The 288,358-nt window shown below is 35.4% G+C and overlaps 1 protein-coding gene and 1 long non-coding RNA gene across 17 annotated transcripts; one reads left to right on the plus strand and one right to left on the minus strand.

Annotated features, from left to right (window-relative positions):
* Positions 1-93,799: 93,799 nt before the first annotated feature.
* Positions 93,800-179,700, minus strand: PCDH17 (protocadherin 17). Of its 9 annotated transcripts, none has more exons than XM_085554151.1 (6): positions 179,166-179,700; positions 174,460-177,583; positions 150,942-151,000; positions 150,590-150,762; positions 106,660-106,734; positions 93,800-98,519 (listed from the first exon to the last, which is right to left on the minus strand). In XM_085554151.1, the coding sequence occupies exons 2-6, from the start codon at positions 177,067-177,069 to the stop codon at positions 97,837-97,839; spliced, it is 3,600 nt and encodes a 1,199-aa protein (XP_085410277.1). In that variant the 5' UTR covers positions 177,070-177,583; positions 179,166-179,700; the 3' UTR covers positions 93,800-97,836. The 9 variants fall into 9 exon arrangements, 7 of the variants coding, with proteins under 7 accessions (XP_085410277.1, XP_085410283.1, XP_015707176.2 ...); XM_085554157.1 differs by having other exon boundaries at positions 150,590-150,759; positions 174,460-177,446; positions 179,166-179,544; XM_015851690.3 differs by having other exon boundaries at positions 174,460-177,446; positions 179,166-179,544.
* Positions 179,701-180,001: 301 nt separating this feature from the next.
* LOC107308097 (uncharacterized) lies at positions 180,002-214,910 on the plus strand. 8 transcript variants are annotated; one of them, XR_014948578.1, is made up of 5 exons: positions 180,527-180,648; positions 208,945-209,013; positions 210,405-210,445; positions 210,885-210,950; positions 214,245-214,688. It is a non-coding gene; the product is annotated as an uncharacterized LOC107308097 (long non-coding RNA). The 8 variants fall into 8 exon arrangements; XR_014948573.1 differs by lacking the exon at positions 210,405-210,445 and having other exon boundaries at positions 180,002-180,648; positions 214,245-214,910; XR_014948572.1 differs by lacking the exon at positions 210,405-210,445 and having other exon boundaries at positions 180,440-180,648; positions 208,945-209,076; positions 214,245-214,910.
* Positions 214,911-288,358: the final 73,448 nt, after the last annotated feature.

Below are 288,358 nucleotides of genomic sequence, written 5' to 3' on the forward strand. Positions count from 1 at the left end.
AAAGATTGTGTTGAATGGTCATTTTGCTTTCTACTTTTCCTTTTCAAAATTTACTTTAGCTTTGACTGACTCAGAAGTGAGCAAAGAAAAATAATAGACATAAGTGCCTTAAAGGAACCTGTGGGCTCATAAGTACTCTCAATCAGTTCCTATTAAAGACAAAAACTTAACTGTTTACATTAGTGGACTTTAATATGGACAGGAATGAGTCTGGGTGGAAATATACAGCACAAAAGTACCAGAAAAGGAGCCTAAATTTGCATTCTTATTCCTTTTCATATAATAAAGTTGCTGTCCTGCTGCTGAGCTCACTATCTTCTTTCTGACATTAAAATGACATCCGTACACAGGGTGTACACTGCCTGAACTGGTTTATATTAGGTACAACGGAGAAAAAAGTGCTAAAATGGTACAAGTTGAAGGAAGGAAGGAAGGAAGGAAGGAAGGAAGGAAGGAAGGAAGGAAGGAAGGAAGGAAGGAAGGAAGGAAGGAAGGAAGGAAGGAAGGAAGGAAGGAAGGAAGGAAGGAAGGAAGGAAGGAAGGAAGGAAGGAAGGAAGGAAGGAAGGAAGGAAGGAAGGAAGGAAGGAAGGAAGGAAGGAAGGAAGGAAGGAAGGAAGGAAGGAAGGAAGGAAGGAAGGAAGGAAGGAAGGAAGGAAGGAAGGAAGGAAGGAAGGAAGGAAGGAGGAAGGGAGGGAGGGAGGGAGGGAGGGAAGGGAGGGAGGGAGGGAGGGAGGGAGGGAGGGAGGGAGGGAGGGAGGGAGGGAGGGAGGGAGGGAGGGAGGGAGGGAGGGAGGGAGGGATGAAGGAAGGGAGGGAGGGAGGGAGGGAGGGAGGGAGGGAGAGAGGGAGGGAGGGAGGGAGGGAGGAATATTAAATTAGAGGCCTGTAAGTATTTCTGATTTTCAAGAATAGCAAGAGTTTACCTGTGTCAGAATTCTAAGGGGAAAAATATACAGAGAAAACTACAAGGTTTCCTTATATAATTTTTATATAATTCTTTATATTTCCTGTAAACCTTTCTGAACTCTTTGTTGGTTATATGAAACCTCCAGGTCTAGAGCAGAGAGATAACATGCTATCTGCTTGATATGTATTTTTATATGCTGGTAAAATCAAGGGCTGAATGATTAGAGTACTTTAACACCAAAAATTCCACACCAAGTTTCTAAATTATGTACCTTGATTCGATGGGAGAGAATCTACAGAGGGAAAAGACAATTACTATCATGTTTGTCAAGGATTAAGATTTGAAACAGTAATATTTGAAAATTTCAACCAGCATTTACTTTTTCACATTGTGTCAGAAAGTTTTACTCATGTATCTATGAACAACTTTCATATTTTACTTTAACGTTTACTGTGCATCTCCTATTGAGCTAATTTAGAATCTAGGCAGGATAACCATAAAACCAAAGCATACTTATTTGTTCTCACAGGCAGTCTTTCTCTGTAATTAGAAGTATTGCTATCTACCTGCAGATACATTAGTCAATTTTGGGAATTAGGGTTTAATAATATAAAATTGCATTATTAATTATGTGTAGAAAGCATAGTAAGTGAAATCTGTTACACCTATGACTGTTTCAGAAATACAGTACTCTACAGAAGACAGTTTCTGAGGAAACAGACATCTGGAGATCACAGAGACACCAAAATTATGACAGGAGGAGGTTATGATGTGAAGTACAAACTGAGTAGAAACATACTCCTCCTCCTTAGTAAATACTTCTATATCTTATTTCTGTTTTAGAATGAGAAATGAGAAAGTATGTTTGAGTTTTACTAATTACTTACTGTATAGTTAGAAATGTTACAGAATACAAAAAAGAATAAGAATACAGAATACTTGCAAATTTGTTATTTAAAAAAATAATTATATGTTTGCACAAAAATTATTTGTGAAACAGATAAATTATATCTGGAATGGCAATATAGACATGCCTCAGAGAAAAGCACGTAAAGGAACGTGACATAATTTGCAAACAACATATTCATAGAATCATAGAATCGTTGGGTTGGAAGGGACCTTTAAGATCACCTAGTTCCAACCCCCAGCAATAGGCAGGAACACCTCCCTCTAGATCAGGCTACTCAAAGCCCCATCCAGCCTGACCTTGAATGATTCCAGGGAGGAACCACTCACAGCCTCACTGAGCAACCTGTTTCAGTGTCTCACCACCCTCATAGTAAAGAATTTCTTCCTAATATCTAGTCTCAATCTGTTCTCTTCCAGTTTAAAACCTTTTCACCCCACCCTGTCACTACCTGCCCTTACAAAAAGTACATCTACATCTTTTCTGAAGACCCCTTTCAGGTATTGGAAGGCCACTGTAAGGTCTCCCTGGAGCATTCTATTCTCCAAGCTAAAAAGCCCAACCTCTCTCAGCCTTTCCTCATTTGGGAGTGCTTCAGCCCTCTGATAATCTTGATGGCTCTCTGGACCTGCTCCAACAACTCCATGTCCTTTTTGTACTGGAGGCTCCAGAACTGAGCACAATACTCCAGGTGGGGTCTCACGAGAGCAGAGGGAAAAAATTACCTCCCTCAACCTGCTGGTCACATTTCTCTTGTTGCATCCAAAGATACAGTTGGCCCTTGGGGCTGCAAAGCCACATTGCCAGTTCCTGATGAATCTCTAATCAGTCAAAACTCCCAAAATCTTCTCCTCGAGGCTGCTCTCAAGCCTAGCCTGTATCTGTGTTTCAGATTGCCCCAACTCAGCTGCAGGACCTTGCACTTGGCCCTGTTAAATTTAATGAGGTTGTCATGGGCCCACATCTCAAGCCTGTCCAGGTTACTCTGGATAGCATCTTTTCCCTCTAGGGTATCAACTGCACCGCTCAGCTTGGTGTCAACTGCAAACTTGCTGAGTGTGCTCAGTCACACTGTCCATGTCACCTATGAAGATATTAAATAACATTGGTTGCAACACTGAGCCCTGAGGAATGCCACTCATCACCACCTGAAAACTGAGCCACTGACCACAACTCTCTGAGTGAGACCATCCAGCCAATTTCTTATCCAGTGAGTGGTCCACCCATCAAATCCATTTTTCACCAGTTTGGTGACCGAGATGTTGTATGGGACAGTGACACCCTGTATATGCTAAATGAACACATGAATTCTGATATTCTTGATTTTTTTAATTTAATTTTATTTTATTTTATTTTTTCTTTTGTTTCAGTTCAAGATCTACGCAGTTGATTTAGGAAAACTACAGCTTACCCAAATATGCCGCTGAGCAAAAAGGACTTCCTAACATTTTGACATTGACATCACCCTATTTAATGTTAAGTCTCTGTTTATTTCCCTGTAGTCAAAGGCTTTATAATCCATGATAAATCATTCTTCTGTGCTACATGTGCAGTCTCCTTTAGTTAGGAAGTGTGTTTACTTGCAATCTGCATTGCTGTGTTTCAAAAAAAATTTACAGTTTAATGGTCTTATTTCTATTAGAAAATACATAAATTCATAAATTTTGACATAGAATGATCTATATAAAAGGAAAAATGCTTGTTCCTTGTTCTGTGCAATAGCCTGGGAACATTGCATCTATTAGCCATAGATCCAAAAGACAACATTAAAAATGAATGGTTTGTGCTTATTTTGGGAAGAAAAAAAAGGAAAAGCTTGCTTACCTACTAAATTAAAGGAAGAATTTATCAGACAAAGAAATTTTATATTAATGAAGTTTGTACAGGTTGTGACTATTTTTATTATATTATTATATATTATTATTATTAAATATTATTATTGTGGCTTTTTTTATTACAAGTACTAAGGCACCATCAGTGATCAGCATTTGCTTGTGATATATCTTGCTTGGTTGTTATCCATCCTGTTGATTTTCCTTCTTAGAGGTTTCACCATTATGCATTTTACTGGACAGTAGCTGTGCTTCTCATATATTTCAAATAAGGTATATTTTCTGTTAAATGGAAGTCAAGAGTCCTTTTATTCCAACCAATATTTTGCAAGAAGTTCCACAAGCATATGCATTATTCACATCAGAGATGTGTAGATATTTGTCAGACCAGGGAAAGGGAATATATTTCCAAAGGCTAATTTTAGTCTATAAAAGCTAATTTCCCTAGGGTCTCTTGTAGTCAGTAAAAGAAGATAGTAGGATAGTATCCTCCAGAGAACAGTTCAGAGTAGGAGAATAATTAGTCTCAGAGGAGAAAACTCACCATACTAGACGATAGTTAGTCTTGGTGAATAGTTCCCACTCTGGCCATTCACCTAGGCTACTCCAATTTAACAGAAATAACCACTCCTTTTCCTCATTTATTATTGCACTAAAGCCCGTCATCTGCAAAACTCTCTAATAAATAGTTTACATTTTTATTATTGACACAGCAATGGACTGAGATTTCATCCTGAGAGAATTCTCTCTACTATTCCACTGCATATATCTGTTGCTAAATAGATAATAAATGTCCCATAGATTTAGCTTTGATCTGCAAATAGAATTTTGTAGGGCAGGTAACGTGTTATTCAGGGTTAGCTCAAAGCAAACCTGCCTCATCTAGACAATGTTTTTAGTACCACATGGTGGTTTTTTGAATTGAAGATATTGTTTGTCTATGGTTTGTTTGGTTTGGTTTTCTTTGGTGCTACTGTTTAATTGTCTTTAAGGATGCAAAGGTTTTATTGTGGCTTATCAGAGCTATATTCTTCCAGCTTAAAATGTGCTGCATACCCTAGCATCACAGTATGTCGCGGTTCCTGAGAGTCAAAAGTAAATTCAGAAGGTGTTGGGTAACTGTTCAGAGCATGAAATAACAAACCAACTGATCTCTTATTCCTTTATTCTGTTGGAAACTATCTATCTGTCAGAGGAAATTTTATCAAAACCCATTTCAGATTGTGTTTAAGTGGGAAACTTGTTTCTCATCAAGAGCTTAAACAAATACATATGCAGTGCAATGAGACCAGAACAGTGATGAAATGAACTGAATTATTTGACAGCTCTAATGTATTCATTAAAAATTACATTTAATATTATTTGGAAAGGCAGTTTTCAAATTACATACTGCATTCTCTTAATTCTAAATAGTAATAAATCTTCAATCGAAATATTGTATGGCACTGTGTAAAGTCATTTAGAATTCATGTTTACTAAGACAATAAGTGATCCACTTGGTATGGGTTCTTGAAGAGCTGGCTAGTGCATAAGTCTGACCATTGCCTGATCTCAACAGTATAAAATTAGTAGAAGTTACTAAAGACTGTCTCTTGGAATATTTATTCAGCAGAGAAGTATTTATCAGCGGTCTGCTTAATCAAATTAAACAGGAAGAACAATGTGCTTTATAATCCTGAAAGGAAAGGAGCTGGCCATACAGCAGTTTCTCCCCTTAGAAGGAATCCTTATTAAGAGAAAAGTGCCCTCATTGCTTTAAAATATGGAGGTTTTTGTTTGTTTTCCAACCTTCCCACAAATATTCCATTACATTTTATTGCCGTGTGGCAGATGGCAGCAGAGTCTGAAAAAATGGTGTCTGACGTGGAAGTGCATATGAAGCAAAGGAGTGTCACTGAATTCCTCCATATGAAAAAAATTTCACCCACTGACATTCATCAGTGCTCGTTGAACATTTATGAAAACCAAACAGTGGATGTGAGCACAGCAAGGTAGTGGATGGTCCATTTCAGCAGTAGTAACAGTGACAATGTGTCACTTTCAATGGTGATGATTTTTTATGAGTACAGCATTCAGGCTCTTGTTCATTGCCAGTGAAAATGCATAGCTAATAGTGGTGACTATATTGAAAAATGGTGTTTTGTAGCTGAAGAATTTCTCTATAAAACAGCACTATTGCACTCTTTGTGTCTAACGTAGTTTCCATGGAAATAAATAGAAAGCACTAATTCTGGAGCTACCTATATATAATGATGTTATTTAAATCAGTTCTACATATTTCATTTTATTTGTGCAATGAACAAATCTATATATTAAAACACAGTATTCTAGCCTCATTCTGGATACAGAGCTACATGTGAAGAAAATTTAAATGCAAGTAATCTCAAAGAATAATCTTTTAGATAGTGTTTGAATTGTATCATGCTGAGAGCAAAAGAAAAAATGTATCTCAGAACAAAAGTTTTATTTCAAATCTGAAATTTAAGACAGCTAAACAAGAGCAAACTTTGCTTCTGTAAGGATTTAATGTGACAATGTTATTTCTTGAACTACTTCTGGCTGAAGTACAGATAAAGGCAAAAACATTCTACACAAAGCCTTACATCAAATCATATAATATCAGTGATGTTACATGCACGGAGGTGTGTCACTACAATAATTCTCTCTTCTTTAACAAGATAGAATGCTACTGAAATATGTGCACTTGCGATTTCTGTAGACAGCAGCAACTGTCTCTTACATATTCCAATGACATCAGGAGCATGGATCTCACAAAGGCACCAAGGTTTTCATTACCGAGATGTAAAGGCATGTTACAAGAACCCAATGTTTTTCATTCTAAAGAATAATCTGAATTGTATTTCAGTGAATAAGAATAGGCAATTCAGGGTAAGAAGAAAAATAACAAATGTTTATACAACATTATTTCTTTACATTCCATGGTGTTGAATGCTTTGCTTCTTGTTTGTTTAAAAAAAAAAAAAAAAAAAGCTTAAAGAAACTCATAGCCTGAAAAACTCAAAGTTTCAAAGTTTTGTCATTGAAATTACTTATGAAATTCAAAATACATTTAAACTTGCAAGAAAGTCTCTGGGTCTTTTTGTGTTACCTTCCTGTATTACTTTCATAGAATGTGTGAAATTATAGAACTTACATAGTCAAATAAATAAATAAATGTCTTTAAAACCATGTTCTCCTAGGCAAATTTGAAGTGCAAGACATATATAGCAAAAGATTTTCTCTGTAACAGAATATGTCACCAAGGAGATCAAAGCATAGCATCCAAGGAACACGGAGAAAATATAGTATGAAACTTTCTTAGGTCACCGGCAAAATACCAGTGACTTTTAATTAATGCTTTTGTTTTTTAAAAGAAAGGCACAGCCTAAAAAGTGTCATTATTTCCCTGACATAATGCTTTTGTGACTGAATGACTGTTGTGACTGCTGGAATTAACACACTTTTTGGTCTACAATCCTCAGTAGCATGAAAGAGAAAACACACAAACAAACAAAAAAAACGTAAAAATTTATTTCCATTCAGTGTTTCCTAAGTGAGCTTTAATTTTGCCTGAAACATCAGTTTGGCATTCAAAATTTACAATCTAAATGATTATGAGCTCATTTTTCCTGAGGTGGTACAGAATTGTTTTTTGCTTTTCTAGAAAATATCTGTCCCTTTAATTACAGCTTATCTCACTATTGTCTTGAGTATTTTTAAATGTATGAAAAGTGATCTACTTTGGCCTTGTAAATCCAAAGACTTGGGTGTTGTTTGTAAGTTAGCTTTCTGTTTTTTGTTTTGGGGTGGCTGTTTTTTTCTGGATCTTTACAGCAGTTTAATCACTAGCCTTAAAAAATCCCTTGGAACTCAAAGCAACAAAGCACAGAAACTTTTTAACTTGAATCGGACAAAAAATTTAGCAAATATTAGTCAAGTATTTTGCATTCTGTTGGTCTGTGCCTCCCATCTGTGTTAAGGAAATGAGAATGTTTATACCTTCCTTTTTTTCCTCACAGATGTTGCAAGATTTAATCAGTCTGAAGGGAGATGGGGTTTTAATTGCATTGCAGAAAATTGAATGGCCATGATACATGAGAAAAGATGCAGTCTGACCAGCAGCAAAGCTTACGAAAAAAAGGTAGAGTTGAGGGACTCAAAGTACAATTCTCAAACATTAGTAAAAATAAAACATTAGGGTGTTACTTGCAAGATTTCATTTTAACTACTTTTTATTCATGCAGTGAAAAGTTTTCCTTTTATGTTGGGTATTTGTTTTGAAAATAATTTAAGGGAAAAAAAATGAACTAACTAAATATCAGAATTTCCCTGATATTTTCTTTTTTTTTTTTTTTTGTCTGAAAAATTCCAGATTTGAGAAATGCCATTTCAGCATTCACAAGCATGTGAGATAAAAGATGATGTATGCATAAAATAGATATAGTTACTTTCACCATGAAAATTTCCCGAAATAGCAATAGATCATCTTTTCTTTATTTCTTGGAAATTATAAAATTTAAAATGTGAAAAATAAAAGGAAAACAAAACAAAACAACCAACAGAAAAAAACTTTCCAGCTCCACATTGTAATATCCAACAAACAAACAACAAATGAAGGAAAGTAGCTGTAAGAGTCACTTGGGACTGACAAGGAAGTATTTTGTGACATTTTTTTCATGCTAAACGTTCTGTACATATGTGTAAATAACAATGATGCCTTAGGGAACTCAGCTGTTGGAATAGTTCTTAATGATCTAGTTTGGATACTCACGGAAGCATTCTTCCGTCCTCCTGCTTCCATCTTGCAAGATTTTGCCAAGAGAGGGCATGAGTGTCCTTGCAGATGTGACATCTCAGACTTGACCTTTCAGAAGAACAATAGAATGAAATGTTTGGAACAGATGACAGGAAATATTAAGTTTCTTCTCTGCAATGCAATTAAAATCTCATTTTTCTTCAGACTGAAAAACACCATTGTTTATGATGTATATGTTGATCTTGTTCACAATGCATAAAATATAGCTGGACTCCTGATGCAAATTATCTGTGACCTTTTAATTGAAATATTTATGAAACATGTTTAATAGATATCAGGATATAGGAAAATAGGTTGCCATAAGTCTTTTTAGATTATGAAGTTGACAGTAGAAGATTACATATTTCTAGCTTTAGAAACTAAGATATATAACTGCACAGTGGTCTTAACACTTAGTTCTTAAGGAAACTATGAAAATATTTTAATGCTATCACATTTTAGGTAAGAAAATTGCATTGTCTTTCCATTAACAAGACATTGTGCTATGTGGGAGAACTGGTGTAATTTCCTCCATGTCTTTATATTGCAAGATCACCCTTCTGCTATATTCTAACCTGCTTTTTAAGATAAGCAGAGAGTAGACAAAAAAAAAAAAATAAAAAAAAAATTATATTATTATATTCTTAAGGTAAACTTTGCTTCATGAGTGGCAGCAGTTAGCTCACTCCACTGTTTTTATTAGCCTGGGTGTGCTAGACTGACAGTACAGTACTTTCTACTTTAAGTGTTGCTGAGTTTTGCTGGCATAATCAGCTCCCTCAAAGATAGTAGGACTGGTGCTATGAATGACACCATCCAGCAAAGAGATGAGCAAAAAGTTCATCTGAGGAGAAGTCAAGAGCAGCCTCCCCGTGCAGTGCATCTCTTACAGCTGTGAGTGCTGCATGAACATTGAAGAGGCCTTCCTGTCTCCCAATACTTTGTGCTTGCTTTCTGTTCTCTGCACATGCCCCAGAGCCCAGTTAGCTCTAGGATGCATAGATGACTACCCACACCATAACATGGGGTACAGTTTTTCCGAAACATACTATTCAGCTGTGGGCACCTCTCTGTGGATGTCAGGTCTGGTCTGGCGTTGCTCCTGTGGGGGGGCTCTACATGGGCTGTGCCTCCTCCAGGCCACTGCTGCACCATGGGCTCCCCTTTGGCTGCACATGGAGATCCACTCTGTGTGCTACCCATCAGTTGCAGGGGGACAGACTGCTCTACCCCCAGTCCTGTCCTGGACTGCAGGAAACTGCTGCATGACGGAAGCACTTCTTGCCTGCCTTCTGCATTGACCATGGTGTCTGCAGGGCTGTCTTTCTCTTGTCTTTCCATGGAGAAGTTGTTATTGTAGTTTAGATATAATGTTTTTTTTGGCCATGAGTGAAATCTCCTTATCCATGGAGCCAGGAGAGTTTGTTGTAGCATGGTTTTCAGGCTGTCATTCCCATAGGTGAGCTCCAAACTCTTCTAAGTAAGGTTTTGATTTTGACCTCTTAGTTGAGATTCTGACTACAGAACTCTTTATCAAGTCTGGGCTCTTGGGCTTTCAAGGCTTCTTGGCAAGAAAGTGTTGAAAAGGACATTTGTGACAATTTCACATGGCTAGAAGCAGCAGTCAACCTGTTAAGAATGTTAATACCACACTAACATCTGCTGGAGATCAGTGGTGTGTGATTATGGGCAGCTCCATTGGGCAGATTTCCTTTGGCCAAAGACTCTAAGATGTTCCAATATTAAGCCAACTTCTTCCTTAGCCTCTTGATCCCCTCAAGAATGTGATTTTTGCTTCACTTTTACATATCCCTGTGTATTTATTTTACTTAATAAGAGTAGAATGTAAAGGAGAATGCCTTTATTTTTTCTTCAGAATTTCTGTTCATGGGAAATTTAGTAAATTTGGTTTCTGCATGATTTGGTTCAAAACCAAATATAGAAATATCATTATGTAGGGTTTATTACACAAAACAGAGTATCTGAATTTTTGCCAGTTGCTGAGCCAACTATTCCCATCTGCTCTGAAGCAGACATGTAGCAGAAGTAGATTCTAAGGACAAAAGAGTGTGGCTAGTGTTCAGGTGAATCAGTTGATACAGAAAATTAAATACTAATAATAATAATAATAACAGTAAAGACTTTCAAAACAGTCTTTGAGACAGATTCTATATTCTTTTCATTGCAAGTGATTTTAAGAGATTCTTGATTGAAAGCTATCTTTGGAACAATAGCAAAAAAGCAAGACAGCCATCTGGTCTTTCCAGGGCTCCAGTGGTCAGACTTTGTTAACCCTGATGTATGTGGCTCTTGTATTTAACTTTCCGGTGTTGGTAGAAAGTGCTTACACATGCATATCAAGCCATTTTGTATAAATCTGTACTAATACCGTTAAAACCGCACAGCACTCAGAATCCAGGATTAAGGCTTTAAACCAAATGAAATATATACTGACATTCACAACAAGTTTTCTTTCTTTTTGCAATGTAAATGTGTTAATGCTCTGACCTCAAAACTAAAAAAAAAAAAAAAAAAGCCCACATAGCTATGAAGAATCTAGCAACATTTCATCTAGCAACAATTCATCTAACAATTCATCATCAATCTAGCAAATACTAACAAAGAGCGTTATCAAACACCACAATTTGAGGTCAAAATGCTGCAGTCTCTCAGCTTTCTGCCTGTTAAAAAAAAAAAAAGAAAAAAAGTAAACCTGTAATTTCAGGATATACAGAATTTTCCGGTCTGCAGTTTATAATAAATAAATAATAAATAGTAAATATGAAATATTTCAATTTTATTTTCTATTTTTTTCTAATTTTTTGAAGTATGCATCTGAATATCTTTCACAGTCTTTCACAAACACTTACTTTATTTCATTAAGGTATTACTCCAAATGAAGAAACATATGACAGAATTATTACTAGAGTGCTACTTGCAATTCTATGTTTATCCCAATAAAGCACAGATAATTATATATTACGCATACCAGGTGCTTAGAAGCAACTGGTCTTCAAACAAAGAATAATATCAATTTTGTTAAACTATCCTTCACATTCTCTACTGTTTTCAAAACAATTTCTAGGCTTCCTAAGAAAAACTGTAATAAATAAAATAATCCATTTAGTATAACATAATATATAGCACCTAGTGCACCTAGTGCTATATATATTATAATTTGAAATAAGTAACATGCATTTGTGCATTACCAGGAAAGAATAAGCTGTACTAGGTACTCTTACTCGATGACTGCTTCTTCAGAACAAAGTAGCATGCAAGTGATTTATCAATAGTATAGTACAGTACCATAATGAAAATATGTAAATATTCATTATCACACTCTTTCCTCTTTTAAGGGTTTTCCAAATGGTTGATTAACAAATCAAACAGAATTCCTGTATTTGTTTTATATGTATACAGCTTCTTCCATTTAGCTTCCTATCCACAGGCTGATAAGAAGCAAAGTACCGTGCGGGTCTATCCTTCAGCCCTGCTGTTGAATTTTTTTTATCCATGGTCTGCACAGGGTGAATGAATTTGCAGTTGCCACTAAATTGTGTAGTCCATTCAATATGCTCAAGGGCTGTAATTTTGGGCTGGAGGCCCACTGACCTATTGGCCAACCTTGTGAAATTCAACAAGGACAAATGCAGAGTCCTTCTGCAGACATTCACACAGAGATAATCTAGTTTTGTAGGTAGAAATCAACTTCTCTATTTAGTATTCTAAGTGCCACCAAAGCAGTCAAAAGTTAATTAAGGAAATACCTGAAAATCATTCATTCATCTCCTATGTTGAAAAAAGAATATGATTTTCTTTGAAAAACTAAATTCATTTATTGGTGCTGGCAAAATTAATTTAAAAAACAAACAAACAAGCAACAACAAAAGAAAGAGAAAATCAGGAAATAATAAATTAATATTGATAAATGAGATAGCCAGGTTTTGCCATTCAGCCAGATGCTGAATCATAAAGATCTGGCCAATTGTTTCACTGTAGTCATTCCAGGGAAGGGAGAAAATAAGTTATTAAAATAAAACATGCTGTATAGTTTTGTGAATAACACTTCAGGCAGCCAGTATTGTTGCCAAAAACACTTTGCAATAGTATTAAGCAGCATAGGCATGGATTCAGGTGCTGGGCAATTTGAAACGCATGAGCAATTTGAAGGGAAACAAGTAATCACTCAGAGAGTCTTACTGTTTTCATCCGTAACCCTAACCAGAATCTTAATTCTAAATCTAAACCTAAAAGTAACTTTAAGCCTGCCCTAAGCCTAACCCTAACACTAACCTTAACCCTAACTCTAACTCTTGTCCTAAATCTGATCCTAACAGTAATCAGAACTTTAACCCTAACCCTAGCCCTAACCCTAACCTTAAGCATACCCTAAACTTAACACCACACTAACCCTAAAGCTAACCTTAACCCTAACCGTAAGCTTAACAATAAACCAAATCATAACCCTAACCTGATATAAACCCTACTGCAAACCCTGTCCCTAACCCTAACACTAACATCAACCTTAACACTAACCCAAAACATATCCCTAACTCTACCGTAACCTTAAACCTAACAGTAACCCTAGCTCAAGCCTATCCAAACTCTAACACTATCCACAACCCCAAAGTAAACCTTAACCCCACCTCAACCCCTAACCCTAAACCTAACACAAACGCTAACCCTAACCATAACCCTAACACAAACATAACACTAACCCTAACACTACGCAACCCTAACCCTAATGATAACCCTAATCATAACCCTAACGGTAACTAAACCTAACACCGAACCTAACACAAATTTAACCCTAAATCTAAACTCTAAATCTAAACTGACACAAACCCAAAGACAATCGCAACCCTAACCCTAACCCTAAGCCTAAATCAGATTGTAACCCTACACAAGCCCAACCTCAATCCTAACCCTAAACTTAAACCTAACCCTAACACTAACCCTAACTCTAAGCTGACTCAAACCCAACCGCAACCCTAATGCTAAACCTAACCCTACTCAACCTCAAACTCAGTCTTATCCCTAACCCTAAACATAACCCTAATCTAACACTAAGCCTAACCCTAAATCTAATCCTAACTCTACAAAACCCCAACCCACACCCTAAACCATAACCCTAACAATAACCCTAACCCCTTGCAACCTGAATCCAAACATTAATCCTAACCATAACCCTAACCCTCACCTTATACCTAACCCTAAACCTAATCTAACCTTTACACTAGATCTAACCCAAGACAACACCAACCCCAACCCTAAACCTAACCCTAAACCTATACCTAATCAAACCCTAACATTAAACCAAAACTAACCCTAACGCTAAGCTTAACCCTATACAACCAAAATCCCATACCTAACCCTATCTCAAACCCTAAGACTAACCCTAACTCTATGCAACCCCAACTCCAACCGTAACCCAGACCCTAACCCTAGTCATACACAGCCTCAACGCCAACCCTAACCTTAACCCTAAACTTAATCCAAACAAATCCTAACACTAACCCTTACCCTAAACATAACCCTATGCCTCCCCAGCCCCAAACCCAAATCTAACCTGAACTGTAAACCTAACCCTAACAGCAACCCTAACCCTACACAGCCCAAAGCACAACAGTAACCCCCATACAGAATGTGATCCATTTCATGTACATTCAGTTGTCTGAAGGTCATTTGTCTGGTTATTTGGACCCCTTCATACCAATTATAAAAATAAAAAGTCATTCAAGATGAATCACTTTTCAGGGATGGCTAGTTCTTTCTCTTGAAAGAGAAACTAATATTCAGACACTTTATCTGCAATTTCAGATGTCTTCAGTTGACAATTTGTTGACTTAAACAGTTTCTCAATCCGGATGCTTGGAAGTTTCAATAAACAGAGAGAGAGGTAAGGAGTACAATATAGTTTGGAGCAGAAACAATGTGTGTCTGTGGAGTTATAAATATTTTAAGGCAATTTTGTTAGTAACTAAATAATTTTTCTCTAACTTTTAGATATACATATGAGGTGAGATAAATCCATTCATATTATTCATTTCAGTGAAGCTGAAAAATGTTGCACTTATTTGCTTCAGAATTCTAATTCAATTATCTATTCAAAATGAGTTTTCTATTGTTATGTGGAAATTACCACGTAGTAGGTAATGAGAATGCTTGAACAATCTCAGACAGCATATCTGTGCCAGAAGCATATACTGATCAAGTTGCTCTTGCACTGTGCAGAGTGGTGTTACACCTAGTCCATCCACAAAGCACAGATCATAAAACACTGAGAGAATTGTCCAGAAATGAGATTTCTGTATCCTGCATCCTATACATAAAGACAGAATAAAAATAAAGCAGAGTGAATTAGTACATAACATGTACCAATATGGTGGTTTAAAAACAGAAAACAAGTGTGTTTGTAAGAGGAGAATAATGTTTTGTGGTTTTTTTATTAGACCAATTGGTAGAACTGGTAGAAAATAGGCAAGCTTTTGGTCATGTAAGCACTCTACTTGAGTTCTCTGTTTCTCCAGCTATTTTAGAAAAGCTATAAAAAAACTGAATACGGGTTTTGTAACAGAAAACATAATGAAAATGTAACTAAACAACACTACTATCATTACTATTTAATATGATTTTTTTTACCTATATGCAATATATATTCATTACTGTTAGATTTACTAACATAGTTTCAGAGAAAGAAGAGAATGAATGCTGTACAGACTTCAACCTACAATCTGAAGAAATAGTATAATGACATAAATTGGTAAATTAAAACACACCCAGCTCAAGAAAAGAAAGCTGTGACATGAGTATCATTGCTCAAACTAGACATTAAACAATGCCATTAACCATATATTAATGAAAACCTCAACCTATTACTTGTTTCTAATGCATGTAGGGAAAAAAAAAGAAACAAGCAAAAAAAAAAGGCTTATCATAGAATCACCAAGGTTGGAAAAGACCTAAAAGGTCATCCAGTCCAACCATTCACCTATTACGAAAAAGTTGCTTGAAAACAAATTATCTGTTAATTTTCTCAAGACAACCCTTGGGCATGAAGCATTACTTGCTGATATATGCAGGGCTCCTCTGTGAGTCAAGGCTAGGGCTATCTGATGCCATAGATGGCCTGTTCTTTCTGTCTCCAATGGCCTCACTGCAAGGCAGTGAGCAGTGCCTTGGGAAAACAATGTTTAAGAAAGAAAAAAATACCGTGCAGCTATATGAATGAGGGAAAAAGTATGAGAAGCAAACCTGTAGACTCCAAGGCCAGAAAAGCAGGAAGCTGGAGAAAGTTTCCCCTGCGGCCCATGGAAGAAACAATGACAGAGCATGTTGATGTCTCCTGAAGGATCTATGACCACTGGAGTCTGCCCAGACTAGAATAGTTCCTGAAGGACTGCAAACCAAGGGAAGAATCTACACTAAAGCAGGGGAAAAATGAGAGAAAGAAAGAGAAGCAGAGAGGAGTTGCTATGAATAGATTAGAGGTATTACTGGGGTGGGAAGATGATGAAGTCTTGTACTTTGTCTTTATTTCTCACTAACCAAAACTTATGGTAAATGACAATAAATTAAATAAACTTTCCAATAATTGAGTCTGTTTTACCTGTGATAGTAAGCAGTGATTTCCTTGATTCTATCCTAAGCTTTGCTTTTCCTATTTTCTCCCCTCCATTTTCTCCCCTCCTTGTAGAGTGAATGGCTGTGTGGGACCACATGCCAGGCCAGAACAATCATTCATAGCAAATGGAGGAAATGATGAAAGTTGCATGCATCTTTCTAGATACTGATATGTATGAGGGCTGCCCTGAAAGTAATGCCTTCTATTTTATTATATTGGCTCACGAGGCCAGAGACAGATGTTGGCTAAATGGCAGTAGAAGTTGAATCTTCCTGCCATAAAATTTTGTTGCTGTGCAACAGATGGAAATGAAGAGGCATTCTGACAAAACGGTGTCTCATATGGAAGTGTTTACAAAGCGAAAGTGTTGAATTCCTTCATGTGGAAAATATTGTACTCATTGACATTCATCAATGCTTGTTGTAGGACATTTCTGGAGACCAGACAATGAATGTGAGGTAATGCATGGTGTGTTTCAGCAGGGGCAACAGTGACATGAAAGACAGGTCATGTTCCAGATGGCTATACACAACTGTCACACCACGAAACGAATACCACCTCAATCAGCTCGTCTGTGCAACTTGGTAAATCACAACCAGGGAACTGTGCACAAAGCTGAATACTGGCTTCAGTGTGTTGGAAATAATGGTGGCAACATTGGAACATTGAAAAGCTGGTGCTAGGTGTATCCAACAAATGTTGATGCAGGAACAGAAAGAACACCAACTCCAAATTTTTCAGAACCTACTGAACCAACACGAGGCCAGAGCAGACAGTATCCTGGATTTCATCCTTGTAGGTGCAAAATCACCAGTACAAGCTGGAGCTAAACCAGCAGTCAATTGAGTGGTAATGTGAATTCTCTGTTGAAGAAAAAATAAAACAATACAGTCCTCGGTGGGTAAAATGATGTTCATTGTCTGTTGCGATAGGAAGGGGTGATCCCTGATTCCTCTGGATTTCCTGGAACCTGGAAAAATCATCAGCTCTGACTGGTACATCACAATATTGACTAAGCTGAATGACTGATCCTTCAGAGTCAGGCCAGATAAGAAAACCTTCCTCTTGCAACACCATAACGTTAGTCCCCATGTAAGTTTTAAGGCTGTTGAGCACACTGCCAATCTTGGTTAGACTGTCCTACTAAACTCACTTGAGTGTATATATATATATATACTGATTTCCTCCTATTTGGGCTGGTGGAAGATGGACAGCACGGACAACAGTTTTCTAGCATTTTTGTCATCACAGAAGTTGTGAAACAATGGATCATCTCTGCTAGTGCAGATTTTCACAAGCACAGCATGCAGGCTCCTGGCCAACAGCTGGCAAAAAAGTGCAGATAATGGTGATGAGTACATTGAAAAATAGAGTTCTGTAGCTATGAATTTTCTCAATAAATAATTTTATTATGCTTTTTTCATCTGTGGTAGTTCCATGGAGATAAATAGGAGGCATTACTTTTGGAGCAACCAATGTTTTTGATGCAACAACTGACTTTTCTAAGCTGGTGTTTATACTTTTAACAGTTTATGTAAATCCTTTTCCAAAGCTAGTATTGTTTTAACATACATGTTAACGTTTTAGACTTATTTATTATAGGAAAATGAAAGTTTTGTTGTGTTTGTTTGTTTGTTTTTTAACTACCAGTGTTTGGTCACATTTCAGCATCAGTGATCTATACCAACAGACCTTGAAAAGGGGAACCACGTGTGAGTTGTGCTGTTATGGCATATTGTTGCACAAAAGGATTTTATCTTCTTCATTGCAGTAGTTCAGTTCCTCTGAACCTGTGTTTTACTTTAAGAAGTCTTAGACTTAAAGATTAAATATTGCTAAAAGAAATATTATTTTTGGCATCAAAGTGTGAACTGACTAGTGATTAGACCAATTTGATCAGTCATAATTACCATGTGGCAGATCTAGTGCTAAAAAAAGCTATTGAAAAGGAAAATCCTAACTTTTAGTGAATGTTTTTCAACTCATTTTCCAGGTCTGCAGTCTGAATGCATTTCCAATTGTAATGTCCGTCATAGTATGCTACTAAGGCAGAGATTTCCATGCCCCTGAAAGATGAAAATTTACTACAATACATACTGAGAAACTACACCTACATATATCCATACATACATTAATGCAAAATCTCAAGATAAACAGATCAAACACAAATATTCATATAATGGCAGAAACCACAGAAGGAAATTGTGAAAGGATTGTATCTTGAAGCATTCCAAATATAAATATAAACTATTAATAGAAAAGAAGGAATAAAAAGCAAGTTGTTAGTGAGAGCTAACAAAAGACTAAATACTTTCAGGATGAATGTTCCTTCCAAGCAGTACAGCGGAAACTATGAAATTGTGAACATAATATGACAAAAAGCATCTTTCAGTATAAAAGTTAAGATCTAATCTTGGAAACATAAAAGTAGAAGAATAATAGTTTAAGCTTTTGAAAATAAAAATAAAAAACCTCCTTTCAATCTCAATTGAAAAGTTTTCTTATTGCTTATAGACACTATTCTGTGTTTCTTGAATATGTTCTCCTATAACAGTAGGTTTTCATCAACTCTTAACTCAAAACACAAGCATTTCCCTTTTGGTGTGTCAAGATGAAGGCATATAAAGTTACTGGGCATAATTTTATCTCTCTGTAAAATACAAGCTATAATTCTTTCCCACCTCACAGGTGGTTTTTTGGCACTTGAATATTTATCATTTTTCATAATACCTATAATACGTGTAGATTTCTATTCTGTTCTCAAGATATTGAGTGAATGTCATTACATAACTGAGTCATTCTTTCACATAACAACATTTTATCATTTCATTAATCTGTGGCTTTTTAATTGAAATTTTCAATGTCATTAAGATATTCTTTTTTTATATTGGCAGATTTAAGTTCTGTCTGTATGACTGACTGAATATTTAAAAAAACAAAAATTACTAAAATATTAATATCAAATGCATTAAAAAAATATGTGACAACCAGAGCTGTGTACTGATGATGGATGAAGCATTATAGATAGAATTAGAGTCTACAGTGTTTTTATTACTTTTAGGAAATATCAAGCGTTATTTAATATGCCCTTGTTACAAATAAATATGATCTCTGTGATCTTAACCCTCTTTTCACTAGAGAACTTCTGTAGAGAGCTTTGTGTCGTCATTCTTCATACTTACTATCCTGGTAGGTCCAAAGCCACAGACCATTCTAATCTCATTAATCAATCCTCCTAGCAGAGCTTAGCCTCTTAGGTCATATAAATTTACTAGTGCAGGAGTCAGACTTAGTTACATTTGGATGCCACAGATTCCATTTATATAAATGTCTGTAAACTATATGTGGATCACTTCTTGTCCTTACCTTTTCTGTTGATATTTCCTATAAATTTTTGCATAGACCTGGTATCAAAACTAATAGAACTGGCAACTGACGACTTCTTTGTAAGACCTTGGATTTAAAAGATTCAAATTTTTATGAATTCCATCTTTGCTTTCGGAGATAGTTATTAAAACTATCAGCGTCAATCTGTTTTGATATCACATGAAATTACAAAAGAGCACTTGGAAACAAGGAGAGGGAATCCACATTTCTATGTAACTGCACTTTCCCTATCATGAAGTAATTTATTTTCAAGCATCTAAACAATTCTATTTCACTATGCAAGTGCTTGTGCAGTAGGAAAAAATAAAAATAAAAAATGTGTAGTGTAGTTCTGTATAAGTGTGTTTTCGCATGTTCATACATGCATGTAACTGAATAGGACACATTCTTGGTGCTTTGAAACCTATTGCTTTGAAATTATGTCATTTAGATTTGTGTAAAAAAGTAATTTCATGTAAAAGTAAATAAACTGGACTGACAGGCAGTTTCTCCTCAGAAGTTAAGATTCCTAGATCATTTTTCTAGATGTTTGAAGGCATTCCAAAACACTGCAGTAATGGAACTCACAGTGAATATTGTTCATTGCTTTTTCAAAATTTATTTCCAGTTGTTTCACAATCCACTATGAGCATTTTAAGCAAATAGTGGGTTTCCTGCTAGAAAAAAAATTGTTCTGTTTCTCTATCATGTTTGCTTGTGAAGAAAGTCCTGACAGAGAAATGGTAAGTTATATGTTTTACCATGTTTTCATATGAAAAGCTCTCCTGATGAAATGTTATCTAGATTTATATATATTGGTGGGGAAAAAGAATAGCAAGTGCTGTCAGATAATTCACAATTGCCCATCCCAATGAGTAGCTGTACAACTTTGATGCAGATCCTAGAAGAGAAACGTTATGTATGCCATCAACCTGCTTGAGGTCACTCAGGGTATATATTTACCTTTTCACCATATTCAGATTCCAGAACTTCAGTACATTCATAGTGTGGAAAACAGAGCACTATTCAGTAAAAGCAAATTAGATGCAATTCACTGACAAAGCAGTAGCACTTGATGAGCAAAGAAAATCCTTGCCTGAAGCTGTTGGAATGTGTTTATCTGTAAGAAATATATGTTTACCTTTTGCTATTGGCTACAGAGTTTTTACTGCTACTCTTGAAAGTCTTAGATTTCCAAATAGTACAGAAAACTTACAATGCTTCTTATTTAAAATAACAAGATGTTTGTAGGTGCTCCCTCTCAGGCTACAACTAAAGACTGAAAATTTCCACATAAATATTATGGATTTTCTCAGTGCAAAGGACTGACATTCAAATATTACCAGTGCATAAACCTCTGTGCTTCTTCCATGTCACCTTTCATGCACAGCTCATTGTACTTCTTTATGCCTTGAAGGGCTCAGAGAAGTTAGAATCATAACAGACCTTTGTGAAAAAGACTGGAAAGGGACTGAAGACTTTTTCAAATAGAAGACAAAAATTGAGAAGGTCATATAAATACTTAGGCGACTTTTAATATTCTCAGTTCTTAATACACTAGATTTTAAGTAATTTGGAAGGTGTAGTAAGTAAACATAACAGTACATAGTCACTATATTTTACTCTCCAGGGTTCAACTGGTAATCTCCAATCAATTTCCAAATCACTGCACTGTTTTCTACATCTTATTCATTTGGTCAGGTTTTTGGTCAAACTTTTTGTTTAATATTTTTGTTGAATTTACTGATAATCTACTAATTTTATGGGGAAAAAAAATAAATATAGAGGCTAATTAAGAGGTCTTGACACTTAGGGAGTAATTGTTGATTTTCATTATATCAATTTCATCATGTCAAATGCTGACTACTGTTTGATACTTCTCCAGCACACACATACACACACACAAACACATACACAAAATCCAATTATATCAACCAATTTACATTTCTAAATAAATTTTATCTGATGCACTTTATGAAGAAAGTAGAAGTGATTCTTATATAACACACAGTATAGTGCAATATACTAATAAAGTATTATGCCATTACATATTCTACTTAATATATGACAGAAATTGCTAAACAATATATATAATATATAATTATATGTAATAATTGTACATAATATATAATGTATATATAATTATACATAATATGAGTAATACATAATATGAGTAAAATATAATTATTGCTCAGACATAATGATCATAGGTGCTATTTTCATTTGGATTCATTTTGCAGGAAAAAGATATTTCTAAACTTATTTTATATTTGATATTTTAGTTTGACTGGCTAGACCTTTTTTCCAGACATGCTTCTCAGACTTTGAATCAGTCTGGGTCTTTCTGTATGCTGCGCATTTATATGCTAATTACTGTACATTTTACTGGATCTGAAGTAATATACTGTGCATGAAGGCAATCCATATATTCAACCTTGTACGAAAGCTAGAGTATTGACTCAAGTATACAATTATCACAGCAGCCCACTAGGATGATTATTGAGCCAAAGGGCTTGCTTACAGCTCTATCTCCAGAGGGCAAAAGGTCTAGAAAAGTCTTGCCTACATTATAGGTTTTTTCTACAGATACATATGAATGTAGAGCATATTTAATTGGTTTAAAACAAAATCTCTACCTGTATATCTTACCCTGTTTTTTAACTGGAATGAACATAGCAACAGGGTTTTGCTATTTCACTCAAGAGGTCTTCACTAGGAGACAAAAGCTACTGACAATAGAAAGTCAAAGGAAACAGACTTGTGTCAGGAAAGATGAACTTAAGTACTCTTCCTCCTCTATCGCATAAAATATTATGTGGTAAAAGCAAACATCTAATCTAAATAATAAAACATTTTAAGAAAACAGATAAATGCATTGGGGTCTGAATTTTTCATGTGCTATCCCTCTTAGTTGTGTCTATAGCGACCAGTCTATTGTCACTGCTGTGAGTAGATATGTTGATATCCATGAGAGATTCTTTTCACAGAAACCAAGGAACAGTGATTTATGCCCAGTGTGGGTCCATGTCTCATCAAAAAGTGCTGTTCATACAGCTCCAATCAGATAATAGTTTAAAAAGTTAGGCTTAGGTGTCCACATGCAGCAGGGAAGTTGTTTATACCGAACGTGTTTTACCATTAACTAATCTCAGGTAACTTGTTGCAGTGGAGACAGTAACAGTAACTGGAATCAAACATGCCTTGTTTGTACCTAACCTTACATGAAAGTAATCCCACTCTCAAATTATTAAAAACCCAGATAAGAACAGAGAAGGGGTCAATATCATTTCAGCACACTGCAATCAGCCCAAAGAAGATAAAAGGCACTGCTCTTTCTTACCTTTAAAAATAAGATAAACAACCATTAATTATGTTACAAACTTCTACTGTTATACATCGCTTCCTGTGTTATGTTCATGTGGCAAGGTTTTGGTAGCAAAGGGGACCTCAGGTGCGGCCTCTGTGAGCAGAGCTCCGCAGCCACTCCATGTCAGATAGGAGTCAGTTCCAGCTGCTTCAAAAGGGACCTGTCACTGGACTAAGCTGTTCTAGAGAGCAATACTGGTTTTGCCTCTGCGAGAGCAGATTTTAATAAGAGTAAAAATTGCTGCATAATACTAGGGATGGTGAGCAAGTCTAGAGAAAAACACATCTGCATACAGTAAGATCAGTTTAGAAGGAGGGCAGGAGATGTTCCAGGTATGCAACAGAAGTTCTCTGCAGCCCAGGAAGGGCCTATAAAAGAGCAGGCTGTCCCACTGCAAACCACGTGCACCAACAGGACCTGATTTCCTTGTGCAGTCATGGAAGAACCTGTGGTACAGCAGTGGGTGAACCCTGAAGAAGGTAAAGCCCATGGATATCCCGCAGGAGTTGCTCCAGACTGGAGCTGCAGCCTGTGGGGAGGAACCCACAGTGGGGCAGATGGGCTTGGAGAGCTGCTACCTGTAAGGACTTATACTGGAGTTGTCTGCTCCTGAAGAACGGGTGCTGTGGTGTGGAGCCTTGTTGGAGCAGTTCTTGGAGAGTTGCAGCTTGTGGGAAGCTCATGCAGGATCAGTTCAGAAGGACAGCTTCCCATGGAAGGGACCCCACTCAGGAACAGGGCCATGAACGAGTGGCAAAGACACATTATTAATGGACTGACCATAACCCCCATACTCAGTTCCTCCATGGCAAGATCTAGAAGAGAGTGGATAGCGGGAAAGGTGTTTTTGGTTTGCTTTCAGTTCTTACTGCCCTAATCTGTTTTCAATAGGCAATTAATCTCACTATGCTGAGTCTGTTTTGCCTGTAATGGTAGTTACAGATCTCCCTGTCCTTATCTCAACCCATGAGAGTTTTTTTCATTGTATTTTCATTGTATTTTTTCCCCTTGCTCTGGGAGAGTGAGAGAGTGGCACAGTGGTGAGGAGCCAGCTACCAGTGTTAAACAACCACACTTTATTTTATGTGATTCACCTATATTAGACACTTTCAAATTACTTTAGAGTGACTAAAGGAAAAGAATACAGTTCAAATCATTCTGAAGGAAAGCATCATTATGAAGGTGTTATATCACAAATCAATTTAATGCTTGATATTTTTCCCAGATTGTACAATATAAATGTGTGTTCACATTAGTTTGTACCCATCAAGACCTCTATCTCAAAAGAGTTAAGAAACTGTCTATAATTTTCCTTACTTAGGTTTGGACAATTTTAGTATTAAAGTCCATATTGACCTCTACTTTCAGTCTAGGAGAGAACTGTTTCAATCTTTTTCAAATCAAGTAAGCATCTCCTATTCATACTTATTCCAACTTGCACTATTACTTTGGCACATTTTATATTGTTCACTTTTGATGAGTGCTTACTGTCTCAAATGTTACTAATGAGAAGAGTTTGAAAGATTAATCATTCCAAAGTTTGTGACCATTAGTTTTCAACTACCAAACCTTTAGTTTATATCCTGGAGGCTGTAACTTTAATCTAGGATCAGCCTGAGTAAATTGCCACAGGTTGCAAATTGTGCAACCAGTCATAGGAAGAAAACATAGTTAAGCAGTGTCATATCAGCACTGGTGGTATGTAAGCTTGTCTAGGGTTAGAAATTGAATAGAAAAAGAAAGGGGGAGAGAGGAAAAAGGAGAACAGGAAAGAAGAAAGATGAGAAGAAAAAAAAAGTGAAAGAAAAAGAAAAGAAAAAAAAAGGAAAAGGAATTAATTATTTTGAAGTGTTCTATGTTACATAAAAAATAATATAATAAGAAAAAAGAGTTTTCAGATGTTCTGGAACAACCAAGCAAAATACAGGAAATTCAGAAAGAATAAATTAAAAGTATTTGGTCTTAGCAACATACAGTAACTGATAAGTAGTGTACTTTTGGGAACAGAGAAGTTAAATTTCCTTCATAGCGTTATGGCAAATTTAATGTGTCAGTGACAGCTGCACGGGTTCTAGAGGTAAAAGTTGTAGGTATGCAGACTCTCACGCAATTTAATAGAAAAGATCCTTTTGATTATCCTAAATTAATCATCTGTAGTTGAGTTTAGTAAAAATAAAACAAAACAAAACAAAAAAAAAACACTCAAATTCAATTGTCTTTATTTTACACATAAGGACTGAAATATATTTCATGTGATGTATTTATTAGACAGCTAAGCTAAATTCACCCCAATCATTTTAATTACCTAACTTCTGAATGAACCCCCAAATAATTCTCTGGAGGTACTACTCACAACATTTCATTAACAAAAAATTCAGACAAGAATTTGAAATTAGAAGAACAGCTTTCAGATTGAAGATGAGGCAATTGGAACTCTATACAAAATAAGAAGCATGAGATCATTAAGTGAGAAAGGGTTCAGTTTTTCTTGTTTCTTTTTCACTTTGACATTAGGAGAAATGAAAGACAATGCAAAAAATAAATAAATAAATAAATAAATCATAAAGGTTCTTGAAGCCTGTCAAAGAAAAAGTTAAGTCAGTCTGTAAGGGAAAATTTGAATACCGATTTTTTCCCTTGTGTATGATAATGATTTTCACACCTATAAATAAAATGAAAAGTTCAATGCAGAAAAATCCTTTATTTCCAAAATCTTTATAGAGATTTTTATTATGTATACTTACCCTGTGTGCTTGGATGAGTGCTTTAAAGTCTCCCTCAGTAGGCACTAATAGAGTAGACCACAGCAGTGCTCAAAAAAAAAACCAACAACATTATAGATTATTATTCCAATGGGCTGTGCATTAGAAATTTCTGCAGTAGTATTTTTTTAATTTTAATTTTTAAAATTCACCATGACAACTGTAGAATATATGATTGTGCATTTAATGAAAGAATCATAACAATAACATTAAAATTCCATAGAAATTAAATACCAGTTTCCCTTGCTCTTAGACCAAAATTATAAGAGCTCTAAAAGGTCTCCTAAGATTACCTTGGAAAAAGTGGGAAATAATTATCACTCTATTCACACCAAGTACTTTTAGTAAGAAATTCTACAATTTTTTTCTATATTTCTTACCAATTTTTTTTTAATATATGGAAATAGCCTTGTTAAAGAGTGCAATAAGTTTTTTTTATTTAAACCATCAGAAGGCATAAGACTTACTGTCTTTATTCTCCATCTTTAACTTATTTTGTTGCACCTTGAATTATTATACGAATCTGAAAAGACCGTGTGATATTAATGACCATATGTGCCATAATCTTCCTTAAATACAAAAGCTGTGTAAAAATAATCCAACAAAAGCCAGGAACTAGGCTTAAGACTTCTTATTCCATTCCTAATACAATCCACGTGTCTAGGGATTGCATTTTATGTTCTTTGGTTCTAGGCATGTTGGCTAGAAAAACACTGAGCTGATTCAGGACAAGACATTGTAGTGCTTCTTCTTCCTCTCACCCCTTCATTTGTGAGGAGATGAGGACTTCACGGGTGGTTATCACCAAGCAAATTAGCAAAGCATGAATTCCGCATAGGTTACCAACACAAACTCCTTCATTACAATCAGGCCTTTTATGAATGGTTGAATTCTCAAAGTTCAGTCTCTGCAGAGATGCTTTATACATAATTCCTAAAAATCTAAGGGTAGAAAAATCTTCATACACCTCTGGAGCTTCTAAAATCTACAGTGCTGTAGGCAAAAATCAACAAACTTAAAATGATTTGTATAGCCAGAGCAAGAACCATTGCAGAGATTATTCTTTATAAAAACTATTACCCAAGAGTCTTCCATACCTGACAAAATCCAGAGTTATCTGTTAATATCAGATCAAACTCGGTGAGATAGAGGCTAGGAAAATGAATCACTTACCTAAAAGCCTGAAATTTCTTCAAGCATGACAAAATCTTGTCACACTGGAGTAAACACCAGCAATTTTGTCAAAGTGAAAGATTCCTTTGCCAAAAATGGAGGGAAACAAAACAAAACAAAACAAAACAAAACACAAGACCATTTTCCTTTTATTCCTATAAGGGTTTGTGTGAAATAGTGAGGTAGACTTAATCTTAACCTGGTGTTCTTGTTGATTTTTTATTTTATTTTATTTTTAATTTTCCTCAAAGGAAAGAATATTTTGCAGTGAATTCTATTTTTTTCTCTGTCTTTTGCTACCTAAGGCCATTTACACATCTGCAAAGTGGTGAAAAATGCTTCCTTTGTTTTCTTGGTAATAATTTGTAAGCAGCCTGTGCGTGATTGAACATAATCCAAAATAGTGAAAAATCAGTCAAAATACGTTTAAAGAAGTAAACAAAAACTAACTTCTTGAAAGAATAAAATATATACCAGGAAGCCAGAAAAAACTACAAAGCAGAGAAGTGAATACAAAGTACTTTGTGAAATTCACTGATCCATTCACGTTTGCATAGTTTATTTGGGAATAAATTGAGTCCCAAACTGGTATAACGAGTGACTTTTCCTGTTGATACAATAAAAAGTCTCTGTAAGGCAACTTTTGCTGAAAGCCTGAGTTTATTGACTAGAAGGCAGTGCCTTGTGAAGACGTGTATAGTTTCCATGCTAGAAGTTGGCAGTGTCCTATTACCAGGATAGCAATGGAAGTTCGGCCTCTTTTATAGTGAAGCCTCTTTTTGTGTTTCCCTATTATACGATCCTTTAAAAAAAATACTTTTTTATTTTATTTTATTTTTTTTTTCCAGAAGGAGTAGAAAGTTAATGGAATATGTCTGTCATTTGATAAAATATATATAATTTTTTCTGTTATAATAACAAAACTTCAAAATGAACCTGAACTTTTAAATTGAATTCAAGAAGAATCAAGCTGTATATAATTGATATTGCTAGTCAAAACAGCATCCAGCATTTGAAAAGATTAAACATAATCCAACAACTAAAATAAAAAGTCATTTTTTTTTTCACTGGCAGCCTCCCCTCCATCTTCTTAATTACAGGCCCTAAACAGGCTTTTGAAAGGCTGACCATAATCCTATATAACACCTTTTGTAGAACATTAAATAGGATCCAAATATTATATTAAAGAATGAAAAAGATAAAAGTAGCAATTACAGTTTAATCTCCCTAGTTACAAAGCTTCTACTACATACTGCACTTATTGCCCACTATACCACTGTTCCCTGTAAAACTGAACACACCGCTGAAAAAATAAATACAGAACGTACTTAGTTGGCATATGGACATGGATTTGAAAGACCTACAGCTTTCAAGTCAGTCACAAAAGATATTGCGGAGAAAATGGTTCTGCACTGTTTGAAACAGTCTAAACGGTCCTTGCAAAAAATTTGAACAAAAATTGAAGAAACTTCAATTTTTTCTATTTTTATGTCATATACTGTGCTTACAATAAGATAACAGATTATTGATTTTCAGTGGGGAGAGTATTTAAACACTTATTTTATGCTTTCTAGATCAGTATTAGCCACAAGCTTGGAGAATACACATTTGAAAAACTTAACTTACTGTGTCACAAGAGTTATTTCAAAGTGTAGATACTGTGGTACTACCTTTAATATCAATACCCTAGCCCATACTCCTAAAGAAATTGAAATACATATAAATATGTGTATAAAATAAACATGCATATATATAATTAATTAACATTTTACATTAATGCAACTTAGAATGTCATTAAGTAAATATGGGAAGACAGATGTCTGACTGAAGACAATTTTGAATCAATTTCAAGCATTGTTTTAATTTTCTTGTTTTGATCTGTAGTGATAGATGCATTGCTATGGCAGATTAAAGGTTAACCTCCCACGTTAGCCATAAGTGAGATGAATGTCCCAATTATTTGGCTTTGGCTGTGGGACTCACCACTGCAAGAATTATAATCAATTTCAGAAACACCAACAATTCATTTATTAAAATAAAATCTAAAATTTTTAGCTATAAAGACTGAAAAAAGAATGAGCGGGAAAAAAAGTATAATAAAATCTGTATTTTCTATATTTGATTAGGTCCTTAAAATAGCGTTAATTACTACAATATCAGTTAGATCAATTAGATACAACTTGACTGACATGAATGTCTACTATGCATGCAGATTCATAAAAAATAATGTGTCTTAGAAAATAGTGGCCTAAGCTCCTTCAATCATCTGAACCCTAGAAAGTATTGATTTACAATATATACTCAGACAACCTTACTTCTGTGCCCTGAAGTAGTAAATTAACTGTAAATAATCTTACTGTATTCAGGAGTTAAATTAAGGATTCAATTGCTCTCTAAGAGCTGTGATTAAGTCAAATAGAAAAGATCTTTCGTCTTTCTTTCATATCTCTGTTTGAAATGTTTATTTTTTGAGCAGTACTCAGTTCAGTAAGGAAAGAGTGGAGAAGAAAATTGTAGATCTTTTTATGGAGAAGAGTAAACATTTTGAGATAGATGAGTGTGGCTATAGGCTTAGAAGTGAGTGATAGCACTGTTCACATTATTCTGAATGGAGTAATTGTAAAAGCAAGTTTTATCTTGCAAATATCACCGGATACAATATCTGACATATATTCTATACAAGCACTAGCAACCCTTATCAAGTATGATACAGAAGGAGAATTACATTGTCTTATTCTGGGCAAGTTGGGACATCGTTTGAAGACAGCACAGCTACAGCTGTACAGCCGTACAGATTTTTTCCCCATTTTCCCCCTCTCCATCTCTTCCTTCCTTCCCATTCCCCATTCCCCGCCTTCCCTTCCCCCCTCCTCTCCCCCCCCCCACCTCCACACACACACACACACACAAGAAAAAAAAAAAAAGGAAAAAAAAAAAGCCACTTAAGATATAGGGTATCCTGCCTAGCATCTAAGTGTTTCTCTGATGATAATTGTTACCTACTCTGGGCTGCTGAATCATAAGTTTTAAGGTGTATTCATGTGTATTCATTTCAACACCAGAGAATGAGTCATCTAGACATTTATAAGAATGAGATTCCGTTGTTTACATAGAAAAATGTATCATCCCCACTAATGTGCATTTAGGACTTCTTAGGTACCTTAGTGTATCTCAAGTAGCATCAGGTGCTAATGTCTGGATGATACTCACTCCAGGTTTTCGCTATCAACAGCAATGGCTTAGACATCTAGTTTCATAGTTTCATAGTTTCGTGCAGGTTGGAAGGGACCTTAGAGACAGCTGTTCAGACAGCTACCACTACATATAAGAGCAGAAGTCTTAATCTCCCTTGATAATGAGAAATCATCCTCTTTTCAAACTCTGGGGAATCAGGTGTATAGATGTGCACAATTGATTCTAATTTTTCTCCTACACAAAAAACAACAACAAAAACTGAATTTTTAATTAAACCACATGTGTATGACTGAATGGACCAAAAATCCTTTTGAAGTATACTAAAACAAAGAATCTACAGAAATCTGACAGAAAACATCCCAATACTGAAGACAGTGATAGGACAACTGTGTTATTTATGTCTGTCACCCCAGAGCTAGGCCTAGAGAATCTGTCATATGAACTGATGTTTGTTCATATGTTCTTTGTTCCTACCTCACTCTCATTGAACAGTCTAGAGTTTTACTTTGATAGTGTCCAACCTGGAAAGCAAGAGGAAAGATTCAGATGCTTAAAGACACAGCTACCCATCCTTCCTGTTTCTTCAACAGAAATTTCTCAGTATCTGAAAGTAATCTGATCATTACTACTTTTGGACAAATGACAGCCCTTCTCATCTTACAAGTCCTGCTTTCTCAGAGACAACTATTCAAGTCCAAAAGCCAAATTTCTGTAAGAAAACAGAATGCCTCAGTAAACATGCATGACCCCTGGAAACATGGTAAGAGGAGGATGCAACAAATCAATTCCCCGGATGCCAGTTTGTATGGAAGAGAAGGGACCCATTTATCAAGATAGACAGGCTCTGAATTCTGAGAGCAGGAGGAGGTGATTAACTTACAACCATCTTCTCATTTAGCATTTTATGTTTTTCTATCTAGTCTTTCTGTCACCTTCACAGAAACATACTTTTCCTTCTTCCAGACTCATACTCTCCACTCCAATCCACCTGCACTTCTAACTCTAAATCCTCTTGATAAGTAATATTCTACCAACCCACTAACCCGATTCATGGAGAATTATGGAGCAAATAATCTTGGCTGAGATCACACAGCACATGCGTGGCATCCAGGAGTTGAGGCCCAGCAAGCACCAGTTCACAAAAGGAAAATCGTGCTTGACGAAACTCATCTCCATCTACAACTGAATGACCAGACTAGTAGATGAGGGAAAAGCTGTTGATGTAGTATACCTAGACTTCAGCAAAGCCTTTGGCACTGTCTCTCACAGTATTTTTCTGGGGAAACTGGCTGCCCATGGCATGGACTGGTATACTCTCCCTTGGGTAAGGAACTGGCTTCAGGGCCATGCCCAGAGGGTAGTAGATAATGGATTTAAGGCCAGTTGGTGACCCTATTATAAATATTTTCCCCTAGAGATTGGTATTGGGGCCCGTCTTGTTTACTAACTTTATTGATGACCTAGATGAGGGGATTGAGTGTATCCCTGGTAAGCTTGCAGATGAGACCAAGTTGGGAGGTAGTGTGAATCTGCCTGAGGGTAGGGAGGCCTTTCAGAGTGGTCTAGATAAGTTAGATCGATGGGCTGAAGTATTTGGGATAAGGTTCAACAAGGCCAAGGGCCAGCTCCTGCACTTCAGCCAAAATAACTCCATGCAGCAATATAGACTTGGTGCTGAGTGGTTGAATGACTATGAAGAGGAAAGGGATCTGGGGGTGTTGGTTGATGCTCAGCTGAACATGAGTTGACAGTGTGCCCAGGTGGCCATGATGGCCAATGCCACCCTGGCCTGCATTAGAAATACTGTTTCTAGCAGTAGCAGAGAGGTAATCATCCCCCTGTACTCGGCAATGGTGAGGCCGCATTTCAAGTATTGTGTTCAGTTTGGGACCCCTCAATACAAGAAAGACATTGAGGCCCTGGAATGTGTCCAGAGAAGGGCAACAAAACTGGTGAGGGGTCTGAAGCACAAGTTTTATGAGGAGCAGCTGAGGGAGTTGGAATTGTTTAGTCTGGAGAGGAGGAGACTCAGGGGAGACCTCACTGCACTCTACAACTGCCTGAAGGGAGGTTCTGATGAGGAGGGTTTTGGCCTCTTCTCCTAGGCAATAAACAGGACCGAAGAAATGGCCACAAGTTGTACCAGAGGAGGTTTAGATTAGACATAAGAAAGAACTTTTTCTCTCAGAGAATGGTCAGGCACTGGAATGGCTGCCCAGGGAGGTGGTGGAGTTGCTGTTCCTGGCAGTGTTCAAGAGGCATGTGGATGAGGAGCTGAGAGATATGGTTAAGTAGCTTGTAATAGTAAGGGTAGTCGGAGGACAGCTGTACTAGATGATCTTGTAGGTCCTTTCCAACTTTGTGATTCTATGATTCTATGATTTAAACACTAGTTGCATTTACAGTTAAATGACAGTATGTATTAGTTAAATGCTATGCTAGTGAGAAGACTGCACAACTACTATGAAGCCAAGGATAACCATCATAACAATGGCGTATAATAGTCAGACACAACATGCTGTATCTGCTAAATTAATTCAAGATAAAACTTTTTGTGTCAAGGATGAGGAGCTTTTCTGAGAAATTTGACAAGGTAGTATAACACTGCATAAGTGGGACATTCACTAGTACACTGAAGGCCTACTTGTCATATGAGCGAGGACTGAACACTTTTTCATAGAATCATAGAATCATAGAATCATAGAATCATAGAATCATAGAATCGCAAGATTGGAAAGGACTTACAAGATCCTTTGGTCCAACCACCCTCCCATTACCATTGTTATATTGCTACCATTTCTTCTGATCTTTCCTACAATTTCATGTAGGTGAATACTAATGACTGTCTAGATGTTACAGGGAATCATCTATTGCATGGAAGTTTGTCTTTCTACTTCTTGCTAATAGAAAATTAATGTTAGCAAAGACGATAATTGTTACTTTCGCTCTGCAATAGGTGAGGCCTGCTCTGTTTTTAATGAGTCTGTCCCCACCAAACAAAAATTTCTGTAGATGAAATCAGTTTGAAACTACATCACTGAGAAACTACAGGGGGAAAAAATAAATAAATAAATAATTTTTAAAAAATCACTAAAATTACATTTTCACTTTGTATAAAAACCAAAGTACAACATCACATAATACAGTTCTTTACCCTCTCCAGTTTTTCCTTCCTCCTGTTTCTACTAAGGAACAAATATAAATTAACACATGTGGAGATCATGAGTCATCTATTTAATGTAATTGTATCTGTCAGGAAATAAACCTTTCAGCTAATTCATGCTATGTAAGTGCATGTAATTTGTGCAGTCTGCAACCAGTAAACTTACAGTGATGTCAAGAGTTGACTTTTTCCTATTTTTTTTTTTTTTCCATTTGTCATTTCTATTACCTGCTTTTAATTTGATTAGTTGATATTCTGTGGTAATGAATCAATGACTAAGACTTTCCAAAGACTTTATTGTAACCTTTATGTGATCAACACAAAAATGCTGGTAGAATATTGCAACTTTGCATCTTACAGCTGTATTGTTCAAATGTCACTGAACTACAAATGTTAAAGCTGCACCTAAGCATAACCTGCTGGGATATGCTGCATGTGAGTGTGTGTGAGAGAGAGAGTGACAGACAAAATGAGAGACAGCTCCCTGGTCTCTTTACTGCTCAGAGTACCACGAATCTTTCCTGACTAATGTTATGACATCAAGGCTTGTCCTACATACATACTGGTATCTGGGAAATGTTGAAGTCTCCCACATCTACAAACCTCAGTAGAATTTAATTCATTTTCAGAAAAAAAAAAAAAAAAGGAAAAAAAAAAAAGATAATTAAAAAAATTCAGGAGTTAGCTTTTAGGATTATTTCCACTAAGAACTAACGGCTGCCTTATTTAAAATATTTAGAATTCAATTTACCTTACAACAGTCATGTCTGAAATGCCTCTTGTTCTCTGAAACAACTGCCCAGGACTGACCAATATAAGATAAAAGACAAGATCTAGAAGAGGTCTGTGTTCTTATGGATCAGCAGTTGCCGACCAAGTGAGATTTACTGCATATAAGAGAATATTAGTCAAAAAGAAATAAAAAAATAAAAAAATAAAAAAATAAATCCAAATGGTCCATCCTCAAACCGTCACCTATCAAAACTGACAGCAATCAAATGCTGAAACCTTCAGACACTTTTTGTTTTTCCCAGCAAGTGGCACTAAATGCAACTTTTATAAGTTAACTTTTGAAGACTACCACTGAACAGCCAGAAAATGCAGGTTTTAGTTATCATTAATTGTTTTAACTTATTTCTTTCAGTGTGGTATACTCTTTATTTACAGGAGTAAAAGTAAGGATACAAGTGTTTCTTATACTGAGAATAACAGCTTTGTTCTGTTCTGTTCCCACTGAAAATTTCCCATCTGTTCTTGAGCCAAGCTGGTGTTGTTCCTTTTCTTCTGTTGTTTATTGCTGCTTATTCTTTTAATTATTCTCAATAAAATAGAAATCAGGCAGTGTAATGCATCTACATTTTAAAGTAGATTTTTTGGTTAGTAGGTCTGCCTTAAAAAAAAAAAAAAAAAAAAAAAATTGACAAAACTTACATACCACTACAGTAGTGGATAGTTCACAGTCTGTAATGAAGTAAGCATAATGGAATTTTCCTGAACTTAATAGAATTTTTCCTAATGGTTGAATTATCATTTGTATTTAATGTTTTAAGAAATAATTTTGTTCTTTGTAGAGTGCTCAATGTCATCTTTTCTTTTGTCACAAAGTAAATTAAATAGCTCAAAGGAGCTTTGTGCAGAAGTGTTTGCTCCTTTATTCTGTCCCAGAATGTTGGGAATACAGATAGCCTCCTTTCTTTGTAAAAGCAAGTGTAATAGCTTTGACAAGAACATAAGAAGGATAGTTGGGAGCAAAGACAAAATGCAAATAATATGGCTAAGGGCCCAGTTAGAGAATAACTAGCACAAGTGTGAGCCATTATTACCATGTCAAGCTTTGCTGAAGTCATTTCAAACTCCAAGATATATTTGGATGTATATTAATTTGGAAAAATCTGAAAAATAAAATAAAATAAAATAAAATAAAATAAAATAAAATAAAATAAAATAAAATAAAATAAAATAAAATAAAATAAAGGTGTGTCATTTGGTACTATTTTTCTCATAATGTGATACATAAAACAGCTCCTTTCTGCATTCATCAGAGATGGGTTCAAACTACTCATCAATAGAACTTACAAAAAGAGGTTTTTTTTTTGTTTTTTTTTTTTGTTTTCCTGATGAACAAGACAATAATATAATGTGCAAAAACCAAAATCTTTATGAAAATATTGTTTCTATTTGTTCTCCTTATAAAATGATGTGATAGGAAATAAGCACAAATATCCATGAGAGAGGCACATTAGTTGCCTGACACAAAAACTGTAAGAATTAATCATGAGAGCCCTGTAACAAATGAATGCTCAAAATCCCTCCTTCTTCAGAGCTTTTATGTGAAGCCTAAAAGGACAGTTGTTTTTAATTTTACTGTATACATAACAGTGGATGCTGCTAGAAGCAAAATAATTTACATGAAACTTGCCTTAAAATTTTAATATGAACTTCAGATCAGAGTAACTCAGTAATTTTAGGACTTGGCTAGGTGAACCCACGTAGTCTTAGCTCAAAGTTGGGCCTGCAAGTGAGTGCTATCATTAGCAAGCTTGAGAATAGAGCAATTTGGCTTCCCTGCAGTTATAGGGCCTATAGAGCCATTCTCAGTGCCAAGCCTCAGGTATTTCTTCAGTCAGACAAGGTTAGAACATTCTCCTTAAGAGTGCATTCAAACAGTTTTTAAATTTGCACTGACTTTAATGTTCTATGGAGGAGGTTTTGACAAGTGATTATGGTCAAGAACATTCCAATTATTCAGGTATCTGAATGCCACTGAAATCACTAGCATTCAGGGTGCAGTGTGGCAGAACCACTTCTTAACAATGATGGTGACACCGGAAACCTTCACCTGGGGGGATTCACCAAAAGGATCTGAATACGACAGCTATGTAAATGTGGCCGCACACCTTACTTTTAAATAGATTATTCAAAACTTTAAGAGGAAGCTCATAGGAAATCAAATTTCACACAGCTTTTTCCATTTCAAAGACTCAGTCCTGTTTAGGTGAAAAAGAAAAAAAAGAAAAATGGAAAATAAATAAATAAATAAAAGAAGAGAAGGAAAAAAAAAAAAAAAAAGAAAAAAAGACAAGATCTCTTTACCTTTCCTACTGAATTATCTTGTGGTAGAGATTCTACGTGATGGTTGGCCTGGAACCTATCACAGTGAATAAGTGCAATGGCTAAGATTTCTTTTCACCTCAATCTAACTCACAGTTTTGATGCCAGCCCCTCTGGCCAGTCGTAGGGCTCTGTGTAGTTGCAGAATTTGCATAGGTGGCAGTTTCACTAAAGAGGAAAAAAAAAAAAAAAAAGAAAGAAACAAGAAAAAGAAAGAAACAAAAAAAAAGAAACAAAAACAAAACAAAACAAAAATGTCGATTTGTCTAAAATATGTGTACAAATGACATTTTAGCAGCACTGAAACCTATGTTTTTGTTAACATTGTCAGCACAAAAACAAATAAACATTTTGGGAGATATTACTTAATTTTCCTTTCCTAACCAGCTTCAAAGGACTAAGCAGGGAGAAATAGGCTCGGGTATCTTCTCTCTCCTTATCTCTCATGACAGAAGTCTTTACAGGCATCTACACTGTGCCTACTGGGTCCCACTGACTTTGTCAGTATTGGTGAGACAGTGGAGGTGGAAGGTACACAACAGAGTGTTGACAGCTCTGCTTGGCTGTGTTATTTCTCTTCATGTGTAATACCTGAGATGTCACATTGATAAAACTTTCTTTTCACGAGACTCCTCTATTTCCTGAGTTATCCTGACTGCCTTTCAAAATCATGGCCTAAAGGAAAATTAGAAGTGTGTACTGGGCCTATTCTAAACATAACTATCAGAAAGATGCCTCATGAAAACATTCTGTACGGTATCACTGCCAAAAATGGGCCATCTCGCTCTAGAGACAAACTCAGTAAAGGCTGGATATATTTCAAGTCTATAGAATTATGTTATTACCCTCCTCTATGGTAAATCCTACTTACTTATTACAATCATAGCTTAGTGGAGTGTTCCACATTCTGTGATCCAAGCGCTCAGAACCAATATTGTTTTATATTAAACTGCAATCTAAATTATAACTGTTTCAGAGATTGCTTCAGATTCTGATTACAGGTTGCACTACCAAAAACCAGTGATACAGGTGTTAAATTATCATGATAATGGTCTCCTGGTACAGAAACAGCCCAGAATATATTTCAGCTACCACTATATTTTCATAACACTCCAGAAGATCCTTTAGTATCTAAGTGTGTAAATTCCTCTTATTTCCAGAAGGATAGACAGCTGGTGACCTCCTCTCTCCCTGCATTATTGTATCGTGTTCTAACCTTAGTGGAGATTACAAATAATTGTCATAATAATTATATGTATTATAGTGATGCAGATCTGCTTTGGAACATATCAGGTAATGTGAATTATATTTAAAAATAAAGATTTGGGAATAAGCCAACAGAAAGAAATAAAAAGTAAAAAAAAAGTGTGCAAGCCTTCTAATCAGTGTTTATACAACTGCATTGCGCATCAACTTCTGAACCAGTCACACTTGTTTGTTCAATTTGTCGTTGTTGTTGTTGTTTTTTAGTATATATCATCAGGGTAAAAAATAAATTTCCTGAGAAATACTCTTCTGGTCTATTTCAGAAAATTACAGAGAGATAAACTGCATCCAGGAGTTTATATTTTCTTATAGTGGCTACAAATGATGTTGAAGGTGACAGCTCTGGGTGCAGACATGTTCACTGAGGCAGATGACTCTCATCCACATTGTTGCCCTACCAGAGTTCACAAGTGGTAAGCACCACTGTAAGATCGATTCAGCACAGGATTAGGGAAAGAAGTGCAGTTGTGAAATGCTGTGATGTGCAAAACACTATAGAATCAGGAGTATTTTTTTCTGTGCAGGATGGTTTTAGTGGGATGTGAAGAAAAAAGGTGAAGGCCCTTAGACTGATAAATCCACTTTAGTTAGAATGCTCCACAGTTTTTCATCTGGATTGATTTCAACACCTGAATAAGCACCACTGCCTCTGCAGAGCACTGCCATCACCGGTTCAGATGTGTCCTAAGGCAGCTGTGCTTTATCTACACTGATAAGTTAAATGTCTCTGAATCTGTTCTCTGGCACTGAGGTGACTGGCATGGGACTACTCCACGTTTTTCTTTAAACTGTTATCTGTACTACTACAGTATTGCTTTCTAAACAGGCAGACCACATGCAAACAGCCTATAATCCTTGGCCCACTTTAATTCTCCATCTTGATGAAAATATAGGGGACAGTGTAAACTGGTCAAAGTCATTCTGGAGACTTTCTGTTAAACTGAGAGTAGAACCTTGGTGTCTTGAGGGTGCTGACAGGCCCCCTAATCACAGCCTAGGACCAGATTTAAGCCCCTGTCCCAACAAGGCTACAGCAGGGATAGTCAGTAGCTCTTCACAGACCTGCCTGGCTATTTGATTTCCTGAGCCATGGGCTCACAATGCAGCCTGCTCTCAGCCCACCACCAGGGAGGTGCCTGGTGCACCTGCTGGTGCTGGATGGTGCTGCTCCAGTGCCCCAGGCTGCCTTGCTCCTGGCGGGGGTGGTGGGACAGGCTGCCAGACTCTGCTCTGACAATCCCTGCATTCTGAAGGAGAAGGACACAAAATTGAGTATTTGGCAGTGTTTATCCAATTTAAGCTTATTTTTATGAAGGTAATTTCAGTCTATTGAAATTAATATGTAATATGTAAAGCAAGACAGACTCAAGAAGAGAAAAAAAAAAGATTAGGCAACAGAAAAAGAAAATGATTACATAAAGAGGATGTGCTATGGTGAGAAGAAGGCTCTGACCATAGCACACTGTGAGGTCTGACTTGCAACATGGCACACACCACTCATGTATCGCAAGTGTAGACGTGTAGATATTAGTAGCATTAACTTACTGGCCACTGATATTTCCTGACCTCACTTGACACTCCACAGTAGAACTTCTAAGTTCTACTAAAACTTCTTTTTAGAATGATTACTAAGTAATCAAAGCTTTAATTAAAGAACAAAGTTAATTTTTCTTTCAAATAGGTAGCACCTGCAACACATGAAAATGATTTGGTAGGACTGCTAGATTTTTGTAATTTTATAAACACAACTGGCTGCACCCATATGCCCCCTTAATGAACAAACTCACTGTACAAGCAAGATGATGCATTCACAAGAAAAAAAAAAGAGAGAAAATGAGGTATCCCTTGAAAATTGTTTATAATATTAATAGTGCATTTCTAACATAAGTTAATGATCTCAGAAGAGATCTACAACAGCTCTGGACAAGATAATTAAGATTGCAAATTTAATGGTTTTGGCATTCAGAACATTTAATGTGAAACCATTTGGTAAAAATTACCTCAGTGACTTATCTAGATGATACTTTATCTTGAGCTGAATGGCACAAATTATATTCTTCCATTTCTATAAGTATATGGCTGTGCCACAGAATGCTAAATTATTACAACCAGTTTTTCACACCTGCAGAAATAAAATACAGTGTTCACCATTCTTATTCTGTTATGAAGAAAACTTTTGGTTTTATTCCAGCTTTCTATACCTAAATCTACTCAGTGACATAAAATACAGCTTTTGGGAAAAGAACTGTTATAGTATATTTCCTTATATCGCATCAAACATAAGGACCTGGTTACTGTTAAGTGTACTGCACATTTGTAAGACTTTGTAAGAGAGAAACTCTCATGACAGAGAAGACAAATGGGAACAATAGTGTGTTGCAACTAACACAGCATCTACTGTCCAATGCACCAAAGGGCCATTAAAAACCATAATTAAACCTTCCAAAAAGTTCCTATGAAGTAAATAGTTTTATTATCCCTGTTTTACAAATAAGCAAACTGAGGCACAAAAATAACAATTAATTTGCTTAATGCCACAGACAAATTAGTGCAATAAATCAATACAGACCTATATTTTCAATTCATGAGCTTAAATCCTGTTTCAGCAATAAATCCTACATGATTCCTTTTGTTGAATTGGATTTCATATTACTATATTGTTCATATTACTAAATTACTATTACTATATTGTTGTGTTTGTTATTAAGGGGAAAGGAAAGCTCTCAATTAAAAATAAAAAATTCTCTGGAGAATCAGTAACAATAAAAGAGAATTTTAGAAACAGGACTGAAAACCCTGGAGCTATTTCCAAAGAGAAATTCCAACAAACTGCTTATTCTATCCTGTGATAAATTACCAGCATGACACACTATGATAAGAGCCAGAGTTTATAACCTAATTTCCATTTTTGAAAGTATTTTTGTAGGTCATCCAGCAAATGGATGAAAGTTAAGTTAACAGTTCCTGCAGGTCAGTACAGTTTAGCAAGGAGAGAAAAAGATAGGAATGGAACAAGAAAGCCATTTATGGTTTCTGATTTCTCACCTTCAAGGGAAGAGACTACTGGACAGAAACATTGCTTGGAGAAGTGTTGATCTGCTACACAGTGTTCTGTGAACTCTGGGTCACAGTGAGTAGGAAAGATTAGAAACTGATTCTCTAGATCAACCATGATTCAGCAGCTGCAATAACCATGTGCTCTGCTGTTTTCTAAGATCAATTAGTGCATGCTTTTCCATGGACAGACAATGGACTTTGGCTGAAATGTTAAATGAAGTCCTCTTTTAAAATTCTGCAGAAAAAGCAGTGCAGGCAAACAATGCAAGTAAGCACTTGCTAGCTTCCAGTGGAAGCCTGCCAATATGACTTATTCGCGATTTCTAAGAGACACTATATTCCAGCTGTTCTCTTCAGCACAGATTGTCAGACATTCTTAATTGCACCATAGGAAAATAAAGTATAAAATCTGTATGTGGTTTATTTCCAGCGATTTTTAGATGTTCTCTCAAAGTCTTAGCAGTGATCTTCAACTCACTATTTGTAATGACATAGAGATCTATTGTTTTTAACAAGTGTTTGAAGTTGAGTTTGTAAGACAGATAATAGTGCAACTTTTCTTTTCAAGGCCTTCAGATATCTCAGAGTACAACCAAAGACAAACAAAGACAACATTCCTCAAAATAAGGTGAAAGATATATTTGATTGGACAACGTGTTATGATTACAAGAAGACTAAGAAGTCTGCATGAAAACTTTTAAATTACAAGAAGAAAATGTTTTGGCTTTCATCTTTTCATGGTAAAAATCCTGCTGAGTTTATTGGACAATTTCTGCCATGACTTGCCAAAAAGTTCCAGGAAAATTTCATGGGTTATCTGAGTGTAAGTGAATGCAGAAGTTATCAAAATATAAAGATTTCAATTATTACACGTCAAAGTCAGTGTGACTTCCTTCCTAATGCATTAGTCAGAATTATGTGAAATATTATAAAATGAAGGTGTAACCTCAGAATTTTTTTAACCTGTGACTAGACAGAAGTTGTTACATATGTATAACGTTGCTCTAATTTGGTTGAGAAAGTAATTAGATACTTTTTGCAGTTGTTTCATTCTTCTCTGACATTCATATATGTCTATTTACCTAATTTTTTCCTATTCTTTTCCTAATAAATTTCTTTAGAACAGCCACAGTTTAACTTATGCCATTATTTCTGACCTTTTCTTTTTATAAATGTGTCCATCCCATTCAATGTGTTTTATTTGTGTTATATAACAGTGTATTTATTATGGCAGGATGGTTCTGTTTTATTTTTGTTTAAAATTTTTGTTTGTGGGGGTGGGGTGGGTGGGAGGGTGGGAGAAGGTGGTATATATATATATATATATATATATAGTTTTATTTTATTATACTTTCTTTTGAAAAGCTCTTCTATAATTTCTGTATGAGGATGTACCAGGGTGAGTTACTTCTTTATGACAGCTAGTGGTACCACTGTTGATTATTTAAATTATCATCCCTGTTATATGATTATATGATATCTTGCTACAGTTACCTATTAAAATTGAAGTCATAATATTTGTTGTATATAGCAGTAATTTTTTACATTGATGTATTTTAAAATATTCTGTAATGTTTTAATGTACTTCTGTATTGCACATTTATCAAACAGTTTACAGAATTTTCCTGCATGTGAAAAAATATTAATACTGCATGATTTTTGGCTCACCACCTCCAAGAAGAATGTGTTACACATCAGATACTCTGCAACAATAATGTAGTAGTTTACAATCAATGTCAACAAATAGTTCCTAAATCCAGCACTAATGTATTCCTAAAGACATGAATGTCAGAGCTACAGTGTAAATGCAAAAGCATTTAATCATGGGGTTTTTTTTAACTTAATTAAGATACAAAAAGAAATATGAGATCCTAAATATTATGCAATTCTAATTAGAAATAAAGTAATAGATTAATAATAATAATAATAAAATAAATAATAATAATAATAATGAAATATAATAATGAAATAAATAAAAATCACTCAAGACCTTTGTTGCCTTTCTGACTGGTTGTTGTTTCCCCTTTAATATTGTGTCATGTTTTAGTGCTTCATATACCCACATACTGTGCCAAGCAGTCTTCATTTACTCAACTGCTTCTCCTCAGGTGTTAATAATTTTAGTTTCAGTATTTTTGTTTGTATCCTGAATTCAAAAAGCATTTTGTTCTTGCTTTGAGTAATATACAAACTTCATTTAAGACAAATTAAAAAAAAAAAAAAGATTCTATAATTTTGAGAAACATCTGACAGTACTTGCTAAAACACTGGGCTACATTTATTTGAAAATTATCAAGTGCTACAGTCAGAGACTCTAGTATTTGCAGCTATACATGGTTAATGGACAATAGTGCTTCATCAGCAAGTAAAAGCTGACCTTCCATTTGGACATAAAACCAGTTGTACATAATAGTGTACTCTTTATCTGTCCCTAAAGCTGCATGAGTAGGTAAGTGTTCAAGGTTAGATGTGCTAAATATGAGAAAAGACAATAGTATACAGATACCTAAGAAGCATCACAAGATGGAAGAAATGAGAACTGGAGTAGAGAGATTGCAGAAGCCAATCTGGAACAATGATCATATCATTATACTAACAAATTGAAAGTAAATCTCAGTGTGAAAGCTTCTTAATACAGTTTGCAACAGTAGAGAAAATTCTGATCCTACTATATTTGCACTGAATGAAAAGTATGTTCAGTATAATGTTTTCAGTGTGACAATGCAAAATACTACCCATTCTCAGCTGGGAAACCTCTGTTTAACAGTGATTTTAAAAAGTATGTATTATTTTAGTCAAGCTTCTAAGAATGAATTGTACATATGAATAACTCATCAAGCATATTTGTATATCTGCTTTCTACAGACTATGGTGTTAACCACAAGAACATTCTCAGGTTGTTTCTTACTAACAAAAAACATTTCCTTTCTGTAGGTGCAAGGCATGTGCAAGCACTCAGACATACTCATTACACTTCTGACTGCAGCACTGCCAACTCTTCAGGCTTTTTTGGAAATATTTCAGTGGTTTTGCTTCTGGAAGACTGCATGGTATGATGAGATTGATTCATGAACTGTGGGAGCTGTTATCACTAGCTTGATGCAGTTCCACTCTACTTCATTAGAGCTGTACAGTCCTCAGTGTTACACACCTGGGAATGAGCACAGTCCTGCTTAATTTGAGCTGGTTGAAGGATGGATTTTCACTGGGGAAGAAACTCCTTTGGACATGTTCATTAGTACTGCAAATGGGTAATATATTGTCAGGTTCTCAAAATCTCAGTGCTGTAGTTCTTCCCCCCCAAAAAAAAATTTTAGATTGCTCTGTTGATTTAACAGTGGAAAGGGAGTACATGATATAGCAAGCAATATCAAACTGAGTAACAGCATAGTTTGTCTTGTTGTGCTTTAGAAAGTTCAAGATAAAAGAAAAAAAAAAAAAACAGCTGGAGGAAGGGGACAGGTAGATATACCAGAGGAAGAAAGACAGCTGAGGGGAAAGAGACAGTGGAACAAGGACACCCAGAGGGAGAGTCTGGTCCACACAATTCTAGATATCATACTGATGTGAAATATCAAAGTAGACTTCACTTTATAGGCTATTGCAGCAAGTCTCCCAGTATTCCTGGCTTTTATGGTGGAACTGTCAGGTTTGGAAGAATGCTAGGATGTATTTGTCAATTTACAGTTGTCTTTGTGAGTGCACGTGAATGGGTGCAAGTAGAAATCTCTCCCCACCCACCCCTTTTCCTCTGTCTAAATATATACATATATATCTGTGCATGCATTGTCAGTTTCTCTCACAGTTTCTGCAGAGAATTGTTCCCAATATGAGAGGTGTCTAAGAGATTACAAATGTACCTATCTCACTTTGCTGGCTGTGGTGAAATTATTTAAATAGGTTTAACTCAAAACTTAAACATTTTATAGGTTAGGTTAGATAAACTGAGGTCCTACTCCTAAATAGACAATGATGTAAACCTATATTATTTTTTTCTTAACAGTCATGAAGGAGTCGCTCTGCTCAACAGATAGTAAAAAATTCTACGGATTAATGGAGGTGCACAGGTACAAATATTAAACCAGAATCAGAAGATAGTTTTTCTCCATTCTTATATTGTTGAATAAATAGGATTTTTTTTTTTGCATATTTTCTTTGCATTAAAATAGTTTGTTTGTTTGTTTGTTTTGTTATTTTTGTTGGGTTTTTTTGTTTTGGTTTGGTTTGGGTTTTTTTTTTTTTTGCATTTAAAAAGTTTAAGATCAGTCACCTAATTTTTAGAATTGGTTACTGGGAATGACATTAATTTCTGGGTGTAGCTATTTTTTTCAATTACAAGTCTTTGTGATAATGTTTTCTTTTTCTATTATTGAATACAATGCAGAAGTATAAGTGCATACCCACCATCACCCATATGAAGAGATGAATGTGCAAAGAAATCATTCTATCATTGGAAGAAGTGGAGATTATACTTGAAACTGGACTGTGATCATATTTATGTCAAATTTTCTATATAATACAACTGATTTTCATAGAATCACATATTTTCTGATGATGTCAATTGATATAGATTTTCTAATATGGATATGTATAAATTGCAGTTTAAAAGAAATTTAAAATACAGAAAGTGGGGAGAACAAAGTAAAACTTCCTGCTTGAACTGACCATTGCTACTATCATTCAAAAAGAAAATACCTGATAGCAGGTATTCTGCCTCCTGCTCTTTTTATCAACTCTATTTTAGGCACCTTTATAGAGGAGCTCTGCAGAGAGCAGTGCCCTTTCCTGAACACTTAGAGGGATGAAAGAGAGTGATAGGTTTTTACTAGCTTCACACAGACAACCTCAAAAAACTCAGGAAAGAGAAAAGGAAAAAAAAAAAAAGAAAGAAAGAAAAACAAATAATGCACATAAGATGCCCTTCAAAAAGCATTGAAAATATGAAATGTTCACATAGATTTTAACTTGATGCTTACCAGGCAACAGTCTTTAGCTTCTGACAGTATAACACAGCAGGGAGCTTAGCATATTGCTAAGAATCACAGATCTACATCAGAATTAAAGTTTTGTAATAGTTTGTTGTTGTTTTTTCTTTCTTTTTTTTTTTTTTTTTTTTTTTTTTTTAAATTTGAAGTATGACATAAGGCAATACAGCATATAACAAAGTGTGATGTAGATATTTGCAAACCAGCTTACAGAATGCAGAAAAGTCCACATCCTGCAAAGCTGAAGCAATGCTAGATAACACACCACATAACAGTGCTGCACTTGCAGTGACTAACCTGGTCTGATATGGCTAAGATGCAACACCTTACAGGTGCCAGATCCAATTTGAAGCTGAAAGTATTTACTTCTATTATCCTGAAAGATGAAAATGTTTGAAAAATTGAAGCACTCATTCAAAGATGTCTTAACAATGAGCCAGCCTTCTGCATTGAAATAATTCACATATCAGAAATATGTATTTTTCAGTTGTGGCTTGTTTCTGCTGCCCATTGCATTCCTGTGGCCATTATAGTACAAAGATAAAATAGTGAAAGGTGGAGATGAGATCAAGCAAATCTGATAGGCAATAAAGACAGAAGTGAACAATAGCCTGTGATTCCAGTTCCTTAGCTGGCAGCATCTAGTCAGAAAGAGAAATGTCACATAATCATGGAAGCAATACTTTACTTTTGATATAAGTGTAATGCTTTTACAATTTTTTTAAGGTAGCTCATCATCTTAAAAAAAAAAAAAAAAAAAAAAAAAGTGCATTATGTAAATCCACAGAGAGATCAAAACAAAATAGAAGAATTTGTTTATATAACAACTGCAGCAAAATTGACAATGCATGTTAAGTCAAATGTACCAGAGCAGTGGAAAATTTTTTTACACATGCAAAGAAGCTTGAAAAATTTTTTTAGTCCAGTGTTCAAGCACTTACTAGAAACAAAATGATTCTAGATTTTAGAAACTTAGTGAGCTGTTATTCTCAATTCTGTTCCTCAAGTTACCCCAAGTTTTCTCTGTTCCAGATATGCACATCACTGCCCTGCACACTGATAGGGATAAAAATAGCTTAATTTCGTGCCATTTGCTCTTCCTGTCTTTTTTATTTTTCTTTTTTTTTTTTTTTTTTTTTTTTCTTTTTTCTTTTTTTTCTTTTTATTCTTTCTTTCCTTGGTGCAACACGATGAGGAAAACTGAGAACAGATGTTTTCACAGAAATTGTAATTCTGCTCCTTCACAGAATCATAGCACAGAATCATAGATTAGCTTGGGCTGGAAGGTACTTCAAGGACCAACAGGTTCCAACTCCTCTGCCATGGGCATGGTTGCCCAGGGCCCCATCCAACCTGGCCTTGAACACCTTCAGAGATGGGCATCCATGACCTCTCTGAGAAGCCTGTGCCAGCCACTCACCACTCTCTCAGTAAAAATCCTCCCCCATGAAATGCAATCAAAATCTCCCCTCCTTTAGCTTAAATCCATTCCCCCTTGTCCTATCACTATCTACTTGTGTAAAAATGTGATTTCCCTCCTGTTTACAATCTCCCTTTAAATACTGGAATGTCATAGTGAAGTTTACCCACAACCTTCTCTTTTCCAGGCTGAACAAACCCAGTTCCTTAATCCTATCTTCATAGGAGAGATGCTCTAGCACTCGTGGCCCTCCTCTAGACCCCATCCAAATGCTCCACATCTTTCCTGTGCTGGATGAAGATCACCCAATGGAGACTTAAAAGGGCAGAGTAGAGGGGGACAATCACCTTTCTCAGCCTGTTGGTCACTCCTCTTCTAATGCAACCCAGGATACCATTGGCCTTCCAGGTTGCAAGTGCACAGTGCTGACTCAAGTATTTCTTCAGTAATAACCCTCAAGTCCTTCTTAGCATGGCTACTGTCAAGGAGTAATGCTTATTAAACTCGTGACATCCTGTCAAGTGTTTACAAGCTATAAGATGAGTATAAATCAGTTTTGATATTGGTATATACTTTATAATTTGTCAGAAGCACTGCTAACATCTGTAGTAAATTTCTCAGTATCTAAACATTTTACAGAATGAGCAACATAGTCTAGAAGGACTGATATTGCATTCAAAGTTACAATTACTGCTAAAATTTACTGATGATAGTCATCTTACAAATGGAGATTCACTATACAACATTGCAGAAACGTGTTCTGTTGCAAAGCTCTCCATATTCTTACCTTAAATAGTCAGATTGCCAGGACAGTTTCCTAAAGTGCCATTAAAAATGATTTAACATTGAAAATGCTTTTCTTAAAGATAAAAACAAAACAAAAGAAATAGCAATGTCAATAACAAACAGACAAACAAATAAAACAATAACTGGTCATGTAAAGCTGCTTTTGCCTATAGTTGCATTTGTTGCACAGTTACTACACTCATGGGTAGAAATTTATATCAGCTCCACCAGAAGATTTAAATATACAAGGATAATATACTAGCAATACAAGATCAATCGATATTTTCACAGCAATAAACAATAGAAAAGTAAAGAATAAATAATTATGACAAAGATAAGAATAATACACAGAATCACACAGGACTGCAGAGATTGGAAGGGACCTCTAGAGATTGAGTCCAACCCCCCTGACAAAACGGGTTCCCTACACCACATCGCACAGGTAGGCGTCCAGGCGCGTCTTGAATATCTCCAGAGAAGGAGACTCCACCACCTCCCTGGGCAGCCTGTTCCAGTGCTCCGTCACCCTCACCATAAAGAAGTTCTTGTGCACATATGTGCGGAACTTCCTATGCTGAAGTTTCATCCAATTACTCCTAGTCTTGTCCCCACACTCTACTGAAAAGAGACCAGACTCACCACTATGGCTCCCACACCTCAGGTACTTATAAACCTGGATCAAATCCCCTCTCAGCCTTCTTTTCTCAAGGCTAAACAGACCCAGTTCCCTAAGTCTCTCCTCATAGGGGAGATGCTCCAGGGCCTTCACCATCTTAGTGGCCCTCCGCTGGACTCTTTCCAAGAGATCCCTGTCTTTTTTGTACTGGGGAGCCCAGAACTGGACACAGTATTCCAGATGAGGCCTCACCAGGGCAGAGTAGAGGGGGAGGATCACCTCCCTCGACCTGCTGGACACACTCTTTTTAATGCACCCCAGTATGCCATTGGCCTTTTTGGCTACAAGGGCACTCTGCTGGCTCATGGTCAATCTGTCGTCCACCAGGATGCCCAGCTCCCTCTCAGCAGAGCTCCTCTCCAGCAGGTCTTCCCCCAGCCTGTACTGGTGCATGCAATTATTTCTACCCAGGTGCAAGACTCTATACTTGCTTTTGTTAAACCTCATCTGGTTTCTTACTACCCAGCTCTCCAGCCTGCCCAGGTCTCGCTGAATGGCAGCACAGCCTTCAGGCGTGTCAGCCAATCCTCCCAACTTAGTGTCATCAGCAAACTTGCTGAGGCTGGTCACTATCCCCTCAACAAGGTCATTCATGAAGATGTTGAACAAGACTGGACCCAGTACAGACCCCTGGGGGACGCTGCTAGTTACAGGCCTCCAGCCGGAGACCGCACCACCAACGACAACCCTCTGCACTCTGCTAGTCAGCCAATTCTTGACCCTCTTTACTGTCCACTACATCTTAATGAAAAAACAATCTGCATGAAGAATCAGATCTATCAAAGTGTTCCAGTGCCAAGAACAGCTGATCAGTTATTTCCTTGCTGGTTTTTGTTTGTTTGTTTTGTTTTGTGATGAATACATGTGTGTTCATCGGAAAGGACTGCTTTTCAATCTGGTCTCGCCTGACAATCCATGGCTTATGAATCCTTCCTCAATGTTATGGGGCAGAAAGACATGACTTACAATGTCAGAGCGGTCCTCCCAGTACAAGACTCCTCAGTTATACCACAGTGATACTGGCAGTTACTTTCTTGTTCATGCAACAAGAGTGCCAGAGACAAACAGAATCTGATTTTCTACTAGTGAGAGTTCAAGCACTGTAGAAACTGACATTTAATATAATCTTAATTGCTTTTGAAATACTCAAGAAACTTTTATGGTTTAGAGAGTGTCTTTGATCTTAAACCTAAACTTGTAGAACTTTAAATATACACATATATATACACATTCCTTTTACTCTGGTAAAAGGAATATTTCTTCTTGCTCCAAGGAATGTTTGTAGAATAAGGAAGTCGTAAGTATCTAATTCCAACAAATTCTTTATCATTGAGGTAAGGGCCAGATGATGCATGAAGTGTGGATGACTGCTGAAAGACATGCTTTAGCATGTAGTAGATTTGTTCAAAAAGAGCTTGGTCAATTTTTGCTCTGAAATGATGGGGGTGCTGAGAAAAACATAAAAACTAAACACAACTGGCCCATTGTTATGACAGATTGAATCAGAGGAAACCCTGTGAGGGGAATATTGCAAAGTTCCCCATCTCCAGCACAGCCATCTGTGCTTCTATTTGTTTACATCTATTTTTGTTTTGCATACTGTAGTGCAGTTTCTGAGCTCTTTATTTTACCAATAGCAAAGGTCCACAAAATTTTCCATCATGTGGATTGTATTTTCACAAGGTGATTGTCTCGTGGACACTTTCGTTAGCTGTGATCAACAACATCCTCAGTACAACTGTAAAAATTGTGTATAGGAATAAAGCCTGTAAACTAAGCTAACATACAATTTAGTTAAGATAAGTGTTTTGCCCTGATGGTACAATTTAGTCATACTGCTGATTCTGTCCATTGTTTAATCTCACACTCCAATCTCTATTTCCTTCCCTTTCCTTTTTTCCTATACCCTGAATCTTCACCATCAAATCTCTGTTTCCCCTCTCACTTTTTCAACATTTTAAAACTTTTTTTTGTTATTTATTTATTTTCCTCTATTTCCAGCAGTGGAAGATTTATTATTATATTTTTTCCTGTTAATTATTCTGTTATTTTAGGGCTTCTAAGAAGTAAGCTACCTGAATAAATCAGGGGAAGAATAAAAAGGCTATAAGGCAAAGGCCATGCAGCTCTCTGGATAAATGTGCCTTAGAACACATTTTCTCTGAGTGTTTATTTAAAGATATTTTAGCATGTTATTAGGGAAACAAAGCTGTCAAGCCTGCATTTTCATTACTCTCAGTGATTTCATATCTGCAGGGATTCAGTATGCTTACACTATAGGTAAGAACCGTGGCAATTCTATGTATATGACTAAGTAACTCAAGGTATACACAGTAATGATTCTCTTTCAGTTGAAAATGAGCTTCTCCTGAGGAAAAATCAGAGCAGTAGTCTGGCTCAGTTGCTCTGCAGGAACTAATCTCTCTTTACTGGTACTGTAGGGAGCCTTGTCAGATTAGCTCCCTAAACTAGACAGGAGGTTCATGAAACTGGTTCTGCCCAAGGCATAGTATGATCTCATGGGGCCAAGCCCAAGCTGTGCATTGTATGAGAAAAGAGGTGTGAAAGCACAGGGACACATTGGCATGTCCTTCCATCCTAAGGAAGGGGTTAGTATTTAAACTCACTGATCACTAAAATGAGGTGAGTATATATTATTTCATAAAATAATACAGAGCTATGTTTCAGGAAAGCTGCCCAGTAATTTCTCTATGGATTTGTCAGAGGTTGATCACAGTAAAAGAAATTTAAAATCAGCAGAAAATATGTAATTCAAGCCCACTGCGGAGGATTACTAAGCAACAGGCAGAGCACTGATACGTCTGCGGTGTGAATAATGAAGAATTTTTTGATTCTTAGCCCAGCTATGTTGTACATAGACTTGGCCTGATGCATTTTCGTCATCATATCTTTTTCATGCTGGCTGGGCAAATTCTGTCATCAGAACTTGCCTCCACAAGTACATGCCTTAAGCAACATTCATTCCGTGAAGATGAAGATTTAAATTAAAAAAAGAAGCAAATAAAAAGAAACAAACAACAAAAAAAAGCAAAACAAAAACAAAAACAAGGGATCAAATGTATCTTCGGACAATTAAAGAAACAGATGAAATATATGTTAAAGCTGCAGTTGTATACCTATCAGTTTTGAAGAATCCTTTTATTGAACAGTTAGAAAGGCTGCATTTATGACTTCAGACATGCTCATAACTACAAATTTCTATTTAAAGATTATCTTTCTGCTTGAAAATGCTGAACGATTTCCAGTATTCGTGTGGCTCCCTTCTGTCTGATTTAGTTGTAGGTGAATATCCTATACAGACAAGTGTTTTTCCATAGTAACTGCACACTGGGTCATTCGTAACTATTTGTAACCACATTTTTATCACTGTTACTGTGTTCAGAGTGGGCGTGAATCTGCAGACTTGTCCATCAAATATGTGCTGTGGTATCTAGAACGTATATGGTGAAAACTTATTCATCTGTACATCAAAAAGTATATAGGCATACAAGACATATAAAGGTGTATAGTTTCCTACTACATAAATATTTTTAATAACACCAGAAACTGAAAATTTCTTATAAAAAGAGAAAAAAATGGGGAGGTGAAGAAAGGAGAGGAATGGAGTGGCCAGTGTGATTTCTATCTGAGTTCATAAACTGGGAGAACTTTGTCTAGAGAAACACTCATTTCTGTGCAACACAACTCAATTTACTTGTTTCTGTCTACTCAGTTGTTTGTTTGTTTGTTTGTTTGTTTGTTTTTTGTTTTTTTTTTTTCCAGAAAGGAACAGTTCTTGTTATTATTAGGTTTTGTTTGTTTATTTGTTTGACTGGCTTGTAGATTGATTGATTGGTTGGTTTTATCTAGGACTAAATGATGGAGATCTCATCCTTTGAGTTTATTTTGATGAGAACATAATCAAAAGCTCTACTAAATAAGCCTGAAAGAATTATCTACAAGGAGAGTAGCTCAGAATTCTCTCTGAGAACTCCTAGAGGACAGAAGCATTCCTTGGGAAAAGGGTTCTCTGTCAGCAACTTTTGTCAAGAAAGTAAAGCTACATTATGCTAGATCCTACTTACCTAGCTGTTTATAGTTTGGCATCTTTCCATCAAAACTTCAATCAATTTTGGTTCTGGTGATGAGTAAAGTAGTGTTCCTTCCCAGAATGGTACAACCTATAACACTCATGGCACTGAACTGTAGTAAAGCTAAGAACAAATGCCACCTTTCAGGAATTAAATGGTAATGTCTCAGTGGCTAGGATTTCATTCTGTTCCCATGTGCCAAGATGCCTCTCTGAGGAGCAATTCAGAAACTTATTTCAGATAAATACAGAAACTGAATCAGGGTATATTACGGTGCAGCAGTTATAAGAAATAGCACTGCAAAATATGGTCTATCTTTCTGAGCTATCATTGTGAGTCATTACTGGTGACTGCACAGAGGCAGTAATGATAATGAATTCTTCAGAGCAAACAACAACCTAGCCCAGGCCCAACACCAACAGCATCCATATAGGATGTCAATTCACTTCATACATCCATAGCCATTTGCTTTCCCCAAGCCTCTGGGAACTGTACTCACAGAAAGAATAGATGAGCGCACTCAAGAGATGAACCATGTCCTCACAACCTGTACACTCAACATACAATGATATTTCACCAGCAGGAAAGATCAGCTGATCTAGTTAAAAGTCTTGCTGTCCTCCAGATCCATGCTGTTGCCAGTTAGATCACAAGAGATAATTTTTTCTACTGTCTATTCTATTCAGCTTTTTTGTTTTGTTTTTGTTTTTTATTTTCCAAATTTCCTTTTATTCTACTATATCCCCTTACTTCCTAGAAAAGTTTGTTTTTGGATGCATAACAGCCATCTCTTGAGAATAAAGAAATAGCTTCCCTACTAAAAAACTCAAACAAACACACAAAATGCTACTTTATCTTCTTATTTTCTCATTACAGACTGGGGCTATTATTACTGAGTGGTTTTTTGTTGTTGCTGTTATTGTTGTTGTTGTTGTTGATATTGTTTTCCAGAATAAATTCCTATGAGTGCTTTTTTTAGCATTGAACAACTTACAGAATTGTAGATTTTTTTTTTCCTCTTAATTTCTTTATTGTTACTTGCAAAGTCTGTTTCTTGTTATGAACTTCTCTGCTAGTTTAAAGAATCTCTTGACACTGCATTGTCTAGTTGTGTCGGTATTTGTAAAGAATAATGCTGCTGCTCTTCAAATGGTAATAGACATATTTCACATACAGCATGACCTTTCAGAACAAAGAGTTGAGGGCAGATTTCATGGTCATTTTCAATTTAAATCACAGAGTGTAGTTATGAAGAGTCAATCTGTAATAAGTAGACAAGGGAGCTCGAGGCCACCACAGAGATCATGTTCTTTTTGACATGCATATGCTGTATTATATTTGGTCTTAAGATTTCCCCACTTAAAACAGATTGTTCCTGCATCCTTGCTGCTGTTTACCTTTCAGTGATGTCAATTTTACTTCTTGCGGTACTGCAATGTTTTGAAACAATTTCAGAGCCTAAGTTAAAAAAGAGATGTAACAATTAATTGGAAGGAGACAAATTTCAAATTTCTTAAATTAGTTAACTTCCCAAAGAAATACAGTGTTGGGGTACAAAGGTGCAAATTCCTGTTGTACTGGAATGTTGTTGTATTGTACTCATGATTCCAGAGTCACACTGATGCCTGACACCTGACACCTGCCTAAAAACTTCCCTTCTACTTACAAAAGAAGAAAAAATAAAAAACAAACAAACAAACAACGATAAAAAACACCTCAAAACAAACAAACAAACAAACAAAAACCAACAAAGTACAATATCATGCACTGTATAACAAACTATTGTGTTGAACTGACCTTGGTTGGCAACCAAATATCCATCCAGATTCTTTCTTATACTTCTTACTGTTCTTCAACAAGACAGTTGAGGAAAATTAGGTAAGAAATCTTAAGAGCTGAGATAGAAACAAGATAACTTGCCAACTACCATTGCTAACATTACCACCTACTTGCTTTCCATGGGCTGCAGCTTCCTGCAAGGTATAACCATCTACTTCAGTGTAGAGTCCTCCATGTGCTGCATGTAAAGTTCTGCTCTGACGTGGTCCTCTCTATGGGCTGCAACAGGACAACCTGTTTCACTAGGATCTGTTCCACAGGCTGTAGCCAGGCCCATCTCGGTCTTGTAGTGGGGTGTGAGCCTTGCTTCGCAAAGGAGCCCTGCAGCCCTCTTACCACTACACAGAAGTATACAAAGTATATTTATATGAAGTACAAATAACCATGAGTTAACAAAACTGGGTGGAAAGAATATAAAATGGAAAACTAGATGATAAATATATTTGGTTTGGGGGGATTTCTGCATTACAGCATATTGATGCTTAGCACTATATTGCGAAAAATGCTTAAAAAGGTGAATAGAGAGTAAGTATGTGATAAGTCCAGATGTCTGGACTTGTTTCATATATGTTTCTCAATCATCCTGTCAGTAATGCCAGACATTTTTTTTCTTGTGGACTAGTAATACATCACTCATTTTTCATAAAAAGGGTTACTTTCCTCTCTGCAAATGCTAATGAACTTGCTATCCAATTGTTGTAGTCTCTACCGTTCCTAGTACTGTCTTCTACTAACTTGCAGGTTGGGAACCCATATAGAAACTACATAGCCTGTGCCATAACTATTAATGGTTATTAGTCATTAGTACAATTTAATAAATAAATAAATAAATAAATAAATAAATAAATAAATAAATAAATAAATAAATAAATAAAAGGCTTTGGCAAGTACGTTTTTCTCCCTTATGGCAATAGATGCAATTATTTTATTATTTTAGAACAATCACAAGGCAAGAGAAAGAAGAATTGTGATATTTCCTCCGAAGTTTGCAAGACAAGTAGTGCATCAATTATTAACATTAGTATACATTCAACCTCTTCCCATTATTAAGCTCCAGTGATTGTACTTCTCCAACTTACCTGGGGTAAGCTGAAGACTACGTAGGAGAAAGAAGGAAAATGACTGTGAGGTACCTTTTAGATTTTCCTCAGCTTTGTACAAACAGTCTTCCTCTAGACTTCTAATATTTTGCACTTCTATTTTCTTTTACCATAAAAATATATTGTGATTATGCAGGTTTTATTTATGTCTTTTTGGATAAATTAGGGTGTGTTCTTCCATGTTTCCAGAAGAGTGCTAGTGAAGTAATTTCCAGGTGAATACAGCAATTCACTCAAGTTTGGCAATTTCCCCAAATGTGTCTAAAAAAGAAAAGGCACAGAGAACCTTAGCCATGATAGAGCTGGATTAAATATAATCTGCCTGCAATGAAGTATTTTTAAGATAATGAAGGGAGAAAACTAATGTTAGAAACTTGCTATTGATTATCCCAGTGAATAACTATTTAAGACTCTGAATTAAAAATATAGCATAAAATCAGAAGAACTCTTATGTTGTAAAATAATCAAGTAATAGGGAAAATCTAAGGGGTGAAATAAAGATGATAACATAAAAAATTGGTTCAGGTCCACTCCAATAATCATTGGGATCAACACAAAGATATCCCACTTTGGTCCATATTTGCACTTGAACTCTGAGAGTTTAATGTATCGGGGCTATATATTTTAGCCGGGTGGAATTTGGCAGTGAATTTTCATTGAGCTCTGCATTACCAAAACTGTAGTTTCATTTCAATGATTATTTAATTATCCAGGCAGGAAAGAACAAGCCAGTATAAATGAACATGGGGTACTGACCCCAGAATAGCTTACAAGAATGTGGCTAAGGTATTCATTTGGATATGGAAAAAAATGAAGAAAAAAATGTCTTTGAGTTTCCCACATTGCAGATAAATGCCCAGAGATTATTATGCACTTTAAGCTGAATCTTTATTTCACGATAAAATTCAACCTCCTGACATTTTCAAGTGAAAGCCTTTTTTATCGAGAAACCCATGGTGCATTTTTCTTCAGAACATTATGCGAGAACATGTGACTTGCAGCATTAGGGACTATTCATAAAGAATGTATCAGTTGTTTTGGAATACCTCAGCATTTACAGCACTAGCTCGAGTTTCAGGTTCCCACTCTACTTCATATATTATAGGCAGTGAGTTTCTCAGAAAAGCTCTTAAGAAGTATTTATGTGTCTGACTCCTAAATCCAACATTCCTAGATCCATTTACTATACTATTCAGGGCTTCTCAGGGCAGCTTCAAGACCAAAATAACCTCATGTTTTTACTGTCAGCTCCAGAATGCCCTCTGGGCTGATTTTAGTTAAGTCCCTGTGCAAGGTCTCACTGAGTTGTTGTCCCTAAGAGTAAGCCCCCTATAACTGAATCCCTCTGTTATATAACAGAAGGTGACAAAACTTCCCTTCAGGAATATTTTGGACTCCTTCACTTCTTAGTGAGTATTATAAGCTATCCTTCCTATACTTATTTAATTTTTTTTCATACACAAGAAAGAGAAGTACTATTACAACTATTGGACTTCAGAGGATTGATGGGGAGCAAATGTCCTGACAGCTCTAAGGGAGATAGACTGGGATTGACTGGAGTTACAAGAGCTACTGAAAGTCAGGGTGGTAGGAGAATTGCATCAGATAGATTGTCCTCAAACTGGGGAGTATTGTAAGTCTGCTTGGGGAAAAGCATGTCCTGAAACGATTATGCCTAATGCTAAGTCTAAGAAATCCTCTCTTCACACCACAGAAGCATCCTTAGGGGTTACATTAAGTACTGGCCATGCCTAGGTAATTTATAGATGCAGTTTGGTGTGACCTTAATACCTACTAAGAACTAGAATATGAAATCTAATTTCACTTTGAATCTTTTATCAGACTTCACTGTAGACAAAGTAGAGTAGTATTTAGCCGGCAAATGAAGTCAAACGTGGAAAAATCAAGTCAGTGAATTTCTTAATGATATTTTCCACTTCCCCAGTGACCTTAATCTGATGGTCTAAAAGCACTTTTAAAAAACATGCCTTTGTTACACACAAAACAAGTTGAAAAATTATGTTGTTTTGTTTCATTCCCTAAGGAAAAGTTTTGCTTCTTTGAAAAATTAAAAACTGAAAAATTTTTGTCTGAGAGCTTTTGACTTGAAACTCTCTATTCAAAAATGCTCCTGTAGATTTTGGTGGAAGTCATATCAGCAATTCTTCATTACCTAATTCTGCAAATTGTACTTGGTTCTCATAATGTATGATTATTGTCCAGGTTCCTCTATCCTCAAAAGTTCGAGTTCCATCTCTGTGCAACGCAACAATGGAAACGCTGGACAATGTATGGAGACACTGTTTATACTGAGAGCCATTTTTTTTTCAACTTTTCATAAGCACAACACCCAGATAGGCTTTTAAGACCTTAGGAACATTCCTTGTAGTTATACATTTAGAGACTACATTTGGTGGTCAGCAGGATTATAGTGTCCCACTTTAAAATCTTTTCCAGAAAGCTAAATTTTACAAAATATGCTACCTATGTATCTCTGTAAAATTTTTTCAGCTCTGCACCCCATAACCTGGAGAGAAGAAGGTGCAGTGTCTCCCACAAACTATCATTTGATGTGACCAAGTTCTGCCAGCCCCCTCTGTCACTTCTGACATTTTGTCAACCACAGATGTATAATCAAGCCTTTGTCTACCCTAAAAATGTTGACATTTTGTTTTCTCCAAGATCGATCGCATCAACCCAGTACTGAAGCTGGAAATGGCCTCCTGTGTGCTTAAACTTTACCTCTTATTTCCACTGTGCATGTTTTAAGATTGCTAATTTGTTTTGTGTAATCTAAGGAAATAAAACAACAGAAAAAATACCAATGTGATGTGAAAAGCACTGCTGAATAAATTAATATGTGCTCTATCACTGTCAGAATTATCCAACAAATGAAAATGGCCTCTGAATGAATAAATTGAAGGACTTAGTGCACAGAAGTTATTCAAAGACAACAAAGAGGCTGAAGCAAGATATTAAAAGAATGAGGATAACTGAAGAGGTGACATAACACTAGAAAACACAGCAATCTGCTAGGAATGGCGAAGATGTGAAATGAAAGGAATGTTGCTGAAGAGGTTAAGATAAATAACAAAGTTTTCTTTTATTCGAGATCATATTGAACAAGAGGTCATTGGAAGAGACAATAGAAATTCTAGAAGTTGACCTGGGTAATTTACTGACTAAAGAGACAGACATAACTAAAGTGAAATCAAATGAATTCTTTGCCACTGTGTTCACACAGAAAGCTTGGGGACAGATGTCAGAAACAGACATAAATTTCCCAAGAGAACAAGAAAAAATATTGAAGGAGGTAAGATTCAGCCAGAACAGGTGATCAAGGAATTAGAACATATGAAGCTTAACAACTCAACTCCAAGACCAGAAAATATCCCCCTGTGATTTGGAGGAAAACAAAAACAAAAACCAACAAACAACAACAACTAAAAAAACCAACCAACCAACAACAACAAATACAATTTGAAAAAAGGCATGGGAGAACATTTACAGATGGAGCTGAAATCTCTTTGAAAGCACAGAAAATGTGACTATGAACAAACATAATTTGGACTAAATAAGGACAGAGCCTATTTTATCCTGCTCCAGCATGTGTGTAAAGTGCAACTGAGAGATGAATTTGCATGGCAGTCCACTGAGCTGGAATGGCAGCCTACTGCCATCTTATAGCATGAACTCTGTGAAACCACTACAGAATGATTTTTTTCTACTGGAAGAACAAACATTGTTTGAAACCTGTTTCTTTGGTGTTCTTGCTGCTGTTGTTTTGTTTACTTGTTTGCTTTTAGGAGGAAATATATATTTCAAGAGTCCGGACAGGCCAAGAGTTGAACAGGCCAAATGCAGGTTTCTTCACCTGGAGTAATAAAGGCTAATAGGCCTGTTTTACAAACATGAAGGCAGAGCATTAATCAGACTATTTTATCTGTATGTGTAGATGTCTCTTCAATCAGTAAATCACATCTTAGCTTGCTCCTGCATCTGAAATAGTCTACTCTTACATTCAGTGGAAAAAATAAGGCACTTTTAGGGCTTTAGTTCAGTCAGCCTAAAGTGGGTAGCTAAAATTGACAAATGAAAGCATATCTGTCAAATGTGTATTTATTTTTCTTGGTTGTCACTACAGAAATTTGCAGATAATAGTACATGTACCTATTCACACTGCAGAGATCTTAAGGTGTGTAAAGCAATTCCTACTGCAGACATTTTGAATCTATAACGTGGTTCAAGGCCAAAAACTACCCTTATATGCTCAGGTGTTTCTAATATAGTGCCTCATTTTCTTCTATATCAAATGGAAAAAAAAACCAAAAACAAACAAACAAACAAAAAACCACATAACAAACTTCGTATTTAGAAATGATATTAACTTGTAGGAAAAAATATTTCTAAGCAAGTTATTTCTCATGTCAGTCAGAACTCTTGGAAGAGAAACAAGTGACTATGTCTATCCCAGCCATTTTACGCATATCTGTTAATATATCTCAGTGCTGGTCATTGTCATCTACAATACTAAAATGTAAGGACATGAGTTTGGTTGCCTCCACCTAACACTTATCCTGAACAATTCACAATTTATTTATTGACAGTGTGTGTCAATGTACTAGAAATCAGTTTATGTCTGGTACAGAGAGCCAGGAAAATCAGAGATGGGTGTACATTAAATTAGACTGAAACAAGCAATGACAGTGTCATTTTATTTGGATAGAAACATAAATAAAGATTTTGGCTCTCATTTTAACTGCACTAGCAAGGGCAGTCCCCTTGGAATGCAACAGTGAAACATACCCTTCTATTATGCAACACAAGCTGGTGTCTCTGCTGTGCTTGCATACTCTGGAAGTGTCGCTAATACTGGGTCACTCCAAAGGTCATATTCAATGAGAAGAATAAAGGCAAAATCAGATTACAGTGGACAAAGAATGAAGACAAGTAAATTGGAGTTGGCAGACAATATTTATCTTCTGGATCACCTCCCCCCCCATCTCCTTTCCTTCTGCGCCCCCCGCCCCCCTCCAGTTTTCTTTCTTATATTCTCTGTATTGTGTATGCACCCTGCCGGATCTTTACTTCAGTCACTCTTTAAAATACTCTTCATTGTCCATGTTCTGTATAAAAGTGAGTGGAAAAGATTTCCATGTTCCATAGCTCACACTGCAACCCTTTTGAGTGTGCCTTGAACAAAAAATAGTATACTAGTAAGCATAATGATGTCCTCTTTGATGGTATGTTAGGGAGACAGGCGAAGCAAATTTTCCCTTTCTCAGAAGAGCAGTTTGGATGCACTATACCACAAGGATAGAAATAACTACAGGTTGTGTATGTATTTTTTATGTACAAACGCACTAGATTATGCAAATTTGATTTTACCTGATGTTCCTCCAAAAGAAAGAGAAAAACTTCAGAGTAAAAATAAATAAATAAATAAACTCCACTATCCTGCTTTTCAGAAAGCTATATATTTTTATTCCCTATTCTTTCAAACTTTCACTAAAATAAAACTTAGGTTTTATACTTTCATGAATATTTTTCCCTTTATTTTCCATATTTTAATACTTATTTTTTATTTATTCATTTATTTTTCTGGCTGATAAACTATTAGAAGAGAAAGGGGAAAGACAAAGAAAAAATATCTACCGTTCATCCTCGATACCTTTTTTCACCGATATATAAATAAAGGAAATATCACTCTACATTAATAGTAATAGTAATAGTAATAGTAATAGTAATAGTAATAGTAATAGTAATAGTAATAGTAATAGTAATAGTAATAGTAATAGTAATAGTCTCGTGCGGGTTGGAAGGGACCTTAGAGATCATCGAGTCCAACTCCTGGGATTCGAGCCCCTGTGTTGCAGAGCGGCACTTCTACCACTTGCACCACAGGGGGGATTCGAACCCCGGGCCCTGGTGTTGCAAAGCAGCATTCCTACCACTTGCGCCACCGAGGCACACACATTGTCACATCAAAATACCATGAAAGCTCAAAAACAAGAAATACATGAAATCCATAATGATACCAAGGGCACTAGGGTCAAGAAATACATCTCCATTCAATCTTGAAAGCACCATTTTTAGTAGTTGCTATCAAACCAACAAAATAAGCAAATTTGTTAAATTGCCTTTAAACAGGAACTGAAAGTTAAATACTTGTCCCAAGGATAGTGAAGCTTTTATGACAGAAGAAGAAAGATGTAATAAATGAGTAAATGTTAGATTAAAATACTCAAATTCCTTCCAGATCATTGTTCAAGCACTTGCAATGCGAATTCATCCCATCATCCCTCTCAATTATAGTTAAGTTTCATGTAGAACAGAGCTCCAAGACTGTGACATGGAATCTTTAAATCTCCTAGTTACTCTGCCTGAATGTTGAGAATGCAAAGGAAATTTTAATGAACAGAACTTTTTCATTTAGCTAAAACTCACCATCCTACCAGTCTTCTCTGATAGACTGGATTTAATTTCCTGTCTGAAATAGCATTTTGAGCTGGTCTGTTTAGTTAGAAACTGGCCTTCATCCTCTCTGCCTATGTGAGTAAGCCTTATGGATTATACAAATAAAATGTAATTGTAGACCTCCTCCTCATTCATTACTCTACATTTGTCCTTATGAAGCAAAAGTATTCTAAGCAAAATCCTGCATTTGCCTAAGTCGATAATGAAACTCCTTGTTGACATTACAAGACATTATTGTGCTTTGACTGTATAAGAATATCTGAAAAATACTTGACATTTTGACTATTTCTCTCTCTTCTTTATATATATATATATATATATATATATATAAATAGATACTCTTAAACATTTCTTAGCATTGCCTTAGAGAACAGTTTTATGTCACCTACAGCAAGCTTTAGTTGGTAGCACCAAAGTGTTGATTTTTTTTCCAGCTATTGCAGCTATTCAGAATCCTGAGTACTGGGCATCAAAGAGAAAATGTTTCTGGTAAATGTAATAAATAAAAGTAATGGTGCAAAGCTGTGAGAGGGTCCTAACATTAGTCTTGAGAAATACAAACTAGCAAAAAAAAAAAAAAAATCAATGCAAAGGTCTCTGCTTTCTTCAGACATCTAAGTGAGCAATACTTCGGAGAGAAAGTACATAATTTGAAAAAGTCACTGTGACAGTCATGTAGCTGTTTCAAGTGGGGGAATAAAATAATACGCCTCATTTTGCAGTAGAATTATTTATTTATTTATTTATTTATTTATTTATTTATATTTTAATCCAAAGGACTTTGCCTGTTTTCTGGTGCTTGCAAGTCATGTTTAAGCACTTGGAGCTTGATGGATACTATAGCCAGAGTCTGCCATCAATTGATATATTTTTAATATTGTTCATGCGTGATATCAGACTATGCATACAATATAACAAATGCCTTTGCTGCTTTCACAACTATAGCAAAATGCTTTCTCGCTTCTCAAAGTGTTTGTTTTTGAGGGTTTTATTCAAAGAGTTTAACTAGCAAGTTAGCCTAGAGTAATAACCAATTATGATGAATTTTATCTTCTTATTTCTCTATTTTATCATTCTGTTCAAACTTTTTTTTTTGGTCTTAGAAATGACACTTTTGTTAAAACAGTAATACTTTTCACAATGCTGATGCAGTGAGCAATCAGGTGAAGTGAGATAACTTGCATAATGCATCAGCTTCAGCATGAAATGATTATACAAAACAACTTGAGAGAGCAAGTTCACAACTTCTCAATTCTGAATCTTAGTCACTTATAAGAGAAAGAAATATTGCTTTAAAAGTGATTTAAGCATCTAACACATTAAGTGGAATTGAAATATTAGTACTAAACTATTTTTGAATCTTTGTGCACAAGGAAATCAGAGAAAAGGAGGACCATAAAAAGCTCGAGATTATTCTCATGTTGTCTTATCTCCCAGTTTATCTTTGTTTTTCTTCCCTTCCATTATTTTTTTTTTTTTTTTTTTTTTTTTTTTTAATTCTAAACATCCTATCTCAAATTTTTAGTATTTACTGGAGATTCTGTGAAATAGGTTACAGGAGAAGATGAGGATGCACAGACTTTAAAGAATTTTCTCTGACAGTACCCACAGTATTAGAAAAAAAGATATATTATACATGTAGAAAACTAAAACACTGAAAAACTAATGAACAGGCCAAAAATATAATTCAGGCATCTAAATTTGAATATGTACAGAATTTAGAAATAAAAATCCCAAAATTGTTATCCTTAAGACTCCTATTCATCTTGTCTTAGGATTTCCGAATTTCAAATTCCTTAGTGTCAATTAGAGAACTCCATAGGTAACTGCAGCTGAATAGTACACATTCTTTAGGCACACAATCATGAAGGGGTTTGATCAACAGTACCTAGCCCTTAAATATAGCTATTTACAGGTACAACCATTTCTTTGCTTAAATCTCCTGAGGAATATGACCTTACTATCTCAGAACATGACAGATGTGCATATTATAACCCTATCACTGGTAAAAAACTTGACCAAAAGATAAATTTTTAAACACCAGGGTTAAAATTACAATTGTACACCCGATTGTAATTAAACACCACCTTACATTTTTGATGCCTAATGCAGAAAACAGCACCCAAATCCTGTCAAAGCAGATGAAATCTGGTTAAGTCCAATCATTCTTGTATCTGGTTTATTTAATAAGATGCCACATGAAAATACCCTATGGATAAATGAGAATTGTTGACATTCTATTTGTTACAAGGACCTGATCACATGCTTGTCTACAAGGAACTGTCTCTGAACTGTGAAGGCATGGCCCAGGTTACTCCTTTCTCCATAGATACCAACAACTGTCTTTCATATTCCCTCCTCATTCACTGCTTGATTCATTTATCAAATCAATGTCTCTCTAATTTAGAGACAAGAACATCAAGTGGGACATTGTCAAATGCTTTGCACAAGTCCAGGTAGATAACATCAGTTGTCTTAAATACAATACAATAACTTGTATTACATTGAAGGAATATGACCTAAGGTTGGAGTGAAAGAGAGGACACTCAGTAGTAGTAGGTTAATGACATAAATGCACTTTTTCCTCAGTAAGGTATCCTCTGTGTACTATTTTCCCGATACTTTTTTTCATTTACAATTACATAGGCAATAATAATGTTTCTTAAAATTTCTTCCATATTTTATACATTTCAACAGTCTCTCTGATTTAATAAGGCTACACACACTTATACCTCATAAAATCTGAATCAGTGCTAGAATAAGAGCTTGCTTCTGCTTCACTGAATTTTGCAGTTTTGCCACTGATTTCTACATGAAAATACTTTGAGACCTAACTACAGATAAAAGAGGTCATTCATTAGCCAGTACATCTCAACCAGTCCATAATAACCTGTTGGGGTGGGAAAAGTTCAAGCCAAAAGCTGTTGATTTCCCTAGAGCCAATCAAAATGATAGATGCAGTGGTGAAAGATCACAGCTGACTGGGTTTAGTCCTCTCATCACTAGCTGCAGATGGCATGTAATTTAGGGATGCCCATTTGGTGAAATTTACCAGATTCTCTTGAGATCACACATATGGGTTTGCATTTAAAAAACAATTGTACCAGGAACAGCATTTTAAGCGACAGATGTAAGTATTGAAAGTAAAAGGATGCACAAAAAGCAGAATATCTACATAAACACACACACACATAAACAAACAAACAAAAAACCCAAACAAAAAACACAACCAAACAAAAACAAACAAACAAACAAACAAACAAAAAACGCTAAGATTTTGTGTTACACTTTACAGCAATCCATGTGATGTTTTAACTTTACAAAATAGGACAGAAAATAACTGTAAAGTCAATGTATACAACACTTTCCAAACTTTCTAAATTAAATATGGGATTCTCTCTTTACAGTTTATGGCTTTCAAGCATTCAACATCTTTTTTTTTTCAAACATCATATTTCAAAGCTACAATCTCAAACTCTCACATAACAAAAGAATGTCCTCTAAAGTGTTATGAGTTGGGCTGACCTTTCTCTACTTTGAAATCTAAGTTTAGCTAAAAGGAAATGCACAACCATTTGACTTGTTGACATTTGTCTATGATTCAGAACAGGTTTTTTTTTCTTTTGTTTTTTTTGTTTTTTTTTTTTCTCCACTCTTTAGACATTGGCCAAGTGACTAACACGTTAACATGTAGGTTTTCAGCCAATTGCATTGCTAAAATAAAATCAAATAAAAGATGAATGAATTTTGCCAAATTATATTAGTAAAAGAAGCTCTTAGAATACATATTAACACTGAACTAAGATAGTTAAAGGAACGTGTATGTCCAAATAGAAAATTTACAAAATTCTTTATTTGTATAATACAAAATTACTTCAACAAGGCACGTGCCTGATTTCTGTCTTTCATTTGATGAGTAATTATGGACATTTCCATAATTCTATTCTATTCTACTCCGCTCTGCTCTACTCTAATCTACTCTATTCTTGTTATGTAAAGAAGAGAAAGCAATTTGGCATTCCACATGCAATTATATACATATAAATCAGGCTGTGCTGTACCTTTCTGTGGTGTTCTTATACATATGCTTTACCTAGAGCATTTTTTTACCTGAAGCTGCATACACTGATGAACTGCTTATAAATTTAGAATGCATCATAGATTGACTTTGGGGCAGAGGCTCACACTGAGGGCTCTTTGCAGAGGCAAAAAGAAAAAAAAAAAATGAAACCCCTTATCTCCCTGGAGATAGAATAGCAAAAGCCCTCATAGTGGTGACTCTGACACAGTGTGGTCCAAACCAGGAGTGACAGCAGCCAGCATCCCCATGCTGTTTCCATGGAGAGTAGGGAACAAGATGGACAAACAGGCTGGCAGTTTGTGCGGCAGTTCTTGTGGGCAGAGTGAGCAGGGAGAATGGATTGTTGCTCCTCAGCTGAGGGACAAGCTCAACTATTGGCTGCCTCCCAGGCTACAAATTTAGCTGTGTTCTCCACTAGACAGAAAGCTCTTGCCAAAAACAATGTGTCAACTCGCATGGAATGTGCCTGACCAGAAAAATGGCTCCTCAGATCTCTGGCTGTAGTTAGTGCCTGAGCACCTCACTGCCTCTGGAGGGTGACAGGGACACCACCTTTGTGAGGTGTGAGCAGGTGGAAGATCTGCTCAGTAAGGTGGTAAAGCTCAAGGAGAAGGTGGAGAGATTAAGTAGCACTAGGGAGTGTAAGCAGGAGACAGACTGGTGGAGCAACTTCCTGCCATGCTTGCAAGAAAGGGATTGTGATGATACACCCCAAGTGGTGATGGACTCCCTGCCCTGCATCTGTTGGGTAGAAGAAGGGGATCTAAGAGATGGAAAGGAATGGATACAGCGGTGTCAAGCAGTGTCTCTCTGAGTCCAGTACTGGGTCCAACACTCATGAACATCTTCATAAATGCCATCAACCATCAACAGTGGGGTCAAGTGCATTCTCAGCAAGTTTGTGCATGACACCAAGCTGTAGGGTGCAGTCAGCAAACCCCAGGGACAGGATATCATCCAGACAGACCTAGTCAGGCATGACCAGTATGCCCGGGTGAACATCATGAGGTTCAACAAATCCAAGAACAAGGTCTTGCACCTTGGTTGCAGCACTCCCACCATAAGTACAAGCTAGGGGATGAAAGGATAGAGTACAGCCCTGCCAAAAAAGGATTTGAGGGTACTGGTGGATGAGAAGTTGGTCATGAGCCAGCAATCTGCCTTCACAGCCTTCGCAGCTTAGAAAGCCAACTGTATCCTAGGTTGCATCAAAATAAGTGTGGCAAGCAGGTCAAGAGAGGTGATTCTGCCCCTCTAATATGTCCTAGTGAGACCTCACCTGCAGTACTGCATCCTGATGTAGAGTCCTCAGTAGGTGAATCTGTTGCAGTGTGTCTATAGGAGGACAACAGAAAAGATACAAGGGTTCAAACATCTTCCCTGACAAGCTGAGAAAGCTGGGTCTGGCCTGGGAAAAGAGATGAAACATGACAGTGTCCTTCAGTTTCTGAAAGAGGTTTATAGGGAAGAAAAAGACCAGCTCTTTAGCAGGGTCCATTGTGACAGGGAAAGGGGAAATGGTTTCAAACTAAAAGAGAGGAGATTTAGATTGGATATAAGGAAGAAGTTTTTTACAGTAAAGGGGGGTGAGGCACTGGAACAGGTTGCTCAGAGAGGTGGTGAATGACCTATCCTGATATTCAGGGTCAGGATGGTTGGGTCTCTGAGCAGTTTGATCTAGCTGTAGATGTTCTTGTTCACTGCATAGGAGTTGGACTGGATGATCTTTCATGTTCTCTTCCAACTTGAAATATTCTATAATTCTATGACTATACAAATGCAGAAAAGTCCTCTACATAGTTGTCACGAGCCCATGGTGAGTGAGTAGCTGTTACGTTGCAAAAAAAGAAGTGTGTAAAACCCTAGGGTTACTAAGAAATAATTTTTATTACTATACCTTATTAGCTGGAACAAAACAAAAACAAGTGTTAGGAAGATATGGCTCAAAATTATAAACATTTTAGTCTTCCACAAAACAGATTATTAGGACCAATATAAAATACAGTTTGTATAATCATGGTTAAAAAAGCAAATGTTCTGAGAGAAGATAATAAAATTAGTTTCATCTTTGTTTTTAGTTAGCTACTTATATTGACATTAATTCACTAGGACAAATAAATAATATTATACTATGCTATGCTGCTCCTTTATTTATTTATTTATTTATTTATTTATTTATTTTCCTTCTTTGACACAGTTGGCCAGGTCTGAAGCTAGAAAGAGCTGGAGGATGCAGCCCAACAAATCTTCAGAGCCTGAGGCTAGCTCACTTAATGTTAAGTTGCTCTCAGACCAAAATAAACCCAAATGTTTCAGGCTATGCATAAGTCAGGGCTAAGAAATACAGTGATACACAGTACACTAATTCAAAACTGCCCATAAATATGAACATAAGAACTGAATTTAGACATAATAGTAACATGTAATGAATTCTCTATCTTTTCATAATATTGCTTCTATCATAATTGCTTACATACTGGTGTGTTTTTTAATAAGCTTTTAATAAGCTTCTGATAAATATTGAAATAATTGAAATTTGAATAAATTTCTGAGCTTTTTCTAATTGATAATGATATAATAAAAGAAAACAAATTTATGTTATTTGATGCCCAAAGCATTCTAACCCTTCCATGTAGGTCACATCAAAAGGGGCAAGCTACAGACAAAGTAGGATTCCGAGGCTTTAGAATCCTGCCTTAAAAAAATCACAGAATGGCTTGAGTTTGAAAGGACTTTAAAGATCACCTAATTCCAGACTCTGTGTCACTTACTAGATTAGGTTACTCAGGGTGTCATCAAACCTGGCCTTGAACAATTCCAGAGTGTCACAATTTGAGGGTCTTTTGCCCATGACAGGGTTAGGACCATCACACCATCCTTCCCCTACAGGAAGCTGGCAGAGAAGTGATAAGGAGGATTTACCCTATTGAGACAAGGAGACAAATATTTTACTAAAATGGTATAGGAATGTGATATATATAACACAACATGAATCAAGAGTAATAGATCACACAAATGGGGAAGAGAGAATATCTCCTAAACATGTTTCAAGCTTGGGCAGAGCAGAAAGAGGGGGAATATCCTCTCCTCTTTCCATCCCCAGAGCCTTGCATCTGTTACTCAGAGCCACTTTGGATAGATAGATAGAGATTACTCCTTCTGCTCCCAATGGTAAGGAGGTTTCAGTCTCCTTCATCTTATGTTCTTTTGTTCTTCAGGGTTGGAAGCAAGCTTTGCTTCTTCCCCTTCCAGAGAACTGGTACTGGGATGTCAGACTACCTGTGTCACTGCACACATCAGTTTATCTCTCCAGTTCCTGAATACTGCACTGCCTGTTGATTTACCCTTGCAACTCGGCCAGTTGCTCAACAAGTTTGTTGAGCTGAGCACACTTTGCTCCCATGATTCCACCCACAACCTTCAGACTTCCAGATGCTGGAGTTCCCCACACCCAAAGGTCTGGGCAGCTCTGTCTGCCTATGGGAGGTCTGTTTGGAGGCATGGTTAGCCCAGGAAGGTTGTTGGTCCTTTGCGTGGATTTCTACCTCAGCCTGGCTTTTGCAGCAGATGGTCACCATGTTTGCTAACAGATTGTTACTTCCTGCTGCTCCCAGAAGAGAGAACGTGACCATCTTCTGCACTCTCTTCACACCCTCACACTCTATTAACTGCCACCCAAACAGCAGCACAAACTGCCACACTATATCCTAATTGTCCTCTCTGGTCAGTGCACTCCTAGACACTCACAGTGCTTTGGGCTGCCTTTGTATATGTGGAGCTGTTACGCTGCTGCTCCAGGCCCTGCTGAAGCTTCCTCAGATGGTCTCAAAAATTCTGGGAGCTCTTGGCTGTTCCTGGTAACTCATTCCTTCCCCTGTGTTCAATTTCAAGATTCATTAGAAACTTACTTGTCATGTCTGAAAGGGAGATAGTTCACAAGGTAGTGTTGGAGGGAAACTTTGTAGGATAATTGAAGAAAATGAACAGAATGAAAACAGGAGAGACAATTCCTGCAAATCTCCCTTGCAGCTTCAGGGAGAAGAACTCAGAGAGCATTCCTGTTGAGAAGGACTTGGTGGTTCTGGTGGACAAGAATCTGGACGTGAGTCAGCAGTGCAGCCCAGAAGGCTCCATGAAAAGATAGGTGGCCAGCAGGGCAAGGGAGGTTATTGTCCCCCTTTATGCAGGTTTTGTTTTGCCACATCTGAAGTACTGCATCCAGGCCTGAGTACTGCATCCAGAATGAGAAAGATGTGGAGCATTTGTAATGGGTGCAGAGGAGGGCCACAAAGATTAACAGAGGGCTGGAGCACCAACAAGTGATAGAGGGAGCTGCGCTTGTTTACTGTGGAGAAGAAAAGACTCCAGGGAGACTTCATTGCAGCCTTGGGGAACCTTAGAAACACTACATCTAGTAACTAATATTAAACTAATATTAGTAATATTAGCTAGTGCTATTAGTACATTAGAAATAGGAGTGGAACCAATTTTTGTACAATCTGATAGAGAAAGGACAAAGGTTTAAACTAAAAGAGGGGAGATCTAGGTTAGATGTTAGGGATAATTTTTTTGACACCTAAGGTTTAGATTCCCTGCATGTACAGAACAGACAAATATCAACATGGTTGAAAAAAAAAATCATCACACCCCCGAGCTGGGAATTGGGTAGTAGATGTCCTTCCTGTTTCCTGTGAAGCTTTCTAATGAGCACATGTACATTCAGTCATGATCGACTGCTTCCCAAAACACAGTCTTAGAGCCACAGTTTAGCTCTATGGTGTGTCCTAAATGCTAGCACACCTTTCACAAACAAGCAATATGTGCAGGCTCAAATTCTTTCAAGCCTGGTAGCTTTCTAACACAATTTGGTCATAATCCCATCCAGAGTTCTTAACTAATGGGATGTAGTCCATCAGAAATATTGGTACAGACATTTGTACTGATCAGGAAGAAATTCAAGATTCATTGGCACAGACAGTATTTATTATATGTCACTTACACTTATGCTACATCTTTTCATGCAATTTCTCCAGTGCCAGGCATCAGTAATATGAGGCTACTTAGCATCTTTTCATTGATCAGATCAATATCAACATCTAGACTATTGTAGCTGCTGTTTCTATTGAACCAGATGAAAGATACTTTAAAGTGAAAAGAAGAAAAACTTGGAAAATTACCGATGGTAAGAGAAGCCTGATATATTTTTAATGGTAATGTTAGAATAAGAGAAAAAGCTGACAAAATAGGATCAAAATATAACAAACCTATAAATAAGTAAATAAATAACCTAAAAAAAAAAAAAAAAAAAGTCTCCCTGACATCTAACCTAAAACTCCCATATCTTAGTTTAAAGCCATTCTCCTTTGTCTTATCACCAACAGACTGTGTAATAAGTCAGCCTCCCTCCTGTTGCTAAGCTTCCCTCAAGTACTGGAAAGCTGCAATGAGGTCTCCCTGTAGCCTTCTCTTCTCCTAGCTAAATAAGCCCAAATCCCTCAATCTTTTTTTCAAAGGATACTTCAGCAGTCGGATCATCATCATGAATAAATCTATGTCCAGAGCAGGATCTGAGGGGTGTATACATTTTGAATAATTTGAGTGCTGAATGAAGTCTCTGACTACATTTTGAGTGACACAGCTGATTATGTCAATGGAGACAATTATCACAGGATAAATTCCAGTTGCAGTAAGTGACAGATACAGCTTGTTCTTTAGCATTAGATGTCTGAGTACTCCTGAAATGGGTGCTTTATAAATGGAGAAGAGTGAATATCCTTGACAGTATTCAGGGAAATATTGTTTCCACTTATGTTTAGAAATCTAAATGTGAATCAGTATTGGAATTGGAAACTGAAATACTAGCACATTGTAAGCTGCAGTTTTTGATGTTTTTATCCTTAATTATGTTTGGAGTCATTTTGTTTTCTGACAATATATTCTGTTTGCATTTGAACTACTATCTAGTAGCATACTGAAGTGTATTCCAAAATGTGAAAGGGATTTCATCTTGCTATTCTTGTATAGTAAGGTTGAATACCGGCCATTGCTAGTATCTCTCACATAATGCATTATATATATATAGATGCATATATATATATAGTCTATTCTAGCTTTGTGTTCTTTTCTCTTGAAATGTAACACTTCTTGTAAACATGATCTTCCATCATTTCTTTTTCAAAATTGCTTGTATTTCTAGCAAAACATTAAGGTCATGTGAGGAGCTATAGTGCAGAAAACAATTCATACCTTGTTTGCTCTTGTATTTTTCATTTACTTTCAGTCTAGTTTGTGTGTCTGACTCTCTACCACTTGTTTATTTTGCAGCTCTATTGCATCTTTCACAGCTGTCTCCGTGGAAACCACACTCTTAATTGCAGATTTTAAGGTTAAGTTTCTTCTGTTAAAAGCTGCATCTGTGAGTGATCATTACTGTGCAGAGTGAGTAAAGAATCTCTGGTTTTCACTTTAGTCATCACCAGCCTAGCCATATTCAACTATTTACCCCAGCTTTGCAATGCTGATTGCTACACATTCACTTTTTGACTGAAATTAATTGGGAAAACATCAACAGGACTTTACAGAGGTTACATCTATAAGAAGGGGAAGTATCTTCCTTACAAAAATTGACAGAATAAGCTTATGCTTTAATTTATAGAGGAGGAGGAGTTTATTTCTCATTCAATTTTAATTCTTTCTATGTGAGCAAACAGTTTACATTGCCAAAACTTGAACATGGTTTGTGCAAGATCTTCTAGCAAAATACAGTGGTTTTTTTGTTGTTGTTGTTGTGTTTTTTTTCAGTAATATTTTACTTACTTATTTTATTGCCAATTCTCCAGAATATCCCAAATCAGAACATCTCGAAATACACTACCCATCAGTGACATATCCTCAGATTTGTAAAATGAGAACAACAGTCTAGTAGGCTGAAATGCAGCACTCACAATGTTTCTGATGCTTCCAACTGAAAAGAAGCATGCAAACTGAATCAGTGTTGTATCTTAGGGCTGTGTTGTGGTTTAACAGGCAGGAGAGCCACTCACTTCCACTGATGGGAGAGATTCAGAAAGGTAAAACTATGAAAACTTGTTGCCAATTTAGTAAGTACAGAGGAAGCTGCATAGAGAAGCAAAGCAAAGTCAGGAATTCATTTACTACTTCTCATTGACAAAGAAGGGCATAACACATATACACTTCACACATAACACTTACTTAAGAAGATAAACATCAAACCCCTGAACACCTCTCCCCCCCCCCCCCCCCCTCAGCTGGGATGGCAGAGTGAGAAAGAGAGAAGAGTTTGACACTGTGCAAGTACTGCTTAGCAGCAGCTAAAACACTGATGTGTTATCAATACTGCTTTGGTCACAAATCTGAAACATGGCACCATCCGAACATTAACTCCATTCCAGCCCAAATCACAGCTAAAACACAGAGCCCAAGGTAGACGTTAAATCGTGTCTAGGAGACACTAACTCTGAACAGCCTGAACATGAATCACTGTGCTTGGCTGTAGGGATCAGCAATCACTCCCTTGCAGTATGTTGCTACTGCTGTCTTTTTAAACCAGCTGCAGGCTAAGAAAAAAATTACCTGAAGTCCAATTTATTGCATTATACCAAGCAAAAGTTTTTTTTTTTTAAAAAAAAGAAAAAAGACAATTATTGCTGTATCATGTTCAACTTAGGCCAGAAGATACCTGACTTTTGTGTAGGCAAATATAAGCATTGTGAATATATGTATTATTTATTTTGAATATATAATATTTAAAATTTATTTAAATAAAACCATGAACACACATGAAGCCACAGAATCCAAGGTAGTTTTTCTTCAAATGTCTTACATGGATATTATCAGAACACATGGCTTGTTAGATTATATTTCTTTGAAGAAATTCAAAAAATATCTAGCTCAAGTGGGAGATAATTAAGTTCAGTACAAAATTTAATCTAGAAAGTGGCATTTTGGAAAACCTACAGCTCTCATTAGAATATTAGTGTGTGTGAAAAAAAAACAGAATTCTAATGTAGTCCAGCATCCTGGAGGCTGCATCAAGTGATTGGGAAGAGTACAAGTAGGACAAGAATGAGGTGACACCTGTTCTGGTCTTGCTTTCCTTTTCCAGGCATCAACTTCATCGGGATTTCTGAAGTGTCATTGAGTCTACTGTCTTTGCAACAGTGTCACAGAGTAATAGGACAGCTTTACAAAACAGCTACAGAAAAGCCTTAATTTCCTGAGTACGTTAATACACTTCTGAGACTTTTCAACATACTCAAAAAAAAAAAAAAAAAAAAAAAAAAAAAAGAACCAAACCAAACAAAAAAAAACATTCCAAATACACTGTGTGTGAAAAAAAGTACTTTTTGATCATTACAAAACTACTGCCTGCTCATCTCTTGAGGTGCTCTTTAGATTGTGAGTTCTGGAAAAATCTTACCTACTTTCCTAATCCAGCTTTTCTGGATACACAGCAGTTTACAATTACTGTGAATAACACTGAATGGCATTTTTTCTGTGTTCTTTTAGATCACATTTATAAAACCCATTGAAAACTTTTGTGGGGCACACAACAAAAACAAACAAACAAAAACAAAACAGGTACTATCAGGGAGTTGTCTATTCTCTGATTTGAACTGTTTCTTTTAAGAGCTGTTTGCTTGAAGCAGCATAACTTAACAGTCTATAACAAGCATCTCTTTTCTAACTCTGAGTAGAGTTCTGGCATTGGATCTTTTTTCCTAATTTCAATAGATACTTTCAGGATTGCAACCTTTTCAACACTTTCTTCTGAGATTCAGTAATACAGCTTGCAGAGAATTTTCAATTTCAGTGTTTTTCCTGGTCTTGTGAGTATCTTGGTATTCCAAGTTCTGGGATTCCTATTCTTGTGTATTTCCTGGACTTGTGTTACTTAGAGAAAAATACAGACATTTCACAGAAAGGAACTATTTAAAACAAAACTAGTCATCCATATTTCCTACAATCTTCAAAGGAAAGAAATGATGCCCAGGTTTCTACTGTATCTCTGCCCATCATCGCTAATGAGCACTTATAGCAGACAGATCAAAGACTTCCAAGAGGTAGGGATGGAGAATGCATTCCTTCAAATCTACACAATAGAACTCCTTTGATATGTTTGGTCATAGCTGGTCAGGCAAGGAGAAACATGTGCTGTCAATATTGCATAAGAACCATTACCTGACTGACAACATGACTACTGCAGGTGGCACTAGACATAAGACTAATTATTCACAAGGTGAAATGGAGCATAGTAGTTTGAAAGAATGTAATATAACCCTTAATAAATATGTCTTTCAAGCTCTTACACTGTTCTGCAGACTGTGTGCTTTCTTGTTTCTGTAAAGCATCTCACCCTCCTGATCCTCATACTTCCTATCAGTCTAGACTCAAACATATGTTCTTGGAGTCCTTCCAGTGTAGGATATCCCCCCAAAAATATTATAATATCTCTAAGAATGTTTAAATAGTGATGTATTCATGTTGCATAAGCAAATACAGTTTTCAGATATTAATGAATAGAATAAACAAGAATTATTCCAGTGTCTTCAATAGAAAGAAAGCAGCACCAGGAACACAGTCATGTACCTCCCTGATTATATCAGTCTGTGAACCTAGTGACATTTGGGATCAGACCAGGAGAGTATTTAATGCGGTGTTATGTTCTGACATGTCTAGTGCCAGATATTTCAGTAGAAGTTGCAATAGTTCCCTGGAGTGAAACATCATGGAATAAGCTTCTCGTTAAGGGATTTTCTCTTGACTGTTGTCATTCAGAAATTGTAACATATTCTGAGGTATAAGGATTTCATAGATTCATCACTGCTAAGACTGGAGAGCATTGCTATAAATCATCTGCTTTGACCTTCTGCATAATGCAGAGAACTTCTGTCTCTAATTTCTCTGTAAGGCCAATAAATAACATAACAAAAATGGCAATTTTTGTACTTAAAATTATATTTAACAGAGACGAAAATTTTTCTCACTGCACATAAGTATATTAAAATATTCTATCGGATTTGAATATAGGTTCTTATTTTTAAAGAAGTGATCAATAATACTGAATAATCCTGTCATCATTATTATTTTAAACTATAATATTTTCTGCTTAATGTTCACTGAATGTTCCCACTGAATGCACATTATGGACACAAATTCTGAAAAGTAACTGATGGCTTTGCAATCCTAGAAGGCATTCATTTAGGAATGTCTGTGACATGTGAAAGGGAAGAAATTTTTATTTAATCTAATGTGGAATATTACATTGAATATAGTGCCATATAATGTAGGTTGTGTGATTTTTTTTTTTCTTGAATTCCATATCTGAACCTAATTTTACTCTAGGAATTTAAGAGTTACATATTTAGCCAAATTCTGAACCTAGTTCTAGTCTGAATTGTTTTAATACACAAGAGATGGATGACAAGAAGGAAAAAAATAAACACAGCTTAATAGCTACTCTATCTTATTTGGCCAGGGAGCAAAGCACAAAGGGAATATGGAAGGAAAGGAAGAAAAACACAGTTAAAACATCTGAAAGGCTGAGGAAAAGTTATGGGAGATGTTTCATATTTTGTAGAAGATATATATTAGCTTATAGAAGAAGAAATAAATTTCAAATGAAATTTCCAGTTCCTAATGAGAAAGGCAGACAAGAATCACCAATTTCCTAAGCACTCAAACCCCTTTCTAGGTGATAGCTGGGAATATAACTGTTCCTTCCTTCCTTCCTTCCTTCCTTCCTTCCTTCCTTCCTTCCTTCCTTCCTTCCTTCCTTCCTTCCTTCCTTCCTTCCTTCCTTCCTTCCTTCCTTCCTTCCTTCCTTCCTTCCTTCCTTCCTTCCTTCCTTCCTTCCTTCCTTCCTTCCTTCCTTCCTTCCTTCCTTCCTTCCTTCCTTCCTTCCTTCCTTCCTTCCTTCCTTCCTTCCTTCCTTCCTTCCTTCCTTCCTTCCTTCCTTCCTTCCTTCCTTCCTTCCTTCCTTCCTTCCTTCCTTCCTTCCTTCCTTCCTTCCTTCCTTCCTTCCTTCCTTCCTTCCTTCCTTCCCTCCCTCCTTCCCTCCCTCCCTCCTTCCCTCCTTCCCTCCTTCCCTCCTTCCCTCCTTCCCTCCTTCCCTCCCTCCTTCCCTCCTTCCTTCCCTCCTTCCCTCCTTCCCTCCTTCCCTCCTTCCCTCCTTCCCTCCTTCCTTCCCTCCTTCCCTCCTTCCCTCCTTCCCTCCCTCCTTCCCTCCTTCCCTCCTTCCCTCTTTCTTATTTCTACACTTCTTTTTTTCTCTTTCCTTCTTACTTTCTCTCTCTCTCCCCCCCTTTCATTCTTTTTCTTTTTCATTCTTTTTCTTTCTTTTTCTTTTTCTTCTTTTTCTTTTTCTTTTTCTTTCTTTTTCTTTTTCTTTTTCTTTTTCTTTTTCTTTTTCTTTTTCTTTTTCTTTTTCTTTTTCTTTTTCTTTTTCTTTTTCTTTTTCTTTTTCTTTTTCTTTTTCTTTTTCTTCTCCTATTACTTTTCTTTTTTTTTTTTTTTTTTTTTTTTTTTTTAATAAATAACTTTTTCCAGGGAGAGTCTGTCATTCTGGAGCATCTTTTTCACTATAATGTTAGCACATATTTTTGAAAGTTCATTAAATTTCCATGTAGTCATGCAGATTAACCTAAATATCTTATTTTGCCCTAGCACCAGATTTCTGTTAAAACAGAACAAATCATTACATTCATTCATCATCGTTTGGCTGTGAGGTTCCAGGATGCCAAAAATAGTAAACACTGTGGAATCTACAATAATTGAGAGCAACAGTAAATTGCATTTTAAGTGCTCATCAAGGTGAAAACAAGGCACTTCATGACTCTTCGTTCATCCTTGTTAGGAATTTTGCCAAGCTAAAAGAATGCACATAGAAGTTGCAGGCTTTAACCTCCTCTTGAGTGTATTTGTGCAGTCCAAACCCATTGATTTTTTAAAGATATCTAGCCGAGTTAAGACAAAAATAAAAGAGAAAGCTGAAATTGCCTTGGATGGAGAACTGTAGCAACGCTTCTAAGACACACTGCACTTGTACTCCAATAAGATAATTTAAAATGCAGTGTGGATACCTGCTTTGTTTAATTTAGAGTTCAGGCAGGGTAAGATATTGTGTTTATACATGGTTTGCTACAAGAATAGTTCTCTCTAAGGCACAGCATCAATGTCTTAACATTGAATATTGGCAATATAGCAGCTGTTGCTTAGTTTGTCAACATATGCATATGCTATATAGCTAGTAGAAACACTATCATAGAACAACCAGCTGTGTTAGAAGGTTTCTCCAGTTTTGTACTTAGTTAATGCAACACAATTGGATGAAAAAAGATTGTCTTTGGTGTTAGCTAGGCCCATTAGCAATTTTTGAATTATAACTTGGCTGGAACACTATTACTTGGTCTTGCAAAATTCAGTTACATTTCTAGTTATAAAATATACTTGAACTCCTTGTGCCATAATCAAGATTCCAACTTTTGTACACAACAGATGAAATGTTTCTCCTCGTATATTTCACTTCAAGATTTCAAGTATTCCACTATGTCTGAAAGCAGAGAATTTTGACTGCTTACCTTATATGTCCACAATGAAAATAGGAAGGGTTTGATGCCTCATGACTATTCTCCATTTCATTCTTTAGTATATGGAGAAAGTAACAAATGAAAGGAAGTTGTTTTTTCTTTTTGTTTGTTTGTTTTTTTAATTCTCATTTATTTATTTATTTATTTGTTTTCCTAGAATCTCCTGCTGTTATAGAAGGAAGGATTTTTTTTCTTTTTTTTTTTTTCTTTTTTTTTTTTTTCTTTTTGTACTCTGATTGCTCATCTTTCTATGGCAGGTGGCCCCAAAGCAGCTCAAGCTAAGGAGTAGATGGTAATAATTACTGAAAGGCTTGCTTTATATATGAAACATCCACATATACATTAAGACAGTGATTTGTAAAAATGTGTATAGAATCTGTGTTACACTGAATGCAAATTGCATTTCTTAGTTGTACAGGACCTTGTTGAGTGTGGTCATATATTATCAGGTGACTTAGATAAATCTTCAGAAAACATAATAGACACAGAGATTCACTTTGAGATACTCCGAGTTGAAATTGCTTCCCCTTTCATTTTCTCAGCAAAGGAGACAAACGGCTTTAGAAAAAAATTCTGAAAGGTTTTGTCCTATACAGATAAAAACACAAGGCCTCCCACATATCTTGTTTCTTCTCTTTGCAGTTGTCATGCTCTGGTAAATTACTAAGTTGGTGGATTGTTAAAACTATTGAAGCTAGAAATATCAAGCAGAAATGTTTAAAAAAAAAAAAAGAAAAGAAAAGAAAAAAAAAAGTATAGTTTTGGAGTGAAAATACAGTATTCAGTATTCTCTCCCCTAGTTCTCTCCTCTTTCTCATTATTGGCTTAAATAGAACTTGGGATAAAATACAGAAAAAAGTAACAATGACACAATGGTGTAGGACAACTGAGATAGCACTCTTGCTTATTTAATAAAATACATAGGTATGGAATAAATTTTTATGACTAATTTTTATCTGTTTTTCATCTTGGAGAGAAATAGAAAGGATCAGTTTCTGCTACCAACTTTTCTGTCTTTGTGGTGCCCAGTTTATAAGTACTGTTTTTTGAACATGTTGTCTCCAACAAAGAAAAAACTTTGTTATAAAGATGCGGAACAGCAGAAACCAATGCATTCACTAGTTATTTGTTATGATGAGAAACAAACTGTTAGGGATTTGTGCAAACACTTCCCAAAGAAGTATAGGAGCAGAAAGACAGATACAAAGGCTGTCAAGATGATCTTAACAAGATGTTTTCAGATAGTGAATTTGGTTAAATGTTAGTGGATAGCATATTACACTTTTGAGCCTTTTGACATGTTTCAAAAGGATTCCATGAGTACTGTGGTCCAGTTGGGACATCAGTATCCATGGAAGCTCTCTATGGACCATGGTCATCAGATCATCAGCCAGAATCCATCACATTTCTAACACCAAATGTAAATCTTAGTCTGATCACCAGGATGTAATTTAGTACTTGCACAAGTAGTACTTCTATGACCTCAAATCTCAGCTGTAGCTCAGAAGATTTGCTAGACACTTTACTAGCACTCCCATTTCAGACAGCAGCTCTTTGTAATGCATAGGGAATTTCATAGAGCCATATAAAAGTTGGTTGGAATAGATATCAGATTTACACATAGTCTATGCTACTATAGAACCATAGAATCATAGAATCATTAAGGTTGGAAAGACCACTAAGGTCATATCGTCCAGCCAGCCATCAACACACCACTACCATATTACTAAAACATGTCACTCTTTTTTTCTTGAAAACTTACAGGGATGGTGAATCCACCACTACCCAAGGCAGCCCATTTCAATACCTCACCACTCTTTTTGAGAATAAATTCCTCCTAATACCCAACCTAATATTCCCCTGGCGTAACTTAGAGCTATTGCTAGTCACCTGGGAGAAGAGACCAAATCCCACCTTTACAACATTTCAGGTAATTCTAGAGAGTGATAAGTATTCCACTGAGCCTTCTTGTCTCCAGAATTAATAACTCTCGTTCCCTCAGCTCAAAACTGAATTGGTACTTGAGATGCAGACCCAACAGTGCTGACTACAGAAAGATAATCATGTCCCCAGTCCTGCTGACTATACAGCTTATGATACAATCCAGGATGCCGTTGGCCTTCCTGGCCACCTGGTCCCACTGTTGGCTTGTGTTCAGCCGGCTGTCAACTAAAACTCAGATCCTTTTTCTTTGTGCAGCTTGACAACCACTCTGCCTCAAGTCTACTATTCAGGTTTAACAGGACAGAAAAGGAAGATAAAGTTATTATTGATAGTAATAATTAAATATATAAAAACTGAGTGATGCAGAATGCTTACCACTCACTGTCCAATGCCCAACAAGTCTCTGAGCAGCAGCAGAAGCACCCCTCTGTCAACTCCCCAATTGTATTGTTTCACAGGTCAGCTGTCCTGGTTCTGACCCTTCCCATCTTTTTGTATGCTCTCAGTCTGCTTGCTGGCAGGGCAGCATGAGAAGATGAAAAATCCTCAGCTTACTATAAGCACTGCTCAACGACTAAAATATCAGTGTGCAATCAACATTATTTTTGTCCTTAATCCAAGACTTTCCATCATACTAGCCACTACGAAGAAAATTAACTCTATCCTAGCTGAAACAAGGACAAGTCCCAACAGTTTTTTCAGCACATACTTCCTCAGCTTACTCTGTTGTGCAATAATGACAAAAGCCTTCCTAAAGTGGAGACTTCTCTTGTCATGTACATAGTCATAAAAGTGCACAAAGATTATAGATGTATGAAAAAATTCTTTTAGGAAAATCTATTTTGATTATTCCTGACTACTTTCTTGACCTCCACCTTCTTGAAAGTAGTTTCCAAGAGTATTAATTTAATGCTTTTCCTATAGACTGAGGAGGGACTGAGTAGCTGACAGTTTCCTTTATTATACTTTTTTTCTCTTTTAACAATGAATTGCAACATTTTCTTTTCTTCCAGGTAATATGATAGTCAGCAGCTTCACAAACATACCAATCAACTCATTCAGAATCTGTTAATAAAATATTAACAGTCCAATTATACAGGGTACATCTAATTTTGTTCTGACAATGAGAATCCTTTTTTCCTAACTTTAATGGTATCTACAGAAATAAATTAAGTCTTTCAGCCTTTTCACTATTGTCCATGGTTAGTCTGTCTTCGCCCCCCATCATCTTGCTTTCCTTTTCCCTCTCAAGTATAGCATTTTTACCTGTTTACCTTTTTTTTTTTTTTTTTTTTTTCTCTCCACCATTTTTAGTTACATTTGGAATTTTGCTTTCCATTTTTTTTATTATTTAATTTTTTTTTGTATGCTTCTTTTTTCCTTTGTATGTTTGTTTGTTTGTTATAAGAATTCAAGAGGAGCCCACACAAGTTTCATCAACATCAGTTAGGAAAACACTTGATCAGATCTCTCTTTCAATTGACTGAGAAAAATTTGAAGTGCAGAATTATGAATTGCTTTATTTCTTTCTTCACAAAACTTCTTTTTTTTACTCTTTTATTATAAAAATATTTTAAACATAAATACACTGACAACTCTTCTTCTTTGAAATAAGTGATTTATTTATATATTTTACATACATATATGAACCAAAGTTTTCAAGACGCCATAGTATTTTGATTTTTGGTTATTGGTATTTCCAATATATCATCAAGTTGTGCACTGGGAGTCAAAGAGTTAAGGTTAAAGAGTCTCCAGACTTCTGAATCCTCAGCAGAGGTCTCAGAACAAACCAGCCAGTAAACCACTGACATAAGACCAAAAGCTTTTGCCATAATAATACCATTGTAACTGTTTCAGTGACATCAGTTCATAAGATAAAATTTATGAAAATGCCTGAAAACATGAAGTGTGAGATTAAAATAATCTCATCTCAGATTGTAATGTTTGGCCACCTTTGTGTGTAATATGAATGACCAATGGTAGACAAAGTTATAAACTACTATTATTCTCTGTTGCTTATCAGAGAACTGAGACATACATTTAATGCCCAAATGAAAGGACTTATTTACTTTTTTACTTTATATATATATATATATATATAATTTTTTAATGATAATACAGTTACACAATTTGTGGACTGAGCTTCTGTTTTTCTCAGAAGATATTAAATATTTCCTATAAGGATCTCAACTGAAAACTGATGCAGAAATCCCCACCAGAAAATGTTATTTACCTACAAAAACCACCACTGAGCCATTAACAATCAATGCCATGTTTTTTACCTCATGAAGCTCAGGGAAACACAAGCTTTCTAATCTTCCTCAAAAATCATAGCAATTACACTATCCCATCAGAGAAAACAGTCCTAATATCTGCTGCCTTGACATCCATATCATAGACAATAAGGATCCCAGAATGCAGCAGATGACAGAATATTTGTTGATAGTCTTTATAAATTTTGTACAATTTTTGTTCAATTCAACATAGTATAATAAGGGGGAAAACAAGAAGACAGATCATGCCATGATCTCTGAAAAAGGCACAGAATAAATCAGGTGAAATAATTTAAATTAACATTGATTAGTTAAATTTTGGCTTAGAAATATGGGACAGTATCACCTGTTAAACAGTTCAGTTTACTTAGTAGATCTCACTGTGTTTTCCTTGGAGACATTCCAAAAATTGACTAGAATGAACTCCACATAGTTGATTGGATGTGATACAACCAGATACTACTGCAAAATAGCTGTTGTGTACACTGAAAATAAAAGCTTTTTCTAAGCTACAAAGGTCTCATGTTCATCTGCAGTTTACAAATTTTCAGTGTCTATCACTGAATAAACTACAATGCCTTACAACTTAGTAATCCTGTATGTTAGCTAGAGTGAGAATGACAAGGAAGGAAGTGGTAAGATGTGTAAGAATAATTTCCAAATAAAAATAAATTCATGACATGGAAAAATAAAAAATGGCCTGCAAAAAGAAAGTGCTGATAATAATCCAGTGTTTATTTAGGTTAAAATAAGGTTATTTAATATATTTTGTAAATATTTCTTCGAACTGCAGTTAAAAACAATAAGAGAGGGGAAAACGTCTAGATGCCATTTCAGTATTTTTGACTTAATGGACTGTTCAAAATCAGATTGAAATACGAAAACAGAAAACTCTCAATTACTATTTGTTGGAAGTGAATGTGTCTAGGAAAATATTTGGAACAGAATACAGCTTAGATGAGCCTGTGTGGTTATTTTAAATTTTTCGCTTTCCTGTGATCTTTCCCTTTGTGCCTCTGTGTGTGATGCCAGATTTTAAATTTTAATTTCTATATTCCATTAAAAGACAGCCACTTTTTTATGATGCTATTTTCCTTACTTGCTTAGAAATTCAAATGGGAACATTCCTTATTATTATTTAAAAGAACTAAAACCCTTGGATTCCACAGGGACATCACTGTCTCACCCATTCATGTTCTATTGTTAATGTCAGGTGCTACTTTTAGTGTACAGTATAAAAAAAGAACTCAAGCACATTAAAAAGACTTTTGTACAGTTGTTTTTGCTTTTTTTGTTGTTTTGTTTTGTTTTGTTTTTTGTTGGTTTGTTTTTTTTTGTTTTTTTTGTTTTGTTTTTTGTTTTTGTTTTTTTTTAATTCTGCCAACACATTTATAAATGATTTTGAATATTATACTTGCAGAGGTCAATTCATTTTCTTAAATCAAGACTACTAGTTTCAGTGATACGCCATCTAAATCTCTATTGAAACCATATTCCTTCTACTAGAAAATTTGACTTTGAAAAATCCATAGTTTAGAAACTATCTGAATCATATAACGAGACTGAATTGCACCAGGTGGTATTGACTGATATATTTGATAATGTAATAAAGATGCCAATCATGAAAAAATTTGTTAGTTTGAAAATATGTCAAAGAAACATTTTACTGGAAAGCTGGGTAGTGAAAAATATTGCTTATGGAATGATGAGAACCATCAAGTAGATTTTTAGCATACAACATTTGCCAACTCTCAAATATTTCAGAAAGATTTGAAGAATTACACAACAGACAATAGGACTATTTTCTCTGCAGTACAATTAACACATTAAAAAGAAGAAGGGTAAGCTCTGACAACCAGACCTGAACAGTAAAGGGCTCTCTGTGTAGTAAAACTCTTAAGCAGAGTATGCTGCTTCTTGAGCTTACACAGGCACAGTCATGGCTGGACCACCACCTGGGTGTTTTTGCAAACTCCACAATTCAAAGAGATACTGCTTGGGAGGATTAAAGGCTGTGAGTCAGATTCAGTGAATCCAAATCCCAGCAGAAGTTTGGCAGAGGACTGAATCAGTTCCTGGGATGCCAGCATTAATGGCTGAGAGCCAGACACTAATTCTGGATGCATGGCACGTGTCGCCTCCTATCTCGATTAAGCCACGTCTTTGAATTGCACTCACAGCACTTAACAGCAGATTTTCTAAGGCATATGCTGATCCCAGTGCCATACATCTTAGTTAAAAATCTGGTCCGTAAGGTACGATCATTTCTTTCTTTTTTTCTTCAGTTATTTGATGAAGAAATAAAAACAAAAGCAATGGAAACTGAGAATGAATTAATGGTACTCACCCTGTTTTACTCCTCTGGCTGCTTCTTCATCTCATATTCCCCTCGTTCTAAAGGATTGTTTTTGTACCTCCCCACAGTGAAATCAAGGTAATAGTAAAAGTACCATGGGAAAATTATTTTCCTTTGTGGGACATGACAAGATTCTGAAAATTCACAAGTATTTACTCTTCAGGCAAATTTTGCTGTGTTGTAAAACAACATGCAAGCTGCAGAACAGAGAGAAACAAGAGAGTCAGCATAGAAAAACTCGATTAGAAAGTTTGATTTGATTATCTGTTCCTTATTTGCATCACATTGCTGTTTCACTTGGAGGTACCTGACTGGAATATTTTCACTGCAGTTTGAGCATGGAAACTGAAGCTATCAGTAGAATACCAGGCTGCAGGAAGTGCAGTGTTTTATGTTGGAACACTCTAGCATGAGAATTGTCCCTTTGAAAATTATACTCCAAACACCTCCTGCTTCATTTTGCCTCTTGATTTAGATGGAAAATGTCCAGAAAAAAATGTGGTTCTGCTTGAAGATGAGAAATGGGTGACTGAGGAGCTGAAAGGTAGCACATGAGTGAATTGATGCAGTGTCTTAATGTACTGGCCTTGAACTAGACAAACTTGATGGTGAATTTAGCCAGATTAAGGAGAATAAGAATCAATCAGTTACTGATGACTCTAAAAGTCACCATAAAAGAGAAGATGGTTGGGTATTTATTGTCTAAGAGCTACACAGAAGACCCTCTTGTGCAATAATAATTAAAAAGGCTCAGCTAGAGAGGTTAGCTTGAAAAAGAAGGAACAAAAACAACTGACCTTTCTCTTCTTAGAGGAAAGCCCATTAGGGGAATGATTGATTTTGTGCTTCACTTTTTTCTTTTTATTTTCTCTCTTTTTTTTTTCTCTCCTTTTTTCTTTCCTTTTCTTTTCTTTTCTTTTCTCTTCTTTTCTTTTCTTTTCTTTTCTTTTCTTTTCTTTTCTTTTCTTTTCTTTTCTTTTCTTTTCTTTTCTTTTCTTTTCTTTTCTTTTCTTTTCTTTTCTTTTCTTTTCTCTTCTTTTCTTTTCTCTTCTCTTCTCTTCTTTTCTTTTCTCTTCTTTTCTTTTCTTTTCTTTTCTTTTCTTTTCTTTTCTTTTCTTTTCTTTTCTTTTCTTTTCTTTTCTTTTCTTTTCTTTTCTTTTCTTTTCTTTTCTTTTCTTTTCTTTCCTTTGTCACATGAAACACCTCCGTCTATCTTTAGCCACTTAGTCGAAATTGGGGAGGAGTAATTCTGAGACTAATTTAAAAGTCTTATAGTATTGAATTTCACTTTCAGTGAGCTACTTTTAACCTTCACATTCTAGAAGGACAGGCATCAGAAATTATAGTGCATTTTATTATTTTCTAAATAAGAAGTAGAGTCAAATTTTAAAATTTTTATTTATTAAAATTAAATTTATTTTAAATTTATTTTATTTTAAATTTATTATTTATATTATTTTAAATTTATTTTAATTAAAAAATTAAAAAAACCCTGTTTCTCTGATGCATACTCATTAGATAGGAATTAACAGTTACAAAAAGGCACTCCCCTGCTTCTCAAGTGTTGTAACAAAGAATGCTCTTTACAGTCTTGACTTTGCATAAGCCTCTTTCTTGCACGCTGGAATCATATATAATGTAGATGAGATTGGTAGGGCAAGAAATCTTAATTTATTTATTGTATAAGTGTAATTCCAGCCACCTCCTGTTTTCATTATACCAGTCTAATGCCAGCCATTTCCTGTTTTCATTAGACCATTGTAATGCTAGGCTCCTACTGTTCTCATTAGTGCAGGACTGTGTAATGGCAACCACCTCATGTTTTCATTATAACAAAACTGTATGGTGCCAGCTGCCACTTATTTTACTTTACAGAATAGCATTTGAATAGTAAACCATACTACTTCCAAAAGAATATACACAGAGATTTTAAGGGCCTTTGATGCCTATGCACCCTGAGACAATGATGGGAAACACCCTTCCTATTTTGCCACTAGAAGAATGGAAGAGGAATTACACAGAATATACAGAAAAATCATTAAAGGCTCAGCAAACTGTTAAACTGTTGTGGAAGAAGTTTACATCCTAGTAACTGTATATCTGATCTTTAATCTATCTGGGCTTGCAGAAGATAAAAAGATGGTTGTAGTAGTTTTTGGTCTGGAGTGTGCTTCTAGGAAAATCAAATTCCCAGCTCCAGCACATATTACCTACATAGACTGTAACCTGTACATTTTCAGTCTTCTTAGTACAGCTGTGACTAGTCTGGAGATAATAAGTTTTTCTCTGTCCAAAGCACTGGATTATTTAGAATTGGGTTGTTTCTATCAGCCCTCTGAAAGAGGAATCATTTCACTACTTGCAAGTAGTGATTTAAAAGAATCTGTGACTCCTTCTTCAGATACGATTGTAATGATATTAAACACAGCCTGACTGCGAGAAGATTTTAAATTGGAAGAAAATCATAAAAACATAAATTTGCTAAAAGCTGGAAGTATTCTTTTACAAAAGTTCATTTAAATTGTGGATGTATTGCAAACGAATATGACTATTTTACCTTTTGCAGTAGGTACTAAAATATTAATAATAATTAAAAATAAACAAAAAGCACTATCATACCAAAAGGAATACAACTCTGAGATGCTGTAAAAATATTTTTGATTCACTGAAAGTTTGTAATTTAAAAGCATAGTTTTTTGCTGATATTGTGTTTATATTCATGAATATCCAAAAGAAATCCATTATTGTTGTTCTGCAAAGCTTATGTCACTGCTATGTAGATGTTCTACAATTCCACTGAGATTAAATATCTGGTTTATGTGGGGAGTTCTGGCCTCAAGTCTATAATGTATGAGTTTGCAGTGTTTTAGTCATGAGCAGTACCAACACATCTGCTGGTATGCACACATCTGCTGCTTCTGTTCTAAAGCCCTGGGAGCTTGAAGTACTTGCCATCAGGACCAGAAAAAGCTCCACAACAAGAGCTCGTGTCTGTACCTGACCAAAATGATCAGTTCTGCAGAGTGACTTTGATCTTAATTATTCATGTGATTCGAACTTGTCATGTTTTATCTGTTGTAAGTTTTAAAGATTTATAACTTCTCTATAGTTTGTGAGGAGGTGAAAGCTCTATAGGCAGGTACCATGAAAATAAAATGTCCCTGTTAGTATAAATATTGGTGCTTATATTCACTTATTTGAAAGAAAACAGCATCTCAGAGTTATTTCTTTCCTGCTTCTTTAGTCTTGATGGAAAAGTTGTCGTTTCACAAGAAAAGTGTTCTTTGTCATTCTCAGATTGCTCTATTATTAACATCACTAAATAGAATAATTGACAGATGTGTGTAAGTTTTGTTAAAGTGGTTAAAACCTCTCAAAATCATAACCTGTCAACCTGTGTTCCCTGGAAAACAAAGCCTTTTTCATCTGTTGGGGGACTCTGTAAATGAAAGTAATGAGTCACCTGTAAAATGACAGCTGTCACCCATAGGATGCCTTGAAGGAAGTGCAAAAATACATATAAAAAGTCTATAAAAAAAAAAATCCTTAATTTGTTACTATTTTGATCACCTCATTGTGAGCAGGGTGTAATAGCTTGTAATTTGTCTGTGATCTCTAGTGTCTGAAATGGGTCCAAGTCAATAGGAAGACAGTTATGTTAAGTGATATTGTAGTTTGATAAGGCACTATATGTCTACATATATCTTTTCATGTTCTCTGTCACAGTCTTCACGATGAATAAAATTTTATGAGAATGGTGGTGTTTGATAGCAGCACATTTTTAAATTACTACTACTGAACTGTGAAAGCCCAGTAAAACTGAAGCTAGGGGATGGAACTGAGGGGTGGCAAGGTTTTTCTGTGGCATTGATTTACCTATGAAGACTGTGCATCTACACATTCTATCCCCTCAATACTTGTTTTAAGAAAGCTAACTAACTTTACATTTTTTTTTCCTGTATCATTGCTTTCCCATTCTGACACATTATCTGAGGTAAGGCAGGTGGAATCATACCATTTTCTGTGAAATAAAATGCAAATTTTGCTATGCAAATGGATCGTTAAGAACTGAATTAAATTGAGCAGTGGTGGTAAATCAGCAATTATACTGTTATGGTTTTTTGTTTGTTTGTTTGTTTGTTTTTATAGCACAATTCCAGCTCAAATAAAATCCAACGAGACTACAACACATGTTGTGGATGGTAATGTAAGCCACTACTAGAAGAGAAATCCTAGGGATGATGATGTGCTTTACTGAATTTGGTATGCATTTTACTATCACTTTGATATAGTCTTTAAAGCTGAAGATGCTGAGCGAAGTGCTTTGAGTCAGCTGGTAACACAGTATATTAATTGCATCTCATAATAACTTCAATTTTTATATAATTATTGCATATTTGCGCATATTAAGCAAATAAAATCCTCAGCTTGGACTGGTGATTGTGATTAATATTTATGTTGCAGTTAAAAATGAGCATGCTTTTATCTTCACTGATGTTGAAGACTTTCTGGATTATGTATAAAATGAAACAAAAACAGTAATTAAAGAAATTCCCAAACTGAGCAAACATGGTTCTTCAAATACAATTCTAACTGGCTGTAAAAATGCATTCTGTGCTAGCCAATATGTACACTGAGCAAGAATTGGTCTTCCTCCAGACCACCCTTCAAGGCTTGGAAATGTGGGCTAGCATTTGCTAGTATGCCTTACAAATACCCAGGATGAAGGAAATAAAAGAAAGTGAATGAGGAGAGTTGGCGTGCACTTTCAAGAAGCTATGTTATTCAGGATTTGGCTGCAGCACCTGGTAGCTCACAGTTGAATGTTGTTATTGACCATAGACACTTGAATTTCTTCCAGGCAAAAGGTGATAGAAACAACTCCTTAAAAGCGAGAACTACTGGTTATCAGTAGAGGTGTCTCACTTTTACATTCTTGATCTCACTTTAAATTTGGCAAACCACCTGGAAAGCTCTTCAAAAAGTGTTTGATTCAAATGTCTAACAGTTGTTCTTACTGTTCCCATTGTTGCAATAATATGGCATTTCCCCTGAGTTAAGAACAAATAAGAGTATGTTCAAAATACCTTTCTGCTTTTCCTTCTCTATCTTGATTTCTGCCTTCAGTCACAACTTTTGAATGTGAAGTGGTTTTAAGTTTTAGCAGTCCAGAGTGTATTGATAAGTTTTGGAGAAATCTTTTTTTTTTAAATAGTGGATTGTTTCAGAAATTATTCTACTGGATTTACTTTACATAATGCTACTGTTTATAGATGGATTTCTAGAAGCAGACAGAAATAAAGAAGTCCAGAGATTCTCTGGGCAGGGCATTTATTCTAAAGTCTTTTGCCACCACAGAATTTGAATTGAGGCAAAACCTCAACATTTTTAAGAACTTTATGTTATGGTCAAAGATTAAAGCTTATCAACAGTTAATGATTTCTTTTCTAAATCTCTTATAATGGTATATTAATATTATCAAAATATCTTCACATGTATTATTTTCTGCTATATTTAATATATATTCACTTGATGTTATACAAATTCTTATTAAATAATATAGCAATTCATTTTTTTCTTCATCTAGAATGAGACACAAGGACATAGAAAAACATACCTACGCCTTGAAGTGTAGGAAGTCAAAAGACACTAAGAGTAAATACGATTTGTCATATGTTTTGAGACATGCTAAAAATGAACTGGTAATTAAATACAAATTTATGATCCACATTATAGTTGGAAGATATTAAATGGTTATTCAAAATATATGTCTGCTGCATAATTTCTTCATATTTTCATTTAAAAATGCTAAAATTAACTTTTTTTTTTCCCTAAAAAAAATGCAATAACTGTGTGTTGAATTGTTATGGAAATAGCCTGATTTAGAGCTGGCAAGTTTACTACGTGTGATATTCCTTTTAAAAGGATTTCCCATTGAACTCAAAAGTGTGAATAAAGAACTTGTCCATAAAAAGATAAGAGATTAAACTGGAAAATAAAATTATTGCTTTAATGTTTTAGTAACTATAAGATGATCAAATTTTAAAATAATTTGAATTGTAAGAAATAAATGAAGATTTTATCTGCAAATATTATTATTAGTTTTTAATTATATAGAATTATGTCTGAATTCTTTATTAAGATGAATTTGCAATTTAAGTATTCAAAAGGACATGTCGTATGCTCATAATATATAGCATGTAGCATCAAAAAACATGTTCGTTTTAAAAGGATTAAAAATAAGATGCATAGACCATCTTGTTAGAGCCAGTAATAATATAAATACATAAATGTAATTTTTTGGTGGTCAGACATATATTGTGTTTCCACTTTAATGCCAGCACAATAATCCATTTTTTATCACTTTCAGATCAATTTAATAAAAAGAGTTCTGCATGTGATTTCCCCCAAAATGATAGAAAATTTGCAGCTTTTACAAAATAAAATTGAAGAATTGTTAAGTAGTATTTCTTATTTAGAAACATATTACAAATATGTTTTCTGAACTGCATGAGCAATCAACTGCTTTCTTGCAGAAACTCAAAAGTTGGTTTTAACTTGGAAAAAGTTGAGGATAACTGACTTGCTGATCCCCTAGTTCTCTGACAGCTGTTCAGTAAGTTACATTTATAAGAACATCATGGACTTCAAGGCATTAAATATAAAATGTTTTCAGATATGGAATTTTAATTATTCAGTTTCCCAGCAAGTCAAAATCTAAATCTGCTGTTTAATGGTCTGTGCTTCAAGCCATGTTTACTGTCTCGCATTCTTGCAGAATGGACATTTTGAATTATTGTCCAAATAAAATCTGTAATCCAAAGAACCTAAGGGAAGAATCCGTAATTTAAGGAAAAAGTATTTATTTATTTATTTATTTATTTATTTATTTAATTTATTTATTGTCCGTTTATCCATCCATTCATTCATTTTTAAAGAATCAGTCTCCCAGAGAGTGGAAGAAAAGTACTTCTTCAAAACATGAAGTAAATGTTTTCATGAGCCAGGAATTAACATGAACTATTAACAATAAATAAACAAAGATAGTGCGCTTACTTTCCTGAATCATAACATATGCATTATGAAATATACATCTCTCTCAGAAATGTTTAAGATGGCTTAATTTTTTTTATTTTATTTTTTTTCATTTCTGCATGCACTACTGGTACTTTGGTGACCTCTCACTAATGAAGTTATAACATACAGCAGAGTGCCATCTCTTGTTTCCATTGGAGAAAGATAATTTTTAGGGAAACATTACTAACTGAAGAAATAAGCTTTCAGCTGCTTTTATGGCTTGCACTCAGTAAGGGATAAAGACAGAGCGAACATCCTGAAGCAGCTATATGTGGCTGGCTTAAGGGAGATCTAAGAATCTGTGTTTGACAGGCTGGCTAACTTTCCAAATGAGAAATCAATGACTCTGTATTGTGGATAAAGAAAAGCCAAGATGGTTTATGACTTGTTCTGCATATACTGTGGATATAGCTAAGCCCTGAATTGCACACAGTTGAAGACAGCAAGACAGCAACATCACATGTCCAAGAATGCCTTCAGAACCATAAGGTACATTCTGGCAGGACTCCGCACAGACAGTGGCTTCCTAGATTTTGGAATTCAGCCTGTAGAATGACAAGTATATGTAGCAGGAAAAAAAGGAAGGAAATAATAAGGGTTTTGTGTGCCTGGGATAGCCAGCTAATTAGATGCAGACTGGTTTTGTTTGGGGCAAAGGGGCTTGCAGAAAACAGGCAATGGCTAGAAGGTAATTCTGCCTGAAGGACCAGCACAGATCTTCATAAAGCCCATAGTATTCTGAACAATCTAAAATGCAATTCAGATATCAAAAGAAATGCCTATATACTTAGTTATTAATAACAAAATAAAAATAAAAAATAGTAGATGCTTCACATTATTTGGGATATCACTGTTACATTACACAGGAGCAAAAAACAAGAGCCACACAATCAGAGGAATTCATGAGGCTCAAACATACCATTTCTCTTTTCTTCCAAAAAAAAAAAATTAGAATATAAATGGTTAAATCGCTTGGATGTAGGACTTAGTCAAATTTCTTAGCATTTGTCATGTTGTTCATAGCAAAACAAAATAAATTACTTTCCTCTACTACAGGCCCATAAGAAAGACACACTAAAAAATAATAATAATAATAAAACAAGCTTACATTTTTTGGATTATTTTATCCACTCGTCTACTCAGAAATTATTTTGAACTTTCTTGTTGGGCTGATAGCATTTGAAAACTCCTACTCTCATTTTATAATGTGTTTGGTGAGCTCACACAAGTGTAGTCAACCAAACTATCCTTTATTCAGATCCATATATCTGTGAGCAAATAACAGCCTGTAGGGATTCAGCACATCAGCTGCTTATAAGATAAACCTACCCAGCTTGATGAAAACTCTTCACCACCTTCCTGTTGAGAGAAAACGGTTACACATTTCTAATAAATGAAGCAGGAACTGTCATTTTTTTTTGGCAAACTGATAACTAGCTGTAACAGCCGCAAGGCCACAAGTTGCTTCTCCAAAGTAATTACCATCAGGCTCCCTGTGGTATGCAGTGTTTAACACATTTCTTCTGTGTTAATGAATGCAAAAGCAGGAAACACCACTATTAGTAATTGCTTTTTATTCGTAGTCCTCGTTTTCCAGATAGGTCACATTAAACACAGCCATTGAACAATAGCGGTTGAAATAATTCATACAATGTATGCTGCTTTTGTTTGTGGATGTTTTTTGTTTGTTAGCTTTTATTTGGTGGTTTTTTTTTCCTTTTTCTTTTTTTTTTTTTCCTTTTCTTTTCTGTTTTTAGTGTGTACGTGTCATTCGCTTGTCATTGGTGCAACTTAGAGCCATATGGGGAGACAGGGACTGATAAATGTGAACGCCAACCTGTAGCACTACTGGGCCAGAGAAGTCAAAATCTTAATCAACTTTCATTCAGCTACACTTCAATGAATCTTGATAGCCAAAACTCCCACTTGAATTAATGGAATAATAATCATTGCCTAATCTCAAAATAAAGTAATTAAATAATAATGAATGGTTGCACATTATGCTCGGTTTCCAACTCCTTTTTGACCTTAGCAGTTTCCCTTCCATTAGGCAACAAAGAGTTGAAAGTTTGTTTGAATGATATACCTTGCTCCTCTGTGTGCAATTTTTGACTTCTGGGTATGGCTTAGACTTCAAAGCCTATTACCTCAAGTGGAAAATCATAGTTAAGAAGACTCTCTTTCCTGATAAACATGACAGGAAAGAAGAGGAGGATAGAAGAGATCTTATTTAACGTCATGATTTGATTGGTCAGTCTTTTAAGGAACTCTCAGTTCCTCAATTTCATTAATCTAAAAAATAAAAATAATAAAACAGAATGCCTTATGTTCTATTCACAGTGTACAGTACAATTTTATTAGGTTTTTAACTTGCTTTCCCTTAGCTCAGTCATTCTCTCTATAGTCATGTGACAGATATTTTATTTCAGTTTTATAAGACATGTACATAAGGAATGAGAGAAATAACTTTTCATCTTCCATTGCTGTCTCTTTCTCCAGTGGTGGTTGCAAAGACATCAAAGAGAGAGAGAGAAAAAAAAAAAAAAAGAAAAAAAAAAGTTCTAATTCTTTTGTTTGTGGTACTTCGGATGACACTTCCTTCACACATGATCATGTTAATTTTGACTCAAACAGCAGAACTCACATTGTTTATGCTCTACTTGTTTGTTGATACATTGTGCATCAACCCTAAATTATGAAACATTTTTTAATCTGGGGTATGCTTACTGGAAGCAGTATGCCAAAGATCTACAACACGAGGCATTTGTTGGCCAAATTAAATAAAAGCAAGATTTCCTAAACTCGACTATAAAGCTGTGAGTCATGAATTCTGAATAACCTCAGAGTGGTAAATAAATAATCACTACTAAATACAGATAATGTGTTAAACAACTAAAGCTAGTAAATCACTAGTGACAGAGAGCCTTAAGGTAAATTCCTCTTACATTGGCACAGCCCTTTCTCAGAATATTGTGGTTTTATGTCTTCAGACATACAATGAATTGTAGAATCAGTTACTCAGTGTTAAAATCATTTATAAAATACACAAATCTCCATCACTTGACTGCATTTACATACTGGCTTAGATTTTGCTGAATAATGGATCTCTCTGGCAGAGCTAAAGACTTGGTGCACAGACACTGAAGTGATGAGCACCACAGAAATACGTATAAAAGACTGTTCAAACAATAAGAAATCCTCTCCACTATGGAATTTTAAGCTATCAAGCTATCAAGCAAAATCAATCTTGGGTCTCCTGGCCAAAAAGAAAGAAATATATATAACACAGACAACACCACATTTTAGTTACATAAATTGTCCAAAACATGGAGAGTAGCTTGATAAAACATGTACAAGATCATTTGCTGACATGTATTCATAGACTTTTTTAACAGCAGGAGCTAAGAGCAAACTGGAATGGGCGTTTCCAACTACCAAAGACAATTAATTGTACGACTGACTAAGTGAAATCACCATTTAATGGCAATATCAACATAAAAAGAGAAAGTTGGATGATGTTATTCCTTGAACTGATGAAAAGTATGGCTTTGTGATATTTGAGTTTACCAAACTAAATTAAATAAAATATTTTTATATGTTTTTATAGTAGAGATTATGTTTAATTAAACCCAGACACTGTTTTTAAACAATGTGCTGTACTTTTATGTCCAGCACAGTATCTGAAGCATACAGAGGATATATCCTGAGCTAGACATTTTTTCTTCTACTCATTCTGTGCTAGTTCGTCCTGAACGTGGGTTGATTTTTTAAACATTGATCTGAAGGCAATTTTGAATTTTTCAAATGTAATAGAAATGCCCTTAGAAAACACAGTAAAAAAGTTGAAGCTCTCCCAAATTATTCTGCAAATATTTTTCAGAACAAATGAAAACAAAACCAGAAACAATATCCCCACATAAACAGTATATAATTAGAACTGCAGGAAGCAATTGCACAGTCTAAAGAAACAGGGAAAATACTGCTCAAGCCTTGACAAGTTTTGGCACAGACATATGTTTCAGATCTCCCAGCTAAATATGAAAACTTTGAAAAGGGTGACATTTCTTAAAAAGTCAATCAAATATCCTACACTAAACAAGCTGGCTGCACATATTTGGGGAAAACAAAATAAAACCAATCAAAATAAATAAGAAAGTTTCAGGTATTGGTTCAAGAGTAATTTTTGTTATTAAACATGAGTTTGCAATAGAAAGCTTCTACAAGGACTTGCACAAAACCATGACTGATGGATATATTTGTAGGCCATTCAGTTAGCTCCATCAGCTCACTCAAACACATTTTGAACAGATTATGTACTGCAGAACTTCGTAGACCATACATTAAACAAGAGACTTTGCTCTGAGGCACTGCTTCCCAAAATCCATGGGGAAAAGGAAGCAGGAAAAAACAAAACTCATAGAGTTCGACAGCTACTGAGGCAACACTTGCCATTTACAATATAAGCCCAAATATTTTTGCAACACAACTATATATTAATTTAATAAAATACACAATATAGCTCTTATACACTCAACAATTTGGCTCATATGCACTGAATCTGCAATAAATCAATAAAAATATGTCATTTGATGTAAACACACTGAATCTTCTTACATTTGCACATTTATATGATCGTGTGATTTGTGTGGATGTCTAAGACATTTTCAGTTTCCTGAGCTATTTTAGTGTCCACAAATGAATTAAAAAGTGTTAAGAATGCTAATTTATTTTGTGCATTACCCTGAAAGGTAACTTTTCAAAAGGTATTTTTCTCCTCTTTTTTTCTTTTAAACTTACCACTAACTATTTATAGTTTTGTTGGACACTAAAATGCTAAATAGATACTATCCTTTTTTCTTCTTTTTCAAGTGAATTAGCTGATGTGTGTGCAGGACAAGATGGACTATATCATTTTACATTTAATCTTAATATGATATGTAGTGTTTTACGGATGATCAGGATATGTCTGGTTGAATAATGATCTGGAATGGTGTTGTTTTTGTTTTCTTGTTCTTTTTTTTTTCTTTTTTTTTTTCTTTTTTCTTTTTTGTTTTTTCTTTTTTTTTTTTTTTTCCTTTCCTCCCTTATTTGAATGTTAATGTTTGGCGTCGCTTGGACTACTACAAGAACTCTTTTAGGACTTTCTGTAGAAGCCTGTGGTGATTGCTGGAAATCCACCACAGAACAGAAATATTCAACCCTGTTTTTTCTTGGGGTTTATACGTAAACAGTAAAGTCAGCATCAGCTATTGAGGACAGTCTTAAAGTATCAGACGTATTTCCATTCCACTTTCCTATCAGATTGTCAAAATGGTACCGTCTTTTTTTCATTTGTACAGTTCTTTGTTTACTTGACTCTGTCCTAATGAAAGTTTGGTCAAAATGAAACCAGTGTTATCTGTCAAAAAGAAAGAGCAGTGAAAAGAACATACTCGTGGGCACTTCAGATGTTCACTAAAAGCCTTAAAGCAGCATTGGTCTTCCTTCATTCTTGTAAATCATTCCTGTTACAGCCAGGGGATTTTATTTTTTATTTAGTTAGTTTTAGTCAGCAGAAGAGGAACGTAACTGCCAGCCTGTCCTTATTTTCCCCCTCACTTTCTGATGGCCACAGGGTCATTCCCCCGACAGTCCTGCAAGAGCTTGTCTATTTCTCTCACAACTTCCTCGGCATCCACCGACTCCCTGCCTAGATCCCGGGCTGAACGGTCTAACTGCTCCAGAACAGAGTCCATCTCACTTGAGTCTCGGCTCACTCGGGAATGCACATCTGCAAAGGCCCTAGCCATCTGATCTGATGTAATAAAGGGAGCGTCTTTTGACTGTTTACTAGGTGATAGATACTGACTGTCAGTTGACAAGTACTGGCTGTTTGGTTCAGCCAAGGCTCCTGATTTCACTTCACAACCATCCAGAGGTCCTTTTGTTGAGGTGCAAGGCTCAATGCATGTCTTGGTTGGGCTGCTCGATGCTGAGGGAACCTCCTGAAGTAGAGGACTCAGGGCACGTTTGGCTTTTAAATAAGGTTTAACATTGGCAATGAGAATAGTGTGCTCTCTCTTGTCTTTCCCAAATGTACAAAAAGTCTTTTTCCCAGTGGGATTCACAGTTTCGTAAGTCTCAGTCTCAACATTAGCTTCAACTGTGGGTACAAAGAGATTTGTGCGATAATCTGCATTCTCAGCCTGGCTGGCTGCAGGGAACTGTGGCATCCAACATCTGTCAGAATGACCAAGCACTCTGCATTCATCTGTGCAATTAACACATTCTTCTTGTTCTGCAAAACAAAGGAAAAGAGAAAAACTCTCGTTATAAGTGGATTCCTTTAATGAAGTATCTGTGATCAACTTGATGATGGACTTGACATCTGGTTTCATAATTATGGAGAAAAAGAAAAGCTATAATTAAAGTATTTCAGAAGGATGGCATAGATCTACTAGTTGAGACATTAGATTTATTTAATGCTATTCTCCATGTATTAAAGCATTCTCCCAGCCCAGTGGAAGTAAAAAGGGGTCATTAGAGAATCATTCTCAGTGGAATTGAGCTTCAGCTGTAAACTAATCTGCTGTAGAAATCTGTTAGGCTTTGTTCTGTAAAACTCATCCTAGAAAATAGTGAGCAGTACTTAAAGAACTCAAAAGGCATTATCAGGATTAATTTTTCAAATCAAATAACTGAGCAATGACTGCCTTTCTGGAAATACAAACACTTCACAAGAATCAGCAAGCTGGCTTTTCATTTTTGTCACCTCCGTTTCTTTTGTAATTGTTATGTTGTATGACAGTCACGAAATAAAAAGGTTTTCTTAAAAAGCCTACTTTTCCTGCTGAGAACTGAGAACTAGAATTTTCCATCAGAATGCATTAAATATAAGCTTGTCAAAAATTGCATATTGCAATTTTATTAGACATGAGTATGGATCATATAATCAGCTTTACCATTTTTTGTTATGGTGCAATAACTGAAAATGGATTTGCTCAATACATACAATTTGGAAGAATGACAAACCGTGACATACTATTTGAAATGATAATGATTGTAGGATTTCTATATTCTCATTTCTTTCAAAAAATACAGTTAGTTTTTTAAAATTATTTTTATTTTTTATTCTTTTTAATTCACTACATTTCTAGAACATAAATTTTAATACTTCCCATCCTACAATGCTTTTAAAACCTTATTTGACTGTACTTTTGAACTAACAGAATATGTTTGGGTCACTACTTACTATTTTGAAATTGTATGTATGACTCTAATTCAATTTCAGGGAGCAGGAAAATTCTAGAAATACACTTAAATCATGGATTTTGTGAATGTTGGTATGTATTTTTCTTTTTTCTTTTTTTTCTTTTCAGGAATGCACAACTATGATGCAAATTATCCTCACTTCTTTCTTGAATTTTTCAGTACTCTCCAGTCAATGCTGACCCCAAAAATCCTTTTACTATCTCTGGGTTTTGATCAACCACGTGTTGCTATTAAGTATTTTGATCAACAGAGTGGACATATTGCTTCCGAATTTTATTTGAAGAATTCAGTACATACAAAATGCCTTAAATTCCAGTTGGATTTTAAAAACAAACAAGCAAACAAAATCACCCCCAAATACTATAAATATGCAGGTGTACACGTATATGTCAGGATTAATTATACACATTCACAGAGACATCCACAACAGGTCTTGACGAAAGCTGAGCAAACTTCTTGAACAGATTACAGGACAAATTCTAACTGATCATAATCTTTTTAAATTAGAAAATAACCCACATTATAGACATATTATGATGTCTGTAAGTAACCACTAGATTCATGGAGAGTTGCACTGCAGAAACCTGACATAGAAGAATCACTTCTGAATTATGACTTATGAACATAGGACTGTAAAAAGGAAAGGGACCTGGAGATGTTGGTTCATGCTCAGTTGAACATAAGCTGACAGTGTGCTCAGGTAGCCAAGAGGGCCAATACCATCTTGGCCTGCATTAGAAATAGTGTGGCCAGCAGAAGCAGGAAGGTAATCATCCCATCTCTACTCAGAACTAGTGAGGCCGCACCTAAAGTACTGTGTTGTTTTGGATCTCTCAATACAAGACAGACACTGAGGCCCTGGGATGTGTCTAGAGAAGGGCAGCAAAACTGGTGAGGGGTCTGGAGAACAAGTCCTACAAGGAGCGGCTCAGGGAGCTGGGATTGTTTAGTCTGGAGAAAAGGAAGCTCAGGGGAGACCTCATTGCACTCTACAACTTCCTGACTGAAGGGAGATTGCAATGAGGAGGGGTTTTGATTTTTTATTTTGTGTGTGTCTGTGTTTTGTTATGTTTTGCCTTGGTTTATTTTATGGGCTTGTCTGGTTTTAAATCTAAGTATATTTAGTTACTTATCATGATAAGAAAATAATATATAACTCAAAATTCACTTAGATCTGTGAGTCGTTAATACAGTTTTTTTTAAAAAAAAAAAAAAAAGTCATTTGGCATAAATCCTTCCTTCCTTCCTACTTTCCTTAAATCTAAGAATGGTATATGGTATAAGACTTTCAGAAAAGAAATAGGAAAAGCAAGAGAGAATGAAGTACAGTTAGAGAAGGATACAGAGTGATTTTTGAGGTAGAGAATATAACATACATGCTTTAAAAACAAAATTTATAGGGGATCTCCAAACGTAAGCAAGCTTCATAATTATTTTAGCATACAATACAAGCTGAAGTAGTCACAACAAAAAACAAGATGAAAATATATTCCCAGCCCTAAGACTGCAATGCACTGACAGAACTAGGAAAAATTCTGATTTTGCTTCACTTGAACACGATGGAATTGGCACTCACGCCTGCAGGCACAACATATGTGAGACAATTACTTAATGACAATTGCTTAATTGCTTATTTCATACACGTAAAGGACAATTTAGACACCTCATTCCAACCATTAGTTCACCCCTACTATCCCTACTATGGTTTTTGCATCTAGTTTTCTACAGCTTCCATGGTGTGCAAAAAAAAAAAAAAAAAAAAAAGTAATGTAAACTATTGTATAAAAAGAGAATCTAATTGAAATATTTTAAATGGGACATAGAGCAAGAATACTGGAGAGGAAGGTTTCAAGTTTTAACAGGGAATGGGCAGTAGATAATAAAATCTGAAATCTGGTTAGGTTTTATTATGCATAGAAATCCAACAGAAATAAACAACAAAAACTAAAATAGTGCTCCAAGGGCAATGCAAACCAAGACCTTTCTACAATAATTGTGGAATTTTAGATTTTGTAAATATTTCCTTTGTTTTGTTTCTGATGTTTTTTCTCTTCCTCTGAATTCTACAGAGTGGATTTGTGATAAGCATAGATAGCCTCTGGCTTAAAAAGTGGATCTAGATAGTAACGATAAATAGTAACTCCTTAATTTAGGATTTTCTCTAACCAATCTGAAATTATTTTACTCTTATACGGAATTCATGACAATGCTGAGTAATGCTGAGTTTTTGGTCCTTTTAAAGGATTCTCTAAGATATTAATTTACTTTTGCTAACTGTTTTGTTTTGCAAACTTATCTATCTTTTGCATCTTTTTAAAAAATATATAATTTCTGTTTCTTTAAACAAAATCAAAAATTAAAAAAATATGTATTTCTTAGCTGCTGTTAAATGCTCTGAACTGCATAAACAATGAGCAAATATTTCTCCCTGTCACTTTGCTCTCTTTTAAATTATTTCATGAAAGCAGAAATCATCTTTTTTCCACTATATCTCATAGGAAATAAACAAATAAATAAATAAATAGGATGTAGCACTGTTTGTAAAACATGATAACCATATTTAATGCACTGAGAGATCACACTTTTTACAGCCTTTTGGCCTCTAATTTTATGTGTCTTAAAATTATCTTTCTTAATTTTCTACTTTCTACTTTTCAATATTTACATGTATATAGGCTGCTTCAAAAGTAGTATCTCCTATTTTACTACCTTGGTCCATGACATCAGAGGCCAGTGTCAGTTGATGGTATGGCAATAGAGGTTAAAGCTCCCTGCCAATATTTCACTGCATTTTGTTGCTCTGTGACAGATGGCAGCAGAGAGACACCCTGACAAAATGATGTCTGACACGAATGTGCAGATGAAACAATTGGGTTTTATTGAACTCCATGCAGAGAAAGTTGCTCCCATTGATATTCATCAGTGCTTATGGAATGGCTACTGAAATCAAGGAGTGAGTATGAGCACAGTACGATGACAGGTCTTAGATTTCAGCAGTGGTGACAGTGACATGAAAGACAAATCACATTCTGGATCGTTGTACACATTTTTATGAGCATGGAATGCAGTCTCTTTATCACTGGTGAAAATGCATAGCTAATGGCGGTGTCTGCTTTGAAAAATAGTGTTTTGTAGCTTCAAATTTGCATTTCCAAATAGTGTTACTGTATTCTTTGTATCTGTTACAGTTTCCAAAATAAATAGGAGGTATTACTTTCAGAGTAACCTACAAACATATAAAATGCAGAACTGAACAACTTAAGAAATAGGAGATTCATTTCTCCAATATTATTTTAAATTGTGAATGTACCGTATTAATAAAATTATTCCTTGAACTAAGACTGTAATGAACAAACTTGAGATGCAAGATGAAGATAAGTTCTTAGTCACTTGAAACACATTAACTACTTTAGGTACTTAGTAGTGTGCCAAAAACTTTGCTTTGCGGTTTTCAAGACTGATTTGTTTAATTTTTTCACCGAGTTATTTCCTATGATTTGAATTTATTATTTCATGTATGCACACATATGCTGAATATGAAGATAACTTACCGTATTTGCATGATTCATTGACATCAATAAAAATACAAAGTTTGCTGGCAGTCTCTTTAAGTAGAAGAAATATTTAACATATAGCATGTATTTTATGCATATTGCATGTCACAACTTCCTTCCCCTTCTCATTTCCTGCATTTGCTAAAGCAGGATTGCATTCATACTCATAGTATTGACTAACTTTCCATTTCTGATCCTCAAGCACCTTGACAGTGAGAGAATAAATACTTAGCCAAACAGGAAGGCAGTTTTGTGAAGAAAAATATCCTGATTGACCTTGAAGTGAAAACCACCTATTCAAGCAGGTTCATGAGCTTTTGTACTCTGGTTTTGAAAATCTGTGCCTTTCACTTCATGTTTTTTGTTGTTTTTTTTTTTGTGTGTGTGTGTCACATTGTGGGAAATGGATTTCAGATATTGATTATCATACATTATAAGCCACTCATCTCACTATTAGCTTGTAATTTTGCTTGCTACATAGAACAGACTGAGGAAAATCAAACAGGCCCTTTAGTACTAGCAGTAGAAATTCCAAATATGAAATGAACTATCACCACCAAAGGCCAAATTAGTGTTAGTGAGAAAACTGAAGAAATTTAAAGGTACATATATAAATATATATACATTAAATAGGTCAAACACAGCACTGTACATCAAGATGCGCTGGTAGAGAGATATGCACCACTGGTCTTTATTTCTGTGCTTGTCTCCCTCGTGTTGAAAATAAACCTTTAACAGTGCAAGTGTGTACAATAAACAGAAGCAGCCTAGAGGTTTTCCAAACTCTCTGGAGCTCTAAGGGTAAACAGTCAGAAGTACTTCATGCACTTCAGGGAGAACACACACGAAAATAGAACTGCTAAATTATCTGCCATCAAAAGAAAAAGAAAGAAGCTGTCTGGAAACAACAGTCACCTAGATAGGAAACTTTTACTGGACTGAAATTTAAGATGGTTTAGGAAAAGAAGTATGTTGAAAAAAATGCAAATGTCAATGCAAGGTATGTATTTTGGTGTAACCTATGACATATGTATTTTATTCTGCCTTGCCAGAGAAGTTGGTAATTAACATCTGCATTCTATATTAAGTTTGATGCAAAAGATGCTCTTATTGTGCTACCGTTAATTTCCTATTCTTTCCCCATAAATACAATGAATACCTTTAAATACAAGTACTGACTTCACTGTAAATATACTTTACTAATTAATCAGTTAATGCTTTGGATATCTGGCTTCCTTCAGTGGTTAAAACTGACATATTGCAATTGCATTTATTAATCACATAAAATTTGCATAATGATAACAAAGACATATGTAATTTTTTGCCTTAAGAAAAGGAAAAAGCAACAGTGACTCACAGTAGCCAAACTGACTTCATAAATTGTTTTCCAATTAAATTGGAACCTAATTTTAATTGCACACACACATACATGAAGCTGCAAAGCAAATAAAAAGTAAAAAAAAAAACCCTGTACATAAAAACTCACCACATAAACATTTCCAAGAAATATATCATGAAAGATGAAGAACACTGTGGTCTGTATAGAGGTACACCATATAATGCAATGTGAAGGTTTGAGCATAATGAAAATCAGATTTAAAATGCATGTGTGCATTATGTATATATTACCTACACACAGTCCTGGACATATACATGCATACATATATAAAATCATTTTCCTCCCTAAATCTGTAATTGCTTTTATCAAATTGTGTTTGAAGCAAAGACAGAATAGAGGTCATAATTTATAAGATTTGACTTGGTAAATAGTCATTCATGTGCATTCTTTTCCAAGAGCTCACAAAATGTTCCTCTTTATGAACACAAGCTCATCAGTGAAGATTTAATTAGTATTTGTATAAAAAAATACATAAATAGCAGTGTATATTTATTGTATAAATAAATACATAAATAACAGTGAACATTTTGTTACGTTTGATTGTCCTAGACAATGCCAATTATTTTTCCAGGTGTCTTACTCATTTACTGCTTTTCTCTCAGCAGGTGACACTTAGTTTTTACTATCACATTAAAAGCTTCTTCTAAAAGATGTTTGTTTTATTTTTTCCCCCTCTTCTTTTCTGTCTTTGGTGCATTGGGTCTGTTAATTATTCCTACAAGCTTGTGTAACACCACTGGAATATGGTGCTTTGGAATATAAAGCTGCATCTCTATACCTGAAATAGTCAAGCAAAAAAATAAGCAGTAAATTTCAGGAATGGTTCTCTGGGATGCCTCAGTGAAAACAGCTTCAAATTAAAAATACAATTGAGGACTGATCCCTATAAGTGTATATTCTTTCTGAAGATTGGAGTTGCACACTGCTATCCACCTTCACCCTTGAAATATTCTGTTCTTCACTGCATTACACAGTGGGCAGTGATCCACATATTACATATTACTGACCCTTGCTTTACTCTTCAAAGAAAAAGACTAACATTTGAATACATAGATACAGTTCACACTGAATCCCTATCATTTTACCCTTGATTGTGTGTGTGTTCATTGCTGAAAATATTTCCACTAAAACTCACTCAATAATGAACTAAGGCATATGTTCTGTATTGTATATTTCTCTGGTCTGACCACAAACATATTAGGTAGGGCATTGAGAGGAACAGTATTTCCTTTAGGTTAGTAGAATAATGTGCTTTGTATATTTTAATAACTTGAAATAGACCTGGCCTGTATTTTCTGTACATATGTATAAACAGATGGACAATAAACACCTCATGTCCAAGAGAGAATATAAATAACTTGGCCTTTCAGAACTTCTGTAATTCCTGTAATATACCTGAAAACATCTTGATTTGAGACAGACAATTGCCTTTACTGAGGAACTGGGAGGATGGTATGTAGATATTTATCACAGGAGGAAAATAATGCGCTTCTTTCACATGTCCTAAGGACTGTGGCTATATGACACTTCTGACAAGAACAATCAGCTAAAGTACTTCTTCTGTGGTTGGATTCCTGTTTAATTACAATTGATTTTGACATAAACGAGCAGAGGTAAACAAATACTTCTATACACATGCTTGCTGTTATTAAACAGAGCTGTCGCCATTCTGAGTATTTATATTGGCTTGTCTGTTTCAAGGCTCCTTTCAGTTAGGCAAAGCAATTATGTAGCTCAGATTAGCAGTATGACTGGCAGTAGAATAAGAACAGAATGTCACTTTTAAAAAACTCTTGAATTTTGTGGTCTGATACTAAAACAAAGGATTTGAGACCTATAATCCTTACAAAGTTTTCTCCTGTTGTTTTTTTGTTTGTTTGTTTGTTTGCTTGTTTGCTTTCTTGGTTGCTTACTTGCTTGTCTTTTGGACAGAGGATAAATAGAATATATTTCTGACACTGACATGGGATAAGGCATTTTAAAGTCAAAAAAAAAAAAAAAAAAAAAAAGCTGGTAAGTCTATGGATTTAATTCTAGTTCAGTTTTCCCAGACCATAAATATTGGAGGAACACAGCAATAATACAATAAGCACTACAGAACATTTAACATATATATATATATATTACATAAACATGCTTCATATTTATAATTTAATTGAAATCATATATTTCTATTTAAAGACAGTATAAGAGAAAGAAAACATTTTCATTACCTGAAAATTTTCCATCCTCACAGCGGGCTGGTCCACAGATCCCAACAATGGGTCTTTGGCCTCTGCCTTGCTGTTCTGGAGGCAAATCAGACCTGTGAGTCACAGACAGGAATAGGCTCTGCTTCCAAAATTCCCAACATTGTCAGAACTTCCAAAGCACAAAAACAATTTCTATCATGTTCTGGGCATAGCCCATGGCCTTTCACATTTATCCATATGCTTCTCAGTTGTGACTGTACAAATGCAGCCTTTTATAGCAGACAATGGACACAGCACCATGCACTGAAAAGGCAAAGGACAACTCAACGACCCTCAACAACCTTAACGGGAGGTGAGTTGCCTTAGAAACTCCTGCTTATGTTCTATTGCAGTGCCTTGACAAAATCACTCAGAAAAAGGGGATGAGATTCTTCTGGGTGCTTAATTATCTGCTTTCCTATCTGCTGGGGTAGCTGTGAGGGAAATAAGTGTGTCTCTGAGTAGTAATTTCTTCCTATTGAAGAAGAAAGAGAGGCTGAGAATGGACACCCAGTTTTGGCTACTAAAGTTCACCTATAAGTCAGACTGGTACCCTCTATAATTTGAAGCAAAAGGACCATATGGCAGTCATGAAAAGATATTTTGGCTTTTTCCCCATCTTGACATAAAAACCTTTCCAAATCCAGTGCTGCAGGCAGGAATATACAAGGACTGTCTATGCCAGCTTGGCACTTAGCAGTCTACGGGGCAACTGTAGTGACCTGACATGTTCATGGTTTTAAACAGTTAATCTTGCAGAGCCCAAAAGCAGCTTCCTGGAATATAAAAGTGATGAGACTGCAGTGATTAGCACAAGGAAATAGGTTTGAGGATCTGCTAAAAGGAATATATTTTTTATATATTTTCTTACTCAATCAAAGCAGTTCCACAGCTTTTACAGTGAGATTATATCAGTACTGACACTCTAATATCAATAATTTCCATATCTAATTTTTGATATTTAGTAAAAGCTAGCACTGTATACTGTATTGTGATGTTTAGGAATCCAGAAATTAAGCAACCCTATGTTGCTGCATCCTATACAAATAATGATAGATAGTACATTCAGAGACAAGGTAATATGTGACTGTAAGAAACAAAAGCAATGTATGGGAAAGAAAGACAAAGTTAATGAAAATATAACCATGCTGTTGACATTTCCTGAAAATATCAATGTAAAACCTACATAATTTAAATACAGAATCCCCTTTTGTCACACTGCCAAACCATCACTGATTAGCTATATATTATACTGGTGAGCCTTCCTCACCAGTTGCCAATTATCTCAGCATACAAATCTTTAATTACAAAACGCTAAGTTTTTTGCTTTGTAAGCTTGTCTCAATTTTGGATGTGACAACTTGTTTACAGACATTGACTGATGAGGGTGAAACTGAGGGGAAAAACAGGCTTCTAAAAAAATCTGTTTCTATATGTTTCAGTGGCTCTGTTTACATTCTGAATATAGGTGAATTCTATTGAATTGAAGAATATCAGGTTCTGTATGGGAGCTTGATTTTGTCCAATACTGAATCAACATATGAAAGCTTTCCAAATGCTATTCTCCTTTGCAGAATTCCTCACACACACACACACAAAAAAGGCTATACTCATGCTGAATCATTCAAAATCTGGCTACATTGGTGGGGGGAAATAAATAAATAACCAAACAAACAAACAAATAAATAAACAGATAAAATGAATACAGCTTCCTCCATATTCCTGCCAGCATGCCTGGATTTACAGTTAAAATCTCCTTTACCAAGGCAAAATGAGACCATGTCTGTTTTATACTGATAGATGAAAAAGCCCACTGGGTAATATTCCTTACTTCAAAAGGCTGATATAAATGTCTTACATTTTGGACTTCATGGGAGGTGCAATGCATCTGATGGAGCAAGAGGGAGAACGTTTTTTGTCTCAGAACTAAAAAACAACTTAAGAGGTTCAGTCATCTTCAAGAACTCTTGTTTGGACACAGAGAGACAGAAATGCCTTCCCAGGAAAAGAAAATAAGTAATTGAACAGTTTCATATGGAGTCTCCCTGTGCCATGATAAGTAGCATATTCATTACTGTTTGATTAGATGGTGCCCCAGACTATTGTTTAGCAGATTGCTCGTGTTATGTTTTATCACCACCTTCAAACGAGATCTCAGAATGGGAATACCCTTGTGCTAATTTAAGGAGCACCCGCACTCTTTTAGGAACTGGAGTTTCATAATGCTTTCCCCCTCAGCTTTCTGCCTGCACGGTGCTTTAATTAAATCAATCAGAAGGAATAATAAGGGACATGTTTTAAATTTGTCTCTCTAAATATAAATATTTTGGTAAGGAAAATTGTACATGTAAATAGATAGAATAAAATATTTTCAAGTTCTCCATGAACTGTAAATGAATCTCCAAAAGGTACTGAAGATGATTTCAGGGTATGCATGTCTTCATTTCCCCAGATACTTCATCAAAACCCCTGCTTTCAAGATCACTTTCTTCTATTTCAAGGATCAAGGAGACTCTATATATTAGCAACACTAATACAGAAAATCTCTCCTGGAAGTTACAGTTATTTGCAACAGCTGAGCTGCTCAACTGAGAGTCATAAATTTACTTGTCATCTTTGCATGTGTTACAGCTTCATTGGTTGTACTGATGTTAGAGGACTGTGACACGACCAAACATATCTTTAAGAAAAATGGATAATTTAGGATCTATTTCCAAAGATGTTGGCATCATGTGTTCAATATTTTCACTAATATCTTCACTTTTAAAGTCTTCTGAACATTAGAAGTTATTTTCCTGGTCTCTGGAAATCTTCCACTGGCGCCATATTCCTATAAGAAATGTGTTTCCGTTCTGGAAGTAGACTTAAAAGCTAATTACAAACACCACCACCAAGTCAGATAAGTCAATGTAATTGCTCTTACAAGTGCCCTCAAATTACTTGTACAAAGACCCTTCGAAGGAAACCCAGTAGTGAGGTAATAGATAAATTAAACACTTTCTTCCAAAGCAAGTAGTAGCTGTAGCTGCTACCTTTAAAGCTTCTGAAGAATTCAGAATATGTCATCCAGTGCCTATTTGTTAAATTCCTTTAAAATACTGTTACTGTGCAGAGATGATGGAGATGCTATACCCCTAGAAATAGGACAGACATGCTACAAAATGCTGCAAAATAGGATTAAGTTTTGAGTGTTTTTAAGACCTTTCCCTTTATATGAAGATATCCTCATGATATTTACTTCATTTACAGCTTCATGCATATCTTCCACCATAACTTCATTTAAGTGGTTGCCACTCCTGTCAGCTTTTTTGTTCTCTTGGAAAGAAAACACAAGAGAAAATTCCACAAATTTCTTTAATTTCCAGTATCACTGCTAATGAGAAGGGGAGAAAACTGAATCTCATGATTGCCTTAACTCCCAGAAAGACAAAAAATTGTTATGTGAAGTACTGTATTTGAAATCAAGGCTCAGTGGCTCAGGCTGACCTTGCACAAATTCAGTGAGGAATTAACATATAAAAGAATAGTCTTACGGGAAGCAAAAAATCAAGCTTTTATCATTTTCTTCAGTTCATCTGTTAAAACACGCACATGGTACATTTCCTTCTCAGGTATCTAAGACACAGTTTAGCAGAGCGCTAAACTTATTTGTAAGCTCTCAAGTGACTTCGCAGTTGCAGCTGAAGATGGATACAAGGCAGTTAATTTGCTACCACCAAGGGAAAATGTTCTAACATAAAAACATTCCCTCCCATAGCTTCAAAACTGTTGAGCACCTAGGGAGCCTGACTATTTGTAGAGTTGATACTCTGCATATGCTTCCTCTGTAACTGTTACATGCATACACATCTGGCATCTGTCTCTGTGTTAAACAGACTTAATTGTACCTAATATTAATATGTAATAAACCTCTAACCTATGTGATTAATACAAAGGAAATAAATGATAGGATATTTATAGTGTTTTTGTTTGTTTGTTTTGTTGCTGTTGTTGTTTGTTTGTTAGAAGTATTTTTGAGTTATTGGCAAGATATTCAAAAAGTTCTTCAATACTGCTACCAACAAAATATTTTAGTTGTGCCTTCTAAATTTTTTAAAATAAAAATTGTGCATTTTCATATCAGAATATATGCATTTTGTACAGCCTCTTAATCAAACAGGGTTGTTTCCTCTGTAAATGTTTTAGCTGGAATTCTTTTTTTCTATTTATTCTCTCTCTCCCTCTCTCTCTCTCTCTCTCTCTTTTTTTTTTTTTTTAAAGAAAAGAAAACAAAAAGAAAAAAACAAACAAAAAAACCCCTTTCTTCATTTTTACTCCACATTCTTTTATCCATATTAGATTTCATAGCTCATTTATTTGCCAGACATAGCTAGGTCCATTCAGAAGACATGTCATAATTTCTCAGGTGATGTTAGGGTGACTCTATATCCTAATAAATTATTCAGCTCACTGTTGCCAGTGAAGTCAAACTCAGGCAAAGAACTTGATTTCAGATTTCAATATATTTTGAAGAGATCAAAGAGCATGGCAAATCCTGTTCTTTGGTTAGTCAGACCATGCAGAACAGTAATACTCTAAAAGATACAGGCAGTTGCATAGAATGAACACTAAACAGAAGACTTTTTGAAGTTATTTTAGCCTTTCTGTCTATGTTCACCTCAAACCTTCCAGCAAAGTAATACAAATAAACAAGCAATAACTAATACTGGTAATTTGACATCTGCCATCATCCATGGTAACACAATTTAATATGCTTAACAAGCATCTTTTATAAGAAGTTATTTCTATTAGGAAGGCTACAAAGCATACTCTTTCCTAAAGCAAATATAACTGCCTAAGTCTGATGGAGATTCTCCTTAAAGTTCCAAAATTAAACTATGCAGTTTTCAAATGACCTGGCTGAAGGTCCAGCTCCTACCATGTACATTAAATCCTCCTGAGTGTGAAGGCGAACTATAACTTTATTAGCTCTCTTCTTTAAACTTCACTAGCATGCAATATGGAAAAAAATGAGATTTTTCATCTAATTTAAGAAATTCCGGGAGAGTTATCATCAGTCAAAGGATTAAAAAAATTGTGCACAGAAAGTGGACTGAGGTGCTAAATATCATTTTATTATCTGATGCATAATATCAGCAATAAGAGAAAGAATAATCTTTCTAGAAGCAGAGACAACCATATAATAAAATTTCCAGCAATTAAAATTAGATAGAACTATTATGCTGACTTTAGAGACAATGGAGAAGAGTGGATTGAAAGTTACTTTGCACTTGGTGATAAGCAAGTAAAATACTATCTTCACTAAATGCACAGGCAGTGTGCATCCAGGTAGATCCTGAAGTTGCCTACCTCAGTGTCAGAAACACATACACACAATGGTTTGACTTTTTCAGTTGAGTTTTCAAACTTAACATATTGTCTGCTGTGAGTCTAAGAGCACAATTTTCCTTTATTAAATATAAATGGGACTTAGGTGCATAACTCAGCATTATGATTACTATTTTCCAAGATCTGCTCCTAATGTTTCCCTGTTAGTATGAAAAATGTCCCCCCGTAAAGCAATATTCTAGAAATTACCTGTGTAACTTCTAATATTTTTGCAGAATATTCATTTGCCATCTAGTCAGATAAAAATTCCTTTTCCACCATGATATTTCCTTGCAAAAGTAAAATAATGTATTTTTCTCCTCTAATATTGTGCTACCACGCTGATGGCAAACTACTACATCTTTTACAAAGGTAAAATTGGCTTCAAAGTACTGCAGTTCAAATGCCTGCAGGAACACACAGTAATTTGCTGATCTTCACTGATCTTCCATGAGGCTGCAGATCTGGTACCATCTGACTTCTTGTCAGAGCTGTAGCAGGGAGTGGCTTTGCTGATGATGTACAAGGACTGCCACCTTTATACAAGCAAAATGTTTTACCAGCATGAAGAAGTGATCTTTATAATTTTTTTTTTAATCTTATATTTTTATTGCCAGGAGTTTAGCAAGAGAAATTTAGAGCAGCTGATCAGCTGTACTTTGTGTACAGAGCAAGTTGGGATAGTAGGCAGCACGTCATTCTTCCTCCTGATTGAATTTAGAGCCAAACTCCCCACCAAATCTCCTAGCCACTGTACCCTGATTTTGCTGCCCAGGTTCTGTTGGCTCCCAGTTCTATCTGAATACCAAACATATCATGACATTGAGTAGTATGCAAAAGAGTGCTAAATTCCAATTTGCTCTCATATCTACAGTTCAGACCTACAAATCTTTTGCAAATATTACCAAAGCATGCATCTAAATTATGCATAACTAGGAAATTAAGAGGAAGACAGCTTTATGTGTCAAATTCTTCATGCCTTCCTGCTTGTCCTGAGAATGAAGAATTGATAGCTCTGTAACTCAGAATGAAATTTTAGGCTTTCTGGGATTCTCCAAAATAAAACACAATATCCCAAAATAAGATTTATAGAATAGCATACCCCAAACCCCCACCAATGACTGACCTCATTCCTAAAAATGATTCTGAGCTCAAAATTCCTATTTTAAAGGTTCAGTATACTTATGCTTTCCCATTCATTATATCTATGTCTTTTCAACATCAACCCAAATATTCACCCTTCTTTAAATAAATTATCAGTCTAAATTTGGCATATGCTTTTGATTAAGTGATGGCATTTCTGAGGGAGTCAGGCTGAGATGATAAACAAGGATCCCCATACTGTCAACAACTTTGTTCATAAAACATCAGTCACAGTCCTCTGAAAAGCTGACATGCTTATTTAGCAGATAATTTTTTTTAAAGATAATCAAGTGGAAAATCAATGATGGTAATCCTGTAGAGCACATCCGCATTATCAAATGTTCTTGTGATATATTAACATGGCTACATTTAGCCACTAGAGCCTACTGGTTTACATGATATTTAAATAAATTCAGTTACAGCTGGATATTACAAACTGCCTCCATATTTTCAGCTAACTTATCTTGAAATAGATATTCTCAGTTTCAGAGGGGATTTTTTTGATGGAAAAAAAAAACAAAAACAAACAAATAAACAAACAAGAAATAAGGGCATATTAAGGAAAAACAAACATAAATTTGCATGAAAAAAATATAGAACTAGTTGTTTTTAATAGGTTAACTGCACAGAAAGAAGCTATTATGTTACACCAATTTTCAAGTAAGAAAAATGAAATTGTATACTAATTTTAAATTTCTATGCAAAATGTCTCTCTTGAACTTCCCTAGAATTCAACAAAAATTAATTTGACTCAAACTCTACCTTTGAAAAAAAATCATATCTATAGTAACATTATATTTTGCTTACTGTGAGAATCTCTTTTATAAGACAAAGAACAAATTATCACTGAATATAATTGCCTGTTGAATCTCAAACAGAAACAAGTGGAATAAAAATATAAAATGAAGCATTCTGCAGAGAGAGGGATATGTGTACTTCAGTCACTATTTCTTTTCAGTTTCTGGAAAATACAGCATTTTCTGCATGTGTTGCAGTTGGCCTTCTCTATGATGATAACATGTACCTCTGATGATACGGATGGATACATCTAAAATTCAAGTCTTCCTTCTAGCAAGACTGTAATCCTATACAGAAGGTCAATGACAATCTGCCTATTAATGTCAACCAGTTGCAAGTAGTAAGCAGCATTTTCTTATTTGGGTTTTTCTCTCCCTGCTTTGCTAGCTGATTTCTATGGGGACCTCCATCTATTTACCATACTAAATCCTGTTGTTCATCTAACACATACTCTTTGTTCATTTCCTAGAGGTAGACAATCAGAACTGGCATTATTGTTAGCATTCTCTGAAGACACGGCCAAAGCAGATGTAGCTAATCCCCTCCTACTTGTTATTCAGCAACCAGTGTCTGCCAATAGGATTTGGGAATCCCAAAAGACATTGTTTAAAGGGAAGGGTTAAAATCAGCTTCTGTAATGCCATTCTCAGTTCTTGAGATCATTCATCATATTCACAGAATCTGTTCCATGGAGGAACAAAGGTTGCTGATTAAATTAACTTAAACTAGATGGACAACCATCTGAGTGAATTTGATCACTGTCATGATCTGAAGTAACTTTATTAATAGCAAGAAGCTATGCTGGTACAGATACTTCTTTTAATCTGTTTCCAAGGCCCACGTATTCCTTGCAAAAGTCGCCATTTGGGAGGTATCACCTCTAGAGCTCAACTCCCTGAGAAGCAATCATATTAACTGAAACCTGCTGGGGTACTTGATTTAACATTAAAGTGAATTTATCAGCTACTCCCAACTTTTTGAGAGACTAATTGAATTATCAAAGGCTGCAATGGGGAATGTAAAGCCTTCTGAGATCAGATTTGTAATATAGATAAAATCCTTAACTAGTGCCATGTGATTATCTTAAAATGTAGTAACAGGCTGAGGGCTAGAACACACCTGATGTAAGATTTATTTTGCCTGTAGAAAATGTCTCTCTGCTCATCAGAATTACAGGAAATGTAATGAAGTGTTATACACAGGAAAAGGATAAAAATTACAACATCTTCAGGTATGCTGCATGCCCACATGCGTAAGCTGCATCATTTTTTATATGTGAGTCAAGTTACATATTTTCACTTTTCACATTTTATTCCCTTTTGGAAGGAATATAAAATATTCTTCATATTAAGAAGATGACACATGATCAAAATCAAGCATGAGTACATTATGTTCCTGAATTAGGGCACATAATATTGACACTATTTACAAAGAAAAGCTGCTGAACATGAACTTCATCTGTAAAAATTCAACTTTGCCAAAAATTTGACAAAATAATTATCTAGCAGTTTATTTATTTTAAATTGTTTCTCTTTGATGTGCATATAATTTTGGAATTATAAAATAGTTCTTGGCAAAATAGACCAGTTGGGACAGATGAGTGGCAAAATTACAGGGCAAAAGGCAGATTTGTATCCCACTGACAATTTGTCAGAGAGATCATCTTCATATAGATACATAAACATAGATGCTCACAAGGATATCATTTAACATATATTACAGAAACAAAGCTGTCATCCTCCATATGTATGAAAAAATACATGCTATTAATATACTGTGAATATAAAAGTACAAAAAAGTCAAGCTGTTCTGATTTGCAATGAAGCGTTTTTATGAAATGACCAATGACAAACATGCTAAATATTCAGTTTCACTTTACCCTCTGTATGATAACCTGCTAACAAAACATACAGTTCTATGAGCCATGGAATTAATTAATGATTATTTTCTGCATTTATTTTTTTTTTAAAATTTTTGTGTGAGTGTGTCATTATGGACTAACGCTTTGAAAGGTAAGACATTTTTAAGTTTTCTTGGTAATAGGCATTGATAATGGCTTTCTTCAGTCAAGAGTCTCCAGTTTTTAATAATTCGAGATATCATTTTTTCACTTATATTGGGCAATTATATATTCTATTACATACGTCTATATCTAGATAGTAGGCAGAAACTTATGTCTGAGTCCCGTGTGCTTGGGTAGATACTGTTTCAAAAGTTTCTGGTAACCAAGAAACCAGTCAGATAAACATAGCAATTTCAGGAATTTCTAAAATTGAAAACAAACTGAAACATGAAAATGCGTCCAAAAATCAAACATTTTTATTTTTATTCTTTTCCACAATTGCTTTTGGAAGACTGATCTCTCTAACCAAGTCTTCTTCTTCTTGAGTATGTGCAAAGCACCTAGGAACTCATGAACACTACTGTATATTACGTACTGGCTAAGTTTTTAAAATATCATATTCTGGCCCAATCGATGTAGACAATCTTTAAATTACTTATTGTGGAACAGCTGATAATCCAGAGCCAAGAAATGCAGACTGCTTCTGACACTGAACTAACTCGAATATTTCCACTCAACATCTACTAATGTTATGTGGTGTTCATACAGCTACATACTTTTCTCCACATGGAATGGAAGTGGGACGTAGTCACAGATTCTGACACTCATATGCCCCAAAGGAAGAAAGTTCATACCCCACCTAGGTATCTAAGTTCCTATTATAGTAAATATCAAATTCAGTCTACATCAACAGGATGTTTACTTTAATCTAGACATCTACATTTGAGCTGAATCCCACTGCTAAATAGCTGTAAGAATTAATCCAAGTGTCTAAGTAGAGATGTAGGTTACCATCTTTAAAGAGAAGTATACAAAAAGGCTTGGTTCTCTACCCTAAAAACAAAATTATTTGTCTTCTATGAATGTAGAAATATATTTTGCACTAAATTTTGGCCGAGATTATGAGTAGAGCTACATAAATGATGTCAAACATTTTGTTTCTGTGTTAGGAAAAGTCTATTTTGATTTATCAGTCTTACTACAAGAATGTGCTGTTTCATTGACAGTGTATTCAAAAAGAACTGTTTTGAAATTTCTTGGAAGGCATGCTCCAGCTTGTTGTGCCCAGCTGTTTTACAACACATAGTTAATGAAACTCATGTCCTCCTACACCAGTGAAGAAAGATCTAATTTAAGTTAACTTGTTCATATTCCTACTTCTTCCATACAGAAAAGTAATTTGTGTATAGATCTCCTAGTACTACTTCATAAAACTGCAGAGTAGATTCTGTACTCTCATATTTTGAGGAAAGTTTAAGGAAAGGATAAATTTCAAGAGATTACAGAACAAAGTTTGTCATAAGAGGCCAACATATTTCTATTAGATTATATCAGATCGAAATATACAGACTGGGAAGAGGGGGAAAGGCAAAAGCATCGGGCATAAAATAAGGATTGCAAGTTTAGACTTATTGTTCTGCAGAATGCACTATTTTATAAACCTTCAGGCCACAATAATTTAGATGTCATTTATTGGGATACAATTTTAATAGGCATTCAAGATCAGTGAAGAGAGAGAGAGATATGGTAAAGGGAACTTTAAACCAAGAAAGACTAAGCATGCGATTTTTTACATGAATTAAAAATAAATAAAAGGGAGTATTTTTTCAACAGGTCATTCTGAAAAATACAAAAGAAAAAACAACGTTTTTTAAATATCTAAATAATATGCGTCGGCAAACAGATTAAGAGGAAAAGTCTAGTGTCTTCTCATGATTTGCTCACATTAAAAATAAACCTGCAAACAAAGCAGTGATTACCAAGATCTCCCAAATCACCTCTCAAAACAGTTTCTTCTTCTCAGTAAGAAATAAATGCTTTCAAGCTCAAGCTTTACCTCTGCTAAATGATTGTTCTTAAGCTCAGCTGTGTTGTGTGTGGTTTATTCCAGCTTTTTATTTTTCCTCCTTTAAGTTGATATTAAGCAAAACTGAAAGAAACTGTTATGTAACACAAAAGAAGTTTGTCTCCAGTAAGCCCGATACCAGAATGCGTTTCAGCAGAACATTATTTTTCTGTCAAGGTTTCTTTTCCAGTTTTCACTGTGTTATGAATATATATTTGTTTATACTTATACATTTATGTAACCAAATCAACCATCAAAAGGTAAGAACTAAAGTAGCTTTGTAGGAAGAAAAAAAAAAAAAAAAAAAAAAAAAAAGAGAGATGTCCAAAACACTGAAGTGTAGCTGAACATTAACTTGTTCCACACCTTCCTGAGACTCATTCAAAATAAGACGAACAGGAATTGATGAAGTGGTGCTTTCTTCTGTATGTTGAAAACAATCTGCTTTAAAATTGTACATCTGCAGTTATGAAGATATATTTATGTAAGAAGTATTTTAACTTGCATGAAATTTAAACTGTTGTCAAGTGCATGAAAATTATTTATTCCTTAACAATTATTTTTATTTTCTTCCTTTTCCGTATTCCTCAGTCTTTCTTTCACAATATGAATTTCTGTTTATCTGCTACTGTTCCACTCCCTCTCTTCTCCTCTCAAAATATGTAGCACAGTGCTCTTTGATACTTGACTTACAGTTCTATAATGTTCAGATTTTCATTTTTCCACTGAACAAAAATATCCAGAAATAAGCCAGAGAAAGCTGAACAAAACCTAAATGGTTATCACTTCAGTCTATTTTACTTGGTATATAATCATAATTTCCAGTATATTTATTTATTTATTATCAAATACAGATTTAATTAAGTTGTTGTATATTGACTACAGTTATATAACTGAGACTCTAAATCGGTCACATGCACACACAATGGCAAAAAGCAGAAATAATGTCTCAAGCATGATATGTTTTTTGCAGATATAGAAAATCTCACAATATGAACAGACAGATTTTAATTTAAAATCTTAATTCTTAACTGGTATCTGTGTCTTGCAGTACGGCAGGAAATGACAAGGCAAAGTATTTCATGCACTATAGCAAAAATGCCTTTTTAACAAATTTACACTCAGCAGTAATGAGCTATACTGTGTGGTGCTCAGTCTAAAAAAAAGTGTGAAGAAATTCCTCCACCCAGCTCTCAGGTATTAAGTCTGTACATCTTTTATGTTGTCAGTTCAGCTTCAGGCAATGAAGTAGAAGAACCTGTTCTACACATACTATTTAAAACAAGAGCAGAAAACCTAAACCTCCATCAATCTACTGTCTTTATTTTATGGTTTATCTGTGGCAAAAATAAATCATAAGAAAGATTTGTTCTGATTTCACAGACTGATCCACCAACTTGCCGGTATCTGTGAACCATGCTATCCTACAGAGATTGCTAGTAATGGCACAGTCGCAGTCTTATATACCAAGCTACTGTTATTTGCTTCCAATTACAGTATGTAAAACTAGAACTATAAAACGTGCATGCACACACTACATACTCACAGTCATACAAATTGACGTGGTTGGTTTATTTTTATGCATAAACATTTTCTAAATGATGTATTCTCTTTCAAAATGTCTACCAGGACAAAAGAACTAGAGTACGAGAATGACTTAATTTTGAATAATTTTTTGAGATGAATTTTCCATCTGAATCCTTTGAGTATGAGACACTGCAGGATATGTAGTTCCTTCAGCAAATTACTTGTGAGCTTTTCAGGAAATAATATATCAAGTTCTGAGCTGTGACTTTTTAAGCTCTGACTTTTCAAAAAACAAACCCTACAGAGCTTTACAATCTCACATGTAAAACTTGGATCACAAGAGAAGACCCACAATAGACCAAGCATTTGCCTACCTGAAAGAAATAGTTCAACAGACTGAAGTCTATTTGTGGTGTTATGTAGGGTGAGACAGGAAAGAAAAGGGAAGTTGAGAATGCTTGAAAAATATTTTTCATTAACAAGCAGAAAATTAAAATATTGGGGAAAGAATTCATTCTGCTTCTGAATCCCTACCCCAGAATGATCTCTGTTTTTATGTTAACCTTGTGAAAAAATATCTGTGAAAAAGTGCAGTAGCAGTGCCATTAAGTGCATGACTTCTTTAGTTAAGGGCCACCGGTCAAACCCAGAGGGCCCATTCAGGAGTCACTTTCATTGAAATAAATAATAATCTACTCAGAGCAAAAAAGAGTGGATGGTGGAGGGGTAATGAAAAGGATTTAATGTAGTAACTATGCATGTAATGTACAGACACTTTTTTCAGACAGTTCTATCTAGACCACAATTTTATAATGTATTCAAGCTCAGCAGCATAAAATAGCAACTAAGCAGAGATAAAAAAATAAAAATAAAAAATAAAAAATAAAAAATCTGGGGCATTCTTTAAAAAATGATAGTTCGATTTGCTTTTTTTTTTAAAAAAAAAAAAAAAAAAAAAAGGGGACAGAAAAACACCCAAATAGTGGCACTTATTATTTAGTGGCACTTATTCGATAAACATTGTTAAGAAAATGCATAATCTATGGATTATTTATATATTTTTAAGTATGAAAGAAGTCTCAAAGCATAAGCAATCAAAAAACTTCTGAAGGAATTAGCTTTTAGGGTTTTTGACCTGATATCATATTCATTTAATCTACTTTAGGAAACTGCTTAAGGAAACATTCTGCTGCTTTCTGAAAGACTGACTTGGGGATTATTGGAGCTGTGTAATTGTTCAACTGATCAGACTAAAAAGAAACACTTTGGTTTACACTTATCTTGCAGAAATGGGCAATTAATTCGAGACATAGATTGCTGTCTGAAAGTCTTGCCAAAATAATTTCTATCTGAGAGCAACTATAGCTATGTTAAAATATACATATATTATGTGAATTGCCTCATTTTCTAACGCTCAATCTTTATTTAACATCTGTTCTTTTCCCGTCCCCTGCAATATAATTATGCAGAAATCCAGCATAAAAACAGGTTGATCAGTGAAAAGCAGGTAGCTTATTATTTTTTTTTTTACACAGATATGTTTATTCCTTTCTCCTCCCATCCCCACCTCTCCCCCCTTTTCATTTTTCATTCAGCATTTCATGTAATTTGTATACCATTTTTATTGTGTTCTTGAAATATGTTCTGTCAATATTTGGAAAAACCTGAAAAATAAGTCTGGGAAATGCATGTGATCATATCAGTATATTGCAATATATAGTGCATGTAATGGGAGAGAGCAAAATTCCCAGTTTCTCCAGCTAAAGAAAGAACTTATTACTTCACCATGCTCACTCCAGAAAGGTTTATGGTTCTTTTTAAGACATTCTGTGTAAAAGTTGACAGTGTTTCAGTGTATAACTACATATGTGTTTTCTTATCTCCAAATAGGTTCACTTTGCCTTTCTAATTTTGACATAAACTCAGTGTACGTCACAAAAGTAATCATGGTTTCATGATAAATACTACTCATTTTGCAATACTTCATTTCAACAAGTAGCACTTGACATTTAGCCTAAGAGAGATGTAAAATGTTACCCTGACAGATGTTCAAAAGGTCCACTAAAATGTAAGAGTTCCTCAGTGCAGAAAAAGGTACAAGATGTTGTTTTTCCCACAATTTCCAAGATCACTCATTAAGATAATTAAAAGATCCTAATTCACCCAGAGAGATAAAAAAAGAAAAAGAAAAAAAAAAAAAAAAAAAGTTGCGTGGCTAACTGACAAAGAACTAGTGGACGTCTATTAAATCCTCACTTAATTCATCAAAGATAAAAATAAATAAATAAATAAATAAATAAATAAATAAATAAATAAATAGATAAATAAATAAATAAGAGGAAGTAAAAAATTACAAAAGACAATACTATCTGAAATAGAATGGATTTCATTTTAAATTAAATGTGTAAGTAAGCAAAACAGAAATTAGAATCTATCATAGACAATTCTATCTACTTGAACCAGAAGTATTTAGAAAATGTTAAACTGATTTATAGAAGAAATACGTGAATTGAGTCTTCACTCTCATATTCTCATACTCTTATTTCAATTTAATATTGAAAGTATTTGAGATCTCTATTGTATTTTTTTCTACATTTTTTTCAAGCTTATGCAAAAAAAGTTGATTTTAATAGCATTCCAGCCTGCTTGATGCATAGAGTTTTTTTACATTTATGTGAAGATTCGCTCACATTTATTATTTTACAGTTAGAAGAGATGTTATCCTTTATTAACAAAACACCATGTAATCTGATAGCTCCTGCTGGAGGAAAAACAATAAATGTTTCTATTTTCACATAAAAGGTGACAAACAGCTAAAAATTACCATAGAAGACACACATAAATTCTTTGTGTGTGTGTGTGTATATGTGTGTATATGTAAAAATGTACACATATGCAGCTTCTTTACTGCAGGCTTTAAGGAAAGGGAAATTATACCATCACAGTAGTTTTAACACTGTAGATTAACAGTGATTAATAAAATAATGATCTACATAGGAATTAAAAAAAAAATAATAAAAAAATCAGAAAGATTAATAGCTTTCCTTTGGGCAAAATTACACGTGAGATAGTTAATCAGATTATTTCATTTTCATTTGTCCTTCTGAAAGATGTCTGGGTCTCTCTTCAAGTAGGTTAAACATCATTTTCAAAAGAAAAAACAACAATCAAACAACAACAACAAATGAAAAAAAAACACAAAAAACAAACAACAACAACAAAAAAAACAACGAATAAAAAATGCAAAAAAAAAAAGAAACCCTCAATTTTCAAATTTCCCTTAGTGATAAGCTAAGTAGAACTATTTCATTTTTTTCTTCTAAATAATGTCTAATGCTAGAAATTTCTTTAATAGCAAAAGATCACATGATAGCTGTTGTCAGTGTGCCCAGCAAGGTTAGCCATAAATATGTGCATATGTAACAGAGTAAGAATTCTTTTGTAATGCAAAATGTTACTTTTTGACAAAATAATATATCCGTGCCTAAGGAATTCTTCGGTATATTCTTGAAAGGACTCTCTTTATGGTTTCTCTTTTAAGTTACTGAATCTGCAGTAAACTTTCTGTTTCACATCACCTTCAACTGCTCCCAGCAAGGGAATCAAAGTATAAGAGTCAGTTTAGAAGGAGAGAGGAAAAGCTGAAGAGTGTTAGAAGAAACTGCAAAACATCCTGCTCTTCATGTATATACTGAAATTGCCTTGGAAGACTGCTGATAACTACCTGCTATGTAGTGCATTGCTACTTACTGTGCACTAAAATTTACCTAGAAAATACAGATTATTGAAACTGGTCCAGACAGACTGCAAGTGAAGGGTTTTATTTATTTATTTAATATCATTTTTTAATTTTTATTATTACTGTGTAATAAAATATGTAATAATTCCTATTATAACAAAAACATCAGCATCTTCAGTTTAAATACAAAAAGGGATGTTTAGTTTATGGTAGAGATTTTCTGATTGTCATAGATTGTATGAACAAAACTGCAATTCTGCATTGTTGCACTGCACATTATATCATACTCAATTGTCTTCACAATATCACTTCAGGATTACGCCACAACACACTAGCTGATGGAAGAACCTAGCATCTTCATTGGTACAAAATAGTCTTTGCCTTCCTTGTTTCAACATAGCTTGTCTTACCCTGACCTTTGTCCTTGTGTATTAAGGTTGAGGATACTAATCTGCAAAAGCCTTGTACTAACCACATTTACAATAGGAGTGATCAAATACTTCTCAACTCCCAAACAGTGAAACCAATATATGGAATATATTACCATATATGTAATGTCTGTATAAAAAATCACATACTCCGTGTGAGAAAGAAAACAAACAAACAAACAAAAATTAATATATTTGAAAATCAATTCCAAACTCCAGCCATGGAGCTATGTCTCCAGGCACAGACATGGCAGAACACTGAGGAACATACTCCTGTACCTCTGCATTACTTGATAATGTCAGACACAAGATCTGTCTAGTTTGTTTGACCTAGGCTGAACACACTATATAATTTTTTGTTATAAATGAGAAATGGCAGAACTTTCAGTACTATTCTCCATGACAAAACCCTGCACTGGTGGTGATCTGCGTAACAATCAATTTACTTTCAGGTCCTATATTCATATATATGTGTATTAGGGGATACATGATTTATATTAGGCGATATAATTAACATAACATGGACTCAAAAGTCAACAGTTTATGTACAGCAGACAGCTTGAACCCCCTTTATCCCAGAAGAAAAAACATACTGCCTTCATCAAGAAGTTACTTCTCAGGTCATGAAGTAATCTATTTTACTAGGAATTCAACAAAGTAAATGGTGCTCACAGACCCACAGAAATATTCTAAAGCTCTCACAATTATGTTCTGGGGCTGAATTTGTATCACTATGAAGAATAAGATAATCTATGTTCAGTGAAGGCTATATTACTTAAATATGAAAATTTGAAAGTTATCCTTCCTATGATCCCTACCTCCTCAATGGAAAAAGAGAGAACAATTCAGTATGAATTCTTGATATAAAAGCTAAAATTCTTTCAAAGTAAGTACCTGCACTTGTTTGGCTAGCAAACAAATGAAGAATAGTTATTAAATCACACATCTTAACGTTGTGGTTTTTTTACTAATATAAAGTTCACACAAAAATAGCATTCACAAAAATAATGTTTTCTCTTTTTGCTAGCTACATAACTGTTAAAAAAAACAAACAACAACAACAACAACAAAAGCTCAGATGGAAAGTGATCTGACTTTTCTCAGTTATCGTTTCACTTCTTGATTAAATGCAACTGAATATGATGTTTAAACACAACTGAATATCTTTTTTCTTTTTCCCCCATATTTCAGCCAGAATTTAAAATAAAATAAAATAAAATAAAATAAAATAAAATAAAATAAAATAAAATAAAATAAAATAAAATAAAATAATAAAATAAAAAACTAAACTAAACTAAACTAAACTAAAATAAAATAGCTAGAATTGATGTCCTTTGGGACACAGAATACTAAAAATACATGAATTTAATGTTGAGGCACTCAGTTGTTTTCTCCTCCTGGAGAGAAAATGAGAGATCTTAAGTCAAGAGCTTAACACACCACTGGGAGGTACTCAAAGAACATTGTGATGAGTGTCAACAGAATGAAAAAAAATATATTTAATAGATTGTGAAAATGTGGGAAATGGTTGACTTTCTGTTCTTTTCATGATAACTTAGCAGCATATTTGCAAGGACAGCATGTATATATAATCTCTCTCTCTTTTTTTTTTTCCCCCTACTATGTGGTGCTTATAGCAATCTCCTGTTCTGCTCTGCCCATATCCAATGGAACAGATTTCATCTGCAAGAAACACATGCCTTTCACTTACAAACTGAAAGAATGTCTGAAAGTCTTTGATGCTTTTAAGTTACTGAATTTTGCTTGAATAAACAAGGACACTAATCATAAACATGAGATGATTAATATGAACAAAACTAGCAATAAGCCATTAGTTTGGTTGGTAGCACACAGTAGCAAGTGAGGTAAATCACAAAGTATAGATGCACTGGTACTCTGTTCCTATTGGACTCTTAAGAGTACATTAAATAATAATAATAATCTAAGAAAAAAAAAAGTCTTTAGGTCAAGAAAGATTTGGACTATTACCCTTGACAATGCTCTCTTTGCCCAGAAAATCTTTATGCTTCTATAACATGAGCCACTAATGTTGATTTGGTGACTAAGATGAAAATACAATTTTATTTCACTCGTGAAATAGAAATTATATTTTGCTAAATGTATCCACTTAAACACTGACACAAACTCCTATTCATGATGAACCGTAAGAGAAAAATCTATTATTCAAATTTGAAAGCTTCACATGATATTTCTTTTCTTATTTAAACATTCCAGTATTTTTGGCAACATCCAGAATGATTAAGTAATCACCTTTCAATTACTGCCCTAACTTTTGGAGTGCCAATAGGCTAAAAACTTTAACTTCTAAAAAAATTAAGTTGTTTTCAACTAGAAAAAACAATACACAGAATTCTTAATAGAGACAGAAAATAAGATTAGAAGCAATGTTTGTGATTAGAAGCAGTCACACTAATAGAATGAGGTTAGAGAAAAAAATATATAAGAAATCAAACAGCATGTAAAGGAAAGATTAAAAGAGACACCTTGTGCAAAGTAAGAAAAGGTGATCAAAAGCTAAAAAGCTAATTATAAGATCAGAGAAAGAAGCAAGATAACATAATTAGGAAGTAATAATAAGAAAAATCAAATACAAATGTGAAAACAGTAAGTGACTAGCAGAAATGATCTAAAATTATAAGAAAGACATAAAAAGGTGATAGTGCAAGAAAAAATATGCAAGAATGCTGAAGTGTGTGAAATGGAGGGAATGTTAAAAGTAAAATGCTGGAGGAGAAATATAATGACTGGATGAAAAGAATGTGGTAGAAGGCACATAAGTGTTACCAACAGTGATAAAGAGTAATAATTATGATTTAGAGGATGATCAAACTGAATTGTTTTAAAAGTCAGGAACTAAGAACTATTACTATGGAAAAGAATAAAAATCACAAAAGGAGTAATGTAAGGTACTTGAAAACACCAGTAATATCTGTGCAATCTGACTAATTCTATACTTCCTATTGCATCCATCAACAGCACATAAAATATTACACACAAATGCATACATAATAATAATACAAGGCTAAACCATTCAGCTGTATCACAAATAATAATTATCTGGGACACTAAAAGATCATGGCAAAAGCTAATCTAATAAGTCTTCCATTATCCTTTAATACTTTAAAACTGTGCCGTGAGCTAAAAAGTTGTCAAAATTGAGTTCTGCTTACATTGAGCTGAGTAACAGTGAAATAAACAGAGATCACTGCTGAACTCTAATTACAAAAACAAATTGTTCTCTCTGTAATCGAGCTGAAAAGGTTAGCTTCCTTCCCCTCCTGTCCCCCTTAGACTTTATGCTTATTGGAGGCACAAAGGCAGATGAAAGATCATATGTCAGTCGTTGAGCAGATAGGAATTGTAAGAGAGGGGACATAATGGAAAGACCCCACCAGATAACACTGATTAGCCGCTGCCTTGAAGGGGTGAGGTCATAGAGAGCATGATGACTACTTTATACCAGATATTGTATTTCATTTTAACTCAGTTAATGGCATACTCCCTTCTCTCTAAAGTAGATTGGCTAAAGTGTCGTCTACCAGAAAAATGTAATCTACAACTATCCTCCTTCAGAAGGGAGGTGGAGACAGGAGAGGTTATACAGACAGGCATAAGGGATTTATTCTCTGCTAAAAACTGAAGGTAATATGTAAAATTTACAATTGCATACTCTCTATCTTCTGCAAATTAAATATATTGTAAATATCTGGAGAAAACTGACAACATTTAGGAGCTAAGCTACAAATAACTCTGCATTAGAAGTCTGCGTTCAGATTTCACATTGTGAAGTACTGATGATATGGATACCCAATATAAAAGGAAGCAGAATAGCTCAATACTTACCATGTCCTCTAAAATTTTATTCATTCCTACCAGGGAAAGATTGTGAGCTCTTCATTTTGACACAACGAAGGCTTACATTAGTAGGCACTTTGAGGTCCAGCTCCCCACCTCTCAGTCCCCTTACCAAAATTTTTCTTCAGTTACAATCACACATTAGCTAGTGTCCAGCACAGATATAGATGTTCATGCCTGAATATAAAATACTGAGTGCATATTAACAGCCATGGCTACCTGTACCATCACTTCTCTACAGATATGTAATTCAATTCTTGGGAAAAAAAAAGTCATTACAATACAACTAAAAATAACACAGCTCCTCAGCAGGTACCACTGTGGTGAGAATAACCCATCACAGTACTACTCTAAAAGTCTGTTGTACACAAGCCAGTCTCTGCTTGTTCACTATCAGAAACAATACATTTTGCATCATCACTTACGTGGTTTTCCTCATCTGGCATGATACTTGCAATCTCTATTTCTCAGCTCTGTGCCCCAGGGACTAAAACTATCAAAGTACAAGGAAAGAAAAACACTAATAAAAATGCAGTACCAACCCATCTCATGAACAGAATCATAGTCACCTTTGATTTTGTACGTGCTCACAGCCCTATCCAAGACAGCTTCTAAATTACTACTTTATAACACTGAAAGCCAGCTTGAGAAAGACTCTTGTTTTACGAATAGCTGGTACGTAACACACACAGCCTACCTCAGACAAGAATATTGATTCATTATAACTAGTACACAGTCTTGCATCTAGAATTCAATTCAAAGAATGGACTACTGTGAAACTTTATTACAGTGGCAAAGCATACTGTTCTTTTGAATGGTAAATTACAAGCACAAAAACAATAACTAAAAAAAAAAAGGCAATTAAATCTACTTAATCCCCACTTCCTATAAGAATATATCAGATCTAAAAAATTAAGGCTCCTTTAAAGTGAATGGAGTGGGTCATTAACAGCTTGTTGAAGATGTCAATCAACTGAAGATGTGGGAAGAATTTAAATACATGTTAGTACTGGCAGTCCTCATTTCTTGATTTTCTTTTTGTTTTACTAAGCGGCATATTTCAGTCTTGCACCCCTATTGGAACTAAACACTTCCACACAGTGAAGATTTCCATTTATAAATCTTTCACAAGAAAACTCCTCTAATACCAAATATGTTGCAAAACCTCATGCTCTGTACTACTTTCTTAATCCAAACAAATTGAATAGAAATAATTTTGAAGTTTGGTATTAACATCTTGGAATTTCGTATATATCTAGATGCATTTTATATGTATTTATACTGCTCTGCAAAAACTGATTTTTATATATGTTGAGATGTTCTTTTATTCAACAATATATATGTGATTGTTCTGTACTACAAGTCTGAATTTTCTGGTAAAGAATCATTCACAGTAGCCATTCATAACTTACATGAAAAAAAAAAGTATTTCTTTGATATCCTCTTTATAAGGTTTAAGTTAGGAGAATATAAAGCCAGTGTTCTGAACAGCAATGAAAACTGAAAAATTGAAAAGAAATCTGCATCATTTGCTCAGGTCAGAATGATGAAAGTACACATTTGTTTGGGTATTTATAAGTAAATTGGGATTCGTAATCTGATTAGGTCTTTAATATAAACAGAACATATTAAACAAAGAATAGTAGTGGAACTACTATGCTCTTATCTGTAAATATTATTTATAGTTAAAATATCTCATTTGAAATCCTCAGTTTAAGCATTTGACACCTTGTACTACACACAATGATAGATTCCACCTTGCTATAATCCTGCTTCGTTAATCTGAAAAGCTAACTTATTGCTTAAAGATTGAGACCTACATTTTTACACATTCAGAACAGACATTCATTCAAGTTGTATGCAGCCCAAATAGCTTACATTAAACAGATAAAATTGAAGGAACAGCTATCATAAATAGCTTGAGACTGTCACACAAAATCTTAGCTTTATGTATCAGACTTTTATCCAAATGATGTAATTTTTGTAGAAGATGAATAAAGTGGTTTCTCCCCTCCCTCCCCCTCCCCCAATTTTTCCCTCTTTTTTTTTCTTCCCCACTTACAGAATCTGTGAAAATTATCATAGAAAATTTTGTGTCAAGCTGCTAGAAATTGCAGAAAACTGTAAAAACTCCATCTATATATAATAACTGCTCACTTAGTAAAATGATATTAATAATAATAATATATTTTTTAAAGATGTGTTTTTTGGTTTTGTTTTGTTTTTTGTTTTGCCATGTTTGGTGGGGCTTTATTATTATTATTATTATTTTCCTCTAATCAACTTTGAAGAGAGGATTTCTGACCTTTCAGTCTAGCAAACACTGTTTTATATAAAAGACCTAATTTTGACAGAAACAAGCTTCTCCTCTTTCTAGGCTGTGGCTTCAGACTACGTAAAGCTAACATCAACCAGCAATATAAGGCACCTGCTCAGGAAGCATTCCCACCCTGTTTCTTTATTATAGCACTTTCATGTTATTGGTTCAAGTGCCTAAAAGAACAAAAACTAGCACATTGCTGCCAGACAAAAAAATAAAATAAAAATAATAATAATAATTTAAAACAAAACAAAACATTTGGATATTCAAGCCATGACAAACCATCAGGAGCTAACACTTGCCAGAGACAATCTGTCACTTATTTATCCCTCCTTTTAAGGGAGGCTTTTTTCTTGCTTTAAGTTCATTAATTACATCCCAATTATTGGCCTTTCTAGGCACCAACTGCTTCCATTGCTAAAGAAGCCTGGGCACAAGCGATTTCTAGGATGTGAAGAATCTCTCCATGTAATTTTGGACTACAAGCTACTTGTCTTCACCATATACGTGACATAGCTGATACAAACTGGACCCTGGCTTTACATATACTTCTGAAGCAAAATCATCATAAAATTGTCACAAAATTCAAAGGTAAAAAATAGCTGTATCATACAGTTAAAGAACCACAGACTCACAAAGTAGTTTGAGTTGAAAATGACCTTTAAAAATCATCCAGCTCCAATTCCCCCTGCCATGATCCACCTTATGCTAGGTCAGGTTGATCTAAGTCCCAGATCTCCTTCTAGGAATAGAGAATAGATAGCCTCTCTGGGCAACCTGTTCCAGAATCTAACCACTCTCAAGGAAAGTAATTCTTACCTTATATCTAATTTAACCTTTTAATTTAAAGCCATTACTTCTTGCCCTATCACTACACACCCTGACACAGTCTCTCTCACTTAAGCTCAGCCAGCCAAAAAAAGAAATGATAGCAGAAATAAAAGCATTCAGAATATCTAAATACTAAGACTGTCTTCTGTTTCCTTAAATCATACATTTTGTGCTAACCCAGCACCAAAAATTGAAAATATGTTTAAGATGAGATGGAATGGGATAGGATGGAATACAGTTCAGTAGGAAGAAATCTTTAATGATTATCTAGTCCTTCACATTAAACATACAGAAAAAGGAACAGAAATTCCTTCCTTTTACCTCAGTGTTTTTGGAAAATATTGTCTCTTGTTGTTGTTATTGGATTTGATAGCTACCATGATTATGATATTCTCTTCCTTTTGTAATTAGAATCATGTGGAAATCTTAGAGTAGGAATCAGGCATAACAGGAACAGAACAAGATAACTAGTTTAAAAGGAAAAGCTACCACAACTTAACATGTCAACAACTCGTATTTTCCACTCACTCTCAAATTGCTTTCAATGCCTGTTCAAGAAACTGGTCATAATATTTAAGGCTTTTACTAAGTAGGATGCATCCCAGAAAAATTCTCTGTTCAATGCACAATGAGACAGCTGTGTCCCTCTAGGCTACTCTTGTGAGTGTGAGCCTCTCAAGGCTAGAAATAAAATGTTCTCCTTTGATAACTGTCATTTGTTAGAAAATACACATCACAAGAAATAAACAGGGGCTCCAGTTAGATTCTCCTACACTGAGGAAGTAATCAAAGCCAAGAGCAATAATGAAAGTTAACAAAAAACAGAAGCTAAACAGCAGTAAAAAAACTATCTGTAAACTGAGGGTTGGAAATCAGAGCCCATCATTAAATCCTCCATGACTACATCAAGTATCACAGAGTGCTATGGATCTACTAGGATGTACATCTTGCCTCTGGCTTCCTAACCACACATCTAATTCTTATTCTTGTAACAGGCAACTAGATGAAACAAGGGAAAAAATGAATTCAGTAGGGTTGTGGGCTCCCACTCTGTATTTTGTCCCAGTAAGAAGCTAAGCACAAGCAGATCTCACCACATGGATATGATGAAATCTAAATTATGTGAGTTGTTAGATGTCACAGATTGTGATAAGAGGCGCCTGGAAATATGAATGAGGTGTAGGTAAGATATGAATCGTAAGTACACATATCATATTTACCTAAATGAATGTGTGGTATCTGTCTTTTTACTAGATATATGACTTTTTTTTAATATTCTCGTGTGTTTTACAAGAAAACAGGAGGGTTTTTTTGTTGTTGTTGTTGTTTTGTTTTTTCTTTCTTTTTCTTTTCAAATGTCGCTACTGACAGTTTATTATTTGCCCAAATTCAGTCTCCTCACACACTATATCTGCAAAACAGATGGAAAAGGTGCTTTGGAATCAAAATCATTTATCTTGGATAGAACAAGAGGCAAGACATGCTTGAAGAGTTACACCACTGACAGTTGCCACTGAGAATAAAGCACATAAAGCTAATTCTCAGCATTCATCAGGCTAGAATGCAAGCTCAGATGAACAAAGTTGCAGGTATCCTTGTCTGGCTTGAGCTGTTCAGCCTGACAATGCAGTGTGCCATACCTTTACTTTCAAACCTGTACTGTTCTTTTGGATGTGGAAATCATGAATAAAAGACTGATGGCATTGCTTGTTCAAATAAGCAAGAAAGCTATTGGAAGGACACTACTGGGTCAAATACACAGAAAATATTTATTTATGGGGTGCATTTTAAATATATTTAAGATATTTAAAAACTGTCTCTATGTGCTTCTGTGCAACTTGCTCTGGTTACCCTGCTAGAGTAAGGAAGATGGAACGTGACATCCTAAGTTCCTCTCCTAGCTCAAACATTACATGATTCTGCAAGTTTGTGATTCCACAAATTTCAGCTTCTACCTTATCTTTTTACAAGAAAAAAATAAATTTGTTTTTGTTAAGGCAGATGAAGAATTTTAAATATATTGGACTTCAGTAAGAATCAAAAAAATTTAAATCTCTCATCATTCTGCTAATTACAAACCTGTGAAGTTAAAAACTTTAGTTCTTTCTTCACAGAATCTTTGGTCTAATGTAGGCTAGAAAGTTGGATGTGTCACAACGTGAAACTGTTAATACCATTTAACTAACATTAACATTCTACCTATAGCATCTGTATGGCTCAAGTGATACCCAGTATACCTTTGGTCTAGAGCAGCTCTCATTCTGCCTGGCAGTTCTAGACAGGGTTCAGAAGTTAGCATAGCCAAGAATCACGGCTATGTGATAGCTCCATTTAGCATAAATTTCATATTGGATTTTACTTTCTATCTCAGTGAAAATTCTGTGTGAAAGGAACAGTAATTAAAAAAGCCCATAACTGCTGCAAGGTAATACAGATTGAATATATTACTGTAGCCAGATTGCAACATTTGGTTGAGGGAATTAATCATTGTAGTCAAAGTCTTCATACTCTCTTTCTACAAAGGTAAACTCTGACTAACTCTGAGTATACACACATTGCTACATGCTTCTTTCTTATCTTCCAAATTCTCCTATATCAGGAGAGATCCATGAAGCAGGCCATTGGATACAGTGCCTTAATGTGAAATATTTCTAAGATGTACTACTGAATGATGGAGTGTGTAAGATCACAAGTGTTTGACTGAAAGGAAAGTAAGCTTCTCTGAGGCTACCAAGGGAGAAAACACTGGAAAGTTAATCCTTATCAATTATATGGGTGAGTTTAAAGATTTGTTCAATCACATTAAATGACTGTTTGGGTATTCTTATATTCTTGTTCTTTCCTTCTTGTTCTTGTTCTTCTTCTTCGCTTCAGATTCGGTTTACTATGATTCACTTAGGAACTGATATAAGCTTAGCCAAATTTGCTATATTTTTAGCACAAATAAAGATATCTACACTGAGATTTAGAGTGATTTGACTAATCCACCTGTAATGCTAATTTGGACAAATTTTCACAGCTGCTCCAATGCAGAAAAAGACAAAGGCATTAAGACATGCACTATAATGGGAAAACAAAACAAAACAAAGAAATAGTGACAATAATGAACAGTGATAATAATAAACTGATGTTTATATTTCAAGTGGCAATCTTAAACTCTTTCTCAGTGAGACATCTAAAAATATCCTTCTAAAAGTGAGGAAAGTCAAAATGACAACGGTGTAAGGAATAAGGCTAAAATAAGCATTCAGTGAGTTGTGTAACTAAGGAAGAATTAAAATGTCTGAAAAATACTGCCTTTGATGTAGTATAACAAGCAAAAATGTAGACTATATCTATTTCACAGCTATTCTTATTCACTAGAACACCCAGGAATTGTAAGAATAAAAATCAGAATTAGTTGAAAATTGGAAACTGTGGCAGTGACAGAAGGCTAACAATACAACCTGGTTTTGTTTGTTTAGCTGTTGTTTTTGTGGTCATTCTTGTTCCAGAAAAAGGAAGAAAATGTTGCTTATTTTTTTACTTGAACCTTATAAATATGTACAACAACAGCATATCTCTTTCATACTGCTACTACTAATAAAAAAAAGGCAGGCTTGAATCAACTGAATCATAAGTCAAAATTCAAGATGAAAATGAGGCAGCTGTTGTAGTTTCACACTCATATACATTTTTGAATTTGAGAATTCACCTAGACAAGAGGAGGAAATATTTAAGTAAGTGACCAAGGGAATTTTTATTGTGAATGGAACAGAACAAAGAAGAACAGGCACCATGTAAGCCAGCACAGGGGGGAAAAAAAGAAAAATAAAAAGGAAAAAAACAACAACAACAAAAAACATGTGATCTCAGGTGATTTGATATCTACAGTAAAACCAGAAACTAAATACTCAAAAAGAATTAAATTTACCATATTCTGTAGTTTACCACTTTTGGGACAGGGAATAGAAAAGAACTTCATCAAATAAAATCCCAATTGAATAGGACACAAAGAAATTGGTAACCAAATAATTACTTGATTATTTACAACCCAGTTACTTGGGTTTTTATCTTTTTATTTATTTATTTATTTATTTTAAGGAGAAAAGAGAAAAGAAGAGCGAAAAAGTACAGTGGCAGCTGGTTCTAAGTGAGGAATCCATTGTAACAGATATATCATAGAGCCAGTGGAAATGAAACTCAGAGTAATCATAATGCCAAGATACATATTGTATATGTATGCTGAAGTATACTGCACTTAGAATAACTAGTCCAAGAGTATATAAGGGAATAAACATTGCTATTATGATTTATTTTTTAGCATTCAACAGGCCAGGCTGAAAATATAGTTATTGCTGTGCTACATTGTAGTGCTGGCCTAAACCTTTAAAATTTAGTGTCATTCTAGAAAAGAAAAAAGGAAAAAAGAAAACCAAAAAAACCCCCAAAACAACAACAACAACAACAAAAAAAAAACAGTACAGTTAACATTTAACTTCAAAAATGGAATCTACTTGCACATGACAAAGCATTTTAAAAGGAAACTGAAAAGGGCAGGTAAAAGACTAAATGCTTGCAGACAGTGTAACAGACTGCTTAGAGATACTATATTAGGAGTTTAGAGTAACTGTACACCACTTATCAAAAACACTTAAAACGAACAGAAAAATGGCCAGCATGTGAAACAGCAGTGTAAAGGAAGCTATTAGAAGTAAAAAGATACTCTTAAAAAACATGGGGGTTGTGTGAAAATTAGAAAGACTAAAGCATGGAACTAAACCAATAAAACATTACAATAAAATGTTTTGTAGGTACAGATGGAAACTATTGAAAACTATTTGTTGTGGCGTAGTAAGTCACAACTTTACTTGTCACAAGTCACAAGTTTACTTGGAAAAAAAGAAAGAAAAAAAAAAACAAAAAAGAATAAGAAAGGAAAGGAAAGCACGCCGGAGAAACAGTGCATCATTGAAGGTGACAGAAAATTAGCATATACTGCAACACTGAAAGATAAGGTCATATTCAAGCTCCCCTTCAAACAGGAAAAAAAAAAAAAAAGGCAAAAGAAGCACAGCGCAAAGGAGTCTAGGGAGATTCCAACAAGGCAGTCATTCTGGGTATATAGAGCAGTCATAAAAATTGCCTGCAAGTGGAAGATGAATAGTTCACATTTTAGAGAAAATGAGTAAAAAGACTCCTAACAAAACAGCAGACAAGATGAAACCCAAATATGAAATTGGAGCATTGTAACACTATCACTTTAATTAACTTTGGTGCCAAACAAACATAACACGGCAAACGTGAGTGGGAAATTCTGTGACTGTGAGGAGCTGCAGATAGCTGTTGTGGTATTGTGTGACTACAATAAAACGACACATGGGACTTGGTTTCTACACGTGCAGGTAATGTACATGATGGAAAACAGTAGGAACTGTCTAAACGCAAGCTACAAACTATAAAACAGATCTTAGTATTATCCTGGACAGTTAAATGAAGATTTCAACTCATAGAACATGCAGAGATCAATTAGAATGAGAAGCATTCTTGGAGAAGGAATAGAGATTTAAGCACAAAACATAACTTTGTTTAAATCCACAGCTGCTGCGTCTAGACTTCTGTATGCAGTTCTGCTCATGCAGTGTTCAAAAGAATATAATAGATGATCAAAGTTATGAAAAAGCTTTCATAGGAGAAGAGATTAAATAAACTGAGCTTTTTTTTTTAGCTTGGAGAAAACACAACAAAGGGAAAATATGAAAAGATTTGTGAATTGTGATTGTCAGTGAAAAGACTAATAGGAAACAATTATCTACTGTTTCTCCTAAAGCAAAAACTAGGCATTGACAGTGAAGTCATCGCATGGTAGCTTCAATCAAAAGAACTACGTCTGTGCACACACCTAAGTACACTGTGGAGATCACTGCTCGGGACATTAATGATGCAAAGGCTCCACAAAGCAATTAGACAAGTTCAAGAAAACTCCACCCAGAATTGATACAAATACATCTTATTTATTTTCTTGGATTCTCTTATTTACGCTTTTAAATGCAAGGAAATGTGTGTACATCCTATAGTCTTCATTTAATCATTGGAGAATCCGTGAAAATTCCACAAGGTGACTTAGACTTTGCAGCTAGGTGAATGATTGAATTACCTTCAGCTGGTCTAAGTGAAGTGCAAACACATGTACATTTGCCATAGGCTAGATGATGAGAGTCAATTTGTTACCTGACAGAAACTTCCACAGCTCTCAACCCTTACTAGACAGTTGTATTCATGTTTTTAAATGCCTGCAGATGTATATCTTATGTACTAAAGAAAATGTTTAAATCAGTGCGGTAGTTGCTGAATCAGTGCTTACGCTGCACCTTCCCCTTGATTTTTATTACTCTTCCTTTCATATCCATTATTCTGAATGCCAGGAAGCTATTTTTAAGCACTTAGTTCAGTTTAATAAAATATATTAAAATATCTGTACCAGAAAAATTGTAAGAATTTCTTATTAAGAACTTATTTTCATAAAATCAAATGCATAAATAACTAACTACGTGACTACTGTAGACAAGACGTATTTTACAAGGATATCATTTTACAGTGTACTCTACTACAGTGATATGGAAAAAAGACAGATGGGATCATGATTATGATTAGTCACAGAAAGCATACATGATTTTTATAGATACCATTGACAAAAAAAGTCAGATGTTAAGAAAATTTGGCCACCCACACAGTATTTAATATGATCACTACTATTACGAAATTAGCACTATTAGATGAACTTTACAGAATTTTAAATAAATCTCTCCTATTTCTGAAAGCATAATACTTAATTGTGCTTATTTACAAAAGCTCCTCTAAAAGTAATGTCTCCCATTTTATTCTGTTGGCCTCCAGCATCAGAGGCAAATGTTAGTGGTATGGCAGTAGAGGTGGGGTATATCTTGCCAATATTCTGTTCTTGCTGGGTGACAGATGGAAGCAGAGGAGCAGACAGACAAAATGACACCTGACAAGGAGCTGTGTATGAAGCACATGTGTGCCACTGAGTTCCTCCTTGCAAATAAATGGCACCCATGAATCAATGAACATCAGTATTCACTGATGCTTGTTGAATATTTATGGAGACCTGTATGGGAACTGTTGAATCATAGCCTGAACCTCTGATTGATCACCTGAGGTGAGCACTGAGTCAGCCGTGGGAGCACAGGTGAAGGTAATTCACCTGTGTGACCAGAAAGGGTAGAGCCTGTTTCCACCTCTCTTAGACTCCACTTAAGGGCTGACTACCACTGGGAAAGGATCTCTCTGGAGATCACTTCTCATGGAGGTTTTCGTGAGCCTAGAAGAACACATGTGAGCTCTAATAATAACAAAAAAGTACTTAGTCAGCTTTCAGAAAAGAGGTATTTAATGCTGAAATTAGAAACACTCTTAGTGCAATGAGATTACCTATCAGAACTGACTCTTGTATAATGATGCATGACAACATATAAAGGAAAAGCTGTGTACAGCTCTAAAAAAGTGGATGAGATGTTATTTCAGTTCTTATCTATTAACAAATATGAAATAAAAAAAAATACTAAAGCATATGACAGTCAAAGGTGTCTGACTTGTGCAACACATGAGATTTATTCCTTGAGGCATTTACTTCTGAGGGGTACTTACAGAGTTAACTATATTTTGTAAGGTTACTTTGAACATGAGAAATTATGTGACACATTCTTGACAATCCTGTTCACTTTGCCAAAAATTGTAGTTCAGTCTCTATCTGTGTGAGCCTTGCAAGAAAACAGAATATGTTCACCATTAATAACAGTGATACTGATTAGCATCTTGTGAGACTGGATCTACATTGTGAAATACTGTTGGCAAAGCTGTGTCATCTAGAATTGTGAAAAAAAATAAAAAAATAAAAAAAATGACAAGGTCAGTTCCCACAGCTATTTGGAAGAAAACCCTATCATGCACATAGTCATACCATTATATATTTAGCTAAGTTTATCTCTTTCAGAGAGGGTACAGAAAAGTTAGGAGACCTTTTGTGCCAGTGTGGGCTACGTATCAAGTAGGTGGCTCTGGCAATAGTTAAGTTAATAAGAGTGTCAGCTATTCTGCTGCAGATAAACCTAGCTTTACCATCATTAATGACATGCCCTTCACTGGTTGTGATACAAGAAGGTAGACCTCAAATATCTTAAGTAAATATTTACTTAGATTTAATAAGATTGTTACTATATATTTGTGAAATGCCAGTTGATGCTTAAATGTATTTGCCAGGGATTAGAAGCTATTCCAGAATCCACTGCTATTTAATGAACATACAAGAAATGCCTTAGAAGTAATAAGAAGTTAGGTTTAAGAAGATCATGAATTACTTCAAGTCACCAAGTGATAAAAATTTACTGAAATTATATAAGATATCTTTATATAGTGTTAGAGGTTAATCCTTAAATTAATATTTTCAATTCAACCTTGGGTATTAAATTAAAATAGCTCAAGTGGTCAGAAAAATTTATTTTGATTTTAAGCTGAGGACCATGTAATCTAAGACCATCCCCTTCTTATTCTGTGAGTCATCTCAGTAAAGTGTTTTGGCACACAGGGATTTTTAGAAGCCAAAGTACAGGTTGAGCTCAGAGTCTAATTTTAAATCTCAAACATTCTAGTTTTTATTGCTTCTGGTGCCAGTTTTGGCAATAACAAACCAGTAGAAAAACCAAATAGATGAATATTTAACCAAAGCATCAAAACTATGAACCTTACACAGTCACCCAGCTCTGTGAGTGAAAAAAAAAACCAAACCTGCTTCCAGCTACAAATACATGGAAGAGAGAACAACAGCTGTGCAAATAGAAATCATATTCCTCAAACAGAAAAGAGATTCAACACCTCCACATTATGACGGTGGTGAAATTGGAAAGATTAGTTGAATAAGTTAATGATGATGCCTCCAGAAAAAAAAAATAAAAAAATAAAAAAATAAAAAAATTAGCATCTGTAGTCTAAGTAAGACACAGAAGCCGAAAACTTGGGATAAGCAATGGCTAATGTGAAAAAGCTGTTTCCTGGAAAAAAAAAATAATAATAAAAAATACTGAACTACAATGACTCTTTCAGAATTTTAGACATCAGTGAATACTGAGCTACATGAGAGTTACTTGCCTCATGAGTGTTTTGTGAGCATATTCATAGTGATTCATATAAAATAGGTCAAATTAATCATGCTCCAAAAGTATCTGTTTCTCTCTTCATTAATTCTAAAGCATTTATCAATTAATTAACTATGTGTTATGAGGGTGAGTCTCACAAAAGCAGGTGATATGGTAGATGAAATGACAATGACCAGGTTCCCAAGAGTTTGTGTACTGTTCACTTCTCTAGAAGTGCTGAAAATGTAGATGTTTGTGATGTTAAGCTTTTTTTTTTTTTCAGTTTTCTTAATTAAAAGAACTTTAAGATCCAAGTTTTTGAGTTTACTTCCACTTATGGAGGACTAAATGTTTAGGAGAAAATCTGAGCCTTAGGTTTTAGTTGATTTTTGGAAAGCTACAGTTCACTTTAAATCTGCGTAAATTAGTGTTCTCTGGATTTCATTACAGTTCTAAAGAATATTCTTGCTGGTTTAAACTTTTTGCTTTTCTTATTATTTTACAGAGTGATCTGTTTCTAAATCTGTTCTTAAATCTGTTCCTAACAGTAAGCTGAACAAAGACACCACATCTCTGTGTAGATATATTAAAATTATGATCATCCGTATTTTGATAAAATATTTTTGTTCAGTTACAAATAGTATAATTCAGCAAAAGAATGCTGATATTTGACGTTGGAGAAGGTAAAAAAAAAAAAAAAAAAAAAAAAAAAAAAGTTACATTCAGTTGATTTGTAAGAATAAACAAGAATAAACAAATACCACATCATGCTTGCCCAAAATGGGTAAGGTAGTAAGGTGGTATCACTCCACTGACTATAATTAAGCTCTGCTCCAAAAGAGCAAGTACCTGCCCAATATGGGACACATTAGAATTTTTAGTTGCAGCTAGCCTTCAGGAAAATAAAAATTCAGATCATGTTTGTTTGTTTGTTTTTTCAAACAAATCATGTTTGTTTGTTTGTTTTTTCCAGATAATTAAATGACTCAACAAAAACACACTAACTGAGGGTTGAACAGCCTTCTTCAGAAATCCAACTGTGTTTATTACTTGTTTTCCTTCCTTTTTTTATGTTCTCTTGCTACAACTTACAGTTCTAAGATTTTTTTTGCTTTCTTCTTCCTATAACTTTGCCTCTTTCTATACACATTGTACAGATCACACAAAAAAAAAATAAAATAATAATCAAGTCTACAGTGAAGAAAGTAGCTGCTGTACAGTATTCATCTTTCAAGTATGCAAGTAGAAAATAAAGATACAAGAGTCTTTTTTTAATAAACAATAAGACACCTACTGTTGTCATGTACATTTGTGAAAAGCTGCTGAAGTGTATTAAATTTGCAATGGTCTGAAATTCTACTGACAGCTTATTTTAAAGAATTTAAAGTTATCTTTAGGCTTTAAATAGTGAAGAAACTTTTCATCTTTAAATAGTAGCTTATTTTGTCTTACATAAAGAGGTTAAACAAGACCTTCAATCACTTTAAAATATCAGCAAATTACCAACAGGGCATTTCTAAAGCTCAGACAGAATTTAATTCTCATTAATCAACTAATATATTATTTTGACTGTGTTAAAATTCTAGCAATATAAGCACTTCTGCCATTTTCCATATACTGTGATAAAAATTTGAATGTACACAAAACAAATACATAAAATTAAAGAAAAAAAAAGGAATAAAAACATGAATAAAGAATGAATAAATATCTGAATGTAATACGAATATGGATATAATTATTTTTGTTCATTTGAAAGGTATCCATAGTTAGAACTTCATAACTTTTATAGACATATATTAAAAATAATGAAAAATAATAATATATATATAATATATATAATATAATAATAATAATAATAATATATATATATATATTCCTCCTTTCAATTGGAAAAAAGAACTTGGGATAAGCATATGGACACATTGCCTTTTAAGATGTTGCTAGCAGTAACAAAATTCACAAAGAAAATTGGCAGACTCCTCAGTTTGAATCAAACTACCTAACCATACCAAGCTCAGATATTAGAAAAGAAATAAAACTAATACCAGCACACAAAGTTTAGGACCATTCATTTTCAATTGTGCACAGAGACCCAGCAGACACTTCCCTTGGCTTTGTAGGTTACAGATGTCTCACACAAATTTTTCCACTGTATTGAAATAGACAAAAGTTCACTTATGGGTCTGTTGTTCTTAGTCTTTACTCAGAGCTTTTCAGGTTTGAACTGGATTACTAGGTAGAGATCATGTTCAGTGGACAACCTAAATTACACTTTTAAAAATAAACATATAAGTTATTAAAACTTCTAATTTTTCCTATATTTAAGATTCAGATTTTGTTTAAAAAAAAACAAAAAACAAAAAACTATTTTTTTCATGATCATCACTGAATAATATCTCATTTGTGCATGTTGTGTGCATACATAAACACATCACACTACATAAATATTTGCACTAGGGGAACTATTAAAAGAAGAAAAAAGATTTTTGAAAATTAATCACATACCCATTCCCACTGATTTTTATGAGGCAGTTTGTACACATAGAAGAAATATGGTCATATACTGAAAAGAAAAACATTTACATGTCTTAAATAAAGTTTTGTTTTTTGCCATGCCACACCATGGTTATACTGGGCATATGCTCCTCTCCATTTCATGCTGCAAAGGGGAGCAGATGGAATTAAATACAGCTTGGCATGCAGTATAGAGGCAGCCGTGGAGCTGTATTTTTTAGTACTACACAGTCACTACCAGCTACATATACATTAGAGATGAAACACAAAAAAAGGGCATGTCACCTTCAGGAAAGGGTAGTAGTCAGAGAACATCTGTTATACATGCAGTGTTCCCTGTAGAAAGAACTGAAACATGATGAAATATGCATCAAAAGTTCCCTATGCACCGAGGTACATTAAGTCCCTTTCAAACCATATGAAGCCCACTTGGGGAAGGGAAGTTATTTGAGTGTGGCAGCTGGAATAGAAGAAAGCAGCAGCAGGGAATGGAAACCAGCTGTTCTGCCATTCTGGAAATAAGGATGGGCAGTAGGCACATAAAGACTGATACACTGCACGCATATATCACTGGTGTACAGAGAGGAGACAAAGTTTCACTGAGCAGTAATTAGCTAATCATGTTGCAGCTCTATGTCTGAGCAAAGTCCTCGTTAAATCCTAAGTGCTATTACAGTATATCAGGGAGTCTTGTTGTGAAGCACTGCACAGCTCACATTCTTTTCAATTCTTTCACAAGCTGAGCTCTTCCCATAAAAGATGTTCACAGACAAAAGAGTATAGAATAGGTCAGTGCAATTGTTCCCTTTCAGAACACTTTTCTCAGGACTTGTCAGTACATCTCACCCTTAGTTTAATTATGACATCACAAAAAGAAGGGCTAGAGTGGATCCTCTGGCCCTCAATAGGTTAAAATAAACATGGTTTATCACTGTCAAAAGTATATTTAACCTGTTTAAAAAAAAAAACACCAGGCAGGATGATTCTTTAATATACACAGGCAGCCAGCTTCAGTGCCTTCAGTGTATATTCTTATTCATATTGAACACAAATAACTATCCTAAAAAACTAAAAAAAAAAAACAAAAAAAAAACCTAAAAAAAGAAAAACTAAAAAAAAAAAAAAAAAGGAAAGGAGGTAAGGAAGGGTGGAAAGAAGGAAAGGCAATCATTGCCCTATTTACTATTGTTACTTTGTCTAAGTCTTTACTCAGTTAAGCTAATTGAAGCTCTGAACAAAACCAGTTCTCTCAGTAGTTGCATAAAACACTATTTTCTTCTGCTAGATCACCTGTCTGTTGATTCTGAATTTATCCATGTCTTACTTAAAAATGAGTATAGTGTCTGTCATTACTGCAACTCTAGCCTGTATTAAATTATAACACTTTTCTTCATTTGAAAATCAAAGGAATAGAACAGCAGAAAATAAGTAAGTACACAGCAAGAAAGGACAGAGTGAACTGTATACAAAAATTAGAAGATACACTTTATTCTAGAAGTACAAAAAAAGAATTAATGTTGTTCTAACTGATGCATTACTCAATGGAATAAATAATTTCTGTCCCTTATTTAAGACACTTCTGTTGATGTTTTCCCCAGATGAAAATAAAACTAATGATAATTAAAAATCAACTTCAAGTTTCCAACTAACAGGCATTAGCTTTACAGCAGTCCTATCTGCAGAACATGGGTTTTTTTAATCAACTTGGTAACAAGAACATGGCTGGAATGTACAATAGGACTGTAGCAAAACTTGAGCAATATCAGTTTTCACCATATCTATAGTTTTTTTAGCTTAGTAAGAGGAGATACAATAATACATTGATGATATAAAATGAGAAAGAATGGAGATGTATATGCTTTAATTGTCTCCTTTATGTAACCTGATAAACACACACATACACAGACTAAGAGGGAGGAAATAATCCTCTAGTCCTGTTACAATAGTTTGTATGATATTAAGTGTCCATTCAGTGCATAGATATATGCCCTAAAATTTCCATTAACAAAAGTAAGCACAGCTAGAGAACATCCATTTACAATCCAAGGGAATGCATAAATCCTTTAATGATGAAAGCTACCACTTTTATGATTTCCTCATTTCAAAAGTTGTTGATCTTTCTATGCTCCCACTTTTCATTCGATTTATAAAAAGAATCTGAAAATAAAAATTGTTAGCTGAAGATAATGATTTTGACATAGAAGGGCCTCATTTTACTGAGAACAGCACATACATCTCTTGCTCTTCTAGTGGGAATAAAGCAAAAAGATAACTAATGGATTCTAAGACTTCCAAGAACAAAACTGCAACACAGTGACTGAGCTCAGCCCCAGGAAAGTCAGTGTCAAAACAGGGAGTACAGAAAGGAAGTAATGAGATTTACACTAGTGACAGGCAAGGAATATTCTGCTTTGTTGCCTGAAAAGCAAAGCTACAACACCTTAATGTTAAAATTTACATCTAAATCTAGACAAAAGAGTTGTGTTAACTGACTTTTGATCTTGAGGCACGTTATGTAATCACCCAAGAATACACTTTTGTTTGTCTTTTTGTTTGTTTGTTTGTTTGTTTTAATTTCTATTTGTACAGTTTCAGTCCTTTAAGGTGTTGGCAATAATATATCTAAATTGATTTGGTTGTGAAGCTTGTAATTAAATTAAATCAATATACACAAAAAAAGTAAAAGAGAACTTTCAAATTGAATTAATTTGTAATTATAAGAAAAGTAGAAATGAAGGAAGAGGGGAGAAATAAATTACCTGAAAAAATGTAGTGTAACACAGCAAATGTTCCAAATTCAGCTGTGCTGAATGGTTGTAGCCCCTTTTTTGTTTCTCAGTGACACATTCTGTGTGTGTATAGATGCAGAAAGTTATTTCTGAAAATCAGTTACAGAAACTTCCCTCATAATCTGAGGCTAAATCTATTTATTAAAAGTGTTATACACCATTCACAAAACTTCACTGTTACTATGTGATAATAATCTCCCAGAACCTAAAATGTAACTCATTAAAAATCTGGTTTGTCAGAACTCAACTCTAGTTGAAAAGCGGGATAATGGGCAATAACAAACAGCAATAATAGGCGATGGTACTCTGATGCAAAGTGCATTCACTGTCACTTCAGCTGCCAGGATGTTTGCAGTTTTTCTATTTTGTATCAACGAAAGAAGCTAAGAAAGTAGTCAAGGTATTAAGCTAATCCATTTCTTCTCTATTAGGATGCTAATGCACATCCTTTTCTCATTTCTTCCAAGACAAGCTCCTGCTTCATCAGATTTCTCCTTCCTCACCTGGATAGCTTTGCTTGAACTCCAAAACTGCTCATGTGAGCAGAACATGCTACAAAGAATCACACCCCCTTCTAACAAGGAAGCACCAAACAAACTGGACTCTCATTTTAAACACACCTGACTATTACTCAACTCACACGTCAAAGTGCCACTCTTGAACCTAGATTCAGTATCAAAATAGCTGACAGGAAAAAGTGAGCCTGAATTCAGAGTAGAAGGCTGTCTAAAAATAAAACTTTAAAAGACATTCAAGATAAAAGCAACAGAGGGAGAAAAAAAGGCTTTGTCTTTATTTTTCAGAAGTATTTGCTCAATTTTTTCACAATAATTTCATTAACAAATATGTCATAGATCACTGGATATAAACATGAGGAAGGTTATGACAGTGATCTGTGTAGCAAAGGTGACTGACTCATATTCCTCTGGTAGATCATTAACTTAGATTCAAAGGGGGAATATTTTTTCTAGTTTCTCAAATGATGCATTGCAGAATATTTGCATAGCCTAGCTGAATCTAAGAAACTCTTGCAAACATGTTACCTTGGTCAGCTTTAGACTGTTGAGTTTAAGGCACTATGAATATTTGACATTTTTCATAGTAAACCTGTAATTAAAAATGCAAGATACTAATATAAAAGCTAAATATCAATAGATATTTAATCTATGCTTCAATGTGTACCGTGGACTTCAGAAGAATGAGACCAGTGATAATGCTATAAATTTTCTTAAATTCAGTACTATTCTCTTGACCAAAGTATTCACAGTAGAAAATAAGGAAGGACATTCTGTCAGATTAAATGTAATAATGAATGTGTTAAAAATGCACTAGAGTGGATATGGAGCTGATATAAGGAAATCATTGGAAAGTTCAAAAAAATCATTCTTAAAAAGATTCTTATATCTACTCTGATGCAGATAGATATTGTAGAATATTCAATTTCATGTATCTTTCTTTTTAAAAAATTTAGAATAAAAAGGAACAAGTTACTACAGTCTTGTTCCATGAACATGTTCAGAGGACCAGTCACAGAATCACAGAATCACAGAATTGTAGGGTCAGGAAGGGATCTCCAGAGATCTTAGAGTCCAACCCCCCCTGCCAAAGCAGGCTCCCTAGACCAGGTTCCACAGCTAAGTGTCCAGGTGTGTCCTGAATGTCTCCAGAGAAGGAGACCACAAAAAACTATGTATAATGCTTTTCATAGAGATGCAAAATATCATTGTGATTATGAAATAAGTGTTCTATTTTCATGTGATATTTAATCTCTTATTATTATTATTATTATTAATTAAATAATAATTAAATAATAATAATAATTGCTGAAGTATTCTAGTCACATATATCTTAGCTTAAAGATGTGCTGTTCCACAGAGAAACCTGGTAAACTGGTCTTAGAGGTGTCTCTAACACCAGTGCTGAAGTTTTCTTTTGGTCTTTCTTCATGGATCTACTTCCAGTTTTCCTTCATTCTTAGGACCTGCACTACCATTAACCAGGCAAAAGCACATGCAAAAATGCCCCCTCTATGGGATACAAGTGTGAACAGCAAGCATTTTGAAAGCAAGATTTCTGTTGCAGTGAGTGTGACACAGTTAAAAAAAACAAAACCAAAACAAACAAACAAACAAACAAAATACAACAACAATAATAATAATCCGTTAGAGATATATTAAGTCAGAAAAGCCCAGGAAAATCCAAGAAAGCAATGACTTCTAAGCAAATAGGAGGAAAAAAAACCACTTCCCTATCTCTACATTGTTTTACAGTTTAAAAGATAAACATTCTAAGGACTTACTAAGAAAGTTTAGAATACACATGATTATTTTGTAAATATAATTTATGGATTGTAATATCATTTTCATGTTTCTATGTCATTTAAAGAAACACGGATTATAGTTTTTATGCACAAACCACAACAAATAGAAATATTATTCTATTATTTGAACATAAAATGTGTGAATAACATGTGCTTCTCCAGGTGGAGCAAAAAGGAATTTTTATGTAACTTGGCAAACCTATTTAAAACTATTAATTCTTGTAAGATTTGTAAGTAGAATGTAATGATCTTAAACTGTCTGAATCTCTGAAAGGATTTAAAGTCTCAGAAACAAAATGGGGAAAGTAAAAGATAAGCACGACAAATGTGTCTAAAATCATTCAATTGAAAAAGTAACAGTCACATGGAACAGGACAGCCGAGTCAGTATAAGTAGAGAATAAGTAGAGAATCTGATCTGACCATAGACAGACAGATACTTTTATGCAGAAAAAAATGGCTTGGAATTTACAGAGAAAGAAAAAAGTAATACCTGAAAGGAGACATGCCTGTTTTAACATGACTTATTGTCCCAGTGTATTTTAAAGGCCTTTCTTTTACCCCCCATTTCTTTCTAGAAGTTAAATTATTTTAAAATCTTTAAACAGCAATAATCCAGTAATCATATCTGTACCTTTACTACAAAACAGTGAATTCCTACCCTTCAGCGCAACCTAGAAAGATGACAGAACTGACAAAAACACAACTTCTGATACTGGTTCAGGTGCTGCCATAGAAAATTTTTTCTATCAAGTTCTTCACCCCCTTTTCACAGAAAACAATTTTTCTCTAAGGAAAATGAAATACTCTTTATACCCAAATCACATACACCATATTTCTTACTCTCCTTCAGCGTGGGATGGGATGGGATGGGATGGGATGGGATGGGATGGGATGGGATGGGATGGGATGGGAGGGGATGGGATGGGATGGGATGGAATAGAGTAGAGTAGAGTAGAGCAGAGGAGAGCAGAGCAGAACAGAACAGAATAGAATAATGCATAGCAAAAGACATTTTGTTTACTGTCTTTCAAAAGAGAGGAGCTACCTTGGACTAAAAGCCCTAATCATACGATACTCAATAACAAGTGATCATTGATTTCATTGAGAAAACCATCTTGCAACACATTTGTTACTGCAATGATTTCTAGCCCCATAAGGTGCCCACTGAAGGTTTAGTTTTTGTAAAATGCTAAATGATTTTATTACCACACACTTGAGATGGATGTAAAAAAAAAAAAAAAAAAAAAAAAAAAAATTAAAACAAAAGCCATTAACATTTGAAATTATTATTATTACTGTTTTGGGGCGGGGGGGGGGGAATGATTCACCTCTCATCTCTTGATGCAAATTATTTATCTTTTTTTAGTAAAAAGTATCAAATAAACACCTGCTGCTGCAGTACAGTGGCTAACAGTACTTAACATTCATAGTTCAACTTTTAATAAGAATGTGAGGAATTAGTATGAGCCACTGCCATGAGCTCTTACCTGATGAATGAGGCCCTCATAAAGATATAATGATAAATGCAAACCTCCAAATAACTTTTTTTTTGTTATAATGGAAACATGCAATAGGAGTGATTGGCTTAACCTGCTTACTAACAATTTATATTTTGAGCTGTATACCTTTTAACATTATATTGACAGATTGCAATAAAATTTGAACCCTGGCTATATAGTGATTTTCTAAAAAGCTCTCACTTTTTAATTATTTAGAGCAGTAAATTATTTTCCTAATGAAACTTTTTGAATTTTAGAATTTTGTTTTCATTGTTGTACTTGATGGGAAGAAATCCAGCCTTTATGTTAAAACAAAACTGAAAAAAATAGATACAGTTTATTTAAAAAGAAAAAAAAAAAAAAAAAAAGTCTACTACTGCATCTTTATACAGATCAATGTCTAATTATAAGCAGAGACTTGCTGTGCCAGAAGGTTAGGAAAAAATAATCTTTCTGGCATTTATTACTTGGGAAATAAGGTCATATTTGAGGTCAATCCTCAAATATACACAGAATAAATTATACTGCAGCATTCTAAATATTCTACATAGCACAAACCACACTGCAATCCCAACATAACCAGAAACGTGTTCCTAATGACTGTACAACAGTTCAGACTGGGCTAGCTACAAAAAGAATCTAGATCCAATTACTGAACAATTAATAAAAAACTTATATTTTTTTCTGCTTAATTATAAATGTACTTTCACAATAACGTTGACTTATTTAATCATCTCTTAACTTATTCTAAGACTGAATAATCCTTTACACAATTAACCTAAAGTAAATAGACAAAACATTCCAGCAGTAGTGCTCTTTCTTATTCCCTACAGTCTAGGCAAATTCACATAAATACATAATACTAACGAGCTCAGTTTGATAGATTTTTTTTATTATTATTATTTATTTTCTGTTTTGTTTTGTTTTTAAGTTTTTCTTTTGAAATAAAAGATCTCAAAATTAGATAAAGCATATCTGGAAAAAAAAAAGCATTTGATAGAGTTTAAAGAAATAAACATGCTTATTTGTCAGAATGAAGGCTTGCAGAGATTGTGATCATAAGTAATTTTAGCTGATTCACAGACACTCATCTTTGATACCTTCCTAAAATGTGGGTGAAATTTTACTAAAAATCAGACGATTATCTTATTTGACAAATCTCATAGTACTATTAATTGTGAAATCAACACTACAAATAGAAAAATACATTATTGAAATGGAAACACTTTCTGATTGGGTTTTACTGTTGTCTGATACCCCAAGTCTCTTTTCTTTTCCTCACATCCAAAATACACAAAGAATTTAAATGACTGCTATTCTTTTATCTGTTGCAGTCATGTTTGAGTTGAGTTTTCAAATCACACTTTGGTTGAAGAACAGTATATAATATATCACAGGCAATGCCAGTGGAGATAAAGTATTTTCTAATCATTTTAGAAAAGTACTATATATATATATATATATATATATATATATATATATATATATATATATATAAATCTATTTTCGTTCTATGGAAAAAGGATACTTGTGGTTTCATTTCATGTTCATTCTGAAAGATCCTGAATGCTTTTGCTCTGGGCTAGCTACAAGATTTACAGTTTCCTCTGATAGTATTATCAGAGGGCTATTCCATCCTGTTACGCTGCAACTGCACCTCTAATAGGTTTATAATGATGGCTTAACTTTACGCTTTGTAAGCACTGGAGACTTCACTCACCTTGTTCAAGTGGCTGGCTTTTAGTTGAAGTAGTTTTCATCTTGAGTGCCTCCCTAACAGACATGTCACAGCAGGAGCCTTTGTTAGTGTCTTGGTCACTGTCAGCCTGATCACTGTCCCCATGCCCGCTGTCCCTCAAGCTGGCTCTTTCTGGATCCTTGAATGTGGAGCTACTGAAATACATATATAAAAAAAAAAAAAAAAAAAAAAAAAGAGAGAGAGAGAGAGAGAGAGAGAGAGAGAGAAAGAGAGATTTGTATTTACTTGTTCTAAGTTGAATCGTACTCTCTGCAAAGCAATTTTGACAAGAATGCAAATGGGGAAGCCGAGAAAGTTATTTAATAGGCCTTACCTTTGAACAAACTGCTGCCTGCTGCCCATGTAATTGGGCTCTGCGGGAAAATTGTCTGTCTGCGAAAGAGAAGGAAAAAAATACGTATAGTTGTACACTGGACAAATCTCCTGCAGAGCAACAAGATTTCCTAGAGGAGAAATGATTAATAATTCAAAAATTCCCTTAATCTTCAGATTTGTATATTTTAATTAAATTGGAAAATGCTGGCATGTAATTATGTGCTCAGAACAATTAAATGATTCCGGTCCACAAATTACCTGCTAAAGTAAACAAAGAGGCTCCAATAAGTGGCATTCTCTGTGAGCAACCTGACAGATGACACTGTTTATGTTTTTTCATTAGTTAGATATTAAGACTGATGGTTACTGAAAATGAGAGGAAAAAAAAAATACTTTTGTGTATTACAAAAGTGAATTATTCAATAATACTAATTTTTAATCATAATTACATCATCTACTGGGATTCTGAAGCCCTTACTACTGCAGTGCAGTTTCATGTTTCTACAAAACACGCAAATTAAGAAAAGCAAAGAAAAGAAAAGCAGAGAAAAGGAAAGAAAAAGAAAGAAAGAGGAAAAGAAGAAAAAGAGGAAAAGAAGAAGGAATAAAGGAAAAAGGAAAAAGGAAAAAGGTAAAAGTAAAAGGGAAAAGAAGGAATATTTATACTTGTTTAGCTCTTGGGGTTTAGTTTGTTTTTAAATGCTACTGGAAAAGTGCAAGTAGGAAAATATTTGGGTTTTCTCTCTTTAATTTTCATCAGTATTAATAGCTACATCTGAATAATGAGAACCACACATGCAAACAAGAACATTAAATGATTGTTGCTGACAAGTGGTTTTAAAAAGAAGATACTTTCATTAACTCTGTCATGAGTATATTTTTAGCAGCATAAGCTAAGTAATTGTAGAAGCAGAGGTATTTACAGCATCCAGACCAACATGGAGTCCTGCCAAAGGGAACTGAATTCCCCTTGTATCATCAGCTGAAGTTCTTTGGAAGAGAGACTGAATCTTTCACAAAACCCCATATACTGCAGATTCGTGCATGTCACTTCATCTTGCAGCTGACCTAGCAACAGAGCGCCTACTGTTTTCTGCATCACTTCAGATCACACCACTATGCTTTTCAGCAGCTATGAGTTTTCCAACAGCATCTCGCATATCAGCATCAGTAGCACAGGCAGCACTCAATTAATGGAAAGCCCAATATGAGATTTAATGATGTACAATGAGTGCTTACACAAATGACTGATCTCCTAGATATTTATTCTTCTTTCTCACTCTCCATTTTGTCTTTTATGATTTATTTTGTGTTGCTTGGCTGTTTTTGTTTGTTCACTTTTGGCAGGCACATGTTAATTAGAAATATTTGATGCCCTTTGTGTCATTGGAATACTGGACCTTGAAAAAGACATATGAAGTTACATTTGAAATGTAATAGTCAAAGATGGTCACAACAGAAAATAAGCAGCCACATGCCACCCTCAAAACATATGTGAAATATATGTGCTCATGCATATCTTGTGTGTTTAAGAAAAATCACAAAAGATAAATTGCCTCCTATTCTTGATTCATGAGGTATATTTACACCACACATTTTTCACATTTTTCTTACTGGTGATTGAGTCTTTTGGTTTTAAGAAAATAGAATTATTAAAAATAAAAATTAAAATTAAAAAATTGTGTTCTCATTTTGAAGTAGTTTATAATTTAAGTTATAGTGTATGTTGCAAATGACTTTTTATCATACCAAAATTACATACCCTTTGAAAATCTGATGCACAGAAAGACAGCTGTTCTTTAGAAACATTAAATGGTGAGCTTATAAAGGTTCTTAAATACTGTCCAAGAAGAGCAAGCAGTACAAAAGAAGAATTCTGAAGATTAGGCACCTAAAATCTGGTGTGGTGCCACTGCTTTTCCAAGTCTGCTTTTCAGAAGTACTCACATTTTCAGCTACAGATAGTTAAACTTTTGCAAATCTAACTGCTTCATCGAGGGGGCTTTACACATCAAGAAACAAAGAAGATCCTGTTTTTAATCAATGTCTTTAGAATAAAAATTTGCCTTAACTGCTAGCATGCTTAAAGTTATAAGCAGAAATACTAAAAAAAAAAAAAAAAAAAAAAAAAAAAAGGAAGAAATGGAGGCATAACATTCATATATTTAACTTGCAAGCCAGCATCTCTTGTGAGAAGCAAATCCATATCATATATATAATTACAACATACACAGTGTCTGATACTTCTCAACCCAAATAAACCTGCATAATTGCAGAACTCATATCTGTTTTCTAATATCTCAGTTATAGATGCCCAAGAAAACTAACCTTGTGGTTTGTTCTTTTTTTTGTTCTTGTTTTTATGCAAGAAATGTGTCTACTCACTCACACAGCAGCTACTAGAATCAACACTTCTATTTTTTATGATGTTGTCAGACAGGATGTCTGTTACAAAATGCATTTTCATCAATTCTCTTCTATCTGATTAAGAAACATAAATCAGACTCTTGCCCTGGAATTAATTATAGCAGATCCTTAAATGTGGTGCTGTCTATAATATTCAGATCTATAATCTGAATCATGGTCAGAACTGGTCAATCATTTTGTTTCTGCACTGTCACAGAAATAAAAATGTAACACAGTAGCCAAGATATGAATTTTAAAATAGAAGCTATGTAAAATTCTTGGTTGCTGTCATAATAATGGGAGGTGCTTCTGAGAAATTCTGTATTTATAGCAATAAATGGCTTTTAAATCAATCAAAATTTGACCAATTTCCTTTATATTGTATTTTGCATCTAAATAATTGTCTTTTTACAGTTAGTTTACAGCTGCAAAAGGACGACTGTAAATACTTGATAACCACAGATATCTGCACAACTTTGAGTTGAATTCTTTTTCTTCTGTTCTAAAAGTATTAAGCTTTATCCTGTTATAAACTACAGAAATATCATGCTTGTGATGATCTGTAACAGGGAACTCTGAAATCTAGGCAGTAGAGGATAGCTGTGTTCCTGTTTGATATGTAAAAATAAACATTTAATTTTAAGGCTACAAAATTTACAGTAATCTTTTACACAACAGATTACAGAGAGATATGAATGTCTATTTATTTATTCTCTAATTCCAGTTGAAGTGAGAGGTCATATACTTAAATTTTTTACACTTTCTATAGAAGTGCTATTACACATTTCAGTTCATGCATTAATCATATCTCTTAACACCGCATAGCTGTAATGTTAAAAAATAAGTAAGTGCTACTTTAAAAATTTATCAACAGCAAATAAATCCTTTGTTTTTGAGTAGGCAGCCCTTTCCAGGAAATTAGAATTTGGTCTGTCTGCTTGCCCTCCAGTCTAAGGTAGGTTTCAGTGCACCTACAGATAAACATCTGCAAGAAGACCTAATCAACTAGAATCCCTTTCCTAACAATACAGATACAGATACCCACACAAGATTCACACCATTCTGACCATCTAGCTTTAGGTTTGTTCTGCTCCTCAAGCTGCCTGCCTTCAATAATTGTGGGGATAATCTAGATGACCAGCAAGATATTCAGTTTAATAGTTAACACTAAACAAGTTGCATCATACCAGGAGGGAAGTGAATTACATGGAATTATAATTACCTGATTTAAAATAAATAAATAAACAAACACAACATATGTTACCCAAATTGAAGACTGAGGGCTGGAGTATCAGTTAGGTCACTAAGCCATGAGTTTTTACTAGGAAAAAAACCACAAAACATACTTCACAGAATGTCTACAAAACAAAACTGAGAACTGTCCATCATCCTAGATGAATACTGGAGAATTAAAAGTCTGTGTTATTGCTCTAACATATTGCACCTCCCCTAAAGAAAAGGTTTATTTTCACAGACTAGAACTAATTTATTTCCAGCAAGATTAAGTATATTATTTCCAGAGTTCTTTCAACTGCCCCCTAAAAATGCTTTCTTATATCTAACTTTCCTAATACGTGACTATACAGTAAATTTGAAGTTTTAAGAACACTATCATTACTGTGATGTTACATAAAAGTTCTTGAGGATTTGAGTACACACTTGTCAGTTTTACCTGAAGAATGAAGCTCATAAAAACAACATTTTGAAAGAGACCAGAATTCATACAAACCTCCCAGAAGCTACCAAAAACTGATTTAAAAAAAAAAAAAAAAAAAAAGAAAAAAAGCTGTTGTCACTGCTTTTCAACAAGTATCTTATGACTTCATAACATTACTTTTGAAGAAGAAAATAGAAGTACAGGCAAAGTAAACCTGTAAAAACTACACTTTCGGTATGTGGTCTTCAGATGTTACAATATAATTCACAGTCCAATGGTCTACCTTGAATAATCACTTGTTGACCAGTGTTTGCATGAACGTGTAGAACATCCTTTAAGTGCTGTTGTCAACTGTGTGGAAAACCACTCATTCTATTACACTTAGAGCTTCCATGTTAAGATGTAACAGTGTCTTTGTAAACTACAGTTATTGGTATGTATTATTCATACGTGGTGAATTCGGAATACAAAACTTCATACATGTAAAATAAAAGTGGTAAGGTTCTACCAATTAATTGGCTATAACTTCTAAAAGTTTAACTTAGGGAAAACAAAATGAAAAGTTATAGCCAAGAAGGGAATATCAAAACCAAATTCCTGATAAGATTCATTAGCCTTAATAAAACTCATAAGGGAAAAAAAAAATAATAATGAAAACAAAGCTCTCAGAACAGTTTGAACCAGTCTGGAAAATGAATTATGGGAATATTTTTAGCATTCCTGACATTAATCTTACATAGTTTAGGGTTTGGTTTTATTTAAAAAATAAAAAATAAAAAATAAAAAAAAATTGACTATTGTTTTGTGAAAGAATGGGCTTCTGCTTTCAAGAATTCCTATTATAAACAAAATTAAAACAAACAAACAAACAAACAACAAAAACAATGACAACAACAACAAAAACGTGCCTATTAAAAATTAGAAAATCCAGCTCTTTTCCTTCTTCTTTTTTTCTTTGTTTTACCACTATCCTGAAAATTTCTAACAAGCTTCAGTATATTTCATACCATTTGAACAATGTTGGACAACAATAAAAGAAAAAGCTTTCATTTTAACAGACCTTTCTTCTGAAAAATAAAAATAAATAAAAATAAAAAAACAGTTCATAAAGCCAATCTGACTGTAACATAAAAATGAGGAAAAGAGAAAGAGGAAGAGAAGGAGAAATGCAATATTTAAGTATTCTTGACAAATTATGTCCAGAAATAATAGTCACATTAGAGAAAGATGTGTTTAAAAAATGTAAAAAGAGCTAAAACATTAATCAGTTTTATGAATATTCAGCTACTAGAATATTCATAATTTTTTTTGTAGACTTACAAGAACAAGTATAACATTTTTAGAAATGATTCAACACAACTCTATTTTATGTAGATGTTCATACCTGAAACTATAATAAAGCAAGATGTCTTTGCCGACTCTAAATTCATTTTAATTAAACATTAAGTACAAAATGAAATGAAATATCTCTCCTTTTTATCAGATGACTACTTAACATCTACTTCAAGCCCTTTCCGCGTATTTTCTTAAGAACTTCCCACCCTTCCCCCAAGAAACAAATATCTTATGTAAGAACAATCATTTTTAAAGACAAAATATGTTTTGCCAAATCAGGTTTTGAAAGAGCAAACAATTGTCTTCATTTTGTTAGAAACAATATAGTATGATTTTTCACAAAGAACTCCTCCGTCTTCCACTTAGATCTATTGAGTGTGTTTGTTTAGAACAGTTGAAGAACAGTTTTTGATTTCACAAGACTTCTTTCATTAAGAAAAGGTACTACCTCAACATCAAAAATAAAATAAAATGTAAAAGAACTGAGCACAAACTTTTAATAAATGATTCCATTTTATCTGAAAGACAAAATTAAGCAAGCTGTTTTAACAACTCTTGTCCTAGTATGTGCTCTCCACTCTTTCTTTGAAAATATTTTTGAGACATAACTTATATGAATGTACATATTTGAGATGTTTCACACACTGCAAAATGAGTATTTTAGTGTTACAAGAACAGTGTATTTATGTGAATTTCTGACATGTATGACATTCTTCAAAAACACGTGGCAAGAAAACCAGTCAGATTCACAGGATCATAACATTCACTAGTCTGCTGTATGTTTTACTGAAGGATGCTGGTGTTTTCTCTTTCCCTTGTATGAGAAAAGCAAAATCGTAAGGGAGAGTTGCTGGGCTACTCAGTCAAATGGTTAGAGGGGCTTCAAGAATGTAAAGGTAGGACTCAGGAGACAGAAACTTTCTTTTTTTTTTTTCTTTTTTCCTATGAGTGGGGGAATACAGATTCTCCCCAGACAGCCTGATCCACACACTAATTTTCTCAGCACATACTACAGTTGTTACACATAGATGTTAATTTATTTATTTATTTTTTTTATTAGAGAATTTCTTTCAAAGTACCGCAGATAGTTGTATTTGTAGTACGGTATAACTGAAAACAATTATTTTTCAAGTTTTTACAAGACTTTACTCTGCAATGCACAAGGCACAAGAGAAAACAGAACCCAGACAACAGTGATTTAATGTAGTGTGAGGACTGGAAAACACAGCCCAGTGAAGATTTCTCTCACTTCATTGATGGTTGCACCAAGCCTGCATTCTGAAGAAGCTAAAAAGGTCACTGTAAGAGAGACAGTTTTTGTGTGGCCCTGGTAGATAAAGAGACCTGTAAGACAAGAGAAAGGGTGAGTTCAGACTGATCAGTTTTCCATGGATAAAATAAAGATAACTCCTCTGCTGGAGATACAGGATTCACATTTATGGGCAGACTTCTCATTAAGATAGAACTAGGAAAAAGTGTGGAAACGGAACCCATATCTTCCTTCTACTAAAAAGGGAATTAAGAAGATTTTCCAGATTGAACTCAAATTGCTGTTGGTCTTACAACGGTTTTTAGGCTTCTGAGCCTTATTTTACTTTGCAGTGCAGAACCATATAAGCGTTTAATGAAATTACCACAGTTTGGGAAGAAAATGTGCAGAGTTGTCAAATGGGACTAGAAAACTCTAATTGCAATATGAACTATTTTTTGGAGAATGTGTAAGATCAAAAGAGGTGGAAGAAGTGCTAAATATCACACCACATAAAGAGCTCTATCTGAAAGCACAATAGCTCTCCTTCTGCTATCACAGCATCAATAAATAAACCTAATGAAATTCATGACACATTATTGCATTGCTCTGTATTGCCCCTATTCATTTAAAAATGATGAACACATTTAAAATAATTCACAACCTGTCAAACGCCTGTGAGCAATGCAGTTAGACTGGAGCTTTAAGAAGCCTCTGTGAAGATCTTATGAGAGAGCTTGATACAACCTAAATCAAAGTGGAGATGGAAGTATGCGAAACCAGCATAATAACTACTTCACCTGAATCTATGAGTACAGTTGTATCCAATATATTTACACTGTTCACCAATGATATGTACTTACTGAAGCTGCACTGTCAATAAAAAGCACATTAAGAACCTTCTGAAAGAGCTTCCCTGTCAATTAGACTGCGGATACATTCTATTGCTCCAGTTTTCCTGTCAATTTAATATACTGGATCATATTAACAGTACTGGCTTGTCAATAAGGTAAATCCGAATCCTATTAATGGAGTTACACTGCCAATTTAATCGGCTTCCTGTTTATCGAGCTCCCCAGTATTTGGGAAAGCTGTAAAATGGGATTATAAGGTTAGGTTGCATGCATCTGTCTCTGTAATATATAAATATTTGAGGAGTTGTATCCTACTGTGAAGAAACACATGTAGTAACCTTATTCCTTTAATATGAACTTCAGACGACAGAATAGTCCTGTGGTTTACCATCACTGAGAAAATACAAAATAATCCTCATTTATCACATTATATTTCCTGCTTGCTCTTAGTAACACTGTTACAGAACGGTCTACATGTTTGCCAGAAACACAGAAGTGCCAAGAGTTGTACGCAATCCATCCCACCTGCATGAGAGTATCTGTACAAGAAAATAATAAAGAAGATAAAATATGTTTTAGCAATTAAATCTGAAATACTCAAAAAGTTCAATGCTTGATTAGTCCTTTTGTTGTGCTGTATAATCTCGATGGAATAGAAACTTGTAGCCATAATTTTAGTGCAACAGAGACCCCTGGAAATAAATAATATGAGGTAGTAGTTCAGGCATTAAAAAACAAGCAAACAGACAAACAAACAACAACAACAAAAAACAGCAGAAATTCTATTTAATAGAAGCCTTAATGAAGTTGAACATTAGTTGCTTTTTACCACATTCAATATTAAATAACTACTTTGACTGGATTAGCAGAATATACAACAGACCATTAAACTGATTATATTAAAACAAATCAACAAAAAAACAAACAAAACAAAAATTAAAACCTTTTACTTAAAAAAGAAAAAAAGAAAAAAGTAATTGCATTAGAATGTACTGGGCATTCTCTTATCAAATTGATTCTCTAGATCTAACTTGAAAATGTGGATTTAGAAAAACATGGTCCAAAATGACAGTTAAAGGTCAATGAATCAAGTTGCCAATTATATTTTCTGGTAGCAGATGGGTGCAATGAAACCTAATGATTGAATTTGAAACGCTTTAATGCACCTTTTATCCATGGCTCCCACCATATTGAGTTTACCTCAGTATTCCTAACAGATATTATGTTTACTGCATAACAAACTCAACCACGGTTAACTAACCAGATTGAAATCTGAACTCCTCAGAACATCCAGTTTATTGAAGAATATCATACCACAGAATCAGAATAACACTTGGGAGATTATCTTTGATATCTTTAGCCTTTTTTCACTTTTCACTTCAAACTACATGTTAAATATTAAGTCTCTAAGTTAACACATTAAAATTAGATGGATGTTTAAAAAAAGAGAAAGAAAAAGAGAAAGAAAAAGAAAAAGAAAAAGAAAAAGAAAAAGAAAAAGAAAAAGAAAAAGAAAAAGAAAAAGAAAAAGAAAAAGAAAAAGAAAAAAGAAAAAAGAAAAAAGAAAAAAGAAAAAGAAGCTACTGCCTTGAAATTTAAAGAGATCAAAGTATTTGTTATCATTTCAAAAACATTTTTATTCCCTTGCGTTTTTAACCCTTTCTTTTTCTGTGTGAAAGCAACCTTTTTTTTCTTTTCTTCACATACAGATATTCTAAGATACAATTGTAAATTGCTGGCATTTTTATTTTTAATGTTAATGCTTTTCTGAAAGCTCTTACTCAGCAGGAACACCCACTGAAGCCTATAAGAGTTATAGAATATATCTTATTCTTACCACTGCTGTTTTCTTGTTTGTAAGAGCAGTAGATCACAGATGTTTTCTGAACAGATAAAAGCTTTATAAAAACTGGAATGCTATCTGGTGGAGAAGATCAAATTATGGCTTTTTAACACTGACAAACTGTTTTGTACTCATAAGGTTCAGTAAGGGGAAGGAGAGAAAATATTTTAAATCTGTTAAGTTCATGTTAACACCTATCCACTATGTTTACCTTCTATCCAACCCATACTCTCGCTAAAAGCAACAATAAAACTCCCAGGAGTCATGACCTGAGGTCTAATAAAATCAATGGATGTTTTCAGTTTGGTTTCAGTGATCCTTGGATCAGACTGTTTAGCTCAATTACAGGATAAGTGAGTCTTTACATAGTGTGCTACATTCCCACAGATACATATGTTGTACGCATTGGAAAGCTGCAAAGGAGCAGGAATATTACTATGGTGATAGAAAGTGAAAAAAATTCTTATACATAATATTCCTTTATGCCAGCATATGGTCCTGTCAATGGATGACATTTAAACCAATTTGTAATGGCAGCAACAAGCATAGGTGATTAGCTTGGCAGAAGACACTGTACGTAGCAAAAGAGTCCAGTTCTATTATTCTTCAATTCAGTGTGAAAAATATTAGCAATGATTCCCTTAAATTTCTCAGGAATTAAAAAGCAAACTGCAGATGCTAAAACTTACAATAGTTTCTTCTCATAATGTTAGAAAAAGACCTACCACTAAATATGCTGCCAAAGTAATGGCTGAATTTATGACAGAATAGTAGATCATAAACCTTACAGCTTCACACGCCTGTGTAAGGAGATTTTCAACTATAAAATGGTGATGAGTTGATTTATTATTTGTGACATAAGATAAATAATTTAGGCTTGCACAAATTTTGCAAGAGGTTCTGTCCCTAAATATACCTTAAAGCCATAACATTCAGATGCCCATGATGAGGTACCTCATAAAATGTAAAGTTTGATTGAATACACCACAAATACAGTATCAATGGCCAAGTAGGCGTAGACAGAAAAAATAAGGTCTTTTGATTACCAAGCTCTGTATAACCATCCACATCTCTGTCACTTCAATGTCAACCTAATGCTATGACTTCATATTCTGTACTTGTTCTTGTACTTGTACTTGTTATGTACTTCATCTTCTGTACTTGTTCTATCAGGAGATAGAACAAGTAAAGAAGATTGTTATATTTCTCAAAAAGAATTCTTCACCTATAATACAACACTCACTTATACGGGGATCGCTACAGTAACTTCTGTACTCACAGGTAATTTAGGGTGTGAATTTAACATGTAAATTCTTATCAACCTAGGAGAAAATGTTCTGGATTACTCATCTCATTAAAGCTTGCCATACTAAGACTATGAAAGAAGATTTTATTGTTAAAATAAACCATATAGCAAAGGGTTCTCTGCAAAGACTGCAGGAAAAACAAACAAACAAACAAACAAACAAAAAACAAACAAACCTCATCTGTTCTAAACTTATGTTGGTTTATATACATCTAGGAAATTTCCACAAGATTCACCACAGACAGACTCAATATCTATACTAATATTTGACTGAGGTGTTGTTGGAATACAGTATTTATAGTATGGATTTGTCTCTATATTTAATTAGCTCAGCCAGCATTTGAGCACATTCTTTCAAATACAAATGAATGTAACTATGTTGTATATCATTTTTTATTCTCTTAAATATCAATTTTCAAAGAAAAGAGTTAATGTAACCTTATCTAAACAATGTCCACGTCACAAAAGTCCCAAACTAGTCTTCAGATGTTTGTTGTATGGATGAATTACCTTTCCAAATAGGAAAATAACTGAAATACAGCAACCATTGTGCAAGAAATTCTAAAGAAACTCTCATGCATTGGACAAGAAAATTATTTGTTAAAGTTGTTCTCACTGCCTTTCCTGAACATCAGAACCAATTATGTGTTTGGATGTGCTACTCCCGGCAGGTGGGTAAAGAGCCCACATGAAGCCATACCAACAGATTTCTTCACTGGAACTCAACACGAGAGTTAAGTACTCACCCACATGAAATGATCTCTGAAAGACCATTACCTGTACATGCAGTTCTACATGTATGCCCTTAAAACCTTTTCAGGTAGAAAATTTCATTTGGAGATGGATTAGATAATTTCAATGTAAAGTTACCCATTTACATAATTAAAGGTCATCTTATTCTATTGATGTTTCTCTTTAAATAAGCAGATTTGTGAATAAAACAAAAATATACAGTAGCAAGGCCTACAATATGGGCTTCAGTTCACATGCAGCTTCACCAATTTCACTGTGACTTTCTAATAATGAGTAAACTTAGGTCTGTTGATTGCTTTCATTTAGATCTTCTCAGACATAACAGTAAAATAACATGCTCTTCTAAAATATGCTGGGATCAAGAGTAAAATCAATCATCTATAAAAATAGAATTAGGATATAATTTCTAGAATGCCATTTATCAAACTTCAGCAGAGTTACTAAGGCCTACTATCTGAAACCCTATGTCTAAAGACTTGTAATAGGATTACTAATATAACCTTAACCATTACAAAACAAACATCACCAATATAATGATACCAATAGCTTTAACAGTGCATAAGGAATAGACAGTTACTTGCAAGAATTAATCTTCCATTTCACACATCTGCCCAAGGGAGTTATTGTAATTGCAAAAAATTTACTCTTAGACTGCTGAGACTCATAGTAATTATGTTTCTTTTTTTTTTAAAAATAGAAATAGCCACAGGTAGTAAAAGATTGGGTTTTGAGATAGGGAAGTGGGCATGCATTCTAACCTAAATTACTATGTTTATTATTACTAAAATACTATCTTTATTATAAAATACTATAGAAAATGTACAGCTCAAAATTTAAATTAGGACAAAATCTTTTATTTAAGTAATATCTTCTCCTCCGCTGGCTCTTCAACATGACTGCAAACAATTTATCTAAACATCTTTGCCAATATTAGCCAAAATTCCTGAGGATTATATTTGTTTAATAAAAGCAGTTTTCTTTTGCTTTACTTTTATCCAAAGAACACAAGCTAACAAGCAGGTCAGAATCTGGAAATCTATCTACTCATTCCTAATGTTATTTTGCCAGTATTGATGTAGGAGGGGATGAAGAAAAGACACTCCTTGTGTTTCTGCACTTACATTTTAAATGAACTAAAATTAAAGTTTTCTTCAAAATTCTGGAATTCAGTTTGAAACATGCAATTAATTAAAACGAGCTACTTGACAATTGAAGGAACTACAGTTTCCTTTACAATCACATTACTGTAATGATGGGATATGTATTGTTGAGGAAGATCACATATATGGTGGCCAATTAATAAACAATAAATAAATTCATCCATTTGTTCTGCCCCTTGCAATAATGTTTTCTGTTGCATCTGGAAAGAAGCTACAGGTAGTTCAGACAGACAGAAAACATTCACAGACAGATGAAATCATAACTATGTGATTAAAAACAAACAAACAAACAAACAAAACATCCCCCCCCCTTTTTTTTTCATCCCATAGATACTTTCTATGTTGTAGAAAAAAGGCATAGATTGCCACCATCTTCTAAAACACAGATAATGCATAGTGTTAAATAAATGAATAAATAGATATGCATTGCTTATTAATAACTCTTAATATTTTATTTTTTTTAATCTGGCTAAATAGTTGCTTTGAATCTGTGCTGCTGTCACATCTATGTATCTACACATAAGCAGTTTTATTATCTGGCATAAACTCTAGACATTCAAATAGTTTCCAAGGCTTCATGTCTCACATTTTTTAAAAGGCTTTTAAGTTCATTATTTCCCAAGCACTTAAATTCCACTACATTCTTATTGTCATTTGATCCACTGAAATGATGAAGAGATCAGAAAAGAACACACTGGGTACTTTACAGCTGTGGCTGGATAATCTTGCTCATGATCATCAAAGCAGGATTGTTTTTTATGATCTTCAAATCTGCATATCAAATTACACAAGTCTATGCAAAAGAGCAAAAATATCAAATATTCAGACATCAGGACTATCTCAATAGAGTACTAGAGAATGCAGTTTGAGCATAAGTGATACGAACAGCTTTTGCAGCTTTGCAGTGTTTTTAAAGTAAAGGAGAAAAGCAACAGGGAGCAGTTGAGCTAACACAGACTAAGAGATTCTGAGCTAAATTCTACATGTGCTTACGCATATCAGCAGCTCCATTCCTGTAAGCAATCCATTTAACTCAGTGATTCTATTGACCTAAATTAAAATATTCACAGAATAAGTATTCTAAGATAGTTCCTTGAAAGACATAGTAGAAATGCAATTTTTTTTTTAAAAAAAAAAAAGTTAGTGTCTGTAAGTCTCAAAATTACTTATGTACTGATTAAAGACATCAACTTGTTTTTTTCTGCTTTTGTTGGCAATAGTCTGTCCCTTAGTGTCAGTAGGAACAAAGCCCAATAACCTTGTAGTGTTTTTGTTGTTGTTTTTAACCCTTAAAATATTATACATCTTAAATATTTTCATTAAGTATGTTTAGCTCACATGGGTATACCTTAAAAAAAAAATAACAACAACAACAAGAAAAAAAACACAACAACAACAAAAAACCCACAACTGTGTTGTAGCTAAACATGCTTATCTGTAAGTGGTTGCTTAGCAATCAGCAATGAACAAGACAAAAATATAAAAGTAAAGATAGAGACTGACATGTTCTGTGTTTGAATCATGGCATTCACTAAAATGAACAGAGTAAGACCAACAGAAGTTTAAAACAAAACTCTATTAATAAAATAATCCATACAACTGTCTTTAGGAACAAACTATGCTTTCAAAAGCTACGAATTGTGATTCACTTGTCTGTTCTCAGTAAGAAAATCCTTTAGCTATTATTAAAAATACATTAAAATCCTTCAAAATTTTGATGAAGCCATTATTTACCTTTTGTTTTTAATTCAATTGTCAAGTGTGCTTCCAATGATTTTAAACACAGTATATAACTACAAAGCAAGCAAGAGTTTATAGCTTTGAAGACTTGAAATTGATTTTTAATGCACCAGCTTTCAAACACTACAAAGGCTGCTCTCTGCTGATAAAGACAGTAAACAAGAAATTGTCCTTTAAATGTTCCCTTTAATGCTTTTCTTTAATTAAAAATCAATCAAAAACAAAAACAAAACAAAAAAACCCCAGAATTGTGACATTAAAAAATTGAAATTAATACATTAAAGTGTTTAAGGATTTTTGACAGGCGATGCATTCAAACTAGAATGAAAACTTGTTACTTTTGTTTACTTCTGTCAGTTTAGAATTTTATATTTCTTCTTGCTTTGAACACTGTTCATCAAGAAATAAAAACAAGTCAAGATAGTTAAGCACTGAACACAGCTATTTTTAGTGTGTAGAAATGTTAAAATTGAGATAATATAAAAGTAGATGTTTTAAAAGTACTTAAGTAAAATGATTTTCATACCTTTGGGTTATTTTAATATATTCCTTTCCTCTAATCAAACTAAAGCCTATTTATGTAGATTAGTTATATCTAGAGTCTCATTTATCCAACCTGTATTTATCCTTTGATCACAAAGCTTGTTAACTTAAATGGTCTTTTATTGTTATGATTCGTTTTCCCATAATTATGCAGTTTAACTGCCTGATTTTTTTTGAATAAATATATGCAAACGTGCCAATCATATTCAGCAGTGTTATGCTAGATGCTCAATGAACTGTAAGAGCCATTTCAATACAATAAAACTGCCTGGAAGTGTTCCAGGGCAAGGACTGCAAATACCAGTAATCATAGTGTCACTGGAACTAGCACAGGCAAATACAAGCATGTCACATGTACCAATAGATGGCCTGAAACACTGCCTGAAACTCATTTTGCATGTCTATCACTGCAAGAACTTACAATGCATCGATCTGAGGTCCCACCCACACTACTTGTAATGAGAATACTGCTTTTCCCTTCCAGAGTCCTCCTCTGGCATGCAGCGGAGACTGCAGCACACAGCCACACAGCAGGGAACAGGATGTAATTAGAAACTCTTCTGTTACAGACAAGTATTTTATGAACCAGAGGAACTCTGGTTTGATGCATAAATGACAAAGGCAGTAGAAACTTCATAGATAGTATGAAATACTGTTCACTTTAAGTATTTACTTGCCTAGATTGCCTATAGGGCACAAAATTGAAAATAGATCATCATGGGGGTTCAAGCAGGTGCCATCTCCTCACTGCACCAAAAGTTGTAAACTGATCTTCATGCTGTCATGCTTCACAAGCAGCATTAGCAATTTGCAGCAACATTTCGGCATTATCTGTACATGTAGAGGGACTCAATTTTTAGGACTTAGGGAAGTATTTTCTTATTTCAAGCAACTGCTATCCTTTCTATACATTTAGCTCTGTAGTTGATGCAATTCAGTAAAGAGATGCTTCTCTTGTGACTTTAATAAGCAGGAATTGTATCAGAAGCCTTTGGGACTAAGAAAATATATGACTGCTCAAGGAGGTTATTTAAAGCACTACCTAATATCCTAATTAACAGGGATATTCATATGAATTTGCTTATTCTTGAATGTAGTACTTAATACTGAGCATTTTTTCTAAAACGTTTAATTATTTATCTATATCTTTCTCATAGGATTTACAGTAATTAATCCAAAATCTTCTTCTGAAAAAGACTACTGTAGAATAGTAATAATAATGATGATGATGATGATGATGATGATGATGATGATGATGATGATGATGATAAAGCTGTATTTAAAAGACCATGACAAACAAATTGCAAGGGCTTAGAATGCACCCTAGCTAAGATTTATTGCAGTCAGCATGCTCCTATATCCCATTGTTTCAGGAAAAGCTGCAACAAATAGTTAATCTCCTTGCTTCCCCCTTTAAAAACTTAATATTCAAAGAACACACTGCACTCAAAGAAATTTTTCCAAAATGATATTGCCACTCTCTTCCTAGTGTCTTTTTTTTTCTTTTACTTTGTTTTCTGTTTTTAAATTATTATTTTCCTATATAGGTAAGAGACTGCATTCCCCTGAGAGTTTTACGTTTTTCCTATATTCTCAAAACCTTTAGCATTAATTTCACCATTTCTCTACAGCTGAAGTGGAGATACAATTGAAAGCATAAAGCTCTCAGACTATCTGCTGTAAAAATTTGTCCCAACTGCTCTACTCTGACCTTTTGACTTCGATACTTTTAAAGATAAAAATGGAACTGTGTTTCTGCTCCAGTCAACAAATCATTGTTTAAGTTCTTTTCTCAAGAAAATTTCTACCTGTTGGAAAACACTAGTAGCAAAATGTAATTCCTTTATATTTACAGGCACTCCTCAATCTTGAAGCAATGTCTCAAGTCCTCTGCCATGCATCCTATATGTTTTTATTACAAAGAAAACAGCAGCCAATATATGTACATTTGCCGATAATTTGGCAAGGCATTTTAACTTTTAGAGAAACAATGAAGAAACAGATCAAGCAAGATCTTTCAAAAACATAGATGCAAATGTTACTCTGTATGTTAATGCTTCTTGAGGAGGAAGATAATAAAATGAAAACCAAATCCCAAATAGTTTACAGCCATATATTGTGACCAGAACATATTCTCTCATTCATATTTTTACCTTCTTAGAGAAGCAAGTTTGTACCTATGCCTTTTTATCAGCAAGTGATATTTTCAAATAGGCTAACCTAATTACAATTTTCCATGTATCAATATTTGCTGAATGTTAAGAATGTCACATTCTGCACATTTTTCTAAAATTTATGAAAACATATGAAAAAGGAATTTTGGTGATATGTTCAACTGAGTACTTGATTTCCTCTTGCAGCTGCACACCTGTTTGTGTTACAGTTCACATCATAGAGCCAAAATCTTCTAAATTCTAGTCTTGTCAATTAATGTCTGTAAAGATGCTGTAAGAAAACATCACAAAAAAGATGAAGTCTAAAAATAAAAGGCCTAATCATACTATTCTTAGTTGCACCCCTTAAGAATCTTAGTCACGGTTTACTTCAATCCACTGAAATAATTGATGAAGACAACATTATGCTACTGACTGATACCTGAGTAAAACCAGGCCTTCTCTTCAATGTGGATAAGAATAACAGAAACTTGGCCAAACCTGCTGTTAAAAGATTACTCATCAATGGATCAGTCATGAAAATTGCACTGATAATTACAATCATGTGTGAAATTTACCAGTTAAAGTTAGGAAATAAGAGTGAGCACCAAGATGAGGAAAGCTTAGACAACTTTAAGATCCATTGAGAGGTGAGAGCCAGTAGATGCTGTATGACTTGTCTCATCACTTATTTTAACTGTGCTTTCTACTACTCCCATAATTTATAAAACAGCAACTTCTAGGGAGACATTATTATTCTTAATTTATTGGTGACCGAAAATTCCTATCATGGCAGTATCATTTTCTTTCTTAGATAAGCGTTCTACTTCAGTTTCTTCAGTTGCCTTTCTACGTGTATTTTTATTGCTTCATATTACAGCATTTCATCTTGGAAAGTTCTTTAGATTTCACATGGACTTATATATCAGGAATGACCCTTTTGAAATAATGTTGTTATAAACAGTATTGTCAAGGAGATCAAGACCAGGGAAGTAGTAACAAAAAAAAAAAAAAAAAACAGGGCACAAATTCTGCTTCCTCTGACTATTTCAGCAACTGGACACACACTTTGCTCTAGGTTGTTACACTTGCTCCCAAAGTGAACACACTTTTTCACAGCATTATGCAATGGAAAAAAAAAATGGAATTATGCTTCACCCAAACACAGAAAATGTCCTGTCCTGCAATTCTTGTACAGCTATTCCCAGTACCAACTTTAATGAATAAGTAAACCTAAAACTACAGAACATACATACAAAATCCTACTAATTGCATACTGTATTTACATTCACAAGAGTTATTTTGCAAGACATCTGCCCTTGCCAGATTGTAAAAATTACCATTATTCATCTCAGTCAGGCTGTTCTGAAATTTCATTTCATGACAGTCCTTAGATATGGCCCTAGAATATATTCAAACATGTAATGAGTACAAACTTGCCAATCTGCAAATGTGTAGAACTGCCCCTGTGTCCTCTTGGTGTAGAATATTAATTTGTACTAGCTGTTGTGAGAGAGAATATTTGCAGCACGAGATACAGAAATCAAACTTAATAACTGATTTTACACAGGAATTTTAAAACACTGAGTACAACACAACTTCTAAAGGGAAAGTTGTATGCTTCTTTTTTTGCAAGACATTTCTGAGCTGAAGTTTCTCAGGGTAAAGCATGAGACAATACAACATCTAAAGAGAGAGCAGTAATAACATAGCTTATGATTTTGTTTTGTTTTGTTTTGTTTTGTTTTTTTCCCTGAAGATTACATCTTCTTAGGTACTACAAGGCACCTGACAATGAAGCTACACTGGGAGTTAAAACATCGTAAACATCGGGTGCCTGAAGTATTAAGAATGATCTGTACTTTATCTTAAAATGCTATGGGACTGCCTAGTACAGCAACTGAAGTGGTTCCCAGCTTGAGAGCTTCTTGCAGCACTACTAGTCTTTTTTCTCTGGGTTGTTTAGCAAAACCTGGGGACAGTATTTCCCTTATTAACTCCTGCCTCATTTCTCGAATATATATAAATCTCCTCAAGTTGCACTACAAGAATAATAAATAATCTCTAGTCTTTGTAGTAGACAGTTTTCTTCACTACTCTCGTGTCACTTTGAGGAATCTTTTTCCAGAACTTATATATTTAAGGAACCTATTTGTTCCCCTGTATCCATCCATTCTTATACTGCAGGAAAAGAAACTGTTACTTGTTCATGCAGGGAAAGGTTTCCCCATAACTAACACAAACTGATCATCACATAAACTTCTGTTATGAGAGCATACATGTGTATGTTTATACATTTTTCACATATATATACATATGTATGCCTTATATATACATATTTAATATATCTTCTTCAAAATAAAGCAAAATATTGTTTCTCTTAGTCAGATGAGTACATGAGTTTGATGTATACAGCAAAATTAGATGAACAGAATTTGCCCAGTGGGCTTCAAGATCTCAACTGAATAGATACTGCCTGTCAGCCATGTAGACACTCAATTTTCACCAGCTATCCCCATTTTTCCCCAGTAAAAATGAACAGTTTGGACTCCAAGTGATTGAAAGACTGCATGGAATACTTAATGTGGTGACGAGAATAGTGTAGTTCTTGTCTATATTTGAATGTTTTTCACTGAGTTACCTTTTGAAAGCACTGTTTCTAAAGTATGTTTAGAATGTGATTGCTGAAGTAAAAAACAGCAGAATGTGTTAATGTGTATTTGTTCTAACTCTACGGTGTGTTATTAACGTTGTTCTTTATACACATCAACCTCACATGCATGTCAAATTACAGTCTATTTTCAGAAAACGTAGGCAGTTGCAATTCTCTTATATGCCAATAAATGCTAGAGGTATTCAGAACCCTTGTCTATTTATCCAAAATTTTATACGTACCTGTAAGTGTGATGTTTAAATTATTTAATTATTATAGCAACAAAGGACTTCTCTGACTCACTTAAGCAACACATACAATCACTACAAGTAGCTGAATGCTACAAAGTAGTGAATAAAGACACAAGTTGTTAGACCTTGTGACTAGTGAATAACAGGTGTCACTCAAAGAGAGGGAAAACAACACTGCTCTCATATATATCCAGTAGTATTTTGCTTTTAGTCCTCTGGGGTCAGTCTGAAACATATAGCCACTAAGCAACAGTTTACCCCACAGGTATACACTGATATAAATTGTGCTCTCTGAAGAACAATTTCATTGGAAATCGCAAAGCCTACTGCTGTTAACAACCCCTACTGAAAAGGAGAGGAAAAAAAAAAAAAAAGAAGAAGAAGAAGACAAGCACTCTTATCAGGAGTGAGAAAATTTGGATCTTTCAGATTAATAAATTATTTGATATTAAATATTTACAGACTCAATTGCTCTAAGTAATAATATAACACTATGTGTATACATATGTATATTAATTGCATATAAGCATATTTATAGATAGATCTATAAATATATTTATATATAGATATATGAAGTTATAATATCTAACTCCTGCTACAGAACTTTGCCATTCTCACTTGCTGAGAAAATGAGTGAAGGAAAGAATTTTCATTGTATTAATAATATAGTGTAAGATTACCACAATTCAACAATATACCTGGAAAATAACTCAAGTGAATATTCGCTAGGGAACACTTGTACAACCATGTGACTTTCTCTCACTGAAGTAACTAAGAAAACTGCTGTTTCGAATTGACTAATGAAAGGAGATGATAAAGCAGCTGCTTGGATTCTGTATCTTTTTTTATCCACTGGTTATACTTTTTATTCCTAATTGTGCAATTTGCTCTTCCTGTGTTTCCTGTGATATGTTAGATCCACAGAGAGGAATGATCCTTTACAGCTTCTCCGTGAGCTTGCAGTTTGAATTTTATATGATGCAGAAATGGAAGAACAGACAGAAAGTAGCGTGTACATACTAAATTCAAATTTTATATAGAATTTACTATAGAGATGTAGAGATGGATAATACAAAACGTATTTCAGGAATAAAAAATAAGAGTGAAGAAGGATAGGATTTTCCCCTCTGACTACTTAAGTCTGGGTCTCTCCTGGACTGAAAACAACTGTTCTTTTTCACATGGTGGCTTTGTTTGGTTAATACAGTCAAAAAGAATAACATTAGCAAATTCATTTGAACAGGTGTTGACTGGGGAAAATGAGTGCTTCCTAATCTGTTCGCTGGACCATCTAAGTATTCCATGTTGGATATTCAGGAAGAACAAGAGCAAAATATTTGATACGTCTGTATGTGCTGTGTGGAGTTATGGTAGCATTTCCCACAGTTGCCATATCAAAAAACTCTTACAGAAACCACAACACACCTTTTTAAGGGAGGAAATTCCTCTTTTAGCTTTATATAGACCTCAGGATAAATAAATAAGTAAATAAATAAATAAAATCATGACTGATTATACAGTGAACACTGTAAAAAAGGTATCATATTTTCCATAGGGGTTTTACACTACAATTGAATGTTTACTACTCAGTAGCATCAATACATGAATTAATTGCTTCATATAGGCATTACATGGTTGTAGAAAAGTAAAATTATTTGGCTCTTAGTAACTATTACACTTGTCAGTAGGTTAAAAAAAAAAAAATAAAATCTTTTTTTCTTAGCACTCTGACCACTCCATTTTACAGTAAAAAAAAACGTTGACATTACTTAAACATGTGTCATTGAAAGTTATTTGTCTCATAAAGCATGAATTATAAATCAAATTATCTCTGGTTGCGCCCTAACCTAAACTCTTTCCTGAAGTGTCACTTTTTGTTAAAATCAATTCCAGATTTTACGTATTGCTCTGCTCACCTAATTGACAGCAACACAAATTCATGATAGGCATAAAATGAAATTGTTTCTGTGACACAACTCAATTCAATAGTGGGTTGAGGATTAGTTCACAGTGACCTTGTACAAACAGCCTTTACTTTCTCTTTTCTTTTTTCTTTCTTTTTTTTTTCTTTTTTTCTTTTTCTTTTTTTTTTTTTTTTTCTTTTTTTCCCCCTGTCAAAAACATTCAATTTACAGGCTATCAGTTACTGGAATTTTTGTTACTTAACTTTTCAATTACTGACGGCCACTTCTATTTAGTTTAAAATGTTAGATGCAGCTGGCAACTAGAATATTCGGTGTTCACAGACTGCAGGGTAGCATAACTCAAAGGTACTAGGAATTTTCTTTTGGTACATCAAGTGTCTAAAGTGCAACTTCTTTCCCACTAGCTGCATACACAAAGTGAGTCTGTGTCACTTCTGATACACTCAGTTCATTCCCCTATGACTCAGAACAGCGTATTAGGAGACCACAGGACAAAACAGATATGACATTTCAAATATATTTAATAGCCATTATCCAGAGCCTGCTTTCAATCCAAACGTTAAAAATCACTTTGGAACATTCCTGTAGTATTTGAACATTGAGCTGCATTAATCATGAAGCAATACTTTAAATTAAATCAACTGGAGCCAAATTCTGCCCTCACCTTCATTCTGTGAGTTCATTGCCCTAGAATATGTCGTCTGAGTTTGGACTACCTGCTAGAAATTAAGTCAATTGATTAGCACCCTATATCCAATGGTCCAAATTCTGCCATTTCTCACATTCACAAAAGTCAATAGAGGACAGTATGGATATAACTGACAGCAGAATGCAGCCCAGCTGTAATTTCTAAACGTAATTTCTTGGGTAGAAGACAGAGTATGTAACTCTTTCAGTATAAAGCAATAATCAATATTGACTCAGGCTACTGGAAATCTGACTAGTTGTTTTGCTGTTTTATGACAGGAGACGTCAGCTTTGTTGACATTTAGGGATAAGAGGAAGTCACCACATACATTTTTTTTCTGCTTGACTAAACAAAATTTTTGGTTGCTTATGGGGAGAGGAGGAGGCAATGGGGCCCCAGTCATACTGTTCTGTGTCAAAAATAAATATTTATGTATATATATTCTAAAGAAGGAAATAAGAAAAATAAAAAATAAAAACATACATCTTGAAAAGAAAGCTCATATTTACATACAGGATTGGAGGGCTATAATACACTGTTGCAATAGATATCCTCAGTGGGTAGAGTTTCTCTCATGTCCTGTCACTACAGATGATAAGATTGCTTTGGAAACACCCTCCCCCCTCTCCAACCCCAAACCAAAGCCAAGAGAAACCTGTGGAAGGGCCTGCCTATATCTGATGATCTTCTGGGAAATTACCCCCAAGTGCCCCAAATGTATTAAACGCCTACCTGCACTCTCACACGCACCTCATTTACACTGCTGTAACTCCATTTGTTTCTCTGGGCACTTACTTTTGAGTCACACAAGAAACACCTGTGTAACAGCAGAATCAGACACATCAAATGTGATCTGTTTCCACTTTTATTAAGTTCACCTCTCTTTAGTGACTTGGGTTGGTCCCTTCAGTGGTGCCTTACAGCAGATTTCACTGCAGACAAAACGTAAAGTTAAACCAGCGTCTAAAGTGAGGTCCAGGGTATTCTAAAAGTCTCCTACCTGAATTATGGACATCCGGCTCGGGGGAGCCTCGCTGGCGTTAGTCCCTTGCCCTGTGAAGCTGGTGTGGCAGCCCACATGTCCCTGGGGTACAGTCAGGTTGTTGGAGGCGGGCTTCAGGTACATCACCTCAGACCTGGGAGAGCTGAGGGGCAGGCGGGTCTGGTAGTCAAAGTACATGGGTGAGGTGGCCAGGGATGGGCTGCTCACCACGTTCATGACATTGAGGGGGCCCCGGCTGTCCTCGCCCTCACTGGGCACCAGCATAATGTCATTCTTGCTGATCTTCTTCTTCTTGCCCTTGCCCCCTCCACTGCCACTGCCTCCTCCTCCCCCGCCACTGCCTCCCCCTCCTCCCAGCTGAGGGTGGCTATACTCGGCAATGCGACAATTATAGGTGCGGATCTCCTTGTTCTCTCGCTTGCACTTCACAGCAATAGTAATCATGGCAGCTAGCAAGATGATGGAGACAGTACTCAGGGTCACAATCAGGGGCAGTGACAAGTCCCAGTGCGGCCGCCGATGCTGCTCGCCATTCACCTGTGGCTCGCCAGCCTCGGGTAGGGGCCCTGCCAAGGCCCTGACAATGAGTTTGGCCACTGCAGAGAGGCTGGGCTTGCCATGGTCACTGACTTTTACCACTAGTTCAGCCACAGGGCTGAGCTCCTCCCAGTAAGGGTGCAAGGTGCGTATCTCACCGCTAGTGGGGTCCATCTCAAAGAGGTGCTCCTCATTGCCTTCTACAATCTCATACGTGAGGCGCCCACTCTCCCCAAAGTCACTGTCCAGGGCACGAACGGTGCCTACAGGATAGCCCACCCCAGCATTGCGTGGCACCTGCAGCTCAGCAGTGTCATTGATGAGGGTAGGCAAGACAATGAGGGGTGCGTTGTCATTGACATCGAGCACGGTGACACGTACTGTGGCATTGCTCTCACGGTGGGGTGAACCTGAGTCCTTGGCCAGCACACGAAACTCAAAGTGCTTTGTCTGTTCATAGTTAAAGCTCCTCAGGGCATAGATAGCACCATTGGTTGGGTTGACGGAGACATAGGTGTAGATGGATACATCACCCACGTGCCCGGGCAGAATGGAATAAGAGACTGTCCCATTTTGGCCCAGGTCAGGGTCTTGAGCCAAGACAGAGCCCAAATACTCTCCAGGGATATTGTTCTCAGGCACCTGCAATACATAAAGATTCTTGCTAAAGCGGGGTGGATTGTCATTCTCATCAAGGATTCGGACAGAGAACGATTTGGTGGAGTTGAGTGGGGGGTTGCCCCCATCACGTGCCACAATGGTCACATTGTACTCATCCTGCGCTTCACGGTCGAGGGGCCGGTCAGTGACTACAGTGTAGAAGTTGTCATAGTTCTCCTCCAATGTAAAAGGGACAGCTCCAGGCCCACCACCACCTCCTAGCACCCGGCACTGGAGCTGCCCATTCTTACCCGAGTCACGGTCAGTGACCCGCACAAGGGCAATGACGGTGCCTGGTGGGGCAGCCTCACTCAGTGCTCCCTGGCGAACAGAGACAAAGCCAATGGTGGGAGCATTGTCATTGCGGTCAATGAGGCGGACAGTGACTTTGCAGTGAGCAGGGATGGGGTTGGGTCCTAGGTCTCGAGCCTGGACATCAATCTCTATAAGACCACTCTCCTCATAGTCCAAGTTGCCCTTGACACGGATGAGGCCACTCTGTGGGTCGATGCTAAAGAGGTCACGGACACGATCCGGTGCATAGCTGCTGAAGGAGTAGAGCACCTCACCGTTGGTGCCCTCATCAGCATCAGTAGCATTGAGGTCAATAACAGCTGTCCCTAGTGGTGCATTCTCTGGTAGTTCAACCACATAGGAGGCTGCTTCAAAGACAGGGCTGTTATCATTGGAGTCAATGAGGCGTACATTGATCTGCACCGTGCCCGAACGTGGTGGGTCGCCACCATCCAGTGCTGTCAACACCAGAGTGTGGTGGCTCTGCTCCTCACGGTCTAATGGCTTCTGGATGACCAGCTCCGGAAACTTTGTGCCATCACCACGGGACTTCACATCAAGAGAGAAGAGGCCATAGTCATCACGGGTTAGAAGGTAGGTGCGCAGCCCATTGTCCCCAGCATCTGGGTCATGGGCACTGGTAAGGGGGAAGCGGGTGCCTGGCGCAGCATTTTCTGAGATGTCCATGTCCACCTGGTCAGAAGGGAATGTTGGTGCATTGTCGTTCAGGTCCTGGATCTCCACTTTGATCATGCAGATCTCCTGGTCATTGGCGAACACCTCAAGGGACAGTTGGCACTTGGTGCTGCGCCGGCACAGTGCCTCACGGTCGATGCGTTGCTTGGTGTAGAGCAGCCCACTCTCCCCATCCACATCCAGGAGGTGAGGGGCCGAGTTCTCCAGCACCCGGAAGGTGGACTTGGGGCCACGGCCAGGGCCACTGCGCTCAGCAGGCTGCAGCCCACCACCTGCTGCCCCCGCTGCCAGCCGTGCATCGCGGCCAATGTTCCCAATGACCGTGCCTGCTCCCTGCTCCTCTGGCACTGAGTAATTTAGGTTCTTCAGTGTCAGGGCAGGAGCCCAGCAGAGGAAGAAGCAACAAATGAAAAGGTACATCCCCGAGCAGGGGTGGGGGTGGCAGCAGCTGCAGCGGTGACCAGGGTCGTCCCCGTCTTCTCTGCCTCCTGCACTAGGTTTATTCTTCCTCCTCCTCCTCTGTCGGCTCTCTTTTTTTTTTTTTCTTTTTCTTTTTTTATTCCTTCTCACTCCCCACCCCTATATTTTAAGTTCCTGAACCTGTTGCTCTAAAACATCTGCAGAGGCACAGGATGAGAGGCAGCAAATGGACCATGTAGCTCAGAGGGAGGGAGGGAGCAGACGGAGGGGGGCGGCGGGGGAGGGGGGAGTAGCTCCAGCAGCGTCTCAGGAAGTACTCGCCGTGACTGAGGTCCCCTCACAGTTACTTCGGCCGTCCAACTTCGGCAGTGGGAGGACTGTAAAAAAATCAGAAAATTTGCAAAAGATCTTCTCATCCAAGCAGACGAAGCGTTCCTGATCGCTGAATGTCCGCGGATGTACAAAGGATAATAAAAATAATAATCACAAAAAATTGGCGGTGGTGGTTGTTTTTCTAAAAAAAATGATCAAAAAAATTTTTATTTTTTTTGTTTAATACGTGTATTCATATATACATGGGAAAAGGGGATAGTGACCACAGGTCTATAAGCAGGGGGAGAAAAACCTTATTTGCTACTCATCACTTGTGATGCGATTGATGGAGTGGAGAGATGGGTGAGACAGAAGGGAAAAAAGTCTCAGCTTGTTGGAGAAGCCCTCTTCGTGTGCAATGAGAGGCAGTGAAATGTCTGATTGCACCGCGAGGCTGTTGGCTTTCAGGGAGTGTTTTGCTGCATTTAGAGATCTAATCTCGCATTGCTTGCGGCGGAGAGCTGCATCTCGCTGCCATTGGTATTTCCTCGGTTTCCTACACTCTCACTCTTTCCTTCCCGAATCAAAAGGCGAGGGCATGAGAATGGCAAAGCAGAGAATAAAATAAAAAATAAAAATGAAAGCAACTAACTAGTGTCCGGATTCACAATTCCCTTTCTCTCTACTACAAGCCTCCCACTCTCCTTCTAGGGTAGGGGAAAAAGAAAAAAGAAAAAAAAAAAAAATCAAGAAACCCACCAGCTCATCATCACCATTAGCAGCGAACATATATCTTTCAAGAGCAATCACAGGCAGCACTAATCAGATGCACGCTCTGGTTTCTTTAAGACAGGCCAGCAGCTGCCGCCACCACATCCTTTCTGTGTGTGTCTATGTGTGTGTGCAGATGCGTGTCTGAGGAGCTGCACTTTTCTCGCTGCAGTTTAATCCCAGTTTGCTTTTCTCTCCAGTCGAGAGGAAATCAACAGGCAACCCATGGCTGGACGCATAGATTAAACAAGAGCTCGAGAGAAAGGGAAGGACTGGGGGGGTGGGGGAGAGGGAAAAAAAAGAAAAGCACCACACATACACACACACACACTCTCTCTCTCTTAGTCTCCCTCTAAAAGGAAAACAGTCTCTGTATTCACAGGGCTGCGCTGTCAAGTGCCTCTCTTTTCTTTCTATACAGCATCTCCTCCCAGTGACACTGCCACCCAGTCCGCTTCATTCAGGGGAGGGGAGAGGAAGAGAAAAGAAATCCCGGTGGTGAATAAAGTGGCAGGTCTTTTAATCGCCTGATTCACCTATATTAAACCTATGCAGCTCTGTGGCGGGTGTGATGCATTTTTGCAGCCCCTTCAGGCTCTTGTAGTCTCTCCAAGCATCTCAGTAATAGTAGGAAGAGCAGCAGCAATGCCAGATGCGTTTGCCCTGTCTGATTTACCTTTCCCAGTAAATACTGGGGAAGGGCAGCTCAATTTTGTTTCTGATTCTTTTAACAACTAAAAATAAATGAATGGCAGAAACCAAATGCAGGTGTTCCAGTCTGCTGGATGAGTCAGATCCAGCGGAACAAATCACATTCACTATCTCCTCATGTTCCTCCCTTCACAGACATTAGTTGCAGCTTCTCCCTAACGCTTCTCTGACTCACTCTATAGACAAAATAAATAAATAAATAATAAGATGTATGTTTTGGAGGGGAAGGGGGAAAGGGGGGGGAAAGAAAAAAGAAAAGAATGAGAGAGGGGGTGTCAGATCCAGCTACACTTTTACTATACCTCTTTCTCCTGGAGACTGAGGATCAGGAAAACAAGGCTGTTATCCACGCACTGGCACTGAGGCTCGTCTGTCTCCTGCTTTGCTGAGTGTTTTTAAACCACCTTTCCTCAGTGTTATGTGTGCAACAATCAGAGCTCTTTCAGATTAAAGGAAAAAATAAAAAGGAAAAAAAAAAAAAAAAAAAAGTAGAAAACACCCCAAAGCAACATAGGTTCCCAACACACAGCTCTAGTTCCGAGTCTCAGTCCTGCACTGCTTTTTCTCCTTTATTTGAGTCCGGACCCAAAGTACAGAGTTAATGCTGCAACCTGTGGTGGAGAGGCTGGCGAAAGCCAAAGCGAAAACACAATTTCTTCTCTGCCTCATTGGTGGGTGGCCCCTCGCAAACAGACGGTCGCCAGCCTTAGCCAGACAGCACGCAAAAGGAACGCCGACTCCCGATAAGCCAGATCCATGGCACCAGCCGCCCGCAGGGAAGTGGAGATGCAGGGAAAATTCAACAGTTGGAGCCGCTCTCTGCCTCTCACTCCCCCCTCTTTTTTTTTTTTTCTTTTTTTTTTTTTTCCCCTCCCTGTTCCTCTCCGCCTCGCCTCCCTCACTGCAGCACTAGCGGGGCTGCCTCTCCGCGCTCTCCCAGCGCCGCTCGCCGACTGCCTCTATTCACCTCACGCCGCGGCTTAAACATTGATACGGATTCCCCGTCAACCAATCGGAGGCGGCTTTAGCGACCTGCCCCGACACCTCCCAGCCAATGGGAAATAGCGGGCGGGAGGGGGGCGGAGCGGCGACGGACGCTGGGTGTCATTGATTAGATCGCTTCGCTGGGAGATGCGCTGCGTTCGTGGTGCTCGGGACGTGGGGCTTTGAACCCGCGTAGCGCAGCTTCCCAACCCTTACCCAACTCACCCCCTCCTCCCCCTCGCGCGGCTTTCCATCCTTAATGCCTTTTTTTTTTTTTTTTTCCCTCCCTTTGCTATTATTCCATTTATTTTAATAACGTATTAACAAGTCTTCTGTGATAACGGGCAGAGAACATAAGGAGATGCGAAGGGCGCACTCCTCCTTCAAAGCACTGCGAAGGAGCACTCTCCCCCCTCCTCTCCACCCTCCCCTTTCCTCCCGCACCCCGGGGACTACTCCGCCCTGGGCTGCAGGGAGGAAGGGTGGAAGGGGGGAGCCTGCCCGCCCCCCACATCATCCCCCAAGCAGCCCTGAAGGAGCCGCCCCAGGCGGGTGTCGCCCACCCTGAAGGAAAGGAGCGCTGGGGGCGGCCCCCGGTGCGCTGCGGTGCAGTGCGGGGCGAACGGCTGCAGCGCCCTCCCCACCCGGCGCGGCACAACGCACTGCACGCCCCCCGCACAGCGCGGTCCGGCACGGCACGGAGGGAGGTTATCGGGAGCGGGGGGAGGACTGAGGCTTGCAAGGTGAGAGCTCGGAGTGCCGGGAGGAAGCTGCCATTTGTGAGCTGTGAGTGACGAGCGTGTAAGTAGCATGAATCATTTAAGGTTAAAAAAATAACGAGGGGGAAAATCAACTCCGGAGCAATTAGAAGGTGCTCCCGGCAATTATTTTCAGAGCCGCTTTTATAAGGTTCGGTTTAAAGAAGTAGCTCTGTTGCCTTCCTCGGTAGGATAGCCTCCAGCCCTTTCGGTGCCTGTAAACATCATCCGACTTGGAGAAAGTCTTGATAATGCATCAATGCAATAAGTGTTCTTTCCGGACCCATCTCCCGTCCTGGAGACGTCTCTGTAGCTCGGGCACGGACAGGATGCCCTGCAGAATGACTCGTCTCGTAGCCATCATAAAACCAACGCTGTGTAAAAATGCAGTATATAAATAAACCATCCATACGTTAGCGGCAGTGTAAAATCACTGCTCTCAGACGTGCCAACTTTCAGCGCGAGAGCGACAGACAGACGAAATAAGGGAAATGTTTACAACATGCTTTGCTTTCCGAAGGAAGGCTTCAGATTGGCTGTTGAAAATTGGCGTACTCGGCCAAGTCACTTATTTGGAAAAGTCACCCGTAAAAGCAGGAGGGCTTTGGAAACGTAGCTAACACCAGAGCCAGACCCTGGGCTGCCAGGAGATCTCGCATCACCGCAGCTTGAATGCTGTGCACTCCTTTCCTTCCTTATCCCTTGCTCCCAGCCCGCAGGTTGTCTTAGGATGTCCAGGTATCTCCTGTTCATGCTACGATAACTGGAGGAAAAAAAAAAAAAAAAATTAAAAAAAAAAAAGGGTCATTGTAATTATGTATTGGCTCCCTCTAGCGTGCTAGGGACACTGCTGCATCTGGGGTATGTGTGTCTGGCCTGCGTGTGTACCTGTGTGGGAGCTTGAAGGGAGCCGGTGGAGCACCAGCAGGGGAAAACAGTCATTTCACTATTACAGTGGCATATACTGTGTAACAGGTGTAGGGCAGTGTATCATTTGGTGTATTGATGTTAAACTAAAAAAAAAAAAAAAAAAGAAAACTTAAGTCTTTTCTTTGGGATCACGCTCGTGTCTCCATCACTTTTCTCACCAGCCCACTGACTGTCTTTCCTTTCACATGACTCAGCATTTCACAGTAAATAATCGACTCCACAGTGAAGTCAATACATTTGAGGGCACTTTGCAGTTTGTAAAACAAGTACTCAGGACTATCAGTTAAAGAGAACATTATATAATCTGTTATCCAAGCACCTGTGTTCTTTACTTGTAAATTCTTCTTTTTTTTTTTTCATCAAGCATCTTACGGCTTGCAACATTTCATTGATACCAACAACATGAATAGAATATTTAGAGGAAACAATAAACGTGAATCACTAGCACTAGATCCTCAAAACTATGTCTGCCTGTTGGGTGATGGTCATAAGCAAAGTTCTTATCCCTTCACCCTGCAATTCATTCTGGTTTCCAGTACTAACTTCAGTAAACCTATTTTTTAATGCTCATTTTTGGATCTGATTATTAGCAATTTTGAGTAATTCCTTGGTAACAATCTCAGCTTGGCATCTTTTAAAACTGTGTCTCCTAATCCCAACAGTGGCTTATGTGCCTAAATAAAAGTAAAAAGCCAGGTAAAGAAATTGTTCCTGCATATGAATGCATGACTTTGCTAGGCTGATGTTTGTTACATCAGACAGTTTATAACAACAAAATGGCATTTATTGATTTTAATCCACCTGTGCAAGTAATGAATATTTTATTTGTTCAATGATTTTACAGTATATCTGAAATGCTTTTTTGTGTGTCAAATTTGTAGAGCACGCTACATGTTTGATAGCTAAGACTTGCATCATAATTTTCTATACACTTATCAGGAAATTGCTGTATTTTTCACATAGAAAAGATAGAAGTAAGATGTGTGAAGGTAATACCAATGAGTGCCAGTCATACATATGTGCTGAATGCCATGCCAGTGTGTACTGAATTTGTACTGAAAAAAAGGAAACAGAATAGAAACTACATTTAAAGATGTTTATAAATAGATTTGTGAGAAAGCTGTGGAAAAGCACAGACAAAATGCAAATCCTATATACTATAGCAATAAACATATACATTACACTATATCAGGTCAGTCCAGAACAAGCAAACAAAAAACACCATGAAGTGCTGTATGCCTGAGAAGCTCAGCAAAGGAGCAGAGTCCAATATAACAGCCCTAGCAATGATCTGTATGTGGAAGAATCAAATAAAGCTTTGGAAATCTAATTTTGGACATTTGGAATATCTGTTCATTGGAAGCTGTAGTCTGACTTCAGACTAAGTAATGGGTAGTAATAGAGCTTAACTCAAATCTAAATTTTTAAAAAACACTGACTAATCTTGAGCATAATAAAGCTATATTCAGAATTTTGAGGGAAGTATTCATTATAAAATCTATGCTCTGTCAAAAGTTTTCAAATGAAACTCTTTACTTCAGTACAGACAATACTTAAGCACAGACAAAAAAAGTTTCAGAACAAACATCCCTAAACAAATAAAAGAAAATAAGGAGATGAGGAGCAGATCAATATAGCTAAATGTCAAGGTTCAGTGTGTAAGTTGTTTGAGCCTAAAATGTATCATTGGGAAAGCCCAAATCCAATCACCTTGAAAGCAATAGAAAGAAGGAAAATTAGAAAGGCCAAGGAAGGAATTCAAAGAACAAAAAGTACATCACATACAGAGAATAAAAATACCTTCTCAAATACAAACGTATGCTTTATCAAAATGAGGAAGCCATGAGACAAAACTTGTGGATCTACTAGCTATACAGGATAGGAGGTACTGCAGAGAAATTAAATGTCTGTATTACAGTACTCGTAACAAATGGAGACATTTCCTCAAGTCCGCTTTCTTTTTAGTAACAAAGATGAGATGTGGGTGTGTATGGAGGTGTCACCACAGAGATTCTTAAAGAGCAGAAAGTATCTAACTAAATGGTAGTCATCAAGAGTTCTTACAGAATCTAAAAACGAAGTAAATGAACTGTTAAAAATATGCTGTCATTAAGATCAGTTACTATGTGTGAGGATTAAAAGGTATAAAATCTGTTTATTGTCAAGAAAGTCTAAAAGGGTGATCAAGGAATTACTGCGTGGCAAACTTTTAGTGTGATGGAAAAATAGTTGAAATGACAATAAAAAATAGAAATTTTATGGCATCTAGAGAAATGTAAGAGAACTACTATCCAGAAACTGAATGAAATCAATAGAAACCTTTCATCTGATTTGATTCATCCCATAATGATGAAGTAGTATAACTTACACAGATTAAAAGGACTTTTCTTCCATTTATTAGTATTGTTTCAAAGTACCAACGGAACAATAGATTAAATGCCTTTTGTGGCTCTGCATGGGAGTAGCTTTATGTCAATTTAAACAGCAGGATTTGGAAGGGAGAATAGTTACTGGGAAAAGCAACAAGAAGTGACAGTACAGTAGGTAACGGCAGGGGAAGGTGAGTGAGTAGATGGTGTTAGTGGACTAATAAAGAGCAGGAGCAAAGAAGTAGGGGAAATTAAAAAAAAAAAAAAAAAAGATGCTGAATTGGAGCACTGGGCTATTAAAAATACTTGAGGAAAGAGAAAGAGCAAGTAGGAGATAAATGTGAGATTGTTGCTGAAGCGATTAGGACTCACTTCTTCTATCTAGCTGGAATGTAATTCATTTACAGGTCTACCTGTGTCATTCTGAGGAGGAAAAAAGAAAAAAAAGAAAAGAGAAAAAAAAAAACAACAGATCCATTAGGCTTAGAGACAGGATGACTTGTTAGGCCAAAGATAAGTGGCTTAAGGCTTGGATTCTCATGCCTGCTTTCAGGCATGTTTTCTAATAACTGTTTAATACAGCATACTGAAACATCAATTTATTTATTTATTTATTATTACAATGAAAACAGGATGCAGAAAATTGTGTTTCAACCAGACTAAGTAGATGTTTTCTTAATAATTCAGAAGAATAAAACAATCTCTTCAAGAGCAATCGAACTAATGGAAACCTGTTCCCTACAAGTATGTGTTTTAATTTTTCCACTGCCACTAGTATTAGCTTCCCCCTGTGCTTTCCATTACCCTGCAGATGTGAGAGGCTGAGAGTGCTTGGAAAGGTGCAGTGGATGTTTCTCCTTTTCTACGTAGAGTATCCTTTCCTCTCCCATTCATACCCATCAACTTCAATGAAATTTTAAACTATAATCACCTTTGAAATTTCTGTCTCTCTTGCAAATCTCACTGAAATTGGCCTGTATTTTATGAAGTTACTGAAAATAATGATAGACGCTCAAGTTATCGTCAAGTTGGCTGTTTGTTTACTTAGATAACTTCCTTTAAAAATAACAGTCCAACAACAACTACAATATTATATGCAAGTAAATGCAGTAGAAAAAATTAACCATTCTCTTATTACATGATCCTAGTTCCAGAGGGCACAATATGACATGGCAAAAATGATCATATGTTATGGCTTGGCATGTTGCAATACATGCACAGATACTGCTAGCAAGTTAGGAATGCACCATGTGAAAATAAACAGCAGTTTTCAGTATGTATTAGAAAATTTGTGCATTTTGAATTAAAGGATGTGCTCTGAGGTATTTACCAGCTTCTCTGAAGCAAACTTTTTATGTAATTTAAAACTCCTTTGAAACTGACATTTTTTGTGTTCATGGTAGTTTGCATGAAGACCTGTAGAAATCAGCAACATGTTTCATTTTCACTGAAAAACTAAGTCCTTTACAGATGAAAGCCTGTTTTTTAAATTATTTGTGACAAGTCTGTTTGAGATTAGACCACATACACTCTTCAACGTTGCAAAGGTTTAACTATTTGTTAAGAAATTTTAAAATGTCATTAGAATTTAATTGATAGTTTAGTAGATGGTGTTTAGTTTGTCAGCAGTTATTGCAGGCTAATGTTTCCTATGTCCATTAAACTGTGTGTGGTAGACAGGGAGGATATTTGTCTTCTTCCCCTCTCCTCTGGGCTAGACTGCACTCTGAGAAGGGGGTAGGTTGTGTCTTTTGAGAGCACACAGCAGAAGAAACTTAAGGAAGTGCGGCGTAAAAAGGAGAAGGACTTAGAAAGGAAAGACAAAAGTAAGCAGAAACTCCAGAAAGTGCTGAGAAATGCATGGAAAAGAATAAATATTGATGTGTCAGAGAGGCAGGAAAGATAATGTTCTCCTGGACTGTAGGAGGGGACTGCAGAGCTGCTGTATGGTGACCATACACCCTGTCACAACAATATGAGCTAGGAGATATTTTTCTGCACATTTTTATTCTACCTCACTTTGGGATGTTTTATGAAACTTTATTTTGAAATCTGGTTTCTGAAGTTTAAAATCCTTCCGGGAGTGCTGGTACCACTTGAGGAAAAGGTAGAAACAGAACCACCTCAAAGATCTGAATAACTGGCAGTGGGGAAATACATGACAGTTGTGCAATAGTTGATTAGAATACCATTTCTGTGTATACCAACATTTAAAGACTCTGAAATTTACCTTGAACAGAAAGAGCAAATTTACAGAAAATAATCTCAGGGTGAGCAGGCATGATACTGAAACTTGCATTTTCATATAGGATTAGGCATTAATACAGTGTGATTGTTGTACTCTGGGACCCCAATGAAACTTAGGTGTGAAACACAGACTCTGCCCAGTAGAGTTCAAAGTTTTGTTATGTAAACTTAAATGTGGAAATAATATTTTTCTTCTCTCTTCATTTTAAAGCAAAAACAAAACCCTCAAGTCCCTAAACAAACAAGATTAGTTTCCAAGTGGAGTGTGAGGGAGCTGCTGGGTATTTCTCATATTTCTTGTACAGGTATGCCCCTAAAGGCACTGATAACATAGGTAATAATTTGAAATTCTCTGAAATTTCAGTATAGTTTGTCACTACACCTTCTTTTAAGAAGAAAATAGCAGTGCCTCCTCTGTTAGGATATTACTGAAAGCAGACTGAAACTGTTGCTGAGTCAAGAGGAATATGGCTGACGCTGCAGAACCAGTAAGTTTCTTAACTGGAACATCACAGGCTTCACGCATTTCACACCTTCAAGCTGCAGGAGATTTGGGTCACCTATTCAAAACAATTTCCCATATGTTAAACATCAGAGTGTTGCTTCTTATGCAATGGTTAGGTTTTTATTGTTCACTGTTTTTCAGTAGTGTTTGCTTGCAGTAGCCAAAGAGTTGTAGATTTTTTTCCTCTCAGAGAGCTTCTATGAGTCTGAAGGCTGTTGCATCAATCACACAGGTCAACAGTTTGTGAAGGCAAGAACCAACATCTTTATGGAAATCCAGAGACAGTGTTGCTACCTGCAAGATGAGGTAGGAAGCAGGGAACTGGGGAGGACTGAAATAATTCTGATGTAAAATGCTATGTAGTCCTCAGCCATAGAAATTCACCTCTGCTGGTATTCTTACTTTCACTACCCAGGTGGAATGAAGATATCATAGTTATTGAAAGTTCTGGTTTCTTAGTACAGTACTTAGCTTCCCGAAGAGAATAAGCATGACATCTAAGCACAAAATAATCTATGTATATTTATATATAAATTTGAAGGATATAAAGTTCCTACCAGACAAAAAATAAATAAAAAATAAAATAAAATAATAAAGGAAGCTTTTTGACTGTGGGGTATTTCCATGTTTTTGTCAGTTTATTTTTTCTAAGTTAGTATTTTGCACCAACAAAATTGCCAACATTCCCAAGGGCTTATGAAATTTCTCACGCATTGCACACTGAAGATTCTGCAAGCTAAATTTGCCTGTTATGCAGTCCTTTTGTTTCCAAAGTATTCCCTTATTCAGTTATACAGTTAGCAGCTCTAGTTTAAACATAACTGATTGCAACACTCTAAACAATTCTGTTGTTAAAACTCATGGAGAAACTGAATGCCATTTACTCTCTCCTTGCAGCAATTTCATAGAATTAGAGGGAAAAAAAAGTACCAACAATGTAATGAAACTGTTCTTACTCTGTACCCCAAAAGTCCAGGGACACATCAGGGATGACTAATAATGATAATGATGATAATAATAATAATAAATTTCCTGAGTTGTGTCACTTTTTTTTTTTTTTTTTTTTTTTTAATCTTTTGAAAAGGGAGTAGCATCTTTACACTTTATGTGGGTAAAACCCTTTCTTTGCTGGTTTGCACATCTATTTGAAGTTAACCATTCAGTTGTGTTCCTGCTCACTCTTTTCTTTTGAGTGTTCTTATGTGAGCTCCAACATAAACAAGGTTTGTAAACAGCAGACTATAGATAAGCTTTCAAAATGCTGTGTGGCATTTTGCCCACATATATGTCAAGTAAAAGGTTAGAATTTTCTCTTTTTAAAGAAAAACATACCAATTAGCAGCAGTGCAGGGCTGTCTAGAGCATGAAGTTTTCAAAGCTTGACATGTCTGTAAATGCAACACAATCCATTTATTTGTATGAAGCTCTCTTTCATTTTCTGATGGAGAGAAGGATCCAGTGAGGGTCAAACCTACAATATAAGTACAACTGCTCAAAGATATTACTACATTAGATTATTTGCCTGATATGTCCAGCACAGCTAAAACTGGATAACAGGGTTGCAGATGATTGTTCTGTTTTGTTTTGTTTTGTTTTGCCTACCATATTGCAACCTCAATGCTGGTTTCAGTGGCATAGTTACCAAATAAGACTGTCAAACACTCTTATCCCCAGTGTGCAGGAAAATAAGGGAGACTGAAGGTTTGCTTCCTGAAATGGTCATGGTGAAATCTGGAAAGCATTGATAGCAACCCGCTCAGGTCTCCATCTTCATGGGGCATTGGCAACTAGTGCTCAAGGCCATACAGGGCTCTGGCTTCATTCCCTCAACACACTGGCCAACTGAAATGAGCTGACTTGACAGTTGGCTGGTGGCACAGAGCAGTGGGAGTTTGTGCCCCCCCTAGAGCCAGGGGCAACGAAGAGGAAATTACATTCATGAAAGTCATAATTCCTTTCTCTGTTTGCTCCTGGGATGGTGCTGCTATGCATCCCTCTTTCTGCAGGCAAACTGTTGTCTTGCAGTCTTGTCATAAGTTATTAGTCAGAACCCAGTACTTAAAAAAAAAAAAAAAAAGCATCAGAACCAAATGTACTAACCAAGGTGCAAAATTAACCTTTAAGAAATCCTATAACATACTGCAAAACAAAAACAGATCCTAAAACTAAAATACACAGTATCCATGAAAAAAGCTCAGTGAATTTATCTGCTTTTTGGAAGACTTCAGAGAAGTATTATTTTTAAAAATAGCCAAGTGCCCCTGTCCTGGAAATCACAACTTTTGGGCATCACATCATTAAGTAACTAAAATCACTTGTCCCTATGGAAGGCAGGGAGAGGAGGGGAGGGGAGGGGAGGGGAGGGGAGGGGAGGGGAGGGGAGAGGAGAGGAGAGGAGAGGAGAGGAGAGGAGAGGAGAGGAGAGGAGAGGAGAGGAGAGGAGAGGAGAGGAGAGGAGAGGAGAGGAGAGGAGAGGAGAGGAGAGGAGAGGAGAGGAGAGGAGAGGAGAGGAGAGGAGAGGAGAGGAGAGGAGAGGAGAGGAGAGGAGAGGAGAGGAGAGGAGAGGAGAGGAGAGGAGAAAGGGAAGGAAGTAAGGGAGGGAGGAAAGGGAGGAAGGAAGGCAGGGAGGAGGGAGGGAAGAAACCCATGCAAATATAAGTCCTGGTTATTTTTTCTCACACTTGGTTTTATGTGTAAGGTACAGAAATTGTTTTTAGTTTTATATAGGGAAGTATATTCATGGCTGCTACCCTGAGGAACTGATAGTGACAATAAATTAACATAAATGAATTGCTACAATTTTCTGTTTTATTATAATATCTTAAATTTTTAGCAGGTTTAACAGTTTTGCATACACCTAGAGATAACATCCGAATTGCAAATAAAATACTAGAGAATATATATTGCAGACAGTTTTAATTTAATGTGCACAAACGTTAAGTATTTAAATGGATAACTTCTGGCATTTGCCTTGTGTCCACTATCTGTGTCCATTGTAGTGTAAAGGGGAGGGTACTGTATTAAGATGAGTAATATTTTATATTAACATTTGGTTTATGCTACAGATGTTTAATTTGTATCTAATGAGTCAGAATAACAGAATAGTTATTTTAAACATATTCAGATCTAGAGTGCATAATTGATTTTTATCTTTTTTTTTTTTTTTTTTTTTAATAATTTCCTTATCTCTTAATAACTGGTTCCTTTTTAACATGCAGTAACTCCTATTAAACCTAAATTAATTGCTTTTAGGATGATTGTTGCTTAGAATTTTATTAAAGTAAAATTTAATTCTCAATTAACCACTTAATTTTTATACCAAATTAAAGGCCCACAAAGACCACTGAGGTAATAGGATGCACCATTTTGTTATGGTGAAGGATAACCTGTCATCAGCTATGTTCTTGTGTTTGCAGTGATGAGTCCGTACAATATCATGGTAGCCATGGCTGACATGGTGTTGAAGTACATCTCCTCCATAATGCTGGCTCCTGGCCGATAGGTCCTTATCTCACCCTTATTTAGAGGTGTTTAATGATTCAGTGTATGGAAAAGCCCAAGTCCTTTGTGAGGTCTGTGCTCGATTATTTATTTATTTATTTATTTATTTCCCAGAACTAATTTAGGAAATATTAATTTGTACTTCCTGGTATACTAATATTACTATCCTGTTGCATTGGTGAATGTTGATAAAAAAACCTGTGTAACGGAGAAGAGGAGACCACATATGGTCAAATAAAGATAAAATTACTTCTAACATGTGGTATCAGGGACCTAAGCTTTTAGGTCACTAAAGTGTCTGAATTCAAAAGTTATTGAGCTCCTATTACAAGACATAATCTTATAGAAAATTGCTGAAGAAATACATTTAAAATTCCTTTGCTATTTTCTTCCATAAGAGAAGGTGACTTTCCTGATCATTGTCTTTATTCTTTAAAGGATGTGGTCATATTAACATATCATTCACTTCCATGGATGGAAATTGTCATTCCAGCATTATGTATGTAATCCTGAGTCGGCTCTCTTGCAGAATTTTAGCAAGTAATAACTTACTGCACTTTCCTACAAAAGGCATTATGTATGGATTTAAGCCTTAATGTAAACAATCACATTGTGATCATTGTCCCAAATGATGGAAAAAATCAGAGTCCTCAAGGAACTGAAATGGTATGGAAACAAACTGAGTTTATTAATAAACGTTGAATCACAAGATCTTTCTGCATGGTTTTCCTTCCGCCCTTCCTCACTTCCTCCCTCACAAGCAAGGACCATTATTTTTTGTCTTGTAGTAAACAGTAACTGTCTGAAACAGCAATTGGCTACAGTACTCTGGGAACTGGACCCAAACTTCTAAAAAGCCACTTACTCTACAGTAAAGGCATAAAAGAAACATTCTAAAAATATATGTATTTGACTTGCAGGATGATTTTGAAAGACCTCAAAGAGACCAAATGTTCTACTACACTGTCTAACTCAAAGAGTTTAATTTAAGAAACAACACAGATTTACAGTCAACAGTCCTAAGTAATACTTGCACTAAGTATATAGCTATTACTGTATAGGTCACTCCAAAATTAATGCCTCCTATTTATTTCCATGGAAACTATACTAGATATAAAGAGCACAACAATACTATTTGATAGAGCAAATTCTCAACTACAAAGCACTATTCTTCAGCATAGTCACTATCATTATATATATAACTGTGCCAGAAATCAACAACAGCCTGCATTCCTTGTTTATAAAAATCTACACCAGCAGAGGTGACCCATTGTTGCTGTTGCCACTGCTCAAATGCACCACCCACTGTGCTTACATCCCTTGCTTTGTCTGTAAATGTTCAGCAAGCTTTGATGAAAGTTAGTGGGTGTAATTTTTCCACGTGGAGGAATTCAGTTACACACCTTTGCTTCATATGCATATGGTAGATGCCACTTTGTCAGAGTGTCCCTCTGCTGCCGTCAGTCACATGGCAACAGAGTATAATGGAATATTGGTGGGAAGGTTCAGCCTCTACTCCCATACTACCAAAATCTGCCTCTAATATTCTGGGCCAATTAATCAGGAAACATGACTTTCAGAGCAACCCTTGCAAAAACAAAATTCATTAATTCTTAATTTCTTTATTCTGTTTGATTGAAGTATTCTTTTTAAGTATTCTAATTTAGAGCAGAAACTTTGGATGCTCTCTGATATGCAAGTTCTCTTTCTAGTGCTTAGTTTTTCACATCTGGTCACATAACAGAAAAATGGATGATCATAAACAGTGACATAACCGCCAGTTAACCCAACTGATCTCCAGACCTCAGCCACCCAGGAAAGACATAGCCATGAGATCTCCCTCAATTTATTGCTGTGTCACACTCCTTATATACCATCTTAATTCCCATGCAAACATGTTCACCCGCTATGCAGAACCTAATGCATGCGAGAGGACCTATACAGATACCTACATAAACCTCCTGCCCACTAGCTCCCTAACCTACAGGCTGCAACTCAGCTATTCCAGAACACTCTGTCTACTCAGAACTACTTTATACACTTAGTACCCCAGCAAACATTATGTCAAATACTAATATACCAGGCAACTTGCTGTTGTGTATGACTGACATGAATTTAAAACGAATCAAATCACCTCAGTCATCGATAGTACAGCTCAGGTCTAACTCTTACATCACTGAATAGAAGAACAAATTTTCATTGCATTTAACAAGTCTTTTCTGGTATTAAGCATATCTACTCACTTCAGAAGATAAAAATGATACAAACGTGCTTGTTCGCATTTGTGGGGTTAATAGTGAGTACCAAACCTACCAGTAATGCAGCTATTATTTGTAATATATCAAGACAATTATTTGAAATACCAATGTTCAGTATAAACAGGTTTTATCAGTTTAATGCCTTGGTACTGAAATTCAGACAGACGAAAACTAGAATGTGAAGTGAAAATGTGCAACAAAGCAGACTACCCATGAGATAAAACCAGAGATAACTATTGACAGATTCTAAACAATAAGACACAAATATATTTTTTAAAGTTAAATAAATAAATAAATAGAAGTAAAAGGGACAGAATCTTTTTACATCATTGCTTCTGCTCATGCAACACATAAATGAATATTCACTTTCAATTATACATTGTGTATTTGAAGTCAAGTAAATAATTTCAAGTAATTTGCATTGAATGTGTTCAGTTTGTTAGAGAGGAAAGTACTTTTAAATTGTAGATGCCAATGTTTCCAACACTGTTACTGTATTTCAAAGAAAGCAAAAATTTGTACCAACATTTTTAGAACAGATAGATGATGAGCTGGTATAAGTTATAGCGTATGTCTCCAGAAGTGTGGAGTGATTGTCACAAATAATGTGAATGTGTGCTTGAATTTAGGCAGCCAGTGTTCATTGTAATGTGTTGAGCTCTCAAAGAGATTAATTTATGTATCACTTTATGATGGCATATTTTTATCTCTTTTGCTGTTTCAATTACCTTGGTAAATTGGGGAGGGCAGGGGGGAAGGGGAGGATTGTTATTTTCCCACAGTAGCATCAGATACAGAAATTTTTAGGGGATTTTTTTTTTTCTTTTTTTTTTTTTCTTCTCATTTAACTCATCTACATGTTACAGTTTAGGAAACATATTGCTAATTAATCAAGTTAATTACATATTGAGAGGCAAACTTTGTGTGACAAATGCTTTTTAATATATTTCTTTTCTGTCAGTACTTTCCATATTTTGGCTAAAGGAGATGAATCATATGCACCACATCTTGTTAAGAAAAAGGAGTTACTGATTCGCTGCTGCAAGCTTTAGCTTCTGTTTCCTGCCACTTCTGTCAATAAAACTGAAAGCAGTTGCCCTTAGATGTTTCTGATATTATAATATCATCAGTGGTAAAGACTCGTGGACATTAATTTATCTGACAATGGGTATAGAATTTAGTTGCTTCATAGCTGAATTTTGAAAAAAACAAATTGTGTGATAAAGAATCTAAATGCCCCTTGCCTGAGGGAAAAAATCCTGTGAATGAAGGATTCTGTTATGTCTGTGGGATTTTTTATTTTTTATTTTTTTTATTTTTTATTTTTATAATTATTAGTATTTTGAGAGAAGAAAAATCAAAATGATGCCAAAAACTTGTTCCCAATATTTGTAATTTATATAATCCTTGTCTGTTTCATTGACTTCACTTTTTCTTCCTCATCTTACAGGCTCAGGTATACCTGTCTTCCTTTGCAGTATGACCTGTTTGACTGAAAGACATCATTTATTTCAAAATAAAACTATGGAACAAGACATTTTAGAGGAAGACATAGAGCTCATTGCTGACTGTCAGGGGCCTTGTCTTAATGAGAAATGAAAGTATATTGTAGTATATGCTACCTTGTATGATTATTCATAATGTGGTGCAAGATAATGTAAGTTCCATAAAGTTAATTTCTTCGGTGTTATACCAGCTACTTCACAAATGTTTGGCATTTTCAGAGCAAGACTCTGGCCCCAGTGCTCTCATAACCAAATATGCATTGGATGTAAAACAAACTGGACAAAGGAGAAAGGAATTGCAACAAAACAAAATGATTGGCATGCATCTAGGATCTTTGGAAGGTTTTTTTTTTCTTTGTTGCTTATCTAATTCACAATGCTAGTTAAATAAAAAGACTATGCAGTCTGATGTGTGAACAGAGCAGGGTGCTTAGTGATGAATCCTTAGAAAGAATCTGAAAGAGGAAAGTGAGATTGTTTGGCAAGGTAGAACAGCAGATATTCTAGGCACTGAAAAAAATTTTGGTGAGTAGAAATAGGAAGTCACACATGAGCTAACTGTGCACACAGTAGACAGAGTTGTATCTGAGACAGGAAAGAGTAAGGAATTGGTCCATTTGTAGGCAAAGGCAGACTTGTGAAGCCTTGAAATTGAAGAGGAGAAATTTGACCTTGCAGTGTAATGAGACAGAAAACCACCTGAGAGACTGAGACATGAGGTAACATGATCAGAGTGGTGAACAAGAAAGATAACCTTGTCCACAGTGTTCCGAATTGACTCTAAGAGAGAGATTAGAGGCAAGAAGGTTACAATTGCTAGCAGGTCATGGCAGGAGAGTAATAATGAAGGCATGAAGCAGGGAGGAGAAAAAAAAGATGAATAACTGAAGATACTGTTGATGGGAAAAATATCCGTGGAGTCCAAAATTGGACATTTAAAAGTCACTGGTTATGTGAAAAAATATACATTTAATGTTACTACTGTTTTTATTTACTTTTTTCATGGCATTCTAAAGCCAAAGTTCTGTAATTAAAGTCACAATCCTTTCTTGATCATCTGTATTTTTATCCATCCCTACATATTCACATCTATTGATAGATAATTATTTATGTATTTTGACAGTGGAGCAACAGTAAGAGAAATGGGTGACACAGGTTTATTTTGCTACTTTTACCACTGATTGGCCCTGTGATCTTGTTTGCTGTTTTACAGTTCTTCTGACTGTAAAAAGAAAACATTTATTTTCTTCCTTTGTATGTATGCAGATGAAAAAGGTTGATACTATTCAAGAAGGCTTTGAATAATATGTAGAGCTCAGTTAGAAGATGTATCCCAAGCCAGCCTACACAAACACTTTCACAACAACCAGTATGTTTGTCCCTTTATTCTGAGGGCATACTATTTCCAGATACTGGCGTGAGCCTTGATGCATTTGTGATCACTAGAAAGTTGGAAATAATTGTGCCCAAGTAGATAGTTTTGTTTGGAGTTGTAAGACCTCAACTATGTCTAAAATATAACAACAAAAAATATTTGCCAGTATACTTCACCTTCCAATTGTGCATTTATGTGTGGCTTTGAAACAAGATATCAAAAGGCAATGGTGGTAAAGTGCATTATTCAACACAAGAAGGGGCTTCTAAAAACATTTAAAATGTAAAGACAACAGAATATTTATTGGGAATTTTAGCTGAGGAGAACAATATATTTGAAAGGTTACAAAAACAAAAAGCAAAACGAAATTAATAGAAAAACCCGCCAATATTAAATGATCATGGCTGGGAAGGCCTCAAAAAAATATCTAAAACTGGTTAACCAGTGAGACCAAGTTTTTTCACTTTGACTAAGTTTTCTTGTTTCTGCTGGTCCTGGAGATCTCCAGAGGAAAAATAAAGACAAATTCCACAGTGCAGAAGGAGGTTACAGTTCCAGTTGTTATCCAGCTGACATTCTGAATTAGCCAGAATTCTTATGGAAGCAATCACTGTGGCTTATTCTACCTGTACATCTTCCTGCAAGCTATGGGTTTAGAAACAGTGGCTTGTGTGCAGTCAATATTTAGGGAACAAACAAACAAACAAAACCAAAAACAAACAAACAAACAAAAAAAAGAGTGATGCAATTTACACATTTAATGCACATTAAAAGAACAATAATGATATGTTTTGTGTATAATAAAGAAAAACATGTTTTTGGAAGTCACTGAAATAAATTTCCTGACACAAAATTCTTAGAAGGATAAATTTACAAAGATCATCCCAGTGTAGTGCAGGAAGAGGTAATTCAGAAAAATAAAGAAATTAATAAAATTAAATTAAAAATAAAGATTTGGGATAAAGAAAGCCATTACATTGCCAGTGAGTAAAAAAGCTTAGCAATGACTCGAATGAGATGTAAACACACACAAGGCTCCTGGCTCCTACATGCAACCAGTTGTTGTTGCACGGGTATCAAAGGCTGTAAGCACCTACAATAAAAGTCCTTTGTCTTTTGTTCTGCATTAGCAAAGTAGTCCATGCCTATTTGCCATCCCAGAAAGGGAGCTCTGTGTCCTCTTGCAACATAAAAATACATTTTAATATACTCGTTTTAACTTTCTAAATTAAATTGTTGCCATTTGCTCCAGAGACAATTAGCAGGCATCAGTTAGAAGACACAATAGATTATGTACCCAATTACTTTCACTTTTCAGACAACAGTTTGCAATCACAAGAATATGTGTGGAGGTTTAATCAAAGATTAGAACTTTTTAATTAAATGGGGCCGTATGTGACTAGTCATTTGACATTAATTACTGTTTTAGTTGGATTATTTTTGATTTGTAAAAAGGCCCTGAGCACTGCAAAAATTATTTCACATCATAAAAACCACTGATTATTAAAAGTTTTCTTCATCAGACCACCGCTCTCCTGAACAAGAGATATAATTTCAGAAGTTAAATGGTTGCCTTAGAGAAGGAGATTGGTGAGTTTTAAAAGCAAAATAGCAGATGGTACTTCAACTGACTCCTCTTAGAAGGGACAGTCTGAAAGTACTTATTGTAATGATTGATAAGGTCTTCTGTCAATGCTCAGCAAAACTTCCAAGGGCCTAAACAGCTGGTGTGAGGTTCATTTGGAGTTTTAACTAGTTGACTACCCTTTGGGGTGTCTTAAAGCTAACTAGCATCACTGGCATTAATAGAGGACATCAATCAAAATGAAACGCTGTAGCAGAAACTGATCCAACACTTCAAGTAATATTTTAATTTGTTGGCCAACAGAGAGGAGGATAAATGTTAACAGTGTCCTTGTGTGATTTCTTCAAATTCAAGAATTGAAGTCCAATGATGCCACCAGTGTTTGCAAGTCATTCTTTTGTGAGCTTTTCTTTTCTTTTTCATAGATTCCACTTATTCAGTGTAAAGTGGGAACACTGACAATGAAAATCCTTATCTGAATAGCCTACAGAATGTAAAGAAGGAAAAAAAAAAAAAAAAAAAAAGGAAAAAAATGGAAAAAAAAAGAGAATCTAAAGGGTGCAGGAACAGTCCTTATAGCTCATGTAAAGATGAGGGGTGAACTTCATGCAAACACACACACACTCAGAGTCATTGTGCCTTTTGTGATGAACTTTTAAAGAGACTGCGGCTGGGGGGATTTGTCTGCCTGAAGGTGAATTAAGAAAGCAAAATCAACCCATAACCTGCAGTGCTTACAGTGCAGACTCTGCGCATAGGGCTTGGATAGGAGTGCCTACAGCTTTCTTATCCTACCAAAATGGTGCTTTGCCAAGTTGCTGGGTCTGTCTACCGCAGAGCTTGTTCTTGAATACTGCAGAATATCTGAATATCAAGGCAGGTGATGGTTATATCACTGAGAAAGTTTGCAGGTGTTTGATTTAGAGATAGCCAGAGTGCTAGCAATGCTAAGTACAAATCTGGACTGTGTATCCTCCTATTTGTCTACAAAGTGATCATACAAATAATTCTAATTTTGGTAAAGCAGTTAAAAAGTAAGTTTTGAGCCCTAAATTAACAAACTGCACAGTCTTTTGTAGACAGAAGTATTGACATGATAGGAAGAAATAATATTAATTGCAATTACATAATATTCCCAAATGGACATCTGATTTACTTACGAGTCAGCATCAGGCTGTCAACACAGCAACAAATCTGTAGTTTGAATAATAGTTAAACAGAGTAAAGATGCTTGATGGAAAAGTGAAGTTCAGTTTACATGCTGGTCTAAAGCTCAGATTTGTTTCTGCTACATCTTCCTATGTGTCTGTGGAAAAGTGTCATTAAATTTATCTGTCGTACAATTTCCTAACTATATAGCAACCTTTCTACTTCACTCAGTAGATTGTAAGACCTTGAAAATAAAACAAATTGGCTGTTGGCATTAGTGCAGTGTGTAGGACAAACAGGTGTTTCTAAATACTGCTGTTATTTCTAGTATAAATTGTATTTATTCCTAGTTTTTTAGTTTAGTCTCTGTCCTGTTACAATCTGAAAATCACTATGGAAACTGTGGTAATAAACCTGGTATTTAGCAGCCAGTTTTCATACCATGTCTAAATTAAATGCTTTTCTAGAAAGATCTAAGTCACACTGTATTTCCTAATTGATTGTAACCTTTCCTGAAATGGACAGAAATATTCACTCCATTCAGATTATTTATTTATTTATTTATTTATTTCCATTTGAAGTGGAAAACTATCAACTGTATATGAAAGCAAGCATTATAAGAAACTTTAATTCCAGAATGAATGTACAAATATATGTTTTATTATTAAGTGAGATTATTTTTTGAAGGGGAAAAAAAAATCACTGAGGAGAAACAAAAAAATTATCGTAGTATTTTGTATTCATTGCATTAGTTATTTCCCAAAGAAAGCCTATCAGTTAAAATGATGAATTCTAACCTTTACCGATTCTTCCAGAGAACATTCAATTTATATTCTTCAGGCACTTTACTACTTGTTCACCATACTGATGCAAAATTATTGTTTTTGTAATATTTATAAAGATCTAGTTACAAGTTTTCAAGGGCATTTTCCACTTTTCTTTCAAACCTAAGTCCTTCCGTATAAGTTAAGATAAAAATGGAACAAAAAGGTAACATATGGTACGGTTATTTATTGTATTAATATTTAAATACAGTGTTATGTTGAATGCAAGTCTGGTGGTCAATAGAAAATACAAAGGTCACATTATCACAGAGTACAGAAAGCTTTAAGAGATGAATACCAATGGATAAACAATTCTGCCAAGAAACTTTGTTTTTCTTTCTATTAGTCCTATGAGATCCAATAATGCTCATTTAAAGTCAATAGTTTCAAGTTCCCTTTATGAAAACAATCTGGCAAAAGTTCTTTGCATTGATAAATTTAAACAAATTAAAAAAAAAAAAAAAAGTTTTAATATCAGTTCAAATTTCACATTGACTTAATTTGTGTCTTGAACAATTTTTGTACTGAAGATGTCAATGTTTCTTTGAGCACTCCAGGCTTCTGGGCACCATTCTTTAGAGAACAACAGTTGTCATGTAAATGGCTATTGCAGTCCCTGACTGTTGCTGTGCAATACTGCAGTTAGGAGCTGTTCTTGTCCTGCAATGTAAGGGTGTGCTGGGCCTGGGGTACAAAACTACCAGCAAAGGGTACTGGGTTAGTCCACATTTGGTTAGTCCACATTTGGGTTGTGTGGACTTCCTCCACAGGGAGCTGGGACCTTTGGAGAAGATCATTTGTGCAGGTACACAGATAAGATATTTTGGAGATTTCCAAGGGTGGGAGAAGAGAAATATGAAGCAGTAAATAGTACAACAGTGAACTGGAATCCCACAGGTTTTGAGCAGTCTGAAAGCCTTGTTAAAGGGTTTGGGGAATACTGAAACAATGTCCCTACTGAGTGCAGAGGACTGTCCCAGGTTGATTGAAATAAAAAGTAGAAGGGACCTATCTTTAAAATCATGTTTGTAATTTAGTTATTTATTTTTCTTTCCTAGTCACTTTTATTTTATTTTTCTTGATAATAATAATAATTTAAAAAAAATATATATATAAAATAGTTATTTTATTTGAAAGACTGGTTAAAAAAAAAAAAAAAAGGAAAAAGAAAAAGAAAAAAAGCCAGCGTTTTTCATAATTTCGTTCTCCTTTAGGGAACATGCTCCAGGGAAAAGGTCTAGACAGGTCTCCCTCAAAGCTCTGGCTAAACTGGGGTCCTGTCATTGCTCTTGTGAATATTCCAGTAGAATTGAAATACTACGAACATGTTTCAGGGTTTGCTATTGAGTACACTGAATAATGTCTATTTTATGAAATTTGAATCTAATGATCTAGACACCTAGCAATTTAATGCTGTCAGAAGTCTGATGTTAATTTCCATGGCCTGTGGCAATAGCTTAGATATAGTAAGGACATTACCAGTGGAAATGTTAGTCACCTCCTAAGTGATATCAGAGATTTGCAAATATCACTGATATAAAACCCTTGAATGTTGATACCTAAAGTAGTTGTAGCCTAAGGACCAGCTCCACATGAATGCATATGTGTTAGCGTAGGTTATTTGCTGATCCCAAGAACTGACTTAATTGTGATATATTACGAGCCTAATAGAATATACAAATACTGGAGTACTGAGCAGAGAGAGATTACAAAACAAAAAAAAAAAAAAAAAAAAGAGGGGGTGGGGGGGTGAGGGGGGGTAGGGGGGTATTTAAACATCCTTTCCATTCAAAATCATAAATGCAATTAGCTGCCTGAATGAGGTTGAACTTTAGTTAGGAGTCACACTTTTCACACAACAGGCCTGGTTAGTGGTTAGAACAATTGCCACATAAACTAATGTTTCGGAATTTAATCTATTGTTCCTGTTTCATAAGATGCTATGCTGAGTAGGAAGGAACCATATTCTGGTCCATATTCTTGCCATCACCACAGTTGTTTTTTGGTGGTGGTGGTGGTTTTGTTTGTTTGTTTGTATTTAATCGAATTGCTGTTTAATGTAAACTAGGTAAAGAAGCTGGTGCTCAGTTCTGAGTTGCTATTTGAGTACTTCAAGCACTGCACTGTATTTTTCTGCAGCTGTTGTCTGCGAATGCAGAGTTTCTGCTTGGCACCCACCTTTGGAATTCACTCCAAATTCTGAAGCAAAAGTTTGATATAAATGTATGATCAGTTTCTTTTCATCAGACTGTTCTATAGTAGGTTTTAAAATCTAATGTAGAACAAACAGCAGTTGATTTGAGGATCAATCACTTAGATATAAGAAAAGGGTTAACATTTTTCTATATTTTGTTACTGTTCAGAGGAATTAAAATCTGTTACAATGACAAAAATGCACAGATCCATTTCAATTTTGACATAGGAAAAATCTTCTATCTATAAGGTGATAGCCAGAAACTTATTCATCCACAATAAGAATTAACAAACAAACAAAATAAAAATTTCCCTGCAGAAACAAAATATGTTCCTGTTTGACAAAGGGGATGGAACTGTAAGACAGTAAAATTAAGTGTAGTGATTTTCTGCCACATTTACCTCAGGCAATCATAGAATGATATTTAAACAAGATAGTAATTATATGAAAGGTGTCAAAAAAAACATTCAAAATGTAAATGTATGTAAGACTCCGAAAAGAAAGATACATTAGTTCTCCTAACTTACATAAGTAGGTAATACAAATCCAAAGTCCTTTTCAGGAAGACAAAGGATTTGTGGGTGTTAAAAGGTAAAAATCTTCGGTAAAAATGGAGAGTTTTTAGATACAGATTTACTTCTATGTCTTGTTACCTGTGAAAGACAGTACACAGTAAGTGATTTTATCTCTAGGGAGATGTTTCACCCTATAATTTTCCCAGTCTTGTAATTAGCACTGGGATGCCTGGGGAACACCTTTTAATCCCTTACACAGTCTACATGGAAGATGGGTGAAGAAAGCTGATCCTCAGGTGTTTAGGCTTTCAGTAGGTGCTTTCAGAAGGGGCTTAGACCTAAATGCCATCACAATGGAATTAAAGGCACCCGGAAAACTCTGTAAAATAGATTTACTTGAACAGAGTTTCAAAAGGTACTGGGATTAGCCAGTATTGGAGCAACACTTTGAGACTTTAAATTTGGGATTAAGGTAAATTACAGGGATATAATAGGTTGCAAAGAATAACATTCATTATTTTGCCTCTCTGGATACATCAACATTAGCACTGAACTTTGCATTAAGAGCATGCATTTGAAAGAAATCTTCCAGTCATCTCCCAGAAACTACATTATGGTTCATACTGTAGAGTTCTCCAGGAACATGTAACTGAGATTTATTGCAGATAGCATTACACTGGGAAACATGCCACAGAAACATGCTCCCCCTGCACTTCAGCTACTAATGGGCATTCAGTTCACCAGAGAAGAGAGTGGCTTGTCTAAAACACCCCATTCTAAATATCACCTGAGACAGAAGGTATTTGGAGGGATTGTGGAGAAAAAGATGTTAACACTGGAAAGTTTTAGAAGAGGTAGTTGAGACTGGGAAAAATTTTAAATTCTTTTCTTTTTGATGAAGTATAATTGCACTTGGCAATACCAGTGGCACTTCTCCATCAGGTCTAGGAGAACTAAGAGGATAAGTACATGATGAGTAGATGAGTGAAAACAAGTAATACAGACCTTGCACTGAAGTCACACAGGAGAACCAATGGAAGAAACTATCAGCATGCCCCTTTGCTCCCAGCTTTTAGCAGAAATCATTTTAAACTGTAATAATAAACAAAGAAGGTATATGTGGGTTACATGTAGCACACAGCTACCAATAATGAACATATATAATAGTTAGGTCCTGTACAATATAATCTCCTGTATCTGGGCTTTAGAAAAGGGGAAAAACAAAACAAAACAAACAAACAAACAAAAAAACCTTGCATGCAATTATGAGTAAACAAAAGAAATAGAATCAAACTTTATATGAGGATTAAGTATCAAATTAGACTTCCAACTTTCCATTTGTAAACAAACAACAACAAAAATCCCAACTTGGAGTCAAAAAGAGTTAGTATGGGAATTCATATGTTAAGAATGACATCTGCCAACTATCAGGACTCGTCAGCCTTACTACATTTAGAATACAGCATAATTCAGAGTTCTGTAATACTCTTTTCTCCAACAGGTCTCCAATCTGTCTAACATCAAGCCAGTATCAAGAGGTTAGAAGCTGCGTGAGATGAGTCATTTGCTGCTGAGATCTTGGAAGCAAGACTAGTCATTAACACATACTGTTGACAGTCTAAACTGTTCCCATATCACAACCCAGAGTTACAGGAGACAGGAACTCTCACCTTTCCTTGCAGAAACTTCACATCTCTCTGCATTTTCACTGTTGCATTGCTTACGCAATGGAATAAATTGTACTTGTTTCGCAGAACAAAGCCTTCAGGCCAGTACAAAGTTTCAGCGTCTCAGGTAAACCACTGAAATCATCTTGACAAGAACTTTTTCTTTTTTAGAGATGGTGGTTTTCCCTCTCATGAATTGGTCTTCCTGTTCCCTGAGTTTAACTAACAAGGTCCACAAAGGGAATGTATTGCAAAGAGCTCTATGAGGACAATTAATGAAATTCAGTGTATTCCTACCTCAGCATCTGTTAACCCTAATAGAAGTTAGGCAGATGCATGACCCAAATAATTTTTAGATAGAGAATTGTGTCTCAGGCAAATGATAGACCACTGCTATAAAACTTGGAAATAATTTTCATTATCAATATTGCAAACAAACGATGTACTGCTCATATTCCTTTTCTAAAATCAACTGCTTTTTTTACACCTCTTTGTGTCTCTCTTCCTTTCATCTCTTTTCTTTATGTTTTTGTTTTTCCAGAATCAAAACCTCATGAAATAGTCCAGAGTAGGTCAGATTAAACTAGCTTTAGAAATATTGCAGAGTGGTATTTTCAGGCCAAACAAGTAAACCATTTCCATTTTTTACAACACATTCTTTCCCAGCCATTAACATAAAAAATGTTATTGGAAGTTACTAATTACTTTATTCTGATAACCACATGTGACCTTAATTAAAAACTCTAATCCACTGCAAAATGTACATGTACATAATGGAAAGGCAATTCAAGTAAATTGTTAGATAACTGGGCTTTGTTACTCGAGCTAAACTTAATAGATACATTTTCTAAAAAAAAAAAAAAGGTGAAAAAGCATGATATTTTTCTGTGTTGCAGTTGTTCTCTTCTATACAGCAGTGAAAACAATAATTGTGATCAGTTCTTCATGTTCTTAGGGTTGGCAATGATATTAGTTTGCATGAAGAATACAGCCATGCAAAAGCACAGTAGCACTATAGAGGAAGAGAGAGGCTGCCAAAGTCTCTGATGAGACTTGCCAAAAAAATAGTCACAGTAGGGTATCTCTGCTAGCTCTCTATCAGTCTGCTATAGGTCCTGCTCTCAAGGATAATCACCTGCTGCTGAATAGAACTATTCACTGAGGCCAAGAGAGTGACTTACATTCAGTCTCAAAACTTTATAAACGGCAAAGGTGACAATACTCTCACTTTATCAGTAGTCTCTTGACACTTGCCTAACCTGGCCTCAGTGCCACATTAGCGCTACCACCCAACACTGAAATTGAAGTTGGTTTTCAGTTGGTCAGCTGGAATGGGGAATAAGCTGACATGAATGTTTGCATCTGTCTATAAAGCCATGTTCTCCGTCTTTTATTGTGTTTTTTTTAATATATATATATATATATATATTAAACATATATATATATGTTACCAGAAATCTGGAAATCTTCCTGGAAATTTTAGTCCTTCTCATGTTATCATCCTTCTTTTTCATTTTACACAAGACAAGGTTAATTGAGCTCAAAAATGAATTTGGTATGATGAACTCATACATATGTCACTCAGCTGAGAGCAAGCAGCTACTTTCCATGCAAAAATTCTTCCTCTGATGTTAAAGAATTCAGATTAAAAGAGTGAGATGCTGATTCTGAGAGCCTATGCACCTCAGGGGAATAGGCACCAAAGGAAATGAGTTTCAAAAGCAGTGATAAGTTCTACTCCCTGTCTAGGTTAGCAGTTAAACCATTCATCCAGTAAGAAGTTATTCACCTCTTGAGGCAATTGGTACTTCCTTCTCCCCCATACAGCATTGGCTTTGCAACCTCCTGAATGAAAACCAGCATTTTGGTGACAAGAGTCACCAATGAATTTTTGCCTTTTCTCTTGAAATTAAGTCACAGTATCCAAGAAGAGTCAAGTGACTATGGAAAGAGTTCTTGAATGCCATGAGATTGGGAGAGAAAAAAATATTCTGGCTATATCTCAACATGTTAGATATGTCATATGTACCTTCTATGTCACTTTGTTACAAGGATGATGGAATAGAAATAGTACTGGGAGTAAATATCTGGGGGGGGGGGGGGGGGGAAGGAAAAAAAGTACAAAACAAGGCTTTCATATTTCCTACTAAATGCTACAAAGGCTACAAGATTTTAACTTACAAAAATTGTCTGCTTCACATCAGTCCTACCTCAGCACACCAGTAGAACAAGCATTTTCCATGACTGTAATTAAGGCTGAGGCCAGTGTTAGCCCAGGGTTGGGAGCAGGCCTCCAACTTTTGTGAAGAAGAATTCTATGTAGTAAGCAGAAGTAAAAAATGGCATTTATACTATAGCAGTATTTTCAGACTTTTCTGGCAAAGTAGATAGCTCATTGACTTAATATTCTCTGATTAAATCTGTATTGCATCAGAATATGTCTGAGTTATGGCAAAGTATCTTTAGTAACCAGCTCCAAGGAAGCATATCTACTTTTAGCAATAGAAAACTTGAAGCCATAGAGGAGGGATGCATAGGGAGGCCAGAATTTTATAAATGTAGGTTTTGTGAGGATTAGGCAGTGCTGAAAAGTAGTGACCTAGATAATGGCCTGTCCTGTAGGCAAGTTTGGGCTTCTAAATACCAAGTTATACTGTCCTAAGTGATCTTCAAATTATCTTAGTTTCATTGTAGGCCTAAATCTTAGGTTGAACTGACCCATGAGTTCCTTCTTTGATTCGTTTCTAATTTGTGACGTTTGTAATGTTTCTAGTTCCTAATATTAGGTCTTCGAGAAAGATTTGATGTTCCTTTGAGTTTTGAACAGATTTCTTTTTTATTTTTTTTCCTCAAAGAAAGTGTTTCTGCATTCTGCATGAAAAACATCTGTGATGATTTTTATTTTTTTTTTTAGTCCTCTAATTCATTAGAAGCTGCAACTCCATTCAGAGAATTACTATGTAAATGTATGTGCATAAATCTAGGGAAGTTAACTTTTAAAAGGGACAGACACTTTGGTTTTTAGTAGCATTTTTACTTGTGATGTTGTTTCCAGCTGTGATAAATAAAAGTCTGAATTGCAGTGGGAAATGTAGAAATCGAGACCCCAATCTTGTGCTGAATTCCAAGTGGGTAAGATGTTTGCCAACACATGGTTCAGTGCAGTATCAGGGCCCTAAAGTCTGAACTTTGAAGGACTGACTTTTTTATTCTGTAGTGTTCGAATGGACTGCTTAAAAAACCTATAAATGCTTCATCGAGACAGCAGGGCACCATTTCAGGAACTGATTGCCCATTATAGTACTGACAATAAAATAGGAAAATACCCCAAGGGAGAAGGAGCAGGGCCTTACGACTTTCCCATTGAACTCAGTGTGAAACTTATAATTTCCTGCTCCCACTTTGCAGGTTGCAGCAGTTTCCAGTGGCTGATGCATTATGCTCCTAAGCCTTTTTCAAAGAAATATGAAATTAGGGGGCTCTTTAAATTGGAAAACCAGACAAAATCATTGCAGAAATCAGAGTTCAGAATCAGAAATCAGAAGGAAATAAAAATTTCCTTCATATATACAAAATATGTATTTCTTTCTTTCATATTGACTTCTACCTTTCCTGAGTTAATTGGCTAGAAATAATATTAATTTGATTCATATTTTCTGTGCTAAACTGTAAAAACATGCTTACCATAAATAGAAGTGAACTTACCTGTTGAAGAAATTTTCTAAGATTTTGCTTCATTCAAAGATCAAAGTGATCTCTGAAACAACAGTCATGGAGAATAGTTTAGATTGTTGTATAGATTCACACATTCTCTTTTCCTGCATCAGAGCCAAGAAACCAATATACATCCTCCTCCTCCCCTCACTGAATCTCCTCTGTGAAACTTCCAGCCATCTGCGGTTGCAGAGAGCACCTGTCTGGATAATGTGAAGGGATAAGGGAGTATGTTAAACAAGGGCAGAGGGAATTGGGGAGGGATGCAGGAGACACAGAGCTAATTGAAGCAAAGCATTTTATTAATCTGGAGTGCTGTCTCCAGGCATGCCTGAAATCTAAATAATGATACTGAACTTCAAAGGCCTTATTCTCCATTCCTTGTGCACTCAGTACTCCTATTTAAGTCAGTGGAACTTCTAAGTATATAAAAACAGAATTGTACTGTAAGCCGTAACAATCATTTCAAAATAAAATCTTATACTGACAAGAAAAGAATAACCCTTTATCTGGTCAATTCTTTCCTACCTATTGGCATTATGGGTAGCTTGAGTGTCAAGGTATGTGATTTTGACCCTCTGGAGAGCCATATAAAAGCCTAGATTTCCTTTGATATTTCATTGTTTTCCGAATGATTTGTTCTGCTGCTGTGTTCTGCTGTCAGTGGACACTGTGTGTACATAGCACATCAAGTATTTATGTAGAATCTGGCTACACAGTTTTGTAGCTTCTCAGATCTGCTCAGGGATTTGGCTTCTGCTTTTTAAAATTCTTATGTTGTTTCAGGACCATTACATATTGAATTAGGTTAATTTCATCATGTGAAAATTAATGATTGGATGGTCTGATAATGTTTTGAAGCTGTAAAGTACTCTAACAGTTATCATTAACATGCACTGTTTTTAATTCATGTGTGATTTTCAGAATGTGAAGAAACAGCTACCCTCTTTCTTACATGTACAAAGAGGAAACACAGGTCCCAGATTTCCATCTGCCTCTTCCAAGCATGTTCTTAAGGATGTCATTTGCTGAGACAGGGGACACGGTGTGAAATGTTGCTGCACAAAAAGTCCAGTTATTGTTACTTCAGAATCCCAAGATCTCTGACATTTCTCATTTCTGCCTTCCTCCAGCAACACACCAAGATGGATATCCTAATACTCAGCTCTCCCTGAACTGTGGAGACGTTCTTACCTGCTTTCACATACATACAATTTCACAACAGGCAGGATGTAATCATTGAATATGCTATAGGAGAGACTAAACAAACTAAATTTGTCATTTCCAATTGCATTTAAATATTAAATTTTACACTGACTTTTCTAGTTAAATTTGAATTTTAAAATTTTCCTGGAAGATATTTTTATTTTTAAATCCTTTTCTCTTATTAAAAAAGCCTGGCTAGAATGCTAGGGTTGGCTTAAAGCATTAATAATAATTGGCTAGCTGATATTTTTTAATGATGACATTATTTCATGGAGATAAGGAAGTTCATCCAAATCAATAGAAACTGTAAGAAAATGTAAGTTTTAATTAAGTTGCTTAGATTCCACAATCACAGCATACAGTAGAAGAAAGTCTCAAGTTTTATTTGCTTTGTTTTACAACCAATCCAAATTTAAACATAGGTGTTTGCTATGTGTTATGGAGAGGATATTGGGCAGCAGTGGATGAAGCCTGAAGCAGGCACAGCCAATGGGCAAGGATTCCGCTCTGGAGTGTGGAAGAATGTGAGATGATGGAGTGGCAGGGATGAAATGCTATGAACTGACCGAGATCCTCATTTCCCATCCCCCTGAACTGTGCAGGAGGATGAGGTAGAGGAGTCAGGAGTGAACTAGAGACTGGGAAGAAGAGTATGGAGAATGTTTTTACTTTTGTCCTTGTTTCTCACTATCCTAATTTTAATCAGCAATAAGTGAAATTAATTTTCCACAAGTTGACTTTCTTTTGCCTGTGATAGTAATTAATTTGTGAATGATCTCTCTGTTCTTTTATCAGCCTATGAGGATTTTTTTGTGTTATTTTTGCCCTTTCTCCTGCTGAAGAGATGTAAGGGAGAACGGCTTGGTGAGTGCTTGGCAGCTTGCCGAAGTTAATACACCACAATGCAGCTTAACATTTCTGTCTCAGGTATTCATATGGGGATATTTGTTGTGAAATTTTATGGAGAAATCTTCATGAGTGCTAATCAAACCTTAATTTTCTTTTTTTACTTAAAGAAAATCTCTTCCTTAAATACTGTCATAGAAGTTGAAAGCTAAATAGGCTTTCTGAATGTTGTTTCTTCAGTGTTCTGTAAATAGCTAGTTATACAATTATGCATGCCATTGCACTCAAGGGACTTAACTCTGACTAGTTCCAGGTCTCTGCTGGCTTCTTCACATTGGAGAGCAGAGAATCACCCTCCAGACTTCTAATTTCAGTGGACTTTTTGTATGCCATTTCAAAGGCTGGAAATTTATAAAATAAAATTATAATAAAAAATAAATAATAATCCCCCTTGCTCTCTGTTTTTAGAGATAAAAGAGTAACTATTATTTCACCAGTCTCACTCTCTTTAATATAGAGCACACTGGAAAGGTATAGGAAATGACTTCTTTACCAAATGCTCCTCCATAAAATTTTTCTCAAGAGAAACAGGAGAATTACAAAGAAGCTACTGACGCTGTGCTTCTGAAATATTTCTGTAATATTACCAAATATTATAGCAGTATTTGTTAGCTTGAAAAGGAATGTGAAAAAGAGAAACCATACGTTCCCAGAACTGAGTGTATCATTTTACTTATGGAATCCACACTGATACAGCTGATGCTTTTAAGGGACAACCTGACCACCATCCCAAAATAACAATGAATGTAAAACAATTTGCATTCACATATATGGGGTTAGTGTTCCTCCATTACAAAATGACCCACCATCCTTTATAACTCTTAGGATTAAATACAAAAGGAATTACACAATAAATAATCCCATGAAGCTAACGAGTGCTTTCAACGGATGAATTTAGACACATGCTTAAGTTTCTGCTCCAACTGAAGATTATTAAATAAAAAAAGGCACCTTTCCTTTTCCTGAAGGAAATTTCAGCACCACTAATGGACACTTATTTGTCATCAACTGGAGGAAAGATGGGAAGGTGGAAGGGAACAAATGATCATTATGGGGTAACCAACACAGAAGACAGAAGGAGTATCAGCAGGGGTGAAATGGAGCTAATGCCACACAGAGAAGTAACCAGTGAGCCCAAAACATCTTGGCTAAACTGATGTATTCCTAGACTGTGGGGAGATTACAATACAAGTTTTTCTGAGAATATGTTGCAGACTGTGTGCTAGGGAACACCTCCATTAGGGAAAATTTGCCTGTGGAATGAGAAATACATAAACAGAAACTGGGAACTGAAGAAATGTTGTTAAGGTCAGCAGTGGGATTTTTTTGAGAGCATTTGTTCTTTTCAGGTGTGACAGTGGGCCACCGAAACAACCTGTGGGCTACTGAGGTGCAGTTTTGAATGTGAGGTGGTGTGCAATTTATTGCCAGGCTGGAAAATCCTTGTGACATCTTTCAGGGCTGATGGCAATTCAAAATGTACTTGGTGCTTTTATTGGGCTGAAAGACACTCTGCAGAAAATAATAATAATCGTCATATAACACTGTTCCATTCCATTGAAATTTCTCTGCCTTTGCTAATGTTTGCTTAATGTGTACTAGCACAGTACATGTATTGTAGAGTAACCATTACTTCAATTAAGAGACATAATAGGAAGTCGCTAAAAGATTTTTTAATGGTACTTTATGTTAGTATTTAGATATATTAAAAAATAATGCTTTTTTTCCGTTACTTTTTGGCACAACAGACTAAATTGAAATAAGAAGATAACTGATTAAAGCAAGCTGATGGTTTTCTGATTCTGCCATGCAAAATTGTCCTTTCACAGACTGCCGATCGGAAACAACGTTCAACATGGAGAGAGCAAGAAGAAGCTTGATACAGAAAATGAGAGGCAAGATTTAAATGTTTTCAGTGATTTGCCTCAGTCCATATTCACAATTACTTACACTCCTGTAAAGGTGCTTTTCAGGTTCTTTAGGTAGCTGGAGAAATTTATGTTCTGGCTCTTGAACTGTGTTAACACTGAGACTGAGGCTAAACCTGATTGAAATAGTGGCTGTGATTCAGAAGCAAAGGTTTCCATACAAAATCCTTGTAGAATCGTAGGCAAGAGGAGAGAAATCAGTATATTTCTGTATCAGCCTGGATAATTTGGCACTTATATGGTATTCTCCAGTTACTGTCCAATTAGTACTGAATATGCAATAGACACGCTATATCTACAACTGTCTATACACATAGCTGAACATCCTATAGACTTGGATACAGAACTATATTCTGGTCCAAAACTTGTAGATCTCTTTATTGTATAGAAAAGTCAAGAATAAGTGCATTAAAGAATCCAAATTAGAGAATGTTTCTCTATCTATTTTCCTGTGCTCTAGTTTCTGAACTTGAAAAATATTTAATATTCAGTGTCTTTATGTCATGTCCTTATTTACTATATCTGAGTTACACAAAATTCTTGAGATTAAGGGTACTGTGGAAAACATTTCTTTATGCAGGTTCCCAAGTCAGACCCTGAGACACACAGACTCTGCACTTCTTTTTCCAGAACATGTGGAAACAGGATGTAACAAAAAGGAAAGTTAAAATTTTGGAGCATCCTTGAACCATTCACTATCTTACACAGACTTTTGAGCAAAACACATTTCCTCAGAACTGTTAGGTTTCTTGCCTCTAGAATCTATATACCGTTACAGATGGAGTAACGGGTTCTTTAATCTCTTTGGAACAAATAAGATTTTTATTTTTTTTTTAGAAAGTTAAAGTTGCAATAGTTTGATCTTTTTTTAGGGGCAGACTGAAATTACTAGGCTAAGAAGTATTTTAATAGCGAATATCTAAGTTTAAATTACTGAGATTTTTACAACTGGAAGTTACAAGATCAGTCTGATAGTTGAACATGGAATTTGTGTGATATGTTTGAATTTCTACTGCAATATCAAATAATATCAGTAAACAGAAACAGCTCATGCAACATAAAGTACTGATTGAAAAAATGTTTCAATTATTTTTGTTATACAGTAAGTAAAGAATTGCCTTTAAATTATTGTTTTCAACTTCCTCAAGTGTCTTTCACACTTACTGTTAGAGCTGTGAGATGTCATTCTAATTGATACAAACATTCATCATACTTTATATAAGAGATTCTTGATTTAAATCAGCTTTTAATTATAATTAGTGTTGAACTAGTACAAGTTATTAAAAATCTGAGTTTAGTGTCTTTTTTGTTGTTGTTGTTGTTGAAGTTTTTTACATCACTGGTAAATATTTGTTTTTTTCTTCTTGTGCTATTTACTATTTTTCCCCCCTTACCAATCTCAGTCTTATTGATGATTATCCATAGTATTGAAAATATGAACAGAAGATTGTGTCAACACTGACCATGCATATAATCTCTGTTCACAGGAATTTATTCCCAGATGATTTTGTAAGGGAATCCATATGACTGTATAGATGATTCCATATGATTGTTTGCCATACAATGGTGTTAAGCATTGAACTACAAAATCCAGTCCGTTTTCTGAACGATCAGCAATTATTTTTTTAATATATTGATGAAACATGCACCACTTCATCATTTGAATGAATTTGTTGTTTTCCTTGCCATTGTACTATATCAGTTCTTAACAATTACTGTTGTGTTGGTTTGTTTTCTGCTCTTACTCTTGCACTTGATTTGTTTTAGTCTCATCGTTGCTTATCAAAAAAGATTTTTGCACAAACATTTTAAATAATTGCAGTGTTTATGTCTGCATTTCAGTGTCTATTTAATGTGTCTGCCATCGTTACAGCTAGAAGACAATCTTCATTAAACATCCCATTTAATATTTTTCAAACTTTCTGATACATGTGGAGTGTATTTATTCGTGAAAAATGCTTACTAAATGAACATATCAGTATACGTAATGCTGTGTGCCAAATCCTGCATATTAACTTACACAATCAAGTTTATATTGCAAATGAAGCAACTTTCCAAAGTGGCAAGTCATCATATACTCTAGATGTTCTTATATGAATTTTTCCATAAAACATTAAGTTGAAACTGACCTTGAAAATGACTGTATACTGATAGATCAATCACTGTGAATTTTATATTTCTTGGAAATTATGTGTTCCATGATATAGGTTTTCTCTGCTGCCATACAAATACAGAGTATGCACTTCCAAATTATAATCCTCAGAAATAACCCAGTGTCTGAATTTACAGTAGTGAAAAACTAGTAATCTGAGCTATGTATGAAAAAGAAAAGAGTAACCAAGGATGATTCTTTTCATTTACCTTTACATCTGTATTTGGCAGACACCTATAACAGAGCTATTGGTGTAGACTTCTTTCACTGTTAGTAGAGAAAAACAGAAGTCTATAGCTGACCACATCCATTCCATTGTCTACTACCTATTGATCTCCATTGGATATAAAGAAATATTGAAAGTGGTGTGTTAGTATACAGATGTCTTATAGAACTCCAGACTTAGGTGAGATGTCTCCTGACCACTTACTTAAGTGCTGTTGGTATAAATATATTATGTTACTAAATTTTTTATTGCTAAATACACACATATATATAGCTATTACAATGCCTTTATTCTGTGCAAATTGTTTATCTGCTATACTGTGCACTTTATAAGGCTACATGGTTGAACCTTTATATGTTTCCACGGCATTGATCATTTTTATATCTCAGTGATACTAGTTCTTAAAATATATTCAACTTCTCATAGTTTACATTATTATAGAAAAAACACAAGTTATAAAATTAATATTGTTTACAAAATAAAATATTCCTGGCAATTCTATGAATACTAAAAAATATTAATTTCATGTACATGTAAATACAACTTCCTGAACTCTGGATGCAATAATGCTGCAAGGAAATAGATACTTAAGAAATAGCAAACAGATACTTAAGAAATGTGTGTTAATATAAAATCAGTAGGAATATTTCAGATATAATTTCTTTCCAATAGAAATTTCATCATTATGAGGTGCTTACTAATTATCATCTAGGAAAACAAAAATTCACTTTGACAGAATCTAAACAAAATGAAAAAAATGAAGGTGTCTGGCACATCAGCAGTATATTTAGTTTTTCAGCAGCTTGCTGTCATCACTTTCTAAGACTTTTTTTTTTTTTTTTTTTTTTTAGAATTACACTTATTCTTTTTTTCTGTTTTGTAGATTCTTTTTCCTTGTTTCCCAACTTCTTGAAGTTTCACCGAGGTGTGCAAACAGAGCGAACAAAAAGATATACTCAGTTCTGGCTCAGCTTGGACAGCGTCTACAGCTGGAATCAAAAATGTTGAGTGAAACTTGAAAAAAGAAGTTTCTATTTCATTTGTAAATAATGAGTAAGCTCTCTAATTGTACTAAAATATTTAAAATAAGGTGGAAACTTCTACGAACCCTGTTCAATTGCAATGGACATTTCAGTAACTTTATATTATGTTTGTGCCAATATCTCAAGCCATTCACCTTGACAGATGCTGATATCTAAAAGAAAAGCCTTCAATTGGAAATTAATATCAAATTGTGTTACAGAAGAAAGTGACAATATCTGCACAAATTAACAGAACTCTGTCTTCTCAAAAATACTTTAAAAAAAAAACAACACACACACACACAAAAAAACACACCAAAAAACAAAAAAAAAAACCAGAAAAACAGACTTCCAGATTTCCCAGTAAAAAAAACCAACAAAACCAGATATCTGTTTGATGTCACTGAATTTCATTGAGTATTTAATTATTGAAAACTGTATGTTACCAAGAAATATTCGAATAATCATGTTGTTGTTGTTTGTTAATATATATATTTGCAGAGGAAAATAAACATAGGATTTCATAAGCATATGTCTCGGTGTCATTTGCTAGTTATTAATTAAATAGAATCCGGAAATATCTGGTAAATGAGTGCTTAAAACAGATGAAATTAAACATAAAAAACACATATTGATGAGGAAGAAGGATTTTAACTTTCATTGGTGTAGTGCTTTGTATCACCAAGCTACCTTTTCTTCCAGTCCAGTTCAAGGTAAAGAAGCTGGTAAACATGTCAATAGAAAGCTGAAACTTCAATTACATTTATAAAAAATATCAGTGTTTTCTATTATTTTGGTCTCTATAAATCTGTTTTCTTGTTACAATTTCAAAATGACTGATCAGAGAAAAATTTAGCAAAAGTACTAGGCCATATCTAATCTCAAGTTAATTTAACAATCAACAGTGCAGTAATTTTACGGTAGATTTATGTTGGCACCAAAAGAAATATGGCCTCCAAATGTATGATTATACATATTGATCTATATTGGCATGTACTTCAAAATTACAACAAAAGTACTGCGACTTGTTTAATTAAAAGTTTATTTCTATTTTGATTTTGTGCTTTGTTTTATAGTTTGTTTCTTTCCATTTTCATTTCTTCCCAATCTTTAATTTTCAGAATGTCAAAGCCATGACAAATCTTACGTGAGCATAGAAATAACACATGGTGAATGTATATTTTTGTTTCATACCGAAAATATTTTTATTAACAGTACTCTTCTAATTCAGAAAATATATTATATTTATATTATATTTAATAAGCACAACATTACTTATGACCAAAAGGGAGAATATATATATATATATATATATGGTACTGATGTGAAGAGAGCAGAGGGGAGAGAAGAGGAAGAGATGGGGAGGGGGGGAGGAGAGAACATCCTCCACAGTTCCATGAGCTTTGCAGAAACAGTCATAGAAACCTGTTTTTTGTTTGCTTATTTATTTTTTTTTCCTGAAATTGATTATGCTTATCAATTAAATTATTACCTACAGATATATATATAAATGTACATTGCGCACTGTTTGAGAATGGAGTAATGGAACTACATTTATTCCAGCTGTAACTCCACTTAAGACACAACATAACCTCTGAATAAATTCAGTTTTAGAAAATTGACACTGAGCACAGGCACAGAAAACATGAAATTCTCTCATATTGGTAGAGAAAAGCATGCTTATATTTCTTATTTTTACTCTGGAGAGGTCCTTCACTTTTCAAGACCTTGCCCTTACACTATCATTTACACATCACATTTCACCGAGAGTGTAAGTATTATCACCCCGTAAGGTTACTTGCATTTGCATACCCATGTTGTATTGTCAAGTGACATTTAGCAGCATTTACTTTTTTGGCTGCCATTTCCTCATCTTGCATAATACATTTTTCTTACATTAGAAGCTGAGGCACAGGAAAATTTTAAAGTTTGAATGCACCTGTGGGATGACAGAATGATAGACATCTGTGAATAAATGCAGACTTATGGTGAACAGGTTCAGTCGCAACCCCATAAAATGGCATTTTATATTATGGCAGGCTTAAATGGTAGACTGTTGAAGAATCACAGAAAAACATTACAGCATATAAAAACGTAATACAAGGGGGGGAAATGACAACAGTGTGCAGAACTTCAGCTGATACCACTAGCCATATGGTATGTCACTCACAGTAATAACACGTACATTCCCTCTGTAAGTGCACTTAAATATCAGAGAGTGAATAAGGCAGTACACAGATTGTAAAAGGAATTTATAATCAGATACACTGTTAACTTTATACTTTCAGGAACCATTATATCCTTGCATTAACAGAATATCCTTTAAAAATGTTGTGATTCTGTGATTCCAGGGCTAGATACTTAAAAATCTACTTGTACAAATGGTTAAAATCAAATCTAAAGTAAATATATATTTTAAAACAAAACAAAGCAAAACAAAACATGAAAGCTGCCATCATTCTCCCTTTCCCCTTCAGTATACTGCAATTTTCTCACTGATAGAAGTTCTCATATATTTTACCAGTCTGCGCTGTTCTGTGTGATCCTGATGAAAAAACAGCTAGCTGAAGTTGCTTGGATGAAGGACAATAATTTACTCTTTATCACAGATGTATGGCAAACTGCTCAACTGTTCATTATTTCTCGTAGTGCAAAACCCACAGAGTGCTCAATGCAAGTTTCGCACAGCACATTTGAAATAAACAAAGGAAGTACTTTGTCATATCACATCCGTAATTAGATTGTGGAACTCATTGCCACGAGATGTTGCAGAAGCCAAGATAGTAATTAGATTCTTAAAAGGACTGAAGATAGGCCCATTGTCTATATTGAACACAGAAGTCTGGAGCCTTTGTCTCAGGAAGTCCCTCAGACTCTTAACTGTTGCAAAGGAGGAAAGCTAGAGGCCTGTAGGCAGGCCTGTTCCTTATACTCATGCCTGCTGAAGGAAGGATGTTGGAGCAGTTGAATTTACTGCTTTATCAATATATTACATTAGACTGAATTCAGATCCAGCACTGAATTATTAAGTAATATCCTGGAATTCTCACTGGATGCTGAAACATGAAAAAACAAGGAGGCAAAAAGTTTACCAAGGTTTTATTTTCTGGCAAAATGTAAAATCAAGCAGAGTGAGAGATAAACTTGAATCACTATGCTATGTATTCTTTTTAATATCAGTGATTTTTAAATACTGAGCAAGTCCCTATCTATGCTGATGAGAATTTAAGTCCTTTACTTATTCCCATTTTGACATTGTTTCCTAATTTTTATTTCTTCTTCATGTATCTTCCTGTTCATATGTGTGCTGGGTACTTTGGAGTCATGATCAGATGACTGGAAGATAGATATTTTTTTTTTTCTCACCATTTTACCAGTTTCTTGCACCTTCATCCTTGACAGGAAACTGAGTATTTATTTATTTTATTTTATTCTGTGTTTCTCTTTGAGAAACTAGCCATTCTCGCAATTTAATTGGATACTGAACATTGTTACCTAAGCAAAAATCTTATTGGTGTATCTGTAAAATTATTTAGCAACTTTATAATGTAATTATGTGGCAAATGTCTTAAGATGCACCTCTGAGGAAAAAAAAAATAAAAATAAAAATAAAAATCCTGCAGTGACAGAGAAAAAGGTGACTTGACTATACAAATTTATTCCATTTCTAGATTCAGAATAGACATCCTCTTGGTGTCAGTAATGGAAGTAGACGATTCAGGATCTTAGAACTTATGAGATCTTAGAGGCATGATGTGTTCAACATGCATATCATCACTTCTGAGGTGGTTCTTGTAGCATCATGTGTTGTGTACTATATTTTCCTTTCATCTCTTTGGCAGATTTTTCTTTGTTTTTCTAACTTTCCAAGCTAGCAGAGTGTACATCCAATAAAATATAGATCGCAGTGTAGGAGATTTGGTAACACTTCCTTGTTATTTTTCCAACAATTTTGACCTTATGCAAGAGTCAGGACATTGTTTTTCCCACCAACTGACAGATCTACTTTATTTATTTATTTATTTATTTATTTTTTAAGACTTCACTTACATAGTAAATGAATCAATACTCCTACTCACACTTTCCATGTCCTTATTTACTGTATGGCTTATGGGAACTTCTTTCATTTCAACTTTCTCCCTCAGCTTTCATGACCTGGAGGGTTTTCTCTGATCATGTTGGTGGATTTCATTTTTCTACAAGCCATTTCATCTGAAATGACAGTTCTCTTCTGACAACATTTCTGTCATCACTTGTAATGCACAATGTTGGGGGATGCCCTTCTGATTTTCCCTGTTGCCCTATTCCACCATGTAGTACTGTAGCATTTGTTGCTTCTTTCTGTTCTTCCTTGGTAAAGCACTGACTGACCCATAGCAACCTACCTGATGGTTTCATCATGTGGGATTGCAGACCTGTCTTTTCAGTTGTGGTACTCGGCATCTTGGGATCAGAGTCAATATCAGTCCTTGGCAGAGTTTTTACATTTCAGGGTACTTTCTCTGTCTGTAATTTACTGGCAGTTTCTCAGGAGCTGACAAAAGTGAGCTAGAAGTACATTTTCTTCAGCTGTAACATCAGAAGAAAATGTTAGTCAGAGCAAGCAGATTATCTAAACACAGCCTGATGAGTCTGTGTCCAGGCTCATTGATCTTTCTTAATCCATGTTTGCTTAATTCATTCTAATCCATGACCTTTGCTCCCACTTTAGCTTTGCGATGTCCCACATTCAACAGCACATCATGCCTCAACAGAGTGTCAGTGAGTTAGGGCTGCAGGATATTATCATCTGTGGCCATTGTCAAACAGAAGGGACCTGGATGCTGGTAAGAATAACAGGCATTTCTTGAAGAAATATTAAAACAGTAACATCTGTAAAAGGATTATGTCTCATTAAGGTTAGAGTTTTATCCTTATGCAGAGGTGCCAATGCTTTATTGTTTTTTGAAAGTGATCTTCAAAATTATTAAATTAATAAAAATTGAATGGTGGAGTACAGCTGGAGTGTCAGCAGTTGTATTCTGGTGTCCTGAGTGTTTCTGTGATAGTAGTATCATCACAATTCAAACTGCAAGTTACAAAGGAGAAATTTATAAAATGTATAGTGAAGGCTGAATATTTCTGTATCCTAGACAAGTACATAAATATATATAGATATATTTCTGGTTGAATCAATTAATGTAAAATAGTTTTTCCATTGCAAAATTTTTCTCATAGTAGGAAATAACAGAAAAATGCTGAGTGATATTATATAAAAGCATTTCAGTGTACCTTTCAACTCAGAAATGCAGATAATTTTCACTCCAGAGTATCACTGTGAGTTGGTATATGCAATCTATTTGAAAACAGAAATGTTTTCTCTCTATTTTATTTTATTTTATTTTATTTTATTTTATTTTATTTTATTTTATTTTATTTTATTTTATTTTATTTTATTTTATTTTATTTTATTTTTTAGTTGTTAGTCATTTTGTATCCTTTAAGGTTCATATAAAGTTTAAAAAAAAAAAAAAATCACAGAAACATAGATCTGTTAAGGTTGGAAAAGACCACTAAGATCATCCAGTCCAATTGTTCATCTACCACCAATATTGCTCAGTAAAGCATATTTGTAAGTAAACAACTACCCTTCCCTTAAAAACCTTCAGGATGGTAACTCTACCACCTCCCTTGTCAGCTATTTCCAATCCCTTCCTACTCTTTCTGAGAAGAAATTCTTCCTAATATACAATCTGAACCTCCCCTGGTGTACCTTGAGGCCGTTCCCTTTTGTCCTATCACTGTCATCTGGGAAAAAGAGGATGATCCCACCTTGCCACAACCTCTTTTCAGGTAGTTGTAGAGAGCTATTGATAAGGTCATCCTTTAGCCTCCTCCAGTCTAAACTCAATTCTCTCAGCCACTCTTCATAAGAGTTGTGTTCCAGATCCTTCACCAGCTTTGCTGACACTTTCTGGATGCATTCCGGGTCCTCAATGCCTTTCTTTTCAAAGGGAGCCCTAAGATGAACACAGTACTCAAAATGAGGCCTCATCAGAGCTGAGTACAGGGGAATGATCACAGAATCACAGATTCATCTCCTTGGTCCTACTTGTTGCACTATTCCTGATACAAGCTATGATGCCATTGGCCTTCTTGGCCTCCTGGGAATACTACTCGCTCACGTTCAGCCAAGCATTTACCAGCACCATAGAACACACATAGAATCACAGAGTCCTCAGAGTTGGAGGGGACCTTTAAGGTTATCTACTCCAAATTCCCCACAGTGAACAGGTACATCCACAGCTAGATCTCAGGTTGCTCAGACCTTGGTCCAGATTGGCCTTGAAAGTCTACAGGGATGAGGAAACCACTGCGTCTTTGGGCAACATGTTCCAATGCCTCACCACTCTCATATTTTCCCTATGTCCAACCTAAATCTACCATCGTCAAGCTTGAAACCTTTCCCCTTGTCATATCACAACAGACCCTGCTAAAGAGTTGTCTTGCCCCATTTATCAGAGCTAGAGGAGACTTTTTTAATACATACCCGCAATGAGATTGAGAAACAAGAGAGGTCAGATGTTGTCCTACCAGTTTACTATAAATTAAAGTGTCAGGGAAGGGAAAAGCTGAAAATTATTATGAAATATTATGTGAAATGTGGTGATAAGGAAGGGAAAGTGAGTGATAGGAAAGATAGAAAAAGAACAGTAGTTATGTAAAGCAGGGATAGTCACCACCTAAGATTCAGTGGTGTCTGTTGTGCACACCGTTTTGATGGTCCAACGCTGATGCTGGATTAAAGGTGCAGGGAGAAGCAGCAGCAGAATAGCTGGCCTTAGGCAGCAAACAGGCAAGCAGTAGGAGACCAACAGCAATTCCAGGAGAATCAGGCAGGTCTCGGTCAGGTAACAGGCACAGGAGAATCAAGCAGCAGGCAAGTTTCAAGCCACAGTTCTTCCAGTATCTGCCTTTTTTCATTCTCTTCTTCTGCCACCATGGTATTTCTGGGCACTTAGGTTAGGGTCACGTGCAGCACCAGTGGGCATGCAGGTTTTCTGGATGGTTATCTCCCTTTAGATGTGCTTATCTCTTGTTGCCCTAGTATTCAAGTCTTCAAATAAAAGATTTCTTGGACTTGTCCACCTGCTGAAGTTGTAGAACAGCAAGCTTTGAGACAAAGGTGCAGACTGTCCTAGACTTGTCAAAGGCTTACCTGTACTTGTCTGTCAGAAATAGTCTCTTAGAAGAGTCTGTTTCCTTCTTTCCTGGAGCTCCATTTTAGAGACTGAAAGGCCTCTAATAGGTCACCACAGAACTTTCTTAGCTTCTGTTCTTTCGACTACTTCAGCATTCAATCCACTGAGATATAATGTAAAATCCCTTAAATGCCCAAGATTAGATTTTGTTATTACTGCCTCTCTGTTAGGCCTATGCGCTAGTCTTTAAACTTCAGTATCAAATTTCCTCTTTACCCATTTCCTTCATCCTTTATTCTTGTTCTCTTGGCTACATATTTGCCATACTTCAGTAGGTGATGCAATGAGTCCACCTTTCTGTTTTGCATGATCACATGATCTGTAATCATACAAATATGAGCCTAAAAGGCAAGATCTGTGTTACTTAAATAAAAGTTCCTTCAGTTCCTTCTGCTGCTTCAGACCCATCTGTCTTGGTTTTATGATTTTTGGTTATTGGTATTCCATATCATAACATCATGTAGTACAGGGAGGGTTAAACAGTTAATGTTCCAGGTCTGGGTACCTGTCCCAGAAGAGAACTACTACATTCCACAGAAGACTGTTTGCTGTTCTGTTATCATCTCCTCTCAGGGGGAACAGATAAAGGCCTCGGTACGTCACCTGAAGTCCCTTTTGATCATCTGGATCTCCTCCCTTCTGCTTGTCCTAGCTACGTGTCTTGCCTCAGCTTCAGAGTAATAATGACTTTGGCTTTCAGACATTCTCTTATTATATTTGATTTATTAGCTGTGATTCTAATTATATTGTATTATAGTGCATTATCTTGCACTCTGATATCTTTTTTAGTAAATCAGTTTGTTTCTCCTGAGATCGTTGCCACTGTTTTGTTTTGGGGCTCATCTCTCTATCCATTTCCCTTATTCTTTTCCAGAGGTGTGGATCTGCTGGTCCCTCTGCCCTGCTAGTCACAGAACTGGGATGAACCAGCCCATAAACCATTTACATCATCTGTCAATTCCATTTTTTGATATTTTTTTTCTTTTGCTTTTGCCCTGAAATGGCCATGATTGCTAGGAAATTTAATTTGCACAATGTTATAATTACTGAGATGCAAAGAGAAGCAAAAGCGAGTGTTCCTGCCTAAATTCATCTTATTTAGGTACACAACCATCTATAGTTACCTAAAAGGAAGGACTTAATTAAAGTTGCCTTAAATGTCTCTATAGTTAATGCAGTAAAGTAGGCTGCTCCGGAGACAATTTCATTCTTAGGTGAAAGAGTCTCCAGAAAGACTCCATAGTCAACTTAGATAAGGTTTTACAATTACAAATTTGCAAAAGTGGTATGGAAAGATTATTGTTAAATGTTTGAATCTAGGTAAGGTAAATTCCAGACATTAAAGAAAAAAAAAGAAAAAAAAAAAGTGTTCCTTTTTGTCCATGGTGTTGGTATATCCTTATAGAAATGACAGACAGTAATATTTTTGAGCTTTTTAATGTTATTTGGATATCAGTTAAGTGCTGTTTATCTTGCTCCACAGCTGCTGCTCTGAACAGCTTTTCTTGTATTCCCACAGTTAAGTTCTCTCTCCAGTTTAGCTTTGTTCTTGGTGTATACACTACCAGTAATATATGTATAAATGTTACAAATGTTTGTTCGTTCCCAGGTTTTCTTCTGACACAAGTATTTGCCTAGGAAGTTAAATCCAAACATGGCTCAGTGGATAGTGCTCTCATTCAGTAGTTATCTCAAATAGATCAGAGGAGCTTTGATTCTCCTGCTGTTAGCAGTCCTTTCTACTAGGCTTGGGACTTTTCTGCACAACATCACGTCTTTGGTTACTCTACCAATGTGACATGTAGGCACATTTCTGTGCCATAAAAAGCCTCTCAGGTGGGCTGTAACACCACTGTCTCATCACTTCAGACACTTTAAAGTCCCCTCCTCAACCTGCCCATTAATACAGACAAATATGCAAACCCCCACACAGACATTCAAAAATGAGTATATTTACATATGCATGTTTGTATATATTTATGAATGAGCCATTGTATAACCCATACAGGGCCCAGAAAGAATCTAATACCAAGGACAAGTCTTGCAAAAGCAGCTAAAAATCTGTCCTAGAGGGGGCAGTTTTTGAGGCTCATTCCATAAGGTGGATAAAGGTAGAAAAGTGCAGGTGGTCTGATTGGTGACGAATTGTACCCACAACTTTTCTATGACAGAAAGTGTGGCATGCCAACAGGATGTTTTCTTATTCTCCTTTTTCATTGGTGAACCTTCTTCATCTTATCATTTCATTGTAAACTTTGGCTTTATTTTTACTATGGGCTTGTACAGCCTGTTTTGATTCAAAGAGACGATAAGATAGCATTTAAGTAAGCTGTAAACTAATTTAGCTAGCCAAAAGAAACATATTTATAATATATTATACAGAATTTGTTTTGGTGGGGAAAAAAAATAAAAAGCCTTTGAAGCCATAAAGTCTTGAAAGGGATATATATATATATATATATATATATATATTACTATATATATATATAGTAATTTGAATCCCAGAATGAAAATTATGTAAAAATTAATTGTGCACAGCCTAATTCACAGTTATTTTCTTTAAAACATCTATCTAGATGCTTATATATACAGAACATTAATTCCCTTGAAAAGGAAACTCAACTTCTCTATAATAGATTTCATTTGATCGTCTTGGAGATGATCCTGCATTCTGAGAGAGAAAAAATATGAAGACAAATAATGAAATCAGTAACACAGCTATAAAGTATGAGATACCTATTCTGCCTGCATATCCTTTGGAAAGTATTAGCTAATTATATTTAACACAGAATGAGAACATAATTCCCACTGTTTTGACAGACAATAAATTGCATGTTAGCACCTTGTAAATAATATTATTAAAAACAGTTGACTTCAGTTTCCTCTTTGTAAGAATGAAATTAATTTGAAGCCCATCACTCACAAAATGTGCATTATAATATCAAAGCAGCAGTTTTAAGACACTGGCAACTGAAAATCATGTACACCTTCTGCACAGAGGGAAAATTTGGTGCTGTAATATGAAGATAAAAGGAGAAAGCATGTAAAGACTGTGATAGCAGTATGATTCCTTATAGTAATCAGATTTTCAGTCATTATTAATTTGAGTCAGTCATTCTAGTAATGATATTATCCTGACTATAATCTAAGCACAATATTGGTTTCCACTGAGAAATGTAAATTACAGATTATTAAGCATTTTTAATTTTTTTATTAGTTGACTAGTTAAACTGAATTGCTCACTTTTTCCTTTAGAAAATCATTGTAGAGATGAATTTTAATACTTTGCTTTTAAACATATCATCTTTCACACAAGAATGCCAAAGTTCTTCACTGTAGAAATATTAATTTGTACTGTACAAATGATTTCAGAGCAGACCAATGGGTTATATTACTAGTTGTGTTGTTTTATTTAATGCTGCTCTCAGAGTAAAATGTTCATATCCTTCAGCATAATATAACAGCAAGAGTATCTGAATTTTCAAGCTCACTTTTCAAATCAAAGGACAACACTTGCTGGCAGCACAAAGATCCAATTAGTACCCTTAGTGAAAGACAATAACTCACATTAAAAATAGGAGGTTTTTTTGTTTGTTTGTTCAATTGTTTTTTGTTTTTCATTAACTTCAAAAGGGCTCAGTATTTCATTTAAAGAAGTAAACTCAATAACAGATAGTGTTAGCAGTGTCAGGGATTGATATAGACAGGGAATAGTTAAAATCATCAGATGACATGTATTCTACAAAGCTGAGAGACGTAAAATGTGCCCACACAGAAGTCTGACATGCAGGTTCAGAGTTTTCCTAGTAAAAATCTTAATTTTAATTTTCTCTAAAACAGATGTAAAGCTGCATGCATAAGAGTATTCCTTTCTTCAAATATGAGGCCATAAGAAATGCTGAAAGAGCTTTCATCTGGAAGGCTAAGATGCAACAGAGCAGTAAGAATCGACTTGCATGGGGATGTTGCAGTGTAGATCCCTGGTGATTATGTGTGGTAGCTGTAATCACAGTTCAGAGTCAATGAGCAAAGTCAAATGAGTCTTGAAAGTTCATATGACTAGAGTGAGTGAACATACTGCTACCATATATGATAGCATATATGGTATTTAACTTCTCTTGTATTCACAGAGTTAAATTTTAGTTACCTTTATGTAGAAACAAACTTTAGAGTAATTTCCTTTTCACTTTTTAGTCCAGATCAAAATTTCGATAACTGAAACCAGGGCATAGCCTTCGTAGCAAGGTGCCTTATTCAAAAAGTAAGCTATGACTGTTAAAGATGCAGCAAAATCAAATCTATGATTATCTTTGAAATCCTATACTGAGTACTTTGTATTAATCAGAACCATGAACAGAGACATAACACTTCAAACACATTCCTAAAAAAAGAAGCATGCCTACCTGAAATAAGGTCCTTGGATACAGTGAATACTTCAGGGTATTGCTTCAGGCTCTTTCACTGAAATCAGAGATAAGGTGCTTGGCAACTCAAAGGACTGAGTCAATTATGTTAAAAAAAAAAAAACAACAGCGGAACACTCATAAAGTGCACGTAACAGCTGCATGAAATGGCAATATGCTATTATTACAAGGAAATAAAATGGATCATTGTAAATGAAACACAAAGAGGATTGTTATCAGTAGAACAATTGTTATGTATTGAACAATCAGAAACACCCACTTGGAAATCCTTAACAAATTGCTTAACATTTTATAAATAGTATTTCCAGGGAATTCAGAGATCAATACAACTGTCTAGCCACCTTCCACCTGTCTGGAACTGCCTTCCAATGAGAGTAACAGAGGGAGTCAACCTAAGTAGCTTTAAAGTGGAGCTTAATACATTTTTGAATGGGATTATAGGATGCATAAGTTGCTTGTTAGAGCAAGAAATAGGAATCAATGACTTGGGAGGCCTTTTGGTATATTATCTTGTGCCTCATAAACCTTCTTCATTCCTTTGTCTCCTGTAAACATAGGTTCAGCACAGAAGACAAATTTCAACAAAACACCCCATTGTTTGCAGGCTGTTCCAGCTAATAGTGGTACTTTAGGTGCATTAAGGTAATTCTAATATCAATGTTATATTAGCAGAGTAGAGCAGAGTAGTGAATCCAGGCTTCATGAGTCACTGTTTATAATCTGCAGCTGAAGTGTCTAAAATCAATAGCTAACATGAAGCAGGGCCTTTGCAGGGATCTAGGGGCAGAGTGTGAAAATGTCAGCTGCTTTTCAGCATGTCTCTGCCAGCTGTGATCAGATGAAATTTCAACACTTCTTCCTTTGTTAGTTGCAACTGGGCACATCTGTGTTTAAATCCCTGTTTATTTTTCCTACAAAACCATACCTGTAAGCAAGTGTGGGATATCCATACACAGAAGAAGGAGAATAAACCTTCCAGATCAATCACAGTCATGGGATTTTTTTCTGCTGTTAGCTGGAGAGGAGAAAAGCGAAAACAACCATTGTAAATTTTTGGTAGTTGTGCTGCAAGCTTCTTGTTATGGTAATTAGTGATGCATGGATACTGTTAGACTTTGCAGAATGTTGTATCCCTTAATGCTTTCTATTTACTGTAGTGCCCAGAAATACTAGTAAGACCAGTAAGCTGATGCTGCACAGCGGTAGGAAAGAATGCTACTGCTGGTCTTACCAAGCAACCTGAGGGTCTTTCATTGCCTTCCATCTCCTGTAGAGGCTACAGCTGGTGAGGGAGCACAGATATATGTGTATGCTGTGGTGAAGGCACTGAAACTGGGAAATTTGATCTGCCTGTGGCATGGAAGTTCTTTTCTCACACTGTCCACAGAATACACACACTCACTGTTGAAGTGGAATTCAAAAAACATGAGTACCATGATGTGGAGACTAACATAAAAACAAAAAGTGAATTTTCTTCTGTACAGTTAAAGCATTTCAGTTATCATTCAAAGCAGGTCACCTAAAAGACCCATGCAACTTTTCCAAAGATAGAGAGACTTAGGACAATCTGCTGTGTATAAGGCTGATTGCATGAGTTTAATCTGCCAGAGCGCTGCTTTAACATATCTTGCCAATTTTTCTAAAACACAGGGGGAAGAGGACATTATATGCCAAAACTGATTCTTTCTAATTCCTTTACTTTTCTCTTTACCCCTTCTGGATGGCCACCAAACTGTTTGTTCCTTGCTGTCTGGCAAATATTAGAGTTTACCAACTATTTTTCTGAAATAGTTATGTACGCATGTTATAGGCTAGAGGGAAAAAAAACCAACTTTTGATCAAATGTTTGGCTGCATTCTCTGAGGATTAGAAAATGGCTCCTCATCTTAGTTAACTGAGACCTCTCTTCTAAGCTCTTGCTTGGTACTCCAGTGTGTTAGAAGTTAATCCTTTAAGTCTGACTATTCACCTAGTCTGTTCTAATGTCAAGGAGACAAAAGGCATCTTCAAAGATTTATTTCATTCTGTGATAGATGTTTAAGATGTTTCAGATAAACTGCTCTGAGAAGGTTCCCTTTTCTTCTCATAGATTTGGGTACAGTAATTTTGTAGGTCTAATGTTAGAATGTACAAATTAGGTGAAATGAATTACACAGTGTAAAGAAGAGAAGAAATCATGTCAAAACGTGATTTGCATGGTTCACTTGATAAGGGATTGCTAATATAATGCTGGGATTTAAAGGGAAGTGTTGCCTAGATGATGGCATCCACAAGCAGATGGCTGGTGTTTAAATGAAAAAAATAGCCAAAAATGCTGGCGTGTATTCTGTGCAAATCCTGTTTCAGCATAATGAAATAACAAATTAGTAAATAAATGATGCATCTGATAAAATGGTAGGTTTAATATATTGAATAAAGCAGAGTAACCAAATATTTCTTTACATACAAAACTTCCTGTTTCTAGAATTATACACTGTTAGAATGATCAAGTAAACATCATGCAAATACTGGTTACATAGCTATGGCTGTTATAATTGTGAACTAAAAAAATATATCAAATAAATATTTAATTAGGATATTTTCAACATGGTTGTATGAGATTTCCTCTAATGTTATGTTAGTAATGTTATGATCCCATTTATGAATGCTAGGTGAATTCTGAACTAATCAGAGAAAATTTGCCCTGGAATCTGCATTCTACTTGGTAAACTTATCTGAGCAAGTCATGAAATTTTCAAACTTAAATGGACACAATAAAATTGGCTACTATGTTGTATAATACCTTAAAAACATACCTTAACACTTTCATCTGATTACTGTGAATGATTCAACAAAAGCCACCTTAAATGCATAGAAACAGGATATCATATAGCCTAACCCAGCTGTCATGCAATTTATAAATACAGAAGCAACTACCCACATCTGTTCTCCTATTTTTTTTTAATTTTATATATATATATATATATATATATATATATATATATTTCGATTTAAGTGGAAAATTGACCTTACAATCTTCAACGTGACTTCAGGTCATTGTTATTAGTGATGAGAAAATGCTGTGTTCTTCTTTTGACTGAGTCTGGCAAACCTCCCAGATGTTTTACAATCACAGCATAAAAGCTCTGAAGTGCTGTACAATATTTTATTTTTTCAGGTTTATACACTTGTTGTAGTAGTCTGTACATCTGGTAAATAAAAAAAATCTTGTTGCAGGGAATGCGCTCTTTTTTCAGTTAAAATGATTCCCCTTTGAAAGCCTGCAGTTCTGAAATAACTAGGCTGAAATAAACAGGCTACAAGATCTTTCTTTTAGGCAAAGAATTTAGTAATTTTCATTTAGGGAGAATTGGTCTGGGAACAGTATCATTATTTCTTGGGTTTCAGGAAGAACAAATATTTGTGTGGAAAACGAGAGTTGGGCTGAGGCTGTTTCTCAAAAAACTGTGGTTTCATAAACATAGATATGTGGAACTTTACACTTTGCCTGTATGAAGGAAGGAGAAAATCCAGCATTTTTCATTATAATTCCCACTAACTATAATATTACTCAGTAATAACTCTTTTCTTCTCTGTGTGTGTGCTTATGTTTTTTGTTTGTTTTGTTTGGTTGGTTTTTTGTTTGTTTGTTTGTTTGTTTTTAAAGGGTTTGAGTACCCCAGTAAAACAATTTAGGTGAAATGGGAAGATGGTGATCCTGAGGCATAATTTCTTATACTTGCCTTTTGAAGCTGTTCTAAATTGCATGACATTAAAGCTAAGAACAAACAAGTTTGGTCTGATAACTACATTAGTGACATTCCTGGTAGTCATCTGAGATGATAACAGCCATCCTCTGACACCTACTTTCTATGAGATCTCCACTGATGGATCGTACACATGTTCTTGACAACACAACCTAATCAAATCCACAGAATTTTAGTATGAAATCTTATTTGTCTGTTCGTCATTTATTCTTCCTCCTCCAGTAGCTGCTTAATTTGATGCACATATAATTTAGGACCTATGGTTGGAATTGAAGTTTCTGTTTTTCAGGAAAATATAATAAATATTAAGTATGAGAATTATGCAAAGGAACATTCTCTTTGGTAAAATGAATACTTAACAATGCTGAAACAAGGGAAATAATCCTTGCAGGAAAAAAGTTACCTTTTTATTTTGCACTGAAATGCATTGTCGATCGCTAGGGCAATCCCAGGTATGCTGGGACATTCCCAGACATTTATACAGACTGGGGGAAGAACACTTTGAGAACATCCCTGTGGAGTGGGACTTGGGAGTCCTGGTAGATGAGAAGCTGGACATGAACCATCAGTGTGTGCTTACAGCCTGGAAGGCCAATTATATCCTGTGCTGCGTTATAAGAGGAGTGGCCAGCAGGGAGAGGGATGTGATTGTCCCCCTCCACTTGGCTCTTTGAGGCCCCATCTGGAGTACTGCATCCACGCCTGGAGCCTCCAGCACAAGGAAGACACAGAGCTCTTGGAATGGCTCCAGAGGAGGCCTACTAAGATGATCAGAGGCCTGGAGCACCTCTCCTATGAAGAATGGTTGAGGGAACTGGACTTGTTTAGCTTGGAGAAGAGAAGGCTCCTGGGAGACTTCACTGTGGCCTTCCAGTACAGGAAGGGGAATGACTGTTTACATAAGTTGATAGTGATAGTAAAATGGAAAATGATTTTAAACTAAGCTGAGAGAAGTTTAGGATAAATATAAGGAGGAAGATTTTCATGCAGATGTTGGTGACACACTGGAACAGGTTGCCCAGAGAAACTATGGATATCCGTCCCATCCTTGGAGGCATTCAAGGCTAGGCTAGATGTGGCTCTGGGCAGACTTGTCTAATGGTTGGTGACCCTGCACATAGCAGGTGGATTGAAACTAGACGTTCTTTGTGGTCCTTTTCAATCCAGGCCATTCTATGATTCTGTGAGTGGGCAATTTTGATAATTTTGAGCAATAATAATGAAATAAATATTGACTCATTGATAAAGATCAGAAATTTGAAAATATACAGGAAGAAAAGGCTCTTTATTATTGTTGTAAAACTTTACAAAACTGAATGATTCTCCATAACCTTGTCAATTTCTTTAGACTGCAATTTAAGTTACCTCATATTTCTCAGAATTCCTGTCTCAGTCCCAATTGGAAGGTGGAAGAAGTATTAGACATACTGCATCAGCTGAGTATAGAGCATTCATTTGCCATAGGCAGTTCTTATGAATCTACTTTTTTAAATCTTCTTCAGAGAAAGCATGGGTAAAGAGCAAAACTTTAAGGCCAGTAAACCCAGTGCTATTAAGATATATGGGTGGCAAAATTGGGTTCTGTTTGTTGAAAATTATCTGCAAACAGGCATCACAACTAGTCAACTCCCATTATAAAATGGGATTATGTCTGATCTAAAATATGCAGATAATGTAAGGAAGCAGAAGAATTCATAGAACCATGCAGGAATTTAATCATATGTGCTTAGTGGGGGGACTGAGGCAAGAATATTTATTACCAAGTTATGTACCAGGAAAGTTTTTATTGGAATTATGAAATAGCGGTAATGTCTGTACTTGTAAGTACAGACAGCCCCTTAAAACTCCAGAATAAGCATTTATTTTGCAAAATGAATAGGTCACTGAATACATACTACACAGTGCCTTTATTACTTTACCCACTATTAGCTGTTATTTAATAAATCTTAATAATAGGTAGAGATAAAGTCTGACTTAAGCCTACAAAAGACAGGAAATTCAGAGTTCAGACTTTTCAATCCTTCTATACCTTAGACCTTTATGCCTTGATATTGCAGGCTTCAGGGAGCCTAGTGCAAATATGTTCCACCTTATGTCACAATGCATGTTCAGTACTGTTCAAAATATGTAAGCATCCAGCTATATTTTATGGAATTGCCATTGCTAGTAACAGGCCACAAGCTTCACAGTGAGTTTTCAGGACCACAGGACTAAGACTTATTATGCCTCCTGCGCTTGAATTTGTATTCTTTTGCCTGCAGTTTTATGTCACTTGGTTCAGCTGTCACCACAATCCCTCTAATTGAATAGGTGCCTACAGCTAATTTGCTTTCTGTCTGTATATTTGAAATCATAGTTTTAAAAATATACCAGAAGCAACAATAGAGCAGGTGTGTAAAAGAAAGTTAGTAAATAGGGTTAGTAAATGACCCTAAGTGAATCCCACCATGAAGAAGCCATCAACACTCTGTATCTCTTCTAATGAAGAACTCAAGATGCTGACAACTCACAATAACTACTGCTCCTAAGTCCCCCAAAAGTAGAACAAGAGTGGGCATTATACCAGAAAAAAAGGTAGAAGTAAAATGTGTGTATAGCAGTTTTAACAGCATTATTATTATTTCTTTTTCTTATACTATTTGATCTAGATTAGGAATTGTTAGAATGTTAGGATTTCATTTCCTTTTACATTTATAACTTAATTCTGCTTACTCTATACCCACAGCAGTCCAACAAAAAACACTATATCTATGGTATGCCTGAAATTGTCTCAAACACTTGCAATATAAGATCATTGCCATGACAACAAGCTAAAAGCTGAAGATGTGGTCAGAGGAGGGAGACCTGTGTTGACAGGATGGCCTTGCTTTCTCCACACCTCCCTTATTTACTGCAAGGTTTCGGCTGCAAGCTTACTGATGATGAACTTGTTGTCACCAAACTGTTTGGTGGCAAACTTGTTAATAGGAAACATTGTAAGATGTCCCCAAAAAGCCTGGGGCTTTGGGACTTCGATACTTTGGAACTTCTGGATGAGTGCTGTAACACAATGAGGACCCCCTGCACTGACTGGACTAATGCTGCCCATCATCAATGAGATGTCTTTCTCTGCTTCCCCTCCTCTCCTTTGCCCTCCCCTCCCCTCATTTGCCCTCCCCTCCCCTCCCCTCCCTTTCCCTCCCCTCCCCTCATTTGACTTCCCTTCCCTTCCCTTCCCCTCCCCTCCCCTCCCCTCCCCTCCCCTCCCCTCCCCTCCCCTCCCCTCCCCTCCCGTCCCCTCCCCTCCCCTCCCCTCCCCTCCCCTCCTTTCCCTTCCCCTCCTCTCCCCTCCCCTCCCCTCCCCTCCCCTCCCCTCCCCTCCCCTCCCCTCCCCTCCCCTCCCCTCCCCTCCCCTCCCCTCCCCTCCCCTCCCCTCCCCTCCCCTCCCCTCCCCTCCCCTCCCCTCCCCTCCCCTCCCCTCCCCTCCCCTCCCCTCTCCTCTCCTCCCCTCTCCTCTCCTCTCCTCTCCTCTCCTCTCCTCTCCTCTCCTCTCCTCTCCTCTCCTCTCCTCTCCTCTCCTCTCCTCTCCTCTCCTCTCCTCTCCTCTCCTCTCCTCTCCTCTCCTCTCCTCTCCTCTCCTCTCCTCTCCTCTCCTCTCCTCTCCTCTCCTCTCCTCTCCTCTCCTCTCCTCTCCTCCTGCCCTCCCCCTCCCCTCTGTTTTATTTCTTTCTTTATCCCTCATAAAGTAACAGAAGACTTATTTTGATTTTTTATAAAGTTGCATAATTTAGCTGCACAGCTTACATAGATATAATTATGAATGCCAACTCTATTAAGATGATTGTAGCACATAGTTGTAATACAGAGATTCTCATTAAAATTGATTATTGTATTTGGACCTTGAGTGTCTGCTTCACCTTGTCTAAGTACTGGGGGATTTGCAAATCTGGCCACTCCTCCATACCTTTTTGGGTTGGACATAGTGATGCCAGTAAAGATTTTGAGTATAACAATTATTTACTGGCTGTAATAAAATACAGTGACAAGTACTAAGGTATCTAATCAAAATTGTTCCTTATGACCTTCATTGCCCTACTAGTTTTGATTTCAGTATTCAGATGTCATGGCTCTAAAATGCTTTAGGTGCTATCTGAGTTATTTCATTTATTTATTTATTTTCTTTTACCATTCCTGCAATAGGAAGCCATGTAAACAACAACAAAAACAAAAAAGCTGTCATAGTATCACTTAAGATTAGTTTCCATCTATTCAGAGATTGCAGTTGATTGATTGGGCAACATACTGGATTTCATATTCAGAATTCTAGATTTTCCATTGGAAAGAATCTATTTGGCTTTGAATTCAGGATACAAGTTTGCTAATTTGTTAACGGTGATGTGAGTGAAATGCGATACAGATTAAAACACAAGCATTCAGTACTGGAGTCTATATGCTATGATAAAGCAATAGGTTCTACTCTTAAAAAAAAAAAAAAAAAAAAAGGAAAAAGAGAAAGAAAAAAAATGATGAATACTATACCTTTAAGAACAATCAAAATAAAATATAAAGGATCAATATTTTAATAATGCAAGTAGTTCTATAGGATTTTTACAGCAATTGAGTCATAATTAATGCCTCCTCTTTATTACCAAAACGGAAAGCAAATGTAATATGTTGGAAGGAACTAGAACGAAGGATCCATCATTAAGTAAATGAGACACTTTAATTATCCGTGGGTCATTAGTTCAGTATGCTGTAATGGTTCCTAAAGAGCTGTTGTGTAGTCTGAAAGTACTTACTAACTTAGCACATAATGCATCAATACAGAAGAAAAAAATATCAATATCAGAAGATCATCTTGATATGTGTATAACTGATTATGTGTATAACTGATTTGGAAAATTTATGTCCACTTTTCAGCTATTATGTTCATGAAATACCTGGTTTTTTATGCACACAACCAGCTCAGGGTAAAATGATACAACCACTGTTTGAAATTGTTACTCCTTTTCACTTTTTTTTTTTTTTTTTTTCTAATTTATGACACACAAAATTCAAGTCGTCAACTTGTAAATTGGTTCTTCTACATGCATCATAGGTGGATTTTAGATGCCACGTGCACCAGTAAAATAATCCAGAAAATGAGTCCTGAAAATTCTTGTTCACTAACTCAGGGTCCTTTAAGGTTCTGTGCTTTTTAGTGTCTTAGAGGCTTACGTTTCTGGTATGATTACTTAGATATTAGCATCGCTACTACTTCAGTGCATGCCAATTTAATTCTGCAATCTTGTGTGTTCTTCACAGCAATATGAAACATTTTATAAATCTGTAGCTTCATTCTACTTTTATTAACTTTTCCTTTTTAATCCATTCTGACCTTTATTTTTATGGTTATTGCACTATGGTATGTACAGTCTCATTGAAAAATATTTGATTGACTTTCTCTCCTTTTTATGCCCTTTCATGTCATAAAAATTACCAAATAGTATATCTCATGGAAACATATGCCTGAGTGTGAGGCAAATACATGTAGCCACATATCTTCAGATCACCAAAAGGATAGCATTACTATTTTTCCTAAGTAAACGAAAGGGAACAATTACACCCTGATGTGAAAAGCTTTCTGTGGGAACATCTGATAGTTGGTTCTGGAAGGAACCTTGGGAAGTCATTTACTCCAGCCTCCTGCTCAAACAAGGATCAACTTTGAAATCAGATCAAGTTACTCGCCTAATGTGTTCTGAATGATCTCTAGGGATGGAAATTTTATGGTTGAGCAATGCATTTTGTACATCTGAGCTGAACAATCTTGGAAGACTTACAGCATCAGCAACACATCCCTCCTCATCATTAGAGTTGCCTTCATATTTCTCCTTGACTATCTACACAATCCAAAGTCTGAAGCTTCTCTTTCAGTTTCACTTTGTTTTGAATTCTCTGTTCCGGAACATACGAGGAAATTATCCACACCTACAGAGTTGTTTTAATTTTTCTAGATATCAGCCAGACTGAAGTAACTCCTACTACTTTCTATCCACTGCAGGTTATGAGACTGAAATTATAAACCTCTGTCCTTTCAGATACATGTAGTAACTATAGCCTTTTTGTTTGTCATAACCAAAGAAATAACAAATGCTTTCTATGAAATGAAATGCTGTACATTTCTAATTTCCCTTACTTTCTTACAGGATTTCTCTGCTCAGAGAGAATAACCACATTCATGAATTTATGACATACAGGTATTTAGGAGGTATTTAGGAGCAACTGAAAAGTTTTGAGATGGGAAGAATCCCCATTACCCTGAACTAGAAGACATATATTGCACTAGTGAAAATCCAATATTATTTAAAATGCTTCTCACAGCAGCTTGAAAATAGTGTTTGCATTAGAGCAGAGTAGAGAGGCACTAGGCATAGCAAAGAATACAAGTTTAATTCAGAGCTTTTTCTCTCTTTTTTTTTTTTCCTAGTAAATTTTTCTTTTCAAGCTGCTTAATTAAAGTGCCTGCTTTTGTCACTCTGACCTGTGTTTTTGTCCAGGCTTAGTATGGTGCAATTGATACTAGCCCAGTGTGAACTGCTGTTGTGTCTACTAAAGGAACACAGCATAGTGTGATGATGTTTGTTTCTGCTGAGATTTAATGGCTATTTTACTTGGCAGCTGCTTTCTGAGACATGGTTCTCCGAGGGGAACTCTCCATTTCAACAGCCACAGTATAGGTTTCCTCTCTGGTACCGAGTGTCAAACATCTGCTCTCCTCTTATCTTTCCCTTCCAGTCTTCCCTGTCTCTGGCATAGCTTGCTGCAGGCCAGGAGTCCTTTTTATTTCCCCCTCAGATTTATGAGAGCAGCTCTTTCTTGCTCAGACCTACTAGGAGCTTGTAGTTATTTAGACTATGTGAGGAACTACTGTGAACTGCTCTTTCCATCTTTTCCAGTACTACATTCCTCTCTACAAATCTTCTTTGAGTGCCAGGAATGATCCTGAAAATCCCAGAGGTACCATCTGCTAGTGAATGGAAGAGTCAGCTCCAGCATTTGCACAGTACTTAATCTTTGTACCCACATGCTCCTGAGGCTGCATTTTTACTCTTGTACACTTCCCTGTTCTCTAATGTACTTTATTGCCCTGCTCCAATTCTGTCTTCATCCCTTAAAAAAACTTATTCAAATGAAATCTGGAAAAATTAATTACATCTTATGATCTCATAACTCTTTATGATCTCATAAAGTGCAGGAAACAAGTGGGTAAGGTGGACTCTTCAATAGAGTGCAGCAATAGAACAAGGGGCAACAGGCAGAAACTGGAAAATATGAAGTTCTATACGAACAAGCAGAACTTCTTTACAATCTGACTGATGGAGCACTGGAACAGGTTGCACAGAGAGGTTATGAAGTCTCCTTCTCTGGAGATATTCAAGACCAATTTGGACACCTACCTGTGCAACCTACTTTAGGGAACCTGCAGGGGAGCTGGACTCCAGAGATTCTTTTCAGTCTCTGCAATTCAGTTTAATTGTGTTTTTCTGTCTTCACTTTTGCAAGTTCATCCTGGATTTTAATGTAAAGAGAAGGTCAACTTAAACTACTGTTTCTTTTCTTTTAGCGTATGTCTGCAGGATCAATTTAAAATTTTGCATTACTTGGTCTTTACCTTTGTTGATATTCCTTTCTCATTTTCTCTACTCTAGAAAAGGAATTTCTTTCAATGAACCTTAACCTTTAAAAGCAAGTATCTGATAGGAAATGCGTCTATGTGTTTTATGAAGAGAAAAATGGATTCAGCTGAAAGTACTGATTTTAATTTCAAGTTTCTCCAGGAATTACTGCTTTCAGAGGCCATGCTTAGTCTTCTTCTTGAGCAATTAAGTCATCAAAAAGCCTGTGAGGAAATAAAATATTGCATTATATTGTCTCTTATGAGATTATTTGGGGGCTTGTACAAACACAGAAGACTCCATTACCTCCTATTAGCAGAATGAACTCTGTCCTCTACTAGGTGGGTTTAAGACCAGAATTTGGATGGCTGGCAGTTGTCCAGCAAGTCAATATCTTTGATGGCTCTCATCTCTGAAGTCTCAGGCACGTAAGCTTTCATTAAGATGTAACACACAGACTTCCAGAACTTTAGCAGTCTGAGTTTTTACTCATAAATAACTATTTGTAAAAGAAAAAAGAAAAAAAAGGAAAAAGAAAAAGGAAAAGAAAAAAAAAAAAAGTGAGTGGGAGGTTTAAGATACTTAAATGCTGATCTATATGGAAAATCCAGTCATGAATTCCGACAATTCAGACACACAGACATTGAAGGTAGTGGTAAAACGCTGAGCAGATGGGGAAAAAGGACATATGTGCCTAAGTGGGCTGTGCAGAAGGTGTTATAAAAGTGTATTATGGGCCAAGACTTGATTTGAGAATAGTGGGACATCATACAGGCTTATTGTTTTTTAATGTCAAATTATAGTCTTGACTGATGGATGCAGCAATACCTTCCAGTATTTGGCATCTATTTTGCTGACATTTTTGTGTGTAGATTTAGATAACTTCTTTCAGATTTAATATGCTGTCTAAACTTTCAATGAGAAATGCCACAAATCTTCCAGAGGAGTTCCAGAAAAGACCACGGATATCCCCGTGGAATCCAATTCAGCTGAACCGTACTGAGATACCAATTAACAACCATGTACAATCCATGTACAGTTCAGAGGAAGTAATACAACCCACACTCTTTTTCAGATTTTATTTTTTAATTATTATTATTATTATTTTTAACAGATTCTTTCTTCTGGATAAATAAAAAGATTCCAGGCTTCTCTAATGACTACTTTTTTTATGCTTCTCATGTGAAAGAGCTGATCTCAAGCCTTTAGTGCCATTCAGATGTTCCAAGTAGAAAAATGAAAGTTTAGGAAAATATTATGATAGAGGTTTCTAAGTAATCAGACCTGGGGTAAAAGTAATATTCAAGTAATTACTGCTGTATTTTTATAAAAGAAATTTTGTTCAATATTTTATACATTTAATTTTTTTTTTTTTTTTACTCAGAACATCTTAAATATATTTCTAGATGCTATCATTTACTGGATAAATATTTAATTGAAGATGTAGGTAATGGCCTTGATTATACATTGATTACAGAAAAAAATATTTCTCAAGTATTTTGTTTTGTGGAAAGTTAATATAAAGACTGATATTAGAATCAATATCTATTTGGTATCTGTTATGAGAACAGGAGTACACTCAGTAGTTGAACTCACCACAGAATTTCAGCATACTTTGTATGACACAGTTTATAGATAAGGCAAAGGCTGCACATTTACCACAGAAGTTGGTTTGTCTATTGATGTTGCCTCTGTAACAATCTCATCTGACTGTATGCCAAATAGCTTTTGGCAGATGCTCAGCTCAGTGAGCCTACATTCCTTAGCAGCTACAGTTTAGCAAATACATGTAAGGGACAGAGACAAGCTGTGAAGCTGATGGTTCAGAAAGAATTTTACTTCAGATTAGGAGATGATTATGTAAAGAAAACAGATGATCAACTACAGGTTTAAACAAGTAAAGGTAGTCTTATGCGTATCATGCTGATTTTTGTCATAAGAGACATTTTGTCATTAATCCCCAAAAGTGGCACTATTGACTGAAATACAATCCCAAACCAGATTTTGAAGATTATCTTTCACAAGGAGTTGCAAGTCCTATAAAAAATACACAGATACCCCACAGTGTAGGAATACCATGTTACAAACATGTTTTCCAAAAGTGCTATTTACAGAGTCATATGAATGGAGCTCTGGCTCCAAATGTTATCTGTGCAATACACAAGCTATAACAATCTGCTAGTATAAGGCACACTATATTTTTATACTAACTCCAGGACTTTTATTTATTTATTTTTTAAGTTACTAGTTCATGCTTGATGATGATATCAGACTACTCTCCAGGATGCCAGCTAGTGTTCCAGAATCACACAGAATCACTCACTCAGAATTTAACACACACACACATAGCCAGTTTATTTCTGAGATAGAGGATTTGCCAGACTCATTTTAGGAATGAAGCTGAATCTTGCATTTGAGGAAATGAAAATTCTAAGACAAGTCACTGTATGAAGCACCCAAGAAAGAGGTCTTAGAAGGGAAAGCTCATGCAGTGTAGATGTAAGAAGAGCAACTGATCACAGTGATTATGACTGGAAAAGGGTTTATGCAAAAAACAGCAAGAGACCAATGGAGTATCAAATTTAACTTCTGTAGAATGCTGAAGAACAGCTAGTGTCCTGAATATGCTCCCCAAGAAATACAGAAATTGACTTATCAAACAAATCAGATTTGTTGTGACACAGTGATCAGATGTTTATTTCACCTTTCTCTGGCAGACAGTTTAAGAAATCCCTATATTAATCTGTTGCTAGCATCCTAGGGCGAAACTACCATCCTGTCAATTTTCCATGTGCAGAAATGTACCTTCAACACACTACAGAAGTCATTGGTATTGCAGGCTTCCAAAAATCCTTGTGAATTTAGTGAAAAGCAGAAATAATGATGGACAGGAACAGAGGCAAAAAAAAAAAAAAAATTATTTTCCCTGTTTAGGTTCTTTATTAGTATAAATGTTTGTAAACATAATCTGAGCACCAAATTCTATCTTATTCTTTCCTTCCTTTTTGCTGTCCATTCCTATTATCCAAGTCCCTTATGTTTACAGCTATCAGAGTGACATTATATGCACACCTTTGTAGCTGTGTTTCTTCAGATTCAGCCAACTGACTAGTTCAAGATGTATTTTTGCAGTTACTCATACTGAAACATTGGCCTTCAAGAAGCCCCAACATTTTCTATGTCCTTATGAAGTTTTTGTTTTGTTTTGTTTTGTTTTGTTTTCCTATATGTAACTTCTATTACTTTCTCTTTTGTATGGTTTAAAATCTTTGTGCTGGTGTAATTGCTCATGTGAAATGTGGAAGATCTGTCCCTTGCACCTATTTCCCAAGATGTTTTCATTTGATTACTGTCACACTGTGAAAAAAACTGGAAGTTGTGATGTTCTATTTGTCTGGCTATGGACATCCCGTAAGTATACTTCCAAGAGGTATGACCTGTCATATTTTCTCACATTGGTAACATAAAACCTGAATGATGATAATTTAAATGTCAACAATATCAAGTCCAAAACATAAAGAATGAAGAGAAATGATACTAATTATACATCAAGATTATAGATTCACAGGAATACGAGTGAAAGATATTTTAAGTCTAATAATTTGTCCTTAAGACAGGACATAAATGATTCATCACAGTTATTTCTCTAACTTGTTTTCAGAAACTTCCATTGATAGAAATTCCATAGTATTCCAAGGCAATCTGTTGCAATGCTTAATTATCTTGCAGATAAAAAATTTTTCCTCGTGTCTAAGAGAAATCTCCTTTGTACAATTTAGAAGTTCTTGCCATAGGGACAAAGTGTTTTTCCTATTTTTTTGTTTGAAAGAATTGTTATAGCTCAATATTTATTTATTTATTTTTAATATAGAGTCTGCTTTGAATGTAATTTTTATTATGTTGGCCTTCAGGGCCTGAGGTAGAGATTGGTGGTATGGAAATGGAAGATGAACCTTACCTTACCAACAGTATTACATTTTGTTGCTGTATGGCAGATGGCAGCAGAAAGGCAAGCTGACAAAATAGTGTCTGATGAGGAAGTGTGTATGAAGCAAAGGTGTGCCACTGAATTCATCCATGCAGAAATGGCATTCATTGATGCTTGCTCAACATTTTTGAAGATCAAACAGTGGATGTGAGCACAATGAAGCAATGGGTGGTTAGTTTCAGCAGTGGCAACAGTGATGGTGACTCACCTCCACTTGTGCAGATTTTTACAATTGTGGCATGCAGGCTCTTGTTCATCACTGTTGAAAATGCATACCTAAAGGTGGTGATTACTTTGAAAACTAATATATTTTGTAGCTGAGAATTTTACTCTATGAAATATTATTATCGTATTCTGTTATCCATGGAAATAAACAAGAGGACTTCCTGAGCAACCTGATGTATTCACTCAGTCCAGAAGAGGTTAACAAATTTATCTTTTGATCAAATCAAGATGGAATTTATCACAGCCTAAGTATCTAAATATGTTTCTCAGCTCTGTGGATACATAGTTGAAATGCTTCATGTAGGCATCTACGGAGTCATGTGATTCCATAATTGCCACAAGAAATTCAAGGCTTGATTTAACTACCCACCCATAGATGTTTGTTGTGTTCTCGTGTACCCAGTGGGTGGAAGATTCCAATAGGACTGACATATTGTATGAGAAAACACCATTGATAAGCCTATGCTTTCCCGAATCAACATCTTCAGGTCACTGAGAGATATCCAGTCTAGCCTGAAGAAGCTTTTCTGCTGACAGTGTATATATACCTACTTTCAGGTGAGTGAAATGGCCATTTGGGCTCTGTCAGCTACTTTTATTGTAAGATTTGATTCATTTACCCCCACACAGAGATTCTAATGGTCCTTCAAGATTTCTTCTTAGACCTGAAAGACACAGATGTGACTGCAAGTTATGACATATCACTTCAAACACTCTTGTTGTGTCTCAGACACCCTAAAAAGTTTTAAATAGAGCTTAAATAGAAATGCATGCAAGACTTCTAGTACCAAGATCTTTAATAATTCTTTTTCACTTTGCCCCCATAGCTTATGTTTTTAGAACTATTGTTCATTCTTGTTGCTGTCTCATGGTTTCCTACGATACGTCATCATATTTCTCTCTTTTCAGAGGACGAGGTAAAGAGGAGGTGGTAGTTCTGAAGACTGGAGACAGCACCTCAGTATTTTTCAGCAGCACTTCTTCCTGGCTCATTGACCTTAATGTTGAACATTATTTACATCTACTTTACAGTAATATTTTGATCTTGTTGTATTTTGAATTGCACTCTATTTACGCTATTTTCTCCCTTTGAAAATCATTTTGAATTCTAGCTCTGAGTGTCAGTATGCTTGCATCTGCTCTTAGTTTGGTATACTCAACTTAATGAGCAATGCCTCTATTGCACTGTCAAGATAATTAATTAAAATATTAAGTAGTGCCAGGTTCAGATCAGACTTCATTGGACTACTGCTTGACACAGCTTTTTTATTTTGACACTTCATCATGATATCTACATTTTCTATATGGGTCTTCAAGTTAATTGTATATGCTACTCACAACATTTTGATCTAGATAACTTTCCGCTCATTTTGTAGTGAGAACATGATGTGTGGCAGTGTCACATATATTACTTTCCTAGAGGTATATGACAACAAATCTTTTTCTCCCTTTCTACAGATTTAATTTTCTCTGGAACGACACAATCTGCTCTTGACAAATCTATGTTAACTGTTACTTACCTTCTCACACTCTTCTGTATGCTTACTAATAGGCAGCCTGTCTCAGCAGTTTTCTGAGTTTGAAAGTATGATGATATCCCTATAGTATGCTACCTATTCTTTTTTATAGTCAAGCCCTGTGTTCTTCCTCTTTTAGTCATCTAGATCTTTACCTGTTCTTCACAAATCTTGGATGAAAACCACTAATGTTTTTATTTGGTTGAAGTCTAAGTACCTCAGGGTAAATTTCACCAGTCTTAGATGACTAATTTGCAGTATAGTAGGATATTACCTTAATTTCTCAAATGTTTGAACTTGATGGAAGGCTTTTTTTAGGTAAACTTCTGTCCTTCTCTATCTTTTTTTCCCCATCCTTCCCCCCACCCCCAGTTTAAATACTGCCTTTGAACAAACAGTAATAAAAAATGGAATCTAAGATAAGCCTGAGAGGTTATTTTATTGTTGTATTCCTAAACTCTTTTTAAGACAGCTGTACAGCTGTTTACAAACTTCACTAACAGTATTAATGCTGTTAACAGTTAAATATTTTGTTTTAAACATAAAACAAAGCTATGCATTTCAACTTAAGTTTTGGAGGAAATGTCTAACATCCTAAACATATTCTCTGTAGCATTTTTTTTAATTATTATTATTTTTTTATATATATATATATATATTAATAATAAGTTTGTAAATAAGAAACATTGTATGCATAACAGTATTGTTATGGCTAGGCCTGGCTTTCTTTGTTGTATGGAACAAAGAGAATGAAAGCACAAGGAGAAACTCAGACAGGAATGTCAAGCTCTAATAAGATAGTTTTATCAGGACAAAGCTGTCTGCTGCATACCAGATTCTCCTAAAGATGAAATATAAATAAACAAACAACTGCAGATAACACTGCATCATCTAAACAGACTGGAAAACAAACTGTTGTAGGTCTTGGACAGTCTGTTATATAGACTCAAGACAGAACATAAACAAAAACAAGCTTCTGCAATTTCACAGGAAAAGCTGAGCCATGATTATATATGCTTTAGAATTTCCATATGCAGAAAAGAAGAAATAGCTTATTGGCTCATATTGCATAAATACCTCAGGAAGCATCTTGACAAAAAGGAATTCTTGCTACTGAACTTGGATGTTAATACAGAGAAAAGAAATTCAAATGAACTTTGAATTACATATAAATTCTGTGTAACCTGAAAATGCTTATTTTCTGAGTCAACCTTAGGACACTGATGCCACATAAATTATTTTCTTCTTAAAAAAGGAATTCAGTTTCAGTTCAGAAGCTTTACATGTTCTATCATCAGAAACAAACTGGTGAAGTCAGACCAAAATGCCTGAATAACCAGCAAAAGGCAGTCTGCACCATTTCATAAAGGTGCTGGGATGGACTGGAACACATGATTTCCACTTCCTTCTGCTATAGTTCTGTGCAAATCCCACTTGTTGTAATGTTTAAAATCCTAAGTACGTAAAGTACTCAGTATGTCTCAAGTTTTCAATCCCTAGAAGAATGAGATGTGCAATGATGAAAGTAACTTCTACAAATGTGGGTTTTTTTTGTCACATTTGTGTTTTGCAAATAAAATAAAATAAAATAAAATAAAATAAAATAAAATAAAATAAAATAAAATAAAGCTAGCTTTTATTTCAGTATGGAAGAACAACAAAAAAAAAAAAGCTAAATATAAGTTTTTGCAAAATACATTTATTCAGTTAGTGAATAATCCTTTATTTGCTGTAGTCCATAAATCAAAGACTTTCATAGAAAAAGAAGCTGAAAATAATAGTGTAATTTAGAGGGTGCAATAATAACTATTGTTTTGCTAGAATAACATAAAAATTATTAATTGTAAACCAAAATTAAGGCTACACACTATCTGTACTTATACCAACAAGGAATTTCACCGTGAATTAGTTTAATTTTAAGCATATAGCTATGTACTAGGACTGTTTCATTTTATTATTTATTGTTTTCCTGTGATGTTTTATGTCTGCATATGGGTAGATGAAAAAAGTTTCAAGTTTTATTCCAACATATGGGAAGGCAGTTTTTAATGTAATTGACATTTGAATAATTCAGTAATTGTTTATATACCTTACTTACAGATAGTTGCACGCTGTTGGGCTTCTGATTATTATATTCTTTGATTGATTACACCTTTAATCAGAGTAAATCTGGGCTTACTGATTAATGAGGAACTATACCAGATAAGCATGATTTTCTGTTGGGATTCAAGGTTACCTGCATAAGAAAGCTGGCATTATTGTAGCACTTAATGTTTTTGACTTCTTATTGTTTATTGTTTCTTGATACATTGTAGCATTATATGATAAATCTATCTATTAACCTTTGCTGGCAATGTAATCCTCTTCATTTAATTTCTGTAAGTTCTTATTTGTTTTTTAATTGCATGATATCAGATATGTTGAAATTTGTTGTTCATGGTAGTGAACAACTGAAAATTAATGATTTGGTAAGATGCATGCTACAGTTAAAAGATCAACTACCTTTATTTCAGTTATGTATTTTATATTTTATTCAGTTAAATGTTCACAGAGCCTGCAAAATTTTCACACTGCCTTGGTTTACGTGCTGATATTTGACTGCTGATAAAGTATGGAATTTCAATCTGTTGTTGTAACACTCTGAAATGAAGAGAAATGTGTGTTATACTTTTTATCACTGCTTAAGTTGTTTCCAGAGAATCTGATTGAAAATATAGAAAAAGCAGCCATGAAGAGGCTTCTAGAACTTCTATTTTATGGCTGACACACATTGCATCAGTGTCTTTTTGTGCAAGAGACAGTTTGGGATAATGAATATCAATTTCATGCATGTTACACACAGGCAAGTCTTAATACTCGTCATTTTCCCTACAGTTTTCTTAAAAATCAGACTGGATTATGAAGTCTAACTTCAGTTGCTACATTCTTAGTATGAAATAAGGCTTTTGGCCCAAACCTTTCCTGGCAAGAGTTTAAATTTAGTCATATATTCCTCTGAAAAAGTGAACAATTGCTTTTATGGAAAGGGAACTCAGATGTGCAAGCTGGAAAGCAGCCACTCTGCACTCCTACCAGGTCTCTGACTTGAATGATAAGGGGACCAAGCCTGCCACAGAGACACTTACCAAGCAATTTAGATGCAGCATTACTTTCTGAGCTCTGCATTAAAAGTAGATAGATTCTTTTTTGCTTCATATATTCTAAGTTCACCTTTTCCAGGGTACTGCACAGTAGTCTGAGGAGCAGTTCAGGTGCCTAACATAGGTGTCTGGCACATTTTTAGATACTCTAGAGTATATAAAACCCTCCTACAGGACTACGAGGTCCAATACAGGGCCTTACTCCAGTCTTTTAGACGGGCCAGAAGCCAGACAAAATACTGTAGAAATTTTCACACAGTATAAAGCATCTTTGTGTAAACTCCTGTATCTCCTCGTCTAGCTAGAATTTTAGATGATGTTTTCTCTCAAGTCAGAGGTTTTCCTCTCATGAATTCATGAATTTCTGATTTCCCCCTTCTGACTACGTGAACTTGTGATGTTAGCCATTGTAGAAATGATCATATTCTTAAATTTGGACACATCCCACTGTGATCAGAAATCACACAAAGTGTAGATGGAGCTAAATTAACTCCTGAAAGGCAAACACCAATTTTTGTGTAAATTTGTCTATTGCTAAATAATTTGTGTGTTTATATGGAAGAAGTGAAGTGCTTTCCAAGGAGAAAATAGAAAATAAATAGAAAATATTTTGTAGATCTTATTGCAGAAGAGACATTTCTTCCACAGAAGCATTTTCAACCCAAGGTGCTCAGTACATTGCATCTCAGTCTGAGTTGAAGCTGGTCTGGGCTTACTTTTCTCCCCATGGTTTTAAATAGATTCATATTTATGGAGCTACTTTTTTCTAATGTTTCTCTTTCCAAATGAAGTCCCAGTTTGACTCACTGTGTTTTCCACACATTTTGTACGTGACACTGAATACTTACAAGTGTAGTAACTACAGACTTATTTTGCAGAACAATGTCATCTATACAGTCAATTAAATATTTGTTCCACCTTCACCTTCTTTACATACAATGAAAGTACCTCTAGGGAGCTAATTTTAACTTTTCTTCACTGATACTAATTCCTGTGTAAACCTTTTGCTACTGCTGCATTGCAACATAATAGTGTGCTTCTACATGAATGTTTAGACTCAACATGTGGTTTAAATTCCACTTTTAATAGGACCAACTATATGACAATATAATCTTCTGAGCAGAGAAGGCCCTCTAAGAGTATATCCTGGAGAAGTAGAATTAAGAGCTGTTCTTTGTGCACACAAACAAATGGTTGGACTGGATAATATTGTAGGCCTTTTCCAACCTTGGTGATTCTATGATTCCATGATTTCTGCCATGCTGAAACGTGCAGAAATGCCATGTTGTTTTGGCAGCATTTCACCACCATACTGCAGTTTCTCTCTTTGAGAGAATCATAGAATCATTTGACTGGGAAGGGATCCTTAAAGGCCACCTAGCCCAGCTCCCCTGGAAAGAACAGAAACATTGACAGCTTGCTCATTGCCTCTTCCATCCTGGCCATGAATATCTCCATGGACAGGATTTCTACCACATCTCTGGGCAACCAGTTTCAGTGCCTCACTGCCACTACCATAAAAAAATTTCTTCCTTATATCCAATCTAAATCTCCTCTCTAAAAGTGCCCTTTTAGGTACTGAAAGGCCATTACCTGGTCTCCCTGGAGCCTTCTCCAGGCTGAACAGCCTGAGCTCTCTCATCCTGTCCTTGTAGGGAAAGTGTTCAGCCTGTTGGATCATTGTTGTGGCACTCCTCAGGACATGCTCCAACAGGTCCATGTCTCTCCTGTACTGAGGACTTCACATCTGGATGCAGTAAAGTGATAAAGCACTCACTTTTATTATTTTACAGCTCAACAGCATACCAAGACTACTGCTATATGCATTGGAGAATGGTACCATTATATATATATAGTCTGTGATAATATATTTTACATAAATGTTAAAAGTAACACTCTATTTGTTTTACCGTGAAGGTGGTAAAAATAGTTTATTTCTTAGCAGTGAGAGAAAAAACAATTTGTTGTTGTTGTTGTTTTTTCCCTAGGGGGGGAAAAATTAGAAAAAGAAAAAGAAAACAAAACTAATTAACAGCGATAGTTACATTTGACCATTTGAAAGAGTACCTCAATTAAAAAGATAAATTAACTAGATTTCTGGAATCTAACTAACAACATAATTAAATTAAAGAAAAAGTGTGTATAAATCCCACCTTTCAGTAGCACTTTCATTTTCAGATATTTGTACATATTATCAACTTTTTTTTTATTATTATTATTTTTTATTTTTTTGTACTAGTATTGTTGTCATTGTATTTACAAGAAGTCCCAGGAAGTTTTTACAGTCTGCGTAAGGTACAAAATGTGCATAGGCCTGAAATATTTCTTGTTATGTATGGCTTCTGCATAGCTACTTCGTGTTTTATTGTTTTTTACAGATTTTATGTAAAAGGCTAAATTTAAGACATAAAAGTTATGCAGAACAATTCCTCTCTTAACAGTTTTATAAACAAAGCACATTTTTTAAGGAAAAATAATGTACACTTTCAATCTCATTAGGGTTCTTAACAGCCTCACCTATAACTAAATGTAGATGTCTCTGCTAAGACTGATTCTAGATCACAGTCATTGTGCAAAGGTGTGATTGTACTACTGCTTTCACGTTGTGTTTTAGCAGAAACTTCCTCCATAGGACACATAACCAGCTGCATTATATTACATTTAATACAAAATGCAAAGAATTCCTTCCTGATGGCACCATGTTATCTGTTACTGTACACTCTGCAAAAAGAGATCTGCTTAACCTAATTGTTATCTTGACTATGATTGTTACAAATGTAATTAGTGGGTATAAAATTATGTTTGAAATATTTTCCCTCACGTTTTTGTTTGTTTGTATGTTTGTTTGTTTGTTTTTTTGTTTTGTTTTTTTTTTTTTTTTGAACAGAATATATTTGCTGGGAACATTTATTGTAGTAGTATCTTCTATACTTTCTTAAGATATTTATTTCATTTTATGATTTTGTACTTCTTCAATGTACTGTGGGTCATATGGATAGATGTATATATCTGTGTTTTTCTTCTTCTTCTTTTTTTTTTTTTTCATTTAGCCCTATATTCCCTATTGAATTGATTATCAGATTCGAATCACTTTCAGTATTTCTCTTTGAATAAAAAATTCATTCTTTTGCATGTTTTTACTGCATTTAAATTTTGCCATACAGCTCAACTATCTTTCTAGCCCTCGCTGTCCCTGTTCCACCTCTAAATGTGTCTTAATGCCTTTATGTGGAAACCATTTTAATATAAAAGAGCATAATGATTTCTGAGTGGATGTTGCAGGCCATCCGGTCAATGGTCTGTGAACTCAAGTATTTCTAAGTAAACCAGAAACCATTAGGTCATAATAGCTATGAAATAAAAAACTAAAACATCTGAATTTTAATAATACTCTAATTATATATTTATTCCATTCAGTAACGCACTTATAACTTGTATGGCTTTTCATGATTTCCTGTAATATTTCTGACAAATTGGTCAACGTCTGCTGGATCTGCAAACAGTAAATTTAAAAGCAACATGATAACTCCTAAAGCTTCCTTTCTTTGGTGTTTTTTGGAGAGGAATGTAATTCAGATAAGCAACACTACATCTTAAATCAAATGTAGGTTTGGGGGGGTAAATGAAATATGTTGTACTCTGAGAGACAAGATTTATATCTTCTGTGGATCAGGATTCATGGGAATATGCACACTGAAAGACTAATGCATCTAAAACCAGAATTAGGTAGCCTGAAGTCTCCTAGCTACTGTCAGAAAACATCTGGGGCAGTTGTAGTTCCTTGACTCTGTAAGTCACTAAATTACACTCCCAGAAGTGAGGACATGGCATCTTTCTGCTGCGGTGCCAGCCCTAGAAGACAGAAGTGAAGTTTGTCCTGCTCATAAGTGTAAGCATACACACTGTAAACACATGTAAGGACATTTGTGATATACAGCTTCTTAAAAGTAAATGGGAAAAATAAATAATAAATAAATAAATAAAATAAAAACTGCTAGAATGAATTTGTGTTGATATACATGTCTGTCTTAGAATTACATGAGTTAAACCTCAGAATTGCCTATTGTTTCCCACAGGCTGTGTAAGGTAAAATATTTGAAGGTTAGTTCAGACACAAATATCTGCCTTTGAATAAGTCAGCCCTATGTTCAAGGAATAAGTGTGGTTCACTAGAATTTTCTGTCATGTAAACTGGTACTGTGTCCCAGGTACCAGAAGGAGCCTAGGTTCTACACTGCCCTGTGTGACCTTTTGATGGAGGGATTTAATCTGAAGGAACTCTCAAATGTGCTTACCATGTATGAAAGACTAAATCTTCCCATTGAAGTTTATCATAGGACAGTTCTTTAAAAGCCAGAATAATATAACTGTAATGATTGCTTTCATCCTTCATTTCATAGAATTTTGGGGGGTTGAAAGGGACCTTTAAAGGTCATGTAATCCAATTTCCTGCAATGAATAGTTACATCTAGAAGTAGATCAGATTGCTCAGAGCATGGTCTGATCTAACCCTGAATGTCTCCAAGGATGGGACATCTGTCTGGGCAACGTGTTCCAGTGCTTCACAATCCTTAATATAAAAAACTTCTTCCTTATATCCAATCTCAATCACCACTCTTTTAGTTTGAAATAATTTCACCCTGTCCTATCACGACAGACCCTGCTATAGAGTCTGTCCCCTTCTTTCTTGTAGGTCCCCTTTCCATACTGAAAGGCCATATCACATCTCCCTTGAGTCTCCTTTTCTCCAGGCTGAACAGCCCCAGCTCTCTCAGCCTGTCCCTGCATGGAACATCCCTTGGATCATTTCTGTAGTCCTCCTCTGGAATTTTTTTTTCATTCAAAATGGCTATCATACTGTGTCTTTCATCCACCTGAAAAGTCTCTGCAGTTCCAATTTGCAGAATATAATAGGAAGTGCTGAAAGCAGGCACTATGTAAAAGTGATCAAATAATGCCATTGTGCAAAGTGCAAAGACATTCTAAAAAATTTTGTTTGACAGATAGGAAAAGCAAAAAATGACAGGAATAATGAGAAAGAAAATACGTAAAAATGCCTTCTGGAGAAAGATACTTTGTTCTCAGATATCAAGCATGTTAAGGCATTTTATATATACTTATTTTTAAATATAACGGTATTAAAGTAACCTCAAAGGTTATCTAGAAAACGGAGTGAGTGCCATTTCCTAAATGGGCCCTCTTTGTGAGCCACCAAACTTATGCTTTGTCACTGTGTAACATATAGGTGCCTAACTTCAGAGGAAGCTTCTGGATTTTCAATTCAGAAATTCACTTTTAGAAGAAGTATCCTGCTCTTGTCCTGGCCCTGAATATTTCCTTTTGGTCAATGAATTGGTCAGAATGTGAATTTTGGGACTTCCCTCCTAATACTCTTTGTGATGCTTGATAGGCAGAGCTGATGGATTCCAAGTACCTTAAAAATGCAAATTGCAATTGAAAAATCTAGCTGTAAAAGTATAGCTCAGCATGAGGAAAAAGTATTAGATGCTTGTTCTCCAAAATAGTTAGAAAACTGACATCTTGTTGCTTTTTTTGATCAGGGCTATAAAAGGAAATAAAAACAACTGTAAAGGAGGAATTATTATGCTTTCCTGTTATATATTGGAGCTGGAAAAATCTCGTGTAGATGTTTAATGACTTCAACTAATTTGCTTTTTTTTTTTTAAAAAAAAAAAAAAGAGAGAGAGAGAGAGAGAAATGAAATGAAATTCAGCCTTGGGAAAATATCTCTGAAGAATTCTTTGCTGTGATTTGTTTCTGCCTTCCCTACCGCGTAAGTTTGTATAGAAGTCTGTACTAAATGAGAAATATTAAGGTAATAAAGTTCTTAATTTAAGTTCCATCACTGAAATGACAGTTATGAGAATGAGAGAGAGAGTCACCTAATGCTGTAATTAATATTACTAGTTAGACTGCCTGACATTCTGAGAGATTAAAATGAAACAAACAAATAAATTATTTCTGTGGACGGAATTACTATTAATTTGTTAGAGCTGGAAACTCCAAAGGGAAGAGAGTTCTGAGGCTGATCTACTTACATCTTTTCTTTGGAGACAGCAAGCCAAAATACTCTATTCTGCAGTTTCTAAGACTGCTGATTTTTATTATTTTTTTATTTTTACTTTTATTTTTCCTCCATTCTTCCTGGGAACCATACTAATACTTAATGGAACTTGTTGGTGTCTTACCAACCATTTTGGGATCTCTATGTTCCCCATATTTTTTCCCCAAATTGTGTTCCACGTTGCTCCCTGGAAAGAGAGTTTCATCTGTTCCACATTGCCACAGCCTGAGTGGAGCAATTTCTCTGTTAGTGAATTAAAACTGTGCTCAATTGTTCTCTGCAAACAAGGCTGACTGCCTTGGAAATGTTTGAGTCTGGACTATTAAACTCTTATTTTCTAAAGCTGAGTAACTATGGCTAAATTGATCCCAGTTACTTATTAACTTCCAAATATAGACCTAGAATAAATGTCCCAGGGCATACCATGCAGGAGACTATGCTGTACAAATAAATAAATAAAAAATGGAGAGACAAATGAATTTCAGTGCAGGAGAAAGTTCTGTGCATCCTTTTAATTCACTAGCATAGACACAATTGCTTTTGTTTCTTTCTACTGCTCAGCTCAAAGTTTTCTGAATCGCCCACACAAAGAGTTATGAAGAAATGTATAAAAGAAATACAAACTTTCTTAAGGTACCCAAACTTTGAGCAGTGTCATGGAGGTTGGGAGCCTGGAAATGGGGAACCTCTTTAGGGAGTTGTACATAAAAGGTTGCATTGTTCAGTTTGAAATGTGAGTGAACTACTTTATTTGTGTAAATTTCTCTTTAACTAAGAGTTCTGGGATCCTTTGTTAAACTCAGATACATGAGGTATGTAGCTACTACTTTTGAACTAAATTATAATACATGCTTTCCACTTCTTCTCATCATGAAGATGAGAGGAGAAAAGAGGCATTAGATGTGCTTTTCTTCTTTTCGCAGTAGTTGGTGTCACTACAGCTAGCCTCTCAGTCAAACTGCTGGCAGAAAATTGACATACAGGTTCCCACACAATTCAGTAACTCAACTTCTCAACCCCTCTGCACTCCTCTGCTTTATCTTAAACATCCGTTCCAGATAGACTAGAGAAATACTCTCAGTTCATGCATATGAAACTCTGTCAGAAATATTTTTATTTTCATTTTTTTTGTTGCTGTTATTTGTAGAGTTTTTGTGAGGTCTTTTGTTCATTTTTTTTGTTTTGTTTATTTCTTACCTTTAACATTAAGAATGGATTTAAGTTAGTTTTTCAGGATTTTTCATCCCCAGAGGACTTGGCATGAGGAGGAAGTAAAGTGGGACTCCAGACCAAACCCCAGACACTCTCTGCCTCTGGTTGTCGCAGCTTGCTGCAGAGAAATGCTTCCCTCACACTATCATGGTTTGACTCCTACTTTGGGTACTCTTGTATCTCTCATTTTCTTTGATTTGGTTAAATTTAGTAAATTACTGTTCCTCCTCAGATAATTGCCTTTTTTTTTTTTTTTTAATTAATTAATTTTTTCCCCGGGGTCTGTGCCCCTGTCATGGACTTATATCTAGGGATAACCCCATGACAAGAGAAAATGTAAATGAAAACAACCTACCACAAGTGGTTTACGGCAAGTCCTTGTATGGTTTTGTTTCTTTGATTATGCTGTGTGTCCATGTTGTTTTCTTTTTTGTTTGTTTGTTTTGTTTTTGTTTTTTTCTTGACAAGGTCTTTGAGAGTTCTGGAATTTCTATATCATAAGTTTAGTACTGGTGAATGCTTAGGGATATGTCTCGCTCCAATTTAGGAGTGAGGCAAAGGTTCTTTTAATAATGTTATGCCCGGCGTGAGATTAAGAAGAAGAGCATTCAAATGTTGATCCGACCAGTTTATTGGAAATAATAGACAATTGAGGGGATGGGGAAGGGAGAGTGACGAATGCCAAAATTAGGGTGATGGGGAAGGGAAAGTAGGCGATAGAAAAAGGTAGAAAAGAGCAAGAATTACGTTAAAGCAGGGAATAGTCACCTCCTGGATGCAGCAGCGTCCCAGAGCACGTTGTTAACGTTGGTCCGGGGCAAAATAAGCGTAGGGGAGAGCAGCAACGGAGTAGCAGGCTGCAAACAGCAGATCGGTGAATCGCAGAAAAGGTGGTCAGAGCATCGTGGTCTCCAGAAGCAGAGTCTCGGGCAGCGAGGTCCCTCGGAGCAGAGTCTCGAGCAGCAATCCCAGAAAAGAGAATAGGCAGCAGTAGGACAACGGTGGAGGAATCTGAGGTCGGATACCTAGATGCCCACAAAACTGTGGTTTGTCCGTGCCCCTTTTTATCCTTCTTTCCAGCCTTCCAGAGATTTCGGGACGGCTCGGGTCAGAGTCTTGTGACTTCCTCAGAGCTGTCAATCTTCCTTGAGATGGGCCAACAGGAAAGACCACTTAAGGGCCATTAGTCCTCAGGGATGCCCATCTTCCTTGAGATAGGCCAACACAAAAAGACCACTCAAGGGCCATTGATCAGTATCTTATCGTATCTTTCGTAGCTCCCGGACTTGTCCATCTCCTGTGTGTCTCCATTTCAGCAAACTTTGAGACAGTAATGTAAAAAGCATGGCTTCTTACAGGATAGGATAAAAATACACTTAAATATTAAATAAACAGTGGTAAAGTATATTTTTATAAGCCTATATAGTTCTGAATATTGGTTCTCTTCACATACTCAATGTCCAGCACTCAAAATTGTAAGCTCTTAATAATCACCTTATTAACTATTCAAGTTCTTGTACTTTACGGGAGCTTAAGATCAGGGATTTAATTTTTGTCTAAAAGTATCATGCAATCATTCAAAAATGCTTCTTGCATTTTCTGCAGAAGGACTATACAGCACCACTTTGGATTATGTTCCATTCCTGCACAGTTAATAATAATTCCAATCCATTGTTATAACATTTGAACTTGAGTGTGATTCACATTTCTTGGCATAATATGTGCCATGCTACTGCAGTAAATAAATAGCTGCTTTAACTTCACTGGTGCACAAAGTTAAATGTCAGAAAGTCATATTTGCATTTATACACGAAATAATTACATGCTCTTCAGAATAGTGTAATTAGGGATACTAATGTAAAATTTTTACCAAGAATGAGTGTCTGCAGAAAAATAACAGGAGCAAACAGCAATAATGATAATAATAATAATAATAATAATAATCTGAATGTTTAAACTGTGTTGTGTAGAACCTTAAATCGGTGGCTGTAATACATCATAACTGGTTATTTGTGTTAATTCTGATCTGGTCGAAATGTCATATTTAGTTTCTAATATATATTTTTAATTTGAATCTTTGAACAACCCATGAAAAGCTGCAGATCTTGACTAACAGTAAGTTTAAATTTCCCTCATACAGAACTGAATTTGAAGTGGTTAGAATAACAATCAACATGAATTTGATGTTTCAGCTCAGCTACTAATGAATTACAGTATGTATGCCATCAACTTCATGTTACAATAAAAGTTTAATCCCTTTTCAGATTTAGAAGTCAGGAACTGAATGGAGTGGCTGAAGTCCTTCTTTTGATCCCAGAAAAAAATGGAAAGAGATAATTAAAATATCTATCTTGATTTAGGAGAGTCAGTTTGCTGAGCATCTGTTTTCTTGGTGTTGGAAGGCATTAACTGAAATCTGGATAAATGGGAAAAATTTGGTGAGTTAGCATCAAGAAGTGAACCATAATATTACAATGCCAAAATGAAATGCAAATATACAAGGCAATTAAAAATGTTTTGTTGCTGTTGTTTGTTATCCATCTTTCTCTTTTTATTTTCTAATATTTTTAATTGAAATAGGGCTGTGTGATGTGGGAGTGAACCCACAACTGGAAAATTAAAACTGAACTTTAAAACAGTAGCGCACTTGAAGAAACAGACTGGCATCCACTACATCTGTTTTTTTCCCTTGTAACATTTCTCCAGTATTTCTAAGAATGACTTTTTTTTTTTTTTTTTTTTTTTTTTTTTTCTGGCAGGATTACTTGTAGAAATAGATAATACTAAACTAACAGTAAAGAACTGTCAACTAAAGTGAGTTCACTGACGTAATTCACATTTCCAATCAAGAAAAACACCAGAGTCAACATAACTCCAGTTCAATATGTTTCCTGTTTTGACTTTCAAGTATTCAAACAAATGTCTCACAAGTAATTCTTATTAGAAACTCTATGTTACATAACTACCTAAAGATATATGGAGAAAACTACATATAGCACTTAATTGCTTCATATATGGAGAACAGAAGCAAAACTCATCTAAATAAATTATTTGACAGAAATCTTGACCTTGGCTTTACTTTTGGTAAGCTATTTTTTTTTCTGTTTTGTCATGATACCTATAAAATGCCACAATATATGTGTATTGAACAGAACGATACTGACTAAATCATGAGATTAGCCTACATATTCAGTGACTCATTTATGAGTGCTTTTTAGCTGATGGCTTTTATGTCAAAATAGAGACATAAAAATATCACACGATATCAAGAATCATAGATATACATGTGTTTTTTTTTTGCACTAAACATTTGCTTTGGTGTTAACCTGAGACTCTAAAATGAATTAACGTAGATGCAAATCTGTGGGCATTGAAGGAGAAGAAAATGTTTGCATCAACCTTTGTGCAACTGCTGACTGGTGTACATCTCAAGATACGACTCAGGTTCACTTAAGCAAATCCACCATGAAAGGTCAAAATCACTTATGAGGGTTAAACACAAGTAAAATGTCACTTTTATAGTCTTTCTAATCCTCAACAGATTCAGAAGACATTTTGGTTTTCTCTGAAGGCATTTGATTTTGCATTGACACAGAAAGGGCCTTATCCGGGTATATGTTTTTTTTAAGTGGAATAAGGGGCAGAAGAACAGTGGAGCAAATTCCGGCAGCATGAACTGACAGATGAACTAGGGACTTGGTTTGCCAAAGAAGCACATTTGGTATATTTGTTTAGTAACCACATATAATTTGAAGGGGAGAAAGTGATACAATGTTGTTATCCCTGCTCTCTTAGAAAATGACACTGAACTCCAGCAGACGCTTGAGAATTTGTCAATAATGAAAACTCCTGAATGGCTGCATGGCGGACTTTGTTGCAGAAGAAAATTGGAAATGGTTTCTTCCCACTGGAAATGCAAGTAGTGTTCATACATGGGACTGAGTAAAGATATCTTTCATTTTACATCATTAGTGTTGTTGATAAGATGAACTTCGGAAAAACACAAGAGTGCCCTTAAGACTCTGATTGCCCTAGCTTCAGCTGTGGTAGAGTCTGAACCTCAACTGCCAGAAGGTACAATCTGATAAAAAAAAAAAATCTTTGTAAGAGTCACGGTAGAGACAGACATGTTTTCCAAATGGACTAGGAAAATGATGATTGCAGTAGTTTTGTAGAAAAGTCTTGCAGAGATCATGGACCTTTGCATTTATGTTCTTTCCAAACATTAGGATCTCACAAAGTAATACCAAATTTTGAGAGTAGAAGGGAGAGTAAGACTGTGATGATCTACAAGTATCCTGATAAACAGAGAAGGAGCTACTGCCCAAGAAAATGGCAAGGGAGCTTGCTCTTCTATTACTTAAACAAATGACCTACTTTATTTTTTACTCCTAAGAATGTTATATGTTTTGCACATGGAGTCTGTGGAAGGAGAAGGATGGACAGTTAAAGCCATGTGAAAGGAAGTACTTGATTTACCCAGTTTACCAAATGGAAATTTTTAGGCAATAGGATTATCTCTGTATTGAAAACCTTATATTTGAGTCCAGGGACTTCACTGTTAGATAACACAAACTATGCTGTCATTATCTCTTCTGTACTGGAGAACTACTACTGTTCTCAAAGTAAAGCTCTTGATCAGAATGCCTTTCAAAGTGACATTTCATTGCTTGAGCTCCTGATTTTTGGATAAGCAGCAGAATAATTAATTTTCATTTAATAGCAGCCACAGGTAAGTCCACTTACGCAGACTGCATGTTAGTATTTGACAGTGTTCACCAGTACACTTAAAACTTCATATAAAGGAAGTCTGAGCTGAATCAGTTAATAAATGAATGTGAAACAGTATCACAGTATCACAGTCTCGTGCGGGTTGGAAGTGACCTTAGAGATCATCGAGTCCAACCCCCGGGATTCGAGCCTCCTGTGTTGCAGAGCGGCACTTCTACCACTTGCGCCACAGGGGGGATTCGAACCCGGGCTCTGGTGTTGCAAAGCGGCATTCCTACCACTGCGCCACCAGAAAACATATCTTCATTAAAAATATACAGATAAAGATACCTTTAGATAAAGATACCAGATATACAGATAAAGAAATCTTATTGTCAGCTACAATGAAAACCATTAGAAATTTACCAGTGCCTAGTAAGGAAAATATCAACATTTGAAATCCCTTGCTTTTACAGGAAATAAACAGAAAAAGACAATCTTTCCAGGCACTCTGAAGATGATATTGCATGCAAGAGTTTAGGCTGAAATTATGGACTTGTGGTTTCCATAGTCTTTTAGATACTAGAAGAAAAAGTCCCCTGAAGCTTGGTAGACAGAATACACTTATAGTAATTTCAAGAACATGTTTGAATGACATGAAAACCTTATAGCATTTCTGCAGACACAAGCACCAGATACGTATCTCTCCTTCTTTGCTCTTTCCTAATGTATGTTTCCAAAAACATAAACTGCTTTCCTTTTTTTTTTGGCAAATTCAGGTTTGTCTGCTCATGCATCACCTCAACTTATTAGTCAAGAATCTTTTTGAGCGTCTAAGATGAGTCACTTGACCATGCTGCAGTCAAGTGTTATTGTGGAGAGTAGGTAAGATAAGGAAAGAAACACTCTCTTGTTCTGAAAAAGTATCCATGAAAATATCTTTTGACAAATATTCTCTTTTAAATTTCATGTATCTTTTTTTTTTTTCCTAATTACTTAATGAATCTTCACTACCATAGACCATGTAATGATTTTGTTTTTCTTCCAACCTTAGCTTCCATGTACTATTTCCACATTACTTGCTGACATTTGGTGAAAGCCAAATCTTCCTAAGTTCTGTAGTAGAGGTCTTTCATGTGACTAAGAAATATACATTTAAACAACACATGGATGAAAAATAAAAATGCAGTGGGACAGACTGACTAACAAACTCAGTGGCCTGCAGTACTGGCTCCTCAAGACCTAATTGTCACACATGTAAGTTGTATCTTTTTGTGAAACCTGTGATCACATAAGTATGGACAATGCTAATAAAAATTATCCACTTATTTGTTACCATACCTTCTGCACTAATTTTGACCACAAAGATATATCTGATAGCCAATTAGTCTCTTTTAGTGTCACTGGACACTGGCTTTGTAGAAAAGAGCTGTTGCCTTCTTGTGAAATTAACCTTTGCCTAACATTGCTAGCAAGAAGAACAAAAATAATTTTCTGTTGAAACTTGAGATTCTGTAAATGACCTTCACATGGTATTATTTAGATTCAGAGCTTTTTCAGGTGCAAAACTCTATACTATGAAGAAAATATATTTAAATGAGAGAAGAGGTATTAATTTTGATGAGACTTAGAGGGAGTTTTCTTTAGAATAGACCCAAGCTCAAACACACCTATTACTTACCTAAAGATGTCCTGACTCTTAAGAGCCTGTCTCACAGTAATTTTTCTGTGTTGTATGCTACAAAGTAAAATGTATATTCTTCCTAACACATAATTAGTTCTCTTGGGGCTTACATAAATTGCAATTCTTATACACTTGTGGCTGGCACAAAGTAAATTTGAGAACTGAAAGCCTTAGGATAATGTCAATCTCTACACACTGTCCACCTGTGATAAATCTAGTCCTGCCCTTTGAATGTTTTATTGAGCTGTAGAATAAATAGATAAATAAATCATCCTGCTCTGAGACCTGGGGTCTAAAAACATATTAATTCTGTGTTCAGAAATAAAACAGGTAAGCCATCACAAATTCATGTTATTAAAATATTCCCATGTTTCAGATATTACTGCTGAGTTTGTAGCTACAGACTGAGGAACTGGAAACTCTGATCTCCTGGGAGGATCACATAGATATAAATGAGCAGGATGTTCTTATTTGTGCTCGCCTACTCATGAGCAGGGAGGTTTCTACTGGTATCCACAGCCTAATAGATATGGAGAATTAACCTAATTACAGTGGCCATATCAATAGACTGATCCCATTCGTCCCAGGAGCCTAAGGGACCTACCTGCCTGGTGTGGTAGATGACCCGAGCTCCATCATATTTGAAAAGCTGTGGCTGTCAGGATGTTATTGACTGGAGAAAAGGAAATAACACTCCCATTTATAAGACAAGGAGGAAGGAGGACCTGAGGAACTACAGGCCAATGAGCTTCACCTCTGTGCTTGGGGAAGATCATGGAACAGATCCTATTGGAAAACATGCTAAGGCATATGAGGGACAAGCAAGTGATCTGTGGCAGGCAGAATGACTTCACCAAGGGAAGCTCATGCATGACCAATCTGGTGGCCTACTGTGATGGAGAGACAGCATTGATGGACTAAGGGAAGGCAAATGATTCCATCTACCTGGACTTGTGCAAGGCTTTAACGTGCTGGTAGACCTCACTGCAGCCTTCCAATATTTAAAAGGAGTTTATAAACAAGAGAGAATTCATCAGCTTTCTACATGGGTGATAGTGATTAGACAAGGGGGGATGTTTCAAGCTACAGGAGGGGAGATAGATTAGATGTCAGACAGAAGTTTTTTACTAAAAGGGTGATGAGGTGCTGGAAAGTCCAGAGAGTCTGTGGATAACTCCGCCCTGGAGGTGTCCAAGACCAGGTTGGATGGGGCCCTGGGCAGCCTGTTCTGGTACTTGATCTAGCAGTTGGCAGACCTTCCTGTGGCATAGAAATTAGAATCTGATGATCCTTTAGATCTTTTCTAAACCAAGACACGCTATGATTCCATGATTCTATGATCCTACAATTCTGAGACTGATGAATCATAGAATCACAGAATTACTCAGGTTGGAAAAGACCTCAGAGATTATCAAGTCAAACCTCAGCCTAACCATAGTACCCTAACTTTAACAACCCTCTGCTAAATCATATCTCTGAGCATCACATCCAAACAGCTCTTAAACACATCCAGGGATGGCGACTCAACCACCTCCCTGGGAAACCTATTCCAGTGTTTAACTATCCTTTCTGTAGTGTTTCCTAATGTCCAACATAAACTTACCTTGGCACAACTTGAGGCCATTTCCCCTCGTCCTGTCACCTATGACAAGTGAGAAGAGACTTGTCCCGCTCTCACTGTAAGCACCTTTCAGATATCGGAAGAGAGCAATGAGGTCTCCCCCCTTTTCCCCAGACTAAACAGCCCCAGCTCCCTCAGCCTCTCCTCATAGGGTTGATTTTCCAAGTCCTTCACAAGCCTCGTTGCCCTTCTCTGGACCTGCTCCAGTACCTCTATGTCCTTTCTTTACTGAGGTGCCCAAAACTGAATGCAGTACACGAGGTGAGGATGACTTCCCTATTCCTGCTCACCACACCATTCCTGATACAAGCCAGGATGCCATTGGCTTTCTTGGCCACCTGGGCACAATGCTGGCTCATATTCAGCCGACTGTCCATCAGCAAACCAAGGTCACTTTCCATCAGGCAGCTTTCCAGCCACACCTCCCCAAGCCTGTAGGGTTGCCTGGGGTTGCTGTGACCAAAATGCTGGACCTGACACTTGGCCCTATTGAAACTCATGCTGTTAGCCTTGGCCCATCGATTGAGTCTATCCGGGTCCCTCTATAGTGCCCTTCTTTCCTCTGGCAGATCAGCAGTGCTTCCCAACTTGGTGTTGTCTGCTGACTTACTGAGGGTGCATTCAATCCCCTCATCAAGAACATCAATGAAGATGTTAAAAAGAAGCATCCCCAGCACTGACATAGCTCCTGGAAATTTGAGCCAAGTAATCTAATCTCAAATCTTGAACTGTTATCTTTATGGTTAACTTATTTTCATCTGATTTTTGAGTGTTGTGGCTTTATGTGAATAAAGAGAAGACATCATAAGGCACTAAATTGCCACTTTATTAGGAACTGCATTTGTTCTTTCATTTTTTATACACATTCTTAAAATCAGTCTGTTAACAAGTATTTCAAAATACACTTCTGTGCATACATCTTGATCTTCTTGTACTATCATAAAACTGTTACATAGTGGAGGAACTTTCCCTCACTCCCCATGTGGTAAAGTACTGGGATTGATCTATTAGATAGAAAGAGCTCAGATATGAGCATATGTGTAGGAAGCATTTTTACTGTTCAATTCTTTCTAGAAACACTAATTCAGTCTTCTGAAAAAATAAAATAAAATAATAATAATAATAACTAAAAAAAAAAAAGAAAAGATATGAAATGCCTGCCAGATGTTAGTTTTGTTTTTTTTTTTAAAAAAAAGAAATCATGTAGGAAAATAAATAAATAAATGAATAATGTGTGGGGGGGAGAGAACATCACAGAAAGAAAAATCTTATTGGAAATTGACTACTTTCCTGTAATTCCTCAAGAAATCTATAACACAGTAGTAAGTGTCTGAAAAGCTCCCTTGCTGTACTGGAGTGAGTAGATGATTTGTTGTAGTGCAGCTAATAGACTTATGTTTACCTATCTTTTGGACTCTCACCTGGAAATAAATTACATTCCATGATTTCTTTGCCCATGTGGTCCCATTACACTGCAGGCTTGCTTTCTGGAGGAAAACAAGTCTGTGTTGTCTGTGATGGGGTGAGTTTGTCCTTCACAAATTGAACTGGAAAGTGTCTTTGGATGTGATGGAGTTAGCTTTGGCGTACTAAGTCCTGCAAAAAACATTTACAGGTTCTGTTATTTTCATATTAAGAGTGAAAAACCTAGTGAATGCATAAGTGAGAAAACCTAACAACCATCTATCTGCATGTGTGCACATCTATGCTGAGGCAAACATTTACTGCACAAATGAAAAAGCGAGGGAATGACCTTAGTGGAACTGTGTGATTAAGAGATAATTAAACTGTTTAGGAAAATCAAAGACAAGATTTTTTGGCTTCCTCAAAACTGATTCTAAAATTAGTAAGTGAAACAAAAAAAGGATTTAGGCAGTGAATAAAAATAATATTTTTAAACAAACAAACAAAAAAAAAATTGGAGGAAGGTACAAGAAAATAGGATATGATGTAGCTGAATGGGAGTAAAAAATTTATAAAGCAGAGGATGAAAAAGCAAGTATAAGATAGTCAGACAGTCTATCTGTAAAATGGGAGAAGAAGAAAAGGATAAGGGTAATACTAGATAAGGGCTAAGCCTGGTAGGACTCAGCCCTAGTTTCTACTTTGAGTTTAAGGGATATTTCTAAATTACTTTTGAAATAGGTAAGAGTTTCACTCATCACTTGCCCAATACAGTGTTATTCCAGATCTCTTAACTGATTTCACTGGTGTTTGAATCAGATTTTCAGAGTCAATGTGTTAAATTATACATATCTGCCCAATTAAGTCTGTGATTGTTTAACTCACTTTCTGAAGATATGTTATATTGTCAAATTTGCCTTGTCATTAACATATATTTGAATGGCCTAGACATAATTTATCTACCTGTTCTAATGTAGGCGTTTAAAAATTAGACACCTAGATGTGAGCTGATTTCTAATTAGGAAAAAAAAAAAAAAAAAAAAAAAAGCATATGGAGAAGACCATTCATTTTATCATGAGATAGGCATTTAAGATGAACAAGAGGTATCACTCTCCATAGACGCATGTTTGTTCCCATTAACTGCAAGTGACAAGTTACTATCTCAGACTTATGAAGCTCAATCAGATAAATTGTTCTCTTTTACTTTCTTCTTCTTTTTTTTTAATTTTTTTAAATATTTTTTTTATTATTATTTTTTTTTTTTTACCCCAACATATATAGCCCCATTCTATAATAAAACTAATTCCTACCTTTCATGAATAAGACTCATTTGGAGCTTCATACATACAATTAATTTTTCCTGTTTTCTTCCCAATTTGTCCCCATTAGGTATCTCCCAATGATGATTTATCACTTTGAGTTTATACTTGTTTCTTACTCTTGCACCATGAAATCATCTATTCTGGGAGAAAAATCTGAAATAACAGTCTCAGCATTTGAGCTTCAGAGGCTCAGTGAAGGCAAAGAAATTGGGAAGTCTATTTAAAAAATACAGAGGAGGTAGGATCTTAAATTAAAAATCCCTGAGGAATAATGTTAATTTAACTTACAAAATTCAAGCTTCATAAAAAAATAAATATTCTCTTTTAAGCCCTGCTTCAAGGCAAACAGAATTTTTAAACTAACAACTATTACCTGTGGGTTCATTGCGGGTATACTAAGCTTGTATCTTAAGTACCCACTTTTTGGAATATCTGGATGAAGCTAAGATCCTGTGTGTGAGCTGGAGCAAACATTGCCTCATACAAGTTTCTTATCTCTTATTCTCCCATAGAAAAGGACCAAACTCTGCCTTTTCACTAGAGGCCATTTATTTAAATTTTTAATACGCTCCCACTCCCATCTCTCCTTGCTCTAATAAATTTTGTTAAATCCTTCAATTTAACTGAAAGCAGTTTTATGGGCATCAGCTTTCCTGGCTCCAAAAATTATATAATTCATCTATTTCTCAAGATCTCAGCAATGTCCACCTCTGATGTTCCTTCACCCAGAAATCATAAAGCAGGAAATAGCCATTCAGTTACGTTATAATTTCTACTAGTGCACTCTACTTTCCTATTTTTCAGTAATCCTGGAGAGGAATTGAAAAAACATATTACAATGACTGTACATCACTGACTTATTTCCTTCCTTTTTTTTTTTTTTCTTTTTTTTTTCCCCCCCATTTTAAGTTTCTATTTAATGAGATGATGAGTACCCAGTACAGGAGTATGCTATATGTCACTGCTGATCCTGTTGAATAGAGATTTTTCTGAACTCCCATCTGTGAAGGCCAGCTCTCTAATTTAAGTTTGAGACACTCATGTTTTCCATTCTATTAATCTCCAAACTTTTGGCCATAAATTTAAGTGGAAGCACAACTGGAGTTTATGGCTCTCAAGATAAAACTCTCATGCTGTTAAATTTCCCAAGTGAAGAACCGTTTTCTGCAGCTGGGGGTGCGAATCTCAGGCAAGGCTGTCACAAGACGTTCATCATTCTATACAGATGAAAAAATTACAGCGCTGCCCTTCACATGACAATGGAAATTGCCCACACTTCTTCACTCTCCTTTATTTCTGCAGCCCCAAACATCAGTCTGTGCTACAGGTACTACAGATGCTAGTCTTAGGTTTTATACCTGAAGAACTGTAGATATCACTGGGCAGAAATTATCAGCTGTGCAATAAGTCTACATACAGAAATGCATCATACAAAACTCCCTCACATGAGACTAATCAGCAGGAGATGTTTTCACACCACCCAAATTTAGTCCCATAATATCTGAAAGGTCCACCTTGTTTCCATTTCGTAAAAGGTGCTTTGAAAATTAATTCTGAAGGAGACCAAAATAAAATAACCATCCTTTTTTAAAATTATTTTTATTTTTTTAATTTTTAAATTTATTTTTATTTTTTCCCCGATTGTTTTCAATCTCACACATATCTCTGGATTTTCTCTGCTTTCTCTCAGTAACTGCTACTCACTCATTCATAGGCATGAACTGTATTCTTCACTTTGTGGTCATTATACTGTTCACAACTGAATCAGTTATGGCTAATTAATCTGCTATGCAGTGTACGTGAAAGACGGAGAAGGAACATGTCTGACTACTGCATTCACTAACTAGCAACAGAGACTTTAGAGCTGTGTAAGAGTTAACATCCATTCTTCTTTTTTTTTTTCCCTCCCCAAAATACTTATTTCTGATCATCTTCCACTGATAACACAATCCTTTGCCATGTTTCTTTTAAGTTTTGGCATCAACATGAAGCTAATTCAGAATGTAAATGACATAAGAAAGTGATTTGACTTTGAACTTGCTTTACCCTTTAGCAAAATATACCAAAATCTCTTTTGACTTTGCTAGTTAAATGCATTTTAGGCAAGTCTACTTTGTATAGGGAAAAAAAAAAAAAAAAAAAAAAAGAGTGACAAAAGGGCAAATAGGAAAAGGCAATGCTGAGCACGGTTCTGCTGAAGCTTAGTTTAGTTTGGGACACAGGGAGAAGCACTGTGTTCACAATTTCAAAAGAAGAAGCATGCACCTGTTTTAGGAAAATACTGATTTGCAGCTGCATTGTACTTCATTTCAATGGGATCCTGCTGATCTGATTAAAAGGTGCTGTTCCACAGCCGCATTATCTCATTCACTTTGAAAGGGAAAGCAGAGGACTTGATCAAAATATGCCTCCCCATGGTTGCATTCTCAGAGCCTCTCTCACAGCAGAAGCAAATGACGTGCATGAGAATTGTTCTTTTCTAGAATTGTTAAATGAGTATCTGATAGTGGAAATGCTTCTCACCTCTTTTTTGTTCTACAGTCTTACAGAAGAGCCAGTAGTCCTGACAACTATCAATGATGTCCTTCCACTATCCCTTCTCTCAGCTGGGTTTCTATGAATGTTCTGTCTGTATGAGGAATAATATTTTGTTAGACTTTCTTGTTACCTGACAAAAATGATTAGTATGGATGATTATAATAAGTTTGTTGAATAGACCAGAATGCAGTTTGCAGTTTTCTTTCGTTTTCATGAAGAGAGACAGTAAATTTGTTTTCATTGTTATTAACAGATTGTGTTTTTCTTTTTGTTTTTTAAACCATGGGTTATGTCTAAAGAAGGTTGTGAATTATGCTAGAATTCTTAACATAAAGATGTTTGTTGAAATTATTATACTGTTGTATCCTAGATATTTTGAACCACCTAATAAGAGATGTCCATCATTCTGCTACACTGGATTTCAGATGTAGAATAGCAAAATGCTGTACATACTGAATATGTTGAATAGCAGAAACACAGAATACTCTGTCTTTAATCCTCTTACAGCAAATTGGCTGTTCTGATACAAGTATATGGACAGTAGCCTAGTCCTAAGATCTGATAATGAAGATACTGCCTGCTTTAAGTTGCTTGTCTGAAAAACAAAAACAAACAAAAAAAAACAACAACAAAACAAAACAAAAACAAAACAAACAAACAAAAAATAAACCTACTTTACATAGCTATTGAGATTTCTGCTATTATACCCCAAAACACTTTCTTTTTTCAGGAAGGAATAACACCGTGTATGTTGACTGCCTCATTGTTTTTTTGTTTGTTTGTTTGTTTTTGTTAATTGTTACTGTTTATCGAGATTATTCAGGCTTAGACTTAAAACTATCCTTATTTATTGAAAAATGTGCTAAAAAACCCTGGGTAATAAGAGTTCCTCTAAACCTGTAAAATATTTTTGATGACAAACTACATCATGATTTATCTCCTAAAATGCAAATTGATTCTTTCATTTTACATCTTCAAGGGTAGACTTCCAGTATATCATCTTCAAGTAACCTCTTATACTTTAATTAAAATAAGAGTCAGGGGAAAACAAAAACAAAAACAAAAACAAAAAGAATGCTGTAGTAGAAATCTGAACCTTTCACTTTTATTCTTTCCTTAATGAAAACAAGCCTTACAATGTCAGATTTGACTCATACCATCTGAGTAGAAGTTTGCCAATACAGAACTGTGATCCGAGTATCTGTTCTGGAAATGTAAATCAAACCAGTGGTGAGCAAAATAAGTCAATATAGATTGGCTGGCTGTGGCACCCAGAATCCAAGGAAATTCTTGATTTGGAGATTCCAGGTTCAGTCTCCTGTTGGGAAACCAATAAACAGTGGTCTGTTCACATGAATATAGCTGAACTGTGGCAGAAGATGTTTTGAGAGCCTTGACAATCAAGGAACGTTGCACACCAGCTGTGAATACTCTAACAAAACACACAGACATTTGTTTCATAGCAGTTGGATCACATCATTGTAGAAAATGTCATCACAGAACTAATTAACACCAGACAGCATTTTCCTTAATAGCAGTACTAACCTATTACACTATTTTCATGTTCATCACTGCTCATAATGCGTCATTCTTTGGTATCAAAAATTTTAGGTTAAAAGCCAAAGTCAAAGATTCCTAGGGTCACAATGGACAAAGGGTATTCCCGTATTTTCCCAAGTCAGAGAAAATTCACTGTAAAATGTAATTGTTCCACTCAACCTTATTAAGTGGCCAAAAGGCGAAAATATAAGGCAAGGACAAGGACAGAAATTTCTGACAATAAGCAGAGAATAGAGGTCTGCTCCAGTTTACTTTCTGTCCAAATGCTGGTAAGTCAGAAGCTCATATTCTGCCACAGTCTGCCTTCGTTATACTTTTTCTTTTTATTATTATTATTACTATGGTTATGCTCCTACTTATTCTGCCAATAAAGCAGATTGTTTATGGACTCTTTGCCTGATTGTACAGCTAATACACTTGCATTACTCTTGTTTTTTGGTGTGTTTGTTTGTTTGTTTAAATTATTATTGTTATTTTATTCAATGAATATCTGGAAACAACTGCTGGCCACTCTTCACAGTCATGTCCTTCCAGTTACTGCAACTTATACATGACTCAGATTTCACCATTTATACATAGTACTATTTTACTGAAATTTTCATTTTTTCATTGTCAAACACAAAAATTATAATTTTTCCCCATAAAGACCAACATGTAGCAGTGATCCCAATACTGGGTTTAAATAAGTAACAATAATTTTTAAGCAAGCTTCGAGAAGATAATAGAGTTAAATGGTATCTGAAGTAAAAGGGGTATTCCAAAATTAATGCCTTGTATTCAATGATGGCGACCCACAAGGTCACAGATGGCTGTTGGTGGTATGGCAGTAGGGGGTGAACTTTCTCAGTAACATTTTACATTTTGTTGCTGTGTAACAAATTGCAGCAGAGGGGCAGTCTGTCAAAATGGTATCTGACATGAAAGTGAATGTGAAGCAAAATCATGTCACTGAATTCCTCTATTCAGAAATAAAGGTTCTCTATGTTACTCATTGATGATTGCTGCATGTTTATGGAGACCAAACAGTGAATATGAGCACAGTGTGATGGTATATGGTGCGTTTCAGCAATGGCAATGGTGAAAATGGATCCGTTTCACTGGTAGAGATTTTTGCAAGCCCAGCATGTGGGCTCCTGTTCATCACTAGGGAAGATGCATAGCTAACAGTGGAGACCATGTTGTGAAGTAGTGTTCAGCAGCTGAGAATTTATTCTTCCAAATAGTGTAATTTTTCAATTTATTTATTTATTTATTTATTTTTGTAGTTTTCATGGACATAAATAAGAGGCATTAAGTTCAGAGCAACCTTTAAAATTTGTGCTAGGTTTCTAAGGGCTTATAGCAAGTTCTCTGCAGTGAGGAGAGAACTCTTATTGGCTTCTGAGTTTCTAATTTCTGACATATTATTATTTAGTTCAGTTTTAAGAGGTACTGAGTAAAATGAATTAATAGCTTGTAGGTTTGGGGGCATATTACTTTTATAATCAATCACGATTGAAGTTGATTACATAGTCAATGAATTATTTGGGAGTTTTCAGTAATAAACTGAATAACTCAATAATAAGCAGCTCATATACATAGCTTGTGCTTAGATTCTGTGGGCCAAACATGTACTTCACATTTAATCACTTTTGTCTCTGTTTACCCTTTTGTTTTAAACATCCCATATGCCAGACTATTTGATTGCCTTGTAAAGGCAAAACAAAACAAAACAAACAAACAAAAAAGTCTAATCTTCAGAGCTTCAGGAGTTGATAAGAAAAGCAATGTCCTGGAAATCCTGGTAATCTTCATGATTAATTTCATATAACATTACTTTTAGTGATATTTTCCATTTACACATTTATTGCTCAATTTCTTAATGATTTGAACTAACATAAAAATAAACTTAAAATTGATAAAATATGGCAAAATCCATTAGTTCTTCCTCAGAACTGCTAAATGGATGTAGCATTTTGTGGGTAGACTGGCAAACTGACAGCTGTACTGCTTCCCAAGGAGAGAGAGAGTGCTGACTTCACTTGTTTCAGAAGCAATGGAAAATCTTTTAGAAGATAATGATGAACTATAATGATAGGTAAGAGTGCAAGATACAAATTATCAAGCTGACTTTCAGTTTAGGCTGCTTTTTAGACATCATCAACACAATCAGCACAAAGAGGGTAGATAAAAGGTGAACACAGATTCTCATTGCTATCCTTTACCTTGGAAAAATCTATTGCCACCATCTCAGAAAGATTATTTTTGTGTTTGAGGAGCACAGACTCATTTAAAGAGCTGAAACACAGAGTGAATGACAGACTTTGTATATATGGTGAGACTCTGGGGGTGATTTCATTTATAGTCCTGAGAGAGCTGAGTCTGTTCTGGAGGAACTGCATGTGTGATCACACTCAGCATTTTGTAGAGCCTCAGAGCCCCTGTGCTGAATCCTTACAATTATGCTCAGATACAAAAGAATATCTAGGCTGTATTTGGGCCACAAAACATAAGTGAAGAGGCAGAAAAGCTGATCCACAGAGTGACCCCAACGAGAGTGCTGCAGGGAGATGATGTGAGAGAAGAAGACAGGAGGAGCAGGTGTTCTTAACCCCAGGCATAAAAATTGCCTTCCAGCCATTGTATATTTACCCCTCTACAGCATAGCACTGCACATGAAGCATATCTCTGATAAAATGCCTGCTGGTTCACTGCAAAAAGAACTTGTAACCTCTCCCTCTGCTTTCCCTATCAGTATCACTGTGTTGAAGCCCTCACCAGACCCTGGCATGGCTTACTCGTTCCAGTGAGACTACTGTTCACACTGTAGTGCAAAAGGTGGAACTGCCATACTCCTACCTTCCTTTCTCAGGTCTAGATATGCAAGATTTTTCTAGCTGCTCATATGAACTCTGAACTAGATGATATTTCTATTAATCAAAAGGAGTATTGTTGGCTTTCCTTAGGTTTTTTCAGACCTCAGTCTTCAACAGTGGGAGGTTATACCATGGATTTTGTAAAGAAGGAGCATCATTACAGATTGTCATCTAAGCATCTACTTCCCACAGCTCACTAGCATTTTTTCTATAAGTCTGTTCATTCATTTTTAAGTATTATATTTTATTTGACTTTTCCTTCACTAATATCTGACTGATTTGATGATCTTTACAGTTAACCTATGAAAACAGCTAAGATAGTTAAACCAAAATTTACCAACCTACTCAAAACTGCTTGGTACATTAGCTAGCTAAAGGTTTTGTATTTCATACATTGCCTTCAATTCCATTTCAAGAAGGTCATTTCAACATCAAAGAAAAACTAAATTGTTTATTGATTTCTTAATTATTCACTGCACATGGTTACTTTTTTTTTGATCCACTGTGTTGTTCCTGTTTCATTTTTCTATAACACCTCAAAGTTTAATAAAGCAAAATATTAAATAACAACAACCTTTAAAAACACAAGGAGCAAGACTGTGATTTTAAGATCTCTCTTTTTTTTTTTTTTTTTTTTTTCTCTAATCATTAATTCGTTATATCCTCATTGTGGGAACACTTCCTTATTCACGTAATAAACTTTAATTTTATGTTTGCATAATGTGTGAGTATGTGTAAACACATACAAATATGAATACATGCATGTGTATCAGGAATCTGAGTACAGGAACAGAGAGAAAGCAGCTGTGAGGCAAATATTACAGTTTCAATTATGTGTGAATCTAAAGGGTCTAATTTTGTACAATAGATTTAATGGATCAACATTCATCAGTAATGATAGGTGTTAAAGGAGACATTTTCAAAATAGTTATACTTTCCAGCCCAAGAATGAGTTACGTTCCTGTGCTGTCTTATATTTCTTATACTAATAATGAAGTAACTTATTGAAGCTCCTTTTGTTGAACTGCAGAAAACGTTAGGCATTAATACAAAAAAATGTTCAGTTCAATTAAAGTTTATGTAGGAAGAATTATTACTTTTTTACTTTTTTTTTCCCCTCCTCTTTATTACATGTTTTTGTTTTTGTTGTTGTTGTTTGTTTGTTTGTTTGTTTCCTTTAAGTGTTATTGCAGCTAATGGAAAAAATTGTACCAATTTTTTTTTCATTTTTTTCCCTTTTCCCTATAAATTTATATAAAGAAGATCACAAAAGATCAGAAAATTATTTAATTTAATTTAACCATATTTGAATGATATTGGAGATGCTATTTTCATTTGAGCCTCTAATTGTTTGTATGGTTGTTCTACGTTGTCATTATCACCAACCAAAAATAGCGCTGTTTCCCCACACAACAATTACTTAAAGGAGTGTTGACTCACTGCCATAAAGAGGGTCTATCAAACAAGGTGTGTTTTGGACAGTCATTGTCCGACATGGCATGATTGTGTAAAACATTGTTATTTCTGTCATTTGATCTAGTATAATTTGACAAACAATTTATTTAACATTGTGTTAACTAATTTGCTAAATACTGATTCTCATGAGAGTAAGAAATTATTTGCATTGCCTTGATCCAAATGCTGTTGCCAAAATTAAACCTGCTCTGCAGTGCCCTGTCTATTTCAGTTCTGGGTTCCTTTGAGAATAGACTGCCAGTTGTACTTTACTGCCAAATTATGTACAATAGCAGCTTTGTCATGTGGACAAATGCCTACTAAGGACTAATTTGAGACCATTAAACTTATTTCACTTATGACCCAAGCCAGATTTAAACTCAGGCCTTATGAACATGGCAGGCAAGTATATTAACTTTCAGTATTATGAAACTTGCTCCAGGGCTGGAAGATTTCAATAACATTAAAAAATAAAATGAAATAAAATAAAATATAAAATAAAATAATAAAATTGAAATATGAATAATTTATAAAACAAGAAACCTCAACTAGTAGTCTCTGTTCATATTCAGTACCACTGTGACCCGTAGGCAGTATAACAGAAATGTTCTTTACCTGGTGCTACTTTTGCAGCAAATTGAATGGTGAATTATTGCTTTTAAAGAAGACCTTGGTATAATTTTGCCAGGATTTCTATAAACAACAAGGCCCAGACTTTTTAGATGATTTGCTTGACTAACAGCCAACAGATTCTAATTCTGCAAATCTTTCCAGAAGAAATTTCAGAGGGAGACTAGTCCACTAAGATCTGAATGTATGCGTCAAACAAATTGGCGTGTTAACCAATATTTAACTTGGCATTGTAACACCCAGTTGTTCAATGCCCTAAAATCAACCATGCTGAAGGCCTGGAATTACAAGTTAGTTAGGTACTTAAGCTTCAAAAGCACTGTACACACAGCTTAAACAATGTTTAAACAGTTAGTAATCTGATGAATGGTTAGGTATAATGATCTATGTGGACACGTATCACAGGACTGAAACAGTTTTACACTCTGAAGCAGCTTTCTGTACCAAGCTTTGGTAAAGCATCATTGCATTTGTTCACTGGTAGTTTCTGTATTGTTCTTTTTTTTGTTTTATTGCATGTTGCTTATTATTATTATTCATCAACAATCTCTTTAGAAAATATAAATAAGACATCTGTTTTACTGTTCTAATTGAGATGGGAAATGTTTCTGAATTTTTTCCTGCTTTAACCTGTTTAGTGTTCTAATGCTCAAGAACTAGACAAGTTTCTGGATTATACTGGACTGGAAGATGGGATATTGGAAAGTAATGAGTATTCAGAATGGTTACTACCTGATATAAAATATATTAAGATATATGTAGTTTGAGATTTTTTATTTTATTATTTTTTTTTTTATTTTTTTTTTGTGTTCTGCAAACAGAACTGCTCCACACTGCTTATAAATGCAGGTATAGTTAAATACAGGAGAAAAGGATCATAGGTCTTTTTCTTTTCTTTTTTTTTTTTTTTTTTTTTTTCTTTTTTTTCAATTAAATGTGCTTAAAAATAAATAAATAAATGAAAGGGCTAGAAAGCCAGGAAGACTTTTGCAGTCTGTACTTTTAGGTCCATGAATTTTCTTGACAGAAGAATGTTTCAGTTTTAACAGGAAAATGGGAATTCAAAAAGTGTCAGAAATTCTGTTACTTGGAGTGCTTTGTATTCTGTCTTTTAGTTGGAATTTCATAAAATCATAAATCCAAATCTGCTGTGTCACCTAACGCCTTGTCTTCCAGTTTCCTAAGTAAGGACCCTAAGAAGTATATTCATGTACTAAAAAAGCCCTGCTGCAATGATATCTTTATTTTTCCACTGGTTAGGAAACTTCTTCCTCAAAAGTGGAATCTATACAAGATATCTCTGAATTTTGCAAAACATATGCTCGTATGCACTTAAGTTAGAGAATCTGCATAACATAGTTTCATGTGAATATCAGTTTAACTGTTTATATATTCTGCTTCTTATCATTAGATTTTCTAACCTAAAGAAAGACATACCTGCTAAGGAGCTATACTGTTTTTTAAGTGGAAAACCTAAGAAAAGTTTTCTGTCTACAATCTCAGACACAAAATAAGCCTTAAGAATCATTGAGCCTTCTTGCATCAGCGACCATTCTTTTTACTGTTTTTTTTTTTTTTTTTCTTATACCATAATGGGTGTTACAATGCTTATTTTGCAGATAGATTTCAATAATTATTCTATTGAAAGATTCAACTGATAATAAATTATTATTATTATTGAATACTGACAGTTATGTTGTACTATACAACTGCTAATATATTGTTGTTAGTAAAAGTTTTGTCTTTATCTCTGATTTGCTCAGGGAAAAGTGATGTATTTTTGTATTTGACAACATCACTACTTACTTTTCTGAAGTATGAGATTTACTTAACAAGCCTGTTCAACAGACAAAAAGCTTGGTAGTGACAAAAACACCTAGCAGTATTGTTTAAGAAGACAATTAAGGATGGGTTGTATAGAACATAGAAGCAGGTATTTTTTCTTTCTTTCTTTCTGATGTCACCAAAGCAACTACAACACAGTTTTAGTCATCCATTTTGTTTGTTTGTTTTTGTTTCAATTGTCCATACAGCTTTCATGTGTAATCTGAAAGATTTTTCATTGGATAAGTAAAGTACAGACACACATATATATGTATATATATTATAGACCAAATGAGAAGTGATAGATAGCCTAAGAATTTTCTAATGAAAGTGTGGACCTTCTTATGATGCTCATGACATGCTTACTTTCTGTGTGAAGACAGAACAGAGCTAATATTATTAAAGTGTTTTTAAAAAGTAATGTAAAAATAATACTTAAAAAAGGAAAATCTTCATTCTCGGTATAAATAATATTAATAATGAATAAAGCAAGAAAATACATCCCTTGAAGATGTCACTCATTCCACCAACACCTCTTTTCTGTCTCCAGACTCTGAATAGCACAGACACTGCTAAATTCTTCCCATCAATTAATTACTATTTGTAGTAGTAAAAATAGTAAAACCTATTTAGTTTGGGAGTATGTTTTTGAAAGAATCTTCTGTAATAATTTATACGGACTACAATATCTCACTAATATAATACACAGGGAACAATACTTAAGTGTAAGAGAGGCCTGAAAAAGGTTCCTAGATGCAGCTGTAAAGTAATTTTGTTTGTGTGCATTAAATCCATACAATCATATAAAATTGATTTCTTCTCATATGGATTCTGTGTATGTTTATTGTGTCCTTAATGTAGCTACAGAGACTTATACTTTTTTTTCATTTGCATTTATGTTTCCTAATTTGTTGAAATAAGTAATGAAACCAAAACACTGACAAATAAAAACAAAACCAACCCCCCCAAAAAACCCACATCATCAGTATATTGCATTCAGTACAAAATACTGTTACAAAATTGTAGGGCTGATAGAACAGATTGACTCTCAGTATGTAGTAATTATTAGAGTTTAACTTGAAAGAAAAAAAAAAAAAAAAAAAAAAAAAAGAATATATCTGCCTTAAAGACCAATACTCCAATTGTATTTGAATTACAAAGACTGGAAAGAGCCTGTAATAACAATTAATTTAGGATTGTAATGGTCATTATGACTATCCACATAACTCAATATATCTGCTGGAATGCCAAAGTATAATTTATCTGTATTCTGCTCTTTATTCCGTTTGTACTTTTGACAGGTCCCTGAGAGGGAGAGAAATAATACCAATATGGATAGTCCTCATATTCCGGAACCAATGAGGGATAAGCCTGGCAACTGGGAATAGCCTGAACTTGCGTTCAGTTGTATTACATGTCTTCCCAAAAGGATGAATAATAGGAGTTTCACCTAGTGTAGAGACACAATGATAGTTTTGGAGTGCTGGTACAAAAGTAAATTGTAAATTCTGTGATGCATTTTTAAGCTACAATGGCTTGTAGCTATTTACAACAGAACACTAGAAATAATCTGGAATATTGCTTATAATAGATAAACTTTCCTAAGAAAGTGAAAGCAGCATTGTTTTGTTATGATGAATGGCCACGTGGAGGAAATGGACATTTTACTTTGAGATAAGTGATGTTCACAGCTTCCTTGTATCCTCTCAGTGCTGCCATAGAGATGTGGCTTCTGTGGCATGAGAAATAATAGATGGTACTTATTCCATAAACACCAAGAAATATCACACAGCAGAATCAAGCTCCACTTACATTTCCAAGGACAGAAGTTTTAAGCAAGGTGAAATATGGATCTACTCTATATACTGCTTGAATAATAAGGACTACAAACAAGTTCTGGAAAATCTATTATATGTTTTTCCCATTTATTAGTGATATTTATTTGCTTATTTATTTATTTATTCACCTGAGAGTAATGGTAACTTATTTACCTAGTGAAAATTTTGGGATTCTGTAAAGTTATTCTTCCTAAAAATAGCATAAGAATAGCTAGAACATGCTGAAAAAAAAGTAAACTGCTGTATTTGACGACATGTAAGCACTGTAGAGGAAGGGTGATGACAGTATTAATGGAGCAGAGGGGGAAAAAAAGTAAAGTAAAAAAAATAATTAAATTATGTTCGCATAATGTTTTATTAGGCATATTTCTAAGTAACAGAGTGGCATCACTTTAACTTCCTGTATTGTATGAATAAAAGACAAATTCACCACTAGACACATCTGAAAACTGATTAACATTTGACCATTTAATTCCAATCCATACAGTTAAGTGTGTTTACATTAAGTGAACAATGTACCTAATTACTACTAGCAAGGAGAAGAAATAGGTTAATTCCTCCTTGTGTATTTGTACAGGCTGCATTAAGCAAAACTGCATCCATACGAACCTGCAAAAAATTCACTGCTTTCATTATGATAAGTGCATGACACAGAAGACTATCTTAGTCTAAGAATTATTCTAAAATTAAAACCACTTAGGATTGAAATCACTTGTCCAAATTTATAGCAAACTTATAGGCTGGCTGTTTGAAGATATACATACCTTTTCATCTCTTATCCATTGAGAGATTTGAAATTTAAAAAATGATTTGTCTAAACTGGGTAAGTTCTGCATTAATATGATCCAAGAATAAACCGGAACTTCTAGCAATCTACTCTTTCTTCTATTGATATGAAATGCTAAGGACGTGATATGAAGAAGTATGTTTTTTTTAAAAAAAACAAGTTAAAAGAAAAAAGAAAAAAAAAGGAAAAAAAAAGTCCTCTTCACATTTTTCCTCTATGTCATATTATCAAGATAATGCACAGGACTAGAAAAGAGTGGATCTGGATGTGATACTAATGTTCCTCAGAAACATGAACACATTACATAAATTATTCCAAGCTAAATTCATTAAAGGGCCTTTAAATGTATGCAGAAGGAGAAGGTATTAGAAGACACATGATATTAAAGTTTTAGCAATGAAAATAATTCAGAGTTCTCTACCCGTTTGTTTCTTGAAGTCTTGAAACTATAGATTTCTCTCCCTAAATCCTCTTCTGAATCTGATCTGCTAGGCTTTCTAAGGGCATATCTATGTGATTTAAGATGACCCTGATTCCCTCAAAATGCTGTTATTGCCATTTCTCTGTTCAGTCTTCTGCCACAGAGAATTAATGCCTGCATATTTATCTGATAAAAAAGTAATCAGATTATGTACCCCTTCATCTAGAGGAGTTCTATGCCCTATTTATTGAAACAAATAAACAAACAAACAAAAAACAGTGGGGAAAAATGTAATTTTTTAAATATTGATCAGATAATCAATGATACTCAGACTCAAAATGCATGTTGCAGTAGTCAGAGATAGTCTTTCTAAAACAATAAGTACAAAGACTATGTTTCCCAGAAAGTTTTAAAAAACATTAAAAAAAACCAAACAAAAAACAAAAAAACCCTTTTATGTATTTAAAGGAATAATTTGACTAGGAGGGGCTACATTGTGAATCCGAATTTTGTACAGAAATTTTACTGCAAAAGAAATTACACTGACAGACAAACCTGGTGAATTTCAAACTACAGTATACCAATTTTACTTTTAAAAAATGGCACTGAGTCACTTATATTTTCACAGCCATATAATTGTCTTCAGATTCTGGCCAGCTGTCAGTCCCAAAATTACATCTTGATACTCTTCTTTTTTAACTTTGCAATCCCAGTTTCAAACCTCAGGAAGTGTTTTCACTTATGTATTAAAAAACACAAACTTTTCAGGAATTCATGCTGATCAATATGACGCTAATATTTTTACTACAAAATGTTGGTTTTTGCCAAGTCAATACATTTTAAACGGAAATATGTTTTAGATTCAGAAAAAAATCTTAAGGAATAACCAAAGCATAAACATTCAAGAAAGCCATGTTTAACATTTTTTACAACAAATTGTTTCTATATCTCACATGACAGCCTGATCATTAATATCTCAAATGAATATTAATTTACAGAGTAAAATAGCTACGGAATATTGTGTACTTTCAACTTTTCCTTATGGTTTAATATGCAAAATTTCGAAATCCTGTTTTGGTTTAAATGTGAAATTAACCAAAAATGCCAAAGCCCTGTGAATACTACCCAAATGGAAACCCTGTAGTCTAGTTAATCTTATTAAAAAAAAAAAAAAAAAAAAAAAAAAAAAAAGAGAGAGAGAATAAAACTAAATTTTACCGAGATTACTGAGGAAAAGTCTAGTAAAAATTACTCTCAGGGTTGCATATGTGATGGGGAATTGTTTTTTTTTTTTTGTTTGTTTGTTTTTTGTTGTTGTGTGTGTGTGTGCATTTTATACATATACTTACATATATATATATATGTGTGTGTGTGTGTGTGTGTGTGTGTGTGTGTGTGTGTATGTACGTATGTATATGTATATATGTATATATATATACTAGTGTCTAATTCTGTGGAATTCTGTTGAATCCTTTCTTCTTTTATAATTGTTTTGAGTTGCATTTTTTACCATGTTTCAATTCAGTGAGTGTGTCAAAAATCAAGTAATGCCAGCTACTGACAGCAACTGAAAATATTCCATGAGTATGTTACTTCTTTTTGTGGGATTAATCATTTCAAATCCCAGAATCTGGGTAGCCCATTACAGAACATTCATATTCAAACTAAACCTTTCCAAAGTAAATCATTTTGCCCATGGTTCAATGATAAGAAAAAAACAGGAGGATATAATCACTATATAACAGGTTTTAAAGATCTTGTGCCTTATTGTTGTGTTCCCCAAGGCAAAATACTTAGATATAGCTTTTTAATTTGTTGCCTGACATTTCTTATTGAGTTCTATTTTTCCTCTTGTTTATATTATATATGATAATAGTGCTATTTTATTCATTAAAATGCCTCAATGATAGAGAAAGGGAAGCGAAGCAAAAGGAAGGGAAGGGAAGGGAAGGGAAGGGAAGGGAAGGGAAGGGAAGGGAAGGGAAGGGAAGGGAAGGGAAGGGAAGGGAAGGGAAGGGAAGGGAAGGGAAGGGAAGGGAAGGGAAGGGAAGGGAAGGGAAGGGAAGGGAAGGGAAGGGAAGGGAAGGGAAGGGAAGGGAAGGGAAGGGAAGGGAAGGGAAGCTCTTTCTTTTATACAATTTAGTAATAATAATAATAAAAAATGAGACCATGTCCACTAGAAAAAAAAAAAGTATAAAATGACATGAAACTTTCTAAAGTCATATTTTCATTGCTACTTCAAGCTCAGATTTTGGAGAGGAAATTATTCCTGAGAGATGATCTACTTACAAACATAGTAATTGCCATTCACTGCCACTCAGCCATCAGCAGGTGTTTCAAACCTCAGTATGCCCACTGCACAATATAAGTTTATAAATTCAGTTTTCTTCCAAGAAAAAGGTACCTGTAATTCAGGTGGGGAGAAATTGTGATTCAGAAGGCCTCCTTATGTGGGAAGAATACATAAATCTAATCTGAGTCATAATTCATAAATATTAATCTCTTTTTCCTTACAGAGGAAGAGTACAAAATATCAAGTTTTCTTATCTGTGTAAAAAAAATATATATATGAAATGGTTGATTTGGAGATATTATTTCTCTTCAGCTGGTTTCTGATGTTGTTTTATGAAAGTCTTCATTTATGACAACACCGATTATGAAATAATCTAGCAAAACTTGAATTCGGTGCTTTAAAAAGAATGAAATTCCAGTGAAAAAATAACTACACTACTTGATTCACTTTTTAAGCCCAGAAAAAACAGTTCCATTATTTAGTGCCTTCCTATTACCTTACATCTATATTGCATTTTTTTTTCTTCCAAATAATGTTAACATTATCAATTAGCATAGTTTTGATGTAAAAATAAATCTTGTACACTTAAAATCATATTTTGTTAAATCTAGGAGTCATCCATAAGTAAATCTAAACAATTTCCAAACACAGGTTGGAATACTCAGAATAATAATTATAATTTATAAAATCCCAGAGACAAAAGGAAGGAAATAGGTCAACTTTATCAAATACTGTTTAACTGGATTCCTCATTTATTCATTTAAAAAAAAAAAAAAAAAAAAGGAAAAAAAGAGAAAAAACAAACAAACAAACCCACAAAAACAAACAAAACCAGATAAATAAATTCCAGGTACTCCTACATTTTTAATAAGGAAATAGTATCATTTACTAAAATAGAACCAAACAAGAGAAGAAACTGTTTTAAGCGGGGGAAAAAAAAAAAAAAAAAAAAAAGTCATATTCATTTTATACTTTCCTAAAATTTTTATTGATGTTGTGTTTACCTCTGATTTTAGAACATTGGATTGGAAGAAGATCTGGAGAAATTTGTTTCAGTTTTCTAGCTTGTTACTTCAACATCTCTGGGAAATAAGTAAGAAGATATCAACTACTGTAAATACTGTTTCATCTGTTATGAAGTGTGTCTGAGGATTGCCATTGTTAATTCTGGAACAGGTAAGGTTACAGGGAGCCTTCCAATTCTTAAATCAGGCTTACAAAAAAAGATGTAAAAAGTCTTTTGATAAGGGCAAAGATTTTAGTGATAAGATGAAATTAATGGTTTAAAACTGAAAAAAAAAAAAAAAAAAAAAAAGAAAAAAGAAAAATATGGTAGATTTAGGTTACATATAGGAAAAAAATTCTTCACTTTGAGGGTGATGAAGCAATGAATGCGTTTCCCAGAGTAGCTGTGGATGCCTCATCCCTGAAAGTCTTCAGGTCAGACTGGATACAGCATTGAGCAACCCAATGTAGTGGTAAGTGTCCCTGACAGGATATTTCAATACCTGGATACCTCCATGGCAAAGGATTTGGAACTATGTAATTCTCAAGGTCCTTTCCAACCCAAACCATTCTGAGTCCATGATGTTATGATTCTGTGAGTCTGCGATACTGCCCAGGTAGCTTGGAACAGATCAGAAATATACCAACTGCCTACAACTTGCAACTTGCAACTTAATATATAGTCTATGACCTATTACAGGTCAGTTCCTATTAGGTTTGCCAGGAATTCCATTTTGTTTTAGAGTTTTGTTGATACTTTATTTATTTAATGCAGACCTCATAAACATTTCTTTTGAGCTGTAATGTACTTTTCACATCCAAATTTAAATATTCAATATTAAAAAAAGAAGTGCAGTTCTGTAGAATATTATGGTTAATACGTAGACTGGGATCAAACACTGAGATCTGTTAATATGCACTATAAATTCTTAGTTGGATGAAGCATGCAGAGGTACAAAAAATAACTTACAGAGGAAAAAAGAGAATTAGTTATTTTACAGCAGAATCAGATCTGTTTACTGTAATAGCTGCAATTCAGTATAACACACTTTAATATATCCAGATTCAAGAACAACTTCAGCCATTCAAAATTGCAGACTAATTGTTTCCCACTACAGAAACTCACAATACAGATCTATGACCAGAAGGTCCATTCACATATAGGAAAGAGTGATTTCATGACTTTGGCTGTGTATTCTGTAGTACTAAAATATCTCCCAGAATACTGTTTTCACAGCTAGTATCCACACTTAGACTAATACATAGGTTTCAAAGCAAACAGGTTTATGGAGCTCAATTTATTAATCTTATACAGGAAAAGAATGGAAAGTACATTTAAAGGAGAAGGAAAAAGCTCTTGCTTTGGGTAAGAAAGTCTAGTCTTCATATTAGCGACATAAATAGAACTGGCCTCAGTGTTGTGCCCAACAAATTTTATAGGTTCAGAAGTAAAAAACACAATTTAGTTAGAATTAGAGGAATCATAGTGCCTGGAATTTATTTTAAATAGTTAAATTCTGAGCTGCTTAATCAAGCCAGTAGGAATAGTGAAAAATATTTGATACTCTTTTCTGCAAGGATGTAAAATGTCTCTTTCAGTAACATGGTAGCTTTTGCACCTACATGTATATCAGCCATCCAGAGCTGTGTTTTAGGCCATCATCAGACTATGAAGTTTCATGTCTTACTAGTTTCATGTCTCAACAGTAGGCCTGTAGTGCAAGCAGCACTTTTACATTTTACTTTACACAGTTACTGGATATCAAAGCTAGAGATAATCAAGGAAACACAAGCACCTGATCTCTTCTCTGCTGAATACTCTATCATTTGTAGACCAGGATAATTCTTCCTTAAAACTCTAGATCACTCATGTACACAGTATTAAATTTTAGCTGAATTATGATCTTTGGTACAGACACCCTTAGGCTCCTACAGAATTTCAAGTTCTGCAGTGTGTTAGACAGGATTTTCTTGGATTTCTCTTTTAATTTTAAGGCTTGTAATTCCACTTCAAATGCACTGTATTCTCCTTCAAGCTATAACTGTCCCTTCTGACATTTGAATTTGTGCATCTGTGAATTCTTCCATTTGTCCTATACTTTCATAAGACTTAGAGATAATATGATTTCTTGTATTGCTCTTAAAACGTTCATTAGACTAGAGCTTTGCATTTGAAAAACTATAATCTCTTCTAATCAGAATCCCAACACTGAGTAATAAGTCACTGTGGGCTCTCCTGTTTTTGCTGGTAGCTCACAACAAAGTAGTTTTTGACATGTCTCTGCTGGTTAAAATCTAGGAGTCCAAATATATATTTATCTGGCTGACATTTAGTAGTTAGAATAGATGATAATCTTTTCAGTTTTAAATGCAGCATAACACACTACGCAATATGCTTTTTGCCCATCTGTTTTGCAGGAAAGTATTTGAAAGGAAACTATTCTTTGTAGCTCCAGGTACTTGCCATGTACCCACTTAACACAGATGGCAGAAGGCATGCCTGTTGCCCTAGTTTATTGGTGTAACTCCCTTTGAGTAGCAAACTAGAATAGTAGCTTAAGTTTTCTTTGTTATGTTTTGTTTATTTTATTTATTTTATTATTTTATTTTTATTTTTATTTTTAAATCTGTCTGCAAAATTTAGGGCATTTGCTGTACTGTGTATGATTTATACAGTGCAGACTCCTCCTACTGCAGGATACAGATGAAAATCATTAAGATTTGTTTCCGTTAGACACTAAAGTTCTTGAGTTGAAAATATGTAATTGACACCAAATACTAACAGGAATAACACTTGTGTCATTAAAGTCTTCAGAATTTAAAAGAAAGTCAGGTGAACACAGAATTCTAAAAAAGTAGATGATCTCCCAAGTTACTAATTACAGTTTCTACAATGACAAGAGAACGTCATGTAATGTTTTTATAATTTCCTACAGTGATCAATTTAGCTGGATTGCTCCAGCACTTGTAAAAAATGATTTATCTGAAGTAACTGTACTTACTTATCTGCCAAGTAGTTAATATCATTGGAACTCTGAGTGTCATACAAAACTCAGGAGGCTTACTCTAACACTTTGCAATGAATACCATTTTATTGCTCTTCATTTGTATTTCCCCATGCTTCATGTGTTACCCCAAAGACTATGGTGCTTAACATTTTGTCAAGAAAGTAAAACTGAGAGTTGTTTTAGCTTCATAATGATGATGGCATTTCCTTTCTTATGTTTTTATGTGTTATGTTCTTATGTGTTACAGCGTCCTTAACATATCTTTTGTCAAAGATCGGACTGGGGAGAAAATTTAGAGCAGAAATAACATGCATTGAAATTCCACAAATCTTCTGAGATATACATTTCCTTTAGTAGGCTACAGAAACTTTGAATATCTGTTTATTGAAATACATATATATGGCAAGTTTTAACACTTTATTAACTAAATCTAAAGTGTTTTGTCCTGCTGATACAGCCTATACTAATAAAGTACGTTCTCAGAGATGAATAATCAGCATGTTACTGGTCTCAGTCACTGTGGCTGTCAGCTAAGAGGACATCTGTCCTATTCACTCTTGGGCTCTTTTGTGTCCAGAATTCTTTTGTTATATTGCTCGGGGAATGCTAATCAGAAACATTCAGTGGCAGCAAAACTAAAAGAAGCAGGTCAGTTGTTTGGGTGATTTTTTGTCATATGATTGGCTCTATAACCATACAGATTGTTAGGGAAAGAGAGTAGGAAGTAACCTTGGATCTGAATTAACCTCAGGGAAATTATTCTACTAGGCTAAAATATGCCTATGAGCTTCATTCCACGTAAGCTAAAGAACCCAGGCCTCCAGTGGCGCAGTGGTAGGAATGCCGCTTGCAACACCAGAGGCCCGGGTTCAAATCCCCCCTGTGGCGCAAGTGGTAGAAGTGCCGCTCTGCTACACAGGACCTTGAATCCCGGGGGTTGGACTCGATGATCTCTAAGGTCCCTTCCAACCTGCACTAGACTGTGAGACTGTAAGATATCAACTAATGTGATGAATGGGCACTATTAATCATCAGAAGAGTTGGAGAAGAAAGCTGTTATCTGCATAAATAGCAAATATTCTAAATAGACTGTTCCAAAAGAAACTGTCAGAAGAATTAGAAATGAAAAATAAGAAATATATTGAATGTTGAATTAAAATCTTGTTTTAATTATTACATTAAATAATAATAATGTATATTTTGAAAGTGTTTTTTTTCTTTTCTTTTTTTTTTTTAAATTTTCTTTCTTCCTTATTTATTTATTTATTTATTCCCAGCAAAGTCTTTTCACATAGATTTTACAGAGAGTACAAAAATACCTAGTAGATCATATAACATAACTTAGTAAATCTGTGGTGTGTACCCTGCACAAGGATAATGTTTGGACCAGAAGTTATAAATGGTCTGCGATCTGCAACTTGGCACATTTTCCTAATATTTGCAACATACTACATACTTGGCAGAACATCTGCATCTGAAAGGAAATGGTTTTACCTTCTGCTCAAAGCTATGTTTGTAGAAGCACATTTTACTAAAAACTATTACTACTCTACCTGTTCTCAGTTCTGTCTGTGTTATTAGTAAACTTTATGGTTTTGTATGAATCTCCAGCTGAAATCAGGCAGCCCCATTTTAATCATGATCAGTGAAAACATCTTAACTTAACACTGGATAGGAGTGTTCAAATCTTCTATTCTCTAACATCACGATTCCCAACAAGTTCTTCTAATATTTGCTCAAAACTGAAAAAAGAATGCTTTCCTGTAAGTAATGTGCACATACAAAAGTTAATTTGTCCTCTCTCTGACAATGCTATTTACAGTCATGAATGTTATGTGCAGTGGTAAATTATGTTGATTTTGTAGGATCGGTGGCTCTAAATATAAAAGGAGAATAGAAGACAGTTTATAGAATAAAAGGAGGAATCTGTTCAATTTTGTGAATTTATCAACAGAACTGTAATTACCCAATTTAATATCAGAAACAATGAGAGCTATAATTGATTTTGAAAACCAAAATGAATAGGTGGATTTGCCTAGAGGTATTTTTTTAAGATTTAAAAATGTTGAATGATGAAAATATATGTCCCCATGCACCTGCTCAGTTAAATATAAACATTTAAATGGAATTACAGTGAAACTGTTCTGAAAATGTATTCCAAGCTAATATATATACAGTATTAGTATTCTGAAAACAAATTGTATCACACATGTTTGAGAGTGCCTTACCACTGGAAGATATCTTTACTTTTCACAAAAATGCAATGCTTTTTGTTCATTTTACATGTACGTTCCATGTAACCTCTACTGAAATTAAAATCTCACACTGTCTTTCTCATCAGCACCATTTTCATCCTTTGCTGTGTATATTCATCCCTGCTCTCTAGAAGCTAAGATATTGAAAAGGATAAATTTGGCTTGATAGCACTATGTGTAACGATGATACTGTATGTTGCTAGGATACCATTTAGTGGTCAACTGTCTCTAGTGCAGTTGCTATTACTTGCTAGGCTAACAGACATATTAGCTTTTATCCCCCTTAATGCTTGGACTACTAAACATTTCCCTTTATTTAATTCCTTTTTAATTTTTGAGCAGAGGTAAGATTAGTAGCAAAGAGGTGGGGAAGGGAAGAGAAAAGAAAGATGTTTTTCATTTTATGTTCAGTAATTCTAAGTAACAGATACCTTATTCCAATGAGATTAAAAGGAAACGTGAACTAGTCTTTCTAAGTTTTATAATTTTTAGTACCTAAGTTAATTCAAGATCTCATTCAAAGTCTTCTAGAGACAGTGAGAATCTTTCATTGGTTTGTTATACCTCTAGCAACATCTCTTGGCTTTCTCTCAAAGGTCTTTGAGGGCTAAATGCATTATATTCAGTAAGATAGTTTTAAGTGGTGTAACTAGTGGGGTCTAAAAGTTTATATGCTTTCAGGGTGCATGTAGAGGGGATGTGTAAGACATTAGCATTACACTTATGCAAGAAAAAAAATGTGTATTTCAGAGGAAAAAGTAACGTCTGCTTTTCTTTAGATAGAACTGCTCATAAATTGTTGACTTTGTGGGATTCCTGCATGTTAAACCCTTTTAGACAATGGTTTGACTTAATGAAACATTTGTGTTTGCTAATGTAAAGTTAGGTACAACTACCTGAAAGGAGGTTGTGGCGTGGCAGGGGTTGATCTCTTCTCCTGCATAACTAGTTATAGAAGTAGAGGGAGTGGACCTGATCTGCACCAGGGGAGATTCAGGCTGAATGCTGGGAAAAACTTATAGAAACTTATTATCTGAAAGAGTAATCAGGTGCTGGAATGGGCTACCCCAGTAGGTAGTGGAGTCGCTGTCCCTGGAGGTTCAAGAATAGTTTAAATGTTGTACAGAGGGACATGGTTTAGTAAAGACATACTGCTGGTAATTGGACAGTTGGACTAGATGATCTTGAAGGATTTTCCAACCCTGGTAATTCTATGATGTTATGATTTCTGAAGGTGGAAGAGTGGGAAGGCAGAGGACAGTAGCTTGCTTTCTCTTTTCTGATATGATTTCTACTCTTGCTTCTCTTCACAAGATCATGCATTATTATGGAAACACAAACTTATGGTACATGTGAACATTAGTTTACATATATAGTGTGACAGGTATTTATTTTTTTGAAAGAAAAAAAAAAAAAAGTACAACAATTACTTATAACTTACATTATTTTCCTGACATGGTTTATACCACTGAGAATTTTTGGTGAACTTCAGGCTAAGTAGGACCTGAACATTCAGACTTCAATACAGTAACAAGAATCTAGGAAATTA

Source organism: Coturnix japonica, chromosome 1 (genome assembly GCF_054131305.1).
Source record: "Coturnix japonica strain WE chromosome 1, WE-NBRP24, whole genome shotgun sequence".
NCBI classification, from domain to species: Eukaryota; Metazoa; Chordata; class Aves; order Galliformes; family Phasianidae; genus Coturnix; species Coturnix japonica.

Bases quoted from the DNA above. Each gene is read 5' to 3' on its own strand.
- PCDH17 (XM_085554151.1), bottom strand. From the start codon at position 177,069: ATGTACCTTTTCATTTGTTGCTTCTTCCTCTGCTGGGCTCCTGCCCTG. The intron at 106,735-150,589 runs GTGAGTGAAGTC...ATTTGCCTCCAG, and splicing joins AAGCCAGCCACTTGAACAAG to AACAGCAAGGCAGAGGCCAA. The intron at 98,520-106,659 runs GTAATGAAAATG...TTTGTTTTGCAG, and splicing joins TGAGGATGGAAAATTTTCAG to AACAAGAAGAATGTGTTAAT.